The sequence below is a fragment of the Caloenas nicobarica genome, chromosome 12 (genome assembly GCF_036013445.1).
Source record: "Caloenas nicobarica isolate bCalNic1 chromosome 12, bCalNic1.hap1, whole genome shotgun sequence".
Lineage (NCBI taxonomy): Eukaryota > Metazoa > Chordata > Aves > Columbiformes > Columbidae > Caloenas > Caloenas nicobarica.
Window position 1 is genome coordinate 12,298,068 of NC_088256.1, and position 227,697 is coordinate 12,525,764.

Genomic DNA, 227,697 nt, shown 5'->3' on the forward strand with positions numbered 1-227,697 from the left:
ATTTGTCGTGTTTTATTTTGGTTAACAAGTGTAGATAAATTTATATGGTTTTTACTTGCTGTAGCTAAATATTTTTCAGGTTACAGACAAAGTACCCTTACTCTTTATTTTTTTTGGTTGTTTCGTTTCAAGTGATGTACTTGTATATGTTTCTATACGTAAAAACAAACAAGCAAGCATAGAACAGCATATGACAGCAAACTTTGTGGTTTTGCTATGTCATGTTTCAATTTGGCAAACCCAAAACCTATGGTCACAATGACACAAGCGATCTTATAAGCCCATAGGGTCAGCAATAAATTGTATTTTTGTAAATTGTCACTTTTTAACTATATGTTTATATTTATGAATTGAAAAAAAGTTTATTCCTCAGTGGGTGTATAGTTAAGTGTCCCTACTGTTTGTGTCTTTCCAAAGGAAAAATGAAAATGTACACTTTTTTGGAGTTAGCTGAATATTAACTTTGGGCACTGTTAGAGCCTGAATGTAGGAGATGAGTTAGGCCATTACTATCAGCTTTGCAAAAAAAAGGACAGTTAGGACCATGTCCTTCTAGCAGCAAAGCTCCATCTGGCAGTCAGAGCAAGTTTTAGGGCCAGGTTAGTTTGTAACCTCTGTTGAGTCCAAGGAAAGCATGCTGGTTTTTTGCCTTTTTTTTTTTTTTTTTTTGACATTTCTTTCCTTTTTTTCTTGTGCAAGCTGCTTTCTTGGCTCTTTGCACCGCCGCAACAGCTGGATGCTGGTGCTTACAGATCAAGCAGCCTTTGGCATGAGCAACCTCAAGGAGCCCAGTGTTTCAAGAAAAGAGGGGAAGTGGGAAAGTGAGCATGCAAAAAAAAATAGGTATAGGTAATGGTATATATGTCTATAGCTAGGTATTAATGCTGTAGGCAATATCTATAACTAGCTAGCTTGCATTCCCCCACCAGCCACACACATTTTCTGCGCTGCAGCACTGGAGGATTTCATTAGTGTTGGGGCCAGGAATGAGTGCATGGGCTGGGTAGCACGGCGGTGCAAACACCTGCACGGTTTGCGGCAGCCGGAGTTCCCCGGAGAGCTGCGGAGCCCCAGCCGCGGTTTGACCTCAGCGTTCCTGCCGCCTGACTCACCGCCTGCCCCGGCCCTGCCCCTGCCTCCTTGCACAAGGCGCTGTTTCCCACCCACGGGGTTTTTCCTGGGGAAAGGGTTTTGATGTGTTGCGTTGTCCGTGGTGGTGGTGGGAAGACCCGGTGCACCCACAGCAGCCGGCAGCTTTCGTGCGGCCGCTGCCAGGCACAGGACTGCTTTGTTTTGCTTTGGTTGGCTTTGGCTGGGGCGTTTGGGTACGCACCTCCCAGGGATGCCAGCGGTGATGGATTGTGGGTTGCAGAGCAGGCGGAGGGAGGTGCAACCTCCTGGCCATGAGCAGTGTTTCGGGGAGTGCGGTGGGTCGTAGCGCAGATCTGAGGAGGTGCCCGGTAGCCCTTACCCTGGATTTGGGCTAATGCCTTGCGAGTGCAGCCCCTGAATGCAACCCAGGCAGCACAGGTCTGGGATCTGAGCAGCCGCTCTTGGGCACAGCCTAAACTGCCCCGCCACCCCCATTTCAAGCGCCTGCAAGTAACCACAGCTACAACAGGGCCGGGGTATCTCACTGCGGGCAGTGAGACGCAGAGCACCCGCCTCTGTGGTACAATCTGGAGCTAATAACAGCCTCAACCCTTGGCTCTCAGAGCAGAGTGCAGGGTCTTTCCTACCCCAGGAGGTTTGTGCTGCAGCATCGTCTGCAGGGCTGCAGCACGGGCCAGCACGGAGCCTTGGAGGTAGGAAATGATTTTTCTTTTATATATTTTTTTTTTTTAAAGCACTGTTACTTTGAGGGTCTCCCCGTCTACAACACAGTATGGTTGCTCATGAGGTTGGAGCAGGAGGGGTTGCTTTTTTTTTGGTGTTTGATTGTGATTCCACCCCCCCCCCCCCAACCTTTCCACTTTATGGGGAGGCAAACACACACACTCATCTACGGGAGCCACTGTTGTACAGTTTGTGGCCTGGTGTGGGTGGCAGGAGGGAAAGGCCGCACATGTCCCTGTCTTGCTTATTAAACCTGCATCACCCCAACACACCACCATGGCTGTTCTGCAGTGTCCCGTCACTGTACGTGAACCCAGGCATGGCAGGTGTCAATCCAATGTGTCTCAGAGGTGGTGGTGATTGGGGTCAGGGCCTGGGGCGGGGTGCGGGGCGTGAAGAGGGATTTTTTTTTTTATTAACAGGACATGGCAGGGAGGTAGCCAAGGCAGAGTAGTTTTTTGGCACTGCTGTGGCTTCGAAAGCAAGTCCAATAGCAGAGAGTTGGGAAGGGGCTTGGGGGGGCTGTGCCATGGACATGGGCTGGGTTGCACAGACAGAAAGGGGGGGCTGGCACCTCTGCCCCACTCACAGCCTCAGTGAGGAGCACAGGAGGTTTGCATGGATGTTTACATGTTAGATTGGCCTTGCTGAAACAAAAGACCTAAAATGCACTTTATCATGTGCCCCCGCCCCCCCCCTCGATTCCCAGTGCTCCCCCAGCCGCTGGCGGGCGGCGGGTGCCTGCGGGGTCCCATGGGTAGAGCCGATTTTTCCAGACATGCTCCAAAGGACAAAATCCCACCGTCCCTTTTTTGGGGCTTGCTTGGTCCCTGCTCCACCTGCCTCCGGGCTGGGGGAGGGCTGAGCCAGGGCCATGGGATTTTTGCCTTACCTTATCTCTCGCTCTCAAAAAAAAAAAAAAAAAAAAAAGAATAAAGAAAGTTCTTTATTCAGGTTGATTTGTATTTGTTTACCTCGGTGTTAGCTATGACCTGTGTTTTTCTGGGACCCATTTGGAATTGGGGGCTGCTGATGGGTTTGGTTCACACGCCCCCAGGTGCTTACAAACAAACACAAGTGTGACTTGTTGGTGACAAGCAGGGGCAGGAACATGCCCCGTGCCACCTGCGGCAGGGTCGGGCTCCAGCAGTGGTGTCAACCTGTTAGTCATTAATGTTTGGAGGCTTTCTTGTACACAGGCACCTATATACTATATTCCTCTCCATATATATATAGATATGCAGATATATGTGGGTTTAATATACATATGTATGTGTATATTTATATATAAATACAGCTATATAAGCCACACAATTCCAGACCTCTGAAAACACAGGCAGCTTTAATTAATAGAGTCTTGCACTTTTAGCATATTTTGTACATATAAGCTAAAGCCTGATGGGTGTAATCAGGCTGATTTGACAAACACATTGAAAAATTACTGTATATATTGTATATACTCCATGTAAAAAAATAAAAAAGAAAAGATTAAAAAACCCTTAGAACTGAGTATAAATCTTGGTTTATTTTATATGATGTTGCATATAGATACATTTATAAATGTTACTATTCTTTAAAGTATTTTGTAATGGGAAAAAGGAAGTGTCTTATGAAGATGAACAGTAAAGATTTTATTCTTGTCTTGAATCTATGTCTCTGCACAGCTCCATTGAATGGAAGCCCGTGCATTTTGACAAGCTTTAAACAGATTGTACATAGTATTTAAAAAAAAAAAAAAAAAAGAAATAAAAGAGTACTTGTAAGACCTCTTACACAATTTGTGCTGTTGATATTCCCTGGGTGGTACGGGGATCTGAATTTGCTCCTTGCTTTTGGGGAGGCACGAGAGCATCACATGTACGTGGGTATAAACAGCTGGAGGGACGGGACTCAAGCCAGAGACTGGAGTTTCCATCACCAGTGGCAGAAGCAATAGGGACAGCACATAAACTAGAAAGAATAAGGCACCAGAGTCAGTGTAGACATGTCTGCACACAGTAAATGTTTTAATTTGGGTGTAAAAAGCGAGTACCGTACTCATCCTGGGCTAACTGGCTGTTCTGGCACTCAGGCTGGTTGTGAGGCCAAACTAGTCTCAGGCTTCAGAATCTGAGTCTCCTCTTCCTTGTTGTTTCGTGTCTGGGGAGCCTGGTATCGCAGCATGGTTGTTGGCTTGGTCCTTGCTTTGGAAAGCACTGACTACATGTGGCTTTAATGTCACCAGTGCTCTTGAAGGAATTTCTGAAACAGTCCATCATGACAAATAATAGTGCCTCAAACACAGATTTTTTTTTTTTTCTTAAGTGAAACAAATTTTTATTTAACACCCCATTCATCTTACAATACTTTTACATACAATCTATTGTATAAAAAGCCAATCTGCCAGCACAAGCATGTGTTGCCTTCTTAGTAAAGTGACAAAGCTATAGCATAAAAGACAAAATAGCCTATTTTTCGGGAAAGAAATTGGAATATTTCTTTTTGTTTCAGTCCATATAACAACTGCAATCGCAATCAAGACCTTTTTTTTATGGTACAACTGAATGAGAAACTTCTAATAAAGTCAATACGCAGCTATTTCTTAGTCATGATAGTAGGAAACTCTTCTAAAAATACATTCGTATCTAGCCATTAGAATGATGAAGAAGCGGCTTGGTTTAGGAATGGACAGACACAGAGTGCTTTTTCTGAATCACGTGGCAGCAACCGTTGCCATGTCCCAGAAAACACTACCGGTTGAATTACAAGTAGTTCTCCCCCATGGTGGAAAAGGCTCATATTTTTACGACTGTGAGTTGAGCTGTTCCCTCACCTCATGGGGCCACCAGAGGCCACACAAGCGGCTCTTAGAGGGGGTCAGGGCTGCCCCCGTCACCCAGAGCGGCTCCCCGAGCAGCCCCCTCGGCACTGCCAGAGCCGGGGGACACAGCAGCTCTGCTGGCTGCCCCGGGCCAGCGATTGTTTGACAAAATGCATCTTATGTGCACAGCAACAATAATAATGGCCCAGCCACTAGAAAGACTGTGCAGCGCGCTAACAGCCACCGAGCATGTTTCAGGGTCAATAACCATGGCACAGCCGCCAAGTCACACTGGTGACGCTGCAGTAGATAGTGCAATTTTCAAACTGTATAAACAGCATCACCAATTTTAGCAGTCTATATCCTACCTACAGCTGCCTATTTTGTACTGAATGATGCACATTCATTTATTTCCTATGACTGATCCAAAAAAATTAAAAAGACCTATAACTCCATGAAATCCGTTATAGAAAAAAACAACAGAGGTACGTGACATGATACACTAGTATTCACTCAATCTCACTGCTTCCTGCTGGTGAATGACCTCTTCAAAGTTCAAAGACACTTCTAAAAACTTTTAAGTTTCAATTTGAAAGGAAAGTCCCTCCCACCTCGGGAAGTAGCTGACTAATTCTGGGTCAGACTCTGTGACCGCCAGACTCCTCGCTGGCACTTCTGCTTCATTCCCAGCTCCCTGCGGCCACTGACCTCTTGCAACAGACGCGTGCGCACCCACAGCATCCTAATGCAACGCTATGTGAATCTGGGTTCATCTTTGCATCACCAAGAACCTCAGATGGCCAAAAAGCTGTAGCAAAGGACCTCTGTCCTTGACTATGCAGGGCTTTAAAGTCAAGGCCCCTTTGGGACTCAAGTGAGCGAAAGAGCTCCTATTGCTCCAGCCCCCCCGCATCCCAACTACACGTGCACGTGTCAGCCAGCCTCTCCCCACACCAGGAAAGGAGCAAGACACCAACTCCAGAGTTCCTCTGTCACAAGCAAAGCACAAAAGTGTCCCTCGGTGTTACGGCACACCTCTGGGTCACACTCCTTGGAAACGGCTGGCATTTGCTACATTGAGATCTCCCCAAAGGATCAGCCGTGACCCATGGGCTGCAAAAGGAAGAGAACCTACCACGACTGGCTGCCCGCACTGATCAGCCTGCACATGGATTGCAGGAGCAACTTGGAGACATCACCCTTTTGGGGAAAAACATGTAAACAAATTGAACAGAAAAAAACGTGTAATTAATAAAAGTTAGTGTTCCCCTACATATCCTAACTGCTCAAGTTAAATCTGGTTTTTATATATATATATATATATATATATCCTAGTAGTCTCTCTTTATACATATATGATAGCCAACAAGAGCTACTACATAACTGGTAATGACTCTAAAGTCTCTTGGATTGACACTAGTAGAAAATGGTATTTTTAAGAGGTGCTCAGTTTTGCCTAACCAAACCAAGTAATGTCATACTGCTACTGTAATTTGCAAATTCCTCCAGTAACGTCTTCTGTACTTAGATCTTAACATCTTGGCTCTCAACCAAAAAAAAAAAAAAAAAAAAAAAAAAAGTCATTGAGTTGTAAACCTTTCATACCTCTGCTACGTTGCTGAGCAAATACTTCATAGCTTTGACTACTTAAAATGAACAATATCTATCATAAACCTACAAAAGCTTTTTGGCTGCATCTATTTTCATGGGGCTCCATTCATTTTGGCACGGCTATTTGCAGAATTACTCACTGAGCAAACCTTATCTGAGTACGTTCTGGACTAGAACAACGCTATCATCTGCTTTGTATTTCTAAAACAACATCAGTAAAACAGTGAGTAAATACATTTTAAAAGTAACAGAGTGTTGCCCCACTTTCCCTCAGAAAAATAGCTATAAGAATGGATAAATTAGATTTTTTTTTTTAATTTTATGCATAAAAATACAAATCAATATTATATTGTATCAAGTGTAATTAATTTGTGAAGGCTTCTGAAGGAAGCTTCCTCATTTCCCGCATATATGATATAGTTTTTACAGTTACTGTTCGTTCATTCAATAAAACTTTTACATTAATACCTGAGCGTATGGTGGAGAGTAGAAGAAAAAGTTCATAAATTCATTGCTCCTGGTCAAAACTGCATTCTTTAGAAGCAGCATGGGAACTTTAACACAAATTGCAATGACAGTGTTTCACCAAGTGCTTGCAATGCAAGTCAGAATTTCATTTTATCCTTCATTCATATCAGTGTTGCAAGAAAAGCCCCAGTGAATGATACCATCCCTATTTTGCATCTTTACAAAAAAACCCATGCACAGTATAAAAATAATGCTGTGCTGCAGAGACTCGTAATACAGGCTTTAGAAACAGCAATTTTTAACTAGTTTAGCAGGGAGTCCCAGTTTACTTTTTTGTTGTTCTTAAAATACAAGCTCTTCCCCACTTTCTCTAAACCCATTATAGCACCAGCTACCAAAGGCTCACTTACCAGCACTAACACTGGCAAAGTTTGCGTCCACAGGATCTTTACTATAGCATTTTTTATATTAAAATTTTCAATTCAGATTCCAGAGGATATATCCTGGCAGATAGAAAACATTACAACAGCAATAACCCAGAGAGCTATAGAAAAGAAAGAATAATTACTAGGTTGAGGTGTGGACTCAGAATAAGCAAAGGAGCAACTGCAATCTGCCCCTAGCAGTTTTAATAGTCAGCATTCAGCCAACTCTGAAGCAGCTGAAGATGGTCAGTGCTTGGGCTTTCCAAACACAAGCAAAACCATACATTTCATCAACATGCTCCTAAGAAGTTACCTAAGAAGTTGCCTCTTGCAAGATGAATGACAACCACCACATGGTCAGACAGATTTAGCCACTGCTTTCCCTTTATTTCGTCAATCTACACTAGTGTTCACATCCCTGTGCAGCCTGGATGGTCAAACCACCTTCCATCCTTTTCACCCGCCTTGTAAGAGGACTGGTATGAAAATGGGAAAGAGAACTCATATATAGGCTGAGCTAAAAAAGCAGGAAACAAGTTGTTTGTTGCAAAAATTGAGACGTGGGCTGGGAGAATGCAAACTGCCGACCAGGGGCTGGAATCGGCAAAGAGTCCAGGACCACCAATACCACCAAAGCAGAGCAATGGAGAGCAGGGTAACATTCTTCTCTAACCTCATGCTCTTGTGCCTACCACAGCCTCTGCTCTTAGTTTTCACCCTGCTCTGATCCCAGGCCACACACAAGTTTGGAAATAACTAATCAAACTAACCTGGAAGATAACCTCTAAGCTGTCGCTACGCCTTTTAAGCGAAAACTGGGCGGAAGTCATTCCTTTTATCACAGTAATAGAAATGAACCTGCAGAGCACACACTGTAACAGCTGTCATTCACATAGGCTTGCAATAGGTCACATCCAGTCTTTCTAAGCAATGTTGCATATTTTAATAACATGGTAACAACAGTTTATTATTCAGTCCTTTTTTTGAGTGAAACATATGAACAATGCAAGAAAGTGATTGTGCTTCAAACTATTTTTATTTACATTACATACCAGTAACCTGATAAATAAAGATAACTATTCACACCCCATTTTCCCTATGTAAACACTAGACTCAATTTCCATAGTAACAACCTTCATTTGTAAGCGCTTTATGTGGTTAATTCAGAGTAAAGAAAAATCACACTCTGGTTCTTGCCTTAAGTTGTAAATTTTTAGCACTCTCTATTTTAGCTTTTATGTCATGAGGTTTCTCAAAAAATCTCACAAAAGCTGGCTCATTTAATAAGGAAGCCAGAATCTGTTCAAAGGCAAAAGACCACTCATGGTTCCCTCTCAAACTCTGTGCTCTACCACCTTCAGTCTGCTCAGAGCTGCTTTCCTCCTGCCCTTTTGCAGGGGTTTCAGCAGCCACCTCTGTAACAGCAACTGGACTTTTGGCCGGTGATGGGAGACTCTGCAGTCTTCTCCCAACTTCTTCCATCTTCAGCAGAAGGCTGGTTACCACCGCTATAGCCCGATACAGAAGTTCCTCCTCAGGATCCCCATGGAACAGATTGTACAGAGTTTTTGAGAACTGGATGAACTGAGACTACAGAGAGACATAGACGGAGGAGACTGTTCAGAGAACAGCAACACAACTGCCCTGTTTCACCACACATCGTGCTCTCAATCCAGCACCTGGTGCCGCTGCTCAGCACCTGGTACAACAACTGCTCTAATGACAATATCAGCATGGACCAGCCCCAGTAAACCCAACTGTATCAGAAAGTCACTCTCTTCATAAGCTTGCAGTTACAACGGTTTGAAAAAACCACAGTCTAATGATTAATGTGGAGGTCTGAAATTTAAGGGAACTTACAAATCCTTTAGGAAACTACTAATAGGACTTAATGGACAAACAGCAGTCAAAAATAGACTTTAATAAGACCCAGGCAGTTTACCTGATTCATTCTTGGCAAGTCCTTAATGTTTTCTTCTCTTTTAAGAAGTTCATCTTGCCATTGCTTTAGGTATGCCTGAATATCAACCTTCTCCTTCCCTACTTGACAAAAAAAAGAGAAAAAAGAAGTGAAGAAATAAGAACTAAGAGCTTCCCATGAGGGATGAGGAGCAGAAGAACTGGCAACCTCAGTGTCATTCCTTCCCAACAGAGTGGTGGGGCCAAGGACTAAACATAATCGGAGTTTACATTACCCTCTCACCCTCCAGAACTACACTTATAAAAGCAGATTTAATGTAAGCACTATGCTAGAGATGATGTTACTCAGTATTCTTTGCCACCACACACTTCCCCAGCTCAGCTCGCCCAGAAGACACACGGTTACCAAGTGTGTCTCCAGGATTCTTTACCTTTTTCTGGGCTGCTCTTCAAAGATTCACTTTCAAGACTATCCCCAACAGATGAAACTACAGTTTAGGAGGAGAAAAAGAAGACAGACCTTTTTATTTGAGAAAGGAGGACCAATAGTTCATTTCCTTTTATCAAAAATTCCTTCCCTAAGGAGCAAGACCCTCACTGACCCATATGTTCTCAACACAGATTAGGCCACGAAGAAACCATGTGGTACCATTTGTATACTTTCTGTAAAAATAGAAGCCACATGAGAGGCTGGGGATAACAAAAGCAACTGCAATCAGTTATATAAAGCAAATAATCTTCATGATGGTCATGGCCCGTGTTTTGAACAGTGGTGAAAGCAGCACCCACATACTACACATAAGGTACTTTGGGATAGTTTTTAAAAAACAAAAAGGATCTGTCTTCCAAAGAAGGAAAACCGCACAGCTTTCCAAGCAGAGTATTTTATCAACACCATAAACTTAGACCCCACAAAACTTTGTTCAACTTTTTTTAAAATGGAAGCAAAGGATTTTGAAACACTTGCTTATGTGCCTCAAAATAGTTAAGGATTTGGATACTCAATTTCTTGAGGTAGGAAATATCAGCCCTTTATGCTGAAAAATGCTGACCAAATACACTTCCCTGTTTCCATGTAAACATCCATGGCCTTTGGATTCAGTCATCAGACTCGCTACCCACTAATTCTACACTACTTTATGAAAACGTAACTATCTACAGAAGATCTTTGCAGAGGATTTACAGTGATATGATTTCCTGGCTTTACTGGTTTCCAGAAGAGCGCTCTCCATTTTTCACCACGAGATAACTAACAGATTTCTTCTAATACTCTGCAGGCGAAGCCTCACACTCTGGAGCTTACCGCTGAGTTGGCTGAAGTGGATCAGCTCTTCTTTTGAAAGATCACCACCTTTGGAAGGGCTTAGAGATTCTACTTCAGTAAAAGCTGCAATAAATAAATGAATAAAATGGTTTTAGTGCTCCCAAGCATTACCAAAGCACTGATGAAAACAAACAGCTTTGTACAGACAAATGGTCCCCATGAAAAGAAATGGTGTTGGGGCAGATTATGTCCTTCCCAAAGAACATGTCACTCTGGAAGAAATACGCATCTGTATTACAGCTGTCGGACTGTACTGTAGCCAGGACTGGTGACAACAAAAAGCAAAGCTAAGAAAATTATAAGCAAACAAACAAAAAAACCAAACAACAAAAAACCCCCGCCCAAACAAACAAACACACACACACACCAAAAAAACCCCATGCAAAGATGATAAAAGCCAGGAATAGCCCTTCCCAAATGCCACCACCTCTCACTTACCTGGAGGGATGTGCAACTTAAAAAGAAGCTTGAGTTTGTCAGTGAAACTTCCATTATACATGGTATCTGTTAGAGAAAAGAGGCAAGACTGTTCAACTGGACCAAACTTTAAAACAGCCTCATAACCTAAACAAATACAACCCAGGGAGGTTGGAACTGGACATTCGTGCTGCCTTCCATGGAGCATAATTAGAGATAAAGCTTAAGGAAGGCAGTATCACCTGCAGCTGAGCCTGGGGTTTGACTTACTAAAATGAAACCACAGCACCAAAGAAATACAGCACTAATGTCTTCTCAGCATTTTCCCTTTAATTTTTGTTTCCTGAACAATACCACTTGAAAAACAAGAAGAAAGGAACGTAGGAGTAACTCGAGAAAACTTTCAGTTCCCCAGAGATATAAGGCATTGGTCATCTTGCATGATCTGTCTATGAGATGGCTTAGTATGAGGAAGCATTTATCATCAACTAAACAGGCTGGGCAATGAGATCATACCATTTCCTAATTTTCCGATATTTTGGTGGTAAAGCCGTATTTACATTTAATCTCAAATAGGAGATTATTCTCTAGGGAATTAACGTCTCAGGGAAGTTACTAGTTTGTAAAGCCTTGTGTTAGCTATTTCATGTGAAATACAGACAAACAAAATGAGAGCACAGTTCCATAACTTAAAGCCTTTATCATTCACCTAAATAGTGCAGGTCCCACTCTCAGGCTTGTAAATGTACTTGTGTATTTGGTTTGCCATTTAAGCAGTCTTTGCATTTAGTTTCACATGATAAAAATCAGACTCTTTGACCCTAAATTAAAAGGCTAGTCTCCTTAGGCTCCTAATATAACGTGTGGAAGATGATACAATCCAGGACTATTCCCAAGATGGAGTTCCCTTGTGAATGTGCTACATACATGTGCTGTTCTCATACCAAGAACACAGGCAAATTGTTTGAAGTTTATAAGGCAACTGGAGCTCTCATCCATCAGTCTGAATGTCCACAATGCAAGTGAGTCTCTGTTTGCACAGTGTGACCAGGGACTCAAGAGATGACAGAGAACCCTGAATTGTTGGCAGTCAATCCGATATTGGTCAAGATACGGCAGACTGGCATCATGATGTTGCAAGACAGGACTATTTACACTCCAATAACAGGAAAGAAAGTGCTCCTTCTGCAAAGGAAAGATCAAATGTTAGATTTTCTGAAACAACAACTCTCTCTGGGTGAAAGATGTGAGAAGTTAACTATGTAACTTGATTTAAAGCTGACACGTAAAACATGCTGAATCTCGCTTTTACCTCAATTTGTTAAAACAGTTTCACACCCATAACACAGTCTACCTTTAAGATGGATGGTTGGAAAGTGAGGAAAATGGCACATTACCTTGAATAATTCATAAAGCTCTTCAAGATCACTAAGACTGAATCTTACATCCTGGGACACAACACGTAGCTGAAACAAAATTAAGAGAAAATTAATGAATGAGACTTGCCTCTTTGGAATAAGCCATAAAATAAAGTTATGGGAGACTTAACTTTACATTAAAAGACACTGTTTGAATATTCCACGTTTTGGCATGTTATAACTAGGAGTAAGAATAGAACTTTTTTAAAGCAATCAGAGGATTATAGACAGAGAGGAAAATTTTCTCCCAAAAAAGAGAGCTTAGAGCTAGTTACATTACTTGTATACATGGAGCCTACAACATGAAATTCAGTTATTTGTAATGATATAACATATAGCTTCCTTTATAATGGGCAAGTACACGTTCAGCTCTCAACAGAGAAGTTGAATCCTCATTTTTTAAAATTAAAAAAAAAAATAAACAAACAAAAAACTTGTTCACAGCTTTTTAAAATGAAGTTAGCTACAAGACCAGTTTCCATCCTCATAATATGTATGTTTTATAAAATGAAATAGAGCAGTTATTATCTCAGCACAGCCAACAGCATTTAGTATCAGCTGCTACAAGCCACATTTACTACAGTAAGCAGCACTGCTCGTTAAACAGAGTAGTATTATCACCAGTTATAGGAAATGGGCCACTGGAGAAAACAGGCAAACAAAGGGAGCACCTTGCAGCCTCCAGTTTCATTCAGGAGTCTGAACTTAAAGGATGATATTGGCAGCTGAAGCGCTACCACACCACACGTGTTACCGGACATCCACACACACCACACCACACCACAAGGCAGACAAAAAGCCTTGTTGTACAACAAAAAAAAAGCCTTGCAGTACAATAATGTCTTTGGGGACATTTGGGATTGCTTCCTAGAGTAAAAATGGAGGTGATTAATTGTTTTACTGTAGCACTGTGGACATTTTACAGTGCTCTATGCCTCTAAGAGAAATGCGTTAACAATTTAACAACAGCAGACAGAAATATAGGTCAGTTCCAATTGCTGTTCCAATCAACGCAAAGTGCCAGCGATATGCCAGCCTTTAGAAGTTCTCTGTGATGGCATCACTTGTGACGAGACCAGAAGGTCATGCTGTGTTTCACAGACCAAAAATGTCACAGGCCAAACATCAGTTAACAGACACCCTGCAGATGAGAGCGATTCCAGTATATAAAATTATATATTTGGCCCTGGAAAATGTAGCTCTTCTCAGAATTTTCCAAAAAGGAATGAATTTCATCAGAGAGAAGGGTTTAGCTCTTCCAAGTCACTCACCACATTCTGCTTGGTCGTAGCTTCCAATGTCTGGATCACATAAAGCCTGTTCCTGCAGCGCATGCTCTCAACATCCTCATATCGAATATCACCATATCTCTAAGAAAAAAAGAATCATTCCATGAAATCAACTGTTGCTAGACACATCTAAGCAGCTGTTTTTGCCTTTCTTGCATCTAAGTACAATACAGGCGTGGACACAAGACAAGATCCCAAAAACTCTTGAGCAAAAAAATCATTTATTAGAGTACTAACAACTCTGCTATCACATGGTGACCACTACTGCAGGCTAGCAAAGTGTGTATGTTGTCAGGGCTTGAAGTTCACTCTAGTAACTTTAGGAATTAGCTGAAGTAATTTCCAAGCCGTTCTTAGGTACCCCTGGAATTTCTGAAGGACAGGGAAGGTGTCTGAGCATTGGAGTAGAACAAGGACATTTACCTTTAAAGAAAAGTAGGATAGTAGGCAGAAACTAGAAACAAGTTCCCAGAGAAATCATGAAACAAGTTATTAAACAATTAAAATCTAAATAGAAACAGGTAAGATAAATCAAAACGGGCCAACATTTTTTATCGAGACAATGTCAAATCAACTTAACCTCCTCATATGATGAAATGCTGTCTAGTGTGTAGAACTGAAACAGCTGGTAGGACACATCTTTACCTCTGTGAGGTTTTTGACACTCTTCAACAACATATGCAACCAGGAGGACATGGCCTAACTGCAACCACCGTGCACCCTGTGCACAACTGGTTCTAATACCAAACTTTGAGAAGGAATGAGTGATAAATGAACAATCTAGGCAGGACTTCCAGAAGTTTCTCCACAGTGTATTTTGCTCCCATTTTCGGCAATGTACTTCAAACAAGATATGAAAAACTGCAACAAGAGTCTGAGCATATAAGCTTTGGGGAAAGGCTAGAGGAACTGGTTGTATTGAATCTAGAAAAAGAAAAGATCAGAGTTGAGAGGGTAACTGACGAACAACAACAATCTGATCGCAACAAGGCATTGCAGAGAAAACTGCCATTGACTATCCTCAGTAGTGCTTTGTGTGAGCATCCAAGAGGAACTATACTGGATATTAGGATATTTTCTGACAAGAGCGGAGAAACCCTACAATGGACTAACGTCGTTGCAGATTCTCTTTTGCTGAAGAGTTTTAACAACCTAAGACATATTTCAAGGACGATCTGGGCGTACGCTGGACAGGGAGCTGAACTGAGTGACCTGTGGAGCTCTCTTCCAGAACTGTATTTCTGTGTTCCTGTGAAGACCGCTACCAGCACACTTCTGACTTGGAACAAGGAGGAAGCAGAGAGAAATTGCATCTCTGACTCAGAACTCTTTCACTGGTCTGGCTCAGAACTCATTCACTGGTCTGGCTTCTGGGCACTGATATTGTGCAATGGCCTCAGTAAGAATATACACAAGATATATAACCTAACTGAATTAATGCAATGTGATAAAATGTTAACACATTCTTCCATTCACTAATTAAACACGACTTCTTCATACCTGATTAGGCTGCCAAAGAATGAGTCTTGCATTTGTGCCTGAGTCATAAAGGCATGAAACTGCACATCATTTTAAAATTCAATTCCGTATCTTTCCACTTAAGCGCATTTATCTTATGAACACCCATGCAAAGCAACAGTATCACAAAGAACATCTCTGTTCACTTATTCATGATTTGTAATTAGACCTATCTGTCGAATGACAACTCTCCATTGCAGCAATCTCCCCATTTCGAAATTTGTTTTATTTTATTTCCTCAGTGATATGAAAATAAAACCCTTCACCAGAACACAATTGTGTTGAAATTAACTGTCTGGTCAAAATGGGAAGGACATTGACTCTCACTCTGTAATAGCAGTTCTCAAACAAGGGGTTGTGACATTTACCAGCATCAACGAAATTTGGTTTCAACTGAAGATAAAAATTTGCATCCAAAATGAGATTATTAGATAGAAATGGGGATACGGGCCTAGGAACAGGGCTGTCAGCTTGGAAGTGGCAGATTCGGGTTCAAGGATCTTTTCCCTCAGCTTGCCTTTCACTTACGGTGGGCTGAGCAGAAGCCTATCTACAAGTGGATTAATACCCTGATACAAATCATGCCAAGGGAAGGAAATGCCTCATGATAGTCTGAAGACAAAAGGAGAAGGAGAAGCCAGACCTATTTCCTCCCAAGTGCAAAGCTGCAAAGCTAGACACTGCAGAAATCAAACTTGCAAATCGAAAGAACGTGCTAAAAGACCATAACTGGTCTTCCTCACCCAACGCATCTCAGAACAGTCATTTAACCTGAAACTACTCAAGCACGTAGTTTCCCACATGGGTTGTTATGCCGGATGTTACCACTAACTGCAACGTGCAGTAACCAGTTTCAAATTATTATAGTAAATGCAAGGGCCGTTTCTGCTGTACTTTGTCATTTAGTTGACCTACTAATAAAGTGAATGAGGGATGGCACTACCTGACCTGTGATGAACTTAGGGAACTCCACTCAGGACAGCCTAGAAAGCACATTCCAGACAGTTCAAAAAACCAAAATAATACAAAAACAAACCTACCCCATAACCTATAAGGTTTTCAGTGAGGCTCAACAAAATATAGAGCTCAATTTCTACCAATCTAGATAGATTTTCTACTCTAGTTTGCACAAGGCAGCTGCACTATTTTTAAGGTAGCCCATACAACGTAAACACTGCATGGGATGCAAAAACATACCCACAGGAACACATACTTCATTTGACTCTCGGATCAAATCGGTAATGTCCACTTTTGGATGGTCACTCTTTGTGTCGCTGAGGTTGGAGCCTTGCTGCACAGCTGGAGGCAAAGGACTGTCTTTGTTAGTGACACTGTCAAAAAATCTGCACAAAGCAAACACACAAGAAATCAGCAGGAACCAGTTTATCTCAACAAAACAATAACATCAGCATCTACTGAAGAAAAAGTGCGCAAAGAATGGGAAATAGCAAAAATATGAGTAGCACAAATAAGCTGTAATAGTAACAAAGATATATAAAAATGGGACCCAACTACCCAGAGAAGTTGTAGAGCTGTAATCATTTTTTAAAATATACCAGCATGCAACAGAAGTGTTACAGCCAGATAAAAATGTTGAAAGCAGGAGTTCAAAAGGAGTTCATAAAAATCATCAACATCTTGGGTGTCAAGTGGGAACAGCAGCTTGTTTGGTGCAAGTGAAAATTAAGCTTTCACCACACTTCTGGATTTTAAATTTTAACACATTTAAACTGGGTGAATGTACTCTTACTGTTAGGGGTTTTTAAAGTATTAAATATTTAAATGAGCATAGTTAGGTTTTACAATAAATACCCGGCTGCATAGGCTCTTAGAATAAAAATTACATTTTCCTCATTAATTCTGTAGCTCCTACCCTATATTCAAACATGCAACATCTAAAAGTCTCACTGAAAGGAAATTCTTACTACCAGTTCCTAACAGCCATAATTTGGTGACTTCTACAGCACAGTCATTTTGCTGTTTTAATACTCCATGATATGCAATCACAGCAGCAACAACAGAATTTAGGTAGGTAGTGAAGCAAAAACCGTACAAGTTTTGCTTGCAATACATCAGTTTAAAATGCACTTTATGTTGCATATATTAATTTATTCTTCAAATGCTAATACAGAACAAACATCAGGTCATGATAGCCCTCATCGCATTTTTTTGTCTTATTTCTATTTAAAGCCATCAGCAGCAGAGGAGCCAGTAGCCTAAACTACAAGAACTGAGCTGTAGAATATGTTGTCAGTAAGTTGACGCCTGAACTATTTGGAACGGTCTAAGTGTGCTCTAGATTACCTCATCATTAAGGAAAGCCACCTTCTATAAGTGATATAAATTCCAAACACATTGCTTTTACTTTGAAATACACAAAATGGCAATGGTTTAGAAGAACTTTAATGGAGGATGGGATTTTCAGAGGATCAAGCACACTTTCCAGCCACCCCTTCTGGAATTTTGGCCCAAGATGAAAACTTAATTCCTTTGAAGCCCTTGGAAGTCTTGGCCAGATGTCTTCTCAGCTGCCCCAGAATGACTTGTCTATTTCCAATTGCAGCAGCTGCTACACAGCCTGTAAGAATAACAGTTAGACTGATACCTGTTGAGAACACTGACTGCTTCTGCATCATCCTTACAAGTCAGCAACTTCTCCATGTTGTATTCCAGCACTGCGAGCCCCAGCTGCAAGATTGCCTTTATTCCATCATAGAAGAAACAGTCCACCACATTGACTGCACTTTCAATAGGCAGCACACTGATAAAAAGGGTAAGGAACCAGGAGAGAGAGACCGAGGAGAAAAAGGTCATGTCCGTCATGTGGCCTGTCAACTGAGGCAGATGAACCCTGATGAGCTCCTCAAACACTGCCTGATCTACCAAGGCACCTGCAGGGAAAGGATAACAAAACCACCACCCAAATCTTAGCACAGAGAAGCACACTTTTCTCCTAGCACCGGCCAGACGTCAAGCCCCCATCCTCATGCAACTTTGTTGTAAAAGTGTGGAACCGCTGTGTCCGCTCCCTGGGCTGGACGCTGTGCGCTCTGTGCACGGGCCCGGAGCCTCGCTGCATGCTGTAAGGTGTGTTAGCGCTTTTGGGGGTGTGAAGCCACTTCCAGTGATTCTCCTGACAGCCAGTACACCTGCTCTGCAATTAGAGAGAAACTTCATATCCAAGTTTCTTCTAGCACATACACCTGCAAGTACCGAGTATGAGATCAAAGCGTTGAGTCCGGACCTGAAGTAAAACTCTTTTTCCTTTATCTAAGCCAACTAAGTTTCAAATAAATAGTATGAATTGCAGTTGTAATACCAAAAGAACAGTATAATAGTCTAACTGACTATTTCCTGAGTAGTTATGCCTAGAGTAATGACAATATCTGAAAATCATATTCACTCCTACTTAAGTGGAGAGTCTTGAGATGTTCTCTGTAACTTCCATTTTCTGCTTCAAAATACTGAACCAAATGCAACAGTTTCTCTCCACTGTTCAGTCTTCAGCTCATTCCTTACACTTGTTCTTAATGAATGAACATTTATATTCAATTCTAGATAGAAAGCCAGATGGATGTTACCAATGATTCGACGATTGAAATAATCGGGTAGCATCCTTTCACACACAGCAACCAAAAGCCAGAAAGCTTCCTCCTCTTTAGCATACAGCAGAAGTACTGATGTCAAAATATTCATTGCCTATAACATTCAAATACAAAAGGAAGCATTGATGAGGAAAGACGGTGAAAACATAACTGTTGCCATTTGTTACAATTTATATTTCTGAAAGCACTTTACAGCACATTTTGAGTGCTAGGATAACTTACAGCCATGTCCGGTATAAGACTTGTACCTCTGTATTATTAAATATAGAGCATAGTATTTAAACTACATAAAAATATTTTTCAGTGCTAAAAGTCTAGTAAGAATGCAAAGGCCTATATGAAGTAAACATGACGGAATTCATCAGCAAATTCAAGTACAGTGTAAAAACTCATGTCACATAGTGGGATGAAATAAGCAAAGTGAACCACTGAGCAAGAAACCATTACATTATTTATGTGACTGATTTTATAAGGTGCCACTAAACTGCCATCATGAGCTAATATTTAGATAACCAACACTGACTCTCAAAACTGCTGTACCTGACAATATCCAATCTGCGGATTCCTGTGTGCATAAGCTGTAAGAACTCTCCTGAGCGCAGAAATTCCGGTGTCACTCTGAAAAGCAGGATGCTCAGGTAAGGAGCGACGTAAATCTCGTTCAATTTCATCAGTAGCTAAAGTGCAGGTTCCTAAGGACTCTTCCACCAACTCAGTGTAGTAGCCAGGGTTGGATGCCATATCATTTACAGCACCTGCCAATACATTGTATTGCACAGTATTAGAGGACAACAGTAAAGTATCTACATGATTGCCTGCAAATTGTATACAAATTTTTGGTGACTACTGAGGTACCTCATGATCTCCAGATGTTACTGCAGTAATGTACCAGAGTAATTCTACTGAAATTAATTGAACTACTCTGAATCAAAACCAGAAAAGCGACATAAAGTAAGGGTTGGAGGAAATCTAACTCACTTTGCATTATAAAGTTGATTTTTAATTACTTTTTTGCTTCATTGCAGGGAAAATTTTTAAAAAAGGCTTCCTTTCACCTACAATTTTGCCCAGGTTTTCTGGAAAATACAATGCCTTTCCATTTCCATCTGGAAACAGATTAGAAAAACTAGGCCAAGGACTGATATTTACCTAATTAATTCCATAACTTTTATGTCAACACCTTCCAAGACAGAGATATCAGTTTGGTAACAGAAGCATAAATGCCTTTGTAAACGCTCAAAGAACACTAGCAAAGGTAAATCCACATTCACACGTCCTCAAAAGGAACTACCATACAGGAGGCTTAATGAAGAGTATAACATTCATTTGTCATGATAAACAGATCCTCTGGAACAGCAGAAAGCTCTGCCCAGGGGAACACAGCGAGTACAGGTAGCAGAAAAGGTCCTGGGTGGCTCCTCAAAATCTGCAGCTTCTTTTCTGAATCCAACCCAGGCTTCCTGTAGGACCCTGATCAAGTCAGTGGCTGCTGCTTTTCTAGGTGTTTCAGTGAGCGGGAATAGAAAGTGCACAGAGGTGTTGTAAAGCGGTGTCTTAATTCCCTGGGCCTCCATTCCCTCAAGTTAAGTGCTCAGATGCAGGTATGTTCTATAGAAGAAAGCCACAAAAACACGCTCAGAGCTTTGGCAAGAGATCCCCTATGTGTGAGAAAGTCCACAATTCCTGTACGTCTCACTCTTTAAACCAACCAATAGCATATAGCAAAGAGCTGCCAACAACTGAGGCCAAATTCTCTGCCAGGAAAACTATTTTTTTTTCTGTGTCTGGTAACACTATCTTCTTAGAAAGCTTAAATCCAAACAATTGACATGCTTTTCTTTTTAGCAAGTAAAGAGGCTTTGTTGAAACTGATTGTACCCTGAGACAGCATTTATTCGTATCATTATTTTTCAGCTGAGTTTGTTATAAAAGCAGAAGATGCAGGTTTAGTTTGAATCAATGCAAAACAAAATAATAGACAAAATTATCCTGTTCATCATTTTGAAGTGTCTTTCTTCAGAAAGACTTGGATAAATTGCCAGAGGTAAGAGCGTTTTTTGTCAGACTACTTTCACCCAGTAACTAGAACATCCATACAGGAGAATCCACAAAATGAATCAATTATACTTGCTATGCAATACCTGAGAAGAGTAGCCAGAGCTCTCCTCTTAATGCCTCCGGGATCCCTCTTACAACTAGGTCTCGAGTCTTCTTTGTTCGAAACATGGTGACACCATGTCCCCGTTCCACAAAGAGGATGTTCCAGGACTGTTCTTTCATTTTTTCTTTCAACTATGAAAAGCAGAAAACAAGAAGCATTAACTATACTGACCAAATTTTGTTCTCGGTTATATTCATATAAACTGAAAATGGCAGGGCTGGCATCAGTTTTGATATGTGAAATGAACACTGATGAAAATCAGAGCAAAATCTAACCTGTGCATAGTATAAGCTTGGAATACAATGTGATCTCCTACATGACCTATTATTCTTTAAAGTACAGGATGTTTCAAAAAGATGGACCCAGTTTCAAACGGAAGTGATTTCAAATTGGGTCCATCTTTTTGACACATCCTGTATATTATTACAAGAATGTCTATACCAGATCAGACAAAAGGTAAATCTAATGCAGTATCCCATCTTACAAAAACCAACAGCAAGTGCCACGGGACAGTAAGGTCAAGTGAACACCTGCAAAATCCTCCTCCGTCCTCCAGCAAATAGAAGCACAGGCACCTCCGCAGCAGAGGCCATCTGTGAATTGAACAGCACACAGCAGATTTTTCCCTGTAATTTGCTTTCTGAACCCAGACAAACCTGCCACCGTCTAACTTCCCTTGAAGCCCCTTGTTGCTGTATTAAGACAGCAAACAATTACTCCCTTTCACCTTTTTCAAGCCACTCCTAAACTCAACTTTTTACTTCCCACTTCAGAATGATTCCAACCCATAAACTGCATGCAAGCTGGATTTTAACTGAAGTCCTCACCATCTATATGTTATCTTCCATTGTTCACTATTTTGCTAAACTTATTTTGTTTTAAATCAATAGGTAGGCAGACACTGATTACCTCTAGATTGAACCATCTGCAGCTTTAACACCACATAAGCAAAACCTACATTATTATCAAAGGACCACGAAGCACTAGGGATTTAAAGGAAGTGAATGAACAGTGATAAAGCAGTAAGACAGGCAACCACTGCAAGGTGCAACTGTGCAGACAAATTCTGCCATCGTTGTTCTCCTCAGATGTTCAAAAAATTCATTGCCTGCATAATGGATATGAAAATTCGACATCTGACATAATTCCTATGGCAAAAAAACTAGAGGCACAGTAAAACTTCCTCTTGTAAGATTCTTTTTCAGGTATTTCCATGCAAATATAGATATGTTTTTATGATACAAACATACATGCAAATAATCTGCATACTGTAACTTGGGCCAGTTTTAAAATACCTCATTTTTGTTGCTGTTTTGTGATAAACAGCGTAACATTTTCTTGCTAAAGGGTAAATCAATAGAAGGGAAAAAGATGAAATTGAATGAAAGCAGTAGAAAAGACAATCAGGAAAAAGACAGTGAAGAGAAGGTTCAGATTGCTTCTGTGTGGTGGCAGGTTTCTCTGTGCTAATTTGAGAGCTCTAACAAAAAAACTATGCAAAAAAGTATTTGGCCATGATGGTGCAATAGAGTCAAGCAAGTGATTTTTTGTGAAGTCAGCTCACTGTCACAGATACCTCCTTAATTACTCTGATAAATTAACATACGTGTGTCAATTTTAACATATCTATGAACCGTTCTTTGCCAACAGCAATAAAAGTGTGCTAACACTGTTACAGATGAAATTATATCCCACTGAAACTCAGCAGGCAAAACAGCTTGCTTCCTTTTTTTGATTCATCATGCTTTCTTGCATTATATTAGTTGACAGATTTGGAACAGAACGGCTACAAATGGTGGAAAGTACACAAAGGGATGGCATGACATCAGTGTCATTATTCTCACACAGTTTCTGACCTCCAAATAACACGAGGAGAGAATCAATAATCACGAAAGTCTGCAGGAGAGTGAAGTCTAGTTGGATTAAAGAGGGGAACTAACAGCTGAAAACACTTACGCCCATATAGGTTTTACATTTAATCAAATATTTATCAATCAGCTAGAACGTTTTTACAAACTAGCAGTTTCTGCTAACATAGAAGACAACAGTGTATACATCTGAACTTCAGCAGGACCAGCCATGTAAGTAAGACCCGCTTTGTAGAACAAAAATTCCAATTTCAGAAAAAATTGAAGTTACAGGCATTTAACCCACAGAGTAGAAGGAGGCAGAGACAGTAGAAGCAGTGAAATAGATCTTTCATGAAGTACAAGATTACTAATAAACTGTTGATGATGTACCTAAAACGCAATTCAGTTTCTCTGAAGCAAAGCGACGGATGAGCGGGTGCTCCAGGGCTGAGGCAGGGTGAACACTGCCACGGTATTTTCCATGCATGCAGCAGTAAGATTTAATATTGTTAAAGCAATTAAAGGTGCCAAAAGTAGATTTTGGCTACTTTTGTTCAACATACTGTAATAAGTAGAACTCAAAAATCTGGATTCCCTTTTCTCCTGCTCAAAGGGTGTTTATTTTCTGATATTTCTAATATCAAAAATTCCATATCTTAATTCACCCAGTTCTGCTGAAAGACTTAATTTTAAAATAAAACCTGTCTTCTTGCATACACTACACAGAAGCAAAAATAGGATGTCCTACTGCAAAAACAATTAAAGAAACATTCTCCAGAGCATAACTTTGTTAGACAGAAGTGTAAAAGAATGAAACAAGGAAGAAATGAAGTCAATTTCTAGATAACATTCTCCTTGCCCCCAAAGAGTTTGTAGTGACTTTGTATCTTGACAATTCAGACAGATACGAAACATGTTCACTATCACGAAACAAACAGCCAACTCTTCCCTGAGGGCTGGAAAAGCAGGAGGAATTAGCTCCACGAAGATAAGGCATATCATTATTACACAAGATGAGCAGAAAATTGAATGGAGCCATGAAGCAGCACCCTGGGGATTCCAAATACAGACAATGCAGATGAAGGAAGACTGGCAAAGCCCCAGAGGAAATCAGCAGCCTTGCTGGAATACAATCCTTTCCAATTAGATTCTGAACACTGTTGGCCATTTTATCTCTTACCATTTTAGGGTCTAGATTCTCAGTATCCTGAGGATGATAGACGGTCATTAGGGCTTCTGTACCGACAGTTCTGCTGTTATCTCTCTGACCTATTTTTGATGGTGCCGCATCAAAATCCTTTGGACTGTTCGAGGCAGAACTAGCTGCAACCTTGAAAAAATTTAACAGTGGTAGTTATAAATGCCAAACAGTCCTTCAAGAAGCAGCACTGACATCAGGAACCGTTTAGTTTCTAGATCATCATTGTTTATTACATTAAGTTACAGGCATCAGATACAGACTTCCAAAATAAATGAAAAACAGCAGTCCCTACTCTGCACAGCTGCCTTTAGGAGGCTGCGCTTGGAAAAAAAATCCATCTCTACAGCCAAAAACTCAATTATAAAAGGACAAATGTTGACAATGAGAACTGTAATAGATAGGGAGGCCTGACCACTGAAGTCAAAAGAAAAGCATTCATTTTAATAGAGCCATATATTGAACTATACAGAAGTGCTGAGAGCATTTAAAAACCAGCATTAGAAGCTGGATGGTTTTTCAAAACCTGATGGAAAACAAAGTAAAGCAACCAAAACCAGAATGCATTCACAGTAGCACCACTGTTTAGCACATTCTCTTTCATATGGGCACAGAGTTATTTATTTTTCCACACCTTAAACCCAGAGGTACATGACTTAGCATGGTATGTCAATATAATGCAGATATAACCAAAACACAGTAATCTAAAAGGGAATGCCCCTGAGCAGCAGATCTTACCCCCAGGGCTGTGCTGTACCCTTGTCGGCTGAGTATTTCTGCTGGTATCAAACTATCTCGCTTTTAGTAATCATTTTTGCCTTTTAATCCTTAAGAATCAAAATCTCAAGAGAGAGATTTTGATGATACACTGATATTTTCCACCAAAAGGCACTTATTTGTACACTTCTCCACTCTTACAACTGTCACTTCAGAGACTACTCCAGCCAATTCCATGTTTGGAGGGGAAAATTTTCAGGGAAGAGATACAGCAACTATGTAATTCTTGTAATGGATGTTTTGTCATTGCTTTCTTATTTCTCCTGCATGAAATACTTACATGACTACATGAAATACACCTGAATACTTACAGATTTCTTCATATCTAGAAACAACCTTACAATCATTCCACCAACTTCCTGAGTCAAATAGCTGGCAAAAAACAATACAGCTATACATAATTTTACATCAGACGGGTGGACTTTTGTTTTAATGTGAAGGGTCTGAAGGCAAGAGATGGGACTGTGATTTTTAAAGAGAAAAAAAATATTTAGACAACTTAAAACCTAGAGGTACAGCAGACACTGTTATCCATCTTGTGTCTAGATTCAGGTTTACATAGAGATGTATTGCGTTACACAGCAAAACATTAACAACAATACATAAACTCTTAGTCTAGACAACTTATGCCTAGGAGCAGGTAATAAAACAGAATTAGCAGAGCAGCTACCTCTGCGTTTATGATGTGTTGTGGACTTGAAGTTGCACCGCATTTCATTCTGAGCTTTGCCACAAGCTGTTCGAAATCTCTAACCTCCGTGAAACGAAAAGCTGTTTTTCCTTTGGTACTAATGCTGACTCCTCTGTTGGCTGGATCTGCCTTATCCACCCCTGTGACCTACAGAAGCAAGGACACATAAATTAGGCAACAACTTTTACCAGCTTACTTCTAAAAGAGAAAACCTGTTAAAAATACATGAGTACACGAAACAGTACTATGAAGCAACACACAGGTAGAATTAGCAACCCAAGTAACAAACTCACTACTTTAAAGCTCAGTGGTCTGGAGCTATTTTAACACAAGATAATAAGTATTATGCGATACATTTTCAAGAGAGTATAAAAAAATCTTTGAAAAGGTTTTCCCAGCTGTAAGTGCTGAGCTTCTTTGAAAATCTCACCTCCTTGTACCTGCTGGAGCTGTTACTCTTTTTTCTTACCATCCAAGAGCAGACAAAACATGGCTTTTGCAAGTAATCAAAGGAATCAAGCTTCATAAGAATGAATTTCCAGTAAGAATACCCCTTCAAAGACAGCTGTCATAACACATGACAGCTGGAGCTGATTTTAATTGCCGTGATGGAACAGTTAAGGATTAGAGCAGTTAATACGCTTTAATAATGCAAGTACAAGTGAGACAATCATGAAGAGCTACACTGACTGCTATTGCTGATGCTTTTACATTGTTACAGGTAAAGAATGAAATACCACTGAGCTAAAGGTACTCTGAAGTACACTATCACTATGTAATAGTGAGGGGCCAACAATCCACAAGAAAGAATTCAGAGTCAGTTCCTTTAACTCAGCCTCTTCTTGTTTTCACAGGTTACGAAAGTGTCTATTGTTTGCAGAACTATTTATAGAGAATCAATTAAACTGCTTTATCTGGGAGAGGAACACCACGTGTATTGCTGCAATTGGCTCAGCTCACCCCCCTCCGCCAGGTGTCTTATGTCAGGCAGTATGTACACAGAGTATGCAGAGCAATTATAGAGAAATTACAGAAACTCGTTAATTTTTAGGTGACTGTAAAATATGCCTGGGTGCTGATCAAAAGCTTTTAACACTGAAAGACTGAAATGTGGCAATGCCCCAGGGCACATGAAGTCAGGAGAGGGATGAAGGGCTTTTTTTTCTCAGAAGTTACTCCACAGTCTAGCTATAGTACTCTATAGAAATATGAATGCTGCATCCTTTAAATATGGTCCTTATTCAGTCTGTTGAGACTACCAGCTGTAGTGGCATTGATACACTGACGACTGTCAATGGATTTTCCTACAGACCTTTGCACAGGCAGCACCGCGCAACTGCTGCAAAAAGAATTGCACTACTGAGCTAAGAAATAAACACAGCAGAGCAATTATTAACCTCAGGATCCTCTACCCTCTCCAAATCTTTACTTTTTATCTTGAGAATCTCTCATTAACTCAACTTCAAGAATTAAGCATAAGCTTTTTCAATTATTTAAAAAACAAACAAACAAACAAAATTACAAAATTAGGATTCTGTACCCAGCTACAGAAATCAGAGTAAATAGAAAAGGGAAAGAGGATACAGGGAACGAAGCTGAAACATGACAGCAGTTCTACAAACCTACAAACAGAATTCCTACATGCAGTATCCAAGGTAGGGGGAAACATGTGACATCACATAAAGTAAGCAGATTCTAATGAAAATCTGCTAAACTGGCATTAAACTACACAAGTCTGGTATAACTGGCTCGGACCTGTAGCTTGCATTACCTCTCTTAATGGAATGATTACACTGCACAAGCTGCCATCCTGGCTGGCAAAGCAAACGTAGTTTTCTGAAATGCACATTTTCCCATGGGTGTTGTAATGACTGAAAGGAACCCATAAGAAGCACTCATGAACTTCCTTCAAGGTCTCTTCTTTGGGGAGTCTGAAGAACGCACTAAACTGCTCACTGTGGGCACGGCTCTCTAGGCCTCTATGTTAAAAACAGAACAAAGAAAACAGGGTAAGAGATACAAAAGAAAAATTAAATCAGTTTAAAATGTCCTTACAAATTCAAAAGCTAAAAGCACCTTGGGAAAAGAGAGTAAAATATCATGTTCTCCCATAATCCATGGGCTCTGTCTGGAGGGTTCTATGTTTTGCTTGAAGATGCAACAAAGGGCAAGACTACACCTACCTATATACACACACCTAGCAAAGTCATTAAATACTTAAACACTTCACCAAACGGGAATAGATTCAACCATGTTCTCACACAGTGAAGCACTTTGCTAAATCAGGGCCCACAGGCAGTGCAGAAAAACATACTAATAGCCCAACTTGCTCTGTTTCCTCACCCATCAAAACAGTCCATTTGACCCTAAAACAAGTTTGGGCTTGACAGAGGTTAATTAGCTAGAAGTGTAGCACATGTTACCAACATCTGCCCTGGGCTAATTCTTCACAAATAACTGCAGCCAGAAACAATGTTTTGGTTGTAAAGCAACATCCCTCTCTGGCACTGCTACTAAACTGAGCTCTCAATTACCCAGGAAATACAACCTAAAACGAGTTTTATTATTACTATATTCTATAGAACTAAATAGTAATATATTACCTCTTGGTGATCTGCAAGGGGTCATGAAGGACTAGGTCATTTTCAAATGTCTCCTTGTCAAAAAGTCTCCTAACAGCATAGTTTGCCAGCTGCTCCATGAGAAGGAACGTTTCACTAATGTGCAAAAACATGGAAAAATAGTGATCTTCCCCACGGGAGCAGACGTGAATGCTCTCTGTCAGAATCACATTGGAGGTCTTCTCAAGTTTTGATATTTCATCCCAGGAGATAATAAGTTTTACTGAAAATACAAATATAATCAGACATGACTAACTCCTCACAAGCTGCTACCTACATACTAAAAAAAAGAAAACAAAAAAAAGTAGTAGTCAACAGCACTAATAAAATATAACTAAGTAACACAGTTTAATGATAACCCACTTGGAAGGGGCTACAAATTCACAAGCACAAAAACCAATCTCTTCACAATTCCTTTAAAGTAATTCTATTAGAAAAAAATTTATAGAAAGAAAAACATTCAAGAAAGACACACCGTGTATGAAAATACAAGCTTATATCACCTTTTCTTCACTCTCATGTGAACGTGCAAATTGCAAACACCATCATATAAGCTACCCCAGTTTAAGAGTTTACATATAGGGCTTCTTAAAGTAGATTGATCATCTTCTGAAATGTAGAGGAACTGTGACCATTAGCTATGACATTTCTCATTACAAATGAAAATAGCAAAATGAAAAATATTTTATGTTTGCAGTTTTTTCTATTCTGTGTTGACACCTGCTCATATAGCGAAATATCTCCCTTCACAAAATAGCTCCCTTAGCATGTAGGAAGAATTCTTCCAAATCTGAAAGATAAACAGTAAAATGTGACAGGATTAGGCTTAGCATCAAGGATTACTTACTTTCTGCTCCCAGCAAAAATGAGTAAAAGCTAAGGAAGTTGGTACTAAGGTAAAGCCATCCTTGACAGGGCACTCTGCCCTTCCAGTAACTGCACGAGTAATAGGTAACCAACTTCTCCTGCTCCGGTAAGCCAAAACACTTTTCAAACTTCATAAGACCTTCACGAAACTTCTCAGGATCATCTTCTTTTACAAAAGAACCTTTTCCCTCTTCAGCAATCAAGCCCTAAAACAAAATAACCAGTTACTTTATATATGCATCCGTGTGAGTGTGTGCCATATATGCACCTGCACACATACAGCACGGCATTCTCCTAATGGGGCAGTAAGTTTTAGAACACAAAGAATAGTCTGAGGTTCAAAACACAGGTCACAAATCGAATGCGCTATTTCAGACTCATCCACCAAGTTTCCCACACAACTCAAGCAAGACACACATTCCCAGGTCTCCTCTTCTGAAATAGATGTTTTCCTCACTTAATCACAAGAACTCCTGGGCTAAATATTTAGCATATATAAAGTGAATTGTTGCACCTTCACAAAAATATACCATATGCTTCCCAGGCATTATTAAAACTATTATGAAATAATTTATCAGCAGTTTTGGACCACTATCTAAAGGCACCTGCTGTATCAATTACCAGAAAGAGTTTATGTCAAACAACCTTACTTAACTGGGAGGCAGATAAACAACAACAATGGAGCGCGTCTAAGTTAACAGCCACGCACTACTCAATCAGAAGTATGTAGCATTACAGTGCTGCCCTTCGATTTTCTAAAAAGGACGTATTATTCGTGTACATTTAGAAGAAAAAAATACTTAGCCCTTCCCAATTATATTATGTGCCTGCTACTTACTCTTATCTTTCCCTGGACAAAGCTCGTAATATCTTCATTTGAATCAAATACTGATAAAGTCTTCATAACATTGTCTTCTAACCATTTCCAGTGTTCTGTTATTTCCTCTCTGCTGGCTCCTGATTGAAAGAGAAAGTTAATATTACTTAAAATTAGAACAGACTTCAATCATTTCACTAAAAATATTAATCAAGAGCATACTTAGCAAATTTCTGATTTACAGAGTAATTGAGATACACAAGTCCAAATCACAAGTCTCAAATTTATTGTCCAACTCTTGTGTACACTAAAAATGTATTTGGTGTATGTTAAAAATGTGCACTGCTGTGTTTTTATCTTTCAAGCCCTTTACGCAGCTGTATTTCTGGCCTTTACATTCAGAAGCACGTCAGCTTTGTGAACATTGTGTGGCTCGGTGCTGAAGCCTGAGCTGGCCTGATGGTTCCTTCAGCTCAGCGGTACCTCCCCAACACGGACAGCACAGTATCACTGGAACACTCCCAGTCTAACAGTCCAGAAGGTGGGAAATGTGAGATCAAATTCATGAGACAAAGAAGAAAATGGAATTTGCGCCTTTGATATACTCACTTGCAAGTAGAACTCCAAGACTTAGACCTGCTGTGCAAAATCCCTTCAACCAAGCATAAGAATGTAAAGCAAACATCACCGTAACCAGGAAGGCAGCAAAGATTTCTCTTTGGATCCATGAAACAAGCATTTATACTACTTACAACAGTCACTTGCTACTTACTTGTGTACAGGTCATGGTTTTATCTCATTATCAAGTCACATTTTAACTATACCTCTAACCACGCTAAAGCTTAGGCAACTACATTCAGGAAACAATAAAGTTCTGCTTATGCAGTAATTCCAAATAATGCATTCTTTCCATATATCTGCAAGCAGAGGAGTAACTTAAGAAACCTGTTATCAATAATCACAAGGAATGTACAAACCACAGAGCCAAAATAAAATTCAATGTTCAAAAAATATAAATACTGCATTTTCAAACACATAAGAGAGAAGCCAGCCTTCTTACTTTCTTTACTTTACACTGCTTTTTAATCTAGGTTTCAGAGAGCTGGCACTTACTATATGGCGAATATCACTGCAACTTTACAAGAAAGAAAAACATCTCTCATGTGAACTTCTCCGAAATATATTTAGATTACTGGTTTCCTTTAAATAGAAATGAACAATCTTACCCACTAGTTACTTTTATAATTAGAGAAATGTGGTAGGCCAACTTCAAAATGCTTACAGTAATTCATCTTATTCTTTTCACATACTCAATTACAAATTATGCAAGTGGTAATAGGTAATAAGCGGAGATGATACCAGTGAAACAACAGCAGAGGTCCATCGAGTTCAATACTGAGTCAGTTATTTAAAGACAGGTGGCTTCCCATCAGATAGTGGGGGACAGGGAAATAATTTACATAAGTTTGAACAAAGGGATACTAGAATATAAATTATTCGGCAGTTTCATCCTTCACAGGAATGCTCACAAACAAAATCAGTCAGGCTAATCACATACTACCAATACCTCTAAGCAAGAACACACCTTTAACAATTTCTTTTTTCTCAATTTACTTTGTAAAGACTAATTAAACAACCTTCAGTGGACTCCACAGAACTAGTTAAAGTTGTCTTGGGAGTGAACAGGAATCGTCCTAATTATGATTAAATAGTTAGACTGCACTACACAGGGTGGATTTGCAACAACACTTTAAAAATTATATGAAGAGTAATTAACATAACAATTAGATTCCAAACTAATTATTTTTCTCAGACTACACATGTAGACCAATTATTTGAGTCACAGCATGAATCAGAGGAACAGATGTGACACAGTAAAGATGCAACATTTTAATACATATTTAAATGATTTAGGACCACTGTTTCAGATCCTTAATATGTAATAGCATGGACGAAATGTAGCCTTTTCAATTTCTTCACTTCACAGAAGGAACAATCTGTTTTCTAGCATGAAGTACTACATTATGTAGCCTTTTGTTGTAAAGCATACTTACATAGCACAGATTTAAGATAAATTCAGTCCTAAAGTGAAGATTACCCTTTGTGTTTTCCCAAGGGCTGACCTGATGGCATTAGAATTCCCCAGAGTATATTTCCAACAAATTTATCAAAGTACCCTTTTGATAGCCTGATACGAATCAGTTCTCACTTCTTCAGAAGTAGTCCTAAAATTTTATTTACTGCCAATTCAAAAACTGTTCAAATTCTATCAACTTTATGAGACTGCCCTTTAAAGTGACATGTAAGGAATTACATCCAACTGTTATTGAACAGTTCTCTCACTGACTACTGCCCTTCAGAGAAGAGCATTGGAGCACTGTGCCCAGCTCTGGAGCCTCAGCACAGGACAGACATGGAGCTGTTGGAGAGGGGCCAGAGGAGCCCCAGAAATGATCCGAGGCTGGAAACAGTTCTGCTGGGAGGACAGGCTGGGAGAGTTGGGCTGTTCAGCCTGGAGAAGAGAAGGCTCCAGGGAGACCTTAGTGCAGCCTTTCACTCCTTAAAAGAGGCCAATAAGAAAGATGAGGACAGACGCTTCAGCAGAACCTGTTGTGATGGGACAAGGTGTGATGATTTTAAACCAAAAGAGGGGAGATTCAGGCCAGACATGATGAAGAAATGTTTTACACTGAAGGTGGTGAGAGCCTGGCCCAGGTTTCCCAGAGAGGTGGTGGATGCCCCATCCCTGGAGACATCCCAGCAACCTGAGCTGGTGCAGATGTCCCTGCTCATGGCAGGGGGGGCACTGGTTGAGCTCTGAAGGTCCCTTCAACTCAAACTATTCTATGATTCTAAGTCCTTGCAGAGCACGAACAGGACCAGATTAGCATTACACTATGAAATGTGTAAACTACTAGCTAAAGATCTACAAGACCAAATCTGTATTTAAAAAACAGCGAACTGTATAGAAAAGAGAGAAAGAGGCACAATTTTTCATTTAAGGTGAAGCAATGAAGATTCATAATCAAGCAATAACAGCAAAATCCAATGTAACAACTAGTGGAATTACTCATGCATGTGTTTGCAGAATGCTAGATTCCTGCAAAGCTCAGCTTTTGCCACAGGCAACTAAAAGGAAGGCCTAGAACCCACAGAAGTCCCAACGGAGTTCTGTTTCTTTAAAGATCACTACTAATTAAAAAAAAAAATTAAAGCATGGAAAAATGAGCTTAAATATATGGTTCTTTTTCAATGTAATTATAGATGTTTTCAGAGTTTCAAAAAAGCCCAAGAAATAGATTAATTCCACAACAATGACTTTTTAGCATCAGACCACAAGACAATATTCATTTCAATACAAAGACAAGATCATGGCTTAAAAGAAAAAACAATGATGCATGTAAGGAATAAAAGGGCCTTCTCAACTTGTGGAGTGGAGTGGATGCCCAGTAGTTAAGCAGCCTGTATAAATGAATTAAGACTTTATCTTCAGGACAAGTGGCAAAACTTAAAAAAAAAAAATTGAAAAAAATTTTAAAAATAAAGCCATGCACACTATCAAAAAGTGCGCTCTAGGAAAATTCACATACTCTACTCTCCAGGTCAATTTTCTATTCCATGTCTTACTCATTAACAACATAACATGAGAAAGAACTTCTTACACTATGAGAGCAAGAGATAATGAGGAAGAATTCAGCTCCAACCATGATGGAGAACCTCGACCATTTTAACACGCAAAGATAAAGTAGGAAAAAACATCAGGATAAGCAGCTCCCGTTACTCCTATCTACAGCACATTTAGTACTCCCAAGGGTCAAGTTATCCCTGTCACCCTGAACTGTTACAAGCTTGCAGCTCACAAAAGAAAAGATTGTGCCTCTGTTATTCTAAGAGAGCACCAAGGTTCTAGTGAAGTACCACTGCAGAGACCAGGGAACCCGAGCCTGTAATATAAAGAGTTCATAGACATATTTTGAAAAACTGGAACCACACGCTACTGTCCATCTCCGGTTTGCAAATGATTTAAAACCATTTAGAGGTCACAAGAATGAATAATGATGTGAGAGGATTAACCCAAAAATGGATCCCGTAGTTTGAACCCTCATTTTGCACTTTATAAACTCAGTTTGCTTCTAAACCAGAATACATACCGCATGCAATGGACCAGTAGACTTGAGAGTCTGGTGTCTGATGCAGGATGCGAAATGGGGCGACTTTCGATGTAGAATCCAACACCGCATCTAATGTTCCCACGAGAAGACCTGTTGCGATCAAGAAAATGCATATAGCAGAGTGAAAGTAAGGTTTTGAAATGTACACTTGCTTCTGATTCCTTTCTTACTGAACAGGAATGCGCCCATGTAAAGACTAATGAATGCTGAAAAAATAAGCAGCACAAATGAGTAAAGCAAAAAGTGCTCCCAGAGGAACCTCTTCGGGAGGTGACGATATTTTGGTCCAGTAAAAGCCATTATAAACATAAAATGAGGGTGAAGAAGGCTTTTGAGATAACCGCTTAGAAGCCACAGCCATGTAGTATAGTAAACTGGAGTACAACCTAAAACGTAACATGGTAGTTCCCAGCCTTCAATGAGAACAAGCAGTAATTGAACCACCTCTTAATTAGTCATTTACTGCTGTTCTGTTTTCCAATCCCAGGAAACAGCTCTGAGGAGACTGTAACTCCGTTATGTCTGAATTTTATAAAAATCCCACCGTCTTACATGAGAATAGTGTATCATGTTTTCTGTACATACAAAAGTTTTGCTGCTCATACCACACTACAGCTGGAAAATGCCTGCCATTCTTCATAGTCTGTCAGATGACTCCTACATAAAGTATGGAATACTAATATTTCATCCTACTATCACATGCATAAGTATATTACATAAAGTGCATTATTCCCATCTAGATTATACACCCAAGACACAACAACCATGTCACCGCCGGGCCACTAGATACAGAATCAGCTCCTATTAAACAGAGTTGTGATCAAAATATACTTATTTCATTAATGAGACATACTTCATCTCTCCATAACCGGGAGCAAAAAGTTTCCTGAGAAAATGAGTACGCATTTTATCTTGGCTGCCAAAATAATTCTTTCTGTATAGTAATAAAAACATTAACCCACATATATTAAAAGTTCCTTTCAAATCTAAGAATCAGGGAATTCTAAAAGAGGAAGAAAAATCCACACAGAAAAAATACAAGCTTTTGGATCGTGATGCACAAGTAAAATTTTTTCTTCTTGTTACAACAGAAACAAAAATATAAGCAACAATATCCTATACTTCCTTCCTGTATTTCCTATGCTTGTCATCCTTCTAGCATGGCCACATAAATGGAAAGTTCAACTAAAGCAAAGGTGCCAAAGCAACCACACAGAGCTTGTATTCTCCTACACAAGAACTGCAAAATAAGAGACAAGATTACCCCCAAAAATGTAAGAGACACAATTACCCAAAGACATGATGCAAAATCTGTTCCACAAACCTGCTGAGATCATGGATGCAGGATATTCCCCCCAAAAATGCTATTATGGTCGAGAGCTTATATGCAAAGTTAATATATCCCTTATAACACCTCTAAGTACACTTCCATGTTTAAGGGAAAATAATATTTTCATTCAGGTCCTTAATATTCCATAGAAGCATTAGATTTAGATAATTTCAAACACATTCCTCAAAAGTTATTTCAGAATTTTTAAGTTGGCTTCTGGTACTTTTTGTTCTACCTTCTTTCCATTAACCCCCTCTCAAATTCTGAAAAATAACAATTGTGAGAGGATACAAGAAAGCAAAGTAAGACAAAATTGAGAAGTCTAGATAATCATCCTCAGAACATGGTTTTCCTAAGGATATACTTCCAGCATAGAGCCCGTGTGACTACCTTATTGGGGCTCTTCAAGTTATAGAATAGTTTTTGCCTCTCTACAATAAAATGGAAGTGAATATTAAAGAAAAATAACAACAAAAGACCAGTACATTACATCAATCAAAAATACTATCTTGTCTTGTCGGCAATTCATAGATTGTAAATTACTGTTGGAAAGTATAATTTTTTTGGTAGTTTCTAACTGAAGTCAGGCATTGAATAGGTAACAACGTTTATGTCTGTTCAAAGAGCTCTGGCTTACTGAATGAATCATAACACTGAGCTGAGCTCAATGTTGGCTTTGTTTCAGCAAATGTTTTATTATTTCATTCACAATTCTCCTAAGATCATTTTCTGTTACGATACACAGTACAAGGACACTAGACCATTTTTAAGGCTGATGCTAAGGCTCAGCTTGAGAGAATGATTACAACAGAGCACCAGAAAGCAGCACTCCACAAAGTCCCCAACAGTTTCCAGCTACTTGGAGTAAACTGCCTCACGTATCAGTCACTTCCACAGTCCCAGAAGCCAACAGTGCTTTGTCCATGAATGTGACATAGACTACAGGTTTGTGTTTACGACAATAAATACTCAGCACGTTACAAACTAATCCCACAGCTATGGCCACTGATTCCATTGCAAGGAATCAGCAGGGTCTCACCTTCTTACCCTAGTCCTGAAAGTGCTCTACGAGCTGCAATTTTTTTTGAATACTGTATTACCCATCACGGTTTCCATAACTATAAGTTGTTGGGTGCTTCTCAGCAAGCACTCCCTTTTATTGCTATTTCCCACTGGGAAATCAAGAACCACGTTCGCCCAGGCAACTGGCACTCTGCTAGTTCCATGCACACAAGCCTACTGAAGAAAGACAAACTTCCAGGGCTGCAGAGATTTAAAATTCACTTGTATTCACAAGGATATTACTTGTAAAATAAGGGAGTAGGTAGCAAAAGAATCAGTAACTGCTCAGCCCAGACAGTGGCATTATCTGGATAAGGGAGGCAAGGGGAAAAAGCAGCTTGGGCCGCACTTGCCAAGCCCTCGCTAAAGAAAACTGGTACACGTTGCTCTCGAACAACCAATTTTAAGGGACAACCTACAGAAGGTCATCTACTCTCATCTCTGCTCAAAGCTAGAACCACAGCTTCTACTGAGGATTCCACCTAAATCATCCTCTTGCCTCACCTGGGGAATGACTTCAGCTGTAGATATGGAAGGTCATGCACATTTAAAAGAAGAAAGGGCTCTGCATTTAGAAAACATTTTCCATTTCATAGCTACTTGAGTAAAACTGCTGGGAAATACTAATACTTAAATAAATAGCATAGAATACCCTAGAAAATAAAATAAAGGGCTAAGAATCCAGAATAGCTTTGAAATAAGGATGTGTTCTTCTCAAAAGTCTCTAAAACACTTGGTTAACAAAATATCATCATTAGGTGCAGAGACATGCACCAGAACACATCAGCAACTAATTTTTTCCTCAGTTGTACTGAATTATTGCAACAAAGCCAATATGTTGCATGAAAATAACTGCCCAGCATTTTGCCATTTTGGGTCAATACCACTGCGTTATCTTATGTGTATTTCACCAAGTACATCAAGAGAGTACTAATACTCACTTTTATTTTTTTGGTCCTATTCAACCCACAATCTCAAAGATTTTTTTTTTCCTGGAATAGCTGTCAGCTACATCTTTTTTACTGCTGACAATCTATTTTAAATACATATATCATATACAGCAATCTGACTACTTCCTATCCTTTGTGACACTAGTGTAATGCAAACAGTTCCATTTTACAGATGAAGAACTGGAAGCAAAGAAAACATTGTTGTCTTTTTTAAAAGGAGCACTATTGTTCTGAAGCAAAGTTAGCACAAGCCTGTTCTCTCCTCTAATGCAAACAGTACCTTTGAGGTCAATAATTAATTACATTAAATAGGATCAGACAGCCTCCTGATCTGCTACATTAGAAGTGTGAAGGGACATAAAATATTTGTAAGGGTTCCATACAAACAGAAACGTTCTATTAGTGCAACATTGGTCAGCCCCATTACACTACGGACTTTGAAAAGCAGACACTTCCATGTACAACTGAGTTTTCTTAGTTTATTTACATCATCATAAGAATGAGCTGTTTGAAAATACTGTAAGAGCTTGCCCTGAATAGCAACAACTGCAGAAAGCGACAATTCTGCAGCTACAGTCAGCTTCATTTTGGCAATAACTGCTCACTTCTACAATCTGAAGAATTCAAAGGCTAATCAGAGCAGAACCAAAGGGTGAAAAAAGTACTGTAAAACAAGTTTGTGACAGATAGCTGCGGTGGGTTGACCCTGGCTGGACGCCAGACGCCAACCAAGCTGCTCTATCACTCCCCCTCCTTGTCTGGACAGGGGAAGAAAAACCACAACTAAAGGCTCATGGGGCGACATAAGGACAGGGAAAGATCACTGACCAATTACTGTCACGGGCAAAACAGACTCGACTTGGGGAAATTGATTTAATTTATTGCCAGTCAAATCAGAGTAGTGTAATGAGAATTCATTAGTAATGAAGTTTTCCCTAAGATACAAATACATACCATATAAACCATGAAAACCCATCATCTCCATGTATTTGATTTAAAATGCATGAATCCAAACTTGTGGATAAGACCCTTTTTTCTATTCCCTCAAATTAAATACAGAATTCTCTTTTTTTTGCCTAATTTTATTTCCCAAGTGAACCTGATCTCAAGATTAAGAAACTTCAGCTTAATGAAGTACTGAGTATCGGCTGAGATGCAAATGTTCTTAGTCAATTGAGATGTAACACAGGTCAGTTTAAGCCTTCAGTGAAAAAATATTTCATCTCCATTTACAATAACTCAAGTACATACTGTCAGTGGTTATGACTCAGCTAAGGCAACAGTAACTCATTACACTTAGGGGAATATCCAAGCCCTTGTGTGCAATCTATCTTGCCTATCTGTGGCAAAAAAAATATCCTTGAAAGAAGGGAAAATTAGAAGCACAACTCAGAAAAAAGAGGTAAGTATTAGTTTCCTTAGTAGGTACAGCAAAAAGTATCACAAATACCACAGCTCTTCCTTATCTTTGCTTCTGTACAGCTGCAAAGCTGTATAACACGAATTGGGAATCATGTGCTGGTCATTTTCCCACCTGTCATCCCCAAACGTAAACATGCTTCTTAACAGAGTGCTGTTATTTGTCTCACAAATATTTACACTGCAAAATAATCTCTGCTGCAGCTGCCGGGAAAAAAAATGCAGCAGAGATCACTTCAGATCTTTATTAATCCAGCGAGTTTTCCTTTTGATTCCTGTCACAGTTGAGGACCCACAGCAAGCGAGCCCCACCAAAAGCTCAGTGTGCTGAAACACCTGCAGGTATCAATGATTTCTGTCATTTATTCTACCACTGTATATTCAGTGATGTCACAGCGCAGACCTGTAAGTTTTGAAGAGCAAGCATCATCTTTGCTGCGTTCCGAGTCTAGCTACATTGCAAGTTTCCTCTCCTGTCCTGCAGTTCCTACCAAAACACATTTCTTTAAGTTTGTACAAAGATCATCAAGTCCTTTTTTAATTGGTCCACCATAAAATTCTGTTAGAGACAAGGTCTTTGACGTTGACATCCACTACTTGATAACACTTTAACATTACTCCTTTTGACAGACACCAGATAAGGAAAATTTCCCCAGGACACACATACAAGCCCAGCTCTGTCTCCCCTTCCTCCCCTTCTACAGATTTAGGATGGCAGTAACTGCTGCAGGAAATCCAGGACTCCAAGAGTCAGGGGTTTTCCCTGCCTTTCCAAGCACAGTACATATGATACGCAGGGAAGACTAGTTCCAACCATATGTTTCATTGATAATTTTTTCACAGCTGCATTTTACACCTCTCACAGCTGCATTTTACTTAATTTCTCAAGCAGAAAGAGGCAAATTGAAACTATGGAAGCTGAAAACAAATAACTTGTTTCCTGACATTTCAGTGAATGACTGGTACTTTATGACACCAAATACTCATTTGTAAACTACTTCAGGAATACCTGTCTCCTAATTAAGGTTTTGTCTAAACTGTAAACAAAGCAACATCTCTGTGGCCAACATGCTTAATCTCACTAGACCTTTGTTACGGCACATGGATTCACAACACAGGCTTTGTGCCATCGTAACTGCTTCAGCACATGGGCCATTCTTCCTAACTATATTCTTACCTATAACACTCTAGAAAAGCTGAGTAGCTCTCTCATAACAGCTCTGCAAAAGACAAAACGACCAGTGGTCACACGCTTGCACTTGCAGACATAGGGCAACATACTTTGGGACAGTCTACTGCATGCTGAATTATCAGATGTAGAACCACTCAAACAGGTTACAGCATCTCTGTCCTTGGACGAGGTCTAAGAAAGGAAAGAGAACAAAATGTAAAGCTAAGCAGGCACGTGCTTGCAGGAAGAGAGCCAACACCTAGCAAAACCAGCGTAAGATATTTCTGTCCATTTTTACCCACACTTGCCAACTCAGAACTACGTTGTGCGTGGACACAAGCTGTAAGAGCCAACAGATTACAAATCGGTCCTGCTGTAACCGTGCAGAAGGGTCACACAAACACACCCACCTGCAGCCCCAGAATTCCCTGCCTTCCTTCAGGTAGATATCTCTGCTGTCATTTATCTTTTCCTCCTTGGTCTGTACCTTCTCCAGCTTTGGCTGCTTCCTCAAAACTCACACCTTCCCTCCTTACAGTCTGTCTTACCAAGTGTGCTCCTGTATCCTGGGGAATCCTTTCCTCCTGCCTCCTCCGCTAGTCCCCATTACTGCTATTCAAACCCCGCAGCACCGCTTATCCCCTTCCCTCCTGGCTTTGCGGCACTGCTCCTCTCTTCCCTCAAGCCTTAGTCTTGCCTTGCTGCCTGCCCCTTTCAGTCCTCCCTCCCCAGCCCCTCACCACTGCCAGTCACCTCCAGCCTTGTCTCACCAGCTGAAAAATGCTGCTCAGGAGAACAAGACTTGGCACATTTGCAATGACCTCATAAGATAATGGCTGTTCATTGTTTTTTTTTTTTCTAAAGCGCTAATTTTCTTGAGTGACACATAGTAAAATAAAATTAAAATCAGGCATAGCAGCTTATGCTTTCTTCTACCTAGGAGATTTGAATATTTTCAAACCTGCAAACACAAATGTAACTGCATTTTTTCCAATCTTCTTGTTAATCTTTCTTAATCACAATTCAGTAACATCCTATTCTTTTTGTTTCTGTCCAGTGAAAACTGTAACTTGCACAGATGAAATCTGTATGAATTATGAGAAAAGCTAGTGAAAGAAAAGGTGCAATGCCACATAAAAAAGCATACAACAGGAACTATCCCATTCAAGTGTTTTTCCATGCTGTCAAAAGCCACCAAGGAGAGAAGACTAGTGATGGAAGCCTCACCTCCAACAAGAACAGAAGGGCACTATGAGGCCCCAGCTGTCTGTCCAGCTGTAAGCCAATGAGGATGTTTTTAAATGAACACCTAATTCTAGTTCTTATCATTTCACTATAGTCACAGTTCTTAAATGAATTTTATCACACAGAAAGATAACCTTCATACCGGCACAGCTTCCTTGGCTTCCAAAGATACCAGGACAGAGAATGGCCAGTCTAGTCTGACGACGACACTTCCAAGGTTGCAAAATATCAGCCTTGGTTCTAAGCCACAGCCTAACGTTATCTATCTATCTATCTATCTATCTGTAATGTTGTGATACGCCTAGAAGAGAATCTGGGATACTGTGATGCTTTCTTTTTACACTTTCCTTGCTCCCTGCAAGTGGTTCAGATGCCGATGAAGAATGCCTCACCTCCAGCGGGAAGGTTATTTCTACAGCTGAAATTCATCAGCCAAAAGTTTGGACATCATGTTTTTGTCCAGTAGAATGAATAAATGCTTCAACAAGACAATTATGCCTCATGTTTACTATAGCTTGCTTTATGATGACACAATTAGAGAGAGCTTAGAAAACCCAGAGAGATGCAACTCTTGCCCAAGAACCATATCGCACCCAGGGACAACTTTACTCTGCTTCCCTGCAGCATTTCTCCTTGACAGGGTCAATGACAGACGCCACCAGCCTATGAAGGAGTCAGTTCTAGTCTGAATAGCTACCATTACAACAGAGGTCCCAGTGGTAGCTGGGCTCCCTGCAGTGTGCAATGATACAAACAGACAAGAAATAAAAACAGAAACTTAGTTTCATACCTTGACGTTTTCATGACATGAGTTTATTATACAGTGGTCAATGCCCTGTCACTTTCCCGACCCACCTCCTGACAAGCCCCATCAAGTCATATGCTTGTTTCTAAAATAAGTGATCAGAAATGCCTGAGCAGGCGCTCACTCCAAGCAGCCTCAGACGCACGCAGGAAAAGCGACTTGGAAATGAGCGTCTTGCCAAAGCAAGACAGATCTGTCACTTCTTCTGTTGTCTCCTCTTCCAACAAGCTGCAAATCTACCTCTGCCAGGCTGTCCGCTGGAGCAAAGGGCCCTTAAGGCAGCACCAAGGGTCGGGCTGCGCTGCCCTCCGCTCTGCCCCGGCCCCCCCGGGCTGCTCCGCCCCGGGGCCGCGCTGCCCCGGGCACCGGCAGGGCCCGCCCCACACGAAGCGTGCCGGGAACCTCACCGCACCTCCCTGTCACCCGTGGGGTGTCGTGGGGGGCGAGGAAAGGAGGAAAGCGAGAAGCACACGGGGAACCCCAGGAAGGTCAAGGGCTGCCCGGCTCGGCCAGGCCAACCCTCCGCCCTGAGCCTCCGGAGCGCGGGGTCCCAGGCTGGGCAACCGGCCCGGCCCGGCCCCTCCCTCCAGCCCCTCGTCCCGCCCCGCCGCGGGGAGCCCCTGCCGCGGCCGCCGGGGTCGGTACCTGCCAGCCCGCCTCCGCCCTCCTCGCCGTAGCCCCGCCGCCTCTGCAGCACGAAGTACTGGTTGGCGCGCTCCTGCACCCACAGCTTGAGGGCATTTTTCAGCAGCACCTCCTCGGGCTTCAGCCACATCGCGGCGGCCCCTCACTCCCCGCCGCCGCCCATCCCCGCCGCCCGGCCTCCCGCTCCCACGTACACAGCCCCGCTGCCAAGCGCCGCCGCCGGGCGCGGACGGCGGGTGCGCGCCCCTGCCCCGAGGCATGCTGGGAACTGTAGTCCTCGCAGCCGCCTGACCGCGCAGCGCCGTGGCCTCAGGACTACAGCTCCCGTCGGGCCTTGCGCGGCCCCCGCCTGCCGGGCTGTGCGGCCCCCGCCCGCGGGGCGAGGTGGGGCCGGGGCGGCTCCGCTGAGAGCGCCGCGGGGAGGCGGCCCGAGAGTTGTTGTTCTGTCCGTCCCACAGGTCCGGGAGAGGCTCTGCCTCCCGCTCCCCGCACACGGCAGCTCCCCTGCGTCTGCCGGGGTGTCAGGCAGGGCCGCAGCGGGCTCGGGCGTCCCCGACGGGTCCCCAGCGTGTCCCTGAAGTCCCTGCAGACCACGCGCTGCGTGTTTGTCCGTCCTCTCTGCCATTCGGAGAAGTCCCGTTTTCAGTTTTGGCCAAATGTTATTCCATTTTCAGCCCAGGAGGCAGGTAGACATCACCACAGGCTTAATTTGGTTCTGACATTTGTTCTCCTGTCAGCACTAATCCTTCAGCTGCAGCAGGAGACTCAGGTGCAGGGAAAAAAAAAACCAGGAAAAACCTGCCACACAAGGACAGGAGCCGTGACCAGCACCGCCACCGCCCGCAGCGCCCCACTGACAGCGCCCGTGTCCCCTCCCGGGGCGCAGGCCACGCTCGCAGCGCGGGAGCGGCCCCGCCAGCGGCCCAAGCTGACGTGTGGCCAACGTTAGCTATTTACATTTCACATTATAAAAAGACAGTCTGCCTCATTGCTTCTATCACCCAATGCAATTCAGCGCTAATTTGGAGTAGACGTTTTGGTTGCCTGAACAACAGCTTGACCCGTGGTCACGGTGTTTTCATCATTTGCCTGCGAGACCTTCGGCATTTGTCCTCAATGACTTCAGAGCGTTTGCAGGCTGACTTTAACCAGTTGTTTTGTGCTAGAATAAATCAATCTGTCCTGTTAAGGAATAAGACAGTGGCTTTCATACACATAAGGACTTCACATGAGTATCTGCTCTTACTACTGTTTTCTGTTGCTGTCTCCTGATTTAAGAAGCAGTTCTCTCACAGCCAGGTTTTAAAAAAAAAAAAAAAAAAATCAGGTGCTGGAACTGTTCTGCCATAGGTACCTGGCAGTACAAAAATTCCCCAAGGGTATGGGATGACCTTGGGAATTGCTTTCTGTGAACACCGGTCAGCACCGTGTAACTCCCAGCTCCCCGTGAAGTCACAACCACAGCCACCCAGCTGCTCGGTCCAGCCATTACCGAGCCCCGTCTCTTGCTGTTTCTGCTCCAATCTCTTTACAACATCCCGAAGAGCTCCACATCTCTCTCTGATAGCACTCTGCTTCCTAAATGGTGTCTTTTGATGCTGACCAAAAACATAAACAAAAACCTTCAAGGAGTGGAAGCCCCACTGCCTCCTCGGCTCCAGGTCACTGGTGCTGGGGATTTGTCACAGTTACCGCCTCTCCCACCTCCATGCAAGATTTGCTCCTGTCCTGACGTGATCTGTCATTCAGTACAAAAGGAGTGAGTAGGACATTCCCATTTCTCAGAAACTTCTCTGTGGTTTGCTGTCTTCTCAGGTCCTTTCCTTAGCAGTCTCTTTTCAGCATAATTGACCTTCCTAAGATTTTGAAGAATAATGCTTTACTGATTGTGTGTCATACAAAAAAATTCAGCACACAGTTGCTTAAACAGCCTCTAATTTGAGCTCTTTCTAAAAAAATTTTGCACACCATGCACTAACTATAGGTTGTAAACTTGGCACTTTTGCTTTATCCTGTCTTTCATCCCTTTCAACAGTCCCAAATGTACTTCACTACCAAAAATGCTTCTGCCAGCACTGGTCTATTTGCGAGCACAGGCACAGTGAGATTTTGCTGAGCATCCACAGAAAGATGTTTGGCAATGCCGGTCCAGCTCCAGCAGCGTGAGGAACCACCTACCCAAAGGCACCAGTGTGAAGGCAGAACTGAGTGTGCAATCACATTTAACTCACTAGAAGGCTTCAGAATTGGGTGAATTACACTGGTATGAGACGTTTTGTTTTTCTTTCAATTACTCATTGCACCATAGCAAGAGAAGCTGTAGTATGAAAAGGTTTTACCTTTGAGACTGAATATAGATTTAAGTAAGAGTACTATTTTTCTTTACCCGTTTCTATAACAGAGTAGATAGCAACAAATTCTGGTGCTTTACCTTTACTAGAAAGCAAAAATTAATTAAAAGTCATTAGCCAGCGTGTGGTAACTAACACAGCTAAAATACTAATGAGACAATGAGACTCCTAGATATACCAGCACATTGTTCTTCTTGAGGCAGTTTCTTCAGTCCCTCCACTTGAAGTGACTGACAGCAGACATTAGTAGGTTATTTACCAGCTGAACTGATAGAGTGATCCCTGCATGGATGCTGCTTTTCTGAGAGCATTCCCAGTGAGAGTATTTACCATTTAACTTTTCCCAATTAGCCAAGCCCTTGGATAGGAAATACTTATTAAGGATCTGACTCAGGTCTTCTAATTCCAATGCTAATTGTTAGGAGAGATGCTTTTGGTGTTTCCAACCCAGAGCTTGGCTTTTGGCATCTCACGCAGGACATGTTAGGACATATATTCCTTTCTTATGTAAGATTCAAACTTTGTTAATTGAATAAAAAATTTAACAGTAAAATGCTACTGCTTGGAAAAGATCTGTTTTGTTTTCCTCTCGCTTGGTTAAAGGTTTTCGGTGCCTGTCTTTTTTCTGATTCCCTCAGGCACTGGATTCTTAACTAAATATAATGTTAAGATGCAAAGAGTGCTCCTCTGTCAGCTTGGAGGAATTTATTTATAGGCACTTAAATTCTTTCTTAATCAGTGCACAATCATCCTATGGTCTAATCAATGCATTCTACAGCAACAGAGATTAATTTAGTGCTGCAGATTTTTTTTTCACTATATTAAAGTTCTCCTAGAAATGGTAAATTACTTCCCTCAACCACAGCCAAGATTATATAAATAGCTATATAAATACATTTTGGCTTCGCTCTAGATAGCCAACAGTTGAAAAACCAGTGCAGAGAATTACATAGTTGTTACTTCACAGTGGGTGAACATTGCAATGTGGTTTCAAGTTTCCCTTAGAGCCAAAATCAAATTGCCAAAGCCAGTAAATTTTCTTTCATCTACTCCAAACCACCAGTCATTACACCCCTGCAGGAGTGGAACTCAGTTCAAATGTGCACAGGAAAACCAGCAGCCTGCACCTGGCTGAAAAGGCAGGGCCACCTGCTGAGTTGGTGTGTGCTAAACACAGAATGAAATTACATTAAATCACACAGCCAAGGTAGATGTGTATATTAATTCTGTCCAACTGTCAGGTTATTTGACAAGTGGAGATCTTTCCAGCTAAAGACTGAGATGGACTAAGTCTCCTCCATTTTACGGGAAGAATCAACTGCCCTTTTGACTCAAACTGCATTCAGATGCTTGCAGCCTCTCATCACAAGTCCTCCTTTTCCCCCTAAGCAAAAATCTCAGCCATAACTACATTTCTGTAGGGACATCTGAAAATTTTCCTCAGTATGAGAAAATTGTATTAGTTTGGTTTGGGATTTAAAATAACATCCCACTGCTGTAAATCCTGGTTTACAACAAAGCACAATAATCCAGTACCAGGTGGCAAAGCTTCCTCTCCTGCAGGGGTAAAGATCTTTCCTAGTCCCCCTTGAGAGCATGCGATAGCTTGTTGCTATCAAACACGGAAGACTGGCAGATGATTTAATGAGACCATATCATCATGAAATTTTACTACATTACAGCTTACACACCACAATACATTTAGAAAAGCTTTTTGCAATGAAATTAAGTGTTATGGGGTTGTATACTTGCTGCTTGGCTGTTTCATTCTCTGCTTTGCACTTCAGCAGTGGAATAGAAAGGTGATCACAGCAAAACACAGCTTTGGAGTGAAGTCCAATTATATTCAGCTTTGCAATTTAAGCCCATAACCAACCAATGCTTCCTAGACTAGACTTGGAACTGAGCTACAAAGCACAAGACTAACTACTACCAAACCAGCCAGAGGAATGACAAGTTTTTACCACCTCTAATATCATAGTACAGAACAAAGGGCATGTAATTTGTTTTTAAAATGCCTTATCTTACAAAGCAAGCATAAGCTTTTGAGTCAGGGAGGGATGCTGAGCAAGCTGACAGAGGACACCAAGATGGAAACTGTCTGATCTGAAGAGTTCAGGTAAGACTGCCTTGTGCCAAAAACACCTGGAAGAACAATCCAGAGGAGTTATCAAGCAGCTCACTGAACACACCCAAAGTTGCTTGATTTTTCTTTTATATGAGTACAGCTGTTAAGCTTAAGGCTCTCAATACAATTGCAATTCATGTGACAGTAGCACCCTGCACATTAGCACTCCTTATTCCAATTAGTTTGAGCAAGCACTGCTGCTTTTTGGCCTCCCAAAACTGAATGAGTTTTGGGGCTGTGGGACAGGGCAAACCGAGCATCTGTTTCCATATAAGAGCTGGTAATCAACATTTAGTGTCAGGGTCATCAAAATATAGTTTTATTTACATTTTCATATTCAAATTCAATACAAATCATTAAATATTTACAACCGTTTTAATTGTACTAGAGCTAAGAAAACGCATTGCTTTCCCCCTCCAGATTCAATAGTACTTTATTGCAGGCTTTCAGACAAAGTTCTGCTAATGTTAGAAATAAGCCATAGATACAGAGGTTAAAAAAAAAAGGAGAAAATAAAGTGCATCTGTAATATGTCCTTAGTTACCTTTGCTGGGCAAGGCCCTATACTTGCTATGGAGGCACCAGTGTTCCTCCTGGACACCAGTTCAACTCCCCACAGATGGCAGACAACTTCTCCAGACAACTGCTCCATTATCTGGTATATTTACACAGCGCCAGCTCTCCCTGCAGCTTTAGCACACAGGCAAGACAATGTGCAGCAATAGTCCAGCATTTTTCAGAGGCTGGATCGTTTTCTGAACAAAATATGGCAGAACCTTTGGGAAGAATCTGCCTTTTCATCTTTAGTTCGGTCTTCCTGAAGTCATCCCAGGCTCTCACAAAGCCAGGACTCTGGCATATGCTGGTGCTAGAGATGATTATAACTCCCAAAACCATGGAGGATCTTTCAGACCATTTAATACTAACATGTCTGAAAAGTTCCTGCAATTGTTCCCTTTACAGTATCGTGCAAGTCAGATTCGGCCTGTCAGCTTGAAGCTCTCTTCCCTTTAGGAATGTGTGGTTGGCTGGTTGGAGTTGAGAGGTAGAGAATCAATCAGTTTACTAGACAACCAAAGACACTGTGGGCAAAATCCAGCTTGACAGGCATTAGTTTGTACTTCCTCCTATCAAATTAGTGCACTGAAATATTGAATACGGTTTTGCTTTAAACCAAAGTTTGTCTGGTAAATAAGTATTAGACTAGATCAAAATTGATTTGTTTACAATGAAAATCCACTCGAATTAAAAACAAACAACAAAAAACACCCCAAGTCAAAACAATTCCCAGTAGAGACAGCTACAACAAAGAATCTTCTCCTTATTTAAATGACTCAAATGCTGAAGAGAAGCTTTGCTGAAGATGGAGCTTTTTAGTGTTAAAATCTGATGTTTTTCTTTATATTTAAGACAGCTTTAGCTGAAGAGTGCTAAAACTAAATTCCATATGGGAGATGCAGTTTTAAGAATGGTAAACCATACAGTTATGATTTGAACAAGTCTATTTGATCTCAGCATTGCCAAGGCAGTATTTTTCTGCTAGTCTTGCAATGTTTGGTATATACGTGACGGCCATCGGCAGCTCCTTGCAGAAGGCTCACACCATGTTGCTGGGCGCGTTCTTAAGACAGACTTCATGATCCTGTGTTTCGTCTGCCTCAAAACTTGGGTTGTCAGCGTGCGGGAGGACCTTCACAGCAGAGAGCTGGGATTCATTGTTTACAAGATGCATATTGTCATCTGTCCAGAACGAAACCAAGAAAAGACAAGTGTCATAAGCAAGCTTTACCACCTTAAAGCAAACCATACTTGCTTTATTTCCACAAGCCCACTGCAGTGGTCTTATACCAGCACTTTTCCTGCAGAGTGGGAAATCCAAGGCCGTGCTCAAATTACCGCTCCTCTGCTGCCCCTCATTGGTTTGTGAGCCCATTCTTGACATTACCTGTCATTTCTAGAGGCATCTGCTCAGCTCTGGAGTTCACTTCTCACGAGTGGTGAGCAAGCCCAGGTTGTGTGCACAAGGGGCAGAAGGCCACTGGTGGCTATGAAATCCAACTACAAGGAGACTGGCAATTCCCATATAACTTTAAGGCTGCTGAATACACACATCAGGAGCAACTTCTAGATACTAGGTTCAGGATAAACTGTGGGACACAGGCTGATTCCGAGAGGGAGGCCTTCTCCCTACAGACTAACCTTGTTAGGCTGAAGTTAGTGTGTGTCCTTGCCCCTCAAAGTGAGGGTATGTGAGAGCTTGAGCCATATAACAAATCCAGCATCTCTTCAGTTGCTTATAGGGATGCAATTTCAACTTCTGATGTTTAGGTCATCAGAAGTGCCCTCTGCTCTACTGGAGGACCTAGACAGGGCACTCCATACACACATCCCTTGCTGGAGCAAGAAGTCCCATGGGTGGCAGGCAGCAAATGCCGCACTTTGCCATCAGCTAGGCTTCCCGCAGAAAATCTAGAGACACAGCAAGAGCATCCCTTTTGTCTCTGAAAGCTTCCCCACTTACTCCTCCTCCCAAATCCATTCCACAATCCAGGGGACAGTTACTTTTATTTGTTTACCTAGAACCTTTCCGTTTTTAAAATCCACAGCAACACAGATTTGGTAAAGTTGAACACTAAAAAGGCATTTTCAATTAGTTTGTTCTTGTTGAAAAAGATAAGTATTTGGAAAAACTGATAATTTTAATGTGAAAAGACTATCTGAAAGTATCCAAGAATGATTCAGCTTCAGCAAAACCTGAAATTCCATTGAAGTATTTGTCATCTATATTTTGAATCATCTAAGCTAAAGCAAGACTGATCACCCAAACATTTTCTGTAAGTAACTAACTACTTAAAGCAGACAGATCTAGTACCAAAGCAACACTCATCCAAAATGAAATCTCCAAAGAGACAATGAGACGAGGGACATCTTTAGAAAAACCTATTTGGCCTTTAAGCAGTAAGCATTTGATTTTTCAACTTCTCTTTTCATAGACTTCAGTTTTTAATTCACATTTTAAGTTGTGTTTCTTTTGAAAACAAGAACCAAGTGTCAGAGCCAAGTGCTAAAACAAAAGGGAAAATTAAGATTATTCTGTAAAACAAGGTACTCAAGCACAACAAGATGTTCTTAAGGCAACTTCACCCCTAATTCGTAGCATAAGTGGCAAAGTACAATACAATCTCTCAAGACAGATGAAGCAATAGACGCACTTTCTGATGGTGCATGTTCCTCCAGAACAGATTCATCAGCTCCTTGCACAGAAGCATATCCAGATGATGCAGTTTCACTACGATTATCTTCTTCATTAACTGCAGAGGCATTTGGTGTCCCACTGGATACTGTGGGTTGCACAGACTCTGCCCCTTCTTCTACATCCACCTTTGTGAAAAAAGGGAAAATGGTTAAGTTACAACTTTGTAGAAGGCTGCATCTCTCTAGGAGACCAATATGCCTGCAAGGACAAGAGTCTAGTGATCTCTCCCCCAGGCAAACTGTCATGCATTTTAGCTGGTCCAGGCAGCATCAGGCATTGGCAACAGCATCTTTCCTGGCAACTGCCACAACGAGCAGTTGCAGAACACATCAGAAATTCCTTGCGTACCCTAGGAAGTCATGTGGCTGCAGGAAAGCCATACATGCTGACACGTTCACTTTTCAAGGACACTGGATACTTAGGAAGTGACTAGAGGCTGGTTTCAGGGACAGTACAAGTTGTCAAAGTCTGCCTAAAGCTTTGAGAAACACCCTTAGCTAAGGGAGCTAAGAGCATTTCTTCAGTCATGCATCACAATCAATTTTGGCTGGCATTCCGCCCAAGGCTTTAGATGACACCAACTCAGCCCAGGTCAGCTGCAGGCTTCACTAAAGGGGACACAGCAATTAGTTCTGTAGCATCTCATCACTGACACAGCCACAACTGCGCTCTAGAGGCAGCATGACATAGCTCATATGTGGTGACTACACTGGCGTAACACCGATAACGGCATCGGCCGCTACAACAGACTACAGGCTTACCTCTATACCCAAAGCCGTCAGTATGTCACATTTGCACATGGGACATGTCCTGTGTTCCAGAAGCCAGGGGTCAATACAGTTCTTGTGGAAGAGATGGCTGGTGGAGGAAGGTAACAAGTAGTTTAGGTTTCACACCAGCAAAACTGTCTATGTGGCAGCTCTGAAGGCCCATTTAGAAACACTTAGAATTTATTCATTCTAGAGCAGATTACTGTATTTTGCCACAAGTTTCAGCTCAAAGTTATGGATAGTTGACCTCTCAACCTGTAGCTGGTTTATGCTTATTATTATCTCTATACAACCTGCTAGAATTCAGCATTACCATCATTGCTACATCAGTTTTAACCTTTTTTTGTTTTGTTTTTTTAATCTGTGGACAAAACATTCCCAGCTGTTAATCTAACCAAATATTGACATCTTGGCCTTAGCTTTAAGGCTAACTTCCATCATACAGATGACTAAAACACTTGTTTCTGTTAAAACTACACAGAAAAATAATCTCACAGAGTTATGTCCTCAAGATAAACTACACTCCCACGCATTTACTTTGTCTATGAAGTCATTGTGTATTCAAAGTGGATACTTGGCAGGCTGTGTACTCAAGAAAGTAAATTTAGTTCAGCCATTACAGATGCAAACTTGTGGTTCTATGAAGACACTCAATTCCACAAGGGGTCTGAATTAGGCTACAGATCTAGGAGGATGACTTGAAATCCTGTAGTCTGTCTGTTCCCTCAGCACGAATAGAAATAGCAAGGCAGACAGGCACTGCTCAATATTAGTCAGAACTCTGAGACAGGTGCAGAGATCACCACATCCTGTGCTCAGTATCCCATGCCCCAGTATGATACCAGGATTCTCCAACTCAGCCCAGATAACCAGCCTCCCCTTCCAGCTACACTGACGTAACGTCTGGAGTACAATCTGAAGCTTCCTCAATGTGTGACTATTTTAGTACGCGGACTTAATACTGGTCTTGTGTACCTCTGCTACTGTAAATGCCTTCAGTTTGACTATCTGGACAAGAATGCCTTCAGCAAATACACGCGCCCCAGACACTTAGATACCACTGATGTGACTCACAGCAGCATTCGACTGCCTGTTGCTTTCATGGATAAAGTTAAATGCTGTCAACAAGCAGGGTCTCAGTGTCGAGGCCAGCCACCAACATCAAGTACATTCTTGCAGTAAATATCAGTGTCTCATGTGAGAGAAAATTTAACATGGTTGATACTGGCAGAGATCACCACTGATGAAGATTATCAGGTAAATGCAGTCATTGTAAGCTAGTGCCTTTTAGAGCAACATTTGGGCCAAAGAGGAATGCAACATAACAAATGTATGTAAAAGCAGTCTCAGAGCAAAGCATAAAGCAGCAAACGTGTGCGTAAAGAATACATTCAAAAGAAGTTACTTCCCCTCTTAACCCAATAAGTCATGCCTTGTTTGCAACTTCATGTCAAGATTAGCAGGGTTTATAGAGAAATAATGAGAAGCCAGATGTCCTATCAGCCAAAAGTATCCAGAGCCTATCTAAATGCTACTGTACTCCATGGGACTTACTTCGTTACTAAACAGGACCACTCACTAGCATCAACCTGACAAGACAGCTGAATACTCATTAACATGTGTGCCTGAAAGCTTATTCAGTTTTTCCTAAACTACTAAGCATTAGATCAAGGAATTTTGTTGATAACAGCTTAACAGGCCAACTTCTTGATATCAAGGCAGGTTAGAAGTCCTGCTGCTTGGGAACAGAGAAATGTTTTGCAAAACTGTAACCTTGTGCAAAGGTAACCCCAGCTTAGATTTGACAGTTTGAGAAGTAACACTGCGCAGCACACAAACAGCAGCTACAGATTTTACCATTCTTCAGAAGTTGATTTTTCCCAAGTGTTTCTTTGTAACCCCCCCGCTAAGGGTTACAAAACCTCTTCCCATACAAAACTTGTGCAGTTCACATTGCAGTCCTCTGATTTTAGAAGCTTTGCCAAAGCAGTCCCATTCAGCAGGCACACGGGAAAGTTTCCTTAAGCCCTAAAAAGGCTTCATGGCTCATCTTAGAAGCAACCAAATTAAAGTTTAGTGCTACAATACCAGGCTTCCACAGAAGCACAGCAATGGAATACAACAGCAGAGAATTATAGAAAAATAAACTGCTATAGCTCTATTTTGGTGGCTATTTCAGAGAATGCATACAGGAATAGAAACACTTTATTCTAAAGTACTCAAGTTAGCATTGTTTAACAAGTTCAGCAGGAACGTGGCCGTCTCAGTAACAAAAAAAAATGGGCATAGTTTTGCAGGTTATCTGCAATTTAGAGGTAACATTCTTATACACCAGCAAAGGAAGAAATCTTTAAAAAGCCCTGGCACTCCCTGGAGAAGCACTGTGGCCTGCCAAGGTGTACTTGTCAGGCCACTCACAGGGGAAGTTACGAACACAGGTTTTTGTGGCACACTACAAGTGTGTATTTACACAGTTCCTGTAGTTCAAAACACTGTTTGACAGAGATTCAAGAATTCTTGCTGGGCAACAGCTTGACTAAAGTGTGATCAGCTTTGTTAACACAGCAGAAGGAACATCCAGTAAGAGGCTTCCGGATGCTGGATCAGGGGACAATTTTGAAAATAACTTACTTGCAAGTCAGAATGCGCACGACTTCGTTTGGCTTGTACGGCTCAATGCACACAACACAGCTGTCTCCATCAGAACCAGTTTCCTGAAGTGGTGAAATGAATTTACAGTGTTAACAGACTTCAGAAGCTTCCTCTGAAGTACAGTCAGATTTACTGCAGACAAAGGGGTCTAGCTAAAGTAAGATAGCTCCCATATGTAGTCTTATATAAAGAAATTGTGTGGGTTATTCGTAGTCAAACTGACACTTTAGCAGAAGCCTTGAAAGTTTAATCCCATGGTTTAGAAGTCCAGCTGCAAACCATCCTTGGATTACTTGAGGCACTACTGTAGAGATTTAAGAACTGCTACCTCTAGTTTCAGTTACACAGAGAATAGCCAGGGAAGCTGAGTAGATATACTCATTTTCCTGTAAGCATCCATGCCAGCAAATTAGGACCTCTCACCTCAGCAGCTAAAAAATATAATCTGATTTATAAGATTGTGGAAATTGGGAAGTCTTGCACCCCAGAAAAGGACCTGGTCTGAAAGAGGAACCATCTCTGCAAGAGACAGTTATGGGCTCAGAGAGACTTCTGCATCCTGCACCAGGACTAAGGACCACTCTGGGTTCTGTGCAAAGCGTGTGCCATAATGCTCAGGAGATTATAGGACCAGTCATACCTTGTCCCCTTGCTTCAGGGTGCGCAGCTGTAACTGTTCAATGGCCTTCTTTGCCCTGCCCCTTAGTTGTCGCTGGAACAGAAAGCAGTCCTGGTTAAGCACAGTCAGTCACTTTTCTCTTAGGTCCTGGTTACTAATACTTACCAAGGTGCCTGCTGCAAGCAGGAACCAGTTTTATAACAGAGGTGTTATCGAAACAAGGCAAGTAAGCATGACCATGCTGTTTAGAGACAACATGAAACAGAGCTTCAGGACATTCTGGTGCGGTTATTGACTCTGGATGACACACAGCATCTGCATATGCTTTGCTTTTAAGCAACCTTTTTGCAAAGCACAGGAATTTCAAGGGTTTCTTCTTAGAGACGATGTAAGATAATACCTTGATCAGATTAGACCCAGCCAAAACAAACAGAAGCCTTCCAATTGACTTGCTACAGAAGACTGAACATTGAATCCGACAATCAATAATTTTAACTAGTCACTTTATGACAACTTCCTGGCACAAACTCACAAGCTGACGAAAGGTGAGATTCTTTACCGATCAATCAGCTCAGCTACCACCAACACACCCTGAACTCATCCTCTGCCACAACTGCTCCAAAGAGCACGCAAACAGCTCAGGAGCCTCCCAGCACCCCCACTCCTGTCAAGTGGAGGAATGCAGTTTTATCTCCATATTGGTTCAAAGTAACATGTACAAATGAGGAGAAAAGCAAAAAAAAAAAAAGGCGGGGGGGGCTTGGAGCTATTTCTCCCCCTCCCTATGACAGGTGTGAAACAAATCAAATTAGTAGCCCCAGGTGGATTACAGGGCAGCTTTAATGAATGCAGAGGAGGAAGCATTCCCTTTCCATGCAGTGATTCACATGCTGCTGCGAACAACTATCAAGGAAGAGATACATACAATCCCAAGTTGAAGGATGCAAACAAGTTTTCAGATATATCTTTAAGGAACATGAACTAGTTAAGTTTTCTTTGAAGCTTGTAAACTTCTGCTGCTGAAGACATCAGTATATGTTTCTGTAGGTCACTTAAGGTTAACTTCAGAATGATGCTCCCCTTGTCAATGTTTTGGACTGAAGCCACAGAGAAGCAGCCACATACTCATCTCAGTAAACACTGAGGCTTCCAAAAGTTTTAGCAGCAAACATGGTAACATCAGAGCAGGAATACAGCAATATTAGTACTGCTCACATGCAACCAGAACTGTCACTGCTACTTGTTATTAATTGAAAACTAAACTTTCTAGGAATGTTCTCCTTCATCCAGTATCTAATCTACACATCTAATGTCAGGCCAAGCATATTAGACAGGACTCAACTGGCTGTATCATTAATAATTTACTGAAACAATATTTTAAGTTTTGCCTGGGCATAAGCTTAATTCCTCTTCATGAAATGCACTAATGGCAAAGTCACCTTTAACACTGATTTTGGTACATACAGCAGAACAGCCCTCCAGGGGGGAGGGAGAAAGGTTGCAAGAGGAAGCTTTTTATTGAATAGCCTAGCAGGAGATCCAGAATACTCAAGCTTGGAATGTCAAGGAATTTTGTGAAGACAAGTTTTTCAAGCAAACGTTAAATGATACTGACATTAAGTCTAAAAGCCCCAATCTAGCAACTCTAGAAAATAGCAGCTGATTAAGATGAGGCAGAAAAAAAACCAAAACAAAAAAACCCAACAGAATCTAGATGCTACAAAACAGACCAGGTCCCAGCTCCTATCCAGGCTCCGACATGTTGAAGTAGACAGGTACGCAACTGGAAAAAATTAGGTTTGCTGTTGCTTAGTCAGTCTTCCCTAGTCCAACACTGCCAATTTTGTCTGCAACCTTTTCTGCATAAGAGTGCCTTCCTGGCACCCTACAAGTATGGTCATGGCAATGCAGAGCAAACTAAGGAGGTCAGGAACTCCTGCTTTTCTCCTGTAAGCAAAGGATGTTCTTCCTCACAGGTAGCTGCTGCCATGAAAGCAGTTTTGAATTGTGGAAAGTTGAGCAACTCATCTCATCCAAAGCCACTAACTAGGTCATTTCTCAGCTGCAACATCTAATCTTTATGAAATCAATGGAAGTGAAGACTAGAGCTTAAATTAGAAACCAAACCACAGATAACATCACTGGCCACTTTGCGTTATTAAGGACAGTTAATATATTAAGGAACTCAATTTGCCAGTACTCCACTAACTAGAAAGGTAGCAAGCCACCTACCACACATGCCTTGTTTTTCTACCTTCTTGCTCGCAGAGCTCATGATGCAGTAAGAGATTGCAGAGGTGGGGACTTGAATTTCAAGCCCAGAAGAAAATATGCATTCAGACAAGAACTCACAGGTTGTAAACAGTTTAGCTACTTGGCTCATGAGGAAAAAGCTACACTGTTGTAACTTACAGATACACTACTAAACCTTGGTTTTGCTTAGACTGCAAGACAACATGACCTGGCTCTTCTCAAAAGTCACTCAACTTTTTCAAGAAACCCTTTGCACAGTTTTATATTACTGACTTGTAGGCAACTCCTGCTCAAGCTGAGTGAGAGACAGCTGCTGCCTTCAAGAGAAGTCTGCAGGAGAGAACACGTTTAAAATATACATGTTTGTGTGTGACAAAGCCATCCAGAAAAAGTGCCTTCACCAGACACAGCAAGTAGTCATACCAAGAAGTACAGAAACTGTATTGTCAAATAGCGAAGTTTAAAGCTACACAACGGCTTGACTGTCTACAAAACAAGAGATTACTTCAGAAAGCACCGGAGTCTGGAGGTTTTTCTCAAGCCAAAAGAAAAGGAAAAACTTATCGCCAATATGGTAATACCTAGAAGCCATCCAGTTCAAGCAGGGATTACTTCTAGTCCCAAGCACAAATGAAACGTGTACCTAGCCAGGGTCTTGTTTTCAAGAAGCCTTTTCAGAAGAGAAAAAGCATCTATAAAATTGTCTCTCCTCTTTCTGTTCTACCCCTTAGTAAGCGAGACTCAAGCTTCATTGCCCTTTTCAATGCAGGGTGAGAGCGCTCCCAGGGCTGTGGCTCAGTCCGCAAGAACAAGCCAAATATTCAGGAACCTGAACATACAAGAGACAAGCTGCAGAGCATCATTATCACATATCACAATTAGCTCATCATGACACTCTGTAGAGCAATTCAAAAGTGTTCATTTTTATTCAAGTGGTAGACTGACACTTTTAAAGACTCCTCACACAATAGCAATAGAATCCCACAGGGAAGGCCAAAAAAGCAGACATACTTTGAAGAGTAGTACCACGGACTAAAGGGATGCATCCAGAAGAGCAGTTCACTTCTGAAAGAGGGAAAATTTGTAATACTTAACTATCAATACATTTGACTGTTTCCTCAAGATACCTCCTAGAAGTGTCTATAACCCTTAGACATCTGTGTAATAAAGGAGACAACACACACTCCTTAACTCTACCAAATAACAGACTGAAGTCCAGGCAATCCATGTTTCCAAATGGCTGAACGGTGACAGGAAATCTCCCTATCCAGCATGCAAGCTGGTAAGCTCTTTGACTAATACTCAGTATTTCATGGAGCCAAAGCAGTTAAGGTCTCAAACTTTGGATATACACAGAAAATCCAATCAGCTGGCTAACCAGGAACACTGTAGCATCATCTTTTAGCAGTTCACCTTCACTAACAAGAACTTTGTTATTCTTTGCTTATCTAATCTTTGTGAGGTCAGTTTTTAGATGCCATGGTATAAAAACAATTGAAAACAATTCTGGATTGTCTCGAGTTTCACTTTTACAAAACAGTACATTTTTACCCCCAGTAGCAGAGAAGCTTTCTTCTATTCTTATAGTGCTTTATAAAGCACTTTTTAAGGCTCCTTAAATTCAGCTCAGCTGAAATCATGTGGAACTGGCATGTCATTTATCAATGTTATTTTTCAATCTACAGTAAACTCCCAGAGCACACAGAGCCCAAGATAGAAATGCTTTGTGAAGGTGCTAGCCAAGCAGACTGGATTTTTCCCAGTACTGTCTACCACTGAGGCATTAATAACATTTGGTGCTTTTTGAAAGCCTGATAGCTCATAATAGCACTGGACTTCCACAACCAGTCTCTTAAATACCTGCAAAGGAAGAAAAATGTTCATGTAATTTGACAAAAGTCTTTTTGCAGGCCAGCTTCTAGGGTGCAAAGGAGGAGAGTGCTTCTGCCATGAGACACAGCTGCAAGGGCAAGGCTGAAGAAACTACTCACACCTGAGCCACTCGGATCCCATTCCTGCTGCCATCAATCACCTTTGACAGACAGTTGTCATGCCAGGACTTTATTCTCACTTTTAAGGTTTTTGCTTAAGCCCTGAAGTAGCAGGTATAAAACAGGTCTGAACAGACAGAAGACAAAGCTGTGAGCATTAGTCCTATCAGCTGATCAGATTATTGCACAGAAGAGTTACCTGGAAACTTAACTCATTAGCAACTCCCTGCCCGGGGTTTAAGAAAGACACAATTTAACAGTGCTTTTTTTCCAGACTCCTAATTGAGGCTGTCACTGCAATTCTCAAAAAGCCTTCAGTTAGAATGCAGCTTTCAACAAGCAGCAGTTTCCTAACTTGTGGTCTACAGAAAGGCAGCCGAAGTCACAGACCGTTTGGCAGACACATTTGCAGTCGTGTCGCACATTACAGCCAGCACACAGACAGTTCTGCGCGGGAAGTGTGAGGGTCAACTAAAAGCAGATTAGCTCTCTCACTGCCTACAATTCACAAGCATTACAGCTGCACTGCAGTTCAGGCAGTAAAACTGGTAGGAAACAGTCAACCAAACCGATCAGTTGCTCTGTCCAGACAGTTTAGGGGTTGCTGTTTCTTCGGAAAGTTTTAATTTGTGATTCTGTTTAAAAATATCTCTCTTAGCGTTTTAAAGATCACACTCTTTCCTTCCCCTGGAAGGAACAAATTCAGTAATTTTGGTGCTCAACCAGTATTTTGCCCTCAAGATCCACAGCATGGAGGTTCAGGAGCATTTAAAAAAAAACCACACACACAAAAAGAGGGCAATGGCGCACACAAACTCACCTGCTTCTTGGACTGGGCCCTTGCGATCCTGAGTCTCCGAGCAGAATAAAAAACAAAGTAGCCCATGGTTGCTGCTGTGACAATGAAAAACGACACCGAGATGAAGAAGATGGAGTATTGATTCATCCAAGGACTGTGCTTTTTCCCCACTTCGATGGCCATAGTGACTTTCAGGCCACTCTCGATCCGATGTAAGATCTCCATGCCTTTCAGGTTGCCAATCATAATTGCAACGATGCTTTCAGCACCTGCAAAGGACAAGGGGAATCCATGCTCAGTTCCCAGGAGCTGTGTAAAAGTTTTCTTAGATGTTCAAGTGCTAAAGAACAGATTGGAAAGTTTCTAACTGGCATTTGCAGATTCAACAAGAGCTGATGGAATAAGTGTCAACTCCGTGTGCTCGTTCAGCTGAAAGGTATGTCCAATGAGCTGCACAAGTGACCCATATTCAGAATTTTTCTCCATAGCACTCCTCACTCCCATATAGAATATACATTGTCAATATTTTAGACTCAACACTTTGGCAACTTACATTTTAACATGAAGTTAAACACAAACCCATTCAGAGAGAGGTCACTAGGGACTGCAGTATCTCCAGGAGCTCAGGGGTGCCAGGTCCACAGCTGGTGGCTTAGGGACCTTCCTGTGATTGATCTGACTCCCTCCCTGCTCTGCTGCTGCTTCTTAACACCTCTCTTCTAAATTTGACTGTACTGTTCAGGACTTCTCCACACTCTGAGCAACCAAGGCCACAGATCAGCCTTTGCTTCTGTGTTTTCAGAAGCAATTGAGAAATGTTTGAGTAGAATTTGGTTGTGAACTATAAATGCTGTTGCGGGGTTTCTACTGCAAATTCAGAGGGAAGCAAATATTGAGGTGCGCTCAGCTTTTAAACAGTTGGTGACAGATGGTAAAACTATATCCAGATTTCAACAACAGATTTCATTTACTCATTTGAACATCGTGACAAGCCATCTGTGAAAGGGGTTTACGGTAGGAAGAAATTTCAAGCAACTCTGGTCACCAACTACAGACCAGAAAAATAGCTGATTTCATTTTGGTGAAAAGCAAGGACTTGAGGACACATGATACTAAACTTTAGGCAGTCCCAATGTAACAGTGAGGCTCTTAAGTGGAAAAAAAAAAAATTAAAAGGGAGAAATGTAGATGAGTAACTCGTCACTGGCCTAGCTCTAAACTAAACACATAAAAATGTATTTGAAGACTAGCTGGTCAGGAGTCTCACTGCATTAAACCATCAGCTGCACAACACTTGTAACAAATGTTCCATGGTGAAAGAATAAAGGCTGTTACATAAATGGTACCTTTAGCTAACCTCCTAGCTAAAAATTTTTTAATGGGGAAACCAATTTTTTTCCCTTCCATGAAGAGAAACCTTATCCAACTTTCAGCTATCAAACCTCCCCCACCCAGAATTGGTGTTAAACCACAAAGTCTCTCATTTGAGAAAGAGCTTATTAGTTTTCCAGCTTGTTTATGTAATGCCTTTGATCCAAGACTGCTAAGCATGATGTCTAGCAACCCTCCTCAGTGTGACTAAACTCATCTTTTATTCAGAAAGCTCCTTGTAACAACAAGTGTATCACACAGGGAAGAAATAAAAAGACTGCAACTACTGTCCTTTATAATGAACTAGGGCTTATACATCAGTTATAAAATTAGCTGGAATCAGGCGTTAGGAGCAAGTAAAGAATTAAGTGTAAGTCAAGTCAGAAGCTGAGACTTTCATAAGCATAGAAGAAAGTGTGAAAGAACAGGCTGTGACAACATGAAAATAAAAAGCCTGCCAAAAGAAAAAAACCCAAACTTGTTCTGCCGTTTTCCTCTTCACTTCTGCATGTCTCACTAGTCAAATATAGCTTGTGGTTATCCGCAATAAAAGATGTAGTGCATGGATTCCTGTTAATGAAATGTCACCATCAGCCTGCAAAACCACTTCAGCTACTAGACTATCAGCTGTGCGCAAGTCTTGACCTTAAAGTAAAAGAGTCTTCCATTTAAATTTTAGGCTAATCGCTTTACCAGGATGTCACTAGTTTTAAGTCTCCTCCTGACACTTTTTCCTCGAGAAATTTCTCTTGCCGTTTCAGCTCTGCTTTGGCCACACACATGCCAGTGGTCAGCTGGTGGCTCTGGCACTGGAGCACCAAGGGCAGCAGTGAGTGTGGTCATTTCCATCGGCAAACCCCCACTGATATACATAGTCATCCACCTTCAATATTTCAAAATGCCAGCTCTCAGGACCAACAATTAAATTCTAAAGGCAATTACAGTTGAGCTAACCTGACATCGCATGCAGTTAACAACACACCTTGTGCCAACAATAGGGGAAAGGAAGCCAGAAACTGCACCTAATTTCTGGTCATCAGTAGCACAGAAGTTCAGTCACTTCAGAAGCTCCTTTTGGCCTAAACAAGGCTCTGGCACCATCATACAGGGCCTGTCTGCGAGCATCACCCTTTTCTGGCAGAAAACAAGGACTCCTTCACCTGCCAAGAGGAGATTCGGTGATGCCTGATTAGCCCAAAGCCAAGACAGGAGCCCAGAATCCACGTTTAGGACTACTGCTGTGCTTCTGGAATACAACCAGCTAGGATCACCCCCACCTAACACTTCCTGAGCTGCTAGATGGGTCCCACCACAACAGGTCCTGAAAATGTTCCGTGGCTGGAAACCACCAACCCAGACAGAGGCTCCTGGCAGTGCTCAGGCATCTCAATGGAAACAAGCTATTTGAGCGGACATCTGCAGAGGTGTCTCAAGTACAGCAGCTGCCCTGGACTGTCAGCTTTCCCCCACCAAACCCCAGCAAAGAAAGAAGAAAGTCAGTCAGTTGTGAGTGGCAAAAACCTCACAGAAACAAAGTTCCTCACCTAGACATCAGCTTTAGTGATTCAGATAAAGCTTTCTGTAGCAGTTTAAGGAACGCTAGAAGGTAAAATTAAGCCACTGCCTGTTCAGCTAATAATAGCCTCCTTGCTAAAGACCTGTTTAGTTAAACATTTCCCAGCCTCTCTCCCATCTCCTGTGAAATTGGAGGGGGAAAGTTATTCAAGTCTGTAGACAAATACAACCTGCCTCGGTAGATTTAGAGTTCTGCAGTAGGTACCTCCCGAACCGTAAGGCAGCACACTGGGCAAAATCTGAAGGATGCTGTTTTGTAGGTAAGAGTTGGCACACACGAAGTGCAAGAACTTAAATGGTTTGTTGGGGTGGGGAAGAACTGGACACCAGCACATTTGGCACCCAAGGAGAATACATGACTGGGATTAAATTTTTACCTTCCTGTATCAGGTTTACTTAGATACAGAGTGGAGTCGCATCTATCTATACCAATATAAATACCTATATTAAATTCTGCCCTGCAAAGACTTCACTTGTTCTGCCATTACACTTCTGCCTCCTGCAAACATGAAGTTACAGGTTTGGCAATTCAGTAGAGAAACACAGTGTGCAAGAAGTGCACAGAACTGGGACTATTAACTTTTTCACAGTAAACATCTGATTTTTCACATTCATTAAGAGGATAATTGTAATCAGGTACCACTCTGTGTGCTACAGATAAATCTGTCCTGGACCAAGCAAATGGTGGGTCCTGGAGAACAGTCACCTCATATTCAGCAGACTGCAATGTAATTTAATCAATGCCTTAACAGTAGTCATTTTTAGCTAAAAAAAAAAAAAAATCACAATCTGTTCATTCATTAAAGCACAAAGTGAGGATTAGATCTTGGGGCCAGCCAAATCCCCTGCTTCAAAACAAGGTATGGCAAAGCATTGCTTACCCAATTTGGATTAAGTATGCACAATGTACAGGATAACCAGAACTTTAGCTCTGAGCCATTGCATATGACTAAGTCCCAGACAAGTAGGTCCCTATATGCCATCACCAAGTGTGTTGGGACTTCATGGCATACCTGAAGGCAATGCTTGCATTTCAGATCTATGCTAGAGCACAGCATTGATGCCTCCATGGTCTCCATTCCTTGCACAGCTATCATAAACCCTCTCCTCACAGGAGCAGCTTGGAAGAACTGTCATGGTATGTTCAGGGTGAATGAAGCTGCAAGCAGATTCCCACAGGAGATGGGGTTTTCAGACTTGCCTAATTTTTTCCCTTCCTCCCCCATGCAAGTGAAGCAATGAGAAGCCCAAGCACCTTAGAGGAACTACCTCCTTCCCATGCATATTAAAATTACAACTTCTGGAAACACTATAAGCAGGTTTATCGGTTTCCCTGGGTGTTAGGGGTTTTTTTTAAATGAAAAGAGAACTGGTTTTCCATAGATATTGATTATTAATATCCAGTAATGACCATTGCATTCACACTTCTGTTAGGATCTGTTGAAGTTGTCCACCCTTTCAGGTAGTTATAGTACAGCTTCCAGCTGGTCTGGAGTTCAAAGTGTTAAGGACATTCAGAGATTAAGGAGTGCACTGGGTTTTGCAGTAACTGGAGGCTACATGACTGAAGGCTTTCTGCCCAGGCCCCCAAAACTCACTACTGTTAAAGCCTTTCTGTAAGACAGAAAGAGAAAATAAAACTTTAGAAGGGAGCTACGCTAGCACTCCAGGTGGAACAAATACAGCAGAGACAACAGCCACAGCACGCAGACTTACAGGAAAGTTCTGCCCACTAGAGACTCTGCAACGTTGACACTGAACTTGCTCATGGTCTTGACTTGAAGTCTGTACTACTGGGGAGCATGGGAGAGCCCCACCAGCCCTCCCAGAGCACGGCTGCCAGCTATATTTGTAAACATAACAGGCAGAGTTCCTGACCTGGGATCAAAGTGGAATGCTACTTTAACCATAACTAAAATTTATCCCTAGTGTCCTGCATCTTCCCTAGTGTCACCATCCCTAGTGTCCTTGCAGTCAAGCCACTCGCTGCATGAGAACATCAGAACAAGTACAGGGCACTTCCTAAGCTTCACCCATTGCTGCTTTCACAGCAACCATCCCTCCTGAGACAGCTTTGGTAAACGAATCTTCCCCTGAGGGGAGCGGGGTGTTGCTATAGCAGTGTCTTTTCCAGGGTAAAATCCTGTCTCCTGGACATTCTGGTGCAGGCTCCTACAAGTTGAAACCACTCCGTGCACAGCAGCCAGCCCAAGAGGCGCCCTGCTCCTCCTCAGAGCTGCCACAAGTCAAGTCAAATGTTGCTGTTGCACTTTCAGATCTTTGCCTTTTCTTCCAGACATTACAAAAAAAAAAAAGCTTTGCCCTTGTGTTAATCTTAATGTAGCTTTTGCACTGTGCATTCAATAAAACTGAAGCACAGCCTGGCAAAGCGAGGAAAGAGAGCACCTCCAGTGATTTCAATCTCTGCTGCGTTAGCAAAACCCCCTCGAGATGCCAAGGCCATATTTAAGTTCCCCAGTTAATTAACTGCCAGAAAACATGTCTAGTTTTAAGGAAACCTTTTTCAGCATTTGGATTTAAGGAATCTTTATTGTAATACCACATTTCTTATTCACCACTTGAGTTTCATAACCAAGAAAACCAAACTGGCTCAAATGGCTAATGACACCAGCTTTACAATTGCATGCTACTTTCTGGTGCAGCCCATTTTAAGGTCTAATACATCTAACAAAAAACCATCATGTCCCTTCAAAACTTAAGCAAAAAATTCAGTTACAGAACTTGCCATCTGCATATTGTCCCCTCCTCTATCACCGACTTCAGTAGCCCACCTAATATCACAGAGAACAGTAATTCCATCTAAGAGAAATAGTTAACATTTTCTCTGTGCACCACTCTGAGGTGACACTGGCAAACACTGTATGTTTTCCCAGCTCTTGTGAGGCCCTGGCAAAGCTTTTTGCAGTGAATAATTAACCTCCAGCTGTTTGACATGTTTGCATGTCACAGAAGCCAACTCCAGAACTCCAGCTTCAAGTCAGCTCCTCCATCCTCACTTAAAACTGGTTTCTGAGCTCATTCAGGCATTGGAACTGTTCTGCAGTGTTTAATCTTTTCCAGCCTAAACAATTCTATGATTCTATACCAAGCAAATTCAGTTTCAGTTAAGTCGTGAAAGACCCTTTCATTTCAGTTTAAAGGTGTCAGTGTAACCTGGGGCAAATTCTACAGATCTTTATTTTCTCAGATAGCAAAAACCAAACTCCAAAAAGCGTCTCTATCACCAGTTTACTAAGAACAAGCTGTGAAAGAGCATGATAGTTTCCCCTTTGGGAGCTACAGGATAGTTTGGTGAAAACATTTGAGGAAGGCAATAGTTTTGTAGACATTTTTAAGAAAGCCTGTATAAAATGTGACAAGTAGCCAAGTTATTTCAGAACAAGTAAAAAGCTAGCATGCCTCTCACAAGCTCCAACATTCCTGATTCCATATTTGTTTTTTCTCTTAAGTTTTGTATTACATTTAAGCAGAGTGAAATTAAACACCAAGAGTTTTGCCAGTATTATTTCACTTTATCTTGTGTCTTGTGCAACCAACACATCTGCCATGGCTCAGCCGCAGCTTCCGCTCCCTGGAAACCGGCACAGCTTGCGTAACGCTTCACTGGGGTGTATCTGCAAACAGTCCTTGGTCTTGATGCTATCAGCAACCTATTTCAATGGCATTTTAACCTAACAGCCAACCAGCACTAAGTTTTCCTTAGGACTCAACTGGATGTTTAATATTGAAGAGAAACATTTCACAGAAGTCACTGGAAAGGGAAGGAAACAGTAGTAGCCATGGCTAGTTGGTTGGAAGTTGGTTTATATTGCAGCAGAGTGAGTCCAGATAAACTCAGAAATTTTTCTTAGCAAGTAGATCACTTTGTTTTACAAAGGAATTAAACAAATTTGGCAGAAAACCAATGAACTGGTTTTCTCTGAATGCTTTAAGAGGACTGAGAAATGAAGAATGCAATTATTAACAGACTAAAGGCTGCAGGCATTCTGCTACAGCAGAGTAAGTTCTACCAGACAGCTACTACAGGGTGAAGGATTTTATTTTTAGAGCTTCAATGATCTTGCAGAGAAGTGTTCAGAGAGAATGCAGTCACACAAGAACTGTTCAAAGTACCACAGCAGTAACCCATCACACCCTCTTTCTGCAGCTATAGAAAGCCCCAGCTGACCACCAGACAGACCACATGCTCAGAAAAAGCAGAATGGAAGAAGTTAGTCTTGATTTTGATTGCTTCACATAGAAAAAAAGAAGAGCAAAAAGCAGGCTTCAGAGTTTGAATTCTCAAGGAAAAGATAGGTTCTCTTTAGCCACAGCAGAATCATTATGTCAAGACTCTTTAGGGAAATTAAATACAAACCCTAGCCTTGGTCAGATAAGGGCTCGATTTTTGCATTTACCTACACTTTTGCATTTACCTATATGCTTGCAGCACAGATCAGCACTAGCTGTGCCTTCAGCCTTAGCCAGAGGAGCTAGTGTTCACCTGGCATCCCTCCAACCCCCAACATCAGCAAAGAGGCATTAGGAGATCAAGCCACCTCCTCCGCTTTAAGATGAAAGACACCATCAGTTCACTCTCCAACAATTCCCTACCAAATTAGCACACCTGGCTTTTCAGTCATGTGAGAAAAATATTTAATTCATGGCCTTTCAGGTTTAAAAAAAGACATTTTGAACACTCTGTATATTGAAATAGTAAGAAATGGGATTTCTGGCGGTTATTGCACAGGCTGGTACAAGCTTACTGTTATCTGTTACGACAGAAGGGAAAATAAACTAACAATGTACACAGACCAAGTCGGTATTACGGACGTGATGTCATTCACCTTGGATGAAAGGCCGGCGCTGCACACACAAGCCATTGTGTCACACACCACACCACGCCACGTTGGGGACACAAGGGCTGTACCTGGCCGCAGAGAGGTGCTGGGAAACCAGCCGCCTGCATGCTAGCTCTGCTCTCAGTGACGACGTTGATTAAAAAAAAGCAATGATTGCTCTCATCCACATGCACAAGGCCGAGTCTAATTGGGAATACTGATCTGACCAAGCAGCACTCGTCCTCTGTCACAGACACTGTCAGAGGAAACGTCATCCCCACACCTTGACTGCCCTGCGATAATTCCCCTGTGCAAAAGGGGAGGGTGACTGAACTCAGTTCCAGGAGCAATTTAAGCCTGGAAAAGCTGACATGTAGGTAGGCAGGCTTGTCCATCACCCTTCTGCTCGGCGTGCTCTCCACCCCAAACACTGCCTGGCACCAAGATAAAAAAGAATTGCTCACTTCCAGGCTACTTTAGTTATTTAAAGCAACAGCCCCTTATGACCCCAGCTTCTTGATTGAACTGTCTTCTTGCTCACACTATCACTTAAGCTTAATGAAATCTACTTTCCGCTTGCTTTACTTGGCAGCTGGTACTATGCTTGATCTCTTCCTCCTTAACATACAAGTCTTTCAAACTACAGAGGCAAACATGCAACAGCAAGACACTTGAAAAAGCTGCAAAAATTGGCAGGAGTACTCAGGAATAGGAAGCAATAGCCAGAGCTTGAAAAAGAAAGAGGTTTTGTTTGGTTGGGTTAAAAAAAAAAAGTGGGGGGAAAAGGAACATTGCAGAGAAATTTAAAGATGAGAGAGAACCTTAGAAGATCCTCAGCATAGCAAAGACAGAAGAGAGGGATGAAGAGAAACCCTCTACTAACCAGTGGTTGTGTTGCACAAAAGCAATACCTATTCCGGAGAACTCATGCCCACAGCAGTCTTTGCCTGGAAACACATACCACCATGTGCTCTTCCCCAATGCTGCATCTACTAATGGGACTACATTGCTTGGGAACTACTACCCATGCTTGTCTAGGGGAACTTTTTGGTGAGGTTGGCCTCCAGATCAGTCAGCCAGCAGCTACTGTGGATAAGGAAGATTTCCACAGGAGGAAGGGTGAGGAAACTTCTACCAAACAGGCTGGGTGTCTGAAGGAGTACATCAAGACCAAATGTCATTTTACATGTCACGAGTTTCCATGAGTTCTCCAGGGAATACTGGATGTGGAAGCCAGCCTACACTCTATTTGGTTTAAGTAGTGTTAAAAGTTGTCATTTGTCAAGTGAATCCAACAAATACCAGCCTTTTTTTTCTTCCTCCTCCCACACCCCACCTTCTGAGCCTTTAAGACTTAATGTAAATGCTGCCAGGCCTTAAATCTTAGGACATTTAGAACATGAAATCATCCTTTAAAACAGCAGCCAAGACAGCACACCTATTAAGGGCACTAAAATGAATGAGGTCTGTAGGACAGCTCTCCGTGTGCTGTTTGGTCAGTGGCACTTGCAAAAGTAAGGTATCATCTTTCAATCTAGCAAACAGCATCTAAAACCCTCAGGAGAAATTGCGATCAATATTCCCCAATGAAAATTCTGCAGTGAATTTACTCAACAACTTTCAGCAGTTTTGATTTAATAAATACATTGCTCATCCTCTTCAAGTGAGATTGAGCTCACAGCCAATATCCCTTGCTCTCAATGTACTGGCAGCAGCTAAGTGCTCACCAGAAACAAGTACGTTTGAGAGCGCTATTGATAATGTAAGTCAGCACAGTGTAAGTCCAAAGGCATCTGTCTGCAGAAAGATGACAGGTCACATTTGATACAGCGAGGAACAGTGCTGAGCCCGACTGCTCTTTGCTCTCTGGCACACTCAAGACTGAGGCAGACAAGCACCATCACTGTTTTAGGGCCATAGGTCCCACATAAAAGCCTCTGCTACCACAGCTGTCACTTAAGATTTTAATTCATCCTTTGACATTTCAGCAGCTCAATAAACCCAAAGAGCAAGGGCATTTCACAGGCCTGTTCCAGGCTTTCTAAGGGTTGGTGCCTACCCTGCAGTTTTCCATGGCACGGAGGTACTTAAATTGGACCAAAATTAGCAAAGGCAGGAATCACGAAGTGCCAGCAGCACTAATTAATCTGTCCTGCTTCTCAGTGCCACTCAAGCTTGCTCACAGAGCGCTGTGCTGTGACCAACCCCAGCTCGCTATCGCACCCACCATACCTGCAGGCGGGAGAGCAGGGTCAGCAGCCAGACTCCGTGTACCATGTTCAGTTATCTGAATGTCACTAAAGCTGTGACATTACTTTCCTCTAAACCAGGCAGCCAGGAGAACTGAATTGAGCACATAAAGACAAAAGTTGCAGTATGCACACATCAAATAGCTGTTCTCAGATTCAAAGAGCTATGAACTCCAGGCACTACAGACTGCAAACACAATCCAGGCACAGTGGGTCCATTTGAGTTCCTTCTCAATAAGGAGCTGCTGGTAGGAAGGGCTAAATAATGTGCAGAGGCTCACCTGGCTGTGGCCAGAGACCATGGGGAAGCAAGTGTCATTAATTAGACCTCACATCCTCATTCCTCACCTCAGATGTGCTCAGCACAAATCTCCACTCAGCACAAAGGAGAGGGGCAATGTTTGTTTACACAACATTTACAAAGCATCAGCACAGCCTGCCTTGGGATTACTGTTCCATCTCAGTCTTTAACAAGAATAGGTTTACAGGTCACATCAGCCTTTTAATATCATAGCAAAGTTTTAGCTTGTTTCTAAACATCATGCCTCACATGAAGCTGGAGCAGAGCACAGTTACACACTTTAGCCATACGCTATTTCCTCTAAGGATATGAAGATTAGCCTTCACCTCAGTGAAATTCTGGCAGAACAAGTTAAGCGGCAGCACTACATATTTAACCTTTCCTTCTCCTTCCGCCCATTGATGCAAGTTTACACTTGAACCAGATCTTGTTAGCCCAAGACATGCTGTTACTGTTTTAGCCAGAATTATTTACCTGTGTTCCCCCAGAATAAGCCCTCTGCAGATCAGGTGATGTGCTTCAAGGCTAGAGTTATATGACAAGAGAGAAACCAAAGAAAATTATCTTCTGACCTGCAAAAACCCTTCTTTACCAGCTGCAGGGAAATACTTAACATCAAAGAACACTTTCCATGGTTATCAACATACCCTGACACCAAAGCCACCTAACAGCCTGGTTCCATCTTAAGTCAAGGTCCACCTTTAAAACAAACCAACTCCTGTTGCGCACTTTTTCCCCCACATGCTGCTGGTTTTCTCCAATCAAATGTCTTTTTCAGAAGGTCAATATAGATTAGGGAGAGGTGCAATTATAAGCACACAGAACTGTACTTTGAAACCCTGCTCAGCCTGCCACAGAGAGGTACCATCTTCTTAAAACGAGCACAATTAAAACTCAAGTTTGCTAATTGATAAGGTTTTGTGCATATAAAAGTACAAAGTCAATATTACTTTGGACTCTATCAAATCCTTGACATTCCATGTGTTAGAGAGGATTAGGTAGGATTCAATCATATCTGATTTGGCTATTTATTGCATTCCCTTGGTTTTATTGCCAGACTGGTTTGATTTTGTACTTTTTTTTTTTAAAATTGGCACACCAAAAAAGTTTCCATGCATTGCACTGATATAACCAATAAAGAATTCACCAGACTAAACATGATGATAAGAAATGAAGTCTCTGGAAGCAGGATGACCAGGACAAAAAAATACTGTCAAGTACAGGTACATACAAGTCTCTAAACAAGAAAGTTGCTTCAAAAGCCTGACAGCCCCAGAAAAAGGCACACTGTACTTTAAAATAAGCTTTGTTAATAACTTTGTGCTCTGTTGCCACCAAAGTTCTGCAAAGAAAAGCATGTTGTGCCATGCATTGTACCAAAGCCCAGCCACAGGCATCTTCCTTCTCTGCCAGGCAGGTGACAGCTCCCATGCCCTTGGCACCGTGGGCAGGAGATGCTGCCCCATGCATGTCAGGAGATGGGAAAGCCCTGAGACTCTGCTTGCCCTTGCTCCAGCAAAGCCACCTCCAGCTACCTCAGCTTGGAGGAAGTGCTCAGCCTTGTCTGGTTTCACTTGCTGGCATATGAGGGCCCAGTTAAAGCAGAAATGAAGCCAGTTAGGGAACCCAGACTGTGAAGTCACTGTTAGCACAGCTACAGCCATTACAGCAACAGTCAGAGTTGTAGTTGCACAAAAACCATTCTTTACTGGGCAGGGCTACCTTCTCCACTGCCTCCAGAAGAGCAAAGGCTTCCTCCTTCACCACTGCAGGCCAGAAGAAGACAGCCATCCCAAAGCACAGTTCAGCAAAGGGCAATATGACCAGCTCTTACCTCTTAAGACTGAGCTCAGCCTATGGCACTACACCTTGTCAGCATTAAACAAGGAATATCCTCCACTTGGCAAAACGAGGCTGATTACTTGTGGCTTGCTTCCTCTTGGCCAGGCTGTGTTGAAAGCTTGCAATGTTTGTCAAGTTTGAGTGGAGAGCGTTGGCTCTCAGCAGGGGCACATGGCACGGGTGGCCCAAACACAGCATGCCAAAGCCTTGTGAGCAGAAGGAAGCACATTGCTGTGGGAAGAGGTGAGAACAGGGACTCACAGGCAACCAAGGCAACAGAAAAAGATAACTCAAGTCTAGAGAGGAAGAAAAGGGAGGGTGGAATGGGAGAGAAAGGTAGAGAGTAAAACAGCGACAAAGGAATAAAAGCAACACCAGCAAGAAGCTTAGCCCTGTAATGGTGCTAGGACATGGCAAGGAGGAGTCACACAGATGAAATAAGTGGTTTGACAGAAGCTGTCTTGAAGGCCCCATCCTGCTTGTCCATAGTTCAGCTGGGAAATTTCAACATGCCCTCGAGCCCCTATCCCATCAGGCAAGATAATCAGGACAGCTAGAGCCACTCTGACATAAATCCCTCAGCAGAAAGCTTAAGGACAGCATGGGAAGGAGGGAGCTCCTCTTGGAGCAGACTGTGCCGAGAACAGATGGCTCGTTCCAAGAGGCGGCTCCTAACAAGATTAAGATGCTGTAGGTCTCACAGCAGCCAGGATGGAGGAGGGGGCTGGAGCACATATATCTTCCCTTCAGCAGCAGGGTCATCAGCAACCTACCCCTGTCAGCAGGGCCAAAGGAGCTCCTTGGGAGCTGCAGGATTAGGCAGGCACACGGGGAACAGGGCCGAGGGCAGGGATGCTGCTGTCAGTTCAGCAGGCAGAACTTGCCCAGCAATAGCCCAAACTCGATAGCATTTGCCAGTAGACAATTTGGTTACGTAAGAAAGTTCTGCCTCAGAAAGGCCAGAGCCCATCCAGACTATATGGTTTAAATTCTTAAAGCTGAGTACAGAGAGTCATCCAGCTCATTAAGACTGCATTCAACAGACCTCCACAGGCAGCTGCTGTTTCCTTGTCTCACCAGAACACTTACCTCCACTGCTAACAGACAGAAACCCTCCCCACCCTTGTCAGAGGGCTGCTGCAAGGATATAATCATTTTTCAAACCATTCACTATTCATTTTCACTATTGTATTTCTCTCCAGAAGATGCGGCTTCCCAAAGCAGTGTTGCTTAGGAGAATACCGGCATCAATCCACCAGCCGAGGGCTGGACAGAGCCAGCAAAGCCAGCCCGCCCTGCCCCACCGCAGACGGGCACCTGCTCCTGCTGTCACCAGAAAGCAGTTGCACTGCTCTCAGCCCAGGGCCGTTTCTCAGGAAACACTGAAATACAGCCAAATCTCATTCTTCACTTGAAAGATGGGCAGTTTGGAAAACAAACAAAACGACCACACAACAAAACACACTGCTGGCAAGTAGGAGGCTTTCTATAGTAAGAGAAGCTCTGTTATCAGCCACCACAAAATGGAAATAACCTTCACAGGGCTATAGCCACTTGCATTGAAGTGGCATTTTGCTGGTGAAAAATTACCAACAGAAGAGCATAACAGTCTCATAATCTGCCTCTTTCTGAGCTGCTTAGTGTGCAGGACATGGCGGGGGGGGGGAAACTGCATCTGAATGTGGAAACCCAGCCTATTTCAAGGCCCAGATCTACTCCACAGACTTTACGAGCTTTAAAAACCCCAGCATTTATCAGCTCTGGGCAGCTACCTGTCACGCTAGAAACCCAAACAAACTGGAGATGCTGTTCCCAGCCTCACCCCACGCACACCCACGGCCAGTGCCCAGCCCACCCGGGCCAGAAAGCTCAGGCAGCCCCCTCCTCGCCCTCAGCCCACAATAGCACCCTCGGCTATCAGACATTGTTACTCATTAATCAGAGAAAACTCAGCAACAGCAGCGCCTTGAACAGCACCAGCTAGTCCGGGCAGAAACTATTCCGGTGCAGGAGAGCCAGGAAAAAATTCCAATCTCTTAACGTGCACCAAAGCTGGGTCTGTTCAGCGAGGGCTGAACCACCTGGGGGTTCACCCGAGACGTGCCCTGTTCTCGCACCCCGCAGAGGAGCGGGCAGGGGCAGCTCCCAGCGCAGGGACCCTTCTCCTGCCAAGGCTTCCCCGCTCCCGGCTGCCGGGCCCCGCGGCCGCTCACCGTGGTGGGACATGGGCAGCACCTCGTTGCCGGTGCCGCGGTAGTTGTAGATGACGGCGGCGGCGGCGCCGCGCTCCGCGGCCAGGCGGATCTTGTCGGCGAAGGAGCAGCCGCCGCCGCGCTGGATGAGGGCGAGCCAGCCCCGGGAGCCGCCGCCGGGCGGGGGGGCCCCGCTGAAGTTGGTGCGGGCGCTGCAGGCGTTGAAGGAGTCGCGGTCGTCGGGCAGCACCAGCACCCCCGCGGCCGCCTGCAGCGGCGAGTCCTGCCCGTACAGGCCGCTCTCGCTCGCTTCCCAGCCGCTCCGGTTCTGGTCCCCGCCGTCCTCCCACGACACGTTCAGCCAGGCGGTCACCACCGCCGCCGCCGCCGCCCCGCGGGGACCCAGCAGCGGGGCGGCGCAGAGCAGCGCGGCGAGCGCCAGCAGCGCGGCCCCCGGCGACATCCCGGCACGTTCCGCCTCCGTCCCCGCCGCCGCCTAAAATCGCCGCGGCCCCCCCGCTGCACCGCCCACGGGGGAGGAGCGGGCCCGGCCCCGCCGCCCCACGGCCCCACCCCGCCCCCCGCGGGAAACCCGCGGGGAGTTCCCGGTCCCGCCGCAGCCGGTACCGGAGCGGGGACCCCGAGCGCTGCAGGCACGGGCCGGATCCCCCTCGCCAGATCTCCTCGCAGGGCAGTGGGTCACCACCCCAGCTTGCTTCCCGGGGGGATGCAGTCGGTCGCCCACCCGGATCACATCTCAGAAGTGAAGGTTCCTCCTGACATCACCTCTCGGGGCGATGGGTGACCCTCCAGATCGCTCCCAGGAAGGGTCACCCCTCTCCATCACCTCTCGGCACAGTGGGTGACCCTTCTCCAGACTGCCCCCCCGAAGCCTGCCCCAGCCGCAGCCGGCAGAGCACCAGGGGTCCCGGCGTGTCTGGGGGGATCCCCTGAAGAGGCCGACCCCCCTGAAGCAGCTGACCTCACAGCAGCCCCGAAACACAGCGGCCCCAAAGCACAGCAGCACCAGCATGTGCTGCCCAGCCATGACTCAGCCCGCTTTGCACCGTTGAGTTAATATTTGCTGAACGCTCCGCAACACGCAGTATCAGTCCTGCCTGAAATTGGTTTATAGAGTACTAGGTTAGCTGTGTTAACTCACTGGCCATTTTTCTCCATGTCATTAGACATACACTATAAACCTGCCATTTGAACCAAAACCGCCTTTTTCTATTTATGTATTAGTTATGTTTGTACAGTTAATTATTATTTTATCTATGTAACTTGCAATGAAAATTTGCATTTCTTCAGGGTTCTGTAATTACTTTTTGGGCATCCAGTTCACATTCAAAAGACCATTCTGCTGGCGCATACACATTTTTGCTAGGTTGTCCCACATCAGGCACTGTGGTCAGGGTGCTTGCAGGATCACTGCACATGAGCATGTAGAGCCCCACCAGGGAATTTGGGGCAAGAAAGGAAAATGAAAGGAGAAACAAGAACATTTCAAGCTCCTCTTCGCACTGGGGAGCCCTACTCCTATCAGCTGCTCTGCAGGAATTGCCCCCACCATCAGGAGCCTCTCAAACACATTCCCAAATGGCCACATGTCACTATGCACAGGCTGGGTCTCTGGATGGGAGCTTATCATTTAGAAAGGATTAATCCTGTGCAGTGATTACATGGCACAAGATCAGCTGCTGCCTATGCAATCACCAACAAAATTAGTGTAAACACAGAGTTAAACCCTTTCTGATACGAGCTGGCACCATGTAGTTTTTAATGCAAGGTTCTGGTTGATTCTGAATCCACGTGGCTGATAACTGATAACTCAGTGTCGATCTATTCTGCACATTCTCCTTCACTTGCACCTGTGCTAAATGCTGGACACTGAGCATTACACAGTCAAACCCAGATTGGGTTTGAATGACTGCCTGGGGCAGGAGCTTCAAAATCAACCCTTTCCATTGGCATCCACCCCTGCCAGCATCTACAGGTTTTTGTAGCTCAGGAGCACAGTGAGATCAGTGTTCAGCTCTGCTGCTGAAATAGCAGCGTGCAGAGCAGGTGATGAAGAGCAGATGAAGCAATTTGCTAAAGATCAATATTACTAAGTATGTAAAGCTTACTAAGTGAATCCTTTTGTCCTAACCTAAATAAACCTCTCATTTTCTCTTTCCACATTTAAGTAGACAACTTATTTCAACAGTAACATCTCTAGCTATAATAAGAAGTACATCTCTTACCAATGAGAGAGACGTCATTTTGTTCTGAAACCTGTTCAGGTAGGTGCAGGGAACAACTTAATAAACACTCTGAAAATATAACCAAGCTTTATGCAATGCACAGCAGCCAAATTCCCGAGCTTCAAACGCCTCCAGAACTTTAAGGATGTTTAGCTCTGGCATTTTCACTGAGACAAAATTGGACCAAAGTCAAAGATTGGAACCTCCTCGGGATACAAAACTTCCTGTAGTTCTGGGGATTTTGACCATAAGGCCTAGCCACAAGCTCTTACACTTCTCCCACTATAGCTTGTAACACAATTGTAACAAAGCCACATCATGGGTGCAGATGTTGCAGCTGTGCGCAGGTGCGAAGGTGTTTCTGTGGCAGATGGGACACGGGGGAGCCGCCCTGCCGGGCACCGCAGCAGCTCTGTGCTGGGGCACGGAGAGATGCTCCTCAGCTCCAGCCTGCATTTGGGGGTAGCAACTCATCTCTGCTATGGGAGGAAATGCTCACGCTGTTCAGGCTACTGCCTGGTGGCAAAACGTCCTCGACACATGTGGTCATCTCACCAAAATGAACATGGAACCTAAACTTACACTTCTCACCGTGCAGCGCAGAGATCAATAACAAGAAACAAATTTGCTCTCAATGTGATTGCAGACGTTTTGCTGCCGTGGCGTTGTTTTGGTACCTTGCTCAGGCGATGTTTCCACTCGCTTGAAAATGACTGAGTAAGCAAATGGGCGGCAGAAACAGAAACCTTGTTCACGGTGGCTGAGGAATCCCTCAGGCTAGCAAAGCAAAGGAAGCCGAGTGTTTGTACTGAGGCAAAAAAGCGGACGCTTGTGCTGCTGGCGGTGGGTCCTTCTGAGCAGATCCTGGACGATACCAGCCGTGCTTGGCTTGGCAGGGAAGCCACCAGCGAGAGCCCAGCGGTCCCTGTGCATCCCGGCGTGGGCAGCAGCTCCTCCGGGCCAGCACAACTGAGAGGAGCCTGGTGAGGTGGCCAGGACAGTGTCAGAACACAGGGGGACACCCCAGCAGATTTAGAACGGTATGTTTTAAAACAACATGCCAGTTATACCTATCTTAAGCTGCATATGTCACATTGAGAACTTACTGTGCTGTCATTCATTAAATCTTTTCCCAGAATGATAATTAGCAAACAGATCTGCAGCCTTACTGAAGTATATCCTTTACTTGTGTTTGAAAAATAAGGCTTTTTTTCTGATGGCTTTCTGCCCAGTTACTGTAATTCACAACAGAAAATGTGCGTATTGAGTAGCAATTAAAAATAGTCACTGTTACCAGGAAGCCTGTAGGGACCAGGCAAGAGGAGGGCTGATAGAGTTTTTTTGCTGGGTAGGTTTGTTGTTTTGTTTTGTTTTTTCCTCCTTTACTTAAAAAGCTGAGATTTTATAGGTTGGAGAAAACACATTTTGTTTTGAAGAGAGAGGCCAGACATTGTAGGGTCTGTGACACATAGTACAACATATTAACAAGTAGAGCAACTTCTACTACATTTGTTTGTGAGAGCTTTCTAAAAGTTTCTGAAATTAAAAGCGCTGTAGCCCATGAGGACTACAGATGTGAGAATGATTGGGTAAGCAGCAGTAATGGGCTCCCACAAAATCAGAAGTAGAGTTCCATCTAAAATACTTACAGCATGAAGGCATTTCTGGCACAGCTCTGATATTTTTAACCTTAAAAGACTTTTATTATTTAAAAACTTATGCTGTATAATTTTGCTTTTCATTTTTTCCCCATAGCAACTGGTGGAGACTCTGAGAAGTTCAGAAAGTAGGGCATGACTTTGAGATAAACAAAGTGAAATCCTGGGAAGGCTGTCACTGCCTTCTCCAGGGATGCACCCTATCATTATCTGGAGCTTTATCTTATTTGAGTAAATATTTAATATTTTTTTCAAGATTAAAAAAAAAGCATATGCTAAATGATGCTTTTTAATGTCAAGCCAGATCACTCAGGGCATCTTGCTGATGAAAGACCTGTATGTTGATGTCCTTCAAAATTGCGTTTGTTTCCTATTCAAGTACCCAGCTCTGGATCTCTGTCTTTAGAGGAAAGCTCACAAGGACACAAGAAATCTTGGTTAGGGCAAAGCACGACAGGAGCTGGCACTGAACCATTCAAGCGCTGAGCCTGGATCTGAAATGTGTCTCTGGGCCTTCTCCAATGAACAATGAAGTGGAAAGGAGAAGCACTTATAAAAATGGAAAAAGCAATCAAAAGGAGTGCCATAAAATGAAGCCCAGGACTGAATGTCATGGGACAAAAAAAATCCACGAACAAACATTACCCTGAATCACAAGTTAAAGACAACAGATGTTAAGACATCAGATGTTACATTTCCTTATCCCAAACCAGCTTGTGTCCTGACCAGCAGTGGAAGGAGCTTGAGCAGGTGACTTGCCCCAGAGTAGGCAACGGTGTGGGCTACAGCATTCCAAACTTTTAAGCTAGCTGAAAAGAAAAATAAGGTACAAGAATGGAGCTTGTGGTCCTTTGCTGCTTTATGAAGAAGATAGGCGCAGGCTGGAGGAGGCATAGAGGCTGGAAACCTCCCACCCCCTGCCCACGGGGTTTAGCAGCTTCCAGGAGAAGCTGAGGTGATCCTTGTGAGTAGATGCAGAGACACATGGAAATTGCCAGTTCCAACTAAGTTTCACTATAAATCTAGGAGCTTGTTTAGCTCTAACATAACTTGGGAACTCCAGCCTAAAACGCTCTGTTCACTGGATGTGGAAAAAAAATGTCCTGTGTGCTGGCACCAAATGTTTTCCATTAGCAAGCCAGATGTGCACAAGAGTCCCTGGTGCCAGGGAAGCAAACATTGTTTCTGCGTATTTCTGGCACAGTGGGACCAATTGTTGTGACAGTGCTACATGTGCTCTCTACTACCCCAGAGAATACGGGTAGAACTCTGTCAGCAGAGGCAGAAGGTACAAAAGGGATGGATGCTCATACAAAAGCTCATATGCACTCTTCTTCCCATCAAAGACACTTGCAATTTCGTGAAATTATGTTTTCCGTCTTTCATTTCAAAGGAAGCTGGTTGATAAATACAAATAAGCAACATCCAGGAGATGCAAGCAAATGAAAGTGAAGATAAAAGCATTCCCCACATGTGACTACAAGGAGCCTTGAGCAAAAAGAGCATCTACAATTCCTCTGGAAAACTAAAACAACAAAACACACAAGAAAGGCCTAAACTTGCCAGGCAACACGTACTTTTGCTCTGGTTTGGTTTCACATGGAGCTGAAGCATGATGCTACTCAGGCCTGTTGATTCAGTGGTGGTCTTTATTCAGTGACAGTAGAGTTTCCAAGCAGGAGGCGTGAATCAATGGTTTCCATCCCCTGAAGTGTGTTGGGCAATCTCCATCCAGCCTGGGGACCGAGATTTTCCATATAATGCGTGTAATGCAGTTGACCAACTGAGGAGCATCAGGTGACTGTAAGTCTGAACACATCCTCAAGAGCAGAACGTATTGACACTTGGCCCTTTGAGGAAGAAATGACTTCAAGTAAACATGTTTGCCCTTTCTGGGTTTGTTTGTGCATATGAACAAACTCTGGGACCACAGATTGCAGCTACTCACAGAACTCAGTAGCACATCCCTGAGGAGCTTTTTCATCCGAGATACAAGTGTGCCTAGTTTCAGTTCTGACTTTATCTCCAGCAGATCTGCACAGCTCTCAGTGAAAAGCCCTCAATACGTCCAACAGGGAAAGCTTAGCAGTGACTTCAGCTGGTCCTGAAAACCTTGTTTACCGAACTGCAAGCCAAAGGCAGGAATGCTTTGAATAGGGGCTTTTAAGATACCAGCTCAGCTTTTTGCAGTATAATTAGGACATCGGCATAATTTGGATGTACGTTGTGACAAACTTCAGCAACCCCAGGAATGTCAGTGGGAACTCTGTCAACAGCCTCCACATGCCAAAAACTTGCCAGGCTCTCTGGTTCCTTCCTCCCACCCCCAGGAGCTGCTGACAAGCTGCAGGAGGCACCTGCCACCCCTTGCCACACACGCTAGAGCAACACATTCGAATGCAACAACCAGGAAGTAGAAAATCCTCTCAGGGAAGGTGCGTGAGATTTAGGGTTTCAGTGCTTGGACCCAGCTGGCAGATGCAGGGGTTACGGGATCAGCCAAGCTCCCCCGAGGGCCACCCAGCTCCAGGCAGCGTCACGGCTCGCAGCCAGGAGCACTCGCTCCCTTTCTGAGAGGGCTGTGGGACTGTCTAAACCAAAGATCAGCTCTAGACTAAACGATTTGTTTTAGGACATACTTTTTTCCTGACTTTTATTTTTGGCACGAGACTTCAAAGCACGACGGGCGTGAACTGTGAAGTCAGGAGCTAGAGGTGGTGCCCCTTCCCACTCGAGAGTTTTTTAAGCTCAACAGCTGGTTAGAGAACAGAACCCCCCACCAGTTCCTGCAGGTCCCTCAGGAGAGGCAGAAAACTGATGCTCAGCGACCACACACTATGTGGCCAGCTCCTGACTGCCCCTGCCCAGGGACAGGCCCACCAGCAAGAGTCGGGGTTATTAGTTCAAATCGGGTTTATTAGTTCAAATCGGGTTTATTAGTTCGAGGAACAAGGAAGCAAGAAGACTCTCCAGCTTGTGGTGGGAACCGAGGTAAAACCACAGGGATGGGAAGGGAAAAAAGAGTAAAGCTTTACCCACATGGAGTTAGAGGGGGTGTAGGGACACAGGGGGACGGGTTTTTAGGACAAAAGTCCCACTTTGTTAGGGTTTTTTTGCTCACAAAACAACTTAATTTACTTCAAGCAGCCTCTGTCCTGCTTCTACATGTGTGCCGGTCTGGGCAGGGCCAGCAATCGGCTCTACTTTCTCTGCTTTCCATATTGCATGCCAGCACAGCCCAAAGCTTGGGGATCTTCCAGGAAGTGAGAAAATGGGTTTGAGCACTCCCAGGTGAGAAAAGGAACCGAATCCAGCTCTTCCCCGCTGTGAGGCGGTGCACTGACCTCCTGCAAGAAGAGGTCTCCAGTACAGCCCCTGTGCTTCACCAGGAGAGACTGTCCCAAAACACAGCAAGAGTCAATGCATGAAATGCCTAAATCCAGCTGGGTTCCAAGCTCTGAGTCTCATCCTGAGCCTGAGTAATGCCCCAAACCACAGGAGCCTTCAAGGAGATGAGAATTTAAACTCACTCTGTCTTCGGCATTTTCCTCTTAGCTATTTACGCCCAGCTCCTTGCTCAGGCAGGTCACGGTTTGCCTCACTGCCTTCCTTCGATCCTTCTGAGGCGTTTCACAGCAGTGCCGGTGTAAAGAGGGACCGGGAGCTGACCCTCACCAGCACACTGCAACGTCCCTAAGGACTCATTACACTCATACCTGCAGGTGGCCATTCTTTTTCTCTTCAGTTTTTGTGTTGGAACAACTGACACAACTTTAACTGCAACGGCATGACTGATAAGAGCGGTTGCACTGATAAGTGACTGTGGAAAGCTCTACATGTTCTAGAATATATTACATGCTTGTAATTAGAAGCCAGACTGATTGACTAGATTAGATGCAATTTTTTCTTTTGTTCTTTGTTTCCAGCAGGTTAAACAGAGGATGCCACCTTTCTCTTTTGAGGGGAAATGGTTAGCCAGCACATTGGCTGCTGCTTCTGTTTCTGGCAGTCAAAGTTTTGCAAAGCCTGTCCCAAGCTTTGCTGACTGAGGAAGCTCATGAGATAGTCACGCTGCGGTCCTAGGGCAAACCTTCTGCTGGTTTTCAACAGAAGCACCATCTAGTCTCCCTTTATGTTCACCACCAAGGTTATGGATGAACAAGTGGGTCACAGTCTGTAGTCACCTGTAAGAAACCCGGTGCTCATCATATTGATTTCCTTCCTTGGAGGCTAAAGAAACAGTACTAAAGTGGTGAGGTGCTGAGCTCTGCTGGCTCTGTGTTCTGGGGGCTCTGGAAAATCTGGCAGCTCTGTGGAGGTGATCACAGCCCACAGGGATTTTTATGGTTGCTCAGGAGCCTTTCTGGAAGGAAAAAGCTGTCTGCTCTGCAGATTGGACAGTCCAACCCTGCCCTGAGCAGGGAAGCTGGAGACAGCTGCCAAGGGCTGTGTCCCATCAGGTTTTGAGTATCTCCAAGGATGGAGACTGCACAACTTCTCTGGGCAACCTGCCACACTGTTCAACCACCCGTCACAGTGAAGAAGTTTTTTCTTATGTAATTTCTTGTTTGCACCTGTTGCCTCCATTTCTTTCACTGGGCACCCCTGAGAGAAGTCTGGCTCCATCATATTTACCCTCCCTGGCCCCATCAGGAATTTATACACATGGATGAGAAGCCCTCAAGCCTTCTCCAGAAGGACCTGGCTCAGCTCTCCCAGGCTCTCCTTGCAGCGACGGCTCCTGCTGGCGAAGGGCTTCACCCGCCCTGCATCTGCACCTCCCACCGCATCGAAGACCTGAAGCCACCTAAACAATTTTCTCAGACAATAAATGGAGGAATTCAGTTTACGCTATGATAACATTGACTTCAGAGAAGTATCTGGCCCTCTGTTAGCAGAGCCACTTACTTCACAAGGAATAAATGAAAAGGGAAGTTCATGGCATCTGCTCTGCATAGACGTTCTTGGAAGTTCATTTGTTTTCACGTGGAGGTCCCACATGGCTTTTTCTATAGTATACAGAGGAGATGACTCAAAGTGTGCTGTCAAACAGAAATTACTCTGAAGGTCAAATCAGCAATGATATTTTAGAGAGTTAAGAAGGGGAACCTGAACAAGATTTTATACCAGCTTTCAAAAACCAAAATCCATTGGCAGGCATTTAGCCCACAAGTTTATAATAGGTATTGCACCAACACTTAATAAGATCCTATCTCAAAGTACTTCTGAGATAACATAAGTTAGACTTTGAGGCTACAGAATATCCTGGAAATAAGTTGGAAGGAAATGCAAATCCACAACAGTATTTTTTCAATTATTGTCAAGATTGCCACTTATTTCTATTGTACAGACAAACTGAGATATCTGCTTGCTCCTGTTGTACAACAGTTCTGCCAGGGTATTGTTCTCCATGAGTCTCGGAGGCTTTAACCAGGAAGAGGTTTGTTTGTTTGTTTTTTAGTCTGTATTTTTTTTAATACTCCTATCTCCAGCCTCCTATTTTGTCTTGTAAACAAACAGGAAAAAAGGTAAAAAATCACAGTGACAAGAGGAGACAGGCCTGTGCTGGCCTCTGCCAGTCCTGCTTGCAGAGCACAGGCCCAAACCAGCTGCTTCGTGACTTTGCAGACCATCATTGTTCTGCTACCATCTGTGGTCCGGTATTTGCTACTACAAAAGGAGCCCCCAAATTAAATTTGTTTAAATTTGGCTGTGTTTCAAAAACTTGATAATTCCTGGAATTTCCATTTAAGTTTCAAGGAGCGGCGCTGGAAAACGTTGTTAAAGATGCATATTCCATTTCCTTTCCAGAGCAAATCAAGTTAAGTGCTGGAACTACTAAAAAGAGACATTTTTCTTCGCAGAAGTTTAGTCTCTGTACCATTGGATCAGCCTAACAATGCAAATAAGACACAAACACCTAAAGAAAATCTTTCAGATTAAAGTAGAGCATTTTCCTACTAGCGAGTTGTGTAATTGGAGAGGAATGGGAAAGTTGTTACTATTATCTTGACCTCTAACATTTTCCATAGGTAAGCTATCGATGTATCATTTTTATCTTACACTTGTGTGTGTGTAACAACAAACCAACACCCAGTAACAGCTAAAATTGATGGCAGATAAGAGAAACTGTGGTAGAGGATGAGGAAGGAGTCACCGCAGAGGGGAGTTTTTTATCTTTGTTCCTTCCCAGCAACTTTACATTACCAACATTTCCTGCACACCTGGACTTTTCCACAAACAAACAATTTCATTGCTGCAAGAGTGAGTGGGGGTTTTACTACGTGAAATACATAAATAATATTGTACTGTTCTAACTGAAAATAAGGTTGGCCAGAAAGCTCTATTGATTTTATGTTAAAGTCAACAGGAAGGGAGGAGCACATGAGAAATTGTGGCCGCGGTCCCAAGGCCTGATGAATAACTGAGGATTCCTGCATCCCTGGGCAGCAGCAGAGCCACACGGACAGTGACAGAAGATGTCGGGTCTGGTCCCAGCCGAGAGCCGGCCCATAACTCCAGCAGCTGGACTTGGACTAGATGACCTTTGAAGGTCCCTTCCAACCCAAACTATTCTATGATTCTATGATCAGGAGCTCGCGGGTCGCTGGCAGCAGCAGGGCAGGTTTTCTTCTTGCTGCTCTGCCAACAGGGCGACTCCTCTCCAGAGGTCCCCTACCCAAATGGCACAGAGGGTTAAACCCCAGGTCTCCTCAGATCTCCCTTGGCAATGCCACCATTGGCAGATTCCAGCCAAACAGGAGATTTCCTTCCCCAGCCCCGTGAACATCTCTAAGAAAGAAAATCGATCATCTCCAAGCACTCCTTCGCTCTAAGCGCTGTGCTGCAACAACCACCCCTCTCTCCCAGGCATTTTCTGTTTTACCTAAAGAACATACAACTCCACACTTTTGCGCTAAGGGAAACAAATACAGAGAGAAGGTGCTTCTCCTATACTGATTAGACAAAGAGCTCATCTCACTGAAGTATTTTGCCCTCACCCTGTTTAACACATGTGACTACATACTGATTTATGATATAAACCCTCTTTGCCACCTAGTAGATTGTAGTATCCACTGTGGTGCTATAGCATTACAGGAAATAGTCCTACAAAAAATTACAAATTGTCTTTTGAGGAAACTAAATGAAATAAGTTAAGATGGGACTTGATGTCTCACAAAATACACTCTTAGATGATAATTTTATTGCTTTCAAGATTTAAAAAAATATTCCTAGCTTTAGAAAAAAAAAAAAAAACAGATCTGAAAAATTAAGGTCTGCTTTCAGAGCTCTTCCTAAATATTTATCTTATTTCCAGAGTCTAGTTTAACTGTCAGGCTTATGACATCCCAGTTACCCTGCATGTCTAAACAAGGTTCCATCCCATTCTCCTCCACCGGCGTCCAGGGGAACAGGCTGTCCCGCTCACACCTTGGGCCAGCCGGGGCCACCACCCCTCGCACAAAACACCGCTGGCACCGGCTTTGCAGCTACATAAAGCCAGTGCAATTCTTCCTTTATTCATGCATCCAGTGTCAGTATGAGCTGACATGCTACAAAACCAAATAAAAAAAAGCAAGTTCATCTGAATCTTGATGTACCGGCCACTGAAGTCTAAACCCCTTTCTCCAGAACAAAAGCTTTAGTTTATCGGCTCCACATTTCCAGTAAAACATTTAAGCTCCATTCACAAATGCTCACTCTGTCCTGGTATCAGGAGAGTCCAAGCTGGCTGTGCAGTACAACAAGCCACTGCACTTTCGGTGCTGTAGAGCGCATTTTTTATTGTGTGGAGCAAAACCTCATTTAGGATGGCTGGGTTCGTAAATGATGCTCTTCCAGGTGCAGAACTGAGCCTTGGCTGACTCCTGCGACCTGCCTCGCTGCGGGCTCCACACTAGACAGACACCTCCTGAAGTGGCAACCAAACCAGCATGGGTGTGGGATCAGTAAAATCCTGGCTCATCTCCAGATTAAAAATCGCTCAGTTTGCTCCCCAAATCAGACAAGCAAGACTTAAGCCAAAGGATTCATAGCGCAGCTCCACCAAAGTACACTTCACGGAACTTGCTACGTCTACTTGTACTTTGTACTAAAGCGCTTATTAGACAGGTTGACCTAGAGGAACACACACAGAAATAAAAGCCAAGTAATACAGTATCACAGTTAGCTTCTCAGTTCTTCGCTAATGGCAGCTTCGTAGCTATTAGGGCTAGACTGGGCGATTACAATAATTTTGCCTAACCTTCCGTTAAGGAATTAGGGAATCCCAGAAGAGGCTGAGATCAGACACCATCCAGAAAGGATTAGAAAGTTTAGGAAGGAAAAAAAAAGGGCAAGATCTGGCTTGCAGTCTGCAAAGCAGATACCTATGCTACAGACCCTCGTACATTCATTCATGTTCTCTAGCCTCCAAAAATAAACTAGTGGCTTCAAAGCAGACACTATGGGTTTCTCTACATCACTGTGTAAAATAATTTGGTGCTGTAGAAGTCAAAAAAAGATGCTAACTTCAGAGAGTCACCAATTTGGCTACACTGTACCAAGCTCAGAACATAACAGTGGAGCATTTCTTACTAAGCACTGAAGTCACGACTCAAATGGTGCAATACATTTTCATTCCCGTTGAATTTATTGATTAAAGCAACAATCACCCAAAATAAAACTGCTTCCTGCTGTCCTGAAGCACACTTCAGAGAAACGCACAGGTTTCAGTGCTTCACACTGTGATACTCACCGAGGTGCGACATCAGGATGGTCCTGTTGCCTTTGCTCCGCGTGTTGTAGATCACAGCTGCTGTCGCGCCCCTTCTGGCTGCCACCGCAATTTTTTCAGCAAAACTGCAATTGCCTCTTTCGATCAGTGCGATCCACGGTGGTTCTGCGACGGTGAACTGGGTATTTGCATCGCAGGCTCGAAGATCAGCAGATTTAGGAATGCCTACAAGCCCCTGAGCGCTAAGCAGCGGAGAATTTAATCCATACAGGCCACATTCGCACTTCTCAGATGCAGACCATTTGCTAGTGCTGTTGTAATAGAGTAAACGTATAGAGGCTCTCACCGAAAATGCCACTGTAGTCTTGAATAAAGTACTAACAACCACCAGGAAGCAGAAAAAGCTGAACTTAGCCGCTTGCTTCATTGCTTATTAATATAAGCACAAAATGTCGATGTCCACAGGTATTTTCGGCTGGCGGTGGTCGTTGTTAGCCTGCTGAGGAGTTTGAAATTTCAGGTCCAGCAGGAACTTGACACCCGCCAAGTGAGTGCTCCAGGTGTCACTGAGCTTATCTGGAGCAGGGGCTGGGAGGGGACAGTGACACACCCGCCTATTGTGAGGCAGAGCTGCAGACTGCAGGGCCGGCACTAACCTTCGCCCGACTTTCTGCTCCTTTTCTCACAAAGCTCCATTCTCCCTCTCCTTCTCTTCCATTACAGCACAAATTCCAGCTTTGATGACACTTCCCAAGAGACTGCTCAAGCCCCCTGCTCCTATTTCAACCTGAATGTCACTTCAGAGCGCCAGGTCACCTTTCACTCGGTGATGGCAGCTCAGGGTTCTCACTTCACAATGTGATCTGTGATGCAAATGACCTTGTTAAAAAGGTCAAAATTGGAGGGAAATATTAAAATCTACTCACCTTCCAGGCTAAGATAACCAAGTCATTCCCCACATTTCCTTTCAGATTCTTTTAGTCATCTACTCTGTCAGGTCCAGCCTGTTTTGGTGTTTATAATGAACTGATTTTAACATTGATTTCTACCAAAGCGAGAGAAGTAGAATCACCTAAACTGATCACAGAATTACCTCTCTGAGCCCATTTTCATGCTCTGGCTCACTTTCAAGATTGAGATGTTTGAATGATTATCACGCAACTCTCCGTTTCTGGATGTAGGCTCTGCAGTTTCTTTCTCTGAATTCAGTCAGTGTTGTATTACATACCAATTACTGGTATCAACTCTTGTTTTCTTGAACAGAAAAATGAAAACCTTACAAACCTCCAAACTTTGTAGTCCATAGTGAAAATAAAGGACAAATCGTAAAGCCATCAAGACAAGACCTTTTCCCTGTTCTTCTGCAGAAGTCATGCTGCACAGACTGTTGAAAGCCAAGAGAAGCTGCAGCTGGTGGCATATATTTTGACAGAAGCTCAACTTAGTTCTCCTGTAAAGATTCTTTAAAAGAGTAAACATGACTGTGGAGAAGATTCTTGGAAAACTGAAACAGTTTCAGAAGCAAAATGAAAATGGAAAGAAATAGAAAGAAATAATCCAAGACTTTTACATATATTAATTCTTTTATTTATATTCTCAATTTTTGAGTGTTCCACTAATTCTATTTCACATTAATTCAAAACTGATCTTACTTCTAAGATCTATGAGTTAGCAAGTTTTATACACTCAAGAGTACCATTAGCTACATACAATTTACCTTCCCTGGTTTTATTTGAAATTAATGCTAGAAACATAAGAAACATGCAAATGTAAGATTTTAGAGTACAGTTCTTCGGTTGCATATGAATTCTACAGTTAGGGAATGTGCTTTGAGAGTATTCTGCCCTCAGCAGTGGCAATACACAGCAGCAAGAAAGATTATTCCTATTACATTTTGCAGGAGTAGAGATTCTGTTTAACATGGCAAAAATAACACATTTTGACAGACTCAGGATCAACAATACTTTGGTTTTATACTTGTGTCAATAAACACCAAGTGAAACAAAACAGTACATAGTTTCTTTGCAGGGAGGACCTTGGTCCCTGTGCTACAGTGCTGGTTCAGCAGGGAGGAGGGTGACAGTGGTGGAACCAGATATTAACAACCCTGCAGAAACTAAAGTTGGCACATTAGTTCAGTGTAACTTACAGGGGTGAGTAACTGGCTCTACAGAATGACCCAGAGTATTGAAATTCCAAGTCTACTATAGGCATTGAATATTCTTTAGCTATATACAAAGAGCCTGTGCTTCTAACATTGGCACTTCATTCTGCCAGAGTAAATCTCTTTCCTTCCCAGCTTTTGCCATGAAAAAATTCAAACAATACTTCTATAAAATAAAACTGTATCTTTTAAAGCGTCAAGAGCATATTATACATATTCCACTGTATTCTGATATCCCTTTTAGAGTTAGGAAGTCCTAACATGGAGGATGAAATCATTAATGCTACACGTTTAAAGCACAGTAAGCCGTGCAATGCGACCAACAGCCTTTGCTGCATTTCTGTTGCATGGGAAGGATGGAGTGGCTCGACTGACTGAATAGCGTGGCTCTGTGACAGTGTTAGCCACATTAGTACTTGTGTACAAAGATAATTACTTTAAAAATTGCTTCTAGAAATAACGGTTTCATTAAAATTAGACTTCAACCTGAAGTATACCTAAATAAAAATTCCCGACTGACACAGTCAGCATGGCTCAGTTTGGTACAGGAAGTGCTGGTGCTGATCTTTCTCACTCTAGAGCAATGGCCTCTCGTCTTCACAACCCCATAAGCAACAAAATCACACAAATAACACATTGCAAGCAACACCGTGCTTTTCACAGGCTGCTATGTTTTCATTTTGCCCTCTGTGGCAAGGTTACAGGGTACTCTGAAGGGCATGGGTTGACAAACATTGCTCTAGAACTAACACTGTAAGATCCGAACAAAATATAAACATACAATACATAGTCACATTTAATTAACTTCCAGTCACTGTGCAATTTAAATTAAACTTTTCTCATTAATACTTTTTTAAACTGTAAACCACACTAGAGAGACAGAATAATTTTTTCAGCTTCTTTAGAATGTTATGGCTCTTATTTTTTTAATCTGAAGTTGCCTATAAACTTGTATTATAATATAGATAGTTATGTTTCTCCTTCAATTACCATTAACTGAAGTTAGGATACAGAACTGAAGACAAAGTCCACTGCCCCCAGGGCAGATGAGTGAGCTACTAGTTGAAAGAGATACTCCCCAATTACTAAAAGGCTGGTAAAATGTGCCTAGAAGTTTTCCACAAAAGAATAAATCTGTTCTATAAATTTACTCTGTGGGCTTTGGTCAATAACGGTACAATTTAATTGGCAAGTCTCCATAACGCAATTGCTTCTTCTCAAAGAATTGAACTGAGACCAGCATTTCACATGGACGAGTTGTCAAACAGCAATGTGTTTCAGCTCCTGCATGAGAGTAATTCCTAAGGATACAGTTGTACAAATGATCTGAGGCCAATGTTTGACATGGGAGGAAAAAGTGAGACTTGGTTGTGAACTCATCAGGAGCCACTTGCTACTTATAGTATACAGGTAAAAAGTTGACAATTTTATAGAGCCTCTTGCTGTTGTGGAAGTAGCAGCTTCTCACAGCTGCTGAGCTCCTTCGTGCACTCAGAATGCAGCTATTACTAAAAAGAAAGAGGACGGTGGTGATCAACAGAAAAAAAAATACTGGTGTGACAAACTGTGTATTGAGCCATGCTAAACACTCCTTCAAGACAGATTTTCTTTTGCAAAGCTAGAAGAAATTTCCACAAAAGTTTTTTCTTTTGTTTTTTTAAAATAGAATTTTTTTTTTTTTTTTTTTAGTTAATAAATAAAATACGCTAAAAACCATTGGGTGCAATACTCACTACCCAATGCTGTATATACAAATGCAGACATATAAAAACAGAGCAGTTGACCTTGATCAGGTAAAAAGAACTGAAAGAACTGAAAGTGGCTTCTTAGATCACTGACTCCAGTCCCTGGTACTGAAGGCACTAAGGTGTTTCATCCTTTTCCCAAACACAGTAAGCTTCAAGCCTGAAGAGCAGTTAGGCTGCCCCGAGCAGCTCCCACAAAAGATCACTACAGAACATAACAGCTCTAATCCTAAAACTTACTCTGATTTCCAGCCTAAATTTATACCACAGCCAGTTAATTCTTTTGCAAACATTGACTGTAATACAGGGAAAGCCTGTCTCTCTTCTCAGGTCTCACCCCGATTTATACATTTCCTGTGTATGTACGTGCACAGGCAGAGAAAGAGACATGACAATCATACTCCTGGGTATCCTACCAAAGACAAGCTCACTGTATTGCCTGTTCAACCTTCTGGAACATAAGTGACCAAGACATTGTGCAATCTATTGCAAGACTGCTGAAAAATAAAGGCAACAATCATCCTTCTCAGTTACATGGACGACAATTCCAATTGCTTTAAGAATCATAATTGTATATTTCTGTCTGCTAGTGCTAGAAAAGTGCAATATGTAGAGGGTGTATTCAAGTTACAACAATTTTATTCCCCTCCCTTTGAACAATATAAATTTGAAAAATAAGTTATTAAATTACACTGAGTCCAGCACCCTGGGTTCCACTGTCTTGTAGATTTTGCTGAGAAAGACTTCCACCTTATCATCACCCAAGTGACAGATGTCCAAGATGCAGACAACGTGTTTGCCATCTAGATCCATTGCTGCTTCTACAATTTCATCTAGAAGTTTAGAAAAGGTGTTTTAGTATACATACAATAAAAAGGTATAGTATATGTTCAACTTACTTTCAGTGAAAAACCTCCCTCTAACTATTAAATGCTGGCCTACTGGGATTTTTTTTTTTTGGTAGAATTTTACTAGTAAATTCAATCACTATAAATGACAGCATCAGAACTTAGATATAGAAAAGCTGAAACATGCATTACTTAACCATCAGTTATTCTCAGATTTCATAGTATTATTCAAGGAAAACTGAAGATGTTTTTAAATAAAATCAGGTCTATCTATATAAACGTGCAAGAAAACATGATGCTTATATAGCACTTTGCAGTATGATCCACATTAACAGTGTTCACCATATTTGTTGTGAGGTGCCAGTAATTAGAAGCATAATCTGAAGGAAAATAATTCAATAGCGGGCAAATACTTCACTTTATAGGCACTGTAGATTGCATCAAAGCAGCTGTTCAAAGTGACACCAGTGAAATGGATTGACTGACATTCCACTCTATTTCAAAGCAAATCAAGCCAAATATTCACATGCTCAGCCACACATACTGACCTCTATGTCAATATAATTTTGCAGCAACAAATAACTGCAAATACTATCTAGGTCATTTAGGAGTTTGTGACTAGGATATTAAAATACTATATTCAGAGTATGAGAACAGCTCCAGTAAAAACTGCCTTGACAGTTCCACGTTACATCTGTTTACTAAAGGTGGTCACACAGAATTCACATCTCTCTCACTGAGGAGGTGAACAGTGTCTGACCTACAACAGAGATTTCTAGAGGGGATTAGCTCTTGCATTTGAAGATAAACCCAGAAATGATAAATGAGTAACAGGAGTGAAAACCAGTCTCACTTGAAAGTGGAAACATGTCACGAAGCCTTCCATTGCTAGGAGTCTTCTGCTGACATGCAGAGATGCAACTCATACAAGACAATAACGTATCATTTTGAATGTCTTCTAGTTGAAATAAGTGGGGATCTTCAGGACAAAACAGTGGAAGAAATGCAACATCTATTGCCACATCGTGGTTTATACCTGTTGAAAAAATAATATTTACGTTAGCAGAAAACTTCATCTTCAGCCCACTAGCAACTTCACGCACCGTTTCTTCTTCTTTTTAAAAATCAAACTATCGCAAGCTGAACATTGATTCTTATTTACTTGTTTTTTGTCCATTAATTAGTAACTGATGTCTAAAAATGTATTTCTCTCTATATATATCTATACATAAAAACATTCAAATTGATACAATGTTATAACACACTATGATTTAAGGCTAACAATGCTGTTAGCTCAGAAAATATTAAACCAACATTGGAAGCCATTTCACACTCCTTTTTAACTTTATTGCTGCTACAAGGGCAGAGAAATTAACTTTGCAACAGCATGTGGTGCAGAAATTGTGCTACTTTTGTCTTGAATATTATAAGTCCCAGGATTTTAACGACTGGAAATATTCAAACACCTTCTCTGCAAATCTTCCTTTTAAATTACAGGAACTTAACATGAGCATCATTAAGCTAGGCTATTCCATTCTCCTTTTAATGGGAAAACAAAATCAAGCAGATTAATATTCCACAGGAATGCTAGCAAACAGATACACATCAAATTGCATATTTATATTTTAGCAAATAAATGTCAATCAATTGATACTTTGTGCTAACCAGAAGCAACAGAGAGCAGTTGATGAGTATGGCTAAAATACAGCCCTTAATTTTCTAGCATGGAAGAATGGCATTTTAGGAGCAACAGTACTCAAAAAACAACTCAATGAGAATAAAGCTCAAAAGAAGCATTTATAGTTGTCCTTTTCCCTTTAAGAACACAACTGTTTCTGATTAATACCTCTCTGGCAGGAAAGTCAACTGACAATCAAGTGCAACTGAATAATTTACCTGATTATGTCAGACTGGTTGAACTAGTCAACAGAACCTACCTCTAACTGTAATAATCAACAGCTTAAGGACTACAGACATTCTTCAAATGCTACACATAAAACTATACACAAAACTGCAATTATATGAAAAGTGATACTAGAAACAAGATATTCAGTCACGTCATTTAAAGGTATTTTTAATGGGAATTACAGCATTCCGGTAAAAATTATCCTATAATGACTTTAACAAATATCTAAAATGCCAATAATTTTTTAAACTTCAAAAAATACTCAGAACCAACTAATTAATTTAGAGAAATTGTTCAGTTTCCGATGAACCTTCAAGTCATTCTCAAGTTAATGCAGATCTTATACTGCCCTTGCTTAACCTGTTTCAGAAGCCGAGCTGCCAAATACTTACCCAGAACTGTCACTTCATAATACCCAAGGCCACTGGCACTTTTAAACTCACTGATGTTTTTATCTGTTCTGGTTTCATGTGGCTGGTGCACTGCTGCATGAAGGTTGTACTGTTGCATAAGTAAGTCTTTGTGCACATAATCAAATTTACGTGGGATGCTTTCTGGAAAAATTGAGCTGTGATGCAAATATTTCATTAACTTGTCTTTCACTTGTGCCCACAGGTCACTCTGCCATGAATCACAAGTTCTTCCAGTTTCTTCAGTTTCAGGTATATCACTAATTCCTTCTTGGTCTGTTATAAACAAGGAAAATATTTGGTTTCTTATATGCTCATAGAATCTAATCACTTGTCTGCTAGATGAGAAATATTTTCATTAGAACATTTCAGTTACAAAGACATGGCAGAACGTTCAAAACATACAATGCAATGAATTAAACTAGGGTTGGAACACGAGTAAACAGATAACCTCAGAGGCGAGACTTGCAGTAAAAAGACTTATTTCACCACATGAAGAGCATCATCGTGGCCTGGTTTTGGAGAGCACGTAGCTTGTTTAATGAACAGCCAGAAGCCATGAAAACAAGTTTAAAATGGGTACAAGTGAAGGTGAACTCTTCCAGCCCTTGCACAATAACTATATGCTTACATTGAGGACTATGTTACATTTAAAATTTCTTGCTATACAGCCAATGACAGCTCCATTCTTCTTTCCTAATACATGTCACTTAAGGACTGTTAATGGTAACACTTTAATAATTTATTTTGTTTTGGATTTCTGTATCGGCTCTTTTTGTACATCTACCCAATGACTATTCAGAAAGTGTTACTTTGATGCAGGCTGCTATGATATGGAGCTGCTAAGAGACAGAAGTGCCAGCAGTGCTAATACACAGTTATAAAGGGAGAGGAGAAAAAAATATATATCCCATAAATAGCTTCTAGAGGCAGCTTAGGGCAGTTTCATTTGCTGGTATTTAAGAAAAAAATGGGACCACAGTAACAACACTATTAATACAAAACTTTAAGTAACACTTTTGCATTTTATAAAAATAAGTATATGATACTTAAGTAATTGATACACAATCTCGGAATACCGCAAATATAAGGTATCTTCAAAATCTGATGGGACACAGCACAGAAAAGTGTTCACTTTGATACATACACCATAATTAGCAGGTTTGCTAAGCAAAATATAAACATGCTGTTATTTAGATAAAACTAGCGTCAGCTAAACAATTAGGATTTTATACAAGACTAATAATACTGCCAGTAGGATTGATGTTATGTGAGAAAAATATGTGCATATGTTTGGTAGCTACATTTACTAACATATTCATATAATTATTGCATACTTACATTACATGAGAGACTGATTCATTTATTTTGGACTACACTCAAAATATCAGCCAGCTGAAGTTGAACAGTGTTTCACATGCAGTGAGGAAATATCAGTGTACGTGACATTTTAATTTAAGAATAAAAGCATCTACATATATCTGTATTTTAGATGTAAATATCTAAAGAAAAGTGTCCAAATGTATCTAATGCAAGATTTCTTTACTACTGAAGCATTTCACATCCTTTTTTTTTAAAGCAACCTTTTAAATCAACTCATTGAAACCACATACATTCATTCATGTTATGAGATCTACATGATATCCCAGCAATTCTAGAGAGAGTAACTGAATAGCACGACAAACACGACAGCTACCAGAAATTCCTGTAAAATAATTTCAAATAAGAGCAGTCAAGCTGATTTCTTGTTTTTAAAAGCAACAAAAAATTTCATCGAAGACTAATTATCAAACTTGCTTATGGATATGTTTTCTCACATTTGAAGAACAGATCTCTACATAGTACCTGAGACTACTCTCTCTCTGGTATAAAATTTCACTTTAAACAATTACCTATACAATTTTTTTTTCCAATTTGAAAGTTTCCTCATCATTTCAGTCTCTTAATATATTAAACATTTGGGAAAATTCACTATAATTTCTAGTGCTTTGAAGCAGCACAATGGAGTAGGTCATTATGATCTACTCTGTTCTATGATTCTATGATTATCAATAAGCTGCAAAGAAAACCTATTGAGGTCATTCCTAAATTAACATGAATGGCAAAAATGAAAGGATGGACAACTTCATACATAATATAGCTATACACGGAAGTAAATTGGCAGATCTTAATTTTGGGACAGATGTTAAGCATTTTAGATAAAATTACATGGCTCAGAGTGTATCCAGTCAGCTTTGAAAAGAGGAAGACATGTAAAAATATTTGAATCAAATAAAAAACAGATCAAGCTGCACATAATGATAACCAACAAATTAGACTTCTTCCTTTATCCAAAAATACTAACCGCATAAAACATGAGTTTATTTTTCAATTCCAGAGGAAGCAAGAAAAAATTAATAATATTAACTGAGAGAAATCCCTAAACCAAACATCATACTTATGACTGGCTTCTAAGTTTCATCCATTTCCTCTCACATCTTGTATTTGTCTTTTTAATCAGGTACTCACATCACTTTGAGACTACCTTCCCAGATAGGGGCAATTTTATCACTTGCAGATCGCTACAGCAAGAAAGCCATCAACAGAAAATGTGAAGTCTTATCCTACTCAGTGTTCCTGAGGTACAAAACTAACTTAAAACTTGTACAAACCAACACAGAGAACGTATTCCCCACTCTGGAAAACAGCCCAACACTGTCCTTCCAGCCATCCTTTAGAACGCAGGGGACATGACTGAGCAGAACATTAACCACATACTGACCACAGTGTCTCCCTAGAGGGTGATGCAGCCAGATGAACGGAAGAGCTGTCTTGACAAACAAGGGTTATAAGGGTCTTTGTTGCATATTTTGGACCTGAAGACAAGAAGCAGGCTTAAACCTCCCAAGGTTAATGTAACAACTATTTGCAACATACCTGTGCGGTGCTGTACACTGTCTGATACAGCCTGTCCATTTTTATCTTGCACAAAATCTTCCTGTTGAAATTCATTCAAGCTATAAAAAGAAAGTTATTGTACATATATATATATTTAAAACGTATTTAACCTCAAACACTATGCAGCAAAACTTCAAATCTTGACAGATTTCTAGTGATAAATGATACAAGCTCAAATGAGAGAGCACTACTACCTGGTTTCATATCACGAGACATAAAATAGCAGCTTTACATAATGAGACCTACAAGGTTCAGTAAATCAGTTCTAAAGAGTTTAGCACAACAGGTGCTGTATTTCTTTGCTTTATGAAGTAGAAAGTATTTCACACTCAAAACGCAGTGCATGTTGCCCTCTACTGGGCACCTATTGGAAATAGCACGTGTGACACTAAAAGCCGAACAGCACAGGTGGCCAACAGGTTTATGACTTGATTTTACAAAGCAGGTGCACAGCACGCTGCTGCACGTCCACATCAGCGCCCTGCAGCACTCAAAAACAAAGCATGAGTGCAGCTGCATTGTCACTCCAGAATCCAAAATGATAGAGAAATTCCAAATATATCTTTTCCTTTGCCATACTACCCTGTTGTAACAACCAGTTCAATCAAGCAAACTAGCTATTTGTTATAATTTCATTTTTGACCATGAAATTTTGAATTAATGGTAAGCAACTATTCTCGAACAATCTCTAATGAATGACCTAGGATATTATACTGGAGAAAAATGTTACAGATAATCTGCAACGATGATATGGTAAAATAAGCTCTTAGGCCCATTTCTTTCTTTCTTTGCTCCATTCCTCTTACTATAAAACACACCATGATGTCTGGATAAACTTACAAAAAAGACTATCTTGATTATCTTCCATCACAAACAACTGAGACATAGGCAAGACTTTGTCAAGCCACCACTAAAATTACAGACTACCAAAACAGCTGCTAATAAAATATTCTACCTGCAAATACACATGGACAATATATAGATAGTGAAAAAGGAATCAAAGATGAACATGCTCTTTAGTGAGACATCCTATATTTCTGTCACAAAGATTTACAGGTTTCTTTGCTATTTTTCCCATTTCATACTAGGATGTATCTTGAAAATTTCATGTTTCATAACAAATTGAAAATACCTAAAAATCTACTGAATCACTAAAAGGAACTACATTGTGGTTTTTTGGAAATGAAAGTACACTTTATGAAATGCACTATCATTGTGGTATGGGCTAAGTCCTGAAGCAACCTTCTTGTGATCTTTGACTCTGGGCACAAACAAATACTCATTTAAGCAGCGCAAACTGTGCAACTGGTTTCAGCCACCTAAATTTGTAAACATAAAAAGCTGCCACATAAAGAACTTTAAAGCAGCCTGACCCTACTTGTTTTCCACCACCCACTCAAGCTTCTGAGCAGAGTTGTGTTGAAAATGTTGGTAAATGAAAACCTGTATGTGCTTCTATGTGACTTTGTAGTCGTAAGTATTTTTCAATTTTTGAGGTCCAGGGCAACCTCAGAAAGATACATGCAAGATGTCAGATCTAAGTTTATGCAGTAGTATTTTTATGTTTTCTGACGAAAGGTAGCAGGAAAGTCTGTCTCTTTCTAAAATGATAATTCAGTAACTACATTGTGCTTCCTATGGCATTATTTCTAGATAAAAGAATGTTTCCATGAAAATAGTGTCTTACAAAGAATTAATTCCTTTTACAAGAACCATCATGGAAAGTAATTACTGTGTATGCATAACAATAAATTAAACATTTACATGCCAGCTATATTAATGCACTGTCATGCCATTGGAAGACATCTTCAAAATTATTAAAAGTAGTCTAATAAAAAATTAATGCCTACAAAACTAATTCTCACTTTTGAGACTTGGACTGCTCGACAAGAGACATAAAAGCCTTGCACAATGTCAGGAAAGGACAGGTCAGAAATCAATGTGTCAAGTTCAATACATGCCAACTTCCCTCTTCATTAAAGCAGAGGATTAAACCAGGTCATACTGCTGACAAGTTGATATTTCAGTGATGGTTTCTTTCTCTTCTAAAATTGTCTAGTTTTGGAGGTGAATAGGCTCTGAGTTAGACCTAGCAGAACCTCTGAAAAATATGAAAATGACTTGCCACGACTTGCGCCCACTTCTTTCACAGAACCGTAGCTGGGATGATTTCTCCTACCTGCCCAACATGTTATTCCTACAGGATGGCTTTGTGCTGGCTGTGTGCATACAGGATCAGAAGTTAAACCTGCTCCTCTACACACACAGTTCATATGCTGCTTTGCCAGCCAGTGTGCCTGCAAGCCACTCGATACAACCCAAATCCTCCCATTTACTGCAATATCCTGTGGCTGTTGCACATCAAAACGCCCACACTCCTATTTTGCCTCCGCCAGCTTTACAAGAAGTTGTGCCGCGCCAAACTTGCTATTCCCAGACTGCATTCTGCAGCCTCCCCTTTTCACAGGTGCCCACTGGCAAAACAGCCTTTAATCAGTATTTCCAGATGCACTGGCATTCACCTTTTCCATCATTCTACTTTAAAGTATTGTCAGCAAAAATAACATTAATCAAAATAGAAGGCGGATGAATACTTTTAGAAAATATTGGGAAAATAAGCATGTCTTGTGCTTTACACCTATTTCCTAAGTCCTGGGACTAAATGTGATAAAAAGACTTAACAAAGAAAATACTTATAACTTGCAGCTATGCCCAAATGATGCAAGGAATTAAAGTCTCTCAAAACAACAAAACAGCCCACTCACTGATATAACTGGTAAAAGCCTTATTTTCTAGACTGGTTTGAAATCAACTGTCATGACACCATTACAGTATATGCATCTACTGTGGCAGGGAACAGAGAAACCAAACAGCCTTCTACAATAATTTGACAAGCCTACACAAACTGATTGCTGATGTCTACGAATTTCTCCCTGAAAAAAAATCTGATTTACGTGAAAAAGTCTAAAGAAAAAGTCAAATTCTTAGAAACTTCCAGCCATGCAAACCTCAAGCTGAATTTCCCTGTGTTATAGAATCCCCATCCCTTAGTTCTCATCAGAGGGGAGGGAAAAAGGAGAAAGGGGTCTAAGGTACACAAACATTTAGAAGCTGCAAGGACAGAAGCATACAAACAAGCTACTTTCAAGCAGTGCAGAGTGTGAGCGTGTAGAGCACCAGCAACTCCATGGTAACTGCACTGCTAAACTTACGATGATTAAAATTCTAAGAAAACTAGTGGGTTTTTTTCACTTCCACATAAAAATAAGCCTTTCTGAAATTTTTGATCTTTCACCATTCACAATAAACTATCAATTACACTAATTTGGGGTATATTAAATGCTTAGAAGTACATGTTGAATCTCTCTACTAGCAAGGAAAGAAATATCAACAATAATATTAAATTAATCAGTTTCCTCTTACCTTGTTCTTTCCGAAAACCTTTATAAGCAGATAAATAAGTTACCTCAGAAATGTAGGAACTGAGGCTGTCAATAAAGAGCCTTAAAATAAGCTTTTACTGTTTAAAAGCAAAAAAACTTTAAAAATGCAACATGCTGAAAAACTGCACAAAATACTTGACATAAAATAATCAAAGCTAGAATATATACTTCAAAATATATCTGTAATGTTGTTATTTCACCAATGTATTAAAACATTTCAGTGAGAGCTGACATTCTGCTACTTCTAAGCAACAGAACAGAAAACAATGCAATTTTAAGGTATGTCAGGCTAACTTTCTATTTCTCCTCTGCAATTTTGAGAATTCAGCACACCTTCATAGTTAATTACAAAAATGCACAAGTTACCTTTTAATTATATAGAGTGAAACAGCTTTCCATAATCCAACACAGACTTTCTCCTCCTTTAGTTGGGGTTCTAGCACTAATGGCATAGAGTGGACACACAGGTAGCAAGGACAGTAGCAGATTGAGAAAAGCAGAGAACAAAGTGAACATGCCTTAACTTTTTGCTTTCACTTTTAAGAAATGGGGAGAAAACATTCTTCCCACCCTCCACCCCCAAGAAAAAATGGAACATTTCTCAGCAAGCAAAAGAAAATAGGATTCCTCACATTCTAAAAATCTCCTGATTTTCCTATGGATTTGTGTCACAAGTCCCTGCAAATTCCTGCACCACCTGCAGAGATGTGACCTCAAAGCCAGGTGTCACGCTTTTAATGAATGGGCTGCAGAGCCAGGCAACCCTTTCCCTAGAAAATGCTGCATCTACCAAGAAGACCAGAGGAAACGAGATATGTGGGCTCAAAAGAGCCTTGTTTATCCCACAGAAAAAACTTTTCGAACTTAGCTTCCAATAAATGTTTTTCAAGAAAACAGGTATGCTTGTAGGGCAGTAATACTGGTAGAATGGGTAACCACTTACAATGAACTCTGTCATTAGTATTATTGCTATATCCTGGGCACCACCATTCTTTGTTTTAGGAGGAGGCAAGAGGTGCTAAAAGTAAACCAAGAAGGCAACTGAGGGGCATACCGACTCACGACACAAGCCCAAATCACCACTGCCAAAAAAACCCAGACATCTGAAGTTATTGACACCGAAGTATTCAAACATTCAAGTTACCTGAGCTGTGTTTGGAACAAATGACAAGAATTTATGGCCCTTAAACAAAACCCATGAAAGAAACCAGCTTCTTACCCTAGACTAGCAACAACACTCATTCAGTTTTCTTAATAATTTCCCATTTGTAGTTATTTCATTAGGTTCCATACTTCTCAGCAATCTGGATTTGAAATTGCTACCTGGATTTTTTTTAAAAATATCCTCCTCTGGATCTAAACCAAGTTCAGTAAAGACTGAGTGTAAGGTAGTGGTAGGAGCCAAGTGACTTCTCAGGGACAACTATACTTACACATCTGTAGCACCAAGGATCATGTATAGCTTAGCCACCACTGGCAAATCCATTAATGCTGTTACATTGTTCACTCTGGTTGCTCATCAAGCATCCCCCCGCCTACCTTTGACTTTCCTACTTGAACTGTTACCTCGGTGAAACAAAGACTACTCTGCTTCCCATGATGGACCCCTGTTATGATATATTCCCTAGGTAGCATTAGTAACAATGTAAAAATATGTAAATATATGTGTGTATACATATGTATGTAGGTATATATAAAATAAATGTAAAAATGCTTAATAACATACTTAAAGTTATGTTTCAGAATAAAATAATCCAATATATTTGAACTAGAATCAGTGCAGAGGAAGAGAATAGAAAATACTGAACTCTACACTGATCCATTCTTTCATTTCACTTCCATACAGATTCTTGTCCTGTAAAAGTTTCACTTCAAATATCTTCGTTTTATCATTGAAATTATTCAACATAATTAACTTCACATAACTCACCCAAGTTTTCTTCTTGCAGACCGTGTGAAATAGGGGTGAGATGATACAGGAACAACAGATGCACTTCCCCTTAAAGTAGGAAATTCACCATTATTTTACAGTATTTAGCTACATGAAAATACACAAAGCAAAGAACATGCCTGTTTTTCTTGCAGGCAGAATGCACCTAAGACACTCAAAATCCACTAACGAGTTTGCTGTAACGCTGCCAAGACAGAACTTCTATTCACCAGAGTTTCCTTAGTCTTGAATTTTCATTCAATCTGAATTATATTTCATCTCATTTTCCCTCAAAATATTCTGAATATCCACACTCTTCCCACATTATGACTTCTGGATGTGAAAAGTCAAGAAGAAAAAGATACCCTTTGCAGCAAGAGAAATCCACTAAAAAAAAAAAAGACGTGACTGTCTAGATTTTTGCAACATTAAAACTGTCAATATATACATCAGGCTTTTAATACTAAGTATGGGTACACTAGATTTTGCACAGACATTGCAACAAAAGGCAATATTATACAAGCAAATATTTTACTATTCAACCTAATACGGATGTATCAGCCAAATTATTTTCTCTTATCCATTTCCTTACTACTTTTACCTCAAATCTCTGAGATTAACAACAAAGTCATGTAAGTATTAATCAGAAGAGAGCATTGCAAACCAGACGCCTGCTTTGATCAATCCTTCATTAGCCTGAACAGTATAATTGTCATCACCTGATGCTAGCAAAAGTACCTAACTACCTTTTACACATTAAACTAAATAAGCTTTTAAAGCTTTCTTACATATTTTCTATGGCTTGGGTTCTGAACTAATTTCCATGACCACTATTTAGGAGATCCACAACATATTTATAAAGAGAGCTTACTGTTCTGCATCTGTATTTAATCTGCGTGGTATCTTTCTCTTGACTGAACTTTTTGCTTGAGGAGCTTGGTGTTGATGTTCCCCAGGAGCACAAAGTGGCCCAAGAGAAGACTTGACTTCTTTATTTTGAAGGCTGGTGGCTTTTTCCTTGTAAACACAGTCTTCTTTGGACATAGCAGAACTTTCAGGACACTGAGAAGTATCTTTCTGCAACAACAGTTAATTGTTTAAGCATTTCAAACCACTTAAAGCTACTGCTTCCAACTCTAAAACCTGCAAGTTTTAAAGTGACTTTTAATGGAAAAGAACAATTTACTCTACTTTCTGCAAATCATGTTATATCTAGCAGAAATTATCTTCTAATCATACGAGTAAGATAAATTCTGTCTAGAAAGTGGGAATGAGTATGTCACAGTAGTTGCTTCTCCCACATTCTAATTAACACTACGTTATGCAGTCAAATTAGTAACTTCTAAACAGTTACGTAGTTTTACGGAGGACTGTCATAATGCTTTCAGAAAAGCACTGAATCACTGCTTTTCAAAAAGTTCTAAATTATGACTTTCAAAACTTTTGCTCTCAACATAGGAAATGAAGTTTATCAAGAGACAATGTACCTAGGTTCTGAACTCAAATGCAAAACTCTCCATTCTAATTATGATCATAGTTGCTTAAGTGCTACAGCATTGGTTCTCAAATACTGCACCTGAACAAGTTCCAGTCCTGAGGCTTCTTCAGCAGCATTGCTACAGCTGATGTATCTTATGGCACTGATTATTCCCTGAACAGCAATGCGCTTGTGTTCTCTGTAGTGCAAGTCTTCAATCTCTTTCCCTGTTTCACCTATGGTTTTCAAAACCAATTCAACTGCAAAAAAGAAATTTCCATAGATGAATTTTAAAGAAATACAACATCAAAATGTCTGAATGCAAGACTCAAAAGAAAAGATAATTTGTTACTAAATATTAAATTGATTTAAAATTACATTTTGGAAGAATTTAAAATATTTTTGTTCTTCTCATCACACGGAAAAAAATTTAAACCATAATCAATAAACCTTTTTAGCATCTTTTAGTATGCATTATCAGACGTCACAATATTTGTTTCAGGTGAAACTTCTAATTCACTGTCACAAGACAACATAACTATCTTTCATTCTGATTTAGCACAATATTCAGACTAAAACTTCTGGGCAGATCCGTAGCTCATGTAAGGTGCTACAGTCCTTCTGCAGCTAATGGTGCCATGACACTTCCTGTAGGCTGAGGATTTCACCTATGCTACATTTAGCCATGAAAAGGAATTTTTCTTAAATGACATTACAAATTTGTGTAATAACTAATAGTAACTGTCTTGCTTTTTAACTGATGCTTTAAATGCTTGGAGTAAGACTGAGCTGAAAAAGGCTAGAAATCTTGAAGATATTTGACAGTTTGATACCTTTATTGTTTTTACAATATTTCAAAAAGTTATTTGGAGGTCGTGGAAAAGGATAATAGCCACCAATGACAGTTTTCTTCATTTGATCAGCTTCACTTTGTGTTTTAGTCCACTGAATGAAGTTTTTCACTTTGGTATCCTTGGTGTATGGCTGGCCCTTGTGCCACCCTTTTAAAACAAAAATAATCAGATGTCAAAACCAAAGCAGGTTACTGTCATCCATTCTCATCTTGAAACTATACTGAATACTACGTAGAAAAAACAAGTTAAGAAAAACTGGACTAGACAATACAAAAGGCATCCTTCCACTAGTCAACAGTGTTTTACGAAACAGCTATCTTGAATTCCTTGACCAACACTTGCATTTGACACAGAAAGTTACACAAATGCTAAGTAATAGAAAGAGACAAAACAACCAGCAAAAATGCTACTAGAATACTTTCTCATGGGAGCATACAAAACAATAAACTGATCAGAAATTGGTTTATTAGCAGGAAAGAGCAGATAAATCATCTTCATAGGGTTCAGCAAAGATTGCTACTGACAGGTAATTGGCAAGGTATGTATTCATTGTTGGGTGGTTTAAAACCAAGATACGGACTAAATACCAGTTTTGACAAATAAATTGTAATCTGATAAGGTCTATCTCTAAGCTGTGAACTGAAAGAGATCTCAGCCTGGTATCTTAGCAACACTGAAGAAATGAGCTGGATAAACACAGGAAAGAGACACCTATTGCATCTTGTACTCCCTTGCAATTAGGCCAGTGCGTCACTTGCCTGCAATGTTGCTATAATCTGCCTCCTGATTCAAGAGCAAATAAACTATGAACAGCTGTGCCAGGTCCTGTCTGTGACACGCTAAGCGGTGGTATCTAGTGTACAGTGCCACAGGACCAGAAAGAGTATGGTAACTGCAGATGGGAGTATTCAAACAAGACCAAACAAGACTAGAAGGAATGCTCCTGCAGTGCAGCCCAGCGCCATGGCCCTTCCCACATCATAAGCCCTGCACATTGGGAAAGATGAAACATAATAGCTCTCCAAATATTTGGTGGAAAAGGGTACCTAAAATACATTTAGGGCAACTATAAGTTGTTTTTCAGGAAGTGGTAATTTGTATTGCTACACTACCAAAGGATTAAAACAGTCTGAATGAATTAGTAAACATATGACTTAACCTAATAATTAGGTACTTTTCATAAGATAACACCCCTAAATGCCTCACGAAAATGCAATTTGCCTTTCTTTTTTTGCAATGGTATTTCATTATTAATTCCAAGTCATTTCTGACAGGGAAACTAATATTATGCAACGATTATTTCATCGTAAAATGAAAATACCCTTTCCAAAGAAATAAGATAAGAACCACGTAAAACTAAAACTAGTTTAAGTTACCTGTAATGAAAATTTGGCTTTCATTGGAAGTCGTAAGGTAAATTGTGCTGGAAGGATTCTCAGCAGGGTCCCGTACCACTCTCATCTGTGTACACACCAAATATGTCACTGGAGAAAAAAAAACCCTTCAGTTTTTTTCCTGATATTTCATTGATTTTATAATGTTAAGACCGACACATACTGGATTAATTTTAGTAAATGCTCTAAACAAGACATTTTAGTTCCTAACCTACAAATGCTTCAGCATGCATTGAGCCTCCGTTATAAATTACAATCTGGAGGTGTAATTAAATTTTCAATTTAATAACTGCAAGGAAATTTCAGCATATATATTAGGACTAAAACATGAGATACTTCATCAGGAAGGATATCAATGAAGCCATATTAGATGGTTGTGTTTCTTATGGATAAAAAGCACAAAATCACAGACAGCACAAGAAATCATGATGTGTCACTGCAAAACTTCTAAACAGAGTACAAAGTCACTCTTTTGTTAATGTCTCAGTTAAACACTGGAATGTCATTCTCTGCCAGTTCCCCAGAACACTCAAAATGAATGCAGCCATAATCTTAACAGGGTTGTGCAGCTGGTCCTGCATCATATAATACAAACACTGCAGGTGACATCAACCAGTGTTAATGGAAGAATGAGTGCTTGGAGGAGAAGAGAGAGAAAGCAAGAAGAAATATTTAAAGCTCTTTTAAAATCCTTAATTAAGGATTCCCCAGTTTGAAATGTATAATTTTTAGCTTACATGCAATAACTAACACAGCTGGGTGACGAATGCTGTTTGGCAAAAAAAATGTTTATTCAAATAAATGAAGCTTTTCTACTTTTACCTCTCCCTTCCTCCAATCCTCTTAAATTATTCCCATCTATTAAAAAAAACCCAAACTTATTTACAGAACAAAAGGCATAACAGATTTGACCAGCTGCCTTCTTTATTTGTCTCTGATGCAAGAGATGTTGCTCCAGGTGCTTAATGTTTCTGTTTGAAATTAATGAGATCAGATGAGCCTCAGGCCCAGTTGCCCAGCTATTTGCTTAGACCAACTGGCAGATTGCAATATGATATGGGGTTCAAATACTTAAACCAGTTATTTTTTGTTTTAAATTTTAATTTCTGATCTGCTATTTTCTGTTTGAAGAGATAAACCATGGCAATTTTTAATTCAGTGGCAATTATACTCAGAATTTGAAATTAGCAACCAACTAGAAAAATACTATAATTATTAATAAGTATTAGAAAGAGATGAATACTTGGGTGAATACGCTCAAACACATCTGGCTGAGAAGTTGCAAATAATTCCAGTATGAATGGTTGGTCTGAGGTCCCATCAATGGCATGTGCCCAACGATAGAGCCAGAAGTCTTCACCATGTTCTACATAAAAAAAATTAAGAAAAATCAATTAGCATTTATTCAGAAAGTTAAAAATTGTTTGATAAATTTTGAAAGTCATATTTATAGAAAAACCTCTCTTTCTTGCTCGTTCAGCCCTTCCCACAAATGTCACAAGACCAATAACATCACAGGAATGATTGTTTGGTAAGTCATCCAGTTCTGACCTAAAACCAAAACAGAACAAAAATGTAGGTATTTCTTAATAACAAAACATAAAGCTTTCTCAGAAACTTTTCAAAAAAGCATTTCCAATTAACATTCAGTTTAATGTAAATTTAAGTTCTAGCTCAAAACCCAACAAGATTCTATTTTACCTTGTGATAAACCGATATTTAACTTCAGGTAATCCCCACTCTGGCTTAACCGTTTCTTCTGGAATGATACTTATTTTAGTTGGAGGGTGTCGAACATTAAGGCTGATTTCTGACAAAGTAAAAAAAAAAAGTCAGTAACATTTAAGGCATGAGTACAAACTAAAAGACAAAACCAAACCAACTTTAAAAAATAATAATAATAATAATAAAAAAACCAGGGTAAAGTTTCTTAAATGAAACATTCCAACTTTGTCTCACTGCTTGTGAAATTATTAATCCATTCCTCTGACTTTATGTTCCCATCAAAGTAAAGTAAGGAGTTCAGGTACAGTATTCAACAATGCATTTTATAATCTGAGCAATGTTAAACTTTCCAATTCCCTACATGAGCCAGTTAGTCCAATCCAGCCAGCTATTTTAAAAACCAGAAACAAATACCACAATACTGATTAGATATGAAGTACTTCTTATGCTAGTTTCATTCTCAAATGTCACCATGATCTAAAATTGACTTGCAGAAAACGAAGTAAAACAGAAGACAAAATTAGCAAATGAGAACTTCCACATCTGATACCAGTTCAGGTAGTTATTAATAAGATAGAAATACGCCATGGCGGAAAACAAAAGGTCTTCTCATGTCTACCTTATAGCACCTGAAAAATATAATTTATCAAGCAGACTGTTTAAATGCTGAATAGCAAACATGGTGGAGCACTGGGGGAAGTGTGGGATTCCGCAACCAGATAAAAAATAGAGGAGGAATGGCTTCAGCATCTAGAATACACAAGGCGGTACTTGTATTGTTTCTCTCATAACAAGACAAAACTTGCGGATGTGACAAAAGACAGATTCTGATGAAGTTTCTACAAGATGCTTGGGTTTGGGCAAGGAATTATTCAAATAATGCAACCCCAGAAAAGTAATTAAATAGGTATAAATAATATATAAAATCATTTATATAATCACATCTGTCCCCTGAACCTAGCAGTGCAAAATGAGGAAGGTGTTATACTTGAAATCAGGCCCTCTACTTAAGAACTTTCTTGTGGCTGCTGCTTTCTAGAAATGTATTTTGAGGACAATTGTGGCTTTGCATATGGTGTTTTAGGACAGTATCTCAGAGAAAATTCCTGAAAACAAAACTTTCCCACACATCAAAACTACCAATTGCTTCATCATTTTGAGATGGAAGTCATATACTCAACTCAGGACTATACCCTGGGATGATTTAAATCTAAGGTCAGTCCGGGCTACTTGAAACAGCAGTTTTCATCGGTACCACATAAATTCAGTGATCTGTGAAATGCAACATTGCCCAGCAGTGGCATTCAAGGTGTTGGTACTATTTAAGCTCTAAAGGTGTTGGGTCCTAGAACAGCAGCCCTCAGCATGTCATACAATGCTGCAGCTGCAAACAGAAGCAAGCAATGCAGAACTTGCTCCACAGAGATCTAGGAATAAGCCAGAAGCACACTGTCTTGCAAGAACTCTTAATTAGGAAAGCCCTTTCCCTTGTGGCCCTGTTAACCCTCCAGGTACATTTTACATTTACAGGTGAATGGTTGTAAGGAAGCACTGGAAAGCTGAGATTTGATGGAATTACAAACTGGAAATAGATGATGAAAAAAGTAATTGTTACTTAAGCAATTCAGTGTAATTGATTGCTTTAACTGGCTAGCTGAAGAACTTCTGGAGCACTCATTGTATATGTTTAAAAAAAACCCCACTTAAATATCGCCCCATATTGGGTATATACAGACATATTTATATTAATGGAGTAATTAGTGAGGCATTAAATTTCACTACACCTGAAGAAAAAAAAAAAATCCCCATATACCAGGAGTTGCATAAACTCAATTCTATACCTTCTCTAGAAATTTTTCTGGATATTCAGTTCCCTTTAGACTCTCTTTTCACAGGATATATGGGTATAAGATCAATCAATGCATGGTATTATGTGCTTTCTAAGTTCATATTAAGACAGAATTCTGAGCTTTGTGCTGAGAAAAGACGTAAGATACTGTAAATACATTGATATGAACCAAAGATTAGTAATTTCTACAGTTTATCTGTGGTCTGAAAACACACCATGGCACTTTAGACTGATTTTTAATTCTTCCATTACACTTCTATTACCATTTATAGCCCATTGGCCCAATTTTCCATTTTGATCTCTGTGTTAACATGTCTATGTCAACAATGCTTGCAGAAATCAGTAGTGTACTGTGAATGAAGCCATTAAAACGAAGTGATATTTGCCCAAAAAGTCACCTCAGACAGCATATTTTTTTCTGTCCTTTTCCTATATAAAGGTTTTGTGGCAATTAAAATTGTTCTCAAGGCTGGCTTGTAATTATCATCAACTCCCCTCACAAACTTCCCTTCCTGGCTAAACATTTCTCTCTCCTGTCAACTCATTAGAAACACTTCAGACATTAAGATGTGGTTTTAAGGCAAAGATATATTAGGCAAAGAATACACTGCTTCTAGCCCTGAAAATATTGTTTATTTTTGTGTACAGCAGCAACAACATCAGGAAATTGTCATCCTTAATAAGTTACACATACATCATCCTTCACTAACACATGTATTTGCTTGTTTTAAGGAAGTTATCTGAATTTTCTGAATGTCGGCTGTCATTTTGTTCTGAGTGTAAGAGCGCAAAAGGGGAAAGAACTCATGTTCAGACAAGTAGCAGAGAAAGAAATGTTGACCCAACGTCGTTTGGAAAAGCTATTAGTGTTATATTGTGACACTTTCATTTCTTTAGCATAGCTCCTTTGTGTATCTGTCATACTAAACAACTGCAAGTAAGAAAATACTTTCTCCTAGCCAAGGAATATTCTTCACATATTCACTCCCATGGTGCTCTGTTCCAGCACAGGCAGCAGTCATCAATGCAACTTTTTATTCAGTGGAGATCTGCCGACACTCTAGGCCTTGACCATATATGCTAAAATCTAAAGTCAGACCAGGTGACAATGTGCTTCAATGTCCTGGATGAAGGTATGAGCAGTGCACAAATAATATCTATATTATTAATCAGGAAGTAGACTCAAGTTAAAATTCAGTACCAGACGCTTGTCTTTATGATCCCAATACTTGAAATGAGGGATTAGATTTTTTAAATTTATTTTTAAATAAGGGTGGGTATAGAGTTTGTAGACATGATCCAAACGTAAACAGGGAACAATAAAAATTTAGATGCTAAGACACCTTTCAGTGCTAATATTTAAGGATATATACCTTATCAATTAGTCTCAGCAATAGATCACTTTCAGTTTTATTTCTATGAAGAGCTACCTTTTTACAGCTACATTGAATCAAAACAGGTTTCTGCAATACTTAACCAATTGTAGCAAATCTCTTCATCTGTGAATCCCCTGGGGTTGGCTGTGTTTTAAATGGGTAACTGGTTTTGATAGCGTACTGTTCAAGAAGAAGTACTGTGCCAACCTTCATGCTGTTATACCATTCAGGACATAATGAGTTCCATAAAACCATTGACATCATGCCTGAAGCATCAGCAACTTCAAAGTAAGCCTGGGAAAAAAAAAAAAAAAAAAATCAGACAAAATACCAGAATAATGATAAATAAAAGATGAAGCTATGTATTTATTTTGGGTAATGCATCAGCTACTTAACTCATGAACAATTTCTCTGATGATTACAAAAGGATGCAGAGTATGTTCCAGAACTTGTACTAAATACTAGAGTTGAAGAAATCCCTAATTTCCACAAAAGAATTCTTCCACAACCACCCCAGCCCAAACTCTTATCTTTCCAGTGCTCAGCAATGGTAGGTGACGCCAGTTTCAATCTATGGTTTTTAAAGGAGGTTGGGGAAATACCATGTACAAGAAACAATATTGAAAAGATTTTTCTTTATCAGAGAGAATTCTGTATTTAGAATAAAATTTCAAAATATCCATGAAGAAAAAAAACGTATTTTGGAAGTTGAGATGTTACAGGACCATGTGTTAAAAATTTTTGATCAAAACGTGATACAAGTCTGATTTTCAAGAAAAAAAAATGCAGAAAACAATCTGCATTGCAAACCACTGTCTTTCATTGAAGTTTCTCTCACAAAGATTTCTACCCAATTTTTTTTTTTAAACTGGGTGAACTTTAAATTCAAAACTGAGCAGATCACTGAGCAGTAAAAAAGATTTTTAAACAGTCTTAAAATTGTCTTAAATGGTTGCAATCTACTGAAAAAAATCTTATCTCTAGCAAAATGCTTCATTTTATCTATTTATCTGTCAGCCTCAAACGATCATCTGCTTTTGCTCATATTACCATGCACTCTCTTTATGTTCAAATTCTTGAACATATCTAACACTTCATGTTTTCCCCCTTGCTGCTTCTAAAATCCTCTTTTCCTTATTCCAAGTTCAATACAGAGATTATACAAATCAACACTTGTTAGTCCATTCTCATATTCACGAACCATGCATCCTTGTAAGTAAGCCATTATATCATAGCATCTTTTGTTATCCCATTGGCTTTTATCCAGTAACAGTCATTCAACACACAACTCTGTAAAAAGAAGGAATGCATGAAGCAAAAAGCTTGTAGAATCTGTCTCCTGACTTCTTGAGCTAAATCAGCTCTGGGCACAGGGTCAAGGTCTTTCTCTGTTTCTCACTCTGCCACCCCAGCGAGTCAGCCAGGGACGGGCAAGAGCCTGGGAGGAGACACAGCCGAGATAACTGACCTGAGGTGACCAAGGGGATAGTCCATGCCATGTAACATCATGCTCAGACATAAAAAAGGCTGCTGCTCTTGCCATAGCACCCACTGTTCAGACGCTGGTTGGGCATGGGTCTGCTGCTGAAGAGGTGGTCAGCAATTGCCGTTGCATCACTTGCCTGCCTTTTAATTTTTTTTTTTTTCCCCACCATTCCCTTTTCCCCTTCACCTCACTAAACTGTCTTTTTCTCAGCCCATGTGTTTTTCTTCGCTTTTGCACTTCCAATTCTCTCCCTCACCCCGCTGGAGAGGGCAGTGAGGAGCAAGTGACCAGCTGCTGAGTGCTTAGTTGCTGGCTGGGACCAACCCACCACACCTCCTGTCTCCATTTTCAAGAAACTCTACACAAAAATATCACAAGTAAAACACATTAGGAAAATCATTCAGAATTTTACAGCAAAACAATCTATCTGGAAGTCCTCAGGTGAGAGAATTAGTGGATAGAAACTGTTAAAATTTGTTTGCCCTTTTTTTTTCCACAGGACAGACTAACTCCAACTTCCAAAGCACAGAGACCAGAAACATTTAGGCTGCTAAGCTACTAAAAACTTCAAATATCTGGGTTTTTTTCTTCACAAAAAGCTCAACTGAACTAAACTGAAGAACATCTAAAGTTTGTACATACCATCACTAAATTCACCATTTCCTACTGTGAAGGGCTTAGCATTTTTATAAAGATAGCGGTTTTAATAGAAAGTAGCTAAAACATAAATCCTAACTTTATGTGCTTACTGTATGGAATACTGATTTCCAAATATCCTACAGCTATTTGTTCAAGCATTAACCTATGTATTTATCCCTCTTTACCTGATAAGGCATATCCACTTTTTTCTCTGGTTTCCCGTAGTACCTTAGTCTAGATTTGTGCAGGACTCTCACAAGAAGTGGATTGAAGTGAACTCTGCTTCTCCAGGTCATTTCCAGCTGACCAAGAGAAGTCAGCTTGGAAACTAAGGTTAAAGAAAAACAAAACAAAAAAGAGCATTCGTGATTGAACATTTACGTTTTCAGGAGTAAAGTGCACAGCTCAGGATGATATGTGTATTTTCTTAATGTTTTTAATGTTGACAAAGGCTCGTTTGCTGATACCATTCACCATGAAATCCTGTTCCGAGCTATCTGCAAACAGCATAGTTTTGTTTTGGTATTTAATTTAAAATGACACAGAAAGGGTGTCAGATTAGCAGAAGAGCTACTACAAAAGACATGGGTGTTAGCCTACAAGGGCATCACACTCGTACAGAAGTCCCGCTCATACCTCCCTCCTCACCAGACTTCGTGGACCAGCCTGAGCCCCTCAGCACTGACCGCACCGTGGGCGGCAGCTTCCAGGTGCGTGTCACCACCCAGTCCCACAGCCTAACAGAGAAAGCACTGCTGGAATAGATGTTTTTGACACCTCAGAAGACTGGATGCAAGCACCACAGCTACATATTTTCAGTCAATATTTCATAAAGTTTAAAAACTCATAGAATCATAGCATCATTTCAGCTGGAAGAGACCCTCAGGATCGAGTCCAACCATGACCTAACCTAACTCTAGCACTAAACCATGTCCCTAAGAACCTCGTCTAAATGCCTTTTAAATACCTCCAGGGATGGTGACTCCACCACTGCCCTGGGCAGGCTGTTCCAATGCCTGACAACCCTTTCTGTGAAGATTTTTTCCCTAATATCCAATCTGAACCTCCCCTGGCACAACTCCTCCCAAAGTGACATGAATAAGCAAACTGTGATACTTATGGCATGTTCATATTGGTGCCCAACACAACCAGAGGGTCACTTCTGAGCAGAGCCCAGCCCAGCTGCACCAGTAACGCAACCAACCGTGCCCACTCATCTCTGTGGGCGCCTTTGGACAGCTTCAGCAGCGCTGGCCTCCCTGGGGCTGCCTCTGGGCCAGTATCCACCTCCAGAATCACAGAATGTCAGGGGTTGGAAGGGACCTCAAAAGACCATCCAGTCCAATCCCCCCGCCGGAGCAGGAACACCCAGATGAGGTTACACAGGAAGGCGTCCAGGCGGGTTTTGAATGTCTCCAGAGAAGGAGACTCCACAACCTCCCTGTTCCAGTGCTCTGTTACCCTCACTGAGAAGTTTCTTCTCATATTTAAGTGGAACCTCCTGTGTTCCAGTTTGTACGCATTGCCCCATGTCCCATCACTGGTTGTCACCGAGAAGAGCCTGGCTCCATCCTCCTGACACTCCATCCCCTTCTTTTCCAGCCACCTCCTCTCCGCTTACCGTCGACGTCCACCTGCGCCTGGGGCTTGTCCGCTACCCACACGTCTCCGTAGGGGTCCTCGTTGTTCCACAGCGGCAGGTAGTGCTTCTTCTCCCCGCGGAGGGGCGGCGGGCGGGGGCGGGGCGGGGCGGCGGGGTGGCCGCTGCCCCCCACCCTCTCCAGCTCCTCCAGGCACAGGAACCCGTAGTTGAGCCGCTTCTCGTCGTACAGGTACGAGCAGCGCCTGAGGCGCAGGCGCGCGCCGGCGCGCAGGTGCGCGCGCTGCACCAGGCCGTTGAGGCGCGGCGCGAGGTAGCAGCGCTCCTGCCGCGCGCCGTCCGCCAGCGTCACGTCGTACCAGTACTGCGGGGCGGCGGCGGCGGGAGCCTGGGCCAAGTACCGCTCCACCGCCACCACCGTGAGCGGGGGCGGCTCCGCGGGGGCCGCGCTCAGCTGGGAGGAGCCCCGCACTTCCTCAAAGACCCTCTGGAGCCAGGAGACCCCGCCGCCGCTCGCCGGCGCCCCCCGCCTCTCCTCGCCGCCGCGTTCCGGGGTAGGGTCCTGCATGACAGCTTCCTCGCGGCCCCTCCCCCCGCGCCGTCGAGGGCGAACGCCGGGGCCCGGGCCGCTGCTGGGGCGGGGGAGGGCGGCGGGAGACGGCGGCCGCGGCCTCCTGCTGTCACGGGCTGAGCCGGGCCGCCGCCATGGCGCGCGCGGGGGCGGGGCTGGTGCGCGCGCGCGCCGCTTTCCATTCAAAGCTCCCAACGGTCGCGGAGGGGGAGGGGTGGGGCCGGTGGAACCGTTGCCGGGGCGGCGCGGAAGGCGGTTGACAGGAGGCGGCGGCAGCGGAGGGAGCCCGGCTGGGGCGGGCGTGTAAGGGAGGAAGCGGTGGGAGGAGCAGCCGCGGGGCCGCCGGTAATAAATACCCGGGTAGCGGCGGGGAGGGGGGAGTTCCGAGGCGTTGGGCTGGCGCTGATCGGTCGCTAGAGAGCGAGTCCGGGGGCTACGGCACGGCACGGCCGTTGGTGCGTCTGCTCCGCGTTGTGCTGCCGGCGCCCCGGCCTCCGGAACGGCAAAGGGGCTTTTCATTGCCTGCGGCCCCTGGGGAACCTTTTGCTGCACCTGTTCCTGATTTTGTTTTAATTTAACAGGGTGCATAATACTCATTATTGTTTCTACCTCAAGATAGAGTCATTTCGGTCAGAAGAGACCCTCAGGATCATCGAGTCCAACAATAACCTAACCGAACACCAGCACTAAACCATGTCCCTAAGAAACTCGTCTAAACACCTTTTAAACCTCTCCAGGGATGGTGGCTCCACCACTGCCCTGGGCAGCCTGTTCCAATGCCTGACAGCCCTTTCTGGGAAGAACTTTTTCCTAATATCCAATCTAAACCTCCCCTGACGCAACTTGAGGCCATCTCCTCTTGTCCTATCACTTGCTACTTGAGGGAAGAGACCAACCCCCTCCATGCTACACCCTCCTTTCAGGCAGTTGCAGACAGTGATAAGGTCTCCCCTCAGCCTCCTGTTCTCCAGGCTGAACAGCCCCAGTTCCCTCAGCTGCTCCTCATCAGACTTGTGCTCCAGGCCCCTGAATGACTGTGTTCCCAGTTGAAACAGAGGTATCTTGTGCTGGCTCCTGAAACTATAGAATCATAGAATTGTTTAGGTTGGAAAAGATCTTTGAGATCACTGAGTCCAACTGTAAACCTAACACTGCCAAGTGCACCACTAAACCATGTCCCTAAGAACCACATCTACATGTCTTTTAAACCCATCCAGGGTTGGTGACTCTGCCGCTTCCCTGGGCAGCCTGTTCCAATGCCTGGCAACCCTTTCTGTGAATAAAGTTTTCCTAACATCCCATATAAATCAGGTAGCCTTTGGAAATCCAGAAGACCAAAGTGGTGCTGCAGCTTGGGCAGAGCTGCTCCATGTACTGGGCCAGATGCAGTTCTCCCAGTTGAGAATGGTTGTATTCCTGGTCTACCGTCTTTGCCACTGTGGAGTATTTGCCTTAGGGAAACTGGAAAACCTGTTGCTTGAACCATTTAAAACAGTCTGAAAAACCACACGAGGGTATAAAAGCCAAGCCTTTTCTGGTCTTTAGACTACCCTAGGAATGGTATGAGTTTATGGATTTTATGTAACAGAGCACTCCTTAGGGAGAAAATGTAAATCAGTCATTCTTGATGTTTGTGTTGGAGCTAAGGTATTGAGTAAAACTTCAATGTGGTGTCTTTTTTTTTTTCCCCCCAGTGAATACATGATCTGTTGTGTGGACTGATAAAAATAGTATTTACGATTTAAAAAACAAACATGACTCAAACACCTTTTTATTGAGGTTGCACAGGATGTCATTTCACATCACATGCAGGCCTTACTGGAGAGGTGTAGTGTAGACTTTTTTTCCATCTATTAAATAAATCTGTAGGTATAATGAGGAACTCTGTATACTGTTCACAGCTTCTTTCCACTTTTGTCTGTGCTTGTGATATGACTTGCAGAAGAAAGGTGTTTTATTTATATCAGAGGTAATTGTTACATGTACATCTATTGTCGGGATTTGTTATTATTGTAAGTCGCTCTGGTTTCAGTCATGAAAACTATGAAGTTACAGTTTTTGTGGAGTTATAATGGGCTGATGTAGACTGATAGTAGAGTTAATACTTTATAATTTTGGATACATTTGTATGTATTGCAGTTTCAGATACAAGATAGTTCCCTCTCTTAGGAACTGGATCCTGTTACCTTCTTTCTCACCAGCAGAGGTCTAGCTAACATACCAATTTCAAAACTGGCTCAGGGTAAATCTCTATCACTGACTGAATGTCAACAGCTTGTTTTAATGACTGGTTGTGTCTATGAGTTCCTCTGGATGTGATTTCCCTGCCATAGCTGACTAGTGGGATGGATGTGATTGTATTAGAAACCAGAAGTTCAGAAACACTTGGAGAATCAGTAATGAATGGTGATGAGCCATCAGGAGATGGCCCTATCAGTCATGAAAACAAACAGCTCAGCCTGTTACTTTGAGCCTGTTCCATCAGACATTTAAGAATATCATTGAAAACAATATGATTTTTTTACACTAAGCACCAGTGTCGACCTCTGGTGAATTAATATAGAGTTTCAAATTCTCAGACATAATTAGCAGCTAAGGATCTCAGGTTTTATGTACAACACACCTTAAGAAAAACCAGCAGTTAGTCTCTATAGCAATGCCAGTGAGGAATGGGCTGTGCTGAACAGGAGTACGTTATGACATTCTGTTAAATGTTAATTTAATATATGTTGGAGAAATAAAAGGCACAAAATAATAAAAGGTGATGCTGTAGATTTTTTAAAAAATAGTTATTGTGCGAGATCATAAAGCTTACTGTAAAACACTGTTGTTCACCACAAAGTGTTTTGAAGACAAAAATGGAAAAGCTTTTCTAATACATTTCACCATTATTTCCTAGATGCTTTTGTTAAAGCAACCTAGAAAACAACAGGAAGTGATTAACTAATGCTAAACTAACATTTGAGGTGATTACCCAGCAGACATCCTCTTGCCCTTTAATCAGCTCTATGCACTTTGAAGAGCAGTTAAAGAAAGTGGTGGGCTTTCAGCAGGAAGATCACTTACATTTTTGTTATGTGGAACCGTGATTTATTGTGCAGGTTTTAGAATCTATAGAAGTCTTTTATATAGATTGCAGGTTTGCTCATGTTTCAGTTAACTTAAATACAGCTGTCTAAACAAGGAACTAGCTAGCTTTTATGATGGTTTTTGGAGAATAAATTTCATTTCAGAGCAGTGTGGTACCATGAAACAAAGTACTTTTAAATGCAAAAGAAAGCTAAGATTAAAAATGCCATTTCATTTAAGCTCCAATAGCAATAGACAATACAAAGCTATTTACCGTTTGTTTGATATATTATGTAACTTGCAGTGTGTGTGAGTGTAGCCAAATCTTGCTGCCTAGCTCTATTGTTTGACAAATAGTTATACATTAAAGAAGATATTTTATTTTTTCCTCTAATGAGACAAAACCCCAGATGCTTTCACTTTGGGCTGGCGTTGTTTTGTTTGCAGAAGTGTGTTTTGTGGTGGTGAGATATTGTCACTATTTGTTGCAGGGCGATGATAAACCATGGCAGATACTGTTTTATCTGTGCCTTTAGGTGGAACATAGGTAATACAACTGTTTTCAGGGCAATTCTACTATCAAGTCACAGTAAATTGGAAAGGTTCTTAAGGTGGGGCAGTTTCTGCCAGGGAGAGAGGAATTCTGTACGTTCCTCATTTAGTGCCTGTTAATTCATGGCCCCCCCTTCCTAGCTTTTTTTGGCTACCTTGCAAATTCTAAATAAATGGTTGTTTTCTTATGTTGGATAAAATTTAGTGGCCATCTCGCTACTGCCGTTTGGCACCGGTATGGTGACTTTGTGCAGCACCTTACAGAATATATAACACAAAAGATGCAGACTTAAAAGTATACAGGGCTGGAATAAAGTGTGTGTGTGCAGGAGGAGGGGATTAAGTAAATTATGTATTAGCTTGATGCTGGCTGCTACCTTAAGAAAGAGCAAGTCAGGGCCTGGTCTTATCTGTTGATGTCAGAAAGTTGTTCTGGAGTCCAGTATGCATCTCTTCTGTGATGTGCTTGTACGCCAGAAGCTGTATCAGATGAATCAGTATATGGATGGATGATCCTGTGTCCCCAAGGGGGTACAGTTTCTAGCAATTTGCAACCTTTTGTTTTCTTAACAGTATTTTAATTGAACAACCCAGTATGGGGAGCGGGAGAGAATCATGAGCAAGGATGATCAGAAAAAGGCTAATTTTATTTTGTTGTGAATAAGTTGAATTTTACTTAGTAGTCTCATAAATGAGTGCCATAGTTGGGCGCAGTTTGATTTTTGTTTAGTCAATATTTGCCACAGAATATTCCTATATTTAAGGGTGGGATGAGATGACTACTCTTGATTGCTGGCGCACCACTGATCAAATGGGTGTGCTGCCTGCATGTCAATCAATGCCAAGGAGTGAGGGCCGGGGGAGGAGATTTTAGGTTCTAGCCCATACAACACTTCCTCTGACATTACTTATAGCACCTGCCATAGGGATCAAGCCTAGTGTATGTGTCGGATAAAAATACAAATAACGTTTTAGTATTAGTCTAGACAGGGTAGATCAACCCCAAAGCCTTTATTTGCTCTCATCTCTGGGCATTTCATCCAGTTTTACTTTGCCTGCAGACTTCTATCAGGTGTTACTTGTTCAGATTTCAACAGCTGGTGTTTCCTTTCTGAGTACTTTTTTTTTGGCTGGGCTGTGTAGTCTGGGCTCAGAACTACAACCGCATAGAAACTTTTTATGACCCGGCCATTCAGGCTGGAGCAGCATGCCTGCTAGGAGCCTGGGAGATAGGCTTTTGTAAGAGGTTATATTGGCTGCTTGTGACCATTCATTTTTACATTTTTAACTCAGCCAAAACTGAGGAAGTTTTAATGGAGATGGCAAATGAGCTTCACTTTTCACAGAAATGGTAAAAGGTACAAAGACCAGTTTACTGACCATTTTCTCAAGTCCTGGTTCCTGATTTTTTTTTTTGTTTTTGTTTTTGTTTTAGTAGAAAAGCCTGCCAGTTTGCTTATCTGTCTGTTGTTTTGTGATACAAGTTTGTTTCATTTTGTAAAAACAAACATGGACAAGGCAAATACTGTCCCTAGCATCTTTCCTGGAAACTCTAGAACCATCTTGGCTAAAGTTAAGGGGGGTGGGGAGGAGGAGTGGAAATGAACCTGTAATAGTTGATACAGAAGATGGAACTTAGACCCCTCTCTGGAGAATCTGACAATATTAGAAGGAAGGGAAAAACGGGGTCTTGAGAAGATCAGCACTTCTCACTCATGTTGCTAACCTTTGGCAAGGTAACACACATCTACAGTCAGAAAACAATAAAGGATCACCTCATAAGAGTAAACCCTTGGATCCTCACCTGCAGTTCTTTTGACATATATGGGGCTGGGTACAAGATTTTTCGTGCTGGTTCTAGAAAACAATAATTATTATTTCTTGATAAGATTTTTCCACAACATTAATTACCTCTCCCAATCCAGTAATCATACATATATGAATCACTGTGCTTTTTTTTTTTCATAGCAGTGATTGGTGCAGAAGTGAATCACAGCTAAAGAAGGAAGCCAGAATTCTTGCTTTTCTCTACTACAATTCTTCCTGATTTTAAAGGAGGTAAGCAAATAAAAAGGAGAGAAAAAAAAATCTCCCGTCCAACAGATGGAATTGTACTGGAACTGAAGCCTGATGTATTTCCTCTTGTGCTGAGGAGTGAAACTCATTTGAAGTTTCCAGGTGTACTGTATTACTGAACTTCAGAAGTAACTTTTGGTGGAAAGAACAGTAATGACTGGAAAAACTAAGCTATATCATGGTCGCTTGATTGGTTATATCTTTAAGTTTATGATACAGATTCCACTCCATACATTAAATGCTGGAAACAACATGCTCTGCTAGCTTAAAAGACATATAACATTGATGAAAGGTACTCTTCATTTTAGAAAATTAAGGTAAATCTTGCCTCATGCCCTCACCCTTTCCAACTCCAAAAACTGGCATAATTGGTCAGTTTCCTAATTCTTGCTCTTAGGCGGTGCAGCTACAACATGCTATCACACTTCCCATCATGTATACCAATACGTTTTATATGCAGCAACAAAGGCTGCATGAGCATACCTGAGAAAAAGTGAACTGGGGTAACCTAGCGTTCAGGCCAATACACATGCACAAAAGCCAGTTCCTGCAGTGTCAGTGACTGCAAGCTGTCATTTCACTCTAGTTCTGCTGCCCTCATCCCACTGGCTATTTCTGTAAAGAGAAAGGCGGCAGCACAGAAACTCACTTGTGAAGCTCATCAGAGCACAGACAGCACAACACTGGCTGTCACCCTTACTGGCACTCCGTCTAGGCTGAAATCTCACACTGTCATCTCAACATCTTTATCCACTGCAAGGAAATAAATTCATTTTGTCTCTATAGGCAGATGTAGATGTTTCCCTAGGGATACTGACCGGATTTGGAAAACAATAACAAAAGTTTTTATCATTTTTACAATAGTTTATGTGAATAGAACAGAATTTTACAAGCACAATATTAGTGTTGATTTTCAGAGTATTTTTTTATTACTGTTTCAGTTGTACAATTTCAACATTAGGGAACAATACATTTGTACAGAGGCTTGTGTCGTTCCCAGGTTTTAAAGTCATGTGTCAAGGTTCAGGCTGCGGAATAGAGTTCACCGTTCCTAAAATGAAAGCAGGCACATACAATACTATCTTGCTGCAGTTATTAGCACAATCTTGTTTGGCAAATATAAGATTAAGAGCACCACCTGCCATTAGGATACTGCATGTACCAAAGGATTACTGACAGGGATCCTTAACATTCTGCCCTTCTGCCCTTATAGCATTTGTTCACATCAAAGTGACATCACTAGAAAAATTCATTGTTAAGCAGTTCACTCCTTGATTTTAAAAGTTAGTGAAAGGGTACAGCTAGAGGAACACCTCACAAAATGAAACTACAAATCTGATAGACATTTTGCATAGTTAAATTTATGTCAGGATAAACTTGTGTCTCTGGAATTTTTTTTTCTTCCCGCCTTTGAACTTTCGCTTTGAGCTGAACAGTTTTTCAGAACACTCATTCAGTGTTCAGACCACCTGGTCACTCCCGATAACTTTCCATTTCTTTGGTTACTTCCTTTTCCTTAACATCCCTTAACTCCTTTTCTTAATTCTTCCTACAGCAATACACTGTTCCAGACATCCACTCACTCCCCTTTGGCTACTCCTGTTTATTTTCTTCAGCTTTTCTTGCCTCTTCAGTCACTTTCACTCTCTTCTGTTACTCTTCTCAACATCTCTGGGCTCTTTCTCATTTTCAACTGTTCTGATTTTCTCTTAATAAAAAAAAAAGCCACAGTCTTCTCCTTGTTGCATCTAGTTGCTATTGCTATTTGCAATACCACTTCTAAGTCCTTTCAAAGCATTCACCTCTAAGGACTTCATTCTTTCCATGTTTACACATGGATGTAACCCAAATAGTTCCAATAGTTTTGTGCAAAGTGACAGATGAAAATCTAACCCACTGCCTTGAATCATAGATAGAGAGAAAATAGAAGAAAAATGAAAAATTAAAATATCAATGTAATAGTGCACATTTGCTCTCTTGATGTTTTTTTTCCCCTCTTGGTATGGAGCTAAACATCTTTACAGCTTGTCAACTTACTATCAAGCTTTTCTGTTACAATAATATTAAACAAGTTTGATCACATTTGCTTCTTTATTCTGTTGAAATCAGTTGTTCTAAATTCCCACTGTTCTCTGCTAAATTCTGTTTAACTTGTGCCTAGCATCAGGAAAAAAAAAATCTGCCTCCTATCTGTTGACACGAAAATAGGAGAGGGAAAAAATTCACATGCATCCCATGTAGTGCAGAAGCTGCTATGATAAGCACACTTTAGAAAATAATATAGGGCAGCCTGGATCACTGATTGCTTATAGCAGTAGCAGTTTTGCAAGAAAGTTTTGCACACCTACTGGGTGCAAAATGAAAGCTGTTCTTCCTTCTCACTCTTAGACTTTTAAGTTGAAAGCAATTAAGTTGTATTTCTGATTGTCTGCAGATTATTTTTTTGCCTGTAATTGTAACTTTCATCTCTGTTTCTGTTACAGGTGTTACAGGCTTGGGTTTGTTTAGTTTTGTGTGTGTGGCTTTTTTTTTTGTTTTGGTTTCAGTCATGTCTTCATTGTTTATTCTTGTTATTATTTTTGGTTTTGTTTTTATTTTTGTTTTTTTGTGTGGATACAAAAAAGTCCAGTTTTGAGTAGCATGGGAGCCAAGCCACGTTTTGCTCATTTGTCCCAGACCTAGCATTGGCAACAGGTAGGAACATTACTACAAACAGACAGAGACCTCCTGTTTTCACATAGCTCTGCCTGAGCACAGTGTAGCATTCAAATTTTAAGCCTGCATCCAAAGTGATTACTTGCATACATTAAGAACCACTTTGAGTATTTAACTGCACATATTTTTTAGCGTGGCCTTAGGCTTATTTTTCTGTAAGTTAAAACATTTAAAGGGAAAATACTTCATAAAAAACCTATACATTTTGAGATACACTAGTGCTTGTGAAAAGTGCTAGGCTAATAGCTTTGGAAAGTGCAGTCCTCCACATAGCCAAAGAACACGGGCAGCAACAGTGTAGGCATCTCTGACCTGCCTGCAGCTGTTGAGGTGCCAACACAGGAAAGGGGGCAAAGGATGATTAGCCCCTAATTTGATTCTCTGCTGACATATACAAGGACGCCAGTTCTGGGGCTGATGGTTGCAATCACAGCACCTGTCAGTCACAGCATGACTGCCAACACTAACTTGACCTGACATACTATACAAAACAGCTACCAGTTTTAACAACTTTCTTTCTTGCCTTCTTCATCAATTTTGAATGAACATCCTTGAGGTAGATGACCAGATATTCCAATGCACTTTCCCTGCACCTTTCAGTATCACATATTTCAAGTAAAAAAACCAAACAAACAAACAAACAACTATTTTCAAACACTGTAGCTAGCAATTTCACTTTTGCTTACAGTGTCATCCATACTGTATCATGTCTGGAATGAGCTCTTTTGTATTACATTTGATGCTTTCCATTTTCAAAGCACATCCGAAAATCACCTAAATGAGGATTGCATTAAACCCTACAATTTAATCATAGTATATGATATAGTGTGTGTATATATATATGTATAATATCTGTATAGTTTTATGGCCAAGTTATAAAGCCCCTGAGAACAGAGTTTATGCAGAAACACTGGCACCAATAACACTAGTGGATGCAGCTTTATTTAGATGTAATTAGCATAGAAAGCACCTGAAATTATTTATATTTTCTATTTATAATAGATTAACTCTTTGGATATTTTCATAACTATATTAAGAATACATTTGTTAATCTTAACATCCATTGTGGAAAGAATATATTTACACACAAATACACGAAAGACTTGATGCTGAAAGAGCAAGAAGGGAAGAAAAGATGGTGCCTGGTCCTGTGCCCTTATATACATGGGTAGTGCCTTTAAATCAGCTCATATGAGTGCGGGTCCCATGTTTGAAAAAAAGTTACAGGTTCAGGTCCACAAGGCTTTATGCACATATGATTTTGACAAACTAGTATTTGAACTATTTTTACAAATACATTCTACAGTAACTGTGTCTACGGGCTCAGGCATCCAGCCCTGAGAGAAACATGAAGTCTGTCCCCTGCATTTTGTAAGATCTACCAGATGGGGCAGATGTCTAGACGTAGCTGCTTTTACAGCTCTGCAGTGAAATGCACCTGTCTGCCTAGCACAGGATACAACTGATCCCTCAAGCATCCCAATCTGCGTTAAGCCCCATCATGAACACTTGCTCTTTCACCTGTTATAAGACTTGGGCAACTGTGTCTTGGTAAAACGGTGACAGCTTGCTTAAAATGCAAAACAAGCCAAAACCCAGTTCAAAATAAAGTAGATGCCAATTTGTGACCTAGCTTGTTTGTGTTTTTTTATCTACTTACAGATGTTGCTGTCCAAAAAAAGAAAGACTTCAGTTCAAGACAACATTACATCATCTGTGAAAATGAAACTGTATACGTTTCAGAGTACAGGAACCTCTTCAGTTGGCTACGTTCTTCATTAAAGTTGTTCTCTCCTGGTGCTGTGAATACAATCTTGGTTTGCAACATATTTTACAAGACAAACAGGTTTGCAATACTTTGACAGGAAAATGGAATTCTTTCCCAACTGAAAGAATATGAATTTTTATAAGTTAATAATGACAAAATCTTTGTAGGTAAAAAGTGCAAATTTGCATATATTACCTCCAAGCATTTTACACTGCTACCTACAGGGAATTTCAAATCATCCTTCATTTTGAAGTGATTTACCAGTTGAATAGTACATTTTGACCAAGAGTCATAAAATATATTTGACTGCTGCCTCCTGACTGTACAGATGCAAAGAACACCTTGAAAGAGAAAAAAAAAAAGAGATATGCTACTGTCAGTCTACATTTATGAGAATATTTTTACCCATATGTGAAATCTGAGAGAATGCCACAGTCCCAAATACAAGGAGATATATATATATATATATATATTTATCTCACAGTTCAATTTTAATCCCATAAGAAACTTTTAAAAGTAAAACTATGCTTGTGGTACAACTGGGTATATTTTTATGTACTTCTTTTCCTATTTGGAAAGACACAAGAGAACATTTAAAAATAATTAATCTAAACAGTTTCGGGGCCCCAGTTTTCTAAATATGTCAGTGTGACTAAGCAGGTTTCATAGAAAATTTATCGAGCACTGCTAAATGCAACAATCATACTTGATTATGCATACTCTAGTGTCTGCAGTATCTCAAATATTAGAGCACTGGTGTTTTTTGTGTGGTGTGGTTTTGCTTGTTTGTTTGTTTTGTTTGTTGTTTTGTTTTTCGTGATGGCTGCTTGGAATTGGCTGTAATTTGGGTAGCCCAGGAGAAGCAGTCTTGTAATTGGGCATTATCAAGGCTGGCTCACCAGCCCTCCCCAGTACACCTGTTGTGCTGGAGTCCACCCAGTTAGCAGTGTCTGTATGTTATCACCTCTGGTATCAGTTAAAGCTGGGTGCAACAGGAGTTATAACAGAGCTGGCTAAAGTAGGGTTGCGTGAAAGTGTGGAATATGCATAGTGTGTGCTTTGTGGGGTCAGTGACTACATTTGCTTTGAATGGGGAAATTATACTAAGGTAAGAAATAACCAATGTAAAAACAAAGTTACAAAAATTAAATGGTCTTAGTGTCATAGTCAGCCATCACTCATTTTTGCTAAATCACCACACTGTAGTCATCTCCATACCTTGTCATTTCTTTCACATAGAAATTTTAGCTTCTGTGCTTTCTTGTGCATAAATACTCCTTCCAGATTTCCTGTTTCCACAGAGCGTAGTTCAATTGCCTTCTCTCCCCAGCCCATTACCTGATTAGATTGAAGGTAAGCTGGAAAAAAAAGAGAAAGATACAATTTAACAGCTGAAAAACTGATTTTTACCTCATTTATGTCAATATGGATCTGAAGCATTTCTCTTTGATAACAGTATATTCTGAATTATTTGTATTTTAATTCACATAGCCTTGGGAACAGTAACTGTATTTCAGTTTCTACTCTCAGACTTGCTTTGTATTCTAGACCCAAAAGTATGCTACTTACATATTTTGTGATTTTAGAATCACAAAAGTTTGGAGGAAATCTCTGAAGGGCCTCTTGTTTAACCCCCACCCCAAAGCAGGGCCAGATTAGATAAGATTATTCAGGACCTTGTCCCGACATGTTTTGATGGATATTTCACAACCTCTCTGAGCTTCTGCTGCAATGCATCACTGCTTTCAAGGTTAAAAATTTCTTCCCAATACCTAATTGGAATTTCTCTTGATGCAACTTGTGCCCATTTTGCCTCTCATCTTTTCATTCTACATGTCCAAGAAGAGTCTTGACTTTGTGTTCTCTATACCTTCCTGTTAGGAAGTTGAGTTTGTATGTACTACGGAGCTCAGCTTAGTTTGAAACCTAAATACTTTTGAATCTGAGATTCTGGCATGATTAATTTGGTGTCCTTAGCTATTGTCTTCCCATCACTGGTTACATTCAATATCTCCAAAACCAAAATAAGATACTCCAGCTCTGTGGAAGCTTACTATGTGTCTCCCTTTAAATCTGGCAATTAGATGAGAAATTGGAATAGTGATGAAGGAGTTAACACCACAGATTTCAAATGAGGCACAGTTTCAGTGAAAGCCCTCTGATTAGTGCATGTATGGGCTTCCAAGGTAAAAAACACATTAGTTATGCTCTATTGACAGTCAATGCTCAAAAATTATTCTTGCTAAGCTATGAACTGTTATTAGTCTGAGAATTCTGGTACTCTGAAATTATCTAGAGGGAATGTGTGCATTTGACTGGTTTTTAGCTTCGGTGGACAGTGCTTGCCTGCCCTACATTATTAGCAAGTCTGTTCCTTAAAACCTTCTATGTTCATTTAGATTTTTGTCTAAAAATCAGACTTTCAGTACACACTGATATAGAAAGCAACAGCCTGCAATCCTACTTTAGAATGACAGCAGAAAATAAAGGCAATATGCCTGACTGACCGTATGTCCTCCTTCTAGCAGTTGTTGATTTAATATTAACTTGGAATCCTTGCTTTATAATTCTTGTCAGAACAGGTGTATGAAAATTACACTTCCTTGGAACCATATGTGGTTTTGCTACAATGTTGGGGTTTTAGTTTCCTCGAAGTCTATGAATTTCCCCTAAATCTGTTTAGTAGACTTTCCTTTCAGTTGTTTTTTGTGCACACTGAAGGCTTCCCTGCCACTAGAGCTGAGAGCAAGAAAATTCTTTCCCAGTATCCCAGTCATGTGGAAAGAGGAAGAAACCATCCTGTTTGAAAAGCAAAATGGCAATAAGCAACTGAGGATAAGTGGGAGAAGGTGGGGAGGGGTATTTTCAAAAAATCAAACACCTGAAATCAATACTTTTTCTAGTCTCTTGTTTATGCTTCAGTTCCTAGGCTTTACAGCAGGGCAGTATTGCTGTAGGCTGTGAAGACGACGACTGTCATTAACATTTCCGAATCCCTGCAGCAGCAGCATGATGAGCACCAGGGCAGCACCCATGCAATGTGCAGTTAATGTCTAAAAAGGTAGGCCCAGACCACGCATAAAGTGATGAAGATGAAAATGATACAGTACTCAGACATTTTCTATTTTTTGTAACAACTGACACCACATTAACCTTTTCAAACTTTACTTATGAACACAACAGAGAAGGAGGCACACTATGGTTCTGGGGCATGGGACAGTGAGGCAGGTGCATGTATATACACAGAGTGAAAGCATTCTATGGCTACGCTGTTTACTATAGGTCATATAGGCCCAGCAACTCATAAGTCTCCTTATTTTTTCCACTACATGAAATCTGCACTCGAATTGTCTATATGCTGTTATATGTTTGTATCAGCTATATATATATCCATGCCTTTGGCAGATTTCAATTTGATAGCATCCTTGCAGCTCTCAGTAACAGCTTAATTAGGCTCGGTTGCAACCTTTAGGTCATCCAGGATAGAAAGCCCTGGCTGACTGGACCACTAGTGCTATGTTCAGAAGACACCTGATCTCCAAGCAGTATTACAATAGGAACATAATAAGCAGATATACCAAGTTTAGCCACTGATGCTCTGCGGGCCAACCAACATACTGAGAACTTGTCAACTGACAATGGCAAATTTCAGTTGAAGTACAAGTACCACAAAAACTCACTCTTGTAGCAGAATCAAAACATTCTCAAATGGCATCTGTGGAATAACATGCCATCAAAAAGGTGCCATTATAGCATTTGTGGGTTTGTCCAGTTGCAAGGATTTATCTATACATGGAAATCAATTCTGAGGATAGCAGGCTGTGAATTCAAAAGTCAGTACCAAGTCTTGATAATCTTCCTGTGTGGGAGCACTTACAAGTGTTTCATGTGAAATTAATTGAGAGCAGATTATAGACACTCAGAATAAAGTTGTATTATTCTGGAACAAAAGCTCCTATACCATGAGCAATTTAGGAATAGTTGAGTCCACTTTCCACCTCAAGAAGCTTTAGCTAAAAATATCCTATGCTTACAGTTGGCAACAAATGTGTTTATATTGCACACAATGGAAGATCTTACTGGTTTCTAGCAGCCCTAGACAGCTGCCCTGATCGATCCGTTGGACAGCAGCTCAGCAGAAAGGCACATACCGACTCAGACTGACGTGCCAGTACTGCTTAACATACTGGAACAAAGTCATTCAGTTACCTGAAGCTCCCCTGCTTCACCCAGATTACTGCATATTTTAAAAGACCTACAGTTGTGCATGAGCTGTGTGGTTCTTGTTACACCATTTACACCAGCACTGCTCCCTGGACCTCAAAGAATACATGCCATAAACTTAGTAAATAAAACGAGACTAAAATCAGTTTCTTAACATCATGAAAGCACTAGCAATGCTCTAAATGTGGGGCAAGACTTGGTATTTCCTGTTTACAGTGTGTATTAAGTTGAGCAGAGCCCCTGTTTGGGGAAGGGACTGCGTCAAGGAGAGATATTGGAGGAGACAGGAAAAGTGAAAGAAATTACTGAGCTATATTGGATCCGTTAAGTTCTGTGAAGCATCCCTGACACAGGCCAATGATCTCAGTCTCAGACGAGCGTATACCCAGTCTGAATGACACAAGTGCACTTGGTACCACAGAACCCAGGTACTGCTACAATCTCACTTCCCTTCTTAACCTTGCTTTTCTTTTTTAAACTCTTCCCCTTCAAAAATCCCTTTTCTGATCTCAAGTACTGAATTTGTCTCGCTGCCCTAAGTGGTTATTCCCAAATGACCTCTGCATGAGAGCAGAATCAGGCCAGCTTTTAGCAAAATATCATAAAATTGGGCTTTTCTGATTACTATTACAGAAATAGGGCAGGAAAGGACCTTAACACACCTTCTCTTCCATCCATACCTCTGTGCCCTGCTGACAGTTGTTTGTCTAACCTGACCTTGAAGACCTCTAGTGATGGAGCCTCCAAAAATTCCCCTGGCAAATGGTTCCAGATAAATCAAGAAGTTAGAAATAAACAAACTGAATAGGAATTAAAAGAATTAACTGCCACCAAAGTTAAGCAATTCTGAGTAGGAAAACGGAGGAATGAGTCAATAACTTTTCTTGTGCAATTCTGTTAAATAGTTTTACTGCTGTTATTTTTATTACCTGGATAGAAGTGGGTATTTTCCTTCCTCCAGTCACAGCTGTGGAAAACTTTTAGTAAATGAGAAAGGCTAGAGGGTCAAAATCAAGAAGGTAAAAAAACCTCTAAAGCTGGATAAATTCACAGGTGGACAAATTAAGAAATTGACCATGGCAGGCAGGTGTTTTTCTGCTGTATGTTTTGGTTAGATTGCACTGGACAAAGGGCTATCACATAGGGCTCCCTAACTACCCCAAGCAAGCTAGGAATAAATTTATGACTAAATTTTTTTTTAATTATTTTTTTTATTTAACTTGTATGTGTCTATGCATCTCTGCTCCCAGTTGTTGCTCACTCCTTTGTAATTATTCCAGTAGAACTGATAACCCGGAAATGTATTTGGGGTGACAGTTTGCTTGTTTGAACGCTTTTTGCTGTTTCTTGAGGAAAAAGTGCGCAGGAGGTCTGACCAACAGGAATGATTCAGGCACGAACAGGCATTTTCTGTGCATGAGCCAGACAGCAACTGTTTGAAGAACTGGTAGGCATGTTGATAGAACACCGAGGAAGTAATTCAACCGCTTTTTGGTAATGCTGTTTGTTTCTCTACGTAACATCCTTTTTGCTTCATTTCTATTTCCTTTGCTTTTTGTACACAGCAAAGGAAATAAAGACTTTTATTGGTTCTCTACTCTGGGAATATCAGTTTTGTGCCAGCTGTCTAGGGCTACATACTGTAAATAATTCATTACTCACACAAAAGGGCAAAAGTGCTCCCAAATCTTATTAACTTGATGTTTCTTAAACCCCTTTTTTAATCCTGTTTTATAGAGAGAAAATATTGCAGCTATATGTTTATTTAGCCCTACATATATGAAATATCTTTCAGATTAAACATAGATAAGAGTACTTCCACAATTTTAATTTCCCATGGGATTTGAGTTTCCAATTTCTTATTAACAGATCGGTCACAGAGGTCCCAACTTAGACCGTGAGGGTAAGCTATATTTAGGCTCTGTGCCCTAAATCCATCAATTGTAATAGAAACTAATTTTTTGGGGGGTAGTCAAGATATTCTCACCAACTACAGAAATTTTCTTTCAAAATAATAGTTTAAAGACATTAAGAAATGAGCAAAGGATGGCTAGAGGGCACCCTGAGGTTAACACAAGACCCTTCTATTTCTGAAACACAGAGTGAAAACTTTGAGATAAGCTCATACAGACCCATTTCAGCCCACCTAAAGTCGGGGAATTCCAGGAAAATGGGATCTTTTATGAAACTTTCAAGTTCCCCTTAAGTTTGGCCAGGCATATAACACATTCACACTTCTCTCATAATAGCTAATGTTTCCATCTGGAGCCAAGAATTTCAAAGGATCAAGAAAATTAAAAGGAGCTAGTGGGAAACAATTATTAAAATAATAGTTAACAGAGCTCTTTGTTTAAAGTTTGACTTGTGTGTTGAGTTATAGGTTGGGTTAATTTTTTTTAATGGAAATACGATTGCAATCAGATGTCAAATTAATCTTGTACCACATCAAAGATTAACAGTTTCTGTGCCAAAGAAATCTATTTCTGAGATAGCAGAAGTGCTGCAGCAGCAGCAGCGACACAAGGGTTCTCAAGCTCACATACTGGAAAATTTTCAAATGACAACTGAGAAGGGCTGTTTGGAGACTCTGTCCCTTCAGCTCTGGAACCTGCAGAAGTATAAACAATGAAAGAGATAGATGGATGGCCGCAGACAGGCATTTTCCCTCCAAAGAGAACCTACAGACTTGATTTCTGAGCTCTGGCAGAAATTCTACAAAGAGCTGGCTGTTTACTCAGCTCTCCTAACCTCGCCCTCCACATCTCATGCAGCTCACTGCTTCCTCGGCAGGGTGTTCCATTACACCCAGCCCAGCAACCTGTTCCTGGACGGCCACCGCCTTCCCATCTGGTGGTGCCCATTCCTCTAAACTGACTACGGAGAAAATCTATTCACATAGACAAAACTCCTAACTTCTATACAGTAAAAGTGACCAGACAGGATGCCACCCTCAGAAGTATCTTCTTTATCCTCTTCCTATTTAACTGCCCTAAAATACTGTGACAAAAATGCTTAGGCAATTTCGTACTGATAGCTTTCCATGCAAATGATTGTCACAGTGGTGTGCTGAAGAACAGGAGAAATAGCTGCATGAGCACATGGCAAGGCAAGTGTCCAAATGGCATTCCTTCTATTAAGATATAATCAGCCTTGAGAAATTGAGAATGCCTGGTCAGATGTATACTGGAGGATGTTTTAAATTAGAGTAATTACCTGGCACAAAGGATCTCATATTCCAAAGTGGTGAAGCTTTATTCACTTCAATGCCAGCTGGGTACACACAAGGAAATTTTTACTGAAGTGGAGGCAGTGTGATTTCCAGGCTACAGGAATGCTTTACAAACCTATCTCTCCTATCTGTGGGTTTGATGATTCAGTGCTTTCAGAAACATTAGAAAGGCAGGCTTAGGCTTTTAGATCTCTCTGGTCCACTTCTGAGGGACTCCTGCAACCTCTGGCTAGATCAAGTGAAAAAAGCTTTGAGAGCCATCAGTGCCCGGTGACACAAACTGCAAATTTCCAAGTAGGAGTCATCGATCTACAAGAGCCCTTCTTGCAATATCCCCCCCCTTTCTAAAGCAGGATGTAAGAAAGCCTTTGTGCCTTTGTTCCTTATATATCATGCAGCTTTGAAACACCATCTATCTACTAACTGTGACTCTTTAGGAGATAGCATATAGTAAGAATACTACAACTAGAAAAGCCTGTAATCGTTGCAAATAACATCCATGGTTTCAAAAGTATTAAACATGAGATTAGGGTTAATCTCTGGCAGGACGCTTATATAAATGCAGCTGATTTTTTTTCTTCCCAAGGCAGGAAAAAGGAGTTCTAACACGTGGGAAAACAAAGGAGAGGTTAAAAGTTTAGGAAAATTACATATCATGTACACACACTATAAGGTGGATAAGACATTGCAGTTTGAAGACAGTGTTCATGTTCCGAAGCTTTCTACCGAACTGTACTAGCATAAGGAAGCACGTCCCATAACAACACACTGCTTGAAAATGTCTGTCTCTTTCAAATCGTATTCATCAGTGCAGCTTCTAGTTACGTTCAATACTTCTCATTAGAACTTTTCCTACCCTGGCAGAGTAATTGCCTTTTGATTATGGATTATTTTTTATGGTATTTCTGATGTTAACTCAGAAGGGATGAGCAACTTGAACATATCAAAGACCATTAGATATTCCTATGAAAAATGGAGAATTGACTTGATATATTTTAATTATGCCCTGTAGCTCTGAATATAGGCTGAAAATTGGAGATAGGGCTATTTAGTGAAGAGAAGGGAACACTATGGAGTTAGTTTATGACCTTGTACCTGTTTTTTGAAAGTGAATCAGTTTTTGTTGCTGAATTTTATTGAAACAGTGCAAAAAATAAGTTCTCTTGTAGCAATTTGTGTGCCAGAGGTGGGCTTGCCCTCAGTACTTTTCAAAACCCTCTACAAATGTCAAATCTGGCATTTACTTAAGGGTGCTATTCTAGTGATTTTAATGGTCTTTTCCTAAAACTACCCAACTAGAAGTGAAAGGAGAAAGGTGAAGATCCTCTGTTCTTCACAGTGGTATGCAGTTTCTGCCAAGCTAATAATATGCTTTTGCATAATCTAAGTGTTTTGGGCTTTTGTTGTTTGTTGGTATGTTTTAAGATGCAGAAGAACAGGAGTCAGCCAGAAAAGAAATTAAAAGCAACAAATAATAAAAAATCTGTCTGTGTTGTTCTTTGTTTTCCCCACACTGCTGAAGCCCTCTGGGGAAGGTGAAACAAACAGCTGCCCTGGCTACAATTAGAATCTCCTCCTACAAAGCCAACTGCAAACATGGAGAGATTGCAAATCTTTAAGAAATACCCTGGGCTGGCAACACTTTGAATTTAAAACAATAAAATTAAGGGGCCATTTGACAGCAGTTACAGACCTCTTCAGTAACTGACTTCTCTACAGTTGTGAATTTTTACCTAAAATGCTATGGACTACAAACAAAGTAGAAAACAAGAACACCTTTTTTCCCCCTCTAATTCACATAATTCTCTCTCTGAAAACTGGTGGTGAGCTGCATCCTCCGTGAAGTTTGGCTGTATTGTCAAGGTATGATGCAATAAACAGCGTGACAAGAATACAACCTCAGTGATGCAAATGTGAAGACCCTACTGTAATCATTGGCTGTCTTAACACAAACTTACATAAATCTGGTTACTCTTTAGACATCTGGTTTGCTCAGATGTTGCTTTATGTGCCATACAACCACTTTCATGTGAATACAAACCTCATAAACAAGTCAGGCTTCATGCAGCAGAATCTGGTATTTAATAAAGTGCTGTTTTTCATACGTACCTACAGATGCTGGCATTTCTCCCCACTGTAAAACAGTTTCCTTTGTGAAGTGCCCGTATATATCAATGTAGATGCCTTCATCTTCATAGGTGAGTAAGAGCTCCATTCCACTGGTGTTCGGGAGGATGATAATGGCATGTGGGTGAATAGTCCCCTGGATCTGCAATCATATTTTACTAGGATTTATATCAGAAAATGGACTGCAATTTTAGTAACTACATCAATCTAACTAGCTTGGCAGAGCAATAACAAGAACTAGCTCATGGAAAGTGAAAGAAAAGCCTGTTTTCAGAAAGGCTGTACAGTTTGCCAGCTTGCCTCTGAAACGGGCCTTCTCACTCTTCCCCTTGAACGTGACAGTAGGTTTGCAAATAAATCAACGTTCAGTATTTCACTTTACATTTGCCACTATTAATTGGTATCAAGAAGCCATGGAGCCACTGAGACACAATAATATTTACTCATGAAACACTTGTGTTATATAAATAGAAGAGAGGTGAAATAAATTTGAATTCACAACTATTTCAGAAGATGGAAGAAAGACAAAAGCTTCCACATTCCAGGAAATCGGTGCTTTCACTTTCCACGATATTTCCCCATCCCCATGCAAGCTAAAACCTGTAAATTTAACAATATTTACAGCAAGTTGAGAAGTTACCTGGACCTTTCAAATACAAGCCACTCTGTCCTTTGCTTCCCACATCCTCCACCAAAAGTAGTTCCCCCTTTAAATGCCATTAAGCACGCATTTTCTGCATGCTGCAGTAACAGTGCAGTTCACTCACACAAGTTATTTTAACAGCTGTTCAATGCACTAGAATCCCAGAAGCCAACATGTCCCAAGTGAAGAAAAAGTCTAAGTACAAAACCGTGAAGGTGGGGTCTTATGAAGGCATTTTTGAAAGAAAAAGAGGACAGCCTTGAAAAACAATTTCAAAGCATTCCCTTGTTTAAAGCGCTACTCAAACCAGGATGTTAAATTGTTAATTAAACCACTACAATTAATATTTTTATAGGAAGCGTATGACTGGAGTTTCTACATCATTTTCACAAGCCAGCAACACACAGATCATTTTTTTTTTCAAGCACATACATTTACACACACCATAAGGGCACAATGAACAGTAAAAGAAGCACTGAAGCTGTACTTGCCAAACCGAATACACCCAGGCCAACCACTTGACTCCGTGCCTCCGCAACAACTATCCGTAACACTAGGACAGGTATCCAGAGTCGCAGAGCAATTTTAAGGCGTTGCTTTGGTACTCGCATGAGCGATCGGAGCAGGTAAGAGATGAAGAGAGAGGTGGGGAACTGGGAAAAGAGGCTACCAGAAAGCAAGAGTATCTGCAGTCAGCCTGCTCAAGTCTGGTCTGTTGCCACCACAAAGCTCCTCGAGAGAATTATCCAATTCTAGCAGATGCTCTTTAAAATAATAAAATACTAAAAAAGAGCCACTGTAGCAGCAGATTTATTTCAGGTCTAAGACTCTAAAGGGAAAACATATTTTTAGTACATACTAACTTTTCGTTGAAGAGCACACAGAAATGGAGTCAGTTTTAAAAGTGCCCCATATATTCAGGGCAGTCACCTGGGAAATCTCTCTCATCAGGTACGTAATTATATTTGCAGCCTGTTGAAAATCTAGGGCCTCTAGGAAGGTTCACTTTTTTCTTTGCCTTTCCTATCTTGAGCAATTATGCTAATGATCTTTTTTTGACAAGTCATTATTCACCTTGCTTAGCAACCAGCTTCCAGAAATGGTAGGCAGGCACCACACATTGATAAACTGATGTGAATTTTTCATAGTTGCATAGTTAATAAAGCTACTAATCGTCAGATTAAATAAACCCTCTAACAAAACAAATATTAAGTCCCTTAAAAAAAACAACACACAACCCAAAACAAAACCCCAAAAACAACAACAAAAAACAACCACAGAAACAAAAAGCACAAGCTTTCAGTAGATGATCCAGCAGTTTGTTCTGAACAGCTAGAAAAGTTACTTAAGAGAAGTTTATAAACTTAACAGCCACCATCAAACACTGCATCTATCAGAAGCCCAGATATGATGGAATTTGAAGACCATCACTTGCCAGGGCAGCTCAAGTGGCTTGCACGGGAGGCGTGGGTTTTCATTTGGTTTGAAAATGTGGGGCTGAGAGTGGGGGAAAAGAAGTTAAAAAAATTAAAGGGTCCAAGGCACAGGCTGCAACATGCAGATCTGGGATGAGATTTCTTCAGACCTCCTGAGCATCACTTTGGGACATGTTGCCTTGGGACAGGAGGAGGCCATGGCACCCAGGTGAGCAAACCCTCTGCCCCCATGGAGTTCTCTTGACTCCAGGGAGGTTTTCAAGTGTGCCCAGGAGTTTCCTTGCCTAGAGCTGCCACTAGGAACCCGCTAGTCTCCTGGACCTAAGCCCCCAAGTTTCTCTGGCTTTTGGGACTCACAGCTTTGAAAAGAACTATCTAGAACAGCTAAAAAAATTAGCAAACAAACAAACAGATTAAAACCATAGCACAGATTTCATATCGGGCAGCCCCATGCCAGTCACTCATTTCCGCAGGGGAATTACTTTGCTGTTATCTGAGTTTAAGCAGGAATTTAGTGATCACCATCACCTCAATAAACAGATGCACGATGTAACATTTATACACCAAACTGAAACCAACATCTTCATGCCAACTGCATGACAATCTAATGAGAAAATCCTGCAGAAAATGTAAAAATTCTTTGGAATTTAAGGACTGATTTCTTGGGCAACTGAACAGTAAGAAGATCAGCAAATTTATTTAGTTCGGAAGCTGGGTTTCTGCAGAGTCATGACTGCAAGGCAAATCACACTTTGCACACAGAGCCTGGATCTATAATCATGTGAAACAAATGCAACCTTGCTCCATGGTGAAGAAATTGGGATTATTCATGGGTGCACATGTACACCTGGCTACACTAGCTATCGGTACGCAAGGGTAACACGCTTGCAGTGGATCAAGATTGAAATATGTTGCAAGCCTTTGTAATCCCGGCCAAATTTCAGCTCAATTCAGTGATAATTTAATCACCTTGTCAGCAAGATTGAAAAGTATAGTGTCAGATTGTAAAAGTCACCTAAATTCAGGTAGGTATTATTGTGTCTTTGACTGCTCAAGTAGTCCTAAATTTCCAGCATAAATCAATTAAAAATACTACTATCCATACAATAGGTTTTCTGACACTACACCATTAAAATTGATATTCCAACTCTGATAAAAGCATTTTAACAGAACTTCAGTTTTATAAAAGTATGTGAAAAGTGGTTTTCTATTAGCTAGCACACAATAATTTTTCTCTTACCCTGTCTTTTGAAATACAGCACAACTCTTAACATGGTCATCATCAATATACAGCCCAAAGAACAGAGGCATTTACGTAAGTTTTTGGAGTATCTTACGTGTGTTGGAAGGTACAGGTCATACACAGATCCAGAGTCCACATCAATAGCGTGAAAGCCTACTAGTGAGCCATATATGACTTTTAATCGTTGTCCATTTTCAACAGTCAGGTCAACTGCCAGTGGTTTGTGATGAAGTGAGGTAAAGGACTGGAAAAAGAAAAATACACTATATAGCACAAAGTTGTTCATTTACAGATCTACACTTATGATCTTAAGAATTTTCAAAACTCAAAAATTAGAGAGCTATTTTTGTTAACTAGTATGTTACATTTAAGGAGCTAAGTACCCATCATACACTGAGCTGCGAGGAGAGCTGGATAATTCACTTATGTGTTGAAAAGATCTGGCTTCTAGAAAGGGACAAGGCAAAAATGAGTACCATTCCTGTTCATTTTCCTACTCTTTTGAGGGAAATCAGCATCAACTTTGTGAACTCAAATGTACATTTTGGCATAGCACTGAAACAAGTTATTCACATCCAACAGAATCATGACTGTGACAGTTTTATTCTTGCCATCGCCAATGTATGTCAAAATGAAGTACATTTTCTTTAAAAGAATACTCATTTTATCTTTAGAAATAAGTGTTATACAAAGCAACAAAAAGCAAAAGTGAAGAGTAGATGAGAGACAGTGAGAAAGTGATATATCTGAACCAAAGTGAAGTTTCACCTACCTTGAAAGCCATGAATTTGTGATAAGGCTTCGGAGCCCAAGCATAAACCTCCACTGAGTTTTTCAAAGCAATTACGAGGAATTTGATTCTCTCATATTTTACTGTAATACAAGAAGAACAATTCCTTAGGTACCAGACAGACACTTGAATCAAAGACCATCTCATCACATAAAATAATTTCACTGGACTACTTGTAGAGGTAGACATTATCCAGCAAGGGAGACTAATGGATTCTGGACATCAATGTTTAACATCATCGGTGACAATACCTTGACTTAAAACCTATAGTTCGTTTATTCTCAGTAAAGCCAGATGACTGTTAACATTTATATATTGCTTTTCATATATCTATGAAAAAAAATTATACATCTTACTAGTTAGAAAAAAGGTCTTAACCCTGCAGCTAAGGCAACCTACTTTATTTTTTAAGTGTGAACAAACATCAATGCTGCTGGTTGTGAATAAGCTAGTTTTGGAGGAATGGTGGTTGTTGGCGTAACAATTCTGTTACACTCTGCAGGATGAATTTTTATTTTGCTGTTCACATGTGGGGTTAAATCTCCAAGGGCTCGTGTGGGCGAAGGACACCCGTGTTTCTGAGTAAGCATTTAAGAGATGAGCAATTTCCTCTAAGCTGATTCAGGGCATGTTGGACCCATTGAGAATAAATGAAGAATCAGGGATTGAAAATTAAGGCTTCTTTGTACATTTTGTTTTCATCCTGCCAAGCATTTCCTTTGGAAACTGAACACCAGGGTATCCTAACCCAATGCATTCACTGTTTATTTTATATTTGTCTGATTGGCAATGATTTTTAAAAGATGCAGGTGTTATGCTACTGAAGTAAGGCTTGCCTAACTTTAGGATAACTATTGAAAGCAAAACAAAACAAAATACCTCCACGCGAAACGCAAAGATGACCAACTGAAGTAGAATATGTGCGTGCTTTGCTATAACATAATCACAAAGAAACCAAGAACACACATCCGTTTCACATTCTTTCTTGGATTTAACCATTGCCACTTTTAAAGCCATGAGATATACAAGCAAAAAAAAAAAGTCAAGGAAGGTGTTTATGAGAGCCAGCCACCTGGTCTCCTGCACTCCTCTATATCATTTTGCTATTTGACTTTGAAAAAAGTGCCACTTTCGTATACTGTCTTTCACCAAAGCAAAACTTGCTCTATACATCACACCCCCTCGTGCAGTTAAATGGCAGAAACTATCACAATACTGATGTTCATCTTCAAGATTGAACTGCTTGAAAGCTAAATAAAAGTAAGATGTTTTTTCAGCTGCTTCATCTCCAGTGTGTAAGTCGAAACAAAGGTATATTTAGGTCTTTTATAATCGAGAGAGGGGGATGAGTTGTAGCAAATCCAATTTGATCTACCTATGGACATATGACTTTCTAGACTCTATTAGTCCAGTTTCTTAGCAGTTACTCAGGGCCAGGAGGGAAGCTGAATAGCATGTAGGTGGAAAACATCAGTCTAATTAAAATCTTAAGTATCTACAGAGCTTTCAAACCACTGAGTAACAGACCAGGGCTGGCACTCCTTTCTTCCAGCTAGCACGGGGAATACCCATAACATCATCCGGTAACTGCTGCAAGAGGAGATGCTACCTGGAGTGACAGGGCACAAAGCATCTGCCATGTAAAACAAGGAGATCTGAAGGAGCTCAGTGATATTAAGCGAAATACGATCTTGAAACAGAGCTGAAGAAAAATGCTGGTGTCACAGGATACAAAAGGATGTTTAAGCAGCTCTCAAAGGAAAAAAAAAACCAAAAAGTCCTTACCGACTTTGTAGTGTACGCAGCCTTCCAGGTCACCCACAGACACCCAGCCTTGCCGCTTCTCCACCTCTGGATCATTACGCAAAATTTTGTTTCTCAGCCATGATAAGTAATATACCCTCAACTTATTCTTCTTCCCTAAGATTTGCAAAAAAGACAGACACAACGTTTTAACTCCCTGAAGTACAAACTCTCCCACACTTACAAAAAGCCAGAGTTTTGTGACCTTGAGTGCAGCGGGTCTTTGTGTCTTGTCAAGGTGAGAGAAGAGCCCAGCAGCACAAAAGAAAAGCCCTGTGTGATGGTGACAGGCAGAGGGAACTAGGACATGAGCAATCCTATGGGATTTGGCACATGGGCATTTACCTTGTGACTCAAGCTCCATGCAAGATTTTCACACCCGACTAAAATTCTTCCCTTGGGCCAAGGAACAGGTCTCTCCAGATGCATGTATCACCAGAAATAATCACACTATCTTGCATTTACTCTGATATGAAGGAAGGAACACAGGTATGGCCTACAATAGCCATTCTGAATGTGATTCATTTAGTTCTAATCAACTGACAATCTTCACTACGAGTAGCTATTTTCTTCTGGATGCCTTTCCAGGTGAGAATTTGTCATCTTTCATCTCAGTCAGTCTTTCTGTTGCTTTAGTTTGTAAGTGCATATGGTCAACAGCAGTCTGGGATCACAGGTTTGTCTAAAGACAAGGACCGTGTCACATCATCAGCTGGACCTGGCGGTAAGGGACAAACAGCTCTCACCATCGCCTACCATGGTGAGTCTGGATGGGAGACAAGGAGCTGCCATTCCTTGCTGGAGCTACATCTCTGACCCCATTATGTACTGAACATCCTTTAAGGCCACTCTCACCCGTGGGCAATAAGGGCCTCAGCACCTTGCAGAGTCCAAGCTTTGTCAGCAGAGGCTGAACACACCACTCCATTTACTGCTACTGATGCTTTCACAGTACAGATCACTCTCGTGTTACTGCTCATACATCTTGGTGAACACAGAATGAGGTTATTTAATGATATTTTAGTAGAAATGCACTTAGACACCCATCACAGAAACGAGCAAACAGACTGACAAACTATGACTTGCTGAGAACCAGTTCATTGTAAGGATATTAAACACTTCATACTTCCCACAAACCATTTTACACATTAACCGGGTAATGAAATATCCCAAAGCCTCTCTGAAATGAGAATGTAAACATTAAAAAAAGAGAGTTTTCCTGTAACTGTCCTATGATTTTCTGTAAGAGGAAATTCCTCAACCTAGTTTATAACCTAATTCTTCTTTTTAATTGCTTCCAACCCCAGTGCAGGTCAGATACTTTTAGACACTGAACTAACCTGATATAGTAATTAGCACATTGAGTCCTTCCAGAACATCCATTTGCTGGAATCGTCTCCTTGTAATCAGCGAATAAACTCTTCCTTGGCCACTTCTGTCCAGCAGCCACAATCCAGTCTCTGTTCCCACCAGTAAATTTACTCCTGTTTATACATGGAAAAACATATTGTGCAAATTACCATAAATTCAGAAGCCACTGCAAGTTCATTGTTTTGACAACTGATTCTCATTTAGTCTCACTTAATGGTACCTGATAATTTCTCTGTTACTCTGTGGATGCTCTCCCAGAAAAACGAATAGGAAAAAAAGGATCTCACCATTATACTTTTTACCCAGCAGAACACTTACATGCCCATGTAGCATGAAGGATGAGTAGTTCCACTGAAGTCAACGTTGGTTTAAACAAAAAGAAAATACTTCGAGAACTCTAACTTCTCATGTGACCTTGGAAAGTGCCTGTGGGCACTGCAAAAGTCCCAGTCCAGCACCACTTCACTGGCAACACAGGAGATGCAACTAAATGATCTAAGGGTCTCTACCAACTAAAAACCAAAAACAAAATGCCCAAAAAACCACCCCTTTTCCCCAAATACAGCACTCAAACCACAGGATGACCCAACTTGTGGGAAAAATTGCTGCCATTAAGAGGAAGTGGAGTGTTTGTTTGAAAATGGTCTGTGTTTTACAAGAATGCTTTCAAATGACGAATTAAAGGAAAGAACCCATCTGAAACCCAACTGCTCTCAAGGAAGAGAAAGCTCCAGTGAGTTGCTGACATCAGAGGATGACAAAACCTATGTTTGGCTTGCATGACAACAACGTTTCCTAATCAGCAGGTTCTAAAGAAATGACATGAGGTATCCTGCTGTAACAAGCAACCTCCTCTACTGGCAATGCTCTGACGAGTACCTGGTGCCCTTCAGCCTTAACGCACATTTAACTACAGACCTTGCCACACAGCTCTGTTCTTAATTTAAAATCTTGGACTCCTGCAAATATACATTACACAAAATCTGTGAAGCTGTAAAATGGCAATCTACATTTCATTTGGATGATGTTTCATCTACTTCGTTCATTTTCCATTCCAGACTCAAAAAGCAAGGAGGAGTAAAAGGCTGGGCGGGTCCCACAGAACAGGTCTGTTCTTCTGAAGTAGAAAGATGGTTAAAACTACTCAAGACCTTAGCTAGCGTGAGACTGGGATAAGGTCTACAGTTGTTGAAAACTTGTCTGACTGCACTCATCTAGGTTTTATAATACATCATCTGAAGCTGACCCTGTAAAAAGGGTGATCCAGCCAGGTTCTGAATAAGCACTGACAGCTGGAACTGAGGAAGCCAAGCTTTTGGAAAGACTGACGCCCGACCTTCTTCAGATCCTTGGAATACCTAAACATACTTGACAGGAAAAGGCTTCAGGTTTGGATTATTTCCACTGGATCAGGGTGTAGTGTGATTAGCTGTCCTCATACACAGCTAAGAAAAGAGTAGTTATCATGCCTGTGTAAGTTACTAAAACATTTGCAACTTTTGGCTCTTCTAACAAGTGCAGTTTCAATTTGGTGCCTGATCAAAACATTTTCTCACTCTGATGCACAAAATCCTTTGCAACTGTAAGTCATCTATCTGTTTGCCGTCTTCTACCAGGGAGGCAGCGCCAGGCGAGTGATGCAGGTATCTGCTCAGCAATCCACGCCAGGACTTTCTGACAAGAGAGGTGTGATACAACTGTGAAATCTGCCTGGCACAGACTGCCAGCCTCTCCTGCTGCTGCCTCCCATCCACACACAGGCCCGAGTACCTCTGAGCTTACCCCACAGAGCAGCACAAAGAACCTCCGAGTTGAATTTCTTCTTGTATTTACGAATTTCTGGACTGTCGCTCTGTGGGCGGATATTTGTTGGGTTGACATTGACAACAGAGCCCTTCCTCGCATTTTCTCTCCTGACAGGCTCGGGTTTTGCACTGGATGCTAGAATGAAAGACACATGCAATCATGAAAAATGCGAATGTTTGGCTACATCTCATATTTGACCTATTTACGGCAGAATGAAAGAAACACCAGAGGGATGAGAAAACACCTAAGGAGCATTACATAGGCAAGGAAAAAACACACATCTGGAAATTTCCTTCGGCATTCCTGAGTGAGCACTGTGGTAACACAGCAGCAGAGTAGAGCAAGCCACATCTGGAAGAAGGGCAGAAGCAGTACAATGAAAATTCATAGCAATGTTGACTTTCTGTTTCTGAAGATGTTGCTTACAGTTTCCATTTCCAAGCAAAAAGCCCTCCCCACTCCCCCCGCAAAAAACCAAACCAAAACAAAAATCCCCACAAAAATCAGGAGTGACATTTCATGAGAAGGGTAAAGCATACTCACAAGAACTACAGGAAGGTCCTACTGGACTGGTGGGAGGGGTGATTGGCAGCAGTCTGGGATCTATGAATGAAGTGAAGGATGTGGTGGACGATGTACTGCTCTTTGAAGGTGTACTTTCAGTGCACGGGATCTACAACATAAAACAAGAGCTGCTTCAGGAAGGTGATGCTAGAGGAGCAGACAGCAAGCAACAATGTGATGCCTCTGACGCTCAGAAGAAATGGCATGGGGCATACTTAGACATGATCAAGTCTTAAAGCAGCAGATACATGGTACAAATTCAGCGACAGAAGAGGCCTGAGCAGGGAGCTGTGTGGGGATGCTTCGTCAGGCAGTGCTCTGCCATCACCAGATCCCAGAAGATGAGCACATCGATCACTCCCTGCTGTCTTGTCTGCAACAGGGCATTGCTCAAACCTCTGTGCAGCAAGGAGGACGCTGTTGCTGCGAGTAAGGCAGTTTAGGATGTGACCTGACAGAGCTGTTACCTGCCTCCAGTGACACACTTCTCCCCAAGAGACCCCTGTGCCCACCGCGGTGCCAGAGTCCCTTTGGGGCTGCCGAGACATCACGCTGCCCTGGCCCCTGGGCATCCCCACCTGGCACTTGGGTGGAAGAAAGGCAGGGACAACGTGCAGAGACAGAGTGCTGCATTGCTGACATGACAGGTGAAGCAGCAGAGGGTGCAAGCCCTTCTAGCTTGTGTAAAAAGGGAGGAAAAAAAGGAAGGACTGAAAAGGGAGCAGAGAGAGAAATGGGGGAAAACAAGTGGAACAATAAAACATGTTAGGGAGCTCAAGATTTTTTATCCATCCCCTAGATAAAACTTTTACAGAAAGGATGCAATGAAAAAATTTATCATAAAGAGACAGGACAGATTAGGTTAAAAGGCTCTCAATCTCAGGCTCCTAAGGGCTGGAGGAAAATAATGGTATAATTCATTCAATTTGTAATTTATCTCTTACCTTATTCAGAAGTTTGCTCTGAGGTTCCTGGCTAGTCAGTGGCACTTTTGGTGGGTTCAAAGAGGAGTCTGAAATTTGGCTTTGCTGGAGGAGATCTGGCAGGAGATAGTTCTGGTTGCTTATGCTCCAGAGGCCTTCTTGGGTGCTAGAAATTTGTTTCCCTAGAATCTGATCCTGTACATGAGAACATACAGTTAAACTCCACACTTAGCATACTTCCAATGCACTATGCAACTGCTGTTATTTAGGACTGGCTTCCACTCCTGAAGCGCTCTGCAAACATTCCTCATCTATGTTACCTCAGCCACAGGTGAAAAAGAAACTTCATCCTCAGAAACATTTGAGAGAGAATCAAATGATTTGTCCTAACATTGCAGATGTGACCTCTACCCACCACAGTCAGAAGCGGGCACTATTCGGCTCTGGACCCGCGTTTAGTTCAAAGCCCCTTACCATTAATTTCATTGCTACTTTCCATTTACTGAATTTGAAAACCTTATTCTAGAATTATGACATTCACTAGGATGCAGTATCAGCATTTCCAGTACAATGATGTTTGGTACTGCAGACCTCCTTACAGGATCCCATCAGCTTCAAGGAAATACTTGTAAACTACATACAGAGTGAGGAACCACACAAGCTCTCTCCCCTGCAGCACAACATATGGAGTCAGAGGTCAGTTTCTTGGAATACGCGGCTAGAAGCTTTGAGAGGAAGAAAGATGGGATGTGTAAAGCAAGTGCTGTCCCAGATGATGAAGGCAGTGCAAGGGGATCTACCCCAGCCATGATCAGTCAGGGCACCTGAACACCATTGGCACTGGAACACAGAGAGTGACAGGAGCCAAGTACTGCACTAGAAAATTTCTTCTGAATTACACCAAAGCAAAAAGCACCACCAAACTCGAGCAGCTTCTGGGTGGGTGAATCCAAGACAAGTCTGTACATTGTAGAGACTTTGATAAACAACCTACTGAAATCATATCAGCTTTTTTGAATGCTGGCCAAAGTAAGGAAAAAGAAAAATAAAGTGGATAATTATAAATAACCAAGTAATTAACTAGAAATCAAACTGATTATTTAATTATGTTACATTTTAATTTAGATCTAAAAAAAGCAAACCAAAACATAAATGTCAGTGTCTGAGATTAGGGAATCAAGCCAGTATGGGGCTTTTTTGTTCAGATTTGAGGCAGATTCAGCTGAACTGAACAAAACCCCCATTGGAATCATTTGAGCACTTTGGTACACCCTAACCATTTCAAACCAGGTCATGCCGATGGGCTGGGTAAAGGGATGTTGTAAGAAGCCATGGAGACTCATGATGGCTGTGGCTGGTGAAGCAGAGGTGGGATGAAGTGGATTCTCCATGAGAAGGAGGGAGAAGACTGGAAGGCATCGGAGAGATTTGTGAGGATAGGTGGCAATCATCTGTTTTGTTCTCCCTCCCACTTTGTCCCCCCGCAACCCACCAGAAAATGTGATCTCCACTCTTTTCCATCCCCCCTCATCCTCAGTCTGGACCTCTAAGACCCCATCCTTCTCCTTTCCCTCAAGCAGTCTATTTCCAATGCCTGGATATCAGGGGAAATGGAAAGCACTGGGCTGGTGTGCCACAAGAAAAATACTGGTTTTGCCCCACTTATAACACCTTCTCCAAAGTAAGGTCTTTTCTCCTCAAGGATGGTGAGACAAAGGCAAACTGAGACTCCTTCCCCAGTCAGGGAAGGATGCCGCTCTGGTCTGAAGCTTAGGAATCACACCGGAGGTAAAGAAAACTCCTTTTTCTCCCCAGCCCTGCCACAGCTCACACTAGCAGCTCTGGGAAAAACACCAGTTCCACAGCAATTTACTTTCCCTATCTGTGAAACAAGAGTATGCTCAGTAATAGGTGAGAAGTGCTCTAACGCTGAGTGCAAGTCTTATTACTGTAATATTTTTTTGTTTTCAGCCACAAAGAACATTGTTCTGCTTTGTTTGCCTTCATCTTTTCTGCAGTAATATTTATCACAGGGGAAAATCCATATGACTTGAAGTTTCTACTAGAAACTACAGCTGGGAAGGAACCACAACATGACATATGAGAAGATATATATTTTTGCTAAGCCAGTAGGGAGAGATGAAGTGTTTTTCCCCTCTTCTGGTAATATTTTAAGTAGTAGGAGGTAGATCTTTTTAAATTGGAATAAAAAAGGTCGAGATTTTTAAAAATAGCAGCAATGCACACCAACAATAATCAACAATATTGCTTTTTGCAACCTGCCCAATGCCTTCAAGAAATATGTTGACAAAAGAAACTACTAGCAGGTCAATAACAAGAACAACAATAAGAAGCACAATTTTGTACCTAATTGCAAGCATTTTTATAGGAAGCACAAAACCTGAAACTGCACATTTTTTCAAGGCTTATAGCTATAATTTGCAATGACAGAGCAGGACTTCAGAGTGAAAATGCTGCTGAGAAGAAATGGATATAGTGTTTATCATGCACATTAACAATCTGACTCCCCCCACTGCTGTACCCACCTCCTTACAAATGGCCAAATTACCTTCTGTTCTGTGACAGTGCTTTGGGGTTTCAGTTCAATTCCATCTGGTACTCTTGTCCTTGGGAAATCTGCCACTCTGCTGCTTAGCAGTTGCCTGGTAACAAACCCCAATTAATGAACAGAACTACTTCTGGGAAAAAAAAGAGCCCCAAAACCAAAAAAACCAGGCATATACATGATCAAAAGTGAGCATAATTCACATTCACTAGTTACACTTACAGGTTGTTGTACAAAAGCAAGCTGATTAGTCTGTGGATGTGCTTGAATAGACTCAAGCCTGAGGACTCCTCACACCCAGCAGGAAGTTCTACCCACCTCGATGGAGAGCATCCCTTCATCTCCCCACATCTCACTCACCAGTTTTCAGACACTGCATAGGTCAGGCAAGTGAGAGCTGGTCCCTCCAGCTGTCTTTTGAGAAGTGCCTACTTCAAATCTTCTCCTGTCTCCCCTTGTACACCACCCTGCGGGGTGCAATTATGAGCCACCCTGCTCTCCAGAGAAAGAGCATCAGCTGCACGTGCAAGGGGGAGAGCTGCTGCTCTGCTATATGCTCATATCAGGGATCTCTCTTCCAGAGCCTATTAAGATAGGCTATACTGGAATTTCATACCGTGAGTCGGTCCCTGACACAGAGACAACCTCACCTGACATACAAAGGAACAAAGAAAATGCTGCCCAGTGCACACAGATGCAAGAGGACATAAGAGCTGCTAGAGTGGCTGGGGCCAAAAGCCCCCTCTAGCCCAGGATCCCGTCTGCAACAGGGACCCAAAGCAGATACTGGAAGAAAGAGTAAGAATGGAGCAAGCATCTGCTCTGATCATAGAATCATAGAATGTCCTGAGCTGGAAGGGACCCACAAGGATCATCGAGTCCAACTCCTGTCCCTGCACAGGACAACCCCACAGGTCACACCGTGTGTCTGAGGGCATTGTCCAGTCTCTTCTTGAACACTGTCAGGTTGGGGCCGTGACACCTCCCTGGGGAGCCTGTTCAGTGTCCAGCACCCTCTGGGTGAAGAACCTTTTCCTCATGTCCAACCTGAACCTCCTCTGGCACATCTTCCTGCCGTTCCCCTGGGTTCTGTCATTGGTCACTAAAGAGAAGAGTTCGACGCCTGCCCTCCTGACCCCCTGTGAGGAGCTGTAACCGCAGGAGCTCTGCCCTCAGTCTCCTCCAGGATGAACACACCAAGTGACTTCAGCCGCTCCTCATACGGCTTCCCCTCCAAACCCTTCACCAACTTCGTAGCCCTCTGCTGGACACTCTCCATTAGCTTAATATCTTTTTTATCCTGTGGTGCCCAGACCTGCACACAGTGCTCCAGGCGAGGCTGCAGCAGTGCAGGGTACAGCAGGCAAAATGTTATCCCTCTGTGTCTGTATGTACAGCCAGGGTTGCCGTGTCCTAGGTGCAAAATCCAGCACTAGACTGTGTTGAACTTCACGCACTTGGTGATTGCCCCATTCTCCAATTTGTCCAGATCCCTCTGCAGGGCCTCTCTGCCCTCAAGAGTGTCAACAGTGCTCCCCAATTTTGTGTCACCAGCAAACTTACTAAGGAATCCCTCAAGTCCTAAGTCATTTATAAAGACATTGAAGAGTGCTGGCCCTAAGATGGATCCCTGCAGAACCCCGCTAATGACTGGTCGCCAGCCAGACATAACCCCATTTACTAGAACCCTTTGAGCTCGGCCTGTCAGTCAGTTGCTCACCCACTGCACTGTGTGTTTACCCAGCTGGATGCTGGACATCTTGTCCCGGAGGACACTGTGAGAGACAGTATCACAGGCTTTGCTGAAATCCAAAAAGGTCACGTTGACAGGCTTCCCTTGGTCAACTAGGTGGGTAACCCTGTCATAGAACAAAATTAAGTTGGTCAGGTAAGACTTTCCCCTCATGAACCCATGCTGGCTGGGACCAATGACTGTGTTGTTGTTCAGTTTTTTTTCAATAACTCCCAGAACAATCTTCTCCATGATTTTGCCAGGAACAGAAGTGAGGCTGACAGGCCTGTAAGTTGCTGGGGTCATCCCTGTTGCCCTTCTTGTAGATTGGGACAACCTTTGCCAGCTTCCAGTCTTCTGGCACCTCTCCAGATTCCCAAGAGTGTTGAAAAATCATGGAGAGAGGTCTCACTCTGACGTCAGCCAGCTCTTTAAGCACCCTAGGATGAATCCCATCAGGCCCCATTGACTTGTAGGGATCTAGCTGGAGTAGCACATCCCGTACAAGTTCCAGATTGATTGGGAGTTTATCGTTCTCACCAGCCATGGATTCCATTGCTTCCTACACATCCAGTGGTACCTTTGCATTTTAAACTTTTTTACCCAAGTGGAACTTTGTTTATGTTTTGGGTCCCCCCTCATTCCCATGGGAGGGGTAAATATTTGCATACTGAACTTAGAAGGAATGGCAAGCTATGGAACAGGATAAATGGTGAGTGCAAGGACCTGTTCTTATCAGGAAAGCAAGCAGCAGCTGATCTTACATTATGTCAGCCTCCCACTCATCAGGGAGAAAGTAATTCCTAGCCAAGCACACACCTGCACCCACCTTGTTCAAATTTTGGAAGGGAACAGCATATAAAGAGCAGAGAGTGGAAACTGAGCTATACAAAATAAGCTGCAGGAAACTCGGTGTTTTAGGGGGATGGTGAATGCCATAGGCATTGGAGGAAGAAGCACTCTCTGTGGAATTGGAGAAATTAGCACCAAGGGAATAGATATGCTATAGAAGCAGGTAAGATGCTGGATCATATACACCAATATCCTTTCCTGAAAACAAAAGCCTGGTGTGTGAGAGGGAGAATTCTCGTTCATCTCAGTGAAAAGAAAAACAAGGCCAAAAGTTGTTTTACTGGCGGAAGACAGCTGCCCTTAGTCCTGGCTTTGTCAGAAATGAGCCTTCTCGGGGTGGTTAATGAGATTTGTCCAAGCGAACACGAAGCTCTTCCTCTTGCATATGTGTATGTCCCAAGTCTGAGCACCTCCATGAAAGCTGGAGTGCGGACATCAAAAGCTGTTCCATAGCACACACAAGAAGAAGGAAACACAGATTGTTTTTAACAGCCAACTAAAATTTGGCCCAAGGTGTCTCAGCCAAAGCCCACATAGAAATACTCCTACAGACTGCAAGAGGCTTCAGATCCTGCATTCACATGCCCTAGACAGCAAGAAACACAAAAATTTTCACTTTATCCAGAATATGCAAAGTTTCAATGCTGGCTGCTGTTTTCTCTATGATCACTATCCTTTTTGCTATTTACTTATTAGTAATCAGGATATACTTCCCAAAGTATCTCTCTTTTAATATATATAAACTTAATATAAATGACACTCAGCCACGGCGAAGGGACTTTGTTAATAAACAAGATTATACTTTTGATTTTACAAGAATTCTTGCAGTGGCTGTGTGCACCGGAAGGCAAACCTGAGAGGGATCATCCTGATAATTCCACCTCTCTATAGGTCTGGCGGATCTCGCACACAGAGGAGATGCAAACACCACATGCAGATTTCCAAAGGCAGCGATACCACTCCTTAAAATCATTACAGCATGCAAGGATCACAGCAATCTAACACTTACACAGCAAGTCATTGCTACAGGGCAAATCCATATTTTTATGTAGAGTCTTTCTGAGGTCTAGGATGAATTCTATGACCTAAAGTGAATAAAACTTTTTACAGATCAGAATAAGGTGGTTTGGAAGAGGAGCAGTAAGAAAATAAAGGCATTGCAGTAAAAATACAGCTCTTTCATGTACACTGAATAAGCTACAAGATTTTTAACATTCTCCTCATCCCTCAGCTCTGAAAATGAACTTCAGAAATGCAAATCGGGAGCATATGCAGGCGCAAAAACTCTGCCTTCTTCCGAGCAGCACAGGGGAAAGGGCTGGTACCAGGCCAGCACAATAGCTTGCCAACAGTGCTACAAATCTGTGCGTCTCTTCCTGAAGACTGACAAAACTGCATGTGCAACTATGGCAGAAGAGCAAGAGCCCCATCGCTCCATCCCAGAGAGCTCTGTGGCCCTGTGATGCACTTCAAATTAAATCGTAGAATCTGAATCAAACTGAAGTCTCTTTGCAAGAAAATGAGAAGTTTTATTCGTTGATACTAAAAAATAACTCAGTTTGCTGTTCCAAACAGCAGGACTGGCCATCTGATCCCCCAACTCTCTTTCACTTGGACTAGCAAGCTATTCACGCTCCATTAATTGTCAGCAGAAAACACATTTTGCATGACAGGTAAAACACCACAAGGTGACAGTCACAAAATCAACAAGATAAACTGGAAAGCTAGAAAGAAACCCTTCAGGCGAGATCAGGTTGGTACGAGCCACAGCATCATCTGGCAACCACAGCAATTGTGCAAAACACCAATACTAAAAATACAGCAAATTTTACAAAAACCAAATCCTGCTTACTCTACTCTCTCTTCATAAACAGCCCTGGTGAAGGAATCAGCTTTTCAGTGGCAATTATTTATTCCAGAGTGAAAAGACTATCTGAATACATAGGTCATGTTTGCCCTGCTTTTTTCACTGTAACCCGTATTTAGCATGAAGGTGTACGGTTTTCTTTCCCTCTCTTTTTTTTTCTTTCAAAAATTCTATTTAAATGTAGATCAATGTGAAGTAATCTCTGTAAAAAGCACTGCCTATTGATATTCAGTTTAAACAAGACATTTCCTCATTTTCCCAGGGCAGCAAGTCATCAAAGCTTATTATACTGCATACATCTGATGGAGCAAACATTTACCCCCAGGAGTTCATTATAGTGCGATTAAACTGCTTAATTAAAACTGACATAAATGACTGGTAGTAACTTCAGAAGGGAGGTAGTATCTATGTAAGCCAACTTCTTCCAGATATTTAGAAGCATGTAATAATAATAAGTAAAAATTTAAAAAAAAAAAAAAAAAAATCAAGCAAACCCTGTGTGGTTCATGTCGTCTTCATCACTGCTGTCAACTTCATCACTCGATGAGGAATAGTCTGCTGCTTTTAAGAATGAGCTGGCACCATCCTTCCCCTTGGCAAAGGAGCCTGGACTCTGAGTAAAGGAAACTCAGTTGATTTTTTTTTTTCTCCTGGAAGAACCCATGGCTAAACAGCATCTGAAGTATTTTACTGTCCCAGTAAATATAGTTATTGTCACTTCCATGTCAAAAAAATCTTTATTAGGCAGTTAATGCTTTTGTTGGTCCATCACAAGTGGGTATTTCACACAGGAAAGTGACCCAAGTCAAAAAGCTGATCTTCCTGCAAGTTGAAAGGTGACTAACTAAAGTTAGTCAGTACACATCAGTGGCTCAGAGCCACCGGCCCCAGTCCTATAGGAACTTGTATATAGGCCTCCCACATCATTGACAACGGCCTAAACACAGAGTCTTCTTCAAAACTCTGGTCCCTGACAAGGCAGGAGGGGTTGGGGACCCTGGTAAACTGTGGCTGTCCCTGCAGACCCACTCTGCATCCCCCTGAGCCACACAGACCTGCTGGACAAGTTTTAAAATGCTAAGGATCCTGCAAACTTTTAAAATGCCAAGCATCCCACATATGAGCTCTTGCACAAGGCACGATGAGCTGCAGCTGTCCAACAGACATCCTCCCACCCCAAACACCACCAAGGAAGAGAAATGCCTCAGTAAATAAGAAGGAGGAGCAGTAATCACCCTTTCCATCAGTAGCAAGTCAGCGAACAGAGAGCCAGGACAGTCCTGAGTGTGTCACAGGCTGGTAGCATGTATTCCAGGCAGTTACACACTGGATATTTGCAGAAGCCACTGGCATGGTCTAGACTTCTGGGTTGCATGACAACTGACCAATGACTTCCTGAAATATTAAAGATGTACCCTTCCTTCCTAAAGATTTATGATCAGACGGGTTCAGGAAAACTGAGCTCTCTGCTGATGACCTGAGCTGGACACAAGTCAAACCTGGACTGAAAGCTGATGAGACACGGTAACACAGCAACCAGCTCGAGCCAGCCCCACACTGTCTCTCAGGTGGACTCTAGCTCCAGCTGAGGAGCTGTCTGCATAGACATGCCCTCAGTGAAAACCATGAACAAATGAAAAATATCAGTGAATTTAAAAGAACCTACTGCAATCTGGCCTTGATGAGAAACTTTTTCAGACTTCTTATGCAGCTGCAATTGGCTCTGGGGCAAAGCATTCTCTGCCTTGGCTGGTCCTAGATTCCCTGGGAAAAAAAAATAAGTTTATTTTCTAAATGCTTGTACAGCAGAGAGAGAGGGGAACAGTAAGAAATGCATATATATTTACCACCCAAAGCAGAACCCAGCCTCTGCTGACAAACTTCCTTTTTCTCTTTGTTGCAAAGGGAAATATTTTTGCTTGTTTTCCAGTGGTTGTGGATGCCACAATATTATGTACATACATTTATACTGGTGCAGTTTAATGCTGCAGGCATAAACCAAGCAGACCAAAACCTTGGCAGCACACTCCCACTGCATACCAGCAACAGTTCCATGGACTGGAAGGCAGCTTGCAAGGGAAAAGGGTTGAGGACAAGCTAATCCCTTCCTCCGATCCTCTTCTTGAGGAAAGACACCTCATCATATCAGCAACTGCTGGTCATATTCCAGCACTAAAGGTGCTACCCAGCTACATTCCTGTGTCTGCAGACAGGGGGGTTGGGGGATGTACAGGAGCCTGGGCCCCTGATGCACATTTTCAGGAGTGAACAGATGTGGTGCCTTCATAAAACTGGTGCACAAAACCAGTCTAAAGGGTCTGATTCTCTAAACCCAACTGGGCTGAGAGCAAACAGCTGCACCAAATTCCACTCACAAGCATGGGGTCAAGCTGAAAGCAGAAGAGGATTCACCACTTCCAATGGCAGCACCGGGAGAACCATTTTTCCAGTCCCTGCTTCCCTTGGAGCACACACGCGTCACTTCTCAGCTCCCACTTCCACTCTGCGCCACGAGCGAGTAGGTAACAAGCAGCCCTCGTTTTTGCAGAGAGAGCTGGAACCTGCCCAGCGACAGGTGGCACCTCGTGATGCTGCCCGAGGTCAGGTAGGGGTAGCAAAGAAGCTGCGGCATTCTGCCTCCCCCATAGGTGGCACGGGGACCTCCACTTGCCACCGCGCTTGCACAGTTGTTGAATACCCAAGCAAACAGGACTGGAGGAGCTGGAGTCCATCTGCAGGGGCTGATGTCATGTTAGGAGGGATGCTTGCAAGTAATTAAGCGAATCTTCTGATTCAATGCCCCCCACTTCCCTCAAAGCTACTTGGGAAGAGCAAGAGCAGCCTTGGAGAGATACTGCTCACAATTCCTCATACAAGTGAAGGGAGGGAAAGCAGATGTGCCCTGCCACTGGGACACACCAGCCAGCTCAACGTCTCCACATCATTCAGCAATTTGTCCCATGACTATCCCACTGCTACCAACAGGACTCCCTGCAAGTTAAGGGGAGAGAATTCAAACTCACACAAATTAGGATTTGTATTTGGTAATTTAAATAGTTTTATCACAATGGCTTCATGTACTCATGCATTTTTCAAAGCTTTTAAAATCCAGAATTCCTTATTGGTCAATGAGTACCCTAAGCAACTCAGCAGAAGTATTTGCCTTAAAGTATTTATAGCCCTTTCTTGTCCAATTCAGTATCCCTGTGGGTTTGGGAAAGCAACAAACTCTTTCTGGAACACCATATGCCAGAACTAGCTGTAATTTAATGACACTTAAGAACCCAAGGAGACAGTTTAAACCACAAGGGAGGTTTTCTATTCTTTCCATCGCTGGTGAGGTTTTCATTGCTCCATGCCAAAATAGCACAGGAGTTATACATCATGCAGACATTGCAAAGTTGAGCTGGGCTGTTGCACGTTGTTCATCTCTATGCTGTTATTCAAACATAAAATGACATAAGAGCAAAATGAAACAAAACCCAAGCAGTTTAAAGTGTGCTTTGGATTTCTCTTGAAGCAAAGCTTCCTATTCTGTGCAGTTAGTGGAAGCAAAACTGGCTTGATTGTGTAAGTGTAATAAATAAGCAATTTGTTCTTCACTTATCAAGGGCTTGCAAATCAACAATGTGAGCTTCAGTTTAAAGATAAAAGACCTCAGCAGCTCACTGGTGTGGTTTCACAACATTTTTAGCAACCACCCTGCTTCGAATTGGGCATGATTCACCGTGTTGCCCATCTCTAGTAGTCAACCTGGATGTAAAGTGTTGTAACCACATCACTGCTTTGCAAGGAGCTACACAGCAATTGCCCTGACCATGACCCACAGGAAACACCCTTAGGAATTAGGAGAGAGGAACACAGCTGTCCACTTCTGCTCCGTGTCCCCATCTGCCAGAATCTCGGGTTATGTCTCAGGAATCAGAGTCTGTACTGTAAAAAGTCTGCACAACCATGAGCAAGCCCAGTGCATTCCTACATCCCTACCAATGATACCAAGATAGGTTACAAAGTTGCACTTTGCTTAAACTGCATGAGTTTTTAACTTCGTCTGCCTTTTTTTCCAGTTCCACAATCTCAGTGCACATAAAAGAATATAGGAGAAATGTCTCATAGGTGCTGTAGGGACAGCCTTATGCTTCCTTCAGCCAGTATGTTATTAGAGTGCAGAAATATTAGTGTATAGCAACTGCTCATCTGTATCATCTTATCAGTGGGCAATGCAAAGAAGCAGCATAAGGTTATGCAGAAAATGCCAATGGGTGAACATTAGTATTGAATTACATCTGTGTGCCTGTAATGTTGGCTCTGCTGAGTTTCAATGGTGCCAGTAAGTGCTACAGAACTGATTCTTTTAAATTCTTAATTGAAGAAATTCAGATTTTCTATACAGAAATATGTTCAGTCACTTTTTGACTCAAAAGAAAAAGTGTTTCTATTTTAGGACAAGGAACCATAAAAGTCAGAGGGCTTTCAAAAGCCTATCACCAGAAGATATAATTTAAAAAAATACCCCATTTGCAATGCAGCACTTGACACCCTGCAGAAGCCCATTTCATGTGATAGGAATTTTGCACAATTTGAGTGATGAGTCTTTGACTTAGGAGTCACCTGAGGTTGACCGGCTGCTCTGATGTGATCCCATCTCCCACTGCTTGTTGCCAGGAATGCTGCTGCTATTTAGCTTCAGAGCATGTTCCCCGGGGGACGACTGATGAGTGTTACTAAACAGAGAGACAAAAAGCAGATCAGACTATCTTTCATGCAGGAACACAAACTGGAACAGACCTCCTAGGCCACTGAATCAAGTTCCCTGCTGTTACTGTATGATATAATACTTGTGATAGACAAAGATTTTTATATTTATTGCTGCATCAAGCAGGGCCACCCAGTAGTGAGAGAGGGGACAGTTTCCTCTGGGCAGTCATTCTGGGAGATTACAGAGATTCCCAAATCATTACAAAATATCCTGCTGTATGTATTTCTCCATTGGCCTCTTCGGATCTGGGTCACTCTGATTCCAAAATCTCATGGCTTTTACAAATAATGAAATCTGCTCCAGTACCCTTCTACAAGATACATCATCACTCACTTATCAATGCAGGAAGAAACGCATAGGCAGTAAAACGACCTGCCAAGCCTGTAACGTAAAACAGTGGCTCACCCAGAAATCCAGGCTCAGAAGTCACTCGCTTGAAACACTGGGATTTACTTACATGCTTACATTACTTACATTACATGACTTACATTTTCTGCCTTGCCTCCTAAAATTCCTAAGTATAGAGCATTGATGGCTTGACTTGAAAATTATTTCAGATGACGTTTCTGACTCTGGCTCATCAGAAGTGCTGCACATTATTTTGTCATGTCAGCTAAATCTACTTCCCTTTCCTATCTCTCCAACCCTAGTTTCTCACAGTATTATGTTCCCTGCTTAGACATCCTGTGGGGGCTCCCCTTTACCGCTCAGCTCTTGGTCTTTTCTTCTGGGATATGAAAAAAGTACACTCGCCTTAAGGGTAGACTGCCAAAACAGTCAGGATACATCTACAGACAGCATATTTGCCTGTTCAAGTTACTAGCAGGCAAAACAAAGCTACAGGCACAAGCTTCACAAGCTATAATTATTAGTGCCTAGACTGGTAGCTGGGGCCAGATCCCCATTCGTCAAAGTGTTCAGGCACCTGCTAACTCCCCTGTGAAACCAATGGCACCGACACTGATGTACAACATCTGCAAGAGCATCCAGGCACCCTGACCAGCACAACTCCCACCTGCCTTCCTCAGTGTCAACAGGTTTGTACCTCAGGTAACCTTCAGCAGCCACTTACTCTACTGCCAAGGGAAAGTAAAGCATCACCAAATCACAGTAAGTTAAACGGCTGCACAACACGCTGCCCATTAACTGGGAAATGGATGCACAACTTGCGTGCAACCCACTTGGGCCTGTTCAACAGGGCGAAACAAATGGAACACCTCATCTCAGGAATTATTACAGATGGAACAGCACTTTTATGTTAAAAATACTGCTTTCCAGTAGAAGACAGAATTACCTTGCTTGAAAAGGAGAAGGAGATCTACAAGAGACATATTTCTCTTTAAATCAGTTATGTCAATCATTAAAAGGAAGCTGACCTAGACACTTCTTTCAGCTTTAAGATCAGGAAGTTTGGCTAGTTATTTTTGTGGATGAACCGTCTCAAAACCCAAAATAATCGTATCTGCTATTATGGGTATGAACCCATGCAAGTTTTGGTGTTACTGAAGTTATGGGTTTGTTTTTAATAACTTGGTTTTAGTTTCCCTCTTGATACTAAATCAACATTAGTATAAACATAAAAGACTTAAGAGCTTACCTTGAAAGGCATCTCTGATGGCCAGGCTGATCCCTGCTGTAAAATTTAGAGGTTGTCCTTTCTGGAACCTTAAGGATCAAATGTTTCAAGTTTGCTACTGATATTTTAGACTCAGTTAATAAACGTAATGATTATCCTGTATCAATACAAAAATAAGACTAACCAACATAAATGAAAAATGCTTCAGTGGGACCTGTGGAGAGGTCTTCCATGATATCAGCACTGGAAGCTGCAAGTCAGCAGCAGGTGCTTCCAATTTGCTGCAAGCCTGTGCAGTCTGTCAGGGTGCAGACTGCAACTGGTTTGCGCTTTTCCCTAGAGTCAGCATTATTCTTGGTCCATATTTAAAGCCGACAGGGAAATGCATCTGCAGTCACTGAATGCAGCTGTCCCTGCATGGTGGATTACCTGATGTTGCTACCAAAGGGCGGGGGAAGAGACACAGACACACACACCCCAACTGCAAAGTAATAAAATGAATACACCCATGCATGCACGTACACACGCCCGCACAAATATTCTTGTTCTTGGAAATCCCGTTAAACAGAGAAATATACTATCACCCAAATTACACAAAGCAATGAGATTTTCTGCAATAAGCCAGAGATTTCACCAAAAGGCCAGCTACAAATACTCGATCTAACAAAAGCAGCATATCTGCACTTGCAGATCCTGCAGATATTATATACATATGCATAAACTCAGAAGAGTGACCTGCTTATACATTTTTATCTCCTTTGTAGATTATTGAGACCCAGTTAATGTACAAGCAATGATACATTCACACAGCTTCATGAAGTCCAGAGGATGGATACTACACAGCATAGGGGAACTCTATTAACCACTGACAGTGCCAAACACCCTGAGTTTCACATACCTTTGGGGGTTGTTCTTCGTTTTGACTCACGCTCCAGAATACATCATCCTGCACAGGGCTGAGTGGTGTTGTCACCATATCTGACAGCGAACTGCTGTGGTACACATCCTTACTAGGCCGGAAATTTTCACACTTGAAAGAAATGAAATATATGTTGAACTGTACTTCCCTGCCTACGTAACAGGTCCCAGTCTCAACAGATATCAATGGTTCTGTTTGTGAGATCAAATTTTTAGTAAACGCACAAGGAGTATTGTGTTTGGATACAGCTCTACTCACTTTGTCTGCTGTGAACTAAGTTATTAATTTCCAGCATATTAGCATGTTAGGCACAAATATTTCAACGTGAAGGGTACAATAAAAAGAAATTGTAAAAACATCTATGTTGTACATTTATCTCCCCTTCTATGGAGAAGCTAATCATCACTGGCAATGCACAGTGAACTACTTAACTGGATGATCTAAAAAAGACTGTTGAATAAGTATATTTCATTGAAACCTGACCAATGCTTCCATTTCAGAATTTAGATGGTAAAATCCTTGGGGGAACCCACCTCCCCTAAATTAGATGTTGACTTCCCATCATCAGCCTATGGGACAACATCAGTCAATGGGGACAAACTGCCAGCTGGAAGTGCTTTCAACTCTCCAATGGTTATAAGGGTGTCCTGGCTCTTCTCTGTAACAGATTTTTCTATTACTCAAAAAAAATCAAACTTGAGAATGCAGTAAGAAAGAAATAAGAAACTATGCTCACACTATGCCTCATGGGTAGTCATGTCCAGGTGCTCCCATTGTGACTGCAGGTGTTTAAAAGGTATCATCAAATATCTCAAATTAGAGCATTAGGATCACAAATGCCCTAATCAGCGAGGAGGGGGAAGCAATCGAATCACTTCCTTACAAAGTCTTAATTCCCAGGGAACAGCAAGTAAACAATGTAAAACTCAGGCTAAGAGACTCAAAATTTGGTCATCTGATTCTTTCTGTGTTTAAAAAAAAAAAACAAAAACAAAACAGGTCCCTTCAATTCTAGACACTAATGATCTATTACACCAGCATCTTCCAACAGCGGAGAAAGGCAGAGAGCTAAAAATGTCAACTGAATGTACTGAACCTCCCTGAAATGAGAAATCCTCTTGGACACAAGACCGAGACAGAACACACGGAAACACTGTGTAAGCTGGGCCCATTTTGAGGGATTGCTATGCTAGAACTAAGTTGATGTTACAGAAATAGAAAAAAAAAAAAAAATAGAGAAATGCCTGAAGCTATAAGCAATAGAGAAATGCCTGAAGCTATAAGCACTTTGTGCTTTATCTTGTCAGAGCTCCCATGCAAAGCAGGACTGGGGCTGTCTGGAGACACCCGCAGCCGGCAGGAATGCCGCGGGCTGACGTCCTTCCCACATCCCGGCACGATAACACATCTCTGCTGGGGGCACCTCCTGCCCAAACACACAGCTGGACCAGCATCCCCACCGCTTGCAGGCCTAAGAAAGAGGCTGGCAAGTTTTGTCCGAGCCAAAGTTCAAACTCTTGTGTCCCAATTGAGTTGCTGCAACTCGGATCAGAGATAGCTGCAATTCAGTTTCCCCAAAGAATGATTCGGACAAATATCTTATTATCAAAGACTGAAATTCTGCTCTTCCCTAGTCTTAAAAATAAAACACAGTAACTGAGAACTGTGCACAGCTTTTCAACAATATAATATGATTATTAACTCCCTATAATTCCACACACAAAAGCGATTATTTCATGGGAACAATGTTCAAAATCGCTTAAATATTGACAGGCAGTAATTATAAAACTAGTTAAAGATATCAAACATCCATTCAAACATCCCATCACAACCTCCCAGACCAGCAAGGAAAAGTCAACTGTTGGAAAACAGTCCTGAGAAGCTCACCTAGTGAAATATTCAGGTGCTTTTTCTGCCTTTCTGGGACAATATGTTCTGTTGAGTCGCTTTACAGAAAATAGCTTTTTCAGCAGTTATAACATCTCATAATCCATGTCCTTTCATTTTGTCAAAATTACGTTTTTGTCCAACATGATTGTCACTAATAACAGTTTTCAGTTAACCAGAATAATTTCAACAGCAAAATGTTCCCCTGAAATGATGCATTGTGGCTATAGCAACAGGTTTTATAGCAAGTGTATTATTATCAGAATATAGGAAGATTATTTTTTCCTTGCCATTTTTTCAATAAGATACTTACATTTCTTCCTAAATTCCAGGTTTTGAGTCCTGAAGACTACCAGAGAACTATTTGTGCTTAAAAGCAGGGATGAGCTTTGCTGAACCATGATATAAATGACTGAGTGAATCCAAACTCTGCAGATGGTACCCACATACCTTCTCTGGGCAGAGAGAGACCAGTACACCAGTTCCCTGTAAAGCCAAGAAGGGACACCTCTTTTGGGCACATTTTCTGTAGGACCTACGAGACCTTGCAATTCCACAGCAAGCCAAAAATGCCTCAGATAACCCCTAAAATCACAGTGTTTGACATTCCCTTTAAGTTTTACAGCTAAAATAATTCATATGGGGCAAAAAAAATTCAAAAAAACACCTAATAATGATTCTAAACTGCTCAGACTTAAGCCTTAAATCGTTCTTATATTATAAGTAATACTCAAAGAACAGCAGCTCCTCTCATGCACAGAAAGCACAGGTGGATAAAGTGTTACCCGTTATGTGTCTTCAAACTGTAAAGACACACCTAACAGAGCTAAGGAAAAGTACCCTTTGCTCCCTGAAATTATAACATAAGGTGATATAGTACAAAAGACTGATTACTAGACTTAGTTTAAAGAGATTTAGGAGCAAGAAGTTTTAAAAAGGCAGGCTGCACTGCTTTTTGGAGAATGCCTAAGTTACTGATTTCAACTGAATCTACATACAGGGGTAGATAAGCACAACTGATATTATGAAACAGCATAAGGAAAAGGATTTTCTTAAACTTCTGAGCAGGTCTGCTCTGGGATACTGGGTCAATCCATGACCTAATGCACATCTAGTTCTAATATTGTAAGCTTTCTTGTTCCTTTTCAGCCACATTACTCAATCCAATGGAGGAGCTCTAGCTAGCAAATCCTACAGGAAAACCACAGAGTCAGTTAAAAAATGTGAGTTCATTTCAGATGAGAGCTAAATTCCTCCACTAGCCGGGCAGCAGAAGACCCTGGACAAGGAAACAGACTCTGGCTTTGTTCAAAAAGTCTCTGTGAGATTCTGCAAGTAACCCAGAATGGCTCATCCCACAGAGCCCAATCTGCTACTGCACTGCAGCAAACGCAAAACAGGTATGAAGCTGGTGGAAATGGGACACTCTGATCTGGTAATATCTCATATATCCCTTACCAGACAGATGGGATACAAGACACTGAGAAATCATGCCCCCTGCACCTCAGGGGCTGTGTTAACATTTCCAGCAAAATCATTTTGAGAGATTTGGGCAACCAGGATGTGCCACAAAAATCTCACAGAATACAATCATTTAAAATAAGAAGTCATTTTTGTCTGAGCAGACCTGTGATGACAGATGATCCCTCTCTGACAAACCTGGCTGGAAGTTCTTCAGCACAGGCATCTGTGACGAATTCAGCTTGCATTTTAACTCTGCAGTTCACTTTTATTTTAAAACAACAAGGCACCTACGTATCGAACTTCACAAGTATATTGCTGTGAGTCTTTTAATCTCCAGGTGACTAAATGGCCCATCAGTCCTATTGCCTTAACACATTAACACAGTTAATGCAGGCACTGTATCCAAACATGCTGCTATTAGCATCAACAGCTGCTGCCAACCAGCCAAAGGAAACACAGCCCTTCAGAGGATTTATAAATTACCCATTGAAGTTCATGTGGTCCCCATGCTAACACAGCAGGTAAAGTAGAGATTGGCTTCTCACTGTCCACATGGCCTCTATCAGCTGGAGCACTGACTGGTGGGTGGCTGACAGGGCAGCTTCCAGCAGGGACTCAAACCACATGGTAACACCTGAGTATCACTTGCTGCTATTATCCTTAAGTAGCACCAGCACTTTAAACAGCATTAATTTTTTGTAGCGTAGTTTCCATCAAGGAATGTGGAAGAGGTTGGTAAATGCTGCTTCATTCCTCACCACTCCCATTGGCAGCTAGGAGAGGTACTATCAAACAGAGAAGCACCGACGGGGTGTAAAGGAATGAAGTGACTTGTCCTAGGTGACACAGCCAGCCCAGAATGGAGCTCCTTTCATCCCAGGAGTGACATTTTAACGGGGCAGGACTATCCTCTGTACAGCCACTGTGCTCCTGCAGAATCCCAAATGCCCTGCAATAAACTATGGACTATCCCACTTCTATTGTAGGGTTGAAAGGCCTCCAGGAAGCTGCCAGCCTCCACCCAAGAAAAAGATAAAAATGTCCTTCTTGTAGACCTTGCACCAGCTCTCCAGTGAGTTGGTGCTACAAGCCAGGCCATCAACTCAGCCCAGTTACAAAACTCATGACTTGAACTTTCAAGATCAGGTTGGACAGGGCACTCTGAGCAACCTGATCTCGTTGAAGATGTCCCTGCTCAGTGCAGGAGAGTTGGACCAGATGACCTTTAAAGGTCCCTTCCAATCCAAACAATTCTATGATTCTATGATCTTCCATGCAGGATGGAAAGCTTGAAATAATACAACCTAACCTCACAGTAATAACCTGCTATTGCAGGTTGCTTGAAAGAAGTACACAGGCCCAACCCTGCTGCTAGGGCTCGGTGGTGGAGTAGCACGACATGCTCTGAAAGCAGGCGAGCTGAAACTAATAACCCACCCTCCTCTGTGGTCTGATCTTCCCCCTTTGACTCCGAGATCCAATGCACAAAAAAAGAGGCCGCAAGATGCCACAGCAGCACACAAACAAGGCCTAAGCCTGATCCGAGTGCCACCCTGCCACAGATACCACCAGCTAAATCCCACAGAAGCGACTGGAGAGACAGATCAGAAGCTGTACATCCAACCATCCATCCTTCCAGGAGCCCAGTGCAAACCAAGAGCTGCCAAGAATAAAACAAGTGCTATGATTGCATACCCTTGTTGAGGGGATGGATAAACGCACAAATGAAGTGCTGTGGAGAACTGTAGGGGCAAGGAGATTCTTCCTGCCACTGCATGTTTTCAAAGCAAGTGGAGATTTCCACCTTAAAAGAGCTGTGTTCAAACTTGCCGTAGTTTCTTCCATTTCTACTTGCTGTCTTGTTTTTCTTTTGCTCACACTCATAAGAGATTAGAGAAAAAGGTAACTGCAGTCTAAGCTACTTATTTCATACACTGTGAAAGAGTAGGATGTTGAAAGGAAGCCAGGTTTCTGGGCACACTGTGAGAACCCTGAATCACCTCTCCCAGAACTGGTGGAAACAGCAGGAGCTGAAATGTTTTGAGAGAAGGATTCCAATGCAGAACTCTATCAGAGTGCTTTCACTGTATTACTACTGTTTAGGTACCACTTCTACCTCTAATACTGACATTTTTAAAGTCACAGACCTTCTGGGCTCTACCCACAGGCATAATCTGACTGTATTGATCCTTATTGCGTCTCCATATATTTCTAGACTATTTCATAAGATCACTAACAATCTTGCTTGTGTATATGATATTCAGGGAGAAAAATTCTGGCTTTGGACTGGTTTTGTCAAGTGCCACACACACATCTTCATGGCACCATATAAATAATACATCATCCAGGGACTGCAACAGTGCGGCCATTCAGGCTTTCTGTGATACATCTATGAGTAATATCATGGAATCAGCAATCAGGCATCAAGTATATAAAAATAACTGTTATCTAGCCCTGATCTATGTTGCCTAAATATAATTCCATGTAGAACTTAGCAGCAAGGAGTGGCATTAAAAACCTCTGAGCTGGTTTGCATAGGCCTCAGTCACTTGTGCCCGGAGCAAAGAGAACCACGTTTCTGATGTGCTGTTCTGCTTAGGAACCACCCACGTTTTCTCCTCCCCATCTGGGGCAGCAGAACCGTACCTGCACTAACACGGCTCTCTGTGGCGCGGGGGTGCAGGGGCTGGAACTGCTGCCCGATCCCATCCTGGTGTGCGGTGCGGCTTCATGCCCCAGCACCGCTGGCCACTGCAGGGCAGCCTGGATGCCGTCACTTTCCTTTTTTCGGTCCTCGGCCTGAGAAGGAGAAAAATCAGCAGCATGTTGCACACAGAGCCTCAGGCTTTGCAGCCTGGATGTTCTCCAACAGCAGCACCGTGCGCGTCAGCTCTTGACGGACCTCCCCATCGTGAGAGGTCAGCCCTGATACAATATGAAGCATTACTGCCTCTCCATTTGCAACCCTTCCTTTTCCATCAGGTTTCCAAACTGCGACAAGCAAAAGGGCCTGAGATCTCATCTGCTGTATTCTAGGCCATCCCATTTGCCACAGACTGGGATTTTAGATGGGAGGAATCCTCGGTCTGTATTTACTTACCTTTGACAACATGCAGACTGTTTTGCTGTGCATTTATTACCCTCTTCTACAATGCTGACATTCCTTCATGTTGCCTTCTACTTTAAAACACTTTTAACTCCCTATCTTTTGGTACGTTACTTGCACTATGGAAAAGATTGAGGAACATGATCTAGAAGGGATAAATGTGCTTTTGTTTCTTACGGGCACTGATCATTACAAAAATCTTAATCCTATGGTTCTGATGCCACTGTTCTTTCCAGTTTCATTTGACATGACTAATTCCCATTCTCTAGTGCAAATCTAGCATATCCTCTGATTCAGCAGCCTAGAAACAGCTCTACACAGTAAACTAGAGATTAATGCCATAAAAACACCCAGTTATCTGTGTCTGGGTGGGCATTCTTAATGGTATCTCTCACTATATCTGGATGTTTCTGCCTAAGTCAGGAAGGTAAGCGTATTTTTAACACAGCCTAGGAAACTGCTGAGGAGATGGAAAATGATTCCACTTAGTCTCATAGATCTTGATTGAGGGAAAAAAAAAACCAAACAAACCACACAAAAAACTTGTTAAAACAAGCAACCACAGCCAAATACCATGAAATTCTAGCCCCAGTGAACTTGACCGGTATACTGCTCTTGAGGCCAGATTTTCATTCCTTGTGACTCCTAATAATGAAAGGCAAATTTCATCATAAGCAAGCAAGAAAGTGTAAAAATGAGAGTTGTTTCACTAAGCCAGATACGATAATTTACCTACCGTGTCTGTGCCCAAAGGGTGCTTGCATGCAATATATTAGGATCCAGATGCAACTTCATGCAGCCAACACTTTGGGCTCCCAGAACTGATGCCATCCCCCAGCCAGGCACTGAACTGCTGCAGCACCAAGCCCAAGCTCAGAGTCCCTGTCTCTCAGCACATTTAGCCCCAGTGCTGGTGGGACCAGAGCCAGCAGACAGCGATCTCCCATCTGCACACACCGGGGGCAAAGATGAGAAACTCCCAATAAAGGGTTCTGTGGCCCCAAACATTAAACTGAGGCTTTGGAGGGCTTTAGGCTTTTTTATTTGTTTGTTTTTAATGCCTCAACGCAACAATAATTCTGGAGAGTTTTCTATATCAATAATTGGTCCTGCAAATGCCACTTAGCCCTAAAAAGCATGCAAACAAACTTGCTCGAGTAGGCTATCCTTATTCCTGTGTAGGTCTCTCCCAACAGAAAAACAAGCATCTCTTTGGCTAATAAACTGGGTAAGTTCAATATCAACCTGACTCACTGAGTGGTCACTGTTAAAAACAGTCTCAACTTTAAAGCATTTTTAAATTGTTGTGAACAATTATGACTGCTGACATCACTACAAAATCGCAAACTTCCACCAAAAAATGCAACCCTGTGCCACTAACTGCAATTTTAGTGGAAGGATCTGTGACTTCCAATAAGCTCTGAGATTAAGTAAGTGATACTGTAAAATAATTTGTTCTTAAAACTGGAGCATATTATGGTAGCCATAACAAGAGCCTCGTGCATTGAACTTAAACAGCAGGCAGCACTTTATCTGCAACCGGTGATATTTTATTTCACCACTAAATTAAAAGTTAACAGTGACTGCACACTAAATTCCATAATACATTTCATTCTGCCACAAAGGGGTCACTTACAAAACACATGTCAAAACCAGAGATGAGTATTTAAGCTGACATTTTGCGGTTCTTTTGACATCTAACTACGATGAAGTAGAAAATAAACTAACTCAACTGAGTTGCATTTTCTTGCCACCCACTGAAAGCCTAGGAAAGGCAAAGCATTTCTGAGATATCGTGTATTTAGCAAAAGCAGCTTACTCCTCTGTCCACACCCAATTTGCTGTCCAGCTGGAATAAGACCCAGACCTCTACCATCAAACAAATACTGATATCAAGAGAAGTTCATTCAAATTTCAGTAATGATTTGTTTAATCAGTCAATGCAATAAAGCCTTTAGAGCTAGAGCACTCCTCCTTTTGACAGTTGTACTTCAAACAGAATTATTATTTTGTTTTAACAAATTGCTACTCTTAGTATCTTCTGTTTTCCTGATTTCATATTGCTGCTTAGCTGTTTGCAGACTCTATTCTGTTATTAAAATTCATCATTTCAACAATCCTAGCAATTTCATTTAACTGTTTATGAATATAGAAAATTTCAGCTAAGGGAACCAGTTGCAGCGTGCACGCACACACAAAGGGGTGACAAAGAGGGCACTTGCTTAAAGACTGCAGCAAGATGTTAAGAAGCAGAGCTCTGCATTCTTCCTACATAGATGTGCATGAGCTCTCCTCATGCCTTTACTTAGGTATTTTGGGAAGATGTTTTGCCATGAATGCAGAGACCATCACATCAACTGTTCTATTTAGACACAGCCACCCAAGGAGGAGCCTGAGAGCTGCTGAGATTTTTGAAATTGACCCAGACTCTAGAAGCACCACAAATCACATTAGCTGTAGAACTGGGCTCTCAAGTTGGGATTGTATAAAAAATAAAAATAAGTGTGCTAGGAATTATGAGATAACATGTGAAATGGACTCATAGCTTTTTACAACATTCTAACAGGAAGCAGAACAAGTTGGTGGGCAGCAATACTTTCAGAGTGGGCATTAGAGTGTAATGGATTACAATTCTTAATCAAGGACTATGTACAGCTACCCCTGACGCATCAAATCTTATCTACCTGAAATCCTGGGGGACAAAGAACAAGAAAAGGCATCACAGCCTGACACTGGGGCACAGAGATGGGTGCTTGGGACGTGTAACGCCATTCTGTGTCTAGGTCAACTTTGTGAACCCTAAAATCAGGCAGAGACATCTGTTAAACCTTAGATGATACTACCTTAATCCATTCCTCTTTGGAAGACAATGGAATGGCACCCAGTTGACCAGAAGAACCTTGTTTCCCCATTCACCAGTCAAACCCTTCTCTGAACTTGAGCAGAAGCAACAGAGCAACTTTTCCTTTCCCTTACCCTCTAAATTAATGGAAACCAAAGGCTTTATTGTAGCATAAGTGTGTAGTAAGACACAGGTCAATCTCCAGATTTAGGTTTAAAGATTAGGGTTTTCTCTGCTTCAGCATTACCACACAAAGCACCCAAATGTGACACTGGCTGAGACAGTACCTCTTTGCTTGTGCTGCTTGATGGAGGATGCACTGCTGAATTTGAACTCTTGGAGGGCTCCTTCTTCTTCTGCTTGTGGTCATGCTGGAGAGAGAGCAGCTGTGTCTGATCTTTGGGGAGAGTTCGATGCACCTTCCTGTTGTGCTGCACATCTTCCACTTTCTGAAAGCAAAGAGTGATGAACCTCAGAGAGAGCAATGCCTTGGAGGACAACCAAGTCGTCTCCTGGAAATACTGGCTTTTCAGAGAACAAAGTGAGTGCAATTCCAGTGGGGCTGACAGAAGAGCCACCACTCTGAGCAATAGGAAGCATAAAGTGACCCCAAACACACTGTGTTTGGCTTTTGAGACAGCATGTCAGAAAATCGTATATTTTTCTTTTTATTTTTCCTAAAACCAGAGGACTTTAATCAAACATTCCATGCTTCTGTTTGATTACAAATCAGTTTGCCACTGAAACATTAGAAAACCATTGTGGCTGAGGTGCCAGAATGGACAATGAGACTTCAGCATTAAAATTAACTTCTGCTTCATTTTTATCTATAAAAAATAAATGGTCCTGGTTACAATCCAAACAGAAACTGCAGACTGGGAATTTAAGCTCAGGTTGAGCTGATGCTGGAAGCTTTCAGGGTGAAGATATTTTAAATCAGATTGAAGTCACTGAAGACCACTTCAGTATTGAGAAACAGCAGGGACAGAAGTGGGAGAGGCAGTGTCATTGCTATAGATAAGGAGGATGACTCAGTAACATGTAAGTTAACTCCTGAAAGAGGGCTGAATCTCAGAACAAGAGGCAGTAGATGCATTAAAAAGTCCCTCTCTGGTCTGTGACTCAGAGGACGGGAGCACCCTCAGGGAACTGAGAAAGATATTGGCTACAGAAACAGGGGGCTGCGAATTGCTGTCAGTAAACACTCTTGTCATACCTGCTTCTTTTCCGATTTCCTCTGCCCGTCCACTATGAATCGTTCATCTTCCACAGCCCTTTTGTCTTCTTTACACCTCTCCTCCTTCCTCTGAACGGCCTTAGCCTCTGGCCACCTCTGGTCACACTCCTGCTGCCTTCGTAGCTCCTGCTCTCGCCTCTGATGCTGGAAGACAGCCAGGGAACAATGATGCTTATTTTACTTTACATTTGTATCCACCAATTACTTGTGCCAGTGTTCATTAATCACAAGGCCCATTTCCTGCCATGCAGTCACTAACGGGGATACCTGATGCTCTGCGCAGCAGGAGCAGACAGCCACAAGCTGCCACTGCAATGACTGCCAAACTTAAAGTGAAACCTTTGCCTTTTTGGCAGCCGAGGGCAGATCTGCCATTCATTTAAGCAGGCACGTGAGATCTCTGTGATGGCTGGCAGCTAATCGAATGACAAATGTCTTCCCGTCGTTTTGAGAAGGAAGAGTTTTTCCAGAGTCCCCCTGTTTTGCTGGAGCAGCACTATGCTTCACAAAAGCCAGCTCTGGACTGTTTGCACAATGCCTGAATTTTACCAAATAGATACTCATGAGAAGAAACACGTTGGTGATTTAGCAATGCATTCAACACCACAGCATGTCAGACAGCTGAAAAAGAAGCAGCTATCCTGTAACACCTTAAGCAGAAGCAGGGCCAGGACTCTGCATTAGACTCGGAATTGGGCAACATACACCAGAAAGAAATTGGGATCTCTAGCCTGCCTAGGCTTTCACTGCCAAACAAACTCAAGCAAAATGCCCTTCCTGTTCCACTCTCAAAGCTCAGGGCAGGTTGTCAGCAGGAAAAGGACAGAGCCCATTTAAAATCATTGCGTTCAAAAGTGACACAGTTCTCCCAAGGCTAAAGACTACAGTCCAGATTTTGCTGACAATTTAACACAGCCTTCTTGCCTTTCAAAGCCTACTCTCTACAGGTACATTTTTTTATTTGTGATGAGACATGGAACAACAATACAAGCCGGTCCCTACATCCTCCAGCCTCCTCCTCTGCTCTTTCTGCTGCTCGATCCGTTTCTGTCGGTCTGTCAGCAGCTGCTTCTTATATTTCTCCTGGTCCTTCAGCTGCTGCTGCTGGCGATGAGGGTCAGAACGGTTTTTGTTCTCCTGCTGCAGCCTCAGAAATTCACGACGGAGAGTTGACTCCCCTGGGAGATTAACTATGGAGCTGAAACAGAAGGGAGGTTTCTACATGACTAAACGCAGCATTAAAGAGAGAGTATAAGTTGCATTTGGAATTGCTTTTTGTTCTGTATTAGCAAATTAAGATGTTCCAATAAATCTCCAGCATGTTGACTATGCATCTGCACTTACTGTGCTACAAAACAGTCTGAAGCTGATTACTGAGTCCTTCATTTGAGAGTTTCCTCCCTACTACAAGAGAACTAAGAAGCGGCTTATTACAGACGTCTTATACTCAGCAGTTATATTTGATAGCTACAAACAGTTAAAACTACCAGAGGGGATGCAGGAAATAAGGGATTCAGAGCAAGTTAAGAAAGCCATTCTGGCTGAGAAGGGCTGCCTTCAAGGAGAACAGCTTGGGCAGTCAAATTTTCTATTCCAGTAATAAAATTAACCTTGGTTCTCCTTCATCTTCATTCAGCTCATCATCTTCCTCCTCACTTCCACTGTAATCATAGTCCGTTTCTTCTAAAAAAAAAGAGAACAATAAAGAAATCCCCGTGGAGGACAGTGTTATTTAAGATACGATCTTGAATTTTGTTTCTGAGCACTCAACCTGAACTACATGTAGCTCAGCAGGAATTTAAAAGCCACAGGTTGCACTAGGAGGCTGAGGGGAGGTAAGGTATCTGTGTGCATAATTCAAAACCTACTTCAGGTAATGTTTCAGGGCAGCCCCTTTACACACTCTCACCTTTTCCTTTGACCAACTGTATTGGTTTTGCAAAACTAACCTGTTTCCACAATCTGAAATAAATTAGGCTAAACCCACAGAGAAATCCAACCCCCAAAACAACACCAGCAGAGGAGTTCTTCAGAAAGAAATTTAGATAGGGCATAAAAGACTTATACTGCCCTTCTCTGCTACTTTATGCCTGTTATATGGCTAAGCGGAGGCCTTCAGTAAATTCAGGTTTCCATTTGTATGGAATAATTTCCATTTGTAGTGAATAATTAGAAACAGGGACAATACGTTAATGCTAGTTTTAGCACAATGGTTCAGAAGAAGGTGACCCGCACTTTTAAAGTTCTCTTCAAGACTAACATGAAGGCAGCTTTTAAGTGATATTTTCAAACTGGTCTTACTCTGCATTGCTTACTATACAGCATGCTAAAGTGGGACTTAATTTTTTTGGAAGTCGCAATTTTGAAGTGTATAGTCTGGCAATTTCACACTGTTCTCCCTTTCAGGGGAGCCTTGGTTAAAAATAGCACTTTTCAGGTCAAAATATAACTATCTATCAAGAAGTGATTATTATCACTGCACTTTCCTTCCCCCTCAAGGGCATTTGTGAGAAAGTCTAACTAATCTTTCCATTCAAATGTGCTTTGAGATTCATAGCTGAAAGAGGTCACAGCATTTGCAACTACTATTGGAGTCAGTAAATCTACACTGCAACAGCAATTTCGTTTTAGGCACAAATGTTCCTGTTGTCAAATCAATATTTGGAGTATGTAAGTTACTTCCCAACTGTATGGTGCTTTCTGAGTTTGCCATCATAGTGTCTGATCTTTACAGTGTCCCTGCCAATATAAAATACACCGAAAAGGAAGAGGGGAAAGAGGGAAGGGAAAATCAGCAGACAACCAGCTACGGCTCTCTCTCAGCTTTGCACAGCCCTTAGTCTGCTGTGCACAGGCATTTATACGAGTATCACCCCCCCTCCAGCACTGCCCCTTCCAGGTTTTGCTCTGAAGAGTACAGTTAGCATTTGGAACAAACTCAGATTCTCTCTTTTTCTTCAGCCACCCTGGTTTGTGTTCTGCTGGAGCTTGGAAGCCTTCTCAAGATCTCTTTTGTGCACTCCACTGTAAAACGCTTAAAGAGCTCTTCTGTCCCCAAAGAACTCACAAACTAAAATTATACGGAGATACAACAGGTAAATTAAATGGATTTGGGACAGAAAGATGAACTAAGAGACTAGGAAAGTCTTGTTCAGTACTACTTAGACACTCAAGAAAGTCAGGGCCTAGAGGCTTTACTTGGACTCCTCGCTCATGTTAGCATAAGGGTTGCTCTCAGTGAATCAGAGTAGTCAGGCTCCAAAGACTTTAGCGCGTAAACACCATTAAGGACCTGGGCTTTGGCAAAGAGACTTTTAAAATGGCCCCATCGCTATCAAGGACAACACTTGCTCACAGTTTTCCTGGTTCTAGTATTTCGGTTGCATCTGCCTTGTAATCTGCTGCCAAAACTGGAAGTGGACCTACTCTCAGCAGTGCCTTTTATTTTGTTTTTGCCACATTACCCTTTTCTCCTTTTTTCTTCCTGGTCCTGTCCAGGTGGTCTTTCAGCATGATGCGCACTTGCCGTTCATTCTGCATGTCTCGGATGAAAGAATGCTTAAGCAAGGTTTCAGTGGATGGACGATGCAAATAATTTTTTACAAGGCAGCTTTCAACAAAGTTTAGGAATTTCTTTGACCTGAAAAAGACAGAAAAGTGGAAGAAAACAATAATCCATTTCAACTTGCGCACCAAGCACTACCCGCGCTAATGGAAAACATCAACTTTGCGAGGTGTCCTTTTGCACTAGAACTGCGTGAGACAATTTGAATTTTGCCACCAGCGCGTCTCCTGAGACGCAAATGATGGGGAACTCCACCTCGACCGCCCTCTCTGTGGAGTTACCCTGAATTCACATCAACAAACCCACAACCTAGCCAACACAACTCTTTCAAAAATACCCTTACTATTTTGATATGGTGAAGGTTTTCTCTATACACTTCATTTAAAAGACAAACTCATTCTCTGTAGGTCACAGTGACTGTCATTAGTTCCACAATGTCCGTGTAGTCTTCTGACAAACCCTGACCCCAAGCAGCCCATCTAGGCCTTACCTATACTGCAGTTTCAGCCACCTGTGCCAAACTTCAGCAACTGCAATGACTGCTGCAGTTTAGGCAGAGTTCAAATGAAAGTTGTAGCTTCCCAAAGGTAAACTACATCTGCACCTGTGGCTTAACCCAGGACCAGAAGCAGCCTAGAAAAGACCTCATAGATCACTGTAGGATTTAACAAGATCATTGTCTCCAGACAATAGAGCTCAAAATCCTCCTAAACCAAATGCAGCAAAAATACAGTTTTTATACATCTCTTTACCATTTTCTGGATTTCAGCTTCGGGGGCGGATTCCGTGGGATGAGGAAGAGCGCTCTCATGGGGTGCATGTCACACAGGGCTGCAAAGGAAACCACAAGCTATTGAAGGGTTCGTGTCCCCCCGTGTCCCTCCCACAGCCTGAGCACGCTGACCCAGCTGGGCCAGCAGCCTGGTACACCCGACCCAGCTGGGCCATCAGCCTGGTTCACCCGACAGAGAGGAGCAGTTCTCCACAAACACCCCCACTCCCAGAAGCACAGCATCCGCCGCAGAACCACACCATTAGTCAACAAAATTCACACTACAGCCAAGAAATAAAGTCTCTGAGTATACAGAAATCTTTCACAAAAATATGCTGTTATTGCCAATTAAATGAGATTTGATAGAAAGGCTGCATGGCAGGAACTTTTTTCATATTTTTTATGTATAGGACTTCAAAAGGACATAAAAAAATCTCACCTTTCCAATACACCAAAGGGTGTTTTCACAGAAATAGAAGTTCAAGTTGGGATTTAAATACTTATCTAGTGGTTTTGGTTTGTTTTGTTTTTTTCTGGCTTATGATTCAGCTGAATGATAGGCTAAATTTTAAACAAACTCTTAGCTACATCACTTATGGCATAAGAGAAAATGCAGGATGAAAAAAACCTGATGTAAAGAGAAGAGCTCATAAACTGTGTCGCTGGCACAGAGCATAACTACGTACGGATTTCATCTGTTCTGTGTTTCGGGAGTGTGAGCACCGATATTAGACAATCTGCAACAGATTCTACTCGTGCATTCAGGTGCTGGTTTCTCTCCAGCTCAATGCACTTCTCTCTAGCATTACTGTTGTGAAAAGCTGAAGCTACAAAGAATTCTGCAGAAAGCAAATACCATTACATCTAATCTATTCCAGGGATTTTGTAAGGAATCAGGAGTGTGCTCTGTCTGTTACAGAGAAATATCGAGGGCCAGAGGTCCTTCTTCACAAAACAGAGCTACTGAATGGCCACTGATATGAGCTATATGCAGTCTGATTTCTTATGATATATAGGTGTTCAGCAGTGATTTCTCTTCACAGGAATGGACTTAGAGCATTACAGAACTAGTAAAAGTGAGAAGACTGTAGTCTGGTAAAGCCTTCCCTGCCTTCTATTAATTTCTCTGCCTACATCCACCTGCCATCATTTCTCACATGTGGGTTCTGTTTTTGACTTTCTCCTTTGTCTTTTCAGTTGCACATGATACAGTGGGGATGGGGAGCAGAAGTCTGGTTTCTAGCTATGGGTCCCAGGCACTGTTGTGCTACAAAACACAATGCAACAGAATATCATTCATAGCATTCCCTGCCAAAACTAGTGAAAACATCAAATACAAGTGCCATGAGGAATCAGCATGCAAAGTTACGAGGTCTCTCTCAAAGAAAACCATGCGGGCTCATGTCTCAGGACTAAGCTTCAGCCAGGCTGAAGCACAGTGTCTGAAAGCGCTCCTGAACTCCAGCTGGCTCCCGAGTGCTGCTAAAAACCAAGTCTAACGGGAGAACAGCCAAGTGTGTTTTTTTAAAAACACAGCCTACGTGCTCTCAAGCTCCAGCCAGAGTATAATTTATTTCATCTCCTGTGCTCTCAGCCGTGACCGGATACCCCATCACATCACATCTGCTTCATGGGCGCTGGGGCAAAGCCATCGGTCCTCCGCGGAAACAAAAATGCACGAGGTCTTTGCATCCACGGTGCAGCTGTCGATCTCTGCCCGGCAGCGGCGAGAGGCCAACCAGAGGGGCGAGGGGGCAGCTGGCAGGCGAGGGCGGCTGTAAAACTACGGCAATCTGCTCTCAGGTTGAGAATGTGGTTATGGACTAGAAGCCATTACGTGAGTAAATACAGTATTCATCCCCAAACCTGTGAGAATCAAGTCACTCCCAGAGTAAAAATATAACCTTTAGGCCTAGCTTCTCCCACTGCCATTTTTTTTTTTCTTTTTCAGTGACCTAAACCCAAAGCTGCTCTTGTCAATTTTTTCTGCAAACATGCCAATCACTTCTGCTTAGCTGTACCCACAGGCCGTGATCAACAAAGTGCTGCTAACAAGAGCTCTAAGAAAAAAAATGTATGTTTCCCTAGGGCACAAAGGCAAGGAATCAAAATATAGTCTTAAAGGGTCTAAAAGGAAAAGGAAAGCAAGAGAGGCCAAATGAGAAAAAGTCATAGATTATTTTAAAAAATACAGTGAGAAGCAGAATTTTGTACATCTGTGCATTAGCCAAGCACAAGCTATTTTAACACAAAACATGTTCACAGAGCATAAACACCCCCAGCTTTATACCAAATCACTTACGAGGAGCTCCTTCGGCCATTTCAATGGCAGTGATTCCCAGAGACCATAGGTCACTCTGTAGGAAAAGAAACATTGCACATTGCAACTTGCAGCATTCAAGCTTTTTGTTTGTTTGTTTTCTTTTTGGCTTTGTTTGTTGATTTGGGGTTTGTTTGTTTTTACAGTTTCCCTAGATTTCTCCTGGATCAGGTTGTTTTAGTCAGAGTGACATACATTCTGCTCCCTCCCATTCCCTACTGAGCTTTTAGGAAATGTGCTAATAGCCAGAAGCTTCCTATTTCCCATGCAGCTCTGAACAGCTGATTCATCATTTAAGCAGCCAGCCCCAAAATGCAGACCTTCTGCATTCAAAAAACAAGAGCCAGAATATAGCAGGCACTGTTTAAATGTATGTCTTAAATCTTTTAAACTGTTTAACGAGGCAGTGAGACACAGCAGTGCCTCACCCCCCTGCTGCTGGCCCTAAACATTTTTGGCCTTAATGCTTATTTCAGATCAGTCATTGCTGAGTTTCTACACCGATGGAACAGAAAATACAGTCAAGCCTTGGGGTCTGACTTTTTCTGTCTGCAAAGTCTCCAGTCACGTGTTTTTGGGCACATGAAAGGAGAGCACATCACGCCATCACATTTCACCGCAGCGTATGCTCAGCTCAGTGAACTTCGAGTGGAGTTGCCTTTACCATCTTATCTGGATGCTAAGGACCCAGTTTTGGTCCTGCAAGGTAAATCAGAAACACTACCAGGGACTATAAAAACCTCACAGGTTTCCACTTGATTAATCGTGTGCATTTTTTTACTATTTTTTGGGTATAAGTGTAGCCAAATGACAGGCACGTGACCAAACCCACTTGCAGGGTTTCTCTAAAACTGTTGTTTAAAAAGGGAGCAACAGAACCTTCAAAGATTAGAAGCACTATATCACTACAGGAATAGGAGCTCATATCCCACCTGGCACTCTAAATTTGACTTTATTGACAGAGTCCCCTCAGCCCAACTGCTCCATTGGACCAGTTTGCATCATAATTTGTGGAGGGATTTGACAACAAAACTGGTGGGAATTTAACAGATTAATGATCCTGATGTATTATTAAGTAAATGACTGAAAATTAGAAAAGCCTTCTAGAAGTAGTACCGCAGGTTTGGGGGACAGTGGGAGAAACAACCAAGCTACAAAAAATTTTGGTTTCAAAGTGTGAGAGGCAGACAGATGAAAGGGAGGATGACAGCAGCGTTTGTAAAGGTCAATGTGCATATATATATATTTAGGTGTACATATTTTTACTCATTTGTTATATATATTTTATTACTACTTTTAAATCAGAGCTGGAACAGCAAGAAATTGCAGAGTGGTTTCCTGCTAGTTTGCTCATCACATCAGCTATAAACCTCTGTAGAAAAGACCAGCCCCATTCTGAGTCACAGCACTGTCTGCCTAAGTGCTTCCAAAACCCTCCACTAACCAGCTTTAAACTACCATCTGCAGAATCTATTCAGAAGTGGACATAAATGCACACAGATGAACTGTGATTATTACTGAAGATAAAAAACCCTCAAGAATTAGGGGTGCACATTCCTAATGCTTATATCTTCTGAAAAGTACACATTCTGAAAAGGAAATTGACTGGGAACAGGGAATGAAGACAAGAGATTAATTTCTTGAGGTTAGAGTAGAAGATTTATACGGTATGAAAAATAAAATAATATCCAGGAACATTCTTTAGTCATGACAGACACACAACATGACCTCACTCTGCCAGTGCAACACAGAAGGTCTCAACAAGGGAGAATCACAGCCTCTGAATCACTAGAAAATGGAAGCAATAACAGGTTCTTCTAATAAATATTTCCGAAGCCACAATTAGAATGAGAGGTGCAAAGTGGCAACCAAGAGAGCACCTGAACTGGTGGGTCACTCAGAAGGTGGCTGCACAGAAAGTCATTCATGGAAAACATCCCTCATGCTAAGTGTAGACAGACAAATGACAACACTGCTGGAAACAGGCCAGAGAACAAAGAATAAGCTTTGTAAGTCTCTTTAGAACAGCATCAGCATCTTATGAGAGTTAGGAGGGGAACCAGAAAAAGTACTTGATAGCTGTTCTTGGGCTTCCCAATGCAAGGAAATAATGCACATATTGGAATGGGTGCAGCAAAGAGCCACAAAGTTGTTTAAGGGACTGGGGCTGGGAGGCTCTGGGCTGAGAGAGATGGAACTGTTCAGACTGGAGAAGGGAAGGCTCAGAGGATCTCACACACACGTACAAACTCCTGATGGGAGGGAAATGAAGAAAACCAAGCCAGAGTTCCAAGTGGTGCCCAGTGATAGGACAAGAGGCAATGGGCACAAACTAAAATACAAGAAATTCTGTGCCTTCTCACCTCTGCCACCCTGCAAATGACCAGAAATCATTCTGGGATGGGAAATCTCTTGCAATGACAGGCTCATAAATGAATGAAGTTATGCTAATCATTGCAAACTAACTCAGGTTTCACAGCTGAGTAAAGAGTAAAACATCTCTATGTCCTGGTTTCGGCTAGGATAGAGTTAATTTTCTTCCTAATAGTTGGTGTAGTGTTGTGTTTTGAACTCATACTAATAGTATGAGAAAAATGTTGATAATACACTAATGTCTTAGTTGTTGTCAAGTACTGCTTACACTAAGTCAAGGACTTTTCAGCTTCTCGTGTCGTGCCAGAGAGGAGGCTGGAGATACACAAGAAGTTGGGAGGGGACACAGCCAGGACAGCTGAGCCCAACTGGCCAAAGGGATATTCCATAGCATATGACATCATGTTCAGTTAACACACTAGGGAAAAGTTAGCCGGAAGGCCGCTGCTTGGGAATTGGCTGGGTGTTGGTCAATGGGTGGTGAGCAACTGCATTGTGCATCACTTGTTTTACATATTATTTTATTATTATTTTCCCTTTTTGTCCTATTAAACTGTCTTTATCTTAACCCACAAGGATTATCTTTTGGTTTTTTCCCATTCTCTTCCCCACCCCACTGCAGGGCAGAGAGTGAGCAAACAGCTGTGTGTGGTGTTTAGCTGCCTGCTGGGTTATACCACAACACTATCACAGAGGAGAGCACTAACTTATCATATTAATATTACGCTACTTCGAGTACTCCTTCCAACTTTACCTCTTTCTTTCTTTTGTGTCCTGACCTGCAACCTCCATATATCAGTAATTTTTTTGCATAGAAGCTCATGAAAGCATATTTCATGTACTAACAATTCACCAAAAATATTCATAACGAAACTCTAGCCTTAAAAAGAGCCACCACCCACATATTACAAATACTTCTATTTGTACGGTTATAATATTATTGTGGTTTAAAAGAAGGGAAGCTTGAACTTTTCAAATGCAGTACTTGAGCAGGATTTCAGCAATAACCTGAACATTTTGCTACCTTGCTACCTGCAGTTGTAACACTTACTCTGTAATCATACGTAGAGTCTGGGTTCTCCTCACAAGCAATGACTTCAGGTGCCATCCAATACGGCGTGCCAATAAATGTGTTTCTTCTCCCAATAGTCCTATCCAGTTGAGCGCTGACACCAAAATCCACTGCAAAACCAAGCAGAGGTAAAGAAATTAATAACAGCTTGTATCCATGTGGCAGAGTGTTTGCTTGGTTACTTTCTTGCTGTTTAGAATACCAAACCTTTGGGCTACAATGCGTATCAAATCTGAGTTCCTCCAGTACATCTTGTCCGATAGTTGAAATTTAACTGCCTTTCTTTTGTTGTTTTTGACAGAAAGATCAAACAAACAGCATGCTAAATCTGCCGGGCAGGTTACAGCACACATTACTTGCTCTGGGAAGACATTACAGAATAATTTATACCTGAGCTAAACACTACATTGAGTAGAACTTGAGATCTTTAACGGGTATCTGAAAGGAAAAATAGTATCGACGGACAAGGCAAATTTGGATGCGTCCAATATGGCCATTTATGAAAGCTGGAAAGAACTATCATACCACTTCATTTTGAGGTGTTTGGAGCAACTCTTGCCCTACATCCATACGCTATCTTAGAACAAGCTGAAAAGTATACTAGTTTATTCTGATCTTAGACTCATTGTAACGAGAGAATCGTGTGGTGCTCGTTGTGCTGAAAAGGGTGTTACTTTCATCAGGATTGTATAGCAAAATGGTTTTGTTCAGATATGAAGACAGCCCTATACAACCAATAATTATATGATTGTATTTTTATCTGAACAAATCTCTAAGCTTCACTAATTGGATCCACTGGGCATAGCACTTGTGTGCTATTCACAGAGAAGACTTCATCAAGGAGCAGATTTTATCACTTATGTTACCTTATTGCAGGTCATCTGCAAACCACAATCATTTGTACTACTATAATTTAATATGCCTGTTCAGCAAACCTTCTCCAACAGTAAGTAGGACCCGGTCTCTGGGATCACTGTGTGTTCTGTGCTTATCATGTGCTCTGTGCTTCTCACAGGAAGCGTGCACACTTATATTGAAGTGCAACAGAACTGGACTGAGGACCTTTTGGGTTTCTCACTTCTTTACTTTAAGACACATAAGCTAAATCTCTCTGGAAACAACTTGTTTGTTTGTTTGTTTGGGGCTTTTTTGTTTGGTGGGTTTTTTGTTTGTTTTTTTCACCTGTTCTACTTAGTAAATCTGTCTCATCTTTACCCAGAGTTAGAAAAGTTTAACTTTGCTGTCAACCATGTGAAAGCTGCGACTAGTAACTATAGAAGACCATAAACATGCACAAACCTCCCTCTCTTGCCAGTTTTAAGAGGGAACAGCTGAAAAGTAGTACATATCTTTTAGAGACTACAAGCAAAATCCTGTCTTCATTTAATACAACAGCAAAACTCCCTTTGACTTCGGGAAAGCCAGGATTTTGCCGTAAGGTTAAACCATAACGAGACCGAAAGTACTTATTTTCGCCTGCTCCAGCCAAACATCCTACCCCACATCCACACGTTTATTACTTTTGTTCTCCAACCCTACAGTGAATTATTTCAAATAAAGAGAGAGGGAGCATAAAGACCATCCCAAATAAGAGAAGTGCCCTCCTTGAGACTGCTCCTTTAAAGCACTGCCATGTGTTCCCTGTGATGTCTTCCCAAAACATGAAAAACATCCCCTCCTCAACGGAGATATGTACTGGAGTTTAGTCTTAGGAAATCAGTTGTCAACACTGACATGTCACAGCTTGAAAGGAAATAAGTGAACTCTCTGTTATTTTTGAGCGATAACTATTAGTAAGAGCTACTCTTCAGTGGTAGCCCTTAGACATGAGTAATTTCACCTACTGTCAAACATTAAAATCTCTAAGACCACTTCCCTTAGAGAAATGGATTAGCATAATTTATTCCCCCAAATTTTTATTTTGGAAGTCTTTGCATGCCAGGATCTGCTGTGAAGGCCTGATGGTGCTGTGACTGCCTGATGGTGCTGTGACTTACTAGACAGGTTCTGCATTTGACTGCCCAGAAGTAGCTGTATTCCCCACAGGTTGTGAGTGACGTCCTTGCAGAACATGTCACATTTTCAGCTCTTTCTACATGACAGACACCTTATAAACACAAGCATTAACGCTACTTGACATATTTGTGGCTCCTACGTTACTGATGGTTCTTTCCAAGACAAGACAGAAATCTTAAATTTTTATGAACAGGTTTCTAGCACACATGTAAGGAAACTTACCCAGCTTTACTTCTGCATTTTCTGTGAGAAGAACATTCTGTCCTTTAATATCTCGATGGATGACATGGTGAGCATGAAGATGTGCCAAGCCCTAAAAGAAAACCAGACTTCCTTTATTCCTTCTTGCTATCATTATCATGACTGTGTCATTATTGTCTTTTTATGCTTTTATCCTTCTCAGACTTTATTCATGGGGAAAGTCCTTTAGATGTTATTAGCAACATGAAGACTCCAGTTCCAGAGAGGAGAGAGGACAGCAACTGCGAGTTCGATTATCTGCTTTACCCACAGGCCGGATAGTAATGGAGCACCTCTGAAGTCAAGTGTGAAGAAAACAAGGCGCAATACTTTAAACTAGTGGTCCAGAATCAAGGGCTGCCTCCTTAAACTATGTATTGAAAGCAAACAAAAGAGGGAAAGAGCAATGCAGAATGCTCTGTATGAGGACCAGAGACCGCAGATGGGTGGTTACAGTGGCTTAAGTTCTGCATTCAGCAAAACAGTGTTCAACAGTAAATGGACCACAGAAAGTTCAAAATATCATGTCAGATCTCTTTTTGAATGCAGCAAATATTGTTTTCATTCAGTTAATATTTGCAATATTCTGTCTCCTCCTTCATTACAAAATTGTCCATGGTTAAACTAGCACAGATATAAAGGAACACACTAAAATAACACATTCTAGTAAGCCAGGGGATACTTCACTCAAAATGCCTAGCCTCTGTAATATTAATGAATTCAAATAGAGCTTCCAACCAGCTTCTGTATTTTCCAGAAGGAAACATTGCCAATCCACATGCAGCTAGGTCATTCTGTTTTGAAACAAGCATGATCAAATCCAATTTTGTTTTACACCAGCATGCTGTTGTGGTTTTTAGTTGCATAAGCGTAAACCGAATGTTTTAACATCAATAGCTTTAATAGTGATACTGTAGCCACACAAATGAAGAGAAACCTGACCTGACCGTTAAGATTGGTTTTTTTTGCAGAAGAGTCCTCTCCATGCTCTGCAGCTATAGTTATTACAATCTGCAGTCTAATACCAAATCCTTGTAAGACGGTAAATATTGTCTGCTGAGCACGCTTCTCAACTGTTCTGCTCCAGAAGATTTACCCCATTCGAGCATTACTTTGGTGTGCCATTTGAATTCCAGCTCCCAGAATACACATTTATCTTACTGTTATTTAGAAAAGAAGTAAAACTCCATTACAAGGAAGACAGATCAGTAACTCTGTAATGGGCTTTGAATTTAGAATGACAGGTCCCAACATCTTTTTTTTTCCAGGGCTGTTCACTAGATTACACTTGGGAATTATTTTATCTTCTGTACTTTCCAGGAGAGGAAAACCAAAAACAAACAAACAAACCCAGAACAACAAAACAACAACAACAACAAAAAACAAACCAAAGAAACAACAAAAATAAACAAAACTCAGAACAAAAAACAACCAAACAAAAAGCACGACCAAAAAAACCCAAAACAAAAACCCAAAACCAACATACCCTAAGCTTGCATAGAATGAAATATAGCCCCAAGAATTGTCTTGGGGAACATTGCCCCAGCAGGGCCACCTTTAAGATTTTGGAATACTGTTTAGTCAACATTGCTTCTAATAGTGCGGAAAAGAGGCCCCTGAGTGTGTGCATGTAAAGGAATTATGAACAGAAAGACCTTAAACAGCATGAACAGCTGAAGCAAAGAGCAGCAAGATCTCCTGATGTGGAAGACAGACTTACTGAAAACAGAAAATCTCTTTGCTTTTCTAGATGCCCAGAATGTGGACTTTCAGAAGATGGCTATTTGCCATAGGAAACAGGAATTTTCTGTGCTTCATATAGAAAATGTGATTAACTACAATAATATGAGATGTCAAGCGGTCATCATGCTGGTTCTTCAGGCTCTTCTGAACTGAAGGACCACAGCCCATCAGCCCCACAGCAGCGCTCATCAGTGACCTACATTAGTGACGAAAGGTTTCTTCATTGAAAACGAGCACTAAAGCTCCATTGGCACAACTCACCCTGAGAACCTCTCTACAGACATATGCAATCCAGTCTTCCTTGAAACAGTTCCCTTTGGTCTTCTTCACCAGGTCGGTGACCGAGCCCGCACCGCAGTACTCCATCACCAGCTGCAGGAAGACAAACGCGATACACCTTTATCACAGCACTGATGGGGTGCCAGCGGAGACACCACGTGCAAACACCCGCTCCACCACAATCAAGGTATGGCAAGCTATGTGTGACCTTCCCGGATGCCAAGGGACATAAAATCTCATTTCCTGAATCACACACATTGCTGAATAAATAAAAAACCCACCTCAGTAGTGTTCCTCTGCTACTGCAGGTTACGGGTACTTTTTTCTTTTTAGAAAATATGAAATCGGGAAAACAACAGCTAATATAGTAGTACTGACAAACATGGGATTTTTTTTCAGAATTCAAAATTTCTCATTTTGCTGCAAAGCTCCAAAAACCTTGCAGCCAAAAAAAAAAGAGGAGGGTTTGTTTTATTTTTTCTTTGCTTTACTGTGAATTCCTTTGTTGCCTTTTTCATTTTCCAGCTGAAAAAAGGAGAGAAATGCAGCAAGAAAAAGGAGAGGAGGGGAAGAGGACAAGCTCTCTTTCACTACTGTTAAAAAAAAAAAAAGTTACAGAAATGTTTCATTTGAAAAAAAAACCCACCTCGAATAACAAATCAGATTGACAAGACAAGTCACAAGTTTTATGCCCAGCCTCAAAGGAAATCAGAGGGGATAGAAGACACGTAGGGAGGAACAATTTTGCTCTTTTATATGTTATTCCTCAGAACAATGACTTCAGAGTTTCACTGAGACAGAGTCCAAGCCAAGCATATTGGAGCTCTAAAGAAAAGAGCTGTAAATCTCATGAACAGAAATGACACTAAACACTTACCCAGAGCTGATCATCTTGGCCTGCAGGACTTTTCTTTACAAATGCACCATAATATGTAGCAATATTCCGGTGATGGGAATACTTTTTTAACATATTTATCTCCAGCTTGATTTCCTCCTCTTCATTCTGTAGCAAAAGAGAGCAGAAGGCTCCTTAGGTGACCAGAGATCACTGAGCTGTGGGGCAACCTCTGTCTTTGGAGGCTTCCAACATCCAGCTGGAACCAGCCCTGAGCAACCTGGTTTGATCCCATGGCTGACCCTGCTTTGAGCAGGAGGTTGGACCAGAGACCTCCTGAGGCTCCCTCCAACCTAAGTTATCCTGGGATTATGAGACTGCAACTGATGGACAGGCTGCTAAACCGATGACTGAATCACCCTGATCCACTGGCCTAAACCAACGAATTGTTAGGGTTTGACCTAAGGAATCCAAAATTTCCCGATTTGGGTATAACAAGCTCAAGGGGCTTGGACAGGACCTATTACTTCCCAGTTTGCAGTTTCTGTATGCAGTAATTCTTAGAGAAATTAACCAGATTCAAACAAAAATTAAAATATTCCTAACACCCCATTACTTAAGTACTTGGAAAAGCACTTAGTGCACACATCAGCCGATTTGTCTTCCCAGTCCTGTGGAGGGTCTCACTGGGAGGAAATCGAGCCAAGAGGGAGGTGACTTGTCACAAATCAAACTCCAGAGCCAGCGCAGGGTTAAGATCTGCTCCTTCCTTACAGCTGTGAGGCTTCCCTGCCCGGACCATGGAGTTTTTCCCCTCTCCTAACATCACGCCAGCAGTGACTAGGACTGGCACACCCCCAGACTTCTCCTTCCAGGCACTACCCAGCTCGGTTTTCCTTCTGCCTTTGTTTCAGTCTCTTCAGGGCAGACATTCTCTTCTGCCCAGTACAGCACTGTGCACAATAAGATAACTAATAGAAACACAAACGTTAATAATTACATTAGAAGGAAATGCCCTTTTTCAGAAATAACTGTCTGACCTGAAGAGGTCCTCTCAGAGCCAGCTCGTTTGCTATGTTGCCACCAAGAGAAATGGTGCACAATACTCAGTGAAAGGTTGTAGATTTTGGTGTCTCATTCGCTTTAATAGGAAATGAGTGGTGTTGCAAGGTATCTTTATACCAGTTAAAAGGAGTATGACAAAGTTGAAAATTAATTTACCTTGCTGCAAAACATCCCAGTCAGCACTTACTAGCTGAAGGGAAAAAAAGGATCTGTAAGGAGGGAGCAAGAACAGCTCAGCCCCACAGGACATTTCTCTGCACTTTTCCATTATTTTCCAGTAGTTTTGCCATCAAAGCATTCCTTTAACCATCAAAACAGACTGCTTACAAAACCAGCTGTGTTGTCCTTTCTACCTGGAGCAAAACATTAAAGCCTGACAGGCTAAAGCCAAATTCCATCAAGCATATGCATATGATGCATCTTATGAAACCCGACCACACAAAAATCATTCTCAACAGAACAAAGGGACCAATATGTTTTCCCCAGTAACATCAATCCACAGGAGACACATTACCAGACTAAAGCCTAATTGTCTTAAGCTTTAGGAAATGGGAAATGTAAAATAACCCCACTTGAGGCAAAATCAGCTATTCCAGGTTTCAGAACAGCCCCTTTGTTGAACACACGCTCCCAAGTTGCACACATTACACTAGATATTTCATTTATCTTTTGTTTGCAATTAAGGAGAAAGGAGGATCCTTAATCCTTGGTTTGATACAGCCCTGAATACTGCATGGCTTAATTAGCGATGGTAAGGAGGAGCCCAGTGCAGCATGTGGAGTCTCCAAGAGAAATCAGAGCTGATTCCCAGACAGCATGCAGGAAACCCTCCATAAGCACAGTCCTGCTTCTCTCTGCATGTGGCCAGGGCACAACCAAAGGGAGCTGAGAGCTTGTGCTGCTGCTTTCTGGGAGGGGAAACAAGGCTCTACCCGCTTTGGGACTCCAGACGGTGCACGTGAAAGGGTAGAAATAGGCAGGCGAGGAGAAGGAGGCAGAGAATAAGGACATGGAAACCACCATTCTGGACCTGGCCACTAGAGTCCTCTCACTGATATGAGTTTCTGGTAACGGATCTTTAGGAAAGAAGAGCAGAAAGCGGGACAAACAGGGAGGACCTCCTTTCCTTCCTCTACTGTCCCTCCTGCATCCTGCCCACTCCTCCCGCTAGGGCAACCAAACACATGAAGGGGAAACATTTATCTTTGGTAAAAGCCTTCCCCAAATTACTTAAGATCTCTTCAGATCTTAAGGTTTGTGTTTAGTTTGTTTTTTGTCCCTTTTTTTTTTTTTTTTTTAACTCTGCCCATCTGCATGAACTTTGCACTGGTGGAGCCTGACTGAAAAGCTTCCCTGCTATGCCCTCAGCACCCGCCTGCAGCTTTCACCAAGTTCCCCCTGGGGAGCTGGCAGATCTCAACCACTTCCTCAGAGCTGTTGCCTCTTTTTCAGCTCTTCTTCCTTTGCCCAATTAATTTGCTGGATGTTGGAACTGTGCTGGCACAGCTCTTATCTGAGTACTTTCTGTTCCTCTGCAATCTCACCTCCATGTTTTTAAAACAAAGATAACCATGTGCTTGTTTGTAAACACAGTTGGAACACCAGGTAGGCTCTTCCACACCCACTTGCAAGAGCAAAGAGTAGCTGCACATGTGTAATGCTCCTTTCCCATTACCAGCAAGATGATCCAATTTCTGCTTTATCTCATGCATCATCTATTAAACCAGAAGGCTAGAACCTGCTCCCTTGCCCATCCTCGCCCATCAAAACAGTTACCTGTGCTCACACATTGCTGTATGCTACTCATGTCCAGGACAAGTGCCTTGAGAAGACACTGCTTAGATTGGACAGGGGGCTTCCATGAAGAGCCCCACCACCGCTGAGCAGAAACCCTCTGAGCCAAACTCCTGCATCCTCCAAAGACAGAGATGTAACTTCAAGTATCAGTCAGTCTGTAAGTGAAAGGGCTATACAGGACAGCTAGTGGGCATTACACAGACAAAAAGTACTATGTATTCCCAGTGCTTGAGTGAATTTTGGAAAAATTTAGTCTATTGCACATAGAGAAACCAAAGCAGAAGGGTAGATATGAGCAATTCCGTCCCACAGGCCATGTCTGAGGCTCAGTTAGGAACCGAACCTGGACTTGCTAAGTGTCAGGGCTACATACATCCTTCAAGCAGGGTGTCCGGGGACAAAAGCACCCTCAATTTTTCAGTGCGTGCATGTAGTCAGGATTTCCACTTTCCACCTCCCCTCTGACAGCGTTACCATCAGCCACATCTCCCAGGGGTCCAGAAACCTGCTCCTAAGTCATGCCACTTAAGAAAAGGAAGCAAGCTCACAGATGTGCAGGTGCAAAAAGCTGTTTGCTTTCACAAACCAATGCGTTTCTGGGCACAGATGGCTGCATGCACAAAGATGACAGGTTCATGATCAAAGGCTGTTTTTGAAGATGTGGGCCTATCTGCAATGACATCAGGAAGCAAAGGACTAGAAAGCACACACCTCTGACCTCAAATGGAAACAAGATCATCAGCTGATAAATACTCCACCAAGAGAACTCTTCGTATCAGGGCAGTTTTAATGACAAGTTTCTCATTTAAGTGTTATTTTGTTATCTGGAAAGACTGAAAGCAAGGACAGAGACTGACCTGCTGCAGAAGAGCTCTTTGATCACCTGCACTGATAGCTGAAGAGAAAAGCAGCAAGAATTCAATCTCTTTGCAAGCACTCTGCTTGGAGGCACTGTCAAATGGCAGGAAGCAGAGCCTGCGTGGAGAGGTACATGAGCACACGTTGCCATCAGCTCCCCTGCAACCATTTCAAAGGGCTCCCTCCACTCCCCCCGTAACGCGACACGGCAGAACTTCCTGACAGATGTCCAGAGGATCCCACAATGACCGCAGCATCCTGCTGCTGCTCTTCACAAACCAGCTCGGGCTGCAGCTCATGTCAGCAAAGGGCAGATTTGCTCAGCTCTTGGTGTGCCTCAGATCTTAAGAGGTGAACAATCAAAGCTGGAGCTGGTCAGGGAACTTCTGATGAAATAATTTCTTGCCAGAAAACAAACAAACAACAACATAGATTTGGTGATACAGAATCTTTTGGCAGAAATGTACTCAGTACATTAGCTGAAAGACCTCTTAGGTTGGATTTTCTAGTGATGAAAATGATTTTCTGTTACTAGAGGAGAGAAACCCACTGCAGAATATCCAAGTAGCAAGGAGGTAGCTCAGACCTCTGGGATATGAGACATCCTTGTTCAATCCTACCTTCTCCCAAGTCAGTCATCACTGAGCTATTCCTGAGCAGGTTAATGATCAAACTGCAACCAACCTACACTGGTGTGGGGGTCTGTCAAACTTGGCCACTGCAATGGCCCCACTTTGAATGAGATCTACTGGAGGCTTGAACTGGGCAGTCCTCTAAGCAGGTACACAAATCACAAGGCTAATCCAGGCATTCAGCTCTTCTCCATTTTTTTTGGAGACATGTGAAGAGAAAGAGACTGCATTTGCCTTGATTTTATTTTTTAAAATCTTCCTGTTTTCTACCACATGAAATTTTCACTCCCTAAGAAAACTGTTCCCTGTGCAGCACAAATCAGATCATACAACCACCCAAAGACGAAAAAGGCCACAGGGGCTAGGAGCCTCCCATCTCACTCAAACAGGTTTAACTAAGACAGCTTCCATTTCTCACAAGTCAAATTCCACGCGAGATGTTGCTCTCAGGTGCAATTAATCGGCAGGACATTGGAGACAAGGATTTCAATATTTTAAAGACTTTATTTAATGCCTCAAGCTAGCTTTTCAAGACAAAAGGATCAGAAAATAACTTAAACCTGAACAGACTAACAATGCAAGAGGAATACTGAATCCTTGACAGGCTCACAACACTGAAATTCTGGAGATTAAAAGGAAGATTGCCAAGAAAGGTTGGACCAGATGATCCTTGAGGTCCGTTCCAGCCTGGTATTCTATGATTTCTACATTACGGTTGGGACCCACTACTGTTCTAAGAGGCTTCAGTAACCAAATGTTATGAAGCAGAGAAAAGCTATTGCTATTTTACAGGAGAAATGAGCTTCAGAGACGCCCCGGGCACATACAGCATCTGCCTCGGCTGTACCCATGCTCCTGCCTACTGCAACTGCAGAGCAGGAATGCATTGGCTTCAACCACCCATCTACTCTGCACTACAAGAGACCAGCAGCACCACCCCTGGCCAGCGGTAATCCCATTTCTTGAGCCACGCAGCTCACCCCGAGTGCTGTGGGAATTTGCACCAAGGTGTCCGAGGGGCTCAGGATCACAGCTGCCACCCCAACCCTGCACACAGCTTCCCACAGCGCCGAAAACAATCGGGGTTTACCGCATCTCACTGAGCTGTGAGATGTGGTGGCTGAGGAGAGGACAACCCCAGGGCAGAGCAGACAGCTGCAGGAGGAACCAGCAGCAACCACGTGAATTACTCCTGTACTGGGCTCCCAACATCTCGCAGAGGCACCGCCAGGGGCCTGAAGGAAACCCATGATGAAGCAGAGCACTGCATCCAGATCTGCCAGCCTGTGCCCCAGCAGCGGGAACACAGCCAACCCCACATTACGAAAGTGGAAATAACAGGAGAAAGTCTTGTACTCACTCTGCACCAAGGTCAGGAAGCAGAAACAACCAAGCACAGCTGAACTGGATTTGTTCACGGTTTAGTGGGAGAAAAGCACCAGGGAAAACCCCTCCAGGTGGCTGCACCAACACACTCACCACTCGACTCTCAAACCGTCACAACTGTTCTGCATTAAGTGACTCAACATGAAAATAGCACAATCTGTTATCATTGCCCCTCAAGCGATGGGACAGATTCCCCAGTATGACGCTGGCTCTCTAACCTGCAAGGAAGCAGCAAATCAGACCTAAACAGCTGGTTTTTGTTCCCAGAATCACGCAAGTCTATCAACATGAATTCCTGAAGCTGGACCACAAGGTTGTCTTCCATTTAAATTTTATTTCCAAGTAATCAGGCATTACTGGATGCTAAAGTTTGTTCTTTACGTACAAAGGAGACTGTGTTATGTATAGCAAAGGGAAGGAAATCTTTCCAAGGTTCCCTTCCTACAGCTTTTGCTTCAATTGTTTCATCAAGGAAGGGACTGTCACTGGTGTTAACATGATGGCCCACAAGTGACATCTTTGGCCAGCCCTCAGGCACTGTTGACTGACCCAGCAAAGCATGGAGCAGTCCATAGAGCAGCTCTGGATCCCTTCCAGGATCTGTCCTGTCAGCTCCTCTGTCAAAGCATGGAAGTGCTCTGATTTCAGGAATCTGTCTGCAACCCTAACCTTATTCCCTCTCCCTTCCAAAATCCAGCAGCCTCATGTTTGGTGACTGACATTTTTTAAAGCCAAAGCACCTGATGATATATGTACCTATAGAGCTAGAAGGAAAAATCCCACCAACTCAATTAAAAAAGCACCCTCCTCTGTGCACGGAGAACAGCAAAACCGGTAATTCAACTACACATGCATATTTTACAAGGTAGCAGCCGTAGCCGAACCAGCCCTTACATATGCTTTGTAAAAGCATTACAGGAGCATCTAAGTTCAAAAAACCCAATGTGCAGTTCAGACTACTTGCTGCTCAAGGTTAGATTCCCACATCATCAGCAGAAAGAACTGTCCTTGACCTGCCCTATGTGACAAGGCCCACATAGACACCAACTTGTTCTGCTGACTTCTAAGACGACCAAAAGACATACAAAAATACAGGCAAGGCTTGCTTGTGTGTGCCCAAAACACCACATGTAGATGTACCACTGGCAGACTTGGCCCAGAGGACTTAGCTGTGTTTATTATTTCAGGTGATAACCCTTCCACAATATTGCAAAAGGACTCTCACTTTATCTTGGAGTTTTGTACTCCATAGCTACACTGCCAGAGTGACAGAATGGGGCGCTGGTCTTCAGTGAGACTAAGCGCATGCTACCAACCCACAGACTTCCAGTGACCTTGAGAAGAGGCAGCAGGGAGTCTCCCCAACCTTTCTGGGGCTTAGGCTAACATGGTCTCAAAGAGGCAAGCTGATTTGCTACTGAATGTGCTCTTAAAAGGAGGGGAAAAAACCCAAAAATCAATACTTAGCAACTTTTTTGGGACCCTGTTCCAGCACTGACACCACTTTATAAATGTGAGCAGGGCCAGTGTCAATTAAACTGTCTCCTTTTCTCATCTGTCACACAACAATAAAGAAGTGCCACATTTGCATGTCTGACGTGTTCCTGCTTGCTGGCTGCCAGGGTAGCTGCTCTGAGGAATGGCTGGCACACGAGGGGAGAGGATGTGAGGAAACAGCAGGGGCAGCGCAGAGCTGCAGGAAATCTTTTACTTGCTGTCTCTGGAAACAGATAATCAACTAGAAATAAGCAGGAAGAGAGTTCTCCTCTTTGTTATTATAGACCATCAAAACATATAGCAATGCATTCCCTTATTGCTTGGTTACCATTGGTCAGGTACAGTTGAAAAATCTGGTTGTATTAACACATCAGCACTTCATAAAGCACAAACCAGTGCTCAGCAACCATAATTTATACCACTGGATCATCTTTCATAAGCTATCCGCCGTCTCACAATCCAATCATTTATTTTTCCTTGCATGGTGATAACAACTTTTTTATCTTTGGTTTTGCACTCACCTCAGTAACATTCATCACTTTGATTGCTGCTAGCTGCCCAGTCTTAACATGGCGACCCTGTTAAAATAACAGAAGACTAAGTAAAACGCATATGCAGACTATGTCTACAGTAACAAATTAGGCATATAACAACTGGACTTGAGTACTTGCTTTCAGTCATGTATCAACAACATTTCAGCGACATAAAACTACCAAGATAAAGCTTAGTGATGTGTTATCAGGCCCATACCCTTACCACGCTCTAACGTTAACCGAGTTCCCTTTGCAGGGCTGAATTTCCCCCTTTAGCACAAAGCAAGCAGCAATGCTGGGAGACTTCTGCTGTCAGACACAACATGGCACGAGTTTATGGGTCTCTGGACGACTCCTGTTCAACAGGCATTGCCACCCCTCAAGCCTCCTTCTCTGGGAAGACCCAGACCTGGTTCTGACCTAACCAGAACCACTCTGTTGTCCTGCAATCCAGGGCTGACACGGGGCGGTGAAGCAAGGCTCTGGGTAGCTGGCACTGTCCTCACCTCCCCACCCTACATCTTCTGGCTCACCTCAGGGTAAAGAGGAAACTCTGGGTTCCAGTACATCAATCTGACAACCTCTATGTGGCTGCCAAGATACTAAAGCTGCATGTACTTTCCCAGTGTGCTGCCTTTTTTTTTTTGGAATTCTTACTGCAGCTGAGTTAACTATATCTCAGCTACCTCCCAAAAAGCATGCAGAGACTTTGCATTTAAAATGTAGTCTTCTAGAGTGGTGGAGAGGAACTCTCCCAGGCCTTTGACTGTGTGTATGCCTACATGCTTACACACGCTTCACTAGGGAAATGCTTACACCACACCATCGTTATTAAACAACAGATAACTGGTAATTTTAGACTTGGTAAAGTGGCTAGCTTTTGAAAACAAAGATAGGAAAAGGAAGGTAATAGGGAATAAAGCTATTACAAGGGCAAACTTGATAACGACACTGACAAAATATGGTTCACAAGAATGGATATTAGAAGCACAAGCAGGAATCTTGCTGTAAATTGTAGTTTCTTTGCTTGGTTAGGTCAAGTTGCTCAACAGATGCCGTAGATGCAGCGTTTTGCCATGATAACCAACACTAATCTCATACTGTAGGATAGTACCGAAAGATTTGTATGAACAGTGGATTGGCTACACCTCCTAACTCACACTTCCATCAAATGTTCAGAAAGGGGCTTGAAGCTTTGAGACTGCAATTTTGTTCCTGAAATAGTAGTGCCTGCAAAGCTGTATATTGAAATAACTAACTGACATCAGTTAAGTGAGCCAGAGGAAATCAGGAAATCAAATATGAACTGCTGCAGTTTGCAGACAAAATGATTTGCAGGTGCAATTTACACCAGCAAAATTAAAAGCTGGGTTTATGTAATTTAAAAATCCTGGTCCTATCTGCACAAAACTGCATACCAGTGTTATTTCTAAGACTAAGCAATTTTGCACCAAAGAAAAATGATTCCTCGTTCTCAGGTGATATGTCACAGTCATGTTTTCTTTTACAGAAAACTAAATCCTGCTGAGTTTTTCTATATTTATAAGTGTCCTCTTTCTGTGGAAGCACTCCTGGGATTGCAAAGCTTTTTTTCTCATAAACTAGAAGGATAGGTTTTACAAACTACTACAGACCTCAGGAGGAAAACAACTGGGACACACCCCCACCAGGCCCAGGACACGACAAGCAGTGGCGAGTGCCAGCCTGACAGATGCTGGTGTTTGGTCAGCATCCATCCCCTGATGTTTGTTTGGTCAGCATCCATCCCAGCTGACGTCAACCCCGGTTAGCGAGCTTCCTCTGCACAGCCACAGCTCCTTTGTTGGAGGCCATTGTTTGCAAATGTTTCCAGGCATTGAATGTCTTGGCAATACAGCGATATAGGGCCTTCCACAAAATACAGTCATGCTAGACACGTTGGCACCCTGGTTGATCTCCAGAGTTTGTCTGGATTCAAAAGCACTGACAATTCCATGTCTCTGGCCACCACATATAGTAGGCGACCAACCCAAATGATGAGTCTCTCCTGGGCTGCTGAACATTCTGGAAAGGATGACGTCAAGAATCAATCCTGATTTTCACAGCTACAGTGAAGCATGGAGATGTGCTTCTTTACTGAAAAAATAAATCAATCAACACTAGGCTATCATTGCACTTGATATTGAATATTCATAAGAATAAGAAAGGAGGAAAGGCTTGGCATTCAGTTTTGATTTCACAGCATGACATCTGGTCAAATTGTTCCTCTGTAAAACAGACATCTACTCTTTTGCAGCCACAGTTATTTCCACTGCATGCAAGCCTTCTGCTCTCACTCAACTCTACCATTATAGATGAGAATACTAAATCCCCCCAAAAGTTTGCAAAATTAGCATTTATGGGAAAGAAAACAGCAAGCCCTTTTGTTCGGTGGGTTGTGATTCACCTTCACACAACAAATGTGTCCCTGCTAAACAAGATACACAAACCAATCCTGCTTCTGCATTCCCAAAAGCTCCCATGTCTGCAACCGGGCTGACAGCTGGGCGAGAGGAGCTCGGACTGTGCAGAGAGGGCAGGATCATGCCCCGTGCCTTGTCTCAGTGCCCTGTGCCTTGTCTCAGTGCCCTGTCTTCCTCGCACCGTGCAGTTACTACGAGCCTGAGGGCAGTGCACAGGCTCACATCCATCCGTCCCTCTGCACATGTTCACCTGCAAAAAATACTCTTTGACTGGGTAAAGCAGCCTCTATACAGAAGTGAATTCTGCTAACTACATGCACTTCAGACTCATGTTCTTTTAGAATCCCTTTTCCTAGAACAAAATAGAGAGCAACTCAATCCACCAGAGAATCCAAACCCTTCTCAAGAAAGGAAAGCAGCAGTAAAAACTCATTCCTGTTTGTTTGCTCTAATTCTCACCTCACAGCAATTTATTTTCAACAACTGTTATCGCACTTTTTTCAAGAGTCTTTCACATTTCTTGATTGCATTAAGCTGAAGAACCTCATCTTCCATCCCACAAGTTTGTGCAGGGTAATGCAGAGCACTACAGGTTAACCTCATGAAAATGTATAAACATATCTATATGTTTACATCTGCCTTTCATCAGTTATCTAAAAGGCATGAATTAGTTTAAGTGTGCATAAAAAAAGAAGTATCTTGGAGAGTGTAGCTAAATATGTATCTATAGCTATATATCCACATAAAGACATTTTCATCATGAGATACTAATTTTACTGTCATCTTGGCAGATTTATTTTTGATTACCGTTGTACATTTTCCTATAGTAAAGGATTTATCGTTATTGTAGAGCAATACATCTCAAAAGTCTCTGCACCTGCTAATGTATGCAATGAACAATGTGGCAGAATTACACCGCACACACAATCATTTCTCCTTACCTCTGACATCATCCCAACACACACAAGTAAAACCTTTCCTTCAAATATTGCCAAAGAAAAAGGTTCAGTCAGTGGAGGCAAAATAATCAGAGAACCCTTGAGACATCCTAGATTTCATTCCTTCTCCTCCACAGAACTTCAGTATCTATTCAGTTAGTTATGAAACAAACGGGCTGAAGCAAAGCCACCCAACAGCTCACCCAGACACCAGCAGTCCCAGTAGGCACCCTACTGAACTCTGCACCACCACTCAAAAAAGTGGGTGTGCTATTGCAAGACTCCACGCTAAGAAGCTGAAGCTTTCAGAGGATCTGAGTGTTCATGTGGAGAAGAACCATTAATGCCTGTGCAGCTTATCGGAGCACAGTAACAGGCTCCATGTTACATTTGCTTTAATGACCAGGCTACGACTGTGCTGGCAATCAGAACAAAAATCTCATTTCTCTCTTTTACGTTGGCTTTTCAAACTGTTTTGAGTTCATTTTCTTTGACATCTCTAAAAGCAGTAAACATCCTGAACCCAGCCCTGGGCTTCTTGTTAACACACCGAGACTAGTGGCTATATAAGAAGAGGTTTCAGGGCCTGGCCCCTTATTTTTTCATTTATCAATAAATCTCAGAGGTTAGCCAGAGTTCATGGGAACTCACACATTGCTACTTTTGCTGAAGCCACAAGGTTGAGAATGTTTGAATTGTTTTGAGAAAGGTGGTATTTTGATTTTTGTTTAAAGCTCCTGGGAGCAACTGGCTGTTTTAACTGTTTCCCAACCGAATGAGATCAACAGATGCACCTACTTCCAGTGACGAGACATGCAAAAGTTCATCTTTTTTGATTTAATCCAACATAGGAAGAAGAACAAAGGGCACTGACCTTCCTAGCCCTCTGTGCAATCCACCGCTGCCCATCTTCTCCAGATCATTTAAGGGAATCAGCCTGTTGTGATTCAAGAGCCACTGTTGCACATTTCCTCAGAAACTGGGCAGAGGGCAGGAATGGTCTGTGGGCCCATTTCCCTAATAAAAGGTTTCATCTTTCACCCAAATGCTCAGTTTGAGAGCAGGTTTCAACTCTGGAGAATGCAGCCAAAACATCCAACAGCCATCTGCAAGTCATCCATATTCCCACCCAAGAATATAGCATTAAATGCTATCAAACTCAAGCAAAGCTTAGACATGAACAATTCTGAAGCTCAATGACTTTCTAAAATTGAAGTTCTTGCCTACATTTTGATGAGGTATCCAAGCTGGAAGAAATTCTCCCATTAGCTCCAAGTCCAGCAAAATTCCTTGTCTCCTCCAGAAAATATTTCTGCATAAAGTCTGCTGCAGTTGCCAGTTAGTCACTACAGTAACATTCAGCAAACATGGAGCCAGCATACACATTTTTCAAATCTGCATACTGCTCATTGCAGCCACATTTGTGGAAGACGCTTTATGCCAAAGATCTGGTTCTGATGAGCTCCAACTGTGCATTATCTCTGCAGGGAGATATACATGGAGTAGGACAGACTACTCGGTGTTATTTCTATTAGATATTTATCTTTTTAGCTGAATTAGATAAAAGAACTGCTTATCTATGCCCTCTACTGAGGGTCAAGACGTATTTTTCTATTTACATCAAATAAGAGTATCAGCATTAGCGGTCAAGCTATTAACTGATACGGGGGCTTTACATGAATTAAATATATCTACAAAAAGATGCATTCAGTCATGTACAACACCTTTACCTATTAGGTCCAAACAAAAATTTGGGGCAGTCTCTGGCTTGGGCCACGGTTACAACCACAGACCCAAGGTCCCAGTGACACGTACCTGAGATTGTCAGGCTGTGGGTCACACACAGAGAGCTTGATTTGAGAGCTTCCCTCCCAAATCCTGCACAGCCCTCTCTTCCTAGGGGTGGCAAACAACCCCCAACAGCTTCTATCTCCACTTGCGATCTGACAGATTCACAGTGGACAATTGCATGTCCAGATGACACAAACCAGCTGTTCCGTTACTGTGCTGCACACCGTGCCAAGGCAGCCCACGTCAGTCCCCTCACACGCTTCCTTTTTGGCAACAGGCGCTCATTAATGTCCACGTGTTTACGGGTCTGTCCCATGTAGCTGTCACCATTTAACCGCAGCAGGAAAAGGCACACGTGAAGGGTGGCTGCAGGATACCAGGGCAGCACGGAGCTGGTGGATTCAACTGTGCAAAAGTCCCCATCTGCGCCCATGTCCTCTCTGCAACCAGAAGTACAACCTCACTTTTCTCTCCCCTATAAAGCAGATATTTTGGTGAGGCTGTGAGGTGCCTATTGTGCAAGGACATCTCCCAGATGCCAGAAGCCTCAGACGCTTGTCAGTTTGTACCTTTGTGCCCATCTGGAGGGCACTTTCACATCAGACATGCTCTGCCACCAGGCACACACACATACAGCGCACTGAGGCTGTGCACAGCCCCGAACAGCTCACAACATCTGCGCAAGGGACTCCCAGGTGACCCTTGGCAGCATGTAATCCAGAAAGCTGCACAAACTTAACTCTTGGGACCTTCTCTGGGTATTGAAGGTTTGTATTGGAAAGCAAGATGTGGAAGACTTTGGAGGCCAGAAGACCTTCTCACCCAGGAGCATTTATTATGGGACAACCGATGCATGCTGCAGCCATTGGCCCTTTGGGAGCAGGGTGAAGGCACAGCTGTTTTGCTGCAAGCTCTTACTGAAAGTGAACTTCAGCAACGAGGTTTCCTGTTCAAAACCCACTTAAGAACTTTGAAGTTTGAGCCCATCTCGGGTAAATCAGTGTGTGGCCCTGTGGTTGCTGGTAGACTGCCAGCTCAGCCTTCTGTGCCCTGAAGGACAGGACCCCACCCTTTTGCCCCTCTCCTCTCCGCCCTTTCCATCCTGCTAACACAAGGAAAGCCTTCAAGAGACTATGCATCGAATGAACAATGCTCTGTGTAGGGATCCAGGAAACCCTGTGTCCTATTCCCCATGACCTTACCAAAGTCATGATCCTTCTGTTTCCCTTTCCACCACACAGAGCTCTTCTACTTAGACCCAGGTCTTTAGAAGAGATGAGCAACATTTGGTACCGCCAGCCCCAGAGCCAGCCTGGGAACACCAGCTGTGCCTGTTCCCAGTGCCAGCAGGCAAGGGCAGCTGCACCGAGCTCCCCGGGTACACCAGGGGTTAGCATGACAGGGAGGGGGACCCCAAGAACATAAAACCTGCAGATAAACTGCTCTTGCACTGCAGTTTAGACACAGCCACTGTTTTACAGCATATGGCTGCTCACAGCCAACATCCTGCTGTCCCTTGGGGTCTTAACTAATGCAAACAGGGGAATAGGGTTTGCACATCTGGGGCTGTAGTGTTTTGGTGCTGGAAAGTGTCACCCAAGAAGACAGTTCATAGGAGAGCTCTATTAGTCAGACCAGCCTGTAATCCTTGTCTCAGCAACTGGTACCATGTGAGACAACCCACTGTAATCATGCTTGGAGCTCTTCAGCCAGAAACACAGCAGTGACGCAAAACTTGAAATGGGCCAGGAATAAATTCCAAAGGAGAAGTTATTAAGAGTTTGGAAGCTCATAGGTTGTTTTGGTTAGTTAATGGTCTGAGAAAGAGCTCAGGGTCAGTCATGCACTGAATCCTAGCACTGGATTTCAGAAATGACCCATTTCATTATAAACTATAACATGTGATCCACATCGACTCAGTTTAAAAAACAAACAAAACCACCAAATGCACAAAAACACAAAACCCCCAACTCACTACAACACACATCAGCCTTGGGCAGGTAATTACCAGTTTCAGAAAGTCTTGGGGTTTTGTTTCTTTGTTTTTTAAGCCCCTAGGAAGAATTCAGGACACTAGCCACATGGAAATGCAGCTGTCATTTTGATTGTAGGGTCATCCTTTTAATCAAGCAACTCAGGCTGCAGAAAGCCTACTTTTATTGACATTATAAAGTTTTAGTGGCACTTCAGTCACAACATCTCTGGATGTCTGTTGTATTGTGGGGCTCTGAATCAAAAAATTGTATTCCCCTAGAGTGTTTCTCTTCTTCTTTGAGACACAGGGAGATGCAACGTTCCCTTCAGAACTGACCATAGATATTTTCCTACAAGGGAATCCAAAGCGTGTCACCTAAACACTACAAAATATGATCACCCTTGACCACAGCTGGTCAGAATGGTGAACAACATAAAAATTAATACACTGTAAATAATCTAGACATGCTCTTCAAAGTTTATGTTTGTTTTGTTGTGAGGTTTTGTTTGTCTTTGGTTTTTTGTTGTGTTTTTTTTTTCTTGGTTGTTTTTCTTTTCTCCTACATGCAAAATCCCACTGTATGATTAGATATGTTCCAAGAAGTTAGATAAGATTTATGACTTTCAGTGCCAGCCATACTATGAAGTCAAACACTATTTAGCATGCCCTAGAGCTCACGTTGTAAAACATTAACAGTAAAATCTAATTTGTCTGCACATAGATATATAAAGAATGGAAGTTAATTAATAACAATGCACTTTTAGACAAAGCATGTTACATTAGTGAAGAAATATTAGACATCTATACTATTTATAAATAAATGAAAAATTGTTAAAAAAAAGAATGTTACACTGCATTCCAGATGAAAAAGGATAATTTTGTAAAGGTTAGAAAATTTATATAGCAAAAATGACTTGAATATTTAGAGAAAATCAAGTTCCTTTCCTAGCAAACACCACTGCCCTGTTTCTGGGCAGAACAGGTCACTCTCTCCCTCCCATTGTTTCTCTCTCCCCCTCCTCATCTCAGAAGCTGGTATTTTGCATTCACTTAAAGTGAAAACATTACTTTTATTTTTTTTTTTAAATGAAGTTTTTGATGTTTCAGGGCTACGATATTAAAAAAAAAAAAAATTAAAAAATCGGGAATTTCTCTCAGGGCCCCTATTTGTGTCACATGTTTAAATAAAGAAACAAAAATATCACTGTAACTCATAACACTATAGGAGACAACTAAGTTGGCAGCAGTATAGGAGGACTTCCCATATACTAAAATAGCAACATGTTAGCCAAACAAAAAGATTAGAACATATAACTTCTATCAGTCACTTAAAATTCAACCCGTATCTACATTGACTAGAAGGGAAGGATGGATAGGGGTCATTTCAACAGTATCAGATCAAATAACCTTGATCTCTGGAGGAAAAGGACAGTTTTACACCCCTGCTGCAAGTATCTGTACCACAGCCCTCATGAACTGTAAAACTCAAGAGGTAACAGAAGCAGCTTTTCTGCCTTTTTTTAAATTAAAAAAAAAAAAAAAAAAAAAATCCTTTCAGTTCCTATTTCCTCCCATTGTACAAGTAGAAACGCAGATTGTTTGCTTTGCTTCATGTTTGTCTGTGTCTGACTGCAGACCAGTGGGAAAAGAAAATTAAACAACGGAACAAATTCAAGACCTTTCGCAAACACATATTTGAGTACCTACATTTTTTGCATTATCAGTATGTTCGGTTGTTCAGATTACCATCCTTATGCAAAACATGAGCCACTCAAGGCTATGCCATACTGTGTAAGACTGGACTAGAGACTGATTTTTTGAGATTTTGAAACGTGCTCCCAAAGTGGTCATTCACATTGTGATTAGCAAGATCAAGCAAAGCACCAAGTGCTTTTGAAAACACCATGTAGGTCATAATACAAAGAGAGGAGTTTTGTTCTCTGCTTATTTGAAATGGGTGATGTCTGCAGCAGAACATCCCATGTAATCTTCTGCAGCTCTGTGCTCAGTTTGAGGAATCTGAGAAGTACCCAATTCTGGTGGCTTTTCCTTATTCACCTGACATCCAGGCATGATGCTTTAGATATCCTATGGCTATGGGAATTTTCTGAGCAACATGAACTATGTGCAAGGAGGAAGAGCAGGAACATTCCTCCATGGGGCAGGTAAAAAGAGGGTGACCCTTGGTGGGTACCAGCAGGAAGCGGGGAGCTGCAGCACATGGTGCAGCTCCCAGAGCTAACTCTAGACTGCCGCTGCGCTCGGGGTCAGCATGGCTGGGGACACACAGGGTTACCGAAAGTGTAGCTGCTCCTGGTGAAGAATCAGACTTCCACCGACTTGGACAGAACTGGATCTGGCCCAATTTGTTTTGTACCTGGAGATACTTCAGGAAGGTCTAAGGGGAAGCCAAGTTCTCCAAAGCTCTAGCTGTCCTCTGTTCAGGAAGTCATCCAGGTGCTTGACTTTTGGAGATAACTGCAAGACCCTTGAACTCCCATGGCTTCTCATCACACGCTCAAAGCCAAGCATGTGCTTTGCCAAGTGGCCTGAATGGAAGCTGCTACCAGCAGGCAAAGAAAAGCAATGTTTTGGGGCCATACGTGGGTCAAGAAAGCAACTCAGAGAGCAGCATGGTGAATGGGAGGAGAAGTCTGAAAAGCAGGCTATGCAGTTATCTCCCTTTCCTCACACTCCATTTATTGGGACATAAAACCTGAGTTCTTTAAGCCTAAATTTCAGTATTTGCACAGTTTCAACAGCCTTGTCATTCATCCTGGGCTTCGGCATTCGTCACGTCTCTTAATGTCTGTTGAAATACCCTGTTGGGTTTCCAGCCTCAGACACCCCATCATGGCTCACTACCCCTGCCAGGGGCACAGAGGCTCCACAGACACAGGCAGCTTTCTTCTTCCAGCGGGTGTTCTGCCTTGGGGATGCCTGGGCTGGTGAGTCTGCATGCAGCCAGCAGCAATGGGGACCCCAGCTGCCCAGCGTGGGGTGGCAGGGATACGGGGACGGGGGTGTTTGCAGTCCCACAGCTCCTCTTGCTGTGGGCAGGAGGGTTGCAGCAGCCCTGGCACAGAGCTGGTCCCACTCCACACCTGGGGAGCCCCGTAGTGATTTATGACAGCCAAGGTCCACTGCGCCAAAGTCTATTCATCTAGAAAAATAAACAGCTCAGGAAAAAAGCCTCAGCCTTTGGAAGGCTCTCACGTTGCAGATGGGGGCCATTGAGAAGCTAAGTCTAGGGAGAGGTACAAATCCCTCCACCCCAGTGAATTTTCGCTGACTGACTCATGTGCATCTGTTTACAGAAATACAGGGCACTAGAGAAAAATCTATAGGCAACACATCTCTGCTGGATGAAGTCACAAGCAGTTAAATGTGTCCCACCGGCCCCATCCTGCTGAAAGGAAGTTGGGGCTGGACCGTAGGAGGTCAGCTGATGGGTGGCCAGACTTCCAGAGCAGGAATCCCTCAAAGGAAGGAGTTTTTGGCTCACTCTCACTATGAAGCTCTGAAGGTCAATCTGCACACAGCAATTACAAACCTCATGTTATGAGAGTCATGTTTTAACTTTTTAAGTAATGTAGCCTTCCCACATGCATGCTAATAAAGAAAGGCTTTATCAGCCTTCTATTCCACATAAATATAACTTTGTGTGCACATTAAGCTCTCAGCAATTATATCACTGAGTTTTTAAAAATCCTTCAGCATTCTTGTGAACAATAAGTAGAACACGGTTGAATCTTCTCTTCCATATAACGCAGATCATGGACAAGTTTCTGCATGGGTTAAAATTGTGTTGCTGGGAGTTTTTTAAAAAGGCTTTATGGCAGGCAGGGTACACAGCTCAGACTGCAAATTCTAGCCTAGATGATGAGAGCTGCAGCCACCTTAAAGGTGATTTACTTTTTCATTCAAGTTCTGCTAGTGTTTTCTTACACAGATTGCTATACCATGTGGGTGTGCAGCTCTCCGCAGATGACTCTGTGAGACAGTACACATGGCACTGTGCAGGACAGCCCAGTACTAACAACTGGAATCAAATGGTTTTCTCTTGTGGCCTCTGAGCCTTTCCTCCAGTACTTCATGGCAAATACCCTCCCCTACATCTCTCTTCAGCTGAGGTGAATCCTGAAGTCAAAAACTCTACCAAGTACTGCTGTGGGGTTCAGAAGACCTGAGGTTTGCCTAAGGAAAGGTCATTATTTTTCACACATATACAAAAGTCTTCACAGAGCATTTAACTAAGGAAAAAATAGCATCTACTCTCAGTGCCTTTTCATTTGGCTCTATTTGATTCATCCCCTCAAAAAATAAAAAGGGAGTCACTGGACACAGTCTGTGAGGAAATACATCAGTCTCCAGATTTCTGAATGAGCTCTGCAAGAGATGAACTACATGGCACTGATCTCACAGCAGCCATCAACTCCTATTTCCTTCCAAAACCCTATTGGCCAGATGGTCCACAAAACTCCAGGGAAAATTACTTAAACATTTGGAAAGGCTTTCAGTATTAAGCTGGTCTCCAAAATGAAACCAGTTTACCCTTCTAATTACTCTTAAAAGTAAAGTATACCTTGCTTTTCTAATTAAATTAAGAAGGAGTGGTACTTCCACGTTCACTTTCCTAAAGAAAAAAAAAAACTGAATTCAAGAAGAGCCTCGGCGGTTTGTTGGGTTTGGTTTTTTTTGTTTTATTTGTTTGTTTGTTTTTTCTAAACTGATCTCATCAGTTTCGTACAACGCGAGCCTGGCTGGCAAAGGTTCTCCTCTCGAGCAAACTATCGGTCAGATGTGCAGTAACAGTTCCTGGACAGCTACAAGAAGTTACTGCTCAATGCCATATCTTCCAATTTGCTGTATTACTTGTAGGGATCAAATGCAATCAAGGCAGAGAGAGACATGAACAGTGAACTCTTAAAAGGGAAAAAAAAAATACCTCACAGAATAATTCCAAGAAAATGGCTAAACGCATTACAGCTGCAGAACTGCAGAGCCTTAATCAATGAAGACTGGCATAATTACCAGCACACAGGCAGCAAAAGCAGCAGCTAACCATTGGAAGAACTGGTCACAAAAGGGACCAAGAGTTTCCTGCAGTTAACCACTTGAACAGCTTTACCAGATTGTGAAACTCTCATCTCTTTGCCTTGCTCTGTTTAAACAAATCAACTTCATTTTGTACAGTGTCAGATGAAGTAGCACACTATCTAGTGAACGCTGCATTTGGGTAAAACAAAGGCAGAGCCCCAGCACAGGCAGGGACCCCTTGCCCTCCCCTGCTCTGCCGGCTGTGCTGCCAAGGGGTTCCCTGCAGGACTTCCCACCAACAGCTACTGATGTTTCTCCTGACACGTGGGTTCTTGCATGCAATTCCGGCTCCAGTGAAGTTGGATTTGTTGCATCTGAATCTGCCCCATAAAAGGTCAAATTTCTCAAATAAAACAATTCCCACTTTGCACCAAGTTTTCCACTGAAAAAGTATGTATATTCAATGCTTTCTCTGTTGGAGAAGGTGTGTTCACACTGATCGCACCACATGTTCAAGCCACAGTTTGTGATGGAAGAAGTCAATCCATGCCATTACTGCAGGTGTGTCCAGTTGTGTAAAAGTATCCGACAACCAACTGCACTACTACTACCCAAAGTTCACTGCCTATGGGAAATTAGTCTCTTCATAAAGCTGCAGATGAAGGCCAGATGGAAACAGAGAACACTTGCGATTCTGATTGATCACAGATACGTTTACATTCACAGGCACACAGATGTGACTGGATTCCTCTCATTCGTGATTTGTCAGTTGTTATGCCACATGAAGCTCTCCCAGGCAGCAAAGGCATCTCTGTAAACCTGTACAACACCAAATACAATGGGGCCCAAGGTACAATGGGCAAAAGTGCATGCGGATGCACAAACACATATATAAATATTCAAAACTATAAGATTCACTGGCCCAGCCCACAAAACCTCAGGTGTCAATAATGCTGCATCAGAACCCTTCTTGTGATTCAGTCTCAAACCTGGTTCACATTTTCCAAGCTCTGAACCCTATCTGCTTCCTTTACCTTGTAAGGGCAATAGCCTGTCCAGCCAGCTGCATCACATCACAAAGCAGACAAAAACAAACAAAACTCCAACCAAACAAAACAAACAACAAGAAAAAACTACAACAAAAAAACCCAACCAAACAAAAAACACCACCAGCAAAACAACCTAAACATTCCACAAGGCATCCAGCTTATGCCAGCAGCTTACTGGAGAAATGTAGAGTAGCAAGTATCTGAAGTGTGGTCTACACACATAATACTATTATATAAGCTTTAAAAACTGACATCTCTGCTTTAACATCTTCTAATTGTACCCACTTTAAAAGTTACTCTAAAAGTTGGACCATTCACAAGTTTCAAAATAACTTCCTTTTGCAGCTTCTTTGCATATTCCGTCACCCACATCCAGATGCCAAAATACACCAACAGCTCATTGCTCCTTAGGATGAAACTGGTAATACGTGCCAGAGAAAAATTTCGCAGGGTCAGCTAAAACTCTACAGCATTGCCAGTGCACATATTTAAATAACAGAAATTTAAATAACTAGGTCTCTATTTACAATAAAAGCATCTTAAAAAAAAAAAATAATATGAGAGTGTATGAAAACACCATAACAGAAAACCTACTCCCGAGTGCTTTGTACTGCCTTCCAGTTTCCGAACCTTTAGGTTTGGGGAGGGACATGGGATTACAGGGAATTGCAAGCTTTCCTCTACTATCAAAGACAGCAGCTTAGCCAGGTTTCTTAAGAGAACAAGGTATATGTGATTGTGCTGCCCTGGCATCCAGCTGTGTTTTAACCTGTCAGCCCATTTCAACCAAAACTGACAGACAGATGGAAGTCTCAGAGATGACTCAGTTCCTGCGTGCTTTGTGAAAATTGGAGACAAACCCCCTTCCTTCAGCGAGGAGAGCGGGCTCTGGGGTGTCAGGTCTCAGGGGCCAGGGACCATGGCCGGCAGCTGCTGAGGTGTCAGAACCCAGGGGGGCTACAGAGTAAGCAGGGGTCACAGATGCATGTGCCAGCAGAGATCCTAAAGGACTTGAAGGAACTGGGACTGCTAAGGTCAGAGGTGGAGGACAGGATAAGAAAGGACAAATCTGCAAGCAACTGCATATTTTAGTCTCACTATTTAGTTTTTGCTCAAAACAACTTCAGGATTTACTTTGATACATAAACCCATCTCTCATCAGTGCTTGTAGGCTACTTTCCTCTAATCTTAGCATTAACATTGCAAAAGTGCTTTCATATTTGCACCAATGTATTTTTGACATCTGTTTGCACAAGAAAATAACTATATTGAATAATAGAAGGGTTACAGAAAACCAAATATCTAACAAGAATGGGTTCTGAAATTAGTCACTGAGCCACCTTTAGGGATTGGCTCCCCAGCACTGATTCTTATTTGCCATTTGCTTTGTAAACAAATGAGTGCAAGGTGAGCATAAAGCACTACCATGCCACTGTTAGCATCTTATATCCACTTCGAATAGCTAAAACAAATGACATCATTTGCAAAATCATTATTTTTAAAGACCTGGTTTCCCCACATTTTGACCCAGTTTAATTAGAAACGTATTCCCTGCTCTATTTTGTTAGATGTGGACGTGCTCAATGGCCTGCATCAGTTTTGTTCCTCATTTCCTTTTCACTGATCCAGCCCCACTGGACATCATTTTCCAAAGTGCTCCTCTTTTGCATAACTCCACCTCTGTCCATGCAGTTTCACAGTGGCTTTAACAAAATGAGAGGAAGATGAATGCTGACTTCTTTGGAAATTCCTATTTATTTCTGTTACCAGCTTTTTCTTCTTTTAAAAATAATTTGGTTTAGGAAAGTCAGCAATTAACACTGATTAAAAGGCTGACTCATATAAGCTTAATATTCACAGATCTCATGATCCAATGAGAGCCGAGGTTTTATCACTAACTGTGGCAGCAAACGTTGGCCACAGTCAGGGGTGGGTCCAGCTAGTGGTTTTGCCTTCGCAGCAGTCATATGTGAGAACATGTTTCTGTGGCAAGGCAACAACCTTTTACCTGCTAAAACTTCCTTTTGTTTTTGCCAAGAAGAAAAAAAAAAAAAGGTCAAGAATAACATAAGAAACTATTTTCTGCCAAACCTCAAGAGAGCTGCTGTTCTGCTTCATCACCAGCTGTAGGCACACACCCTGTAACGTAACCACAGCAGCATCCACGTAACCCAGCCCACGGCACACGGGTTAGACGTGCTCCACCTCAGCAGCACATCCGCAGAAATGAATGGCTACACTGATGGCAAACATGGATATAGCAAACACAATACAGGGGAGGGGGGGGAAAAAAAAAAAATATATATATATATAAAAAAAATAAGATGTAAACCCCCCTGCATCATCTCATGTATTTCAAACACTGCTTGTTAATAAAGGTTTCTTCAGCCAGTGCTGATGCATGAACGTGGATGTCCTCCTCGGCAGCCACAACACGAGCCAGACATGGCATATCAGATCACAACCATCTCCTGGAAACACACCCAGAGAACTGCACAGTCAGCAGCCTGCCCCGGATGGGCAAAAATGCAGAAGCAGCAGCTTCCCCATTTCTTTTTTTGATCATGTTCCCAGTTTTATAAGGAGATCCCTGGGAATGGAAATGAATCATGCAATCTCTGGGGATTTCTCATATCAGGCAATGACTATGGACAGTGAACAGTTTAGAGGGCAGGGCACTGTATATGACATTTGTGCTGCTTGCCTGGCAATAAAGGAAGCTGGAAAGGAAAACCCACTGTTGGCATAGGCTCCTGTAATCTGAGGGAACAACCCCTCTGGAAGTTCAGGCAGTGTTTACACATGATGGGATTCAACCAGCCAGGCTCCCCATTAATAATCACAGTTTATATAGCACAGTGTCATCTCCATCGCGAACTCCACCAGTGGCCACGTTCCCTGTCCATCCCTAGCCCAGCTCCCATGGGAAGGCTCAGTGCTGCCTCCATCACAAGGGCAGTGGAGGTGCCAGCAGCCCCACAGCAAAACCTGTCAGGGTTGGACTAGAAGCCCATCTCTGTAATATAAAGAATTACCCTATTTTAATATTAATAACATCAAAAGGGGGAGATCCGTCAGACCTCTAATGTAAACAATGCAGGATTTAGCAACCACAAAAGTTCAGAAAGCAAAGTTGTCTTTAATCTATTCACTATGATATTCGAAACCCATCTGCACAACAGATAGGACAAGTGCCACGCAGGCTCCAAGCATCACCCAAGGCTGATAAGGACATTTTCTTTCATTCCTGGTCAGAGAACTATGAAGTTGGCAGGAGCAAGAAGCCAAATGACATTACACAACCTAACCAGGAATTCATTGCAACTATTTGAACAGCCTCATGAATGCACTAGGTGCTTTGCAAACATATGCAGAAACCTGATTACTCATGCATGTCTGTAGGTGAAGATTCCTGTGCCAACATGAAAATACTCCAACTTGAACATACAAGCCAGGGATACAGGCCATGAAAAGTCTTCCACCAGGTGGGTACCTAGAAACTGACACAACGCAAAGAAAGGAAGAGAGGAACATCGCAAAGGGTGAAACCTAAATCCCAGCCTTTATTCTGCAGCCTCTGGGACCAGAGACCTGAGTTTCCAGCCTTTGTTTTGCTACTTCCTCTATTCAAAACAGTTCTGACTGAAATCTTTCAAGTGTCCAAAAGAGAGGAAAGTTGGTGCATCTCTTTATTCTTCCACTCTTTCTCGATTTTCAGACATATTTACAGAGAGCAGGCTACAATACATGTGGCTTCTCCAGATGCAACCTCTTTCTGCCAAGAAAATTGTCCCAGTTGGGCATCCAGCAATCCACTATGTCCTATGCACATGCACACCTACTCAACAGCATGTGAGCTGGGAGCTCAACACATTTGGGAAACATCAGATCTCCTTAGGCTGATCTGCACATGCACAAAAAGCCAAGTGTGTCCTGAGCACACCACATCTACTGGCACATTCCACCCTGTGATGTCCAGGCTATCCTGGGCTTCACAACTGCTGGGTTCACTGGGCACACACAACCCCTGTGCCTCAAGTGTTAATGTGCCTGCCTGCGAAATCTGGCAGTCCTCCACTGGGAGAGATGACAAAACACATTCTAATGTCTCTGGAAACAAATCACCCTTCATCAAAAAGGAATCCCAACAGGAGGAATGGTCTGGTGCACCCAAATCGTGTGTTGGTGCTGCTTGTCCTCTTCTGCGGGGCAAAATGCACAAACAGCACCAGCTCCTGCTGTCAGCAACTGACGAAAAACTGGAAGACTTCACCACAGCAATTTGATTTTCAGAGCAGCAGGGATGCGCTGGTCCACAATACCTGACTCTGCCCTCTGAAATTAATAAAAGGCAATGGGATATCTGCTGGTAAAATTTGGCTTCTGGGGACAGAATGTTTTCAAGAAGCCTGTTATGATAAATATTTCATGTTAGACTGGAAAAAGCAAATACTAAAGCAAAAACATTTTTCCTGGCTCTTCCCTTTTCCCATATAACAAGACAACATCATGGACAATCTGTGTAAATAATACATTTGAGAGTCCATTATCTAAGCCATATGCATATTTATTTTATGTTGGTTTTGTTGCATATTTTAGTATAATTGTTCATAGATTTAAAGCCAAGAGTAAAACCAGAGTAGACAAATATACTACAGCAGAAATAATCAGTAACTTTGTTACTCTTTTGTTACTTTTAAATACTAGGAAAAATCCATGCTAAAATTTAGCATAATAAAAAAGAAAGTTAGAAAATTCCTCAAGTTCAGTAACATATTTTCCAAAGGCCACCACACATTTGCCTTACGCCTTTTTCCTCAAAATGTTTCCACTTTTACCAACAGAAATACAAGAAAAAAAATTCCATCAAAATGCTGATATTAAATGTAGCAACTGCACAACTGTAGAGTCAGAAAATAGAATTTAGTCAATTCCAGTATTGAGTAAATCTCAACAAAATGTCAGTGTTTTGCCAACTGGCTTCACTTTCAGTTGTAAACATTCCTCACAGAATGGAGAGTCAGAAGAATTCACATTCATTTTTCTTTTGGTAATGCCAAATTATTTCAGTATGATAGTATCCATTTTTTTATTATTTATTTTTGATTATGAGGTACGGATGACAAATATTAAACATCCTGCTAAATTAAAATGTATGTTCCAATGAAGCAAATGAAATGCAATGCTTTGATGTTTCTGAAACAAAGTTCGAAAACGAAAGCCAACTCATTTCTTAAAATTTTCCCACTAACGTTTCTGTTGAACTCAACATGTTTTCATTTGGGTGAAACTGTTTTCAAACAGCACGCTGTTCAGTAAGTGGCTGCTAACCAATTCTCACAAATCACCTCCGTAAGGACACTAATTCCTCTCAACCAGAATCCCAAGACGCTTTACAAAAACAAGAACTGCCTCCATTTTAATAGCTACGGTCACAAGGAGAGCTCCGTTTCCCGTGAATTCATGTGCTTTTGAGCAATGACGAAGGGCAGAGGCAAGAAGAAAAGCTAGATCTGAACTGCAGGTGTCCATGTCAACCCCTCTCCTACCTTTATGAAAAAACGTATTTCTTACATGATGGGAGCACCTACAAGCACTGCCACAGACCACATGCCAGCTATTATGTATCAGCTAATAATATTACTAGTGCAGGGCACTGAAAATGCCACAGTTTGCTACAAAGTATGTCTTCTGGATACCTCACTCCCTAAGATCTCAGAAGTTACTGAAGTTTCATGTTTTCATGGGGAAAAAAAAGGGCATGGGGAAGAAATGCCTTTTGAAAAGGTGCTTCTAAAGCAAATGATAAAAACCTTTCGGGAATCCTACAAAGTCAGTAGGCTACAAGGGCAGGCTTATAACACACAAGGGCTTAAAGAAATAAAAAAGTATACTACAAACAGCTGAAAAATAGTTTGTTCTTTAGTTTTATTCCCAAGATCCATATTCACAGATCTGCGCAGGCCAAGAAAATTACCACTGGCCAGCAGCCTGAGAACAGCTGAACACCAGACAGAAGCACAGCTTTATCACATTTATGGATTTTACAATTGAAATTGGACATTACAATTTAAAATTACTTACTGGAAATTTCATTATGACGGGACAAGGGGCTGACCTGTGCCTGTGTCTACTGACCGAGCAAGCTGTTCGACCCCAGCTGACAATGAAAACTGGCTTTTAAGCTCCATTTCTCCGCAAATGCCTTGGAAGGGCTGGATCAACGCTTGCCCACCAGATTTTCCTGCTGCCCATCCAGGCAGCTGCAGTCCAAATGGCTGTGCTACCACCAGCCCCAGCTGTCCTTGGCTTTCAGGGCAGCAGGAGGATCACGGCTGGGCCTAAAGTTGCTTTCCTTCACACGACTTCGTGTGAATAACAAACAAAAACAATTCTTTAATGCTATTTCCTTCTGTTTGCTCCAGAAAAGCAACACAAAGGGCTTGCTACTGCCACAAGTTGGCTCCAGTCCTATCTCAAGCATTCCCCAAAGCTCAAGTGCCCAGCACATATGGAACCTTCCTTGCACAAGCATGGTGGTGCTTTAGGACAGAAGAGCAGCACACACTCCACACAGTTCTTTAGACCAATTCATTGCACTGCCAGGTTTAAAGCACCAAGCTGGGTAAGTTCAATAAATCCACATACCAATAATAATAATAAAGACAAGCAGGCTATCAATATTTTTAGAAAACCAACAGATATGTTCCTTTTATTATGCTCTACTACCTACAGCCCAGAGGTACCAAAAAGGGCCTTAAAAAATGTACATGCATCCTTCAGGTCACTAAAGAAGACCTGGAAAGTACCATTCACTTGGAGCTATAAGAAAGAATCAGAGACATGAAGATAAATTGATGTGTGTTTGTGAGGCACTAAAGTTCTGCAATTCATTCATAAAAAGGTAGTTACTAAAGCTAACCTGCCATGGGAGTCATCTCAAACATCTAGAAACAACACGCTAAATTTTCTGCTGTTTAAAATTCATCTCCTATCGTTCATTCATTTACTCCAACAGCTCATTACATGTCTGAGAGCTCCTTCGGACTGCAAATAGAAAACTGACAAGTTTTCCCCCAACCCTCCTGATTTATTTTGAAGAAGAGACAACATATACCACGAAATACTTCTGAGTAGGTCAGGTATTGTAAAACTCAGACATGCAAAGCACTGGTCATTCTGATGCATATTTTCACATAGGGATGATTCTGGATGCTACTGAGCAGTCAGGAGTACTGAAATCCATGTCATTAATGAAGTGCCGAAAGTGCAGCAAAGTGCTTGAGTGGGGAATTAAGAGCTTGAACTACTTCCTACTGTGCTCATATTATCACCTGTGCATCTTTAGCATGTTCTCTTACCTTCAAAATAGCACATCCCAGTGCCAACATCTGAAGTGTTCTGAAGTGTTATGCAACATGAGCTCAAAATGCCACCAGTTTAGGATGAAAATGCATTGCATTCTCCCATATGGACATTCAGGTCCAAAACACAGAGGAGCTGGAAGTGGAAGGCCTGCTAACAAATTATTTGCAAGGATTTTACTACTCTCTAATGGCTGATATGGCACATCTGATTACTGTACTTTGCTCTGCTCAGTCAAAGAGCCTTTATTGTATAGAAGCACTCCACAGCTGAGAGGTTTCTTCACATCCTCACTCTTCTATTTTTGATAAACTACTCCTACACTTAAGAATCTTAATTGAATTCCTCTGAAATATTCACTAACTAGAACCAGGACTTCACAATTTTCTAATTAATTTCACATGTATGATCCATTATTTTAAATTCCAGTGTTGAATATAGTTTGGCATTGCCACGCAAATAAGCAGAGAAGTAAAGATTTTGTTTTGGTTTGTTTTTTCCTAACACCGCCACACCAAAACAACAACCCTACACACTATGGAAAAAACACTCCTGGCTCTGACAACTAAATACACACGACACTCTGCCTATTTTATATATATTTCAAATAACACTAATTCCCCCTACTTTTTTATTTTTGTATTCTCCAAGTCAGTCATTCACAATCAAGTGGGCTTGACTGATAGTAGGTATGTTCCATCCATTGAGATTCACATGCCCTCTACTCAAATCAAGACTGGAAAAGATGTCTGGGAACATAAGGTCCCACCTTCTGTTCAAAGCAGGGCCTTAAGTTAGGTTACCCAAGACAATGTCAAACAGCCTTGGATATTTCCAGGAAGAGTGACTCCGCCTCCCCCCGAGAAACCTATTCCAATGTTGACTTGTTCTCATGACAAGAATTTTTTTCTTATACCCAGATGGAATTCCCCCTTGTCCTGTGCATCCCTGTATTTGCATCTTCTATACAAACCATCGTTGAAGCACTTGAAGATTGTGACTAGATTGCCCTCAGCCTTCTCTTCCCTAGGTTGAAAAAAATCCAATTCCTTCAGCCTCTCCTTCTTCATGCATGAAGTTCTCCAACCCTCTAAATGCTTTGGTGGCCATCTGTTGGACCCTCCCCAGTTTCCCAATGTCACTCTGGAACTGGGGGTACAAAGATGGGACACAGTATTCCAGGTGTGGCCTAACAAGAACAGGGGAAGCAATCACACCCCCTGATTTGTTTGCTATGCTCTTGCTGATGCAGCCCAAAGCATGGTTTGCCCTTGTTGCTGCCAGGGCGCAATGCCAACTCCACGTCCCTCCTGATGAGGAGAAAAAGGACCAACGTGGTGGTGTGGAAGCTTTAAGTAAAGCATGTAGAGACGTACAAGCATGTATTTAGGAGTTGCAGGAAACTAAGAGAAGAGGAAGAAACACATCTAGTAGTATGCAGACAGGTGTTACTAAAAATCAGAGGCATGAAGAAGATAAATACTGAACCACCAGATCACACCTCTCTAGTGTATTAATGATATTACACTAAGCTTTCAAGGCAACCCATTCATAAGCACCACAGTATTTCAGGTCTTGTTACAATGGCAGTAGCACATATTAAGCTCAGACTTATTCCTGAAAGAGATCCCTGTTGCGAGTATTAGCAGACAATATCCATTGTTTGTTTGCACTACTGAACCAAGGATCTACACAATGAGTTGTTGACTCCATCCAGTACACTGCAGCAACACTTCTTTATACACTGCTGCCTACAATAATTAACTTGTTTTTCATGTGGACAAGATAATCAGCTATGCTTCTAAAAACCCAAATAAAGAAAATGAATAGACAGACAAGCACTTCTACCAACTGCTAGTGAAACAGAAAGTAGCATTTTGTCATTTCTGTAAAGAACAACTGATTTCCCTATTTGACTCATCAAAATCTCAGTGCCTTGAAGGCTACGATTGGCTTGAAAACTGATACTGACCACAAACGATAACAAAATACCCCAAGACAACACAACATTTTTAAGGTCTCTGATTGTGGCAGTTTGGAGACTCTGAAATTGCATTTCAGTCCCAGGACACATCCTTCAGAAGATGACTCCTTCTGACCCACCCCCAGAAGGGATGGGTTTGAAGTTTTCAGCTTACACATGTTCACCTTCTGGGTTGAACTGAACATAACTGTAATGTTTCTTAAATTTAGCCTTCCAGTAACTGCCTGAGGTGCTACCATCAATTCAGGTTTTCAATACAGTCCACAGACTTTAACACTTCATAACTTAGCATGGTCTTGTGATTCTTTCCATGCAGCACCAATTCTCAAATAAAACACTTTGCTTCCCCCTGCCTCTCCCAACTTGATCTCAACTACTTCAGCCAGTTATTCAATGAAATTAATTAAGAAGAACTTAGCAGACTTTCAAGTTAAGATAAACTGAAAAGTCATATTTATGCTTCACGACACTCCTGCTACTGTACATCAAAAATAAGTAACTCATAACTCATGTCAACAATTGAAGCATGATCCAATGCCAACAAGCAGCTGTAACAAACACCACACAAAACAAAATGCAAACCCAACCATGCTTCCTTACTCAGACCTCCTTCCTTTTTGTATCCAAAATCTTATATGACTACACAGAAATAAAAATATTAGCTCTGCAGAGCCACTAGAGAAAGGCAGGGTCACTTCTACCCTCCGCCAAGCTCCAGTATCAGCACTGCTTCATCCTCATCAGCTGCATCACCGGGAAGCCACTTCTTCCTTTTTGATTCTCACAGTCCCAAACCAGAGCACCTCCCTCCAGTTCCCTATGCCCTCAGGCTCCATTAAAGGCAAAACCATTTTGTACGCAGAGTAGCTGCAAATCTGTCACCATTTATCATCAGCCTGCAAGATCATACTCCAAAAAACATCAGCCCCTGGAACTCACCAAAGACACTGACCTCTCGTTCCCACGGCCACTCAAAAACACCGACCCCAGTAGAGGGCTAATCCACATCCTTAAGACAAAGGAAGTCAAAAGCCCCAGCCAGGTACCTCTTGACATGAGAGAACACACAGATTGCACAGATGCTGTTGATGACCTAATTTTGCCCATGAAAACATATTTAGAAGGATAAGGGCTCTCAGAGCACAGACAAATGAGTAGGATTAGGAGCAATTCCTCTTTATCTTGACAACTAAGAAAACAAAGCAGCTATGAAATCAGTCTCCCAGTCTCTTCCAGAGCTCAAGAGCAATTATCTGACCCAAACACTTCAAAAATGGCACCCACTCCGGTTGCCCCATCTCTCCTTTTCCCCATTCACCCACTAGAAAAATGACCCTGCACTGAAAATGAAAAGACAGAATATACTTTAACAGGTTCCTACCGAAGACACACCACTCAAAGAATATGAAATTAGCAGCTGAAGTCTTTGCAAAAAAAAATATTTCAACCCCCAAACTTACAGTTTAGCTAGCACTAAATGCACAAGCACAGACCAAGTGTTCTACATCAAGGATGATACATGATCACTACCCAGCTCTTCATAGCAATAGAGTTCAACTGTGGAAAAAAAAAAAAAAAAAAAGCCAGCCATGTAATTAAACCTCTGAAAGTAATGGGAGTAGGCAAAGAATTATTCAAATCGCAACACTGTCAAGTCTCGACAGCCATACCTTCACTGCAAGATCCAGCCTCAGGCACACGAAGAGCAGAGCACACAGCCACAGACATTGGCTGCATAATGCTTTCAAAGGTACCACCTTTGACAGTACACCATGTCACAATAACATAGCAACTACAAGCAAATAAATAAGATGGTATTTATAAATCTCCTAGATCATTTTCTGCAGTTTTACTGCCATTCCAAACAACATCCGATTCAAGCTTCCCCAAGGCACCACGGCTGCAGCCCAGGGAGGAAGCAAAACTCAAGAACTTGCGGGTGACACCTTCAGTAATCTCGCTTCTGCCCAGTTGACACCGACACTTACACAAAGCTAAACATTGCTCTGCCCTGTCTGAAGGTCCTTAGTGATCAGTAGCTCTAAAAAAAACCCCCAAAGGTTGGCTCTCATATTTTTGAGAGCAGGCCCATGTGCCCCACAAAGTCTTTGTGGTCCCTGGTGTCGAGGGCTGCCAGGAAGATGGACAGCCCTTGCAAAAAGCAGTGCATGGGAAGTTCAGAAACTTCTCTTTCCCACATGCATTCAATGGAGGTGGTGCAGAGACTGGACACAATCTGACCTTTGGCACTTCAAAGTTCAGGAAACAAAGGCATGAAAGAGTATATACCCACACTTTTCCAACCACCAGCAAATGCACTACTTCCAACCGCCTTCAGAGAAGACTTGCTGCTACCACCTTCCCCGAGGTTATTCAGAATCACCTTTTACATAGTGCTGTTCTTCATATGTCAGCTCCAGAAGCCAGCAATTAACTGAAAAACTCATCTGTCATTTCAAGAGAGAAACGAAGCCGAAGTCTCATGACTTCTGGGTACCTGGGTATCTGATTTTCTAATATCTAATTCATACTTTCCAAAATGCTGAAGTTGCCAGTACTGGCGTATTTACGGCCTACTACTTCATAAGTTGTCAAAAAATCTGCTGGCTTTTAGTCAGTTATTATATGCAAATCCCAACTTTATATCATTTCTAGACAGCTCTAGCATTATCATGAGTAGAATTTATATCTCTTCCATTTCATTTAAAAAGATACTGAATTGGAACTGGTCTGGAATAATTCAGTATGAACAATACTCTCCTTCAATAAATCTGTTAAACATTGTTTTCCAAATCTAATGATGAATCCTCTAAATTTTATTTTCGTTTTTATGGAGCTGCATATATTAAAACATATAGCCTTATGAATCATCTTCACAGCCAACCAAGCAATTTAGTAATCTTGGACATAGTTTATTTAGCCTGAAATAAGCCTTGCTTTGATTATGTGCAAACTACTATATGTATCTATTTCTGAATGTATGGAAGATTCTGACACCTCTGGAGAATAAATAAGTGCTCTAATGACATGAGTACATTATGTGGATAACTGAGATTACTTCATAACGTAAATATTTATTATCATAAGCCTATATTAGACAACCTACAAAATTATTCCAGCATTCCCCGATTCACTCCATCTGTCTTAGCATTGTATAGATCAAAGAACATTTTACACGGCAGTGAAAAAGGAAAGTGAATACCATAGCCTAACTTTTTATGGTCACTTCAGAAGCAGTTGTTCTACTGCAGCTGCCCTTCTTCAAAGAAAACGGACATTTGATCTGGCTGCAAGGGCAGCACTAAGGATATACCGCCTGAGTACATTCGGTGGAGCTCAGCATCTTCTGCAGAGGTATTTCCAAAGACTTTGGACTGTGTGAAAACTATTCACAATGGAGACCAAGCTGACCACCTGCAGTTTGGAGCACACACTCTGTATCTGTCCACCTCAGCTGTCATCATCTGTCTCCTTCGGCGGCACAGCTCCCTGTCATCCTCCCACCATGAGCAACTCCATCCCCTAAGCAAGCCTCAGCAAAACATCCTATGTTCAGTGATCACATGTGCTTATACAAACAAAGCCTTTGTTATGGATGTGCTTGCACAGAGTCAGGGTTACACGCAGTCCATCATCTCTCTATCGTGTGATGCACGTGCACAACGCTTCCCCTCGGTGCCCTCAGCCTTGTAAGACCCCGTCTCTCAGTGCCTTGCTTAGATGTTGCAGCTACTCCAAGCACAGAATGTGCCAAGACTCAAAGCACCTGTTATCCAGAGCTGTCAGACTCTGGTCTCTTGTGCACTCAGTGGAGAACAGCCTCTGGGTACAATTTTTAATTGTTGTTGTTAACATTCCTTACACATTTGGGCAACTAACATTCTAGTGAACCAGACAACAGCTCAAAACATTTTCTTTCACAGCAGAAAAGCAAACTATGTTGCTCCTTCCCGTTTCTGCCATGATTAAGCAGCTGATTCACTCTCAACATCTTTAAAAGATGACCAGATTGGATTTTTTATCTCCCAATACAGAACAAATCCAGTCATGAAAAGGGCAACTATTTCGGAGGCCACGTGGGAGCTTTAGGATCTTTTTACATATAAAAAACCCCTGTGATTATACCAACAACAGCACCCCTGAATGTCTCCTGGCTTCTAATCTGCCCATGTGAACCCCTGAGCCTCTATTTTTAATTTAGTAGTACTGACCTTAGTATCTGAATGACAATGTCAGAAACAACAGAGTTAATCACAGCAACAAAGAGTTACATGAGAAAGATCCTGCTTCTTACATAAAAATATATTTTAGAAAAGTAGTATGGGGAAACAGAAACTCCCCAGAATTGCTTCTGTAGAGGATTTTCCAGAATCTTTGAAAGTGTATCTATAGCTTCAAAGGGAAACCAAAATGTGATCACAGCAGATCTGCCACCAGAGGATGGACACCAAAACATAACACACATTCAATGCACTGGAATCAGAGAAAGATGAACAGTCCTGCATTTCTGCATCGGGGCCCCTTCTGCATTCTTCCTGCAATGAGGGGTCAATGCAGAAGAGCCTGCACTGATACAAAGGCTCGTTATGCAGGAGCTTGTCAGCAGCAGGATCTGAGGGAGAAGCAAGACCAGACAGCTTCCTCCAGTGCCATTCCTCATCCAACGTACCTCCAAGGGTTCAGCAGCACAGCCTTTTCCTTCCTCCGTCTTCTTTCTCCAAATGGGAACAATACAGACTCCGTTCCCTATTTTATGATGTGTATTTTCTCTTCTTAGATCATTCTTAGGAAATGCTTCACAGTGAAAGACCACTTTTCTAGGCTAGTTCTTATAACTAAATAAAGGTGTGCATTGCACAGTGTACATAGCATGTTATGACAGACCACATTTAATTGATGTAGTTTCTTGACTGTAGTTCTGCTTTGATATCACAGTGACAAAAGTAATAACAGAAATCAAAACTTTCACAGCCTGCCTGCAGAGCAGGGATAATTCACACCTCTGTCTTGAAAAGCACTGCTGTTTTAGTCTTGGCTGAGCTCTCCACTCAATCCCAGGCCAAATTTAGCCATCACTGATGTTAATTTGTGCCAGCCACCTATTAAATAATTTTGAAGGGAAAATAATCACAGGATATAAAAAACGGGGCAGAGGGAAATCCAACACACTTTTCTGACCTGTGGCAGCAAAGTGACATGAAAACAGTGCAGAAGGAGGGGGCACCAAGTTTCACAGGTGACACCATATTGCATTACACAGAAAAGACAGCAAGACAAAACAGGCTATTACTAGAACAATATTGTCCACATTCTTAAATAGTGCTCATTTCTGCTTTAGGAAAAACAGCTTTACCCAGAAGAACATCATAAATTAAAGAGGCATCCAAACCTTATAGACTTGTCCATATGTCCCATTTCCAACAACTTGCACCAGCTCAAATATTCCCGCAGGGTCCTGCAAAAAGAAGAAGAAATAACATTATTTGCAGCAAAGCAACCACTTCATAATGGAGTGTAACCGTACACAATCAAAACAAAAATGTCTGTGGCACATCTCGTAATGATCTGTATTACACACTAAAGGGGAAATAGCCAAATAACAGTATAAGAAATACATTAATACTAAAGTTTTCAGTCAAGTTGCTCAAAACTCTATACACAAAACAACTCAGCGAAGATTTATACTGTGGCGATACAGCAGATACAACAAATACATGCACATGTGTGAAGAATACAAGAATTCAATAGGTTTAGCTTAGCAGTAGAATAAAGAATAAACTCTGGGCTTCCTAAGACTTAAAACACTGAGCTAACCTGCAGGCTGAGCTGCTGCCTTCTGCTATGAAACACTTAGCACTAGCAACGTAACAAAGGAAAGAACCTAACTAACAGAATCGAAAAAATACTATGTAAAGCACCTGAGCCTGATTACCTTACAAAAGGGAAATACACCATCCTAGGTAGGATGGTACAGGTAGGCTGAGAATGCTCAGTTGTCTTCTTTTGAAAATATAACAAGGTGAATGTGACCGATGTATTTAAGTCTTGGCTTTGAACCTAAACTACATTGCTGTTAATTTACACGAGCGATTCGTGTGTCAGGTGATCAGTGTACCATACCACATGAGCCAACTTTTGTTCTATTAGTTTAGTACTAGTTGCTCTAAAACCAACGACTGCAGATGTCCTTCTCCGCTGATGAGATGCTGCAGCCTTTCAGATATATAAAGACCATTTTGTTGCAAGGCATGGGCAAGTAAATGTTCACTCCTGCATGACTGAGCACATTAAGAAATTTGTTGCTTCAGTTAAAACTCACTTGAGAGATTTATATAAAAACATTAAGAACCCAAGAGACCTGTTTCTTGGGTTTTGGCTGAGCCATTTGTCAGTCCACTCATTTCTGGGGATGATATCATTGAGAGATTTATATAAAATATTATTAACTCCATGTGTCAGTTTTACCACATCTGGTTCAGCAATCTGTCATATCAGTTGATACCTATTGGTACTGCTGAGGGATGTGATACAGAAAAACATTTTCTCAGAAGTACAGTTTCAATGAGCCTGGTCGCAAAATACCCCTTTTTTAAGGTATCAAGCTACTTCTCCACTCCACTTACATGTTATTCTTTTAATATAAATAATACTTTCTTCATAGCTGATATGGAAATGTTTACTTAGGCAAAATCCCAGTGGAAATATACAGGCTCTTTTCTGAGTAAATTCTGCCTTTACCGATACAACTGTCACGATGCACAGCAATAGCTTTCATTGTCAGAGCAACACAGCACAGACTTCTACACCTGACAGTACTACCGAGTAAATTTTGTTTTGCCTTTAAGTTAAATGAGGTTTAATCTTATACTTCCTGGATTGTCAACCTCATAAGACCTAAAAAAAAAAAAAACACCACCAAACAAACCACCACACACAAAACCCAAAAAACCCAATTAACATTGCATAAACCAGACAAAATTACTTACTTTTGACCCATGCACAGGCCAGTCTGTGTTATTTCTTTTCTATCTCTTATTTTTAAGACAAGGTAGTAAGCTACAACCTTCTAGACTTAAACCCCAGTTTTATGAGGCCTCACACAGAAGAAAAATCAATGGGACCACTCGTGTATGGAGCTACATACAGGCATAAGAACGCTTGTAGCATTGGGATCTTTGTAAAATGCTTTGCTTCCTTCATTTTTCATTTCTGTTAGTCTTGGATATAAATTAGCCACACGCTTTGCTTCAGCAGTGCTGAAGTCAGCAATAATCCATTGCTGCTGCTAAAGCAACGGGTGGGTGCTACAAACCTCTGCCTCATGTGTGACCTTCCCACAGAGCCTTGGGTTGCACCCTGTCCGTGAAGTAAAACGCACAGTGGCTCTCTGAGCAACTCTTCCAGACAAGGGTCTGCACGCACCATACCTACGGTACACTCCTCCATGGGATGTACGAGCAGCACTCCACTTTCGCACCTCTTCTGCAGAAAGTAGCACAGTGCACAGAAACCTAGAGGAACATAAACTGCATTTTTCAACTCAGAGTTTGCAACTGTTCTTTCCACTTAAGTGTGTGCTCTGTCCTCACTCTTCTTCTCCAATCTTATTTCTTATGCAAATAAAATAATTTAATGTGCCTCAAAATCACGTTCTCTCTCTCTCTCCAATCAATTTCATTCTGATTTAGCATCCTAATAGCTTGCCTCTGAAGGTTCCAGACACTCTAGAAAAAACCCAGACAATTATCTAAATAAATGTTAGCATTAACTTTAATACAGTGAAAATCCTACCCCGTCCTTGCTAGCCAATTGAGCATTAACATCTCAAGCCTCTGCAGCTCTGAGTGCAGCCAAAATACTTGGCCATTTCTCTTCTTATAATCAGGACACCATAGTGAACTGAGCCTTGTTAAGGGTCATAAAGGATATTAATCTGGGCTCTGACTTTGGTCCTTGGATTGCCCTTGTTTGCTTGGATACAGCACTGCATCGTTTGCTGGCATCCTTCACAATGGGCCAACTCCTTAATTATCTTGGAGTTAGGTATCGTCTTTGATGTAGTGCTTCCTCTCAGCTACCATTTAAGTCCTGTGGTCCATCTAACCCTTCACCAGCCAGCCCATGCCAAATTGCAAGATTCACTTTGACAGATGCCAAAACCCTGGCCTGAACATTCATCACTTTAAGGTTAATTAATGTAATGCACTGTACCATATGGTGGCCTTCTTGCTTTCCTGCAAGTCATCTGCAGATTACTCAAAAGGCAAGCGCAAGACTGCTGACCCAGAGGCACCCAGGCCACATCCATCTCCTCTGCAAGGCAGAATGAAAAACAACGCATGCAGCAAGAGACTGAATGAAACACATTTTTCACAATCTCTGCAGCTAAACAAGATACAGGTGTCTGAAGCTCAAATTTTTCAGGGTCTCTGCACCTCAGCATGTAATGCAGAGATCTGAGGCTTTTTAACCATCCCACTGCCCTGATCAACCCAGGGCAGAAGCACCCAACGAGATGCCCCAGCAACATTTGGAAACTACAGCCCAAAGGGTCTCTTTCCAGGAAAAGGAGAAAGCCCTGGCAAACATCCACATGGAGGGTGCAAGGCCAGCTTGTGCAGTTCTCAAACAACCCCAGTCACAGTTGTGCCTCCTTGCTGGACCTCCCGACAGCAGTGAGGCTGGTGGGGGCAGAGCTCCAGGCAGCTCCCACTGGCCCCAGAACACCTAAGATAAAGTAAAGGTAAAGCATCTCTCTTTACATTATTTCTACAGGGCCCAGCCTCACCCACCTCTCATTTCCCGCTAAGCACAAACCCCAAACTAAGGCTGTTGACATGCTGAAAAGATTTCCTCTGAGAGGACACAATTATCCCTTTCCCTGTCAAGGCTGAAACTTGCCCCAGTTACAGCATTCAGGAGGTTTCTGCATTGGATGGTTTTGACACAAAGCCTGCTGTCTGGTGTGCAGCCCCACTCTTTTTCAAACTTCCACTAGTTTCTCATCATTTATTTAAGGAGATAAGATTCATCTGCTAAAGCTCTAAAATAAAGCTTTCATTATTTTGTCTTACTCCCCTGAGCAGAGCCAGGTTAAACTTCTGCTTGCCTAGCCAGGAGCCTTGTGGCATCTTCACAAACTTTACTGTCTCTGCTGCCTTTCTTCTCTCAGTCTCTGGTCTGGAACACCCTTCTCACCATGTGATTACTGCAAAGGCTTCTCCCAGACCTCTTTTTTTTTTTTTTTTTTTTTTTTTTTTTTCCTCTCTGATATTTTTAGAAAGTAGCTTGCTTTGGTTTCACTGTCTGGGGCTGGCTGCTTTTCTGCTTTTTGCCACAATTGAACTCTTCCCTCTTCTTCTGTGGAGAGTACCCCAGAAAAAAAACTGCCTTGGTTGGACTGGGCTGATAGGTGGTCAGCTTCTATATAAAAAAGCAAAGTGGAACTAAGGGGCACCATACACAACCTTGTTAACTGTTTGTGGACATGAAACACCAAGTGTGGCTTTTAATGTCGCCAGAGTTTAGATTACGATAAAAACCCAAAAGCACAAGAGCATAATGATAAAAATCCAGAGCAGACTAGGTGCGTGTTGACTTTTTTAGCTTCGTAAAAAAAAAAAAAAAAAAAAAAGGCCCAAACCTCAATAAAAGACCACAAAAGCCAAAACCCCAGGCGCATATTTTCTTCCAGAAAATCCTCATTTCTCATTTGTTTTCTCTCTGCAGCTTCTCGGGATTCACATCACCTTTAGGAACGTCAGTAGGAATTATTTCTGATCTCGGGAGGGGAACGAAGCTCTCCGGTGCAACACTCCGCGCAGGGTCGCGCTCCCGCGGGACGATCGTGGGACGATCTCGCCAGCGCAGGGACCGCGACCCCTGGAGCCCGCCCGCAGCAGGACAAGGCGAGCCGGGAGCTGCCGGGGGAGCCCCGCTCCGCGGAGCCGCACACGCCTCGTCCAGCCGCACCAGCGGGGCACTCGCCCCACCGCCAGCTGCTGAAACATCTGCCCTCCTTTTATTTGCGTGTGTGGCATCGCCCCGGCCACGCCGGCAGGGACACAGCCGGGTGTCCCACGGCCACCGCACAGGCACTCTGCAGCGCCGGCGCCTCTCCCCACGCGCGGCAGAGACAAATCCTCTCAGATAAGGGAGAAAAATCGGGTGCAGCCTCTGCGCGCCTCAGCGGCGAGAAGCAGCCCCAAGCCCGGCGAGTTTCACCGCCCGGAGGACGCCCGCGACGGCGGGGCCGAAGGGGGCCCACGCAGCCCCGCGGGACGCCCTCCCCCGCCGCCCCTCCTTACCCGCAGCGCCGCCAGGTCGATGCCGTCCAGGCTGCGGGCGGCGCAGTCCCGGGCCATGGTGCTCCGGACCGCGGCGAGCCGGCAGCGGCGCCCCCGCCGCCCGAGCTAACGGTCCCACGGGCGGCCCACGGCGGCCCGGCCGTGCCCCAGCGAGCGCAGGGAGGCGGGCATGCCCGGCCGGCCGGAAAGCCCTCCCCGCTCGGCGGGTGCGGAGCAGCCCCCGGCCCGGGCGGCCGCCGCCGGCAACTTTCGCGGAGACAGTTCCGCGGGAAAAAGTTTGCGAGGAAGTGACGTGCGGAGCCGGCGGGGGTCGGGGGGACACCTGCCGCCGGGGCGGGGGGCGGCCGCCACGCGCCCTCCCCGCCACGCGCGCGTGCTCCCGGGGGTGTGCACGCGCCGCCCCACGCGCGTCCCGCCGTGGCGGGGCCGGGGCCGCGCGCTGCCCGAACCCCCCGGCCCGACCCGCAGCGGGTTCGGGAGGGTCCGGCCGGCACAGAGCGCGGCCCGTGCCGCGGGGCTGGGGGAGCCCACACCGGCCACGAAGCGAAACAAAACCAGCACGAGTGTAAAACCCCAACAAAGTACATTAAACAAACAAACAAACCAACCCCAAACAAACAAAACCCTGAAACAGGAATGCACACAATCACTTCCCGAAGGTGATGAGCGCTGCAAATCCGAGCCCGTGGAGGGGACGGCAATGCCGCTCACAGCACCGAGTGCAGACCCATCGCAGGGGCAGAGCAGCCTCGGCCACGGCGGGAGCGCGGCCCCACGGTCCCGCACACAACGGGGCACCGGCAGCAGCAAGACCCTCACGGGGCGCAGCACGGTGGCAACCCCCATGGCATGGCCCTCCCAAAGCGCTGCCCTCCGCTTCAGGAGGCACCACGTTGCTATAAACTCTGCTGCTCATTACAGACTCTGTCACCCTGTAATTACGACCATGGAAAGAACACAGTGTACAACTGCATTGTAGTGGGGTGGAAGGACTAGTAGATATTTTGGGGCCCCACATTTAGAGACAAAAAGAATAAAGATTAAAAAAAATCAGTGGAAATGCACATTACTGAGATAAAGTCCCTGAACATTCCTGAAACGTGCTCAGGGCTGGGACATTGTCCCCTCGCAGAGAGAGAGCAAAGGGGCTGAAATTCTGAATCAGTGCTTTCACAATCACAGACATGAAAGCAAGACAAAGTGGTCAAAGCATCTTTGGTGCCTATTAGCACACCACGGCACATGCAATGCCAGCAGTGGAGTGGCAGTGTTGTAATAAAGGTATTTGGCAATTTCCTTGAAAGAAATGCTGATGCATCGTTCAACTTCAAAGTATTATTTTAAAACAGCCCATGCTTGGTACGCTATCTGCTAAAGCAACCCTGGCTTTTTGCTCTCCTTCTGCCTGTAGGCCAACATATTGATGCTCTGTTAACTGACTTCAGGCCGATTGCTGCATTAAAGCATAAGTTTGTTGAAGAACTAATTGTGTATAATGCAGCTTTGCATGGCAGGGATAGAAAGCCCCACACAGTGACAGCCCAGACGGAGCCTCTCTCTGTGCCCAGTCCAGCCACCCGCTCTCACCTGGGCAGCGTTTGGAAAATATTGGCCCTCATGTCACCTTTGACAAAATTAAGCCACAGTTTTGCTCCCCACTATAGCCTTCCTGCCTTACATAAATCCATCATTGGCCTTTCTGCTTGTGTTATTTCTCACAATCCCTCTTTATCTCTTCTCTAACCTCCAGGCTGTCCTTTGTCTCCTGCCACTTTCCGCTTCCTTCCTGCTTCCCTGGTGAGAACTGGAGTGAAATTCCCGGCTGTTGTCTACCAGATGCCCTCTCTCTTCCTCCATCTCTTAGACTCTTTGCTGAAATTAATCCTACCTGCTTCACTCACCTCTGGCGAGTGCACCAACCTGAGGATTAATTCCACTTGACAGAAAGCTCTACTCAAAAATGATATGAAAATCTGGTTTTAGAAGTATAAAATGGCTTGTAGTATTTCTGCAGGCAAGTCTTGGTATCTCTTCGCTACATGCATTTATCACCAACTTTCATTGTCTTCCCTCCACTGAACACTGCTGCTGGCAGAGTTTCT

At 42.1% G+C, this 227,697-nt stretch overlaps 4 protein-coding genes and 1 long non-coding RNA gene across 10 annotated transcripts; 1 reads left to right on the forward strand and 4 right to left on the reverse strand.

Annotated features, from left to right (window-relative positions):
- Window positions 1-8,157: 8,157 nt before the first annotated feature.
- TBC1D8B (TBC1 domain family member 8B) lies at window positions 8,158-42,622 on the reverse strand. 3 transcript variants are annotated; one of them, XM_065643088.1, is made up of 21 exons: window positions 42,413-42,622; window positions 33,765-33,875; window positions 29,635-29,753; window positions 28,777-29,002; window positions 27,912-28,152; window positions 27,080-27,287; window positions 25,288-25,455; window positions 23,823-23,972; window positions 20,773-20,923; window positions 19,172-19,386; window positions 18,608-18,725; window positions 17,632-17,917; window positions 16,240-16,369; window positions 13,491-13,589; window positions 12,199-12,267; window positions 11,746-11,986; window positions 10,823-10,888; window positions 10,364-10,447; window positions 9,492-9,548; window positions 9,083-9,180; window positions 8,158-8,730 (listed from the first exon to the last, which is right to left on the reverse strand). In XM_065643088.1, exons 1-21 carry the CDS (start codon window positions 42,540-42,542, stop codon window positions 8,320-8,322), a joined length of 3,378 nt encoding a protein of 1,125 aa, XP_065499160.1. In that variant the 5' UTR covers window positions 42,543-42,622; the 3' UTR covers window positions 8,158-8,319. The 3 variants fall into 3 exon arrangements, with proteins under 3 accessions (XP_065499160.1, XP_065499158.1, XP_065499161.1); XM_065643086.1 differs by having other exon boundaries at window positions 9,083-9,183; XM_065643089.1 differs by lacking the exon at window positions 9,492-9,548.
- Window positions 42,623-47,266: 4,644 nt separating this feature from the next.
- RNF128 (ring finger protein 128) lies at window positions 47,267-86,649 on the reverse strand. 2 transcript variants are annotated; one of them, XM_065643432.1, is made up of 7 exons: window positions 86,244-86,649; window positions 59,253-59,500; window positions 54,210-54,281; window positions 53,549-53,631; window positions 50,909-51,005; window positions 50,104-50,272; window positions 47,267-48,631 (listed from the first exon to the last, which is right to left on the reverse strand). In XM_065643432.1, the coding sequence occupies exons 1-7, from the start codon at window positions 86,647-86,649 to the stop codon at window positions 48,489-48,491; spliced, it is 1,218 nt and encodes a 405-aa protein (XP_065499504.1). In that variant the 3' UTR covers window positions 47,267-48,488. The 2 variants fall into 2 exon arrangements, with proteins under 2 accessions (XP_065499504.1, XP_065499503.1); XM_065643431.1 differs by lacking the exon at window positions 86,244-86,649 and adding an exon at window positions 73,624-74,065.
- Window positions 86,650-87,837: 1,188 nt separating this feature from the next.
- On the reverse strand, window positions 87,838-114,643 carry RADX (RPA1 related single stranded DNA binding protein, X-linked). Its single transcript, XM_065643189.1, has 15 exons — window positions 114,027-114,643; window positions 112,591-112,733; window positions 110,382-110,574; window positions 107,032-107,140; window positions 106,790-106,881; window positions 106,574-106,696; window positions 105,313-105,420; window positions 103,916-104,083; window positions 103,182-103,342; window positions 102,477-102,682; window positions 101,606-101,674; window positions 96,212-96,291; window positions 93,278-93,571; window positions 91,833-92,015; window positions 87,838-90,964 (listed from the first exon to the last, which is right to left on the reverse strand). Exons 1-15 carry the CDS (start codon window positions 114,571-114,573, stop codon window positions 90,819-90,821), a joined length of 2,622 nt encoding a protein of 873 aa, XP_065499261.1. The 5' UTR covers window positions 114,574-114,643; the 3' UTR covers window positions 87,838-90,818.
- Window positions 114,469-133,634, forward strand: LOC135993370 (uncharacterized). The gene is made up of 3 exons (XR_010606863.1): window positions 114,469-114,559; window positions 120,166-120,255; window positions 124,651-133,634. It is a non-coding gene; the product is annotated as an uncharacterized LOC135993370 (long non-coding RNA).
- Window positions 121,193-225,724, reverse strand: NRK (Nik related kinase). Of its 3 annotated transcripts, none has more exons than XM_065643187.1 (31): window positions 225,596-225,724; window positions 220,678-220,743; window positions 192,694-192,750; window positions 184,980-185,105; window positions 184,085-184,195; window positions 182,063-182,153; window positions 179,804-179,934; window positions 176,362-176,416; window positions 174,040-174,118; window positions 173,187-173,362; window positions 171,333-171,402; window positions 170,725-170,920; window positions 169,702-169,866; window positions 168,773-168,934; window positions 165,184-165,336; window positions 159,166-159,297; window positions 158,289-158,356; window positions 156,544-156,656; window positions 153,599-153,696; window positions 152,427-152,545; window positions 147,485-147,578; window positions 144,937-145,110; window positions 143,972-144,101; window positions 143,405-143,563; window positions 141,592-141,735; window positions 140,234-140,368; window positions 138,431-138,531; window positions 137,753-137,902; window positions 134,319-134,478; window positions 125,975-126,114; window positions 121,193-125,097 (listed from the first exon to the last, which is right to left on the reverse strand). In XM_065643187.1, exons 1-31 carry the CDS (start codon window positions 225,650-225,652, stop codon window positions 125,014-125,016), a joined length of 3,696 nt encoding a protein of 1,231 aa, XP_065499259.1. In that variant the 5' UTR covers window positions 225,653-225,724; the 3' UTR covers window positions 121,193-125,013. The 3 variants fall into 3 exon arrangements, with proteins under 3 accessions (XP_065499259.1, XP_065499258.1, XP_065499260.1); XM_065643186.1 differs by having other exon boundaries at window positions 171,333-171,405; XM_065643188.1 differs by lacking the exon at window positions 192,694-192,750 and having other exon boundaries at window positions 171,333-171,405.
- Window positions 225,725-227,697: the final 1,973 nt, after the last annotated feature.

Excerpts from the sequence above, each read along its gene's own strand:
- TBC1D8B (XM_065643086.1), bottom strand. The coding sequence starts at position 42,542 with ATGTGGCTGAAGCCCGAGGAGGTGCTGCTGAAAAATGCCCTCAAGCTG. Across the intron at positions 29,754-33,764 it reads CTACTGGTCCATTGCATGCG|GAGCCAGCAGAGAGGAAATA; the intron begins GTATGTATTCTG and ends TCTTTCAATCAG. Across the intron at positions 27,288-27,911 it reads CCCTTGCAGATCACCAAGAG|AGGCCTAGAGAGCCGTGCCC; the intron begins GTAATATATTAC and ends TTTTTAACATAG.
- RNF128 (XM_065643431.1), bottom strand. The coding sequence starts at position 74,065 with ATGTCGCCGGGGGCCGCGCTGCTGGCGCTCGCCGCGCTGCTCTGCGCC. Across the intron at positions 54,282-59,252 it reads GGGCCCAGTCCAAGAAGCAG|CGACAACTAAGGGGCAGGGC; the intron begins GTGAGTTTGTGT and ends TTTCTGTTCCAG. Across the intron at positions 53,632-54,209 it reads CCCTGAAGCAAGGGGACAAG|GAAACTGGTTCTGATGGAGA; the intron begins GTATGACTGGTC and ends TCACCACTTCAG.
- RADX (XM_065643189.1), bottom strand. The coding sequence starts at position 114,573 with ATGCAGGACCCTACCCCGGAACGCGGCGGCGAGGAGAGGCGGGGGGCG. Across the intron at positions 106,697-106,789 it reads TGAACGAGCAAGAAAGAGAG|AACATGGTGAAGACTTCTGG; the intron begins GTTTTTCTATAA and ends TTTTTTATGTAG. Across the intron at positions 102,683-103,181 it reads CAGGACTGGAACTTGTTCAG|AAAGATACTTCTCAGTGTCC; the intron begins GTGCAGTATTTG and ends CTGTTGTTGCAG.
- NRK (XM_065643186.1), bottom strand. The coding sequence starts at position 225,652 with ATGGCCCGGGACTGCGCCGCCCGCAGCCTGGACGGCATCGACCTGGCG. Across the intron at positions 140,369-141,591 it reads TGTGCTAATTACTATATCAG|GGAAGAAGAATAAGTTGAGG; the intron begins GTTAGTTCAGTG and ends TGCAAATCTTAG. Across the intron at positions 137,903-138,430 it reads ACAAATTCATGGCTTTCAAG|TCCTTTACCTCACTTCATCA; the intron begins GTAGGTGAAACT and ends TTCTTTTTCCAG.